This window comes from Misgurnus anguillicaudatus, chromosome 25 (assembly GCF_027580225.2).
Source record: "Misgurnus anguillicaudatus chromosome 25, ASM2758022v2, whole genome shotgun sequence".
Classification (NCBI taxonomy): Eukaryota; Metazoa; Chordata; class Actinopteri; order Cypriniformes; family Cobitidae; genus Misgurnus; species Misgurnus anguillicaudatus.
In genome coordinates, this window is record NC_073361.2 from 9,622,734 (window position 1) to 9,911,091 (window position 288,358).

Consider the following 288,358-nt stretch of genomic DNA (forward strand, 5'->3'; position numbering starts at 1 on the left):
AATGGAAGTTTAACAGAAGTTACGTTTGTTCCACGAAAGCCGTTTGTTTATGTTGTTACTGCTGAAACCGTCTATGCTTAATGTAGAATCAAAAGTATTCCTAACTTAGAAATGTTCACCATATGGTATGGGAATAACATGTGAACACAATTTATCATTTCGATTAACTATCTATTAGTGGTAACGTTTTCAACAACATTTGCCCTGCTTAGATCAACATCCAAGTCAACATCTATCATTAACCGAATGGGTATTATTTCTTTGAGATCTTTTGGTATTGTGTTATGACATTTCAAAGCCAAAGTTTCCATGGCGTAAGCTGCTGAATGATCCACTATTTTAAACAGGATTTAAAAAGGGAAAGGGCCAAACCACATAGAGTATTGGTTTCATTTTGTTTTCATTGTGTTAGTCTATTCAATGTGAATATCGTTCTGGTTATTTGCAGTTCATTTCCACGAAATAAAGAACTTTCCACAGCTAATGTCAGGCATCATGGGATATTAAAATCGTCACAAAGGTTAGGCTGCCATGCAACATGCCCTCTTACTTTACACATACGAAGTGCTATGTAGTTGTGTCTGATTTGTAAATTAATTCTTTAAACGAATTTGACTGAGAGATGTGGGGCCAGATTTACCAACAGGTTGCGCCAGTGAAAACCATAATTTTGCCGTTAGATACTTTAAAGCAACACTATGTAGTTTTTTTTACCTTTAAATAATGTCTCTAAAATTATTTCAGTGATATAACAACTTTTAACTGGACAAATTGTACTGTTGCTGCAACCTGAGCAGCCTCCTAGCTGCTACAAGCACACTCTGAAAGTGGCGGTGGAGGGATTTATTTAAAATGCGCAGTGGATAATTAGCACTGAAAAGATGTGGTTTAGGTATTTTTGTGACTGATCTTATTGGATACTGTATGCTTTTCTAGAAGTTTCCATTTCAGACGCAACATTTTGGGGAGATTATTTTAAATGATTCACGCAACGCAATTCACTAATGTTTTCGCATGTGTTATGACTAGGCTTGCCGCGATAGTCGGTGAAACGGTGATAACCGGTGCTTCAGCCTCTCCCCGGTTATATCACTTGCCCACCGCAACACCGTCTTTCACCGTCGTTTTGATATTTTCGTGTAATTAAATCATTTAGTTTCGTTAGAGAGAGCAAACACTTACAACTGAATGTGTCTGTTGTCTGAATTCAGCAGAGCCGAACACGCGTCACGTCACAGAGCAGCAGGTGTCAGATTTCATTTATTTCTGTCAGAGTTTGCGAGGCGAGCTGACTGACCAGATGATGACAGAAGCCGCGTGCTTTGCTCGTTTTTGTTATAATATACATATATGTTGTTTAATATAAGCGAGATCGTTTTGTTGTTGTGTTTTTCATCAAGAATGAAAATATTAAACCCATCATTCAAGCAGCGCTTTTATGGAGAAGTAGCCGGTTGCTCTGCTTGGGACTGGCGGGTTCTTTGAGAATTACCTGCGCACATTGACTCAAGCACTTAAGTAAACCAGCTGTTGCACTTGCATTGCACGCAAATTCATACGCGATTTAACGCAGCTTACGCAAGCGCTGCATTTAAACAGTTGCGTAATTCAAAGGTGAAAGTAAAATGTGCACGTCTGCATGCGCATTTATAAGCCCCTCCCACTCGGTGATACCGGGATCACCGAGTTTGTGACGCGCCGATTAACCGGTGGGAAAATTACGTCACCGCGGCAACCCTAGTTATGACTGGTATTTGTGCCATTATTTAACGCCAAAAAAGCATGTCTTAAATTACTTTGCGGAAATAGCTTATTAGCTCTGCTCATTTGCAACCCTGAACTAATTTGTGCTGCTCTTAGTAGATTGCGTTGGTCGTTATGGCAATTAGCTGTTGCGCCTGTGTTATTTTAATTTGCGTTTTTTAAGTAAATAACCCACAGATATTACATTACGTAATAATATTACTTTTCTGAAGTAACGACTAATTTTTAAATGTACACATTAATACTTAAGTTACATTTTTTTAAAAGTAATGCGAGTTACTTTTCAGTTTTATTAATTCAATTTAAAAATAAAATAATGTACTTAATTAAACTGAACATATTAACGTAGAATTACACACTCTGTGCGCCTGAGCGGGAACCGTTTGAGTCAGAAACGGAGATGGCAGGCTAGAGCTTGACATTTTTGCGATTCATAAAAACACCTGCAAGGCCTGAAAGAGATCAAGCCTCAGCCAAGTAAGTAAAAGTAACGCAAAAGTAACGCAAAAGTAACGTAAGCATTACTTTCCATGAAAAGTAACTAAGTAACGCAATTAGTTACTTTTTTGAGGAGTAACTTAATATTGTAATGCATTACTTTTAAAAGTAACTTTCCCCAACACTGGTGGTATCCAACATGGTGGAGCAGAACTGTGAAAGCACATTGTATTAATAGCCTCAATTTTAATATTTATTTGGCACTGTTCGCGTCTTTGTATTAACGCTGAAGGAATTTGACCATGCTTCAGTTTTTGACGCCATGGAAGTGAGAATAGGTTGCAACAACATAATCAAACATATCAACAAGTGAAACAAAAACCTATTGAGTAGACTATATCAAAAAAGTAACCCTCCAGATTGTTTTATCCATTATGGTAGCCCTTGGTTGGAGACCCCTTTAGGCTATTTACATTTTTGTTTTAACTCCACACAGAAATGTCTCTTGACCCCGCCGAGAAAAGTAAATTGAAAACCCCGTGGACGGCTTTTGAAACTCTACTCTGGTCTACACGGTTATTCATTAAAACATTATCTGCAGCGCCATGTAAACGTGATCCTGAGAGGGTCAACTTTAAGAGCAGAGCCATAAGAATGAAAAATCACAGATGAGATGTCTTTATTATCTCAACTGCTTTTCCTAGCCAGCGAGGGATTAATGGAAACTTTTGCTAGAGTCTCCTGTGTTTTAGATCTACTGTATGTTAAACATTGAGATCAGATTTGCCAAACAAATTTCAATTTGAACATTTCTGTATTAAATCAGATTACTTTATCTTAATACTATTATGTATTTCAACAACTCTCATTTCTATTTCTACAGAGCAATTTGAGGAGAAAACAAAGTCACATTGTGTGGTATGATGAGGCTTGGCTCGCATTACTTTGGCTCAGTTTTCCATTGGAGTTCAGTGTCGCTTTAGAGTGGGTGGCATCATAAACCTATCGTTACAGTTGCACCGCCCCTACAGCCTAACATTATCCTAAACTCAACACGGGAGCAAATGTAGCATATCGATGGAGTGGTGATGCTTTTCACCGCTAAAAGGAAATTTTGGAACTTGTACAACAAAGCACAGAGGACGACGTCACTTGGGTTGTTCGATGGCACATGAGCTAGTCTTGCATTTAGTTATGACGCAGGTAGTGACAATTCTCTTGGACCAATTAGTGATCTGCGGTATTATCCCCTTCTGACATCACAAGGGGAACCAAATTTCAATTACCTATATTTTCACATGTTTGCAGAGAATGGTTTACCAAAACTAAGTTACTGGGTTGATCTTTTATACTTTCTCTAGGTTGATAGAAGCACTGGGGACCCAATTATAGCACTTAAACATGGAAAAGGTCAGATTTTCATGATATCTCCCATTTAAATAAAGCACAACTGAGAACTCGATACAGTATCCCAAACTATTGAAATGCAATATCTAAGCATCAAAAATTACCTTTGGGACTCAAGAGACAGTGTAAACATCAACAATTACGTTTTGGATCCATCAACTACTTCCAAATTTAAACAGTCCTTATCCACCTTTGATCTTTATATCCACTGCTCACCGCTTCATGCAACTTCACTTTAATTGTTAAACCTAATATTAACACACAACAGTTTATGAAATATCACTTGTAGACCTAAGACAGTGATTTGCTAACTCATTAGAATCTATCAAACAAGCCTGCTTGGACATCTGTAAGAGAAACATAGAGAAATAATTGCCCATTTATTCACTAAACAACCAACAAAATGGGTTCAGCGCAGGGACGACAGGTTAGTTTGTAATGGCCACTGCTTAATGCGAAAGAGTCTGCCAACTAAGCTTTCACCGATTCAACTTGTTTGTGTATAACTTGACTGTGTTTCTGGATGGAGCGTATGATCTAACATCACACATCGTATGACAGGGCAGGTAACAGGATCTGTAAACCAGCAATAATTATTTCTTTGATGAAGGCCTGGAAAGAATAAACACTGCATTTAGCAAAGTTGTTGAAAATGACAAAATTATGAATGAAATGCTGATGCTGAAATGAATGTTTCTGAAAATGGTGTTGACAGCTTGTACAGCATTATTTACAGGGAGTGATGTAATCTTGCCTATGTTTACATTTTGGATGCTGTAGCAGTGTTACATTATATTAAAATAAACCCTGAAGGCTATTTCTAAACTGGCTGATTGTATATTATCCTGCTTGTTCCACAACTACTTGCCAAATAGACCAAGTTTATTGAGTGCTTGATGTTGTAACTGCACGATTATGTGGACAGCAAATAGTCTGACTGCAATTCAAAGCTGTGTATTCTGGCAATATATATATATATATATATATATATATATATATATATATATATATATATATATATATATATATATATATATATTTTTTTTTTTTTTTTTTTTTACAAGCTTATATATCTTTTACGTCTTTCATAGGAATACAAAACGTTCACATCTTAGTGATTAAAATTCTCGAATGACAGAGAACATATTTCTGCAGTATCTGACATTGTATTATCGAATATATTACAAGAATATATTGCCTGATAATCTCCACATAAAGTATGTGAAAGAGACATGCCGGCACTGTACAGGAAATAAAAATGAAGAGCTTGTTAAAAACATTACGCCGGGATCTACAGTACATTTAAATGAAAAATCAGGCATACACTCTAAATCCATCGTAAGATAGATGTTCACTAAAACCCTCAGCAATTTATATATCAAAATCTAATCTCTTATTTTGTCTATGTTAAAACAGAAGGGAAGATGACTTTTTTTCAAGTGTTAGTGATATAGATACCAATAAAAAGTATCAAATAATTGTCAGAAAAAATAGACCCAAGCTGTTACTGGGGCTGTACCCTTTAAAAAGTCCTACTATGTACAATTTAGGTACAGATAGATAACTTTAAGGTATTAATATGAACTTAATATGAATGTTTGATTCGACAGGGAAGTGACAGCAAGGGACAATTTTTTGACCTTTTTTCACCTGAGTAAAATATATTTGCAGCAGAAAACACCCTCATCTAACTTAAAATTCATACTTAATTCATGAATTCATACACAAAAATGTATGTTTATAGAGTATCACAGGGATTTTTGTAGGCTAACCCGGGAAGTTAGCGGGACATTGGTTCCCTCCCTAGAAAGCCCATTGATTTTTCCCATAGACTTTTGGATTATCGCAAAAAAAGCTCTGTGTTTAATTTGTGGTTATTTTTCTAGCAATTTTTGCATTTATTTGATAGATAGTAATGTAGTGATAGAAAAGAAAAAAACAGGGTCTTTTCATCATCGGCTCTGACTTAATCTGCAAAGATTAACTTGTTGGACAAAACGTGTAAATTTCATAGACATTTGTTAAACACAAACCTTTTTTTAGCCTACAAAAAATGTCATGCCTGTGGCACTCTATTAGAAAATGAACAATATTGAAACAGCCTTAACCCCGCCCCTAACCCCAACATCACAGTGTGAAGGCCAGTCATTATAAAATTACAATTATAAAACGAGCAGTTCTGGTTCTTCATTCTGATCGTTGTAAGCCGTTATAAAATACCCCGGTAAATCCACGGTTCAGACCGCATTACATAAGTATCACTGCGCATTGTTGCTACGTACTGATTTATGAAAATAAACACCACAGTCTTTAACCATATTTTTAATTGGTCTACAATTGCACAATAATGGCGATATCAAGATAAATGTTATTAAATATTAATCAATATTGTTGAGTCAACTCGTCAATAAAGAGAAAACGCTTCTTTTTGATATTTTATGTTTATTTAAAGAAGATAGTTTTTCAGTAAGGCATTAAACTAAAATTGGGTGGCAACTTAAAAAAAAAAAAACCGCAGATGGGATAGAGTTCAGCATGCTTCCAAGCATGTTTGATCCTCACTTCAACAGTTGCATGATATAAATGTTAATGTATAAATTAGATTAATGTTGATTTATGAAAATAAACATCGCAGTTTTTCATTGTGTCTTTGCTGCGTCTGTGTTGGTTGTGAACTACGCTCTGTTGCAGCCACACTTGATTCTGAGGAACTACTTTGTTTGGCGGAATAGTAATATTTGTACTAATATAATTACAACTTATTTGTGTTTTATTTTATGAAAATCTGCTATGCATATGAAGTAAACGTTTTATAAAAGCAATAAGCCCCACGAAGCAGTGGTGTTACAGTGCATTGTTTGCCTTCGCGTCGTGGCTAACAACGCCCCTTAGCTGTTATAAAATGCACTGGTAACCCAATGCTTCTTGAGGCTTATTGCTTTAATATGGTTGTATGAATTAACACAAATTAGCTTTTGGTTTGGTTTTGGCTAATTACAAATTAGTTTGGTTCCAAAACGCAATAAATCCATTTTGACTAATTTGGGTAAAAATGTGTTTTCTATACCAAGAAAGTGACAAAATGAAAACCACTATTTTCTGTTACAAACTTTCACATATCATCTTTAGGTTACAATAACATAAAAAATTCAAATCCATAATTTGATTTTCAAAGATTTATTTTGAAACTGATTAAAAAAAACCTGATGTTCGATTTTCGTTGACATTGGGTAAAACAATGGAAAGTTTTTCATAAGATCCCCTGGGGTCAATGTGTTAGCACGACAGAAGCTTAATGCTGTCGTGTGAGAACAAGCAACCGGCATTTTTCCGTCTCCCGAGTGCCTCTCGTGTAAATTATTAGATTTTGATGGCTTATGTTTCTTCCCCACCACGTTTATCAATGTCATCAAAGTATTATTTTGTTTTTGTTTGTTTGTTGATCACGAAGTACAAAGTAGATGAGGAAAACTAGGATTTTGTGTGTATTCAACGCACCGCCAGTATTGTTTACAATTCGAGGAATGGTGCGCTGTAATTTGTCGACCCTTTTTTTTTTTGCATTCTGCAGAGAAGGAAGACTGCTGTTTATCACGATTTTGGTAAAACAAATGAGAAAAGATGACAGAATAACACGGCAGATATCAAAATTTCGACCTGATACAATACTGATTTTGGTTGTAACAGTTTTTTTTTTTAAATGTCACGTTTTGGAACCAAACTCTTCATATATTTGTTCCTGTTTGTCTGAATAAAAATGAAGACGGGGTGCGTTTGCCAAAAGCATTGTTAGCCAACGAACATCGTAAATTTCATCGTTAACATCGTTCAACGATTTGGTGTTTCCCGAAACCATCGTTCAAATGAACATTCGCAAACTCCATCGCTAACTTGTGTCGTTGGAACGACAGCTCTTCACCTGTCGTTAGAAGCATCGTTCCTTGTTATTATCATATGTAGACTTACGTTGATCATGATTTCGAACAAAATAAGCAAAAAACATGTAGTACAGTCTATATCCATCATTCTAAATATATTACAATTTTATTTTACGTCTTTAAATTTGTAAACAGAATGAAATCGCTGCATTTGAAAACTGGCATGCGCGCAGAACTACGAGCTTTAAGACCCTGGGGAATCCCTGGGAGGAGTGACGTAAGAGGGAACTTGCGCGTGAATTAAATATCTAGAAAATAAACAACAGATAACAAAATCAGTCGTCCGGTGCAATATATGTTATTTACAGCAATAATCTGACATGAAATCGATATGCACAGATTAATTAGTACTTCACCTCCCACATGACATCATCAATTATGTTGTTAAACCAACATGGTTCAAACGACGAATGTGCGACAAAGTTACTACGCTTTCGGGAAACAGTCCTGACAAGGTAGTTCGTTTCTCCAACGTTGCATCGTTCTATGGCCGTTCAGCAAACGAGTTACGTCGCTGTTTGGGAAACGCACCCCAGATCTTGTTTTCTGGTATATGTGGCCTGCAATATTAGATCTGACAAGTGGACAGTTTGCAAATTCATTGACACCTAAACACAAAAAAAAAGTTATATACGCGCACATATACAGAGCATGAGATCAATACACGATTTCACATCAACCTTCATAAAACGGCTCTGATCAAAGGTGAAAGCTCACCGGCTGTGACGCACCTGAAAAAACGATGCCAAAAGCAATTTGATAGACTTGACACTTAAATCTAGTTACTTACTATTGAAGTCACTTACTATTATACCTCTTCCTGTTCGATGACCTGTAGACATAACAGCAAAGAAACACTTTTATCCTATGACGCATTTCACTTGTACAGAATATCAACTCTTATGTTTTCAATGACACTTATTCTCCACTGTTACAGTAAAGACATCATGAACGATTTCATTAAAGCACGTACATAGGCAAAAGCCTACAAATTGTCTTTATATAATGTTATGTACTTAAATTCTGCTCTGATGACTCATTTTATATATACGTAAATCTGCTTTACAGTGTTTTGGCATTCAGTCATTTTCTACCCTTTAACCTTCTACCCACAGTTTTACATTTACGCTGCGGAGCCTCTTAAGTACATGAGCGCAGTTTTAGATAAACGTCAGTGTGATTTAAATGTCAGCAACTAAAAACAGTCCCACCCTAGACCAATAAACACGTTTTTATTTATATTTCTTGTACATAATTTCAACATTTTGGAGCATTATCACAAAGCTTTATCATGTCAACAAGCAGGTTGTTTTCACTATCTAGTATTTCCTGTATTTTCTAACAGAAGTCTGTTTTACGGCACCCTTGTTTTTGAGTAAGTTGATGAATGGTGAACATGGCAGGCACAGTCTCCCTCAGGTCCTGTTTGGCCATGGACTGAATGCAGGTGCTAACATTTTGGCTGTCTCTCTCTATCTGTGTTTCGTAGAATTTAGACGTAGAGATAGAGAACGACTGGAAGTTATATGTCAACAGTCGAGCAACCTGATGGCACAGAACTTTTTTATGACGTGGGGTGGGGTAAGAACAGGGACTGCAGATGTTTCTTATTGTTTATTAGTCTGAAAATGCACAAAGAGACCAAATAATATTTAATTACAAGTAGGGGAGAGCGTGGCACAACTTAACGCTTTTTGGTTTTGGCTCAATCATTAAAAAAATTTAGTTTGATTAATTATATTTTGGCACAAGCAACACACATGCATCTCTGCTATCAACATTTGAAGTTAGTTTCTAGTACTTACCATTCTTGAACAATTACACCAAACGTGACAGAAGTGCAAACGTTACAACTTACCGCATAGGTGGGGTTAATTGTAACAGGCAGGGGGTTAGTTGTAATACTTGCTAAAAATTAAGTGTGCAGGCATATATTTCAATACTATTTTGTCTTTATACTTGAAGTGGATATTGTTTATATATCTGTCTATAATAGACAGGTATCCACACTGTATTCATTCATCCAGCCCTTTTCTAACAATATTTCAATTATACAAATGTCTAAATATGTGAGAAAAATCACCACAATTATGACCAACATTTTTTTATATGTGACCCAGTCTGTAATAATCATACTACAGTTTCAAAATCAAATTCTGAGATAATGAAAATCAAAGTCTGATTTTAGCCATTCATTTCATTATGATTTCAATCTTTGACGTGACCTTATTCAATCAATATTAAAGATATGAACAAAAAATTGACACACGATTTTTGTTAAACAGGCACATTTATTTTGTTGGCAGCCAGCAATCATTCGTTTGTAGCCTATTTAAAACAACGGCAAGAATAGCGTTTTTCATATCGTTATTGCTGAGGGGTCAGTTGTAACACAGCGTTACAATTACCCCCGCTGGGTTAAAATATTTTCAAGCCCACCAAAAAAGTTGCAAAGAGCTGCAGACATATTTCAAAATGATGTTATGTTTTAGTCAACAAGACGCTGATTAATATGACATAGCATTGGATTTGGTATCTTACACACACAACTTAGAAACCGAAAAAAAAAACATATGATGAAAAAAATACTTACATGCCACCAAAACACTCGTTCATCAATAACTCTCTGGAAAAACATTATACATTTCCAATAATTTGCGGGAGATCGTCTTTTGGCAGCCTGAAAAAAATATCGGTAAAACAAAATGCTTGTGCAACAATGTAAACAGTCCGTGTTACAACTAAACCCGTGTTTTTGCCCTGCGCACCCCTAATAATACGTTTTTTATATATTACAATATTATAAATATTATTATATTATAAATAATACGCTTATTTTTGGGGAGGCTAAATCCTCGAAAGCGATACTTCACCCGAAAATGAAAATTCTGTCATCCTTTTTTCATCTTCATCTTGAACTAAATCTGTATAATTTTTTTTCTGATGAACAAAAAAGAAGATTAATAAATGATGGTAAGCACACAAGCTATCAACTTTGTGTTTACCATCATTTATTAGCCTCTCAGCGCGCACTAGTTCGGGTGCGGGATGATGTCCGTTTTTTTAACGCTGCTAACAATATCTATATAGCCTACTGTCTACAAACATTAGTAATATTAACATTACTATACATCGTTTAAAAGGTCTACGGGTTGAGCATCAGTGTATGGTCTCTGTTTTGAGATACAGATGCTTTAGCATCTTAAATGTAGTATTTTGTGACAGAAGTCCAGATGACAACATGCAAAATATGAACGTGACTTCTTACCTTTGTGTTGATATAACGATCGCAAGTCGAATCCAGTCTGTTTCAGATGTGTGAATAACTCATGAAAACCGTCTCATAGAATACACCCAATGGCCATTTTTGTCCACAAATGCGTATAATCCGTGAAATATAGATATATTGTCCGTTGTTTACATCAGATTTCGAACGTCTTGTAATAGAATATAATATACAATCTGAGGATTATTTAGGTCGTAACATTGTATATACATTGTATTACACTCGCATTCAAACCCGCGTTCAAACTTTGTTTTTAAAAGTAGGCGGGAGTATAATACATACTATACAAACAACGCTGTCAAATATCATGACGTCATCTGACTCGGTTGTTCCTCCAATGATTTCATGGAAATAATGATAGACAGAACGTGTAGCCAATTAGATAACGTCTGTCTGGCACTTAGAAAAGGCACTAGTCTTACAAAAACCCTTGCAAGAATCTCATTTTTGGGCCTATTGACCTCAAACGTGAAACATAACTTCTTTAGACTTGTGGCCTTGGCATCATTGCATTTTTAGGTTTCACACACATATTTATCATTAAGATTTTTAGTATTAAAAAAAGATGTTATGCAAAAAATATATTTAAGCAATATCGCTCGAGTAGGAGTGTGATATAGCTCTATATCATCATGGCTGTAATTAGGCCAGAGGCAATCACAGCCGTGATGATATAGAGCTATATCACACGACTCTGAGAGCGATATTGCTTCTATACAACAGTTCGACGGCACACGTTTGAAAAACGAAAACTAGAAAACAACAACGGAGTTATTTTAAAAGCCTCTTTGTTTGAGAACTACTTCTTCCGCCACAGATTTGAGGGCGGCCAGAATGACAGGTAACACTTTTGGCTGCTTTGAATCGCATAACAACTCAATGGACGGAAAAGCCGTTACTTTATATTACCGTTTCTTGGTCACAAAGTGTAGTTTTAAGATTAGTTCAGTCGAGAATGTATATGTATTATATTTAAATCTGCAGTCGATTAGTAAAGATAGCGCCTGTTTGAACGTTTGCTTAGTGAGATTCGGTACGAATGAGAACCAAAGCATGAGCGGACGTCAGTGTTCACTCGCCCCGCTGACCACCGCCCTCTCTGGGCTACATCTCTGACAGGGATTCCCTGGCTCTCATGTTGGCCTTGTTTGTTTATGATCGTCAAAATGAGATCAAATCAGCAGTATTTGGTGTCATGATCAAACTATTACTTGTTTTTTTTATTCATATTTAATGTCTTTTGTGTTGTTATTGTTTTGGCGCGAGGTAAAAGTTAATAAAACTATACTTGTGTAACGTTACTATTGCTTTCTCATTTATTCTTAACGCGATACGAGCACTCGATTATAATTATTAAACTTTGTTCTTGTCAGTACTATACAAAACGTTTTTTTATAAGTGTCAGAGAGATGTTTTTGCATGCTGCTTATAAATATATCAGTGGCGATATCTCATAACATGTTTTAATAGTCGCGTCACGATAAAGTAAATGATCAATGTCCACATTTAAAAGCTGCGGTGCTTACCTGCAGTTCCACGGTGTTTTCGCGTTTTGATAAGAGATATAGCTCCAGAAAAAAAACGAGTGTTTATATTCCTCTTTCCAAGTGTTAATCGTCCACACGATGTGACAAGATATTTCTCCTATTAACTTTAACGTAACATCCAAGAGCGCTGATCTTTGACGGAATAATAACTTCTGATTGGGGATTCACAGACTGATTTATGAGCTAGTAAACTAATGAGACACACGGAGAGTGATTCAAAACAGCGCGTCTGTGTTTTTCCATTCAGACGAGCCTGCTCAGGACCTCCATGTGGCCGAATAATACGAAAGGTGAAGCGGTTACAGTACCGTTATCTATGATCAGCACAATATCGCATAGCTCCTAGCCAACCAGACTCGAGAACCAGAAAGAACTGTTGTACAAATATATATAACAATGTACTTCGGCCTCTTTAACTTTTTTAATTTTTAACTTAAAATAATTTTGAAACATGGAAAAAGTGAAGCTTAAAGTGTCTTCTTTCTAATGATACCATAGTTATGATTATACTCTAAATGGTTTTAGTAAAAACAACCCTTTTAGTGAAAGTAGGTTTTTCATTGTTTTGGGCCATTGGGGGTGCTTTTCAAGAGGTTAAAATCTATTTTTCATCATTTATCACAATATTTGTTTTCTTACAGTACTATGGAAGTCAATGGTTACAATCAGTTGTGTGGTTACAATCAGTTGGGTACATAATTTCTCAAAATATCTTCTTTTGTGTTCATCAGAAAAAAGAAATCATACAGGTTTATAACAACACGAGGATAAGAAAATTATAAAATTTCCAATTTTGGGTGAACTATTCCTTTAAGAAAGACAAGGAGCTGGCTTGTAAAATGCTTTTTAAAAATAATGACCGCACATTTTCCAATTTTAAAGGTACGTTAGAAAAAGACAGAAAAATCTTTCTATTCATTAAAAATGACAAGTACATCACAATGAATGCTGAAGTGCTTACGTCAACATACAAGAGGACGTTCATCACACCTGCTATCTTTAGTTTGCCTTCCTGTGAAAGGTCAAAAGGGTATGAATCTCTCAGCTTTATGACTCACAGAGCCCCACTTTCATCATCAGGGGAAAATGAATGACAATAAAGTAAGAGCTTGTTTCTTCTCATTCCCGTTTGGTGCCGCGCTGCCTTTTCTGAGATCAAGCAGGTTCTTTAATGTACATCTCTACCGTCAATCTCTTCCCGCATTCGTTTCGCACTTAGTATAACCTCGATGTGTCACCTCCGACTCTTTGGTCTGTCAGTTTGTTTGGGCTTTGAGTACATGTGAGATGCATGCAAAGATGTCCTACAGTATGCGCGTGCACGGGCGGTTGTTTGAATGTATGCCGGCCAACGAACCCGTTCACCCCGCGTTTTTTTCTTGTGCTGTACAGCGACCAGAGGCGCAACTCATCCTATTTTCTTCCTCCTCTGCTGTACGTCCGGGCGCTCTTTTGTGACAGCTATCCTCCAGCTTATTAGCTAATTAGAGGAGTCGCATAGGTCAGCCGTACCGATTTAAATCATCTCCATAGGGCTACAACAATGAAGCCTACGCAGGGAACGTGCTCTCGCTGCAAATTACACCTCGAGGCTGAGCTGTTTGGGGGGGCTTGCGTGGTTTCCCCGCATTAGACGCCCAATATGCTATGGAGAGTGTGACATATAATTCGTAGTTAGCGTATAATGAGGCATGCTAGGCGTCAAAGCTAAATGAATTTCATTCATGACACAATCGTATATGAATGTGGTCATGCCTAATTAATCCCTTGACCAAACATTGACTTGGAGGCACTCGACCTTGACCATAAAGGGCCCTGTACCATTTATCAAGGGGCCACTGATTGACTTGAATGGAAGTGTATGTGAATCATGGCTTATAGTGTTCACTATAGTGTTATAGACGGCTTCTGATTCAATGCGCAGCATTGTCTGCGTGAATGAATCTCTCCTCGGCTACAAACTTGATGTATGGCAGCAGTCACAACTATAAGACATGGCTCTGGATTTTCCCACATTTACAAAAGGTGCAGATGACATGTTCTTCATATTATTTATTATAGCGGTGGACTGTTAACTTTCGCTGCTTGACTAACTTGTGATATGTACATGCCACTTAACTTGACTAGCTTGGCTTGGCATGCTTAAGTACATCATTACTATCAAATACATAAAAATGTAAATGTGAACGCTATGAAAACTGAATTCTTGAATATTAGCACTCTTGTAGCTCACGTTAGCAACACGAAGATAATGGGTTTAATTTCTGGGTTACACCTATACAAGAAATGTAAACCTTGAATGCTCTGTATATCATTTTTGAATAAAGCATCTGATACAAGATACATAAATGTAAATGAATATCTAGTGGCGGATTTAGCCAGGGGCGACATAGGCAGCCACCCGGGGGGCTTGCAATATAAACGAAATGCACGGCCAGGATTTTTACCACTCATTTCATGTCAACAGGCTGTCATTTAGTCCTGACTTCAGGACTCCAGATGCAGCGCATTCGGTGCTGCACAGATTGATCCACGTATGACATAAAGTAAAGAGAGAGCAATTCGAGAACAAGGTTAGAAAGTTTTTGTTTATTTAGTGAAAAACTATTTATTTTGTTTTTGTTTATTTTGTGAAAAACTATTTATTTTGTTTTGTTTATTTAGTGAAAAACGATTTATTTGGTTTTTTTGTTTATTATTTATCTAGTGAAAAACTATTTTTTTTGTTTTGTTTATTTAGTGAAAAACTTTTTTTGTTTATTTAGTGAAAAACTATTTATTTTGTTTATTTAGTGAAAAACTATTTATTTAGTTTTTGTTTTTTGTTTATTTAGTGAAAAACTATTTATTTTGTTTTGTTTATTTAGTGAAAACTATTTTTTGTTTATTTAGTGAAAAACTATTTATTTTGTTTTGTTTATTTAGTGAAAAACTATTTATTTTGTCTATTTAGTGAAAAACTATTTATTTGTTTTGTTTATTTAGTGAAAAACTATTTATTTAGTTTTTTGTTTATTTAGTGAAAAACTATTTATTTTGTTTTGTTTATTTAGTGAAAACAATTTTTTGTTTATTTAGTGAAAAACTATTTATTTTGTTTTGTTTATTTAGTGAAAAACTATTTATTTTGTTTTGTTTATTTAGTGAAAAACTATTTATTTTGTTTTGTTTATTTAGTGAAAAACTATTTCTTTTGTTTTTTTGTTTATTTAGTAAAGCTATTTATTTTGTTTTAGTTTTTTGTTTATTTAATGAAAAACTATTTCTTTTGTCAAACTGGCTGATGGTGGCACCGTCACTGTGAATATCAAGTGTAGCTTAAATATTTCTGTGAATTGTTTGGATAGATGCTGAAGCATAAAATATGAACATATTTGCAAACATTTAATTATAGCATTATTACGTTTTTACAGCTAAAAAACGTAAAACATTTACAAATATTTCATAGCATAAAGATTGCTGTATATTGTCTTTAATCATTTTATCTATAATGTTAGACCTAACCCTACCCCAAGCCTTACCCTAACTCAAACCCTTTTTATATAAAAAAAAATAAAAAAATACGTAATGAATTATTGTTATATTTTGCAACGTAATGGCGAAAAATTTGCAGGACAATGTAAGTAACAACAGTTACAATATAGCATTTAAAAGATATTTTAAGCCGCAAATACAATCATACCCCTAAACCTACCAAAAAATATCATCCTACCCTTTCTGCAGTAAGTAGTAATTCGTCCAGTGGAAGAATTACTGGGAGTAACATGGGGTTAAGTGCTTTGCTCAAGGGTCCTATGGTGATAGCTTATAAATTGCTTCTTGTGGGAAACCAGAAACCGCCTGAGCTTTAACCACTGCAGGACATCATACCGACCCCCTTTTGCTGCGCTCTTAGAATCTAACTATTCCAAAACTTATTAATTCAAAGTTAATCTTTTTTCAATGTATAACTAAATGATATGAAGATGTATCTCCCTGTTTGGCAGGCAACAAAGCTTGGACACGTCTTGAAACCTTTGCAGAATGAATTCAGAAGCAGCCCATCTGAAACCACACGAGAATGAACTGAACTTTACCACACACAGGAAACAATGTGTCACTAACATCAATAATGTGTCACGGCATTGATAAATGGACATATATTCTGACAGGGACAACAAGGTGAATTCAGCAAGATGTCAAAATCGAATCTGCAAAACATGACCTTGACAGATTAGTCAATATTTGATTGAAAAACATTCTGGAGTACATCAATAATTCTGAAAAATAAACAACAGTGCTATGAAACATTGGGAACCCTCTCAAGAAATATATCACGCATTGACATTTTCAAGTTTTCGTAGAAATCTTTTATTTTATGTTTCCATGGTGTACACAGGTATCAAAAGAAGCAAATATGTGAACCTTGAATAAAGACCGGAGACTCCAGGGACGTTTTGTATCGTCATCTAACCCACCAGAACTGCAAATATAAAAAACCCTGACGATAGGTTCCATTCGTGGTACCAGAAGTAATAAAAGCGCTCATAGGAAGTGTCAGTGTCTGACAGAATCACTTAAGCCCCTGCTGTCTTTTCCTCTGTTACTGTGCTCAAGGGGCGTCCGGTCTACTTCCCATCTGGTCTTCCCTTTCTGATTAGAAAAACACACGCTCCCTTAGTGTTTTGCAGTTGTGTCAAAGGAAGCCCTTCTGGTTAGCTTTGGCAAACGTTCGGCTATCGACTTTCCAGCCTTTCTCCTTTAACTTCACACAAGGGCAGGTTGAAGAAACAATTCAGGCTTATTCAGTTCCTTCGCTTCCCATTCTGGGTGTGACCTCAAGGGCTCCACAATCACCTCACCAAACACAAATTGGCTTTAACGCCTTTGGATCAAATCGGACCATTGCTCCGTGACTGTATCTTGGCGAACTCCAATCGTTCATGACCCCAATAGACAAATATTTTTGAATGGCTGCTGTTCTTACATGCGGTGAAGTGAGTGAAAAGTGTCAGCTTGCAAGGCAGAGGGAGTCGGGACCACTCAATATGATGTAACTCGGGGAGCGCTACATTCTCTGGCCCATGCAGCAGGCCAAAGCAGCTGGACTGGCTGTTTAGACTGCTGCCTCACCCCCTCCTTCAAGAACAATTTCCCACTCCGGTTCCACCCCTCATTTCCCACAGCTCCCAGTAAACAGAACACACCCATGGCAGGACTTCAGACACGATGAACAGACAGTCGAACTTCCAGTCCTGGCTCGCGGACACGTATATATACAGTACACACACACACGTGTGTGTGGGGGTGAGAAAACTGAGAGCCTTAGGTGCGGTGTGAGGTCTGGCCGGACATAGATTGCGGCAGTTAAGCTGTCTATTTTCCTGAGAACTCTGTTGCAGGTCGAAAGGAGTAAATTTTAGGCCCTTGGGCAGTTTATCATCCTCCAAAGCTAGAGCACTTTTACACTAATGTAAGCATGGGATATCGTCTCCATTAGCAGAGACAGTAGGGAATTTACAACGTTTACAGAACACCATGGAGGAATTTTTATGGAGCCACCATCAGAGAGTGAGAGATGAGGGAGATGAACTTGAAGCGTTGCTGACTCGCATTCCTGATTTGCATCCTCCCTTTCTTGCTTATAAACCAGCTTAAACACGATGCTTCCCATTCAAATTACTCCCTAAACCCAAGCTATTGTGAAGCACTTCAAACGTAGCATGCCATTACCCACTCGTACTTGTCTACAGGTGAATGACCCGCTGATGAACTAGACCATCACTACTCCCGCTTGAGGAATATCACACATGGAGTAAGTCATGTCAGTCAAAGAGAGACCACCCGGATGAAGCAGTCGTCATCTGAATGAATGATGACACACACAGGTAGTAGGACATGTGTGGACTTAGTTAGTTATCTCATCCAGAGGCCCATGTCATGATAGATATCAGAGGGTCTGTGGAAGAGTGCAGAACATGACAAGCAATGTTTGGGGCTCGGGATTTGAACTCCCTAAAACAATTTGTATTGACTGCCCATCCCCAGAGTTGAATGATGAACTCCTAGGTTGCAGGAGGTGCAGCCCTACACTTTCAGAAATAAAGGTACAAAAGCTGTCACTGAAACAGTACCCTTTCAAAAAGGTACACCTTTGAACCCAAAGAGTGTATATTAGTACTTCAAATGTAGCTTTTTAAAGATCATCCAGGTGACATCATAGTGTGTGAAAAATCAAGGGTATGTAAACTTTTGAACTGGGTTATTTTTGTGAATTTGGTTAGTATTCTGTGTTGATGACAATATGAAAACATCTGTTTTGTTTAATAGCTTATTTGGGGCAGTAAACACCTACCCCCACACACTTATTTATCAATTACTATTTCTCTAAATAAGGACATTCCAAAGATTTCTATTGTTTTTTATGGAGCACTAGTTGTAAAAACTATAACCTAACCCTAACCCACCTAACCCTAACCCACACTCCCCTAACCTAACCCAAACCCTAAAGAAATCTTTCTGCATTTTTACAATAAAAACATACATTTTTACAAACGATGATGTCTCCAAAATGAGTTTTTGCTCCGGTTTGGATACAAATCTGTTCCCAAAATATATTTAAGTACACACACACACACACACACACACACACACACACACAAATACTGTGGTACCGTGAACAGATGCTGTAATACAAAATAATCACAGTACAGCATGTGCAGACTTAGTTGACAAAAAGCAGACACTTTAGACACCTTACAAATTGCAAGTAACATCTGGAATATGTTTCACCTGTAAAAAGTGGATTTGCATATAATGAAAGCTGTATTGTATATACCACAAACATCAGTATAATATGACAGGATCCATTCAACTTTAAACGAGGAAGGAAATATTTTCTGGCTTTAGCTCTCCAAATGCCTTGAATAATATTGCCCATCTTCGGTTACATATCGGAAAAGGTCTTGGAGGTGTTGGCAAGCAAGGGTTAATCATTTCCAAAGTTTGCCTGCAAAACGAATTCCTTTTCTGAAGACAAGGGACCATTTAACAATCAGTTGAGGCCCCATGGGAGCACCTGTGTACAATTCAGTTTTGAAATAACATTGATTCATTCATATCCAGTTTCTCCATGTGTGACAACATTGTGGCGCTGGATGATCAAATACAGCTGGATAAAATGTACAAGGAGTCTGTTTTGCTTCAACTCTTTTATGTATATGCAAGACTTGTGTCCAGATGTTCGTGCCAGGGTCTTGCTAAGAATCTGTGTAATGAAGTTGGGGAGTATAGCTGGTTTGCCCTGCATTATACAATTTTCTGAGTGATAAACAGGATTTGTAGTGGTGGCTGTGATGTAGAGTTTGTATCGTCACAGCATTGCAATGCGTGGTTTATTTATAATAATTTGACCAAGTTGACATTTCATGAGCTGCCCAATAAACATAATATTTTTAATTCATGGGGCAACCCTTTGGCTTTGAATTGACCCTTTTGGACTTTTACAGTTTATTATTACCGCTCCCTTGAGATGTACAACACATTTAAACTGTACATTAATATGAATTTTACAGTGAAACACAGAAGACAAACTCTAATGTGTGAACGTACAATTGGGTTAAAATGCACCTATTTCATTGCTAAAAAACAACTTTATTTTATGTATTTGGATTAATACAACGTATTTGTGTGGTTTATGGTTTAAAAACACATTATTTAAAATAGAAACATGACCTAACTGTGGTCTTAGGTTGGTTGTGGGCGGGGCTTGTGCAAAGTGATGTCAGTTTGGTCAGAAAAGACCATTAGCTTGTCCCATGGGACTGTTGAGGTTTTACGTGAATTAAAAAAAAAGGAAGGGGCAGATTTTTATAATTACATGGTGATTGTGTGTCATATTAGGTGTGCATCATTTTGGAAAAGATTTTGAAAGAAAAAATTCTCTTAAACTCTCAAAACATTTCCCCTCAAGACTTTTTTTCCAATGTAGTCTGAACACATAGGGGTGGTTTCCCAGACAGAGATTAGCTTAAAGGGACACAAGGCAGCATTTTTATGTTAATAAATCATCTTCGTAAGTCGGTATATGGTTAAATGACTCTTTACATGACGAATGAAGACTCTCTCACCCGCCCCTACGTCTGTAGGAAGAATACCCCACTTGCAAGTTTGCTGTATCCGACCCGGTGTCCTTCAGTCTCGTAAAGTCTCAGATATAGAAAGCATTTACTCCCAGACACTAGGGGGAGCTAGTAGAGAAATAATACTCAGACTTGCCTTGTGTGCCTTTAAGCCAGGACTAGGCATTAGTTTCATTATGAAATATAACTAGTTTTAACAAACATGCCCTACTAAAAACATTACTTGTGTGCATTTTGAGGCAAAACAAAGGGCATTGATGTATTTTTAAAACATGTTTGGACAGCTTTTTTATTCATTTTAGGGCGTTTTCACACCGGCCTCATTTAGTTCAATTGATCATACCAGAGTTTGATTGCTCACTTGGAGCGGTTCATTTAAGCATGTGAGAATGCAGCAATCGAACTCTTGTGCGCACCAAAAATGGACCAAACAAGCGGACCGAGACCTCCTTGAAGAGGTGGTCTAGGTCCGCTTTCAAACGAACTCTAAAGCGGTTTGTTTATGGTTAGAAGACGTTCCGAGATCGAACCGACCTAACTGCAAAAATGCTGCGCATTTTGGACTAAACCAGCTGCTGTAGTCAGATGCGCAGTGCATTATCGGATGAGGAAGTGTTTGTTGACAGTTTCTATTTGCAATATTAGCACAATGAAAGCTTGCGAACATACCTGGAGTTGCGAGGAGGTGTGGGCAGAGCCTCAGAAATTTGGTGTCTTCGCCGTTTGCAGTGCATTAAAACTTGTTTTCAAGCCGCATCCGCGATTCATTCTGAAAATGAACGGTTTGTCTAGAGCGCTGTCTACAAACTATGTATAACAGCCACAGACATAATTACAGCACATGTCTGCTGTATTTTCCTGCTTTTTGTTTACTTCTGGGATTCCGTTGGAATTTTGCGCACGCTGATTCTGACCAATCGAGAAGCAGTTTAGGAGTTTTGGTTCGTTTTAACTGGTGCGGATCAGTGTGGTGTTAAAAGGAACCAAATAATTTTTTTGCTTTTGGTCCGGACCAAATGAACCGAACTACAGATGTGAAAACACCCTTAGTCTAGGACTAGTCTAATCCCTGTCCGGGAACCCGCCCCTAATGTCATTGTTAACAAAACTAGAAAATTACTTTGGAACTACTCATAAAGCACTTTACAGTCATGATAAAAAGCATAAATTACTTAAAAATATACTTAAAAGAGAAGCAAGTACAGTAAGGGTGTTTTCACATCTGTAATTCGGTTCATTTGGGACCAAAAGCAAAAAATTATACATTGTAACTTTTTTAGCAGTTTTGGTTCCTTTTCACACCACACTGATTGCTCTGATCCACACCAGTTGAAACTTACCATAATTCTGTCATGTGATAACATTCGCTTCACTCATTGGCCACATGTCTTTGAACATATTTCCTAAACTGCCTCTCGATTGGTCAGAATCAACGTGCGTGAAATTCCAACGGAACCCCGAAAGTAAACTGTGTCTCCGTGGTTGTTATTCATAGTTTGTATACAGCACTCTAGACAAAACGTTCATTTCCAGAATGAATCGTGGATGCCGCTTGAAAACAACGTTTTAATGCACTACAAATGGCGAAGACACCAAATTTCTGAGGCTCCACCCGCACCTCCTCCCAACTCCAGGTATGTCCGCGATCTGTCATTGTGCTAATATTGCTAATAGAAACAAACACTTCCTCATCCGATAATGCACTGCACAGCTGACTACGACAACTTTGTTTAGTCCAAAATGCGCAGTACTTTTGCAGTTACGTTGGCTAGATATCGGATCGTGTTCTCACCACAAACGAACCAATCTAAAGTTCGTTTGAAAGCGTACTGAGACCACCTCTTCAAGGAGGTCTCGTTCCGCTTGTTTGGTCCGCTTTTGGTGCGCACCAGAGTTTGCTGCATTCTTACCTGCCCAAATGAACCGCACAAACTTAGCAATCGAAATCTGGTACGATTCAACCAAACTAAACAAGGCAGGTGTGAAAGCACCCTAAATATACTGTAGGAATAGGATCTGTAGGAATAGCAATGCTTCAAAACTACATCTCTAAATGCTTTTCTCGTCTATCCTGTACTCATTATTAAAAAAAACGGTTACCCAGACACACAGTCCCCTTGGGCGTACAGCGAGGTCACAAGTCAAGTTCTTTTGCTTGCCAAACTAAGCAATGACCCCATCACCAGACAAGCAGGAAAAAGCTTCGCCAGGGGACGAGGACCTTTTTATTGGAGGGGAAGTTTGTGGTATTTGTCTGAGTTCAGAGTGACCATTGCGGGAGATGAAGCGAATATGCATTTTGGTACAGAATGCGAAAGCCGGCGCAAAACAACATGCCTGTTTCATTACACTTTGAAGGGAGAAGCCACAATAAGAACAAAATGGTTTGTAAAGCAATGAAATATACTTGATTTCACTGGCAAGAGATGAAGGCCTTTAACGTGCAAAGTGTCTGCATGTCCTACATGCAAGAGCCAAAGCTTGTTAGTGCCAGGTATCATAGAAACGGTCACAGTGGTTGAAGCATGCCAATCCTTTGAGCATGTACGCTTTAAAAAAAGAAAGAAAATTCTGCTTGTGTGAGCATCTTCAGGTCTTTAACATCAGCAAGGGAGGTAGTAAAGAAGAATGGAAACAACCTAACTGCACTTGAAACTGTCAGATGTTACGTCTTTATGAGAAAACGCTGATTAGCTCAAGTGAAAACATTACGAACACTGACATAATCTGATTAGCTCAAGTAGAAACCTTATTAAGATTGACATAATCTTATTGTTGGAGGTAATACGCTCGAATTGCGATCTTGGCTCAATATGGGCAAACGTCATAACCACTCAATAAGAAACTAAATGACTTTCACCAGTTTTAAGCACCTGGAATCTCACCTGGAAATGTTTAAAGGCTGACACAAAACACCAGAGACTGTCTTTGTCCTGAACATCAGGTCCATATAATCGCTCGATATCCAAATTGACTGATAACTGATCACTGAAATCATATCTACAACTGAATTTATTCCAGATGGACTTTCTGGAACAGAATGTGCAGGGCCGGAAATGCACACTTGTGAAGTGCAAATGTGAGTAAAAATTGGATTTGGAGAGGAAATAAAACAAAGTAACTTGCCAAATGGTGGGTAACTTTATTAGAAACTGCGACATGATGCAAACAAGTGTCCCGTGATGTGCGAAATTCAGAGATGTGGATTCTTTAACATCTGTTGCAAATCAAAAACTACAGTTTTATGTCCAGTATAAAATATTTATAAAGTTTTATATTTATTTACCACTAATAGGTGTGACAAAAAAGACTAGGAACTGTTTCCCAGTCTCGCATGGTGTAAGTACTTTTCTCAATGTTTTCTGCCATCTGTGAGATTGTCATCAGAGCTTCAGTGGAGAAAGGACCACAGCTATTTCCTCTCAGCACTCCCACACTCTTCATTTAAAATCATCATATAACTTTCAAGGTTACTCACTTTACACTCACTTTGTCTCAGATTGAAAAAAGAGAGATTCCCAGATCATTTGATATTCAAAATAACATTTTTGTAGTCACTTGTGTCTTTTTCAAACCTTTTTCAGGGATGCACAAAAAGGATTTTTTGCCGATACCAATTTTGCAGAAATCTCTTTCTCATTTATTTCAACTTTTTATTTTTATAGCAAGTTTTAAATTAACAAAGTTCAAAAACACATGCATGAATGTACTAGTTATACAAATCAGCCTTTGCATGCTTAAAGGATTACACCACTTTTTAATAAAAAAAATCCCTGATAATTTACTACCCCTCATGTCATCCAAGATGTTTATGTCTTGCTTTCTTTTGTAGAAAAGAAATTAAGTTTTTTCAAAGAAAACATTCTGTGATTTCTGTGATTATGTAATAAGGTTGCGGATGCTCATCCTAGGGCTAGAGCCCTTGGTTGGGATTGTTTAGAGCCCTTTGAAACTGCAATTTGGACCTACAGACCGTTGGGTTCAATTTAAATCCACTATCTGGAAAAAATCCTGGAATGTTTTCCTCAGAAAACGTAATTTCTTTTTGACTGAAAATAGAAAGACATAAACATCTTGGATGACATGGAGGTTAATCAATTATCAGAAAATGTTCTTGATGAAAGTGGACTAATCCTTTAATTAATAAACACTCAACCTGTTATAGACTCATCGGTCGCACGTGCGTTGTCACGGTTACGTGCTTGGCCCAAAATTAACTTCCCGTCTGTGCTTGTTTATCGATCTGGCTAGCGACTAAACCAACCCTCTGGAACAAATCAAGAGTACCAAAACATGATAACTGCCGATTTTTTAATTAGTTACCACCAAAATCAGTATTGTATCAGGTTGGTATTCAAAAGTAAATTCTTAATTTAACAAAAAATCCAATATCCTCCGTGCTATTCTGTCATCTTTTCTCCTTTTTTTCAAAATGAAATAAACGGCAGTCCTCCTTCTCTGGAGAATGCAATAAATCCACTCAACAAATCACAGCGCACCATTCCACGCATTGTAAACAAACAATGGCGGTGCTTTGAATACACACACAATCCTAGTTTTCCTCATCTACTTTGTACTTCGTGATTAACAAACAAACTTAAACAAAAAAATACTTTTAATGGCATTGATAAACCTGTGGTGGTTTTCTGTGGCGGGGAAGAAACGCAAACCATCAAAATCAAATAATTTAAGAAGAATTTGGGCCCGCCCAGATTGACAGCTGGCCCGCCCAATCATAAATGTAAAAAAATACTTCTGTGTATAGTTAGACATGGATACTACTTTATGTGGTGTATTTTATCTATTGCATGTTATGTTAAAAACAGTAAAATTATAAGTAAGCCTGATAACTATTTAAAAACTAAAGCAGTTGAATGTTGCGTTATAATGAGAAAAATATTCCCGAGCAGCTTTCAGCCATGATCACTTTGAGAACTTTTTTTGCAAGCAAGTGGAAAACGTATTTTGAATAACAACACGTTATAAATATGTGCTGCGCGCTTTCCTCTCAATAACATAAACACAACAAAATATGACAGCGGGGTAAAAAATAAAAAGAAAACATCTGATCACAGTGATGTTGTTTGATATAGCGATATAGCAGCACTATAAGTCACGCCACGGAGACTGGGTAGCTTATTGCTACACTTTATACAATATAGCCTATTGCTTTTAAGCAACAAATAGCCTATCATAACAACCTATAAGCCTACTGTGTTATTGAGACATTAAAGCTCCCGTTCTGTCTGTGATTTGGAAGCTTTGATTGTGTTTATAGTGGGCAATATAACATGTGTTCATGTTTCACGTGTTAAAAAACGCGGTATTTTTCACACAATTTACTTATCTGTATAGCGCTGTTTTCACTGTCCATAAAACAGGCTGATGTCTTCCTTGTTATGTGAAGTCCCTCCTTCAGAAATACGTATCGAGTTCTGATTGTGCAGTTTGTTTAGTGTGCTGTGATTAGCTTAGCAGAGCCGTTTGAGCCAAAGCTGGTGACTGACGTATTCCTGTGGGCGGAGTTTAGTCAACGAACTGTTTTACTGACGTCATTAAACCAGGAAATAGAGGGCTGTAGTCCAAACCGGCCGTTCGTTGTAGGCTTTTAAAGAGGAATTCTATTGAAGAAAATATATCGCCTGGCAGTGACCTTTGAGCTTTATCATTTTACAGGTATTATTTATGCTATTATAGCAACATTACACACTAACTAGGGTTTAAAAAATGGTATCAGGAAGAACGTGACCTTTAATTTAAGAAATGCATTAAAAGCAGAAAGACCTGTAGGCTGCGGAAATATAGTGGGTTCACTTCAATCCACACCACAGACGTTCTTGGTTTGCTTCTTATTTATTAAATCGAGGCAATTGTTTGATCAAACATTGATTAATATTAAGATACAATTTATACAAAACGAAATTCACTTTAAAGAAAGTCTTTCTACAAAACAAACCTCGCAAAATCGCTTGCCCGACGTCCATTACGGGCTATGGCGAATTCCTGTCGGGTGTGTTTGCATTCTCTCAGATTTAGCTAGATAATTATGTTGTATGTAATTCGGCGTCATCTTGTTAGCCATTACTATCCTCACTAACAAGTGAAACTGTCAGGAAATGAAGTGAAAGCATTAAATCCATTATTCCTTTCGTTCACGTCTGATATGCGCGCTCCTCGGCTCCGCTCTTCACTAGTAGGCTTGCTCTTGTGCTCATCAAAAAGTATATTAAATGTTTCTTTATTTGTCATTTCGTTTAACCTCAGAGTCTAACATTATTCTAGCAATTCCCTTTTTCTTTCTTTATTTAGTAAGTTAACTTAAATATGTGAGAACGAAAATATATTTTTAGTGATTTGCATGAAGAGAATATGATGTAAGAAGCTTCATTTTAAGCATTTAGTAGCCGTATTTATTCAAACACTTTAATAGGCTATTTAAAAAAGTATAAGTTTTTTTTGGGTTCATTTATATTTCTTGTCACTGTGTGCAGGTTCTTTTTTGTAGGCTATGACCAAAAAGGCTTTATAAATGTCACGTTGCATTACAATTTAAAGTATCAATAATGTCAAAAGTGTGACGTGCAGTTCGGGTCTGTGTGTATGCTGTTTAAATTAGTGTTCTGAAGTTTTGACGAATTTTATAGACTTGTTATAATTTCTTATTCAAAAGTGACACCCATAGATTCAGGCCCACCCAGACTTAATCCATGCCCACCCATATGTCACGTTCTGCATCCGCCACTGGTAGGCAATGGTGTAACGAAAAATAAAAACCCCATAAATCGTCATGAATGCGATTTTCTTGGTTTTCTTTTGGTTCATTTTAACAGTCAGACATGTATTTAGCATTGAGTCCAGAAAAAAATAAAGTTTTGATATTTTGAAAATCTCCTTTTTCTAACTATAATGCATAGTGCTAGTAGGTCTAACATCCATACGCAGCACAAAAGTCCGTTATCGTCCATGAATTCGTAGTACAGGCGGAGATAGTCCAATGACAAGACCCCTGTTCCAAGATGGCGGCGGTTTTGACGCATGCTTAGAACCCCAAGGAGACATCTATGGTTCTCACACACAGCATTAAGCTCCTGTCATGCTAACACATTGACCCCCGGGGATCTTATGAAAAACTTTCCATTATTTTACTTGAAGCCAACGAAAATCAAGCAGGACCAAAACATTTTACAGCTGATCGCTGTCAAAAAAGTTAAGCGAAGACGCCCAAGTATAACCACAGCAATGACAGTGTTCTTAATATGACAAAGTAAGTGTTTTGATTAATGCCATTAATGTTTATTTTTTTAATCAGTGTATACCACTAGTCAACTAAATGAATATAACACGACAAGGAGGAATGCACATTTATATATTGATTCAACAAATTTATAGCATTTTGAAAAAAAAAACAGTTTTTCTTTGAAAATCAAATTATGGATTTTAAATGTTTCATGTTATTATAACCTAAATATTCTATGTGAAAGTTTGTAACAGAAAATAGTGGTTTTCATCATGTCACTTTCTTAGTATAGAAAACACATTTTTACCCAAATTAGTCAAAATGGATTTATTAAGTTTTGGAACCAAACTTTTCAAATACTTTGTGACAAATAAAAAAATTTGGTTTGATGAGGGAAGACAGTGAGCATGGATCACCGCTGTGCGGATTTGGCAGCCAGGCAAGAATGAAAGGATCTGTAGCTAACATTATATACGCTGTACATTAATTTTACACAGTAACATTAGCTCAATGTAATGGTTGATACACGTTAGCTATGTGATTTACTAGTTATTTATTTTGCTAATTATTAAAAAACAATATACTAGGGTCTCTGTTGTTATTGATTCTAAGTGGAAGTCTACCGGAAGTTAAGTTTGGTCCACAAAAACCGTTTATATTGTTACGGCTGAAACTGTCTGTGGCTAAAACAGATAGAAAATTAGCCAACAAACTTTAGCTGCTGATAAATATTATTTTATTTTATAAGATTACCAATTTACACGTGTCTTCTGCCTAAAACCAAGAAACCACCTTACACACTGTGGCAATGGGGACACAGCTATCCACAATATCATAGCGAAATTGGAAATCATGGGAAAAGACTGGAGCGTATCCAGCACCACGGCTTGAGTTTTACATAAGCAAGCCATTTTTTATTTAATTTTTGTATAAATGAAGTTTTTCGTTATTACAAACCAACATTTGGTCAAACACCTGAATGTCATTTACAAGTCATCCTGCAGCTTTTGATTCGATTTTCTCAGGTGTGTTTGATTAGGATTGGAGCTTTGCAGAACAGTGGCCCTCCAGGACCAGGAATGCCCACCCCTGATCTAGCTCTTAGTCTAGTTCTCAAATGAGAACTGATTGGTGATTAAATTGGATTATCTCACAAACTTAAGTCTTAAACTAATATGATGTCCCACATGATAAAATGTCTACCTGGTGTCCTTTCATCTAAACTCACGTGCCCAATACCCCACAACGCTCAATGGAAGAAATTCACTGATGCTCCGGCCGCCGTGCAGATGTTTTTCCAATTCTTATCTTCGAATTTCTTTGTCCTCCGTTACTTTTTTCCCATCTTTAAAACCACAGGTTCACTCCAGGTCTGCTTAGTTCATTTCATTGCTAGTCGGTTGCTCCGGAAACCATCCGTCGACATAGCAACGGCCTACACATGCAAAACTGGAAGTGACGGCGGCACGGGTCACCTCCCATTGGCTGAGGCAAGAGAGGTGCAACGTGGGACGCAGGGAGGGAGCTAATGTCATGTGCAGCTGGTTGGGCTGGATAACCCGTTTCCTTCTGCGAATGTGTCAGCGGAACACAAACCGAAAACAGGAAAGCACTTCCCAGTGCTCTCTCCGGACTTCATATCCGGGCACCCTGAGATTCCTCACAGAGAAAAAGCGCAGAAAAATGGCAAACATAAACAAACAATGGTTTCGTGGCGATAGCAGTAGAGATCGAGTGAGGTTATCCTAACCGTCACACCTCCACCATGCAAAGCCTCACATTCTGATTTATTCTATTATTTCCAGCACCCTCGTGGGACACCATTCGAAGACTGCTGACCTTTGCCAAGTTCTGACCTTTTACATTACTGACACGCTCCGTGACTATCATTAAGACTTCCAATGTAAGTTGGAAAGTCCTCCTCAGCGAAGCCTCTGAGAGCTGACATCTGTTGCTTCATAATAATGGTGAGATCAAATCCCAAAATGTCTATGTCAGTAAAAGGTTATTGGTTTGTTAATTGCCCGTTCTAACTAAATGGAGGAACCTCGGGGCCGAAAATGACCTTGCGGAGATCATGATTTGTGCATTGTTTCATTTATGGGACTTATTTGAAAAGGTCTCCAGTGAAATGAACTGGAACAGTATAAACAGATGAGTCATTCAGGAAAACTGTCTTTAACTCTGGATCAAGCTGGAGGGCTTCTCACGATGCCATCAGAAGGGAGCTCAAGGAATCTCGTCGCTTCCGAAACGTCTGTCAAAACACACTGGGTTGTATGACAGAATGCGAACATTATGAAATAACATTTTTGAAAAATCAAAAATCTCTTTTGCGTTCAGCATCATTGCATTGTTCCGCTATGAATCTGTGTCCCAAGTCGCTGGAAATTGCAAAGCGGACATGAAAGATTTGGAAGTTATGGATATCAGAAATGGGGCTTATTCCATCGCCACGGCAGAACAACTCAGCTGTGTATTAGTGCAGAGCCAAAAGCTTTGATAGGCTTGTGAAATGGCCTAGCACCTGCAAGGGAAACACTCAATAAAGTTTTTTCTAGACCAAAATATGAGGTATGTGTCCCAAATCACATACATGCACTTTTAGTATAATGTAAGTCGTGCGTTTAAATCAAGCGTCGCGCACAAGCCCTGAAAAGTGAAGCAAAAACGTCGCGATCGCCCCCCAGTGACTGGTCCTAGTATAGGTCATAAACCCCGCCTCCTCCATGTTAATCAATGGGACTTGAGTCCAACTAAACAATCTTTTTTCCAAAGCTGGTTTCTGACTTTACTGTAGTTTTTATCACGCTGACGTAAATTCAAATGTTTGTTTTTAAAATAAGTTTGTTTTTAGTTAGTTATTTAATGCTATAAAAACGGTGGTGTCACGTCATGATTGACAGCTGTTATATTGCACATTCTGCGAGAGTGAGGGCGGGGCCTTGATTTCGCGGCTTTACTTCCTGCTCACTACTGCGCAGGACTCATCCCGAAATCGCTACTGCGCAGACTCAAGACCCAAGATGTTAGCGCCATATCGGGACACTGACGGCTTCACTTTTCACCAATGAAAGAGAGTGAATGTGTGTCGTCCATCTTTTTTTACAGTCTATGGTTTAAATAGACAATTTTTAAAGAAGTGCACCCCATGTACCCGACTGAAACTGGGAAAATAAAGCATGTGCCGGACACTTCAAGCACTCAACAGTTGCTACGTAGCAAATAAAGGCGGGGCTACCAGGTGCTGTGAGAGTCAAATTTATGGTCATGTTGGACAAAAAAGACATCACACTGTTTTAAGCGTTTGACATCATCTGTCCTCATTTTGGAAACCACTTTCATTGTGGTCAATAAAAACATTAGTAAAGCACATGATGCATAGTGTACAGTATGTCATTTGTGACTGTTTTATTAAAACACTAAAAGTTATTCAATGAATTATTCAAAAGATAAATTTATATATACTGTTCATGTCTGCTTGTTATTAAGAATCGGTAAATGTGAGTGGCTATTAATCACTCAAACAGTGAAATCATTTGTGTTTATATTACAAACAGCGTAAAGTCCAGATGATGCGTAAAAGCAGGTCATTTGGCAGAGGATATTCTTGTGTCATTATGTCATTATTTCTGCATTTGCAGTTTCCTCTCTTGTGGACATTCGAATCAAATTAAGCACAAAATTATCACGGCTGAGTCAAAAGGGACTCGTTTTTCTTCACTGGACTTCTGGCTGATGTCTGGAAGGTTGTTCAGAAGTTTTTACCAAGATCTGAGCCATTGAAAGGTCTCTCATTGTACCTCATTCTGACTGATAACCCGTGAAGCCAGAAGTTGGTTTATTACATCGTCGCTGTATCCCAGGGTGTCTCTGAGAACCTGGACCGTATGCTGGCCAATCACAGGTGGAGGCATTGCCTTGCCGAATTCAAAACTACTAAAACGCACTGCAGGCCCTGTAAAGAAAAAACAACAAAAACATATTATTTATTAAAGGGGACATTTCACAAGTCTTTTTGTAAATATTTAGTGCCCCCAGAGAAGGTATGTGTTAGTTTTAGCTCAAAATATCATATAGATAATTTATTATAGCATGTTAAAATTGACACATTGTAGGTGTAAGCAAAAATGTGCCATTTTTGGGTGTGTCCTTTAAATGCAAATGAGCTGATGAAATAAAAACATTGATCGCCATAATGGCAGTTTGTTGAAATTGAAACTCAATTGTGCTGTCAATTAGTTATTTTCTCTCTCTTTCTATCTGCACTAAATGGCAGTGCTGTGGATAGATAGTGCAGAAAAAAAAGGACAAGTTTGGTATTTTACACTTAAAGCCCTGTTTTCAGATTGTTTGTGGTGAGGTAGAGCGGTTTTGACTGAAGTTTGGACGTGTGGTGCTGTCCCGAGAGTTTTCGGGTGTTTCTTGTATCACCTCCCACCTCTACAACGGGTCCATAGGTGCACTGGAACAATCCTTCCTAAAATGCATTAAACTTTCGTTTACAAAGACGTGAAACTCAGCGAGTGGTCAGGGGTGTTCACTGATATGCTCACACAAAAATCGCTGCAAAAGATGCTTTCCAACAGGTTTTATCGTAGTTTTTGTCCAACTCCATTGACTTGTATTAGATGTGCTGTGAGGTACTGTATTACTCCGCCGCCGGGAACTTTGTTTGTATTCTTGCAATTGGCAAAGGCGGGTTATCGCCACCAACTGGCCTGGAGTGTCTATTATTCAAGCTCTCAACGAAAGAATGTACGAGTGTGAGGCGTTTGGAAAAATAGGTCCACAAGTTTACAACGAATGCTAAAACAGCTGTTGGAGGGCATCTTTTGCAGCGATTTTTGTGTGGGCATGTCGGTGAGCGCCCCTGACCGCTCGGTGAGTTTCACGTCTTTGTGGGCGAGGGTTTGGTGCATTTTAGGAAGAATTGGTCCGGTGCACCTATACACCCATTATAGAGGTGGGAGGTGAAACAACAAACACCCGAAAATGCTCGGGGCAGCTGCATATGTCGAAATTTCAGTCAAAGCCATTTTATTTAATCATAAACAATCTGAAAACAGGGCTTTAAGTGTAAAATACCAAACTTGTCCTTTAAGATTTATTATTATATTAAGATCCCCTTTTGACATCACAAGGAGAGCCAAATTTTTATTATTATTATTTTATTATTTTTACATGCTTGCAGAGAATGGTTTACCAAAACTTACTTACTGGGTCAACATTTTTTCATATTTTATATGCTGATAGAAGCACTGGGGACCCAATAATAGCACTTAAACATGGAAAAAGTCAGATTTTCATGATATGTCCCCTTCAATATAATTTTATAAACTTGGTTTTATCTGAGGGAATGCAAGCCCTTGTAGAAATTGAAAGGTTTAAAGTGCAAATTTGGTGATGAAGGAAGCTGACACTTGACTATTTCTAACCATAACTTTCATTGTTTACCTGTTAATCTCTACCTACACTGTCAAAAAAAAATAAAAAATGGTCAGAATTTGTACACCAGCTGTGATGGGACTGTACACTAAAAAGTAAAGCTTTGCACCTAAGGATTTCATTTTAGTACCTCAGAGGTACATACCCTGTATCAGTACTAAAGAGAGCTTATCAGTATCTCAAACATACATATTAGTATCTCAAAGGTACATATTTTCACATTTTTTTCTAACAATGTAGATCCTCAAGGTACAGTAATCTACCCAAAATTTTATTCAGTTTTGTATTTTCTGTTTTTACATTTTTAAACAAAATGTTAAATGATTTGTCTCCTTTGCAAATCACTTTAGATATAGTGTCAGCTAAATGAATAAATAAAAATGTAAAAGCAGAAAGAAGAAAATATATATAACATGACCCCACAATCTGGGTTGTTTTTAACCCAGGACTGAGTCAATGTTGGCACACAGAACACGCCACTGGGTTAAAAATGGCCAAATGTTGGGTTGTTTTAACTAATTGCTAGGTTGTTTCAACCAGTGTTGCGGTAACGCATTAAAAGTAATGAGCATTACGTAATAATATTACTTTTCTGGAGTAACGAGTAAAGTAACGCATTACTTTATAAATGTAAACATTAATATTTAAGTTACAAAGTAATGCGAGTTACTTTTCAGTTTAATTAATTTGATGTAAAAAAAACAATGTACTGCATTAAACTGAACGTATTAACGTAGATTTACGCACTCTATGCATGCGGACCTGAGCAGAGTTTCAGTCAATTTTGCGATGGAAATACCGTATGCAATTTCTGAATGCAAAACTTCTCAGTCATAGGCCACCTGCAAGGCTTGAAAGAGATCAAGCCTCAGCAAAGTAATAAAAAGTAACACAAAAGTAACGCAAAAGTAACGTAAGAATTACTTTCCATAAAAGTAACTAAGTAACGCAATTAGTTACTTTTTTGGAGAGTAATTTAATATTGTAATGCATTACTTTTAAAAGTAACTTTCCCCAACACTGGTTTCAACCCATGGTTGAATAACAACAACCCAGCTTTGGGTCATTTTTAACCCAGTGGTGCAGGGCCTACTTAAAACTCCCAAATGCATGATGGCATAATGGCAACATACAACCCCCAATCAGAAAAAGTTGGGACACTGTAGAAATTGTGAGTAAAAAAAAGGAATGAAATAATTTACAAATCTCATAAACTTATATTTTATTCACAATAGAATAACATATCAAATGTTAAAAGTGAGACATTTTGAAATGTCATGCCAAATATTGGCTCTTTTGGATTTCTACACATTCCAGAACAGCTGAATTTACAACTTAGGTCAATTGGGTATAAAAAGAGCCTCTGAGAGTGGCAGTGTCTCTCAGAAGTCAAGATGGGCAGAGAATCACCAAGTCCTCCAATGCTGCAGCGAAAAGTTTCTCAGAGAAACTTAAGCTTATCAGAATACAAAAAATTGCAACATTTTAAACATAGGCATGCAAGTGTATGATGATAAAACATCCCTGAAAGCTACTTCCAGTTACAAAATCTTGAAAACCTTCTTAAATTCTTATGAAATATGAAAATGCCCTAAATATCCAGATGTGGCATTTACAGAAAGATGATGTCAAAACCGATGACAATTTATTTAATCTAGGTGAGTCACTTCTTGCACTTCAGATATTGCTATCATTAGACACTATTAGCATATACGTCTACCAAATTCTCTTTTCTTTGGCAAGCCTCATTCATTTTATTGTGTTTTCTGTCAACAGTAATATAACCAACACAGATCAGATCAGTGATAAAAATCAAAAAAGGAAAGGCGACTGGACATCCATTAATTGTTTTTATGCAGTAAGGGGATTAACACCTACATACTGTGTGCTAATACCGTATGCAGAGCCAGGCTTCACAAAGATCTTCCTTATTGCATTGAACAAATGCTTTCTCCCACACACCTATAGGTCACATTCCCATATAGTGCTGCAGCTAAAAACATCCTATAAATACATTTTGATTGCTTGCTCACATTTATTGCTTTTTCCAAAAAAATCCAATACAAAGCGTTTTTAAATAGAGACGGTGCATGTTTGCCTATAAGGCGAGGTTTGTCATTTGTTATTAATGGTACTTTGGAAAGTCTTCTGCTTCAAACAGGCATATAACTGAAAACTAAATGGATAGTTTGGGTTAAAGAAACAACTTGAAGTGCTGTTGATCTCACTTTCTAGTCAGATTTTGTCTTTAATCTAGCTTTAAATTTTGATACTACATTGTCTTAGATTTTTCTTAATCCCTGATGTGACAAAGATAAACTTGCATCATAGCCAAGTTTTGTTTATGAAATATCGCCCTGTACAGAAACATTGAGCTAATAATAATGATGATGTTTTTTTGATGATTATTATTATTATTACTGTTAATAATAATAATAATTATATTATTATTATTATTATTACATTATCTTTAGTGCCCCAAAACTGGATGTTTTGGGGCCACTGAACAGTTTTTTGTGTACAGTTGTGGGGTACTGAAAATAATAATAATAATAATAATAAGAATAATAATAATAATAATAAACAGTAACAATAATAATAATAATAATAATAATAATAATGGTAATAATAATAATAATAATAATAATGGCAATAATAATAATAAACAGTAATAATAATAATAATAATAATAATAATATTAATAAACAGTAATAATAATAATAATAATAATAATAATAATAATAATAATAATAATAATAACAACAAACAGTAACAACAACAACAACAACAATAATAATGGCAATAATAATAATAATAATAATAGTAATAATATATATTATTATTAATGCTAATAATAATAATAATGCTGCATATTATTATTATTATTATTATTAATAATAATAAATATTATTATTAAATTATCTTCAGTGGATGTTATCTTCAACTGGATGTTTTGGGGCCACTGTACAGTTTTTTGTGTAAAGTTGTGGGGTACTGAAGATAATTTAATAATAATAATAAACAGTAACAATAATAATAATAACAATGGTAATAATAATAAGTATTATTATTATTATTATTACTGTTATTAATAATAATAATAATAATAATGGCAATAATAATAATAATAATAATAATAATAATAATAATAATAATAATAATAATAATAATATATTATTATTAATGTTAATAATAATAATGCATATTATTATTAATAATAATAATTATAATAATAATTATTATTATTAAATTATCTTCAGTGTCCACTGTACAGTTTTTTGTTACAGTTGTTGGGTACTGAAGATAATTTAATAATAATAATAATAATAAAACAGTAACAATAATAATAACAATGGTAATAATAATAATAATAATTATGATTATTATTATTGTTAATAATAATAATAACGTAAGGAATAATTGACGACGGGCCATTGAATTATAAGAAAATAATGCACACCAAGGTGGTTACACCGCAGGTGTGCATTATTTTCAAATAATTCAAAGGACCGGAGTCAATTATTCCGCTTATACCACGGTTACCACAAACATTGCTCTGGTGCCTATTTTTAAGACATTTGAAAAGTTAGGTGTGCGGTTTACAGAAAAATAATCAACACCCATAGAACATTTCTCAGCCAATCAGAATGCAGCATTCAACAGACCCGTGGTATGAAATAACAATAATACATATTATTATTATTACTGTTAATAATAATAATACAATAACAATAATAATAATAATAATAATAATAATTATTATTATTATTATTATTATTATTATTATTATTATTATTATTATTATTATTATTAATAATATGTATTATTATTAACATTAATAATAATATATATTATTACTATTATTATTATTATTATTGTTTTGGGGTCACTGTACAGTTTTTTATGTGGATTATTCACTTTTGCCTTTCATCATCTTACTACAAAGATTGCAAATGATAACACAATGGACAATATAACAATGTAAACAGCTGGTCGCGATAAGACCTTACAGCAAACTGTACACTTATAAGAAATTTCAAAAAAGCGTACAGAATATTTTGTAGAAAAATGCAGTAGGAGGGCAACATGAAGACGGGAGTATAACGTCCAAAAAGGAGGGACAGACAGATCTCAAACATGATTACATGCGTGTGTGTGGTTTCGCAGTCTCAGCAGTTAGATGCAATGCTTTAACCACATCCTTTATCTTCCACTCTCCCCCGCTTCTGATCGGCTGGCCGCAGGCTCTTAATTGCCTCTCGCTTACACATCTGCTTCTCCTCAGCCTTTACCGTGGCGAACTGAGCAGGACGCTCCTCTCCTCCGCAGGCATGGTCCAAGGTCTTCCTCTTATTTTTACCGCAACAAAGCCCACTGTGTTCTCTTCCCCCCATTCTGACTTTAATTCATTCACTGCTCATGGCCTTCACTGCACACTTCACCAAAGTAAGAGGCCAATTTAACTAAATGCCCGCTTTTGAGTGATACTGTATATTTGAGTGCGCTGGTATAATGCAGTGGCATGTGCGTTTTTGTAAATTAGGCTAATTGGTTTATGATGATGATCGAATGATAAAAAAGAGCATAATGTCCAAATGCTCTTTTGGCATGTTAAAGAGCAGAGTCAGGTGCTTGAATTTCAGTGGTGATGTGATGCTGTACTCGGAAAGGCCCTTTACATTTGAGAATTGTTTTGTTCTTGTTGGTGCCGATACTTGAATTTCAAATGTTCTGTACTGTGTCAGGCACATAAACAACTCAGAATCCATGTCAAAATAAACGTGACTATAATTCGTGAAGCAGATGAACCCCATGACAGGTTTAAACCCCGTGACAGGTTTAAGCCAGGAGATAAGAACTCGCTAAACAACAGTGAGTAGTTTAAGTGGTATCCTAAACCTATTTCATATATTTCTGTCTTAAATCTACGTGGAAGACAGAATCGAAAGATTACGGCACTGACATGCTAAATATACAATCGTAGTTCTGAGTTAAATTGCTCCTGACGTTTTCCAAGCGATATGGCTGGAGGCATCCTGTGGGCCTCTGATTGCATGTAAATATCATCAACCAAGCATGAAGCGCATTTTCCTTCCTGATTGGAAAAAAGATTTTATTGAAGATTCCTCACAGTGCTGGAACTTCTTTCCTAAGAGCGAATGTCAGTGACAATTGGATTATGTCGTGGTCACCTTATTTGCATTTCTTCCCAGAGATACCTGTTAAAACTGGATTGTACTGTCCGGTTAAGATTAGTAACAGTATTTATATCTAATCTACACCAATTCGTCTGACATATAGGAACAGATAGTTCCAGTTTTAAAATCAGACTGGATGAATCACATTTGTAGACGATATACAAACACCTGCCACCGCAGACATTGGTTGAGTTACCATAATGGTCTAAAGTTAGGTTAACTCTTTCAACGCCAGCAACACAGACTCTATGCTTTTAAACAAACAAACAAAAAATTGTTTCATCCTATTTTTATTTGTTCTCTTTTATCGCCTCTCAAATATGGGTTTCTTCAAAAATACAAAATTTTGTACAAAAAGTTAAGATAATTGCATTTTTGTAAAGGACCGGATTCACAAAACATTCTTGAAAAGAAAATTCCTCTCAATGCCATTTTTATCCTAAATTCAAGCTTAAGAAAAAAAGTTAAGAATATTTTGTATTCTTAAAAAAGCTTCTTAAGAAAGTTCTTATTTTTTACCTTAAGAATGTTCTTAAGAAAAAAATTAAGAAGAACTCAAATCTTTCAAAGTCTATTAAAGTCATAAATGTCAAATTGTACGATTTTTTTAAAGTTAAATTTATTATTTTTAGTTTAATGAGGAATTTCATACTCATATAATAAGTAAGGAATAATTGACGACGTGTCGTTGAATTATTGGAAAATAATGCACATCCAAGGTGGTAATGTGTGCATTATTTTCAATGGTCAATTATTCCTCTTACACCACGGTTACCACAAACATTGCTCTGGTGCCTATTTTTAAGACATCTGACAGGTTAGGTGTGCGGTTTACAAAAAAATAATCAAAACCAATGGAACATTTCTAAGTCCATCAGAATAAAGCATTCAACAGGTCTGTGGTATAATAAAGCAATAAACCCCAAGAAGCAGTGGGCCACCAGTGCACTCTACAACAGCCAAGGGGCGTTGTTAGGCACGACGCGAAGCGGAGTGCCCAAACCCCCCTAGCTGTTATAAAATGCACTGGCAACCCAACGCCTCGAGGGGTCCACTGCGTTTATAAAACGGTTACTTCATATGCATAACGTTAGCGGGATTTTATAAAATAAAACACAAATAAGTTGTAATTATATTAGTACAAATATTACTCTTCCGCCAAACAAAGTAGTTCCTCAGAATCAAGTGTGACTGAAATAGAGCGCAGTTCACAAACAACACAGACGCAGCAAAGATACAATGAAAATATGATTAAAGACGGTGGTGTTTATTTTATAAATCACCATTCATCTAATTTATACATTAACATTTATATTGTGCTGTTGAAGTGATGATCAAATATGCTTGTAAGCATGCTGAACTCTTTCCCCGTCAGCGTTTTTTTTTTTTAAGTTGCCACCCGGTTTTAGTTTAATGCCTTACAGAAAAATGATCTTCTTTAAATAAACATAAAATATAAAATGAAAGAACAGACCATCCGCTTTCAAACAACAACAACAAAAAAAGTTTCATCCTACCTTAATTTGTTCTCTTATCAGTTATCACCTCTCAAATTTTCAGCTAAAAGCGGAGATAATTCCATTTTTGTGAAGAACTTTAGTAAGAAATCATCAGATTCAGACATGAACAGTACTACACGGTGTTTTCAGTGAATGCGTCAGTGTTTAAGTTGGGAAAGATCGCCACCCAGTGGATAATAGCGGGCGTATGAACTTCAGTTATAAACTCCTCAGACAACGTTTTCTCTTTATTGATGAGATGACTCAACAGTATTTATTGACATTTATTTGGATATCGCCATTAATTGTGCAATTGTAGACAAATTAAAAATATGATTAAAGACTGTTGTGTTTATTCTCATAAATCAGTACGCAGCAACAGTGGCGCAGTGATACTTATGTAATGTGGTCTGAACCGTGAGGTTACCGGTGTATTTTATCACGGCTTAGAACGCGTTTCAACCAATCAGAATGAAGAACCAGAACTGCCCGTTTTATAATAAAGTTTAATGGCTTACTTTAGTAATATGTCACGAAACACATAAGTATTATTGATAATATTAGCTAACATTTTACTTACTACATTAATTGTGAAATTGTGTAGGCTTTCCTCAAAGACGAAAGCCCAGACACACTGGCTGCAGCAGACGTAGTGATATTACGCACTACCCGAAAATAGTTCCCTTGGTTACTTTCAATAGCAGGGGACTATTTTCAGGTGCTGCGTAATATCACTACGCCTGCTGCAGCCATGTTACGGCAGCCAGAATGAGAGTATAGTTCCTAGCCATATCTGCCTAGAAAATCGCAACTTTTAATTTTCTCGGCCTAAGTACACTGTAACTACAGAAGGTTCAAGTTTTAAATAGGAAAAATATTAAAACTCTCTATTTTTAGCGCAATGCTAATGTTCTAATCAGATTCAATGGATAATGCTAAGCTATGCTAAAAGTGCTAGCGCCAGACCCAGAGATCAGCTGAAAACTGTAAAAATCAAATGTTTAACTCTAGGGGAGCTGGAAAATGAGCATATTTTCAAAAAAAGTGGAGTGTCCATTTAAGTTCTTTTTGCTGCATCTTTAATGGGCATGAACGTGAGTGATGATGAGTAAAAGCGAAAAAATGCGAAGCAGCATCGGATGAAAAAGGATCAGGAGAAACATACGTAAAAGACAGAGCGGGATACCTCATTATACTGCGGTCTGGGAAAAAGTGCCCGGAATTCACAATGACTGGCAAGTAATGTAAGAGATGTGTTGCTTTTGTACACCAAGACAGCAAGATCAATCTGGAGATGGTGAAGTTGTTAGTTAGGATCTGATGAGTTCCTTAAGATCTTTGGAAACAGTGAGTCACCGTTGATTCTGTTACAAAAGACAACGCGAAACCTCTTTTATTCCTGTGGGCTGCTTTGTATGCGGCGACTTCAACGTGCACCAAATAAAAGAGAATATGGGAAACCCGAATAAAATAGTAAAATTAATCATAAAATTATGAGGCCTCTTACTTTAATTCCAAGTCCACTTCCAGTGAAAACTAAAACGTAAAACTTATTCTGGACATAAAACTTCAAAACTAGCATGCAAAGATCCATGCTCTGTTAAATGAATGCTCCTGGTCAATACTAGTTAAGCTCTATTGACAGTCGATTACCACATCAAACAAACTGGATTTGTCCCTCATTTTAAAAAATTGTGGTTGAACCCACAAAGAAAGAACACAGAGCCAGCATTCCAGAGGCTTTAAAAGACAAAAATGTGAAACTCATATTTTTTGTTAAACGATTACATGAAGTCCTCAGTAAAAATCATTTTATTGTTCAAGTTGTTAAGTTGTCTAATTTGTAATTTTTCATTATTAAATTGTCATTCATACATATACGCGGAAGTATGCACACGGTGGAACGTATGAGCCTTGCAAAGCATAGTTTGACTTGTATGTGTACTGTATGCAATCGTTCAACGCACAAATGCAGTGCATCTCCTGGCCTACATACTTAGTTTCGTGTTTACCATTTTGGGGGCCCTTAGCAAAGTCCAAGGACCTGGAACCCCCATGCCCCAACATTGCCTAAAGGTTTTTCATTTAAATTGCACAACAGTAATATTGAGTATATAGAATTAAGTTAGACATTAGACATATATATATATATATATATATATATATATATATATATATATATATATATATATATATATATATATATATATATATATATATATATATATATATATATATATATATATATATATATATATATATATATACATACTGGATTTATTTTATTTTAAACTGCTTAACATAATACAAAATTGTTAGTTTGGCATAAAACAACAATTCTCAGTTTAAAAAAATACAAATAGTGCCCATTGTCTTATTCAAAATAATACAAAATAGAGAAAGTTGGTTATTGCCTGAATTTATTTACATAGCTCTCATTTTTATATTGCAAAAACAAACTTACTGTGAAATTCAACAAGTATATAGACTAGACATACACTAAAGATACGATTTACATTTAGATCTGTAGAGCAGTTTGTCCATTTAGAGCTACTGTAGAAACGTGAAATAGCGACTTCAATGTAAGGGGCCATAAATAAAAACAATAAAAACAATACAGTTCATTATGTAAGGTCTTTTTACACCACTAATAATATACACTCACCTAAAGGATTATTAGGAACACCATACTAAAACTGTGTTTGACCCCCTTTTGCCTTCAGAACTGCTTTAATTCTACATGGCATTGATTCAACAAGGTGCTGAAAGCATTCTTTAGAAATGTTGGCCCATATTGATAGGATAGCATCTTGCAGTTGATGGAGATTTGTGGGATGCACATCCAGAGCACGAAGCTCCCGTTCCACCACATCTCAAAGATGCTCTATTGAGTTGAGATCTGGTGACTGTGGGGGCCATTTTAGTACAGTGAACTCATTGTCATGTTCAAGAAACCAATTTGAAATGATTCGAGCTTTGTGACATGGTGCATTATCCTGCTGGAAGTAGCCATCAGAGGATGGGTGCATGGTGGTCATAAAGGGACGGACATGGTCAGAAACAATGCTCAGGTAGGCTGTGGCATTTAAAAGATGCAAAATAGGCACTAAGGGGCCTAAAGTGTGCCAAGAAAACATACCCCACATCATTACACCACCACCACCAGCCTGCACAGTGATAACAAGGCATGATAGATCCATGTTCTCATTCTGTTTACGCCAAATTCTGATTCTACCATCTGAATTTCTCAACAGAAATCGAGACTCATCAGACCAGGCAACATTTTTCCAGTCTTCAAATGTCCAATTATGGTGAGCTCGTGCAAATTGTAGCCTCTTTTTCCTATTTGTAGTGGAGATAAGTGGTACCTGGTGGGGTCTTCTGCTGTTGTACCCCCTCCGCCTCAAGGTTGTGTGTGTTGTGGCTTCACAAATGCTTTGCTGCATACCTCAGTTGTAACGAGTGGTTATTTCAGTCAAAATTGCTCTTCTATTAGCTTGAATCAGTCGGCCCATTCTCATCTGACCTCTAGCATCAACAAGGCTAGAATCCGAGTTACTGAGCAGATTGGGAAATACTCAGACCGGCCCGTCTGGCACCAACAACAATGCCATGCTTAAGATTGCTTAAATCACCTTTCTTTCCCATTCTGTCATTCAATTTGGAGTTCAGGAGATTGTCTTGACCAGGACCACACCCCTAAATGCACTGAAGCAACTGCCATGTGATTGGTTGATAAGATAATTGCATTAATGAGAAATTGAAATTGGTGTTACTAATAACCCTTTAGGTGAGTGTAGCTATGTATATTACATTGCATTTCTGTCAAGAGATCATTCTAAAAATTACACAATGCACCTTCAATTTACACATATAGAAGTAGTTAAAAAAACTACTTGATGTGAGAAGAATATTTTTAAATAGATTCCGCTTTTTCATCTTGTCAGGAAGTCTTTGTGTCCATTGATCAACGGAAGATGGTGTGCCCCTTTTGAATTTCTTCCTACAAAGTCAGTTCATGTTTTCTGCTCTTGCTGCTCTTCATGTAACAACCCCAAAAGCAATGCTGGCTACAAGTAAAGAGTGCTTTCATCTGAATTAGGAATTAATTAGGAATTAATTCAAAGACAAAAAGTTACTTTTGATGTACGTTTTTTTCTAGAATATTTGGTTATCTTGAAACATGAGCTATGTTTCTGCATCTTCTGCAGTTGATACAGTTGATGTGCGTGTTCATTAGGTATTACCTTGATCATACAGTATCAGTCCAAAAGAGAGCTTTCAGAGGTGCAACATCTTAATACATTTTAATGAATGACTAAAGACATATAACTGTGCACAATATAACCAGGAACATGTATCTGGAATGTAAATAGTGTCAAGTTTAATTTTCATGTAGTCTAAAACAGGCAGAGTCACACCAAACAGTGAAAAGCTGCAAATATGAGCCGTGTGGATCAAAAACTTCACCTGTCGATGTATATGACATTCCAGCATGGACCGGAGGAAAGTGCTGAACCCGTCTGGGAATTTGACGTCAGAGGAGATGCACTTCGCCCACGGCCGTACCTTCTCATTCGTAAAATTTCCCCCAGGAACATAATTCTTCATTCAGCCTTAGCTCATAAATGGAGGCTGGGGGTGTTTGGTTTTCTGGACTGAAGTGTTTTGTATATGCTCCAATAAGGTTAGAGATGACAGCTTCCAGGACCTGATAAATCACCTCAAGATCACCTCTCATCATTGCAATGCAATCTATCCCACCTCACTAAGACAACTGTTAGACAAAATCCACAGATGAGTTTGTAGCACTGTTCACAAGCCTGTTGATATTACTATTTTGTAATTTGCAATAGGTTATTCCAGAGGAGCCCTTGCAATGTGTGTGATAGGAAAAATCTTTCTTTTGTACTTTAAAGAGTTTTGAATTTATTCTTTATAAATCTGATCAAACTAAAAATGTAATACTACTTTATAGGTACTCAAGATTAACTCCTTCCCCGCCACTGACGAGTTATCTCGTTAATTAAGAGAAAACATTTCCCTGCCAATGAAGCTTCCCTGACGAGTTTTTAAGGTAATCTTTAATTGTAAAACAGGAGTATCCGTGCCTCTGTGCCCAGCCACAATTCTTCTGGCATCCCTCTTCCTTCTTATCTCCCCTTACACTGCTCATTATTTTTGTTCTGTTCTGTTAAAGGTGCAATCTGTAAGATATTTGCAGTAAAATGTCCAAAAACCACTAGGCCAGTGTTATATATTTTGTCCAGCTGATTACTATCAATATCTGTAATGTTTTCAACTACTTGTAAATTGTGAAAAAATTTCCATTCAAAACAGTGACACGGGGCAGTGCAGACGTTAATATCCATGTGACCCTTTGTCACCGCCTTTACTGACTTAAAACCACATGACAACAGTGGTCGAGTTCGAAAAAATAAAATGGCGGCCAAGTAAGCGACTGGAGCACAAATTTAGTGTAAATAAATGTTTTACAAATTTTAATTGCATTTCTAGCGAGAAATTAGTATTGTTGTTTTCAAATATGTGATTAGTTATCACAAAGGTGCTCTCTGTTTATATTTCAAACACGCTGCCTTTGAAGTGCATCTGAAAGTCTTTCTCTGAGCTGCCTTCATGCCTCCGAAGTCATTTCCTCATGAGGCAGCGAGGCAACAAGTCACTGCCTTGAGTTTTCGGACGCAGACAGTGTCGTGGACAAATGCGGAACTATGCGATAGCGCCTGTATGGCTACGCGCTTTCTTATGGACTTATGGATTACTCTTTTCCTGGTTGTGTCAGCAAAGACAGCTCCTGTAAGCGTACGGGCCAACCAAACGACCCAAGAAGAGTTTGGAACAAAACGAGGGAGGATCAATTTGTTGTTGCATTATCTAGATAGAGAGAGCTTCACGACAACATTTAACTCAGGGCTTCTCAAATAGTGGGGCGGGACCCCCAGGGGGGGCTCGAAGCGACACCAGGGGGGGCGCACGAGACTCCAGGGAAAATACTTTTTCAGGAAGTGATTTTTAAAGACATTACACCCCAATCACGCTGATAAGCCGCTTGTGTTTTTTATTATTATTTATTGATTATATATTAAATTTTTCAGTATCAAATGGTCAAAAAATATTATACTTTAAATAAAGATTGATTTTTTTATTTCAGACAAATTGATGCATTTTAAGTCTTTTCTGTTACAGACTAAAAAACAATGTTAATAAAGTTATTCTTTGTTGTAAGTTGATCGATATTTCTTTTTTTGTGTTTTCTTTTTGTGTTTTCTCAATGTTAATAAGGATACAATGTTTTGCAGATGTGTAATTTTATAGACAAATTATACTCTTTACAGTCGCAGCGGAGAGTTGGGGGGGGGGGGGGCGTGAAATTTTTACCTAGTCCTAGGGGGGGCGTGACAGAAAATAATTGAGAAGCACTGATTTAACTAGACCGAGATTCTGATCCTGCTTGTGTTTTACGCGATGGGTGAGTTGTTTTGATTCGTAACCCTTCAAAAAACGTATGCTATTATATTGATCACAACATTAGTGTGTCGATTGTAATCAGCGCGTCTTCCCGCGGACGATATGCACATCAAGAGGTATTGCACAGCAATATAAATGGTCATTTTAAGACACTTCACAATAAGATTTGTACTGTCAATACATTATGTGAAAAATCAGATTGTAAGTTGAAAACTTAATTCTGTGCTGTGTTTACCATCGAATTTGGACTAATACTGTAATATCTATGACTAACAATTTCGTTTTGAACATCACATATAAACTTACATAATGAAATAAACAATGTCATCAAAAGCAACATTTATAAGACTTGATTACCTTATCCATCAACGTGATTTCTCGTTTGCGTCTGATTGATGGCCATCAGCAGTTGAGTTAAAGACTACAAATCCCATAATTCCACGCTGCTTCAGAGCGTCATTAAACAACGTCATTGTTATTGATTTGATCTGGCGCCATCTAGAGGCGCAGATAATACAAATTGCATCTTTAACGTTACTTAAACTTGGAGCTGGAGCCCGACCTGAGATTCGAGCGAGAACAGCAAGCCAAGTTCGTTTACTGAACTTAATTGGCAGGCAACTCGTGAAACAATGAAAGTAAAACAATCTGCCAAAATATGGTTTTACACGTCTACTTAAATAAGGGCGTTATTAATTTTCCCAATGCATAGTTCTTTGATCTTTATTTCCCAAAGGAAGATTTTCAGCACTTTTTTTTCGAACAGCAACTCAGCGACCCCCAAGGATACGCGATTTTTTTTAAGTTGAAACTGGTCCGCGGTGTATAAAAGGTTATTAGACCTCTGTTTTAGATTGAGGACTTCATGCTGATCAAAAAGACCTAATACATAAAAAAGCTGTGCATAACAGCGCCTTTGCAATTCATAATCGGTTTCAGACAGTGGCGGTCTGTGTATTTCACACCAGTTAACTCATTAATTAAAAGAGAACGCGTCCCTGCCAATGACGAGTTTTTTCGGATCTCTGTATTTCCGCTTTTATCCACCATGTGGCGCTCTTACCCAATGTATAAAACCCGAAAGCAACCCCTTAGGGCAAACAGTTCAAACTCTGTGTATTTGTTTTGATCATCGCTCTGAATCTGATCTCTATCAAAAGTCATACACAAAAATGCAATTATCTGGGAACTTTTTTTAAACTGCTGGTAATTTATTTTATTTAAAAAAGACACTACAAAATGAGACACAGCGAATATTATATAGAAACCCATTAGAAATGAAGTCAAACTTTTTTGTTGCTAAAGAAATCGCATAAATGGTTCTTGAAAAAGCTTACCACGTGTGGGTTATTATTCTCCATGGTTGCATAACAGCAACCCAACATTGGGTCATTTTTAACCCAGCACAGGGTAAGTTTAACCCAGCATGTGTCCAATATTTACCCATTATGGGTCAAAAATAACCCAGACATTTTTAGAGTGTGGGTGTCAATCCAATCAAATGATACGGAAACGCTTACGTCATTGTAAACCTGCTAGGTGGTCCCGGTAACACCAACTCGAAATCTAATTGGTTAATGCAATGATTTCATTGCCATTTATCTTAAGCTGAAGGCGCCTGCACTGTTCGTTCTGAAGGCCTAGGCAGATTTTTTTGAAGAATCAAAAGTATAACAAATGACATTGTTGACAGTCTATTGTTCAAAGATAATGCAAAGAGTTTTTCAAAAGTTTACTATTAAAAAGTGATATTCACAAAATTGACATTTTATAAATATTATTTGCTTACTATGGATATTTGTAAACAAAATGCATCCTCCTTTTTTCCTCAAGAAGAGTTTGATCACTTTGTTCTACAGGTTAACAATAAGTGCCTTTCTATAGCCATAGAGGCTAATGCTAAAAGTCAAGACTTGTCAGTAGACTTCTGACATAAGTTTTAATTCATTGTAGCACTGAGAATGTCCGTTCGACTGAAGCAGTGGACACAGGAAAAGTCACCGCCAAACATGTCAAAACGTACAGCTGTCACATGCTCTCACACAGATTTCTATGCTGAAGGAAATCAAGGATTTCAACAGGATTTTTGCCTTCAAAATCATTCATGGCATACATTACAGCCAGTTTTGTTTATATCCAGGACATATCGCATGGTGTTCCATGACTCTGCGTTAAGCTGCGCTGTATGCAAGATGTTTTTCAATATGTTTGAAACTGTTGCACTCTAAAAATGTCTGGGTTATTTTTGACCCAAAATGGTTAAATATTAGACAGAACACACTGCTGGGTTAAAACTGATCCAATGCTGGGTTGTTTTAACCCAACTGCTGGGTTATTATGTTGCATAACATCAACCCAACATTGGGTCATTTTTAACCCAGCATGCTTACGTCATTGTAAACCTGCTAGGTGGCCCTGGTGACACCAACTCGAAATCTAATTGGTTAATGCAATGATTTCATTGCCATTTATATTAAGCTGAAGGCGCCTGCACTGTTCGTTCTGAAGGCCTAGGCAGATTTCTTTGACCATGTCAGTCGCTGTCTGAAATCAGATTGGATAAATGCTCTATCATAAATATACACTATTGGAATCAGCGCAACCAAGAGAAAAGCTATGAAATCAAGTTAATAGACTATTATGGGATTCATTTAATACACATTCATGGAAAAATATTAGGGGTGCACTGATAAATCGGCCGATGATGCTTCTCAATGAATTACGGTGAAATGCCGCTACATCCAAAAGCCTGCAGACAAAGAACCATTACACACGCAGCTCCAGGAAATGGCTTAATGATATATTTATATTGCTGTTCTTCAAACCTTTTCAGGCATTTTCATGATAATAAAGAATATTTTTTAATTTTTGATTATGTTTGACAAGTGTTGCTTTTTCAAATGCATATTATAAACAACTCAAACTAACAGTGTTTTTAGATTGATAGGACTTACCGATCAAAAGCCGTAGTACATGAAACAGCTATGAATAATATTGGCTGTGCGATTCAGAATAGTTATCGGCCACGCATTATTAGTGTATATCGGCATTTATCGGTGCACCCCTAAAAATATATTTAAATATAAATCAGTGATTCAGATAGTGTTTAGGCCAGCAGAGAAGGCTTTGCTGACCCTGACGGCCAACCACTAATTTCAGACATGTATTATAAGTATGAATCACAATTAATCGTCCCAGCCCTACAGAAAGGGTGACCAATAGTACTCATTAAAAAAGCCAAAATATGTGGATACATGCTTTCTGTCTGGACAGTGATAATATGCACATTACATGTGATAAAAATTGAATAGATCTTGGGAATGTTTTCCAGCAAGGAGCAACAAGATTTTATAAGTGCTTAACTGTAGACACTGTAGACAAGCATTGTGAATAACTAAATTTCAGTATAATATAAAAAAAAGTTCAGTGATTCATTGTGCTCAGTTTTATTAAGCTAATTTCAATCACCAAGTACACAGAAACATGACGATTCACAAAAATCATCCTACATCAGAACACACAGTATTTTCACACTTCAGAAAGTTTGGATGTAGTGTTGCTTACAGTTCTCTGGGATTGACAGCTAAGGAACACAGCATGCGCATCTGCATTAACGTGTTCCCGCAGAATGCACGGACAATCACATAATGTTCTAGAAAACTGCAAAAAACTCAATGTTGTTATATTAATGTGGAACACATCAAACCCGCTCGCGTCAGAAAAAGAACAACTCTATTGAGGGAACGTAACGGGGTGAGCCAATTCGCTGAAAGCTCTATAAAAGTTGCCAAAAAACTATAAGAACATTTGCAGTGATTATACAATTAGAAAAGTTTAATTGCTCATGACTCTTACTCATTCTTCAGCTGTTATCTGTAATATCTGCCAATGCATTGCTTACCCCAAACATAAGCAATATACCATTATTTAAGCTAACAGGAACATTATTCTTCGCCCTATATCATGGGTCTTCAACAGGGGGTCTAGAAAACTTTTTTTTTTGGGGGGGGGGGTCCTCCAAATATTGAAATTTGGAAAAATGTAATTAGGCTTTAAGCAAAATTCCGTTAATAGGTTAATAATAAAAACTTAAAATGAATAAAATCTATTTATTCATTTAAAATGTTATTTAGTATGATTTATATCCTAGTAATGTAATCATCATAACAAAGTATGTGTTATTAAAGGATTAGTCAATTTTCTTAAAAAAATCCAGATAATTTACTCACCACAATGTCATCCAAAATGTTGATGTCTTTCTTTGTTCAGTCGAGAAGAAATTATGTTTTTTGAGGAAAACATTCCAGGATTTTTCTCATTTTAATGGACTTTAATGGACCCCAACACGTAACAGTTTTAATCTAGTTTAAAATTGCAGTTTCAAAGGACTCAAAAAAATCCCAAACGTGGCATAAGGGTCTTATCTAGCAAAACAATTGTCATTTTTGACAAGAAAAATAAAAATATGCACTTTTAAACTACAACTTCTCATCTATCTCCACTCCTGTGACCCACCAGCGCAACCTCACGTAATGACGTAGAAAGGTCACGTGTTACATATATGAAACTGACACTGATATTAAACTGACACAAAGACATTAATTAGTATCATTCGACATACAACAAAGTCAGGACGGTCCTCTTTATTCACACTTGTAAACACTGGGGTGTAGTTTCGCATACGTCATCCGTGACTTTTCGGCGTGATGACATATTTCGTGAGGTCGCGCTGGCGCATCACATGACCGAAGATAGACGAGTCGTTCTAGCATATTTTTTATTTTTCTTGTCAAAAATGACAATCGTTTCGCTAGATAAGACCCTTATGCCTCGTTTGAGATCGTTTAGAGTCCTTTGAAACTGCAATTTTAAACTGCATTAAAACTGTTACGTGTTGGGGTCCATTAAAGTCCATTAAAATTAGAAAAATCCTAGAATGCTTTCCTCAAAAAACATAATTTCTTCTCGACTGAACAAAGAAAGACATCAACATTTTGGATGACATGGTGGTGAGTAAATTATCTGTTTTTTTTTTAAGAAAATTGACTAATCCTTTAATAATAATACATCCAGTCTTAAATTGATACTGGGGGTCCCTTTTCCTCCTCTCAATCCATTAAGGGGTCCTTGGCCTGAAAAAGGTTAAAGACCTTTGCACAATACTTTTCAAACATCCTTAAAGTTTCACCTTAGTTATTCAAATCCGCAATGGACATCGCAGAAAGGCTAACAAGAAGCTTCTGCCAAATGCCTTTCATTTAAATAAAGGAGAAGTGCTTCACAAACTGTTCAACACGGAAGTTAATGAGGCAGACTCTCACAATCGACAGCACAAAAACATCTATGTGTTAGAAAAAGTTGGACAGTGTTGTCAAAGGCACACTATTTTCATTTCATGGTCATTAGTTAAGTTGGTGATTAGGTAACCTAATAAACCTTTTGCTGGATAAACCTTTGTTTCGTAAAAGCCATTTTGGGCTTATTCAACTCCAGTGTGTGCACTCCTGACATCATTACATAATACTCGCTTGCTATCTTCCCCGGCTAATGGCCAATTTTGCGCTTTTGTTGTGTGGATCTCCTTTTTTGGTGAACTTTAAATGGGAAAGGAAATGAAATAGGGTGTTGTGGGAATAAAAGAGCAAATCAAGCACAGAACTGAACAGTCATGCTCTGTTGTATCTGCCGCAAGATGCTTCATCACTACAGTCATTGAAAAATGGGAAACGGGCCACGTGTGCAGCTGTTGGAAAACGTGGAATAGACAGTCTGGTGTTATGTAAATTGCTTGGGAAGATTACAGGCCTCAAGTGTGCGTTGTGGTGTTAGATGTTTGCGAATTTATGGGTCAGGAACGCAGAATGGAAAAAGGTGTTTGTTGTGGTTTCTCCCACAGACATTCTTCACAATCATCCTTGATTTGGCTCGGATGGAGACAACAATCGGCCAAACAGCGAAATGGTAAACAACAGTTGGCTGCCATCAAAAGGCCGGGATGATTATCTCGAGTATCACTCCAGATTTGTTCTGTGGTTGTGGAAATGTGCAGAATTTGTTCGAGCTCCTCATTTAAAGTGAATCTGTGGTGCGCACAGGGAAGATTAAAATGGACGAGGTTCTTTAACAGCTGTCACTGCTGTGTTTGGGGGAAAATACGGCTACGCTACATATTGAAGCGGAAGTAAACAGATTCGTTGCACGCGTAGACTCACGGGCCATGACAAACCCATTAGCAGCCTTTTCCTGCCAGTGTTTGCTTTTTAGTCACTGAAGGGACAAAGCATAGATCATTAGCAGGGGTTGGGTCGCTGTATTAGACATAAGTGGCATGTATTTGTGTGTTTACGGAGTCAAAAACCGCAACTAAATTCACTGTTAGTAAAACCACCTGTCGGGTCTGACATTTGAACATTATTACTGTTATCCCACCAAAACAGCGGGAATCAAGTCGCTGGGCGAAAAATGACTGCATACTTCCTGACAACAAGCAATGTTCTGGTTATAACCTTTATAAAATGTTGACTTGCCATTCAAGGAAAAACGCAGATCTGTCCTTTGTGGAGTCCAAAGATAGCTTGTTTTACATATGCGGACGATTAAATCGAAAGACAATAGAAAGCGTCTCTCTGGGACTTGCACACCGAGAATAAAAGAGCATGGGCTGACTTTAATGACGAAAAGTTTACAAGAAACATCAAAATCAATCATTCGCCATTGTTCTAAACAATTGAGTCACAAAAGGAGGAAGTACAAACATATTTAGTGTCAAAGATGAACATGAGATCAAGTGTCTGGGAACAACTGCTGAGACAATGTTGGACGGATAGTAAGGTAGAAGGGAAGTTCAAGTGTAAATGTGTAACGTAGTTTACACCGCCCATAAAAATCACTTAGCAGTTACTCTTATGTTACTTGTTTCTAGGGAAAAGTAGAAATATTTGAATAAACTTCAAGGTTTCCTGCGAATAATGTGTTAGTTAAGGTGGTTCCGAGGGCGTGGCAATCAAAGGGGCGTATACGTCATGATGAAAATTAAAATATTTTTATTTAAAACACTCAAATAAAACTTAATTTTGAAGAAACTATGACAAAAATGAACACATACTAGATTATTAATAAATTAAATGGTTTTTTATCTCTAACGGGAATAGCTGCGTGGTGAAGTGAAACTAAAGGTTAATAAACACAAACTAAAGCAGATGTTGTGGAATGTCTCGTCTGTTGAACAATGATAGATGGTGCAAAAATTTTAAAAACTGATTATTTCCCACTATTAATGACATTATCTTAAAGGAGTGTAACTACTGTAGCATGTTAATAATGCACATAAATAAAATGAGCAAGAGCGCTCAACAATCATATCTAATCAACAGGCACGTAAAACCTAGCTAAGCAGGTTGCTCAAACAACAAAATCACCAGCTAACTTAATTTAAAATTAGAAGAACTATAGAAGAATACAATAACAGGCTTAAATAAACCCAAAACATAAGTCCACTTACAGTTCTCATGGACACGCGTTTTATCAACTGGTTATCCTCCAGACATGACGAAGCACGTCTTATCTCATTTCGGCCATGTGGTGCGCATGCATGCTCGCGGTGTGAAGCACGTCTGCGCTATTCTCCTAGATGTTTTATCAACTGGCTAGTTATCCTCCAGACAGTGACGGTCCGGACCACGTCTTTCTCATTTCAGCCGAGTGGCGCGCGTCCCCGCTCGCGGTGTGATGCGCGTACGCGCTTTTCTCCGAGATGCACTTGACGGCCTTTTTTGCAACTATTTTTTTTTTGGACGACCTAGTTAAGGCGGTAGGGTTTTCAAGCTTAGGCGGACCGCCTTAACTGAAATGTGCTGCTGGAAACCCTGAACTTTATATTGCTCTTTTTATATACCAACAGTTCATTAAAGTGAATATTTATTTTTATTACATGCCTCTTTGGAATGCTTGATTTTGATTGGCCAGTTGCGACATTTGCAGGTTTGTTATTCCCAGATAACAACCGCTCAAAACTAATAACACACGGTAAGCCAGATCACTTTGACAGGTACAGTTTAATATTACACAAAAATAAATATAAATATGTCTTTGGCACCTTCATAATCATAACATGACACATGCCATGAACAGGAAGCAGATTTTATGCATGTTTATGACAACTGTCATTAAGTGTCATTCGGTCAATTATGATGTCATTTTTAAAGCAACACTATGTAGTTTCCATGTAAAAATGACTTACAGCTCCCCCATGTGGTTGAAAAGCGCAACAGTGCCTGATATCAGACACTCTTCTGCAGGTAGGGGGAGGGGCGGGGCTGTGTTTCCTACCCTCCACCGCCACTTTCAGAGTGTGCTTGTAGCAGCTAGGAGGCTGCTCAGGTTGCAGCAACAGTACAATTTGTCCAGTTAAAAGTTGTTCTATCACTGAACTAATTTTAGAGACATTATTTAAAGGTAAAAAAACTACATGGTGTTGCTTTAATGCAAAGATGACATTGTTTGAGATGTCTTTGTTATGACAACTTGACATTAAGGAATGCATCATAACTTGTCATGTCAACTTGACATTACCAAGACAACATAATTGACCACTTTTACCAGTGATACAAATTTAATTTGTCATTAAAATGTCATTAAGCGTTAATACTCTGTAAAATAGTTTTATACCAGCATCATGAATATTTGTGACAGAAAGTAGGGACACAAGTCGGATCTGGGGCATTTTAAGTTATTTACTGAAAAGTAATTCTGAAAGTGTAGTCTCTATTTCTGAAAGTGTAGTCCCTGTAAAGCCGTTTTGAGATACAGATGTTCTAGCATCATATGTAGTATTTTGTTACAGAAGTCCGGATGACTACATGCAAAAAATAAACAGGACTTTTTACCTTTGTGTTGATCAAAAGTCGAATCCAGTCTGTTTCAGATGTGTGAATCATCCAATGACCATTTTTGTCCACAACTGCATATAATCCGTGAAATATAGATATATAGCCTATTGTTCAGATTTCACATGAACGTCTGATAATAGAATATAATATAAAAGCTGAGGACTATTTACGTCGTAACACTGTATATGAGATTACACTTTAGGTTCCGGTAAACACATGAAACCGCCTTCAAAGTTTGTATTTAACCCTCTGGGGTCCGACCATTTCAGGACACTGGCAGAGGTTGTGAGATGCTCTTACATTTCGTCTTTTTTCAGTTGCTTTAAAACATAATAATGACAAGTGTCTCATAACACTGCGTTCAGCACAAATTGGGCTACCATATTATGTAAGCTACATGTATGTACATGTTTGTATTTTTGAGAGAAAAATGTTTATGTGTGGTTTTTGAAAAAGCAAAAGTCACTGATATAAGTCCACAAAACCCATACTAAACATGTTTTAACAAGACTTTTTTCTTTAAAATGATGTGAAAATCATTCTGCCTACTCATTCACATATAACAATATATTGATTTAGAAATTGTAAGACACTTTTTGTTTAGAGGGGCTGTATTCGAGAAGGATTGGTTGACAGCTAAGGAAACAAAAGACTCGCATATTGAGCTGCATAATGAGCCTTTAGGCACGAAATGTGAGAGGGAACTACAGTAAAGAATGTGAGGACAAATAAATGTATACATGTTTACACGTTTTTTTTGCGAAGAAGTACTTTTGGTGTGTGTTCGACTTCATGCTGCGCTGCAAGAACTGACAGGCGGATGACGTCAAAGTAAAGCGAGAGTGAGTTGAAATTAGACTACTCCGTAATATTTCTTGAATAGCTCTCACGGTACTTTGATGTCATCCGACTGCGGTGCCGCATAAAGTCGAACAAGCCAGTGACGCGGCTGACGTACGAAGCGGCTGAGATTTTCAATGGAGGGACAGAAAGCTCTCGGAAAAAAATCTAACATTACAACATCTTAAACATAAGGGTAAGTCATTAATGACATTATTTTCATTTTTGGGTGAACTATCCCTATTAAGTAGCCCCGCTGTTCCCTTTGGGGGCTGGGGCAAAAACAAAACAAAGAAAAAGCAGCTTATCCAGTATGTTAATACACACAGACAATGACGCCCCCGCTGCATGCTAGAATGTCTGGAAAAACAAGCCAATTTCAATCGCAAAATTTACGCTTTTAAATATACAAAAACTGAAACATGGAGAGGCTTCTTCGTGATATCAACTAACAGATTCTGCAAAAAAACGAAAATCACCAATTTTGAAAAAAAAAACGTTCTTTCTCATTATTTGAAAGTTGTGCTACCGACTTGTGTCACTGGTTTCCGTGATGGGTCACATTTTTCTTGACCTCAACTATATCGGTACAAATATAATTTGTCATTAAATTGTCATTAAGTGTTAAAACTCAAATGTCAAATAGTTTTATAACAACATCCTGAATATTCTTCAGTTCATAATGTTTTTTAAAGTTTCCTCCATGTGTTTAAGAAATAAAATCAATCATTCAATAATAATAATAATTAAAATTGATTTATATTATATTTATATGATTTATATTTTATTACATTTGGAGACTGATTCACCTAAAATTAAATGAAAACAATACAATAATGAGTTAAGCCATGCAGCGTTACATCCATATCGCAGAAAAAACAGTTAATTACATTCAATTAATTAATTAAATGTTTTCTATGTAAGAAAATTTCAGAACCCTCTGTGTGAGGAACAACAAGTACACTGTAAAAAACAACCTATAGAATTTACTCAAAAAAATTGTTGTAACAATTTGCACTCACTTTGTTTGAGTAAATTATATCCTATATATTTGATTAAAGAGTACCTAAATTTAATTACTATGATAAAGTAAAAAAAATTAGTTAAGGTCTACCTATTTTTTTCATAACTAATTACTTATAAAAAAATGAATAACATTAACCCTATTGGTATTAAGGCACAGATCTATTAAATTATTATTAATAATGATAAGCCATTAAGAAACATTACATATTACTTATTCAGAGAGGGTTGAATAAGGAAATAGTCATACACAAGATTGCATAAATTGTTTGATTTATTGAACAAATAACATTCTGTAAACATTAAAAACTAATTATTGTAATTACAAAATAACCACAATACATTTAAAGTGAAATACAATATATCATAGTTTTACATAAAGCTTCTTGAACATATTATTTCATAAAAAAATAAACCAAACTCTTCTAGAGATGTTAAAAAACCATAAAAAGCAAGATTCCTAAATACTGTTCTTCACGTTATCATTAGAAAATTAAAGAAGACAATAATATGAGAGGAAAAACTGATCTCATTTACCTCAGAAGACTAGCATGCTATATCGATACAAACAAACATTTCAACTTCATTTAAAACTTATTAAGTGCAAAAATACAACTTCATATTATGCTATAACTCACAGTACACGTGCATAAAACATTGAACACTAACAAGAAGTACTTACATTCAATTTTAAGTGATTCAACTTCATTTACAAGTCTCATATATAACATATGAACTCCGAAATACTTTTTTGAACAGACATTAAAAAGCGAAAGGCAACGTTAAGTATATATCCGTAAATGATAATAATAATAATAATAAAATGGCTTCATAAATAGATCCCTTCTAAAACAAAACTCAATATATTAACAGATAAATGCAAGAAAACTTTTACATTAATTATCTAGCTTCGACAGCTTTACCGTTGTTTGTTTGTCTGCTCGACGCCCTCCCGTCTGTATCGTACATCAACCGTCCGCTGCTCTCTCTCGTCACGTGGCTTGCTCAAGTTCAACCACTCATATTGAGCAGCTCCGCTGTTCACGAGATTCAGACATGTAAATAATAATAATGGAAGTTAATATTTTAATCATAAATATGGATTTTTATTCGTGCAAGGTGCAAGGTGCAAGAACTGGGCGATGTTTCATTCAAAGCTAACCTGACTGACATATTCTAACCTATCAATCTGTCAACAACAGAGACAGAGAAGCATGCAAATGACTAAACTTCTGGTAGATTTTACAGTTAACCAACTTAACATTTCCATTCATGATGATATCAACAAGTTAAATAAAAACTTACCTGTCAACAAATGGCAGTTCTCCCGCCGATATGATATGAAAAAATGGTGACTCGAGTCCCGCCTGGATGTTGATTCATGCGCACTTTGCGGTGCTAAGGCCAATATTGTGGGGTATATGTTACTTATTTTTTTAGTATTGAAGTTATTAATGTTTATTATTGGATAGTGAAGGTATAATATACCCATTATTTTTTATTTTACTTGCTAGCTTATATACTTAATTAAATTATAACTAATTTTCATGGGTTAAATTTAACACCCTCCAGAGTAATTTTTTACAGTGTATAGAACAAGAGTATTAACACTTTATGACATTTAAATGACAGTTTAATGTAATGTTAACCTATAAAGCTAGGTAGTTTCTTAAGTTTAATAATTATTATGATATGTCATGTTTATGACAGATTTATGACAAGTTATGATGTATTGGTTTATGTCAAGTTGTCATAACAAAGACATTTTAAACAATGTCAACTTTGCTTTAAAAATTACATAAAATGAAAACATAATGAAACATAATGAGATGTCATGATTATGAAGGTGTCATGTCAGTCTTATTAACACCCCTTCAAGTAAAGTGTTAACATGTCTTTTATATATTACAAAATTATTAAACCAAATAGCGTTTGTGACATTTGATCATCTTGTCTTATCTTAAAACTGAAAGTAAACAGGTTTTCATCGCTGAAGATTTGCATTCGTTAAAAATTGGCAAATAAAATATTTCAGATCAATATTTATTGTTCCTTACCTTAGGTAAAAAGCCATGTAATAAGCGGGATTATGTATAAGCACCCATTGGTTTTCGTGAAAAAAGCCCATTCAGTGTGACACAACACGGTCGCTGTGATAACAACCGACTGCCTAAACATTATCCTTTACAAAATCTTCATCTTTAGTTAAGCTTGTGTTTATGTCCAGATACAATCATATCATATGTTTACATTTAGTTTTATGTTTTGACATGACGTGCACTCTGATTCTTACACAAAGCTATCATATGGTTTTTAGTGCCATGGTCTACTTTTATGATGCTTGACAAATGATGTCATTGTAAGAAGCTGCATCTTCAAACATTCCCCTTTGTGTTTTACAAGCAGACAATTTTGGAACGACGAGGACTGGTAAATAATGACAGAAATGTAATTTTGGGGAACTGGATGCATTCCCCATGTACAAGAACAAAACATCTCAGTCCCACCATTGTAACTCGTGCATAAAAGCAGCAACTAAAGAGAGTGAGTATTTTGCACATCATCAACAGCATATTCTTTACTAACCTGGCACAGCTATCCTTCCTGATGTTGGGTGGTCCATTTCCAAAATAAGGCCATTGTGTGCAACCTGGGAATGGAGACAAAAGAACGTGAGCCAGTGATAATTATTCATGCTAGCTTTCTTTTCTTTACCCAGCGAGCGGTGAAACTGACAAACTGAAGCTACTACCTCGCTGTCTCCTTTCACGGACCACACAAAATTTAAAAGTTGACTTTTTCAACTTGACGTGACAGCTTTGAACGTACTCAACACAAACAGGGTTAAACTCACAGAAACGACAGCTCGAGATTTACGAAGACCAGCCAATTGTGTCATTACATGGCTTACATGCTGAAACTGATGTCTTACGTCAATTGTGGTTTTTTGTTGATTTTTTCCTTTTCAGTGTCCGTCTTTCTCAACTTGTCGTTACCCCGTAATCCTCCTATAACAAACTTTCATTGTTCCAAACCATTATGAGCGTCTTTCATCCGTGAAACACAAAGGCTGATCTTTTCTTTAGAATGGAAGTAAATGGGGAGAGACGCTGAACTTTTAAATGGCTGAAAAAGTACAGTGTAAGTATAAAATAGTCCAACAGACCGAAACATTAACGTGGGTTTTAAACACTTTCCACTGAACGTGTTGTCCTTTGCTGCGCAGCTGTCAAATCTAATATGGTTTCTTAAGACTTTTGCATCAGTTGCGATCGACTCTCGTCATGTCTCGCAACCAAATCCCACTCGTGCCAAACCTAACATGTCTGAAGTGACGTTTGATTTGAAAGTAGGAGCTGTAGTGACGTGTTCGAGTCTGACCTGGGTCATGTCCTGATACTAAACTCTTTCTTTCACCCTCTACTTTTCTATCAACACTATTCTATAAAGAATAAAATGTTTATAGTGGGATGGTTGAATTTCCCCTGAATCATGAATGCAGTTTTAGTCTTTTCTTTACACACTATTATCAGATGACTTGGAATGTGATAACGTACCACTTTTTAACACTCATTTATTACACCAACACTATCACGATTGGTTTAGGCACGATTGATTTAGGCAAAATCGCAATTTCACGATTTATCACGGTTCTTTTTCATGTTGTTTTTTAAAGACTATTTTCCATTACTGAGCCTTAATACAGCCACACTAATGCCCCCAATTAAAAAGGCAGTTTTTTATTCAAAGTGTGCATATTTTGAGAAATATTTGAAGAGTTTAGTTCCAAAACGCGATAAACGCCATTAAAAAAAAAAGAGTTACTGCCAGAATCAGTATTATATCAACACAGTCTCACCCCATGGCGTCAATATTTGACGACACTTGACCATGCGTCAATATGTTGACGCAGAGGGTATACCTTTCGCGGCATTTTTTGACGAACTGGGGACTTCAATACTATTAGGTACGCGAAATTAAGCAGTTGTCACCTGGCGTTGGGGTTAGGGTCAGGTTTGGGTAGGGATGTCATTATGTAAATCTAACCCTAAACCGACGCGAAAATGGTAAGAAAATAGGAAAGAGAATGCAACGGACCTAATAGTATTGAAGTCCCCAGCTCGTCAAAAATCGACGCGAAAGGTATACCCCCCGCGCCAACACACTGACGCATGGTCAAGCGCCGTCAAACACCGACGCCATGGGGAGAGACTGGGTTGATTATATCAGGTCAGTATTTAAAAGGAAATTCTTGATTTTACACAAAATGCAATATCCGCCATGTTATTCTGTCATCTTTTTTTTTCGTTTTTCCCCCAAAACGCAATAAACGCCAGTTCTCCTTTTCTGCAGAACGCAATAAATCCGCTCCACAAATTACAGCGCACCATTCCACACAATGTAAACAAACAATGGCGGTGCGTTGAGTACACGGAGTCCTATTTTTCCTCATCAACTTTGCACTTCGTGATCAACAAACAAACAAAAACAAAATAATACTTTAATGGCATTGATAAACCTGTGATGGTTTTCTGTGACGGGAACGTAACGTAAGCCATCAACATCTAATAATTTACGCGAGAGGCACTCAGGAGACCGTTGCTTGTTCTCCCGACAGCATCAAGTTCCTGTCATGATAACACATTAACCCCAGGGGATCTTATGAAAAATTTTACATTATTTTACTCAAAGTCAACGAAAATCGAGCAGGACCAAAACAATTTACAGCTGATCGCTGTGAAAAATGTTAAGCGACAACGTCAAGTATAACTGAAGCAATGACAGTGTCATTAATATAACAAAGTAAGTGTTTTGATTAATAGCATTAATGTTTATTTTTTATCAGTGTATACCACTAGTCAACTAAATTAATATAACATGGCAAAGATGAATGAACATTTATACATTGATTCAATAGATTTATTGCATATTGAAGAAAAAAACTGTCATATATTTATTGCATTTTGTGGAAAAAAACAATTAGTTTTTATAATAAATCTTTGAAAATCAAGTTATGGATTTGAATTTTTTATGTTTTATAACCTAAAGATGCTATGTGAAAGCTTGGAACAGAAAATAGTGGTTTTCATCTTGTCACTTTCTTGGTATAGAAAACACGTTTTTACCGAAATTTGTCAAAATGGATTTATTGCGTTTTGGAACCAAACTCTTCATTTATTCCATTTTAAATATTCACTTTAAATTGCTGCAGGGATCAGTAATATTTAATCCATATTTATTCTATACACTACAATGGCTACAGCCATTCACACTCTGTTTGTCTGTTTTATTCATACGTGAAGCTAGAGGGCGCTCGTGACAGACAGTCTCGTTACGACAACTTAATGAAGGAGACGTAGTGTCACGCAGAGATCACCACTTTACAGGCAAAGGAAGATGTTGTGATGTTTTAAAGCAGCGAAACAATAAACACGATTGAGATGATATAAGGTTTATCTGGGTTTTTCATGCTATGTCGGGTATTTTATAACATTACTGTATATTAATAATGCTATGCTAATCGAGCATAAATAGCATAAAATAGTTCTGTAAAATAGTTTCTCATTTTGTGATCAGAAGACACACCAGATCATGCACGGTTGTTTAACCGTGTTAAACAACCAAATTGGTCCCACTTTCTAAGGCATCGGAGACAGATCACACGTGGCCTCAAGTTCGGTCTATGTATTCACTCCAAGAGGTCAAAAAGAATAGTTTCATAATGCGATGCATGCGTTGTGCACAAAAACAAACTGACATCTCAGCGTACAGGAATTCAACCTCCAACCTGAAACAACACCTAGCAGTAAGTGTCAGTGATGATTTGAACATATTATTGGTATTATTGTAACTATGGGCACATTTACCTTATTGTGATATTACATCACAAAACTAAACAAACCGAACAGCATTAATACATAAATACACTTCACTAAAGTGTAGAAAAGACATACAAATAAAAACGGGATTGTATTTAATTGAAATCCTTCCTAAAGAATGTATATACTTATAAAAATAAAAGAATAAAGTATGGTAATAAAGGAAGATTTATCATATATTATAATTAATCTAGAGTTGATTTGCAAAAACAGATAAGTTCCATTAGAAATTCTAAAATTAGCATTTTTATCAAGCTCCTGTTTATCTTCAGTACTTGCACTTTAAAGGCAATGAAATAACCTATTCATACAAAAACATGATAACAAACAGACACACTTTAAACATACGTTCTTTTTTGTTTACTGTTAACTAGTTTAAAGGCAAATGCTTTTGTGTTGTGAACGTGAAAATAAAGACTTTAACTTTCAGAAAACAGTCAGTGTGTGTTTGAGATTTTTCAAATCTATTGTTCTATTGTTTTCTTTTTGGAGCTGAATAAAAATTAGGGATGCACCGATATGGAAATTTTGGCCGATACCAATAACCGATAACTCTTTATATTTGGGGGCCGATAACCGATATATATAGGCCGATAAATATTCATATTAATTTCACAATGAAAAACTCCCAGACCGCGGACATCTTGTCTTTGCGCTAGAGTAGCATACTCTTCTTAAGCCCGCAACATGTGTCATCTTCGTGCTATGTCACAGAAAGCACCAATCAAAACTCCACATGGCCAGCAATGAGCAAGTGAAGTGGTTCAACAAACCAAAATAATCCATCATTTATCGGCTTTCATTTATCGGCCTAATTTTGCTATCAGACCGATAACCGATAATATTAAAAATAAAGCAGTTATCGTCCGAAAACGATATGTCGGCCGATATATCGTGCATCCCTAATAAAAATGTATTATATGGAAAGTATGGATATTACTTTTTAAATATTCTGCTAGTGTTTTACAGAGGAAAGTTAGCCATACGTGTTTAAAACAGCACAAGGATGAGTAAATGTCAGAAATATTTTTGAGTGTATAAAAATAGACTATGTGCCTAAGTACACTGTTTCTTTTTGTTCCCTTTTTATTTTGAGATCCAAATGTCCAGCACTGGTCCCACCAGAGTCCAAAGCCACTCTATGCAGTCTGTCAGAGTGCATTAGTGTCATTAGTGCTATAGGTTTGCATGTCAGTAAGCGGAAACCAGACAGTTATATAAGATGATGTCCAGAACACCAGATTGGTGGGGTGGATGACACCCTTGTACTGTGCCTCTCTCTCTCTTTATCCCCTAAATACTCTGTGTACTTTTAGGTCCTTCTGAGGAAAGTTTAAGAATACTAAAGATAGTAGCTACGCACGACGACTCTCGACTCTCTTAGTGCAGAAAGATGGATTCATGAGTAACAAGAGTATTGAGAATGTGGCTGATTTCCACTCATCCTCAAAACACATTTTGGTGTGTTTTATGAAAAAGAATTATCCTCTTCTGACATCACAAGGGGAGCCAAATTTCAATGACCTATTTCTTCACATGCTTGCAGAGAATGGTTTACCAAAACTAAGTTAATGGGTTAAACCTTTTCACATTTTCTAAGTTGATAGAAGCACCAGGGACCCAATTATAGCACTTAAACATGGAAAAAGTCAGATTTTCATGATATGACCCCTTAAAGTAGCCTAAATTTTAACAGTTCAGAAATAACATGCAGGTGTAGTACACTGTAAAAAAAATCCTTAGAAATTGCAGCTGAGTTGCCGGTAATTTACCGTAGATTTAAATTTATGTTATTTACTGGCAATATTTTGTTCAAAGTTAAATGAACATTTAACATTTACAAGTCTTTGTCTTTACAGAGTAAAACTAAAAAACAGCATCAGGCGAAACATTCTGGGAAACAAAATCTGAAGCAAAAAACAGAAGAAGGTTGATGATGATTTCTGGTTCCCAGAATGCTTTGCATGAGGCTGTTATTGTATAGTTTTATTCTGTAAAGAGGAAGACTTGTTGATGTTTAAGATTTATTTAACTTTGAACAAACTCTTGCCAGTAAATAACATAAATGTAAATCTACGGTAAATTACCAGCAACCCAGCTGCAATAACATTGAAATTTTTACGGATTTTTTTACAGTGTATATTGGATCAATACATTAGGCCATAAAAAGACCCCAAATAAACCTTGCACTAGTGTTAGTGTAAAATAATCAAACAACAACAGACCATGAATAAGCAATCCTTTACATTTGACTGCTTTGAAATTCAGAAATTGCAATTCAATTTCTGAATGTTGTGATACTTTGTGTTTGTTATGAAAATAGCGTTTTGTGTTGGTATGGCGGTAAAAAAATAATAAGATAAAGTAAATCATATCCATATTTCCGCTATCCACTAGATTTATTTTATGAAATCCTGCTATGCATATGAAGTAACCGTTTTATAAAAGCAATACGCCCCACAAAGCAGTGGTGTTACAGTGCATTTTAAAGCAGCTAAGGGGGTTTTAGGCACTCCGTTGTCGTGCCTAAGAACGCCCCTTAAGCCCGGTATACACTGTGCGATTTTAAATAGTCCTTTAGGATTGTTGCTTGCCACACTGTGCGATCAATATCGTAGTTAAGTCCATGTCACACTGTATGATCTCAGTTTCCATCAATGTCAGACTGTACGAGTTAAAAGACTTTTAAAAATCGGACGCACGCAAACAAACGTGTCCGCAGTTTTACGTCATCGATCGACGACGGCTGTGCAAACACACGCTGAAGCGAAGGCTAGCAAACCTAAACAACATTTACCGTTCATTTTAACAATAAGCATAAAAAGAAGAAGTAGACGAGTACCTGGCATTTGAATTTCCAGCGCGGTTTCTCTCCGGGCTGCTTCATTTATATCCTATCATGGTACAGTGGTGATGACACGTTGTACAAACACTCTTTATCTTTCAATAACTCCTCAAGTTTCTCCTCCTGCTGTATAGTCAACCTGGCTCTTTTTGAAATTTGTCTGCGTTGATTTGTTGTTGTCGCCGTACTAATTGCATCATCGGGTTCTGTGCTTCTATTGGTTCTTGATCTGCCGGTTGTCGTAGGAAGATGTCACACAGCAGGATTGTGTCTCCAGTTTTCTGACACTGCCAGATTTATGTCGGAGGATAATTTTGATCGCAATGGTCATTAATCGGCTGTCTGTGAACATGTCAAACTAGCGATCAAAGACGGCAGATTTTAGCCAGGGATTCCAGAAATCTTTTAGGATTTTAAAATTTGTCCTAGACAGCTAAATCGTGGCTGAAATCTCACAGTGTGCGCCTGGCTTTAGCTGTTATAAAATGCACTGGTAACCCACTGCTTCGCGGGGCTTATTGCTTTATTTTACAGTGTACTGTTAGATCAATCTGAAAATGATTTTATTTTAAAAACGAATATTTTTAACGTGTGAATTTTGCCTTGAATAGCAGAATTTGGGGTGACAATCCTTCATGAGTGCATTCGTATCAAGAGCTGTAAAATGGGAACAGTTGAGCAAAGTCGAATCATTGGGCTCTTGGCCATGTAATTTTGAGTGTGTGCCCAGTGGCTATACATGTGTCTACCTCATTCAATGTGTGCATCGTCCAACACATCCGCTGTTTGTACGGCAACCCTTTGAAATGCAAATTGGTCAACTGAGAATGAAGAAGTGCGGTAGATGTACTGCAACAGAGCTATTTTGTAGGCCGCTTGAATAATGACTGGCAAGAGCTGGAAACAGATGAAAATGCTAATAGAAGGCAGATAATAAGGGAGAGCAAAGAGTCAAAACAAGAGAGCATGAGAGATAATGATGATGTGTTTTCCAGGGAAAACCTTAGTAATGGATCCCACTGGCTAGCAAATCATTCCTTACAAGGAAGAAAAACAGAGGGGTTCTCCATGCACGGTCCCTGATGATGCCGACACTTTGACCAATGTCAGAATCAAGCCAAAGAGCCCACCAACAAGGTGAAATCTGCAGCAATAAGACATCAGTAGATATACTGTAGAAGAACAGGACAGTACAAACCAACAGAGTTATCAGGGCTTGTGTCACAACAGCTATGTTTCAACTTATTTTTATGCGCATTTTGGAGTATTGCATAAAAACGCTGAATGGAAATGCCAAGATGCACATAAATTCTAAAAATGCACATAAAAAACATACACGTGAACTACAATGGAAACACTTAAATAAATTCCTAGATGCGCACCAAAAAGTCATTAACGGCAACTCTGATGAATCCCAGTATCTAAAATTCAGTAAAAATAAATAAATAAATAAATCAAATATACATATATTTTTATGTAATATTACTTGATATTAATATCAATATATATTAAAGTGCACTTATTTCATTGCTAGAAAACGTTATTTTGTACATTTGGTATAATACAATGTGTTCGTGTAGTTTATGGTTCAAAAAACACATTATTTTCCACATACTGTACATAATTTGTAGCTCCAGATTTCACTCTTTTTCTGAAATGCACAGATTTTGTACAAAACTGATCGATCTGAAAAACGCCGTGTCCCTGATTGGCCAGCTAATCTGTATGTTGTGATTGGTCTGAATACCTCTGACGTGAGCAGGAAATGTGATGCTCCATACCATGTTTGAAAGATTCGCTCACAATGCAATGCTAACAGGAGTTAACTTACAGACTGAGTCCGAAGTGGAAGGAATTATGATAATGTCAGACTTTTCTACAACAGTAAACAGTTGCGCGACAATCTGTGTGTTTGTCGCATATCGTTAACATGTACTAATTCACACTTACACACCAAAGGAAATGTAAAATCTTGAATCGGACCATTGGTGCTCTTTAATATGACTTACTCGACTGTCAACTCAAACAGCAGGAATCCACAGATAACAGGTGTATAGACTTTCGTCTGCGTTGAGTGCACACAAAAATGGTTAAATACAGTAGCTTTATGCTTTTCTTGCGGATATTTAGCACCAGTTTATCTGGAAGTGACGATTGTACTCTCTTTAGCTTGCTGAATGGAAACTCCAAATTATGCGCATAAGTTTAGTATGCAACTTTGGATGGAAACAATATAATGAAAGGGTTAATTTTGCGATAATGATTGGCTTACTGTATATTTTCAAACGTATTACATAGCACTAAGGGTAGGTTAGCTTAGTGGTAGTGCATTATATTGGCGGCGCAAAAAAGTGCTTCGATGGGTTCGAATCCAGGGAACATGCATAGTCGCATGTAAATGTACAAAACAATCAGTCTAAGAATAAAACAACCATTGTAACAGTATTAGGAGGTGTGCACACCAAAGCTTTTAAACGCGGCTGAAAACGCCTGGCGGACGCAATACCGCAGATTAACATAACGCACTTACCCAATTTATGAAAAAAATGAAGCCAAAATGTTATTTACTAATTTTAAACTCTGTGAATGTTTTGATAATCGTTCTGAATCTGATCTCTAACAAAATTCCTTAACAAAAATGCAATTATTTCAGAACTGATATTGACCAGCTGAGCTTTTCACCAAAAGGTGAATATTTGTCAACTCTCGACGCTCAGCGCTGAGCATGAAAATAATCGCGTTTAGCGCAAAAAAAAAAACACACCAGCTGCTGGCTTTTTTGAAAAATGCCACGGTTCCATTGAAAACATAATTGAAAGCATATGCAGGCCGCCGCCTTAAAAGCTTTGGTGTGCATTAGCTGCGCAAAAGGTAATTGGTTCAACACACATACTGATGAAATGTATACCTGGTAATGCACTGTATTATATTTTTTATTTCAGTGGGTTAATCTCGCATAGCCAGACCTTCATACAGAATGGCCAAGGACTTCCCTAGAGGCCATATTACTGACACGTAAAACAACCAATCACTTTTCACTTTGGGACGAGGAAATGTCTGCACAATAACAGACCGGTGTGCAAACAGTAAATCATTCATTCACAAACGTCAGGTTCTAAATTAAGTGATTCAGCATTTTGCATTCATACATTTTAAAAGATATTTCATCATAAGTTTTACCAGGGTATAGTGCTACTGTTTTGATGTAAGTCAAGTATAGTAGGAGTATAGTACCTTAAAAATGAAGTATCATGGCAACTTGATTACAACTTGCCGGTTTAAAAACAGCTCTAGCAACATCTGATTCCAACGTGTGAACGTGTTAATGGTTGAATGATGGCAAAGACTGATTTATCGCACATGAAATTGTAAATATGCCTGTAGGATGGCAAGTAAAGGAAAACAAGTTGTTTCATCAGCTTGCAGTAAACAAATCCAAAACATGGCATAAATCATTGAATCATTAATCACACGTGCTCACATACACAGGGCACAAAAAATCCATGTTGACTAAAAAGTGAAATATTCAAACAACAGACCCAAGTCTGTCACGGTTCTAAAAGATGAATGGTTGGAAACTTTGTTTTCAGGAAAGTTGATTTGCTTTCTATGCACTCCATGCGGGAGAGGGATCGCTTCCCATCTCCTCCCTTTGCAGACTTGGAGGAGATGCCTGAGTAACTTTCAGCTTTTAATTTGTGAATTATTCGGTCAGTGCGACTTTGCATAAGAATATTGTGACCGGGGTGACGTCAGAAGCTCTGCGGATTGACATATCATTGAGAACGGAGATAGCTGAGAGCGAGCTGACACCTTCTCTCATCTGCTTGAGTTCTTCATAGTCATTAACTCCACAAGCACCGGTGGACTGTGCTGAGCTCGAGCAAATGTAAATGATGAAAGGATCAGATGTGTTGATGGATGATGAGTAAGAACACAGAGAAAAATTAAAGTTCGACACTCACGACATTCTAGAATGATGAATCAGTTCCCCTTCTTGAAGGCATGTCACTTTGTAACTTGCACCATTAATATTATTATTTCATTTTACTTTTTTAAGTAATTGTAAGTCCTTCAGCTCTCACTGTTATTTAAATGCATAACTATTGGATGTTTTACCAGCTTTATCATCCAGCAGGAGAAATTCCTACATAACAAAAAACTTCTTATCAACAAGAAGCAAAAGGTTTATAAGAACAGATCACCCCAAAATAACTTTGTTAGTTTTTACTTTTAAGGCAGAAGTATTCATTTCTTACAGATACACAACTGAGGTATGCAGCAAAGCATTTGTGAAGCCACAACATGCACAACCTTGAGGCGGATGGGCTACAACAGCAGAAGACCCCACCGGGTACCACTCATCTCCACTACAAATAGGAAAAAGAGGCTACAATTTGCACAAGCTCACCAAAATTGGACAGTTAAATACTGGAAAAATGTTGCCTGATGAGTCTCGATTTCTGTTGAAACATTCTGAAGGCAGAGTCAGATTTTGGCGTAAACAGAATGAGAACATGGATCCATCATGCCTTGTTACCACTGTGCAGGCTGGTGGTGGTGGTGTAATGGTGTGGGGGATGTTTTCTTGGCACACTTTAGTGCCAACTGGGCATCGTTTAAATGCCACGGCCTACCTTAGTATTTTTTCTGACCATGTCCATCCCTTTATGACCACCATGTACTCATCCTCTGATGGCTACTTCCAGCAGGATAATGCATCATGTCACAAAGCTCGAATCATTTCAAATTGGTTTCTTGAACATGACAATGAGTCATCACTGTAGTAAAATGGCCCCCACAGTCACCCAATAGAGCATCTTTTGGATGTGGTGATGTGGTGGAACGGGGGCTTCGTGCCCTGGATGTGCATCCCACAAATCTCCATCAACTACAAGATGCTATCCTATCAATATGGGCCAACATTTCTAAAGAATGCTTTCAGCACCTTGTTGAATCAATGCCACGTAGAATTAAGGCAGTTTTGAAGACAAAAGGGGGTCAAACACAGTATTAGTACGGTGTTCCTAATAATCCTTTAGGTGAGTGTATAAACAGAGAAAAAATATAGATAGGATGAGACGTTTTTTTTCCCAGTTTTGTTTGAAAGCCGAAGGTCTGTTCTTTCATTTGATATATTTTCTATGTTTATACATTTTTAAAAGAAAATTTTCCTGTAAGGCATTTTGTGAAAATCACAAAAAAATGCTGGCAGGCAACTTTAAAAAAAAAAAATGACTGGCAGGGAATGAGTTAAATTGAAAATTTGAAGAATCTTCACACAACTGTTGTCCACAAAAAAGCCCTTTATGTTATTTCTATTTTTATTTTTAAATTTCATCATTCATTAATTATTTTTTTTAAAGTTTATGAAATGACACCATCAAAAAAGGTCCCAAACTATCTTTGGGGCAAGTAGTCTACCCTTCATAAACGTCCTAAATAAACCATTTAGATACAGATATGTATACATTTGGTACCAGTTTAAGGTACTAATATGAACTCTTTAGGTACAAAATTGTACTTTTTGCGTACTGCCCGATGTCCAATTTGGGACCAATTTTTTTAAACCATAAATTAGAAATAACTCTAAAAGTGTCAAAATAGAAAATATTTCAGCAACTACAGAACCTAATAGATTTTTCATATCACTCCCCATTCCTGTGATAAAAACCTGTCATGACCACAAGGTTACAATTATCCCTCTTGAACTGTAAAGTGTCTTTAACCTCAAACAAACCCCTAAATCTGAAGCCTTTGTACCTAACAGTAATAAATTTGCAACTTCATCATACCCGAATATTAAATCTGACAGAGGCTTCCGTCTTCTCTGCGGACAGGACTGAACAATCAAACGAAACTGGCGGGACCACAAAGTAATTTAAAAGTTTTGCGAGACATGTGGACACCAAATCTGAAGCCCGAAGCCTGTGCGTTAAACTCTCGTGTTGAGCAATAAAGTCCCATGTGCCAGCGAGCGACTGGCACAGCAGTTCCATATGTGTGCCCTGTTGCCCCAGCAGTGTGGTTTAAAAGCAGACCACTGTGTCTGTGTGCTGTAAAAAGCCTGTTTATTTGTGTTTCTCTCACTTTTAATGGCTGCCTCCGAGGCCTTCTTTCATCCAAAGAGCATTTCTGTCCTCCCCCCGTCGCTCTGCGCTTCGAGAGACGACGGTTGGCAACGCTGTGGTGGCGTAGGAGTAATAAAAAAATAATAAGGCTCAAACGTTGATCGATGGCTTTAATTTAAACATCATACATGTGTTATTTTTGGGCCATCAGAATTTATTATGCATACACCTTCCGTTTTATGACAACGCAGTGCATAAGCAACCTGACATGAAAGTTAAAGCTATTGCATGCTGCCTATGGATTGCAGAAGGCAGGAGCTATTACAAGAAGCCATTAGCTGTCATGTTGTCACGGGGCAGCACTAGTGAATGCTATACTGTTACATTGCAGAATTAACTTGAATATTTCTAACTATCATAATGATTCGATGATTGCTCAATAGCACTGTATTGATATTTATAAAAAAATACCAATAATACAGCTTGTACCACAATCACTTAATATACATTTTGCATCTGGTAGTCCTGACATCATTGTAATATTTATATTTAGTCATAACATTCATTTCTGATAAGGCTGTTAATTTATTCAGAAGCAAAACCTATTACTTTTACTGCCTTACATTTATAATATCTGCATTGTACTTGTTTTCCAAAATGTTTTATTACATTTAATATTCAAATCCAAACATCCAGCCAAACCTATAAAACTGTGCACTTCCTTTTCTGAAAACAATTTAATTGTAATGACATAATCTAACGCAGATGAACAGTGATTCATACAAGTGAAGACAACAAATTTAGATCATGTATGACTTGTAACACAGACGGTATGATATGAAAAGTCTGGATTCGAGGTGTACATGGAGAAACAATTACCTAAAGCACTGCCTGCTTTGTCACTGGCAACAGTTCAAAACAATGGTCTCAACAAGCAGACACCATTTAGATCGATACTGGTCGAGGTTTAACTGCAATAAATAAAAGTTCAATATTTGATTATTCTGTATCTTGATTTTTCTTAATACAAATTCAACCAACAAAGAAAAGCCTATAATTCACCAAAGTTCTGGCCACACAGTTTGAGGTATTATTCATGTCCCCATAAATGTCCACATCCTGAAGTTTAATACCTTAGTGTTGAAGGGTTGTTCAAATAAGCAATAGCAAGGATGATTAATAAATTGATATTTGTTTTCTACATCAGAAATAATATATGACAATAAAATAGCACAATAATGCAAGAACATCCTTTCTAAGAACACAACTTTGATTTTTAAGAAAATATTAGGATGAAAAATATTAAATATTAATATAAAAATTGAATGTAAGAATATAATAATACTCAAAAAATAAATATTCAAAACATTTAAATAAATTAGTGCTGGGCAAAGATTAATCGCGATTAATCGCATACAAAATAAAAGTGATCCTTGGCATAATATATGTGTGTGTACCGTGTGTAATTATTATGTATATCTAACCACACACACATTCATATATTCATTTCAGAATTGTTTGATTTATATATATTTTTTTAAATTTATATTTAATATAGAATATAAAAATATAAATATATATATATATATATTAGGGCTGTCAATAGATTAAAAAAATTAATCTAGATTAATCGCATGATTTCATGAGTTAACTGCGATTAATCGCAAATTAATCGCACATTTTCATCCATTCTAAATTTACCCTAATTTAACACTTTTCAGGTTTTTAATATTCTAATCATATATACATATATAGATGCTTTATGCAAATGTATGTTAACAACAGCCTGTTTACATTTTAACAGAATCACCAGCCATTGTTTTGTATATGAATTTTCCTTTCAGAAGATTTTTCTTTCTCCATTTTTGTTTGCTGCTGCATCATTTGTGACATGTGCTGGCAAGTTGAGTCGGAATTAGCAAATTTAAAAAAAATAGTTGTTCATATTTTGACATTCTCTATTAAAACATAGAACAATGCATGATTTCTTGAAATATAACAAAATATGACAGAACTACACGTGTTTGAAGTTGAAAGAGTCAAATTACCACAAAAATTTCCACATCCATACATTATATTACCACATCAATACCTTAAAATCACTGGTAAAACTAATAGATTTAGCACACACAAAGCAAAAACATCATCAATGTATGTTCAACTTTTTTTCCTTTTGTTTGATTGACATTGAGACAGACTGCTTAAAATCTAAGTGATCTAATATAATGTTATACATCAGATATTTTTACCCAACAGTTAACCAAACATTAACTTAAAACATAACAGATTATAGAGCCTACCTGCGTGAATTCTTATCAAAACAGATATTTGTAAAACTGTAATTTTGTGTAGATGTCTATATATCCGGGTCGCGCACTCGCGCGTCTGTGTGCACGCGCTTCAGATATCAGTCAGTCAGCGTGAGGGGATCGCTTTTGAGTCTTGTCGCTCTTAATAACTCTTTAACAATAATCAGATACCGAACTTTATTTCTCTTAATGACTCTTTTAACATCAAGCAAGTCCTGCAGTCTATTTTCTAAGTCATGCATAAAAGCGAAACCAAAATGAATTGAGAAGCATTTTTGTATTAGATTAAGCATTAGGACGGTAACGTTACACCTCTCAGACGTATAAATAAAGATCATATCAGATGTCCAACGAGCATTTAGAGCATTGGATTTGGTAGACGATTTGCTTAATGTTCTTATTTCTATGAAAACCTTTTACTCATTTAGAGAGAGTCACATTTGTCTGCGTCTCTGTTCATTCAACTATGGACTGGACCAAGGGTCAAACAGAAATTGCGCGTTGCGTTAATCTCCGTTAAAAAATTAGTGGTGTTAAAATGAATTTGCGTTAACGCGTTATTAACGCGTTAATTTTGACAGCCCTAATATATATATATATAAACATGTAAATGTTTCTTAAATACATACATGAATGTGTGTGTATATATTTATACATGATAATTAGACACAGCACACACTCATATATTATACCAATAATCACTTTTATTTTGTATGCGATTAATCTTTGCCCAGCACTAAAATAAATATTATAAAAGATGCATTTAAATTTTAAAAAGCTAATAGTCATTGTTCAGTATAAATCCCAGCACAAGGTTTATTGCTTTAGACGAGTGTTACTCTGATCTAGGGGTGACCCCGAATAGTCGAAGATTCGATGCACCGATAGGAGAAGCCTGATTCGACTACCAATCTCACAGTCGAATCGTCGCAGATGTGTTATGAAATGAGGATCATTCAATTTTGGCCGTATATGGGTGCACACTATCTGATTTCACATATAACAGCTTTCTCCTAATATATTAATATACAGCCTATTATGATAATGCTATGCAAATAATATGTGAATTAGCTTTTAATAAATATTTTTAAAATGCGTTAATAAATCCAACAACCCCCGTGACAGGGCTACATGTCCATAAGAGGTTTACATTTAAAGATAAAGCTGGCAATTCTGGCTATCCTTTCGTTCTCTTAATAATTTCTTTAATAATTTCTTTATTTTATTTTATTTATAAATCACTGGGTTATCTTGTGTTTTGATTCCGTGCACTTCAGGCATTTTGCACATATTTGTTCTGCACCTTGTTACTTCTTATTTTATTTGTATTTATTTATTATAAACATAAATTCTGACTTAATTTAAGTCTGTACATTTTGGATTGCTTTTCGTTGTATTGATGTTTAACTGTTGCGTGCTCGCGCATGCAATTTAGCCAAACGGGCTAGGTGCTCTGCTTCTCATACAGTGTTTCCTCTAGGATTTTTTCCAGCTGTGGCGGCAGGGGACGCCCATAATGATTATAAATGAACATTATTTTTTTAATGTAGAATATAGGCTACAGTAAACTAACATGTATTTTTTTATAATCTTCATGCTTTAATTTACTTTTCCTTATATTTATAGCATATTGCTTTTCTATGTTTGATCTAAAAAGTTTTTTCTTAAAAAATACGTTTTGTAGCTTCATACGGATCTTTCATTGTAGTTTTAATGTAGTGTGCAAGTTCGTGTTCGTGTTTAGCGTTACAGAGCTGTTGCAAAGTCACACACAGTCCTGTTTGATAATCCGCACCGCTGTGATTGACAGAACACCCGACCAGTTATCCGACATCAGCTGCATTTTAATCCACACCCGGCCTGTTTGACATAAGACAACGACCCAGTCACACCGCAAATCGTGCAGTTAAATATAAACCTTTAAACGTCAAACAGAGCTTAAACACAAATAAGCACAGGGCCAAAAACTGCTACCTATCGGAATCGAGTCGAATTTTGGTCTTGGATGTTAGACCCGCCGTTTACTCTTGCTTATTGAGTCCCGACCTGCGTCTACAACGCAAATGACACGTTAATATTATTACACCCATTACATCAAATATATGCATTTCACCCGCGGGTACCACGACCCTGCTGTCTGAAACAGATGAAACGGTCTCACCGTCTGCCTCAAGTTTTTATACCAACGTTCTTCTCTTCCCACAGAAATAATGTAAGTTTCTTTACAAATAGATTCGACTATTAATGTCTAACCATATGAGTAGTATTCAGTATTTAGCCTTTTTTTTGACAAATATCTCGTCATTAAATGTGAAACTTTGTGAGTGTCGATCTGAAGCGTGCTGCGCTTATAGCCTATATTCTGAATAACTAATGTCCCGATAAGTTGATTATATGAGTACAGTGATTCCAAATGAATGTCCAAAAAACTTGTAATATGTTAAATCGAAAGTTTAATCATGTCTTTTCTCGCAGCCCTGTGCTGCGTTGGTGTAAATGCGCCGGTGAACATCATACGCGTGATGACCTTGCACCTTAAATTACCCTAAATTTATAGTCATACAGATAAAAGTAAAACACCATTCGAAACTGTAAATGTTGTATTTTTATTTGTGTAAACTCTCAATAAGGAGAAAACATTGTGCTTATTTAAAATCATTAAAAAAATGACGTACCTTTTGCTGCTTTGGTTTTTGAGCGCATCACAAAAAAGAACAGAAACTCAAATAACTTACTTTTTATTCGTTTTGCCAATCTGATAATTATTTAAGTGTAACATATTTTGTGTAGGCTTATTTCTTTTATTATTATTTCTCAAAACAGAGACTTAGCCTAATCACCATCTGTTGATTTAAATCTATTTGTGCATGAAACTAAACCCATGGGGGAAATTATGATATTTTAGGCAATTTATTTATAAATGAGTGAACAACGCAAATCCAGAAAGGAATTTACTTCTTAAAGACAGCCAGTCTGGCAGGGCTCTTTATTTTGCGAGCTGCCGCTGTGGGTTTTGTCTAGAAGGGATACAGCAAATGCAGAAAAGTTTAGGATTAGATTTGGAGGTAGGTTATTAGGATGAAAACAGCGGCTCTGGCTAAATGAGATACAAATACATCCTACAATCGTGTGAAATTTTGTGTTTAGAGTTGGATTTGGGTGAAGGATTAGAATAAAACAGTGCTCATACGGCAAGATTTCATTTGCTGTATCCCTTCTATCAACAACCGCAGGCGTGGCGGGGATGTTTTAGGCGTGGCGGGCCGCCACGGTAGAATGTGTATAGCAGAAACACTGTAATATTTACGAGAAGTCAAAGTTAGACTACAAAGCAGGTAAGCCTTTTCTTTAAATTTCTGTGATTATTTATGCTTGACACGACTGTCTTTCTTGTGATTTAATATTATGGTCGGTGTTCACTTTCGAATGATAGAAAAGAGATTCCTGAAATAAATAATATAAGAATCATATGGTGTTTCTGTACCTTAAATCGCTGAATTGTAGCTGGGGTTTCCGAGGCAGGATCACATTTTTTTGGGTTTACTTACCAAAATGTTTTTTGTCATATCTTTGTGTGATGTTCTGTAGATCGTGGCTTTAAAATGTTATGAGGAATGATTTAACAAATCTTTATGTTGCCTTACATTTTACCTTAAAAAAAATATATAAATGCATCATCAGTTTTGTCTTCATTCATCAATTGAAAGAGTTTTGGTCACTTTATCAGAAAGTTGTTTATGTGTGCTGCTTGTGAAAGGAAACAAAAGTTATCCATTTGTACCTGGTCTGGCCTCCTCCAAACCCATGCACACACACATAGATGATTCGACTATCATTCGACTATAGAAAGATTCAACAATTCTGATTCTAATATGTAAATCCTTAGTCGAGGACACCCCTAATCTGATCGCATCTGTATGCGTCATTAAGTCACGTTTATAGTTACACTTCAGATCTAAACACTAGATGTTATGGTTATTTTTCAGATGACTTTTAATTTGTATAGTTCTTTTCATTGCCTCATTACCTTTTCATTGAACAGAGTAGACATGCCGGCTTGTTTATGTTAATTTCCTCTCCTCACGTCGGAGATGCGGGTTGTAGCTTTGACGCCAATTCCAGTCGGATTTATTCTTTCAAACTGTATGTATTCACCAAAAAAACATGAAATTTCAGTTCGAGTAATGCTTTCTCTGTCTATGTCCGCTTTGTGTGTTAAACTCTACCAAGACAGACAGTAGACAGAAATGACAGAGGCAATTGCGATCGTCTAAAATGCTAATGAAATTAAATTTTAAGCAAACAAACACACATGTAAACACTTTGGCAATATATCGCTGCATCATGCGTCGATATAGTCATTATCACGACAGGCCTAGCTATATGGCACTTAAAATGGTTCCCATATGATTACGAGACAGTGAACTACTTTTTTTAGCACCGTTTGTTTTTAAAGTGCATACAGTATTAACTCACTAATCACAAAACTTGTTACTGTTGTTTTACCGTGCATAAAGTCAAAATAGAAATATATGGACACGTAGGGCCCTTTTTTAATGATCTAAGCACATTGTCTAAAGTGCACAACGCAACGTCTAAATGGGCGTTTCCGAATCCACTTTTGCTAATTTAACGACGGAAAAAATGGTTTGTGCGCCGAGCGCATGGTCGAAAAGGGTTGGTCCTGTTGTAATGGGAGTATTTTGGGCATAACGTGCAATAAACCAATGAGAGTCTCAGCTCTCATCCCCTTTAAAAGCCAGTTGCGCTGACGCTATGTCTAATCCCTATTTAGATGACGGACTTTGTAAACTGAAAAACTAAGCGGAGGAGGAACATCCCCAGTTTAAGATTAATGTTAAATTATTGTGTTGTTTTTCACTTGTATTGAAATTGTTATTTTTTTATTAAAACTTTTTAAACCTGTTTTCTTTAAGTCATGGAAGTGACGCCTTCTAACGTCTCATAATTAGTCCTCATTTTTGTCCAAGAGACTCAATAATAACATTTTACATTCAATTCTTTAATCTTTCATATTTAAAAATGTTTTTGTGCTGCTGCACATTCATGTATGTGATAAGCAAACCCGCGTTGTCGTCCTGTTTAGGCGCATATTACTAATGCACTCTTTAAATAACAAAAAACATATTGCGCTATTGACTTTAAATCAGGTTTTTGTTGGTCAATGGCGTAGTCTATTTTAGCTGCCTCAAAATAGCAACGCGCCAACAATGCACCTGAACACACCTCGTTTTCAGACCAGAACGCCCATGGGCGCAAAATGGGGCGCCAATGCATTTGCTATTTAAACAACGTTGCGCTAAATGTGAAAATTATAATTGCGCAGGGTGGAAACTAGCAAAAGACATTGCACCGGGTGTAAGATAGAGCCCCCAGTCTGTAAAAACCCAGCTAAAGTCATTTTATATGATTTACTGATTTCTACATAAAAGCATAATGTAAAGAAAGAATTCTGTTAAAATATAACCTTGATATCTTTAATATTGACTGAGTAAGGTCATGCCAAAGATTGAAATCAATGTGAAATCAATGAGTCAAGTCAAACTTTGATGCTGCTAATTTCATAATAACTGCACTGTAAAAAAATTGCTCCCTTAAAGGAACAGTATGTAAGAAATTTATATTAATTAATCATAAAATGGCCCTGATATGTCACTAGACATTAAGAAATCATTTTTATTTCAAATACTTATATCACTGACAACAGTGGTCTGGCCAGGATATTGTCATTTAAAAAGTGGAGTTGCAGCCCTCAACTTATGTTTATGTTGTCATTTTGTGTATTAGCCACCAGTTGTGTGATTGCAGTACCTGTTTTAGCCACAAGTTTTGTGATTGTAGTACCAGTGTTGGCCACAATCCTACATACTGTTCCTTTAAATTTGTTTGTTTAATCAACTCAGATATACAAGTCATTTTAACTTACTAATATTTATTTTGACTAGATTATAACTTATAAAATATAGTTGAAATAAGTCAACTTCATTTTTAAGTTGTGGCAACTCATCTCTTGTCAAGATAAATAATAGTTAAATTAAAAAGTTAAAATGACTTGTAATTCCGAGTTGATTTTTTACAGTGTGTAGATTATGAGACTTTAGTCTGGATTTCACAGAAAGGGTTACATATTTGTGGAGGATTTCTGACACATAATACATTTCTCCATGGAGTTTTGTGAACTGTGCCTAAGGAAGAAAATGCATTGAACAATTCTTTTCTCCTATATTTTCTCTATATGACTGTGACCCATTCGTGTTGATATACAACACTGCTTCCATACCTTGGCCTTGAAATTCCAAGTTAATTGTAAATCAAAGCAGCCCACGTTAATCTCTTTTCATTATTTTAAATTACAGTACTTGCTTTCTATTAACTGATACGATTATTACAGAGAAGTGTGTAATAATACAGATCATGTGTGGAATACAATGCCACGCTAAACTGTATTTAGCCAGGGCCTATTTAACTAAAGGCCCGGGACCATCAATTATTCGAATGAAAACCTAATATAGTCCAGATGTGCCCTCGTGCTTCAGAGAGGAGCCGCAATGAACACAAATTTTTCTTTTTTTTTTAAGTATCAGACTGATTATCCAAGTTTAAGGTTCGTTGATAAGTCCTATACTTAAACGAAATAACAGATAATAAAATAGAAATACAAAGAATCATCAGTTTACTCACACACTTTCATCCTTTTGCCAAATTACATCACACTAAACCCATCACATATGTCAAGTAAATATGCATGATGTAGATGATGAGACTTTAATTTGGGTATAAAAGCACTCTCATATCATTTCTCAGACCCCCACTCTTCCTCCCTGTAAATGTGTCACTTTAATGAATACAATGAATCACATTTACAATAGTTTACAACTGTGATTGCACTGTAATCCAAGTTGGAATCTGATCCAAATGCTTGTCTAAACCAGCCTTATTATATTTCTTACAGATGGCTCACTTAAGCTCCTGTTACATCTAATTGCAACCGTATGAATCCAATGTGTCATGAATTCATCTGTTCAAAGAGATCTGGATTTTGACCTGCCAGGTGCATTTGAGGTTTGGGCATTAACTGCATGGGTCCAGTTTGGGCTTTACTGTGAGCCAAAACGTCCAGTCCTGGTATTAAATGCTCTTTTATGTTCAAAGCCTGTTGCTTATGCATCCTCCGTGTTGTTGTTGTCACAGGCCTTGATTAAAAGATACAGTAACGTTGTGATGAGAACATCATGTTTTTGTGGCTTATTTGCTCAGTCTTTCCAAGTTTGTGCCTTTCATCTTTCTTTTCCGTGCAAGTGTCAAAAGGTATCTTTTGAAAAGATGAATGCACTTTATAAGATCTATACGATAAAAAAATACATAAAGGCAGCTTATGTTTCTATATAGAGGTATACACTGGTGAGGTCATGGAGGGACATCAAATACTGAGCTTTCCAGGCCAACAACATTTGGATCTCATTTGTACCCCAAACAAACCAAAAAGGACACGATTTTGTGTTTAACGCACATTGCCCTCACAGTCTTGAGGAAGCTACAGCGCTCCTTGTTTGTAGGTCTGTGTGCGGTGCAAAGCTCCGATTGCATCGATACGCTCTTTAATGACGATGGCTTATCTCCAGGCTGGAAGCCTGACACACATGGCCAAGCTCGGGTCACGAGGAAGTGTTCGCTGCAGCGCTTCGGATGAAAGTGAATGGGATATTTTCCAGGCCTGCGAGCTTGTTCGTCTCTACATTTGATTTTAGCTCATTTCCTCAGCTTTGACGGCACATGTGAAGGATATTAGCCTCATCAAGTAGCTTGTGCGGTGCAAAAAACTAAGCGAGTGGCACTGAATTAAGGTGATGTTGTAATCTGTGTACGTGGGAGTTTCGTGAAAACCTAAACACTCAGAATGGATGAGTAATTTATTAAGCGTATATAATTGGGTCAACAATGTGACCATTTTGTATTATGTATTAAGAGTTTAATTTTTTTTTATTATTTATTCATATATCCATAACTTGATAGGGCTAAAGTGTAATTTATAGTCTAGCGTAGTTTCTACGCCATAGGTTATGTGTAGGCTGTGCGTAGCTTGACACGCACCTCGCCAAAATTTTAACAATGCATCCGTTCTACGTTGACCGTAAGCGCTGTGATTGGTTCACTAGAACCCCTCCCGCCAGGTAAAAAAAGGCATTTCCGCTTACGACATTAAGAACAAAGATGGGCAAATTTAAGGAGTGATTTAACTCAAACTGCAACAAAAGTTGCTGTCTATTTTCCTCCATCACTGCTGGTCTCCATACACAACAAGCTGGTTCTTCTTCTTCGTTTGTGAGTTTACTGGCCAAGCTGTTTCATTGTTGGCTATTGCACTGCTACTGTGGGTTACACATTTGAATAGTGCCTACTAGGGGTCTGCATGTGTAATTGCACGTCAAAGCGGAAGTATAGACTGTTTCATTGGATGCACGTGCGCTGACGCGATACACGTCTGGATCCGAACTTTACTTCGGGTTTCGTTTTTTAATGGTCTGAGTAGTTGCCAAACTGATCTCTTGAACAAATACCTCATCGAAAAAAACAAATGTTTTGGTTTTCTAGGTAATCTACGTGTTGTTTAATTTGTTTGTTATATAAATAAACTATGTTTAAAGTACTTTGTTGTTATTTATTCTTAGCGGAGTTTACCGGAAGTTACGTGCGGACAGCGACAGCCGCTTGTTTATGTTGTTACTGCTGAAACCGTCTATATATGAAAACCGACGCATAGCCTACGGCATTGGACCTAAGCACAACTATAATGAGCCCTTAACTCTTTCCCCGCCATTGACGAATTATCTCATCAATCCGCAATACCGCTATTATACACCAGGTGAAGCACTTCCGCAACTTATAAAACCCAGAAGTATCGCCCTAGGGCAAACAGCTGTGTCCGACTAAGTTTTGGGGATCGCTCTACCATCAATTAGGACTAAAGCAGCTGATATTAATTAGTACTGATAGGGGGCAGGGTTTATTTCTCAATACTGACAGATTTCTGGTGATCTCCTGGCTTTCTATACCATTTTGCACCTTGTTCTCTATATGTGTTCAGTTCTTATTCCCTGTGTTATTTCACTTAATTTATTATGACTCAAGTTGTATACTTAAATGTTCTGATTTCTTTGAATGAATTTAATATTTGGCTTGATGGCTACATCTGGTGGAAACATCTTATGATAAAAATGTTGATGTGTTAAATACTTATTTCCCCTCGCTGTATATATAAAAGAGCATTTTCTGTGAGGCATTAAACCATTGTGAAAATAATGAAAAATGCTGGCGGGGAAAGGAGTTAAGGAGGAACATTGTACAGTGGCAATGCATTAAAAGCAAATGTTTCTTTAAAGGGATAATTCACCCAAAAACAAAAATTCGGTTATTATTTACTCCCAAGTTGTTTCACAACTTTTTCACCTATACAAAATTCTTTGTTTTGCTGAACACAAATCAAGATGTTTGTAATCAATCAGTACGCAGGAGCACTATTGACTTACCATAGTAGGAAAACTAATAGTATGGAAGTCAGTGGTGTTTTTCTTTGTGTTCAGCAGAACAAAGAAATGTATACCGGTTGGTAACAACTTCAGGGTGGGTAAATGATGACAGAATGTTCATTTTTGCATGAACTATCCCTTTATTTGTTTTATTATAACAGTTTTACATTAAGATATAACTAATATTTGATTTTTTTTATCAAAAATATCTGTTTCTGTATTTTTACAATATGTTGTAAATAATTGGATTTGAAGATACGAACTCAGATTCAGGGACTGTTTATGATTTTAAATGTAATGACTCACACGGATTCAAGATTTAATAAACTATGGGAAACATGTTAACCTTAGAAGAAACCCTTAAAATGCTTTATTTGTTATATAACTTATAAAAGTGGTCATCTGACACCTTTCGGTACTTAACACTGCTTATGAGAAAAACAATAAGAAACGCTCAAAGAGAACACTCTGTCTATTTGTTGTCATTACTCAAGTCTGGAGAAAAATGAAAAAGCAAGCTTGGATGGTGAAATCAAAATCATGAAGCAGGATAACATCCCTGTGAGGAGGGCTGAAATATTTGAAATGCTTTTCAAAATTTGGATGTGCATTTAATAAATCCAAAGCCTGACACATGTTCATAATGAATATAAAAGATTGATGTTCAAACTGTAGTAAGCCGTTTGACTATAAACTCTGTAGGTTGTAATAAAAAAACCCTGGTGAAGTATTTTAGGCAGGTTTCCCAAGACAGCAAGCAATACTTCCCGTTACATCTCTAAAGGCCAGCATGCAATGTAAAGCAAAGTCCCAAAGAGATGCATGAGGTTACTGTTTAAACATCCACCACACTTTACCACACATACCCTGGCTATCTGTTTTAAACCATCGACAGCACAAATAGCTGAGGTAGTCCTGTGCTAACCTCAGGCTCATATGGGAATGAGGAACGTTCAGGATCCTCAACCTCAGCCCGGATCAAGTGCTTCGCAACTTCTCACCTCTTACTGCCGAAAGAGAAACTGGGATGATTTTGTCTGAGCCAGCAAGTGGATGTGTGTCTTGGCATGATGCTTGATCTTTATAGATCTTGAAGACAGCTGTATGCAAAGCCATTGGTCTAATAACATGACACTGATGGAAACTGGTTTAAGGTGTGTTGATTGAGAAAGCAATGGTCCTGATTAATGACTGTCAAAACATAATTTGATATTGTTGCATACTTCAAGACTGTCTATTCTCAATAGGTGTGTCAGGTTGAAACTTTGATGATGGAAAGGTTTTTAAAAAACCTCGTGAGATTGGTGGAATCAGTCGGATTTGATGATGCATCAGTCAGCATGCTTTACTCACTGTTGACCTGCAGATGCATTCAATATTACAGGTATCAAACAGACCTTTTATCATGAGCCAATTTCAATGCATATAAAAAATCTATAATTTATTACTGATATTCGTGATGAAAGGCTTAAACATGCACTTTTACAGATGGATCAGGTACATTTTGAGCCAATTTGGCTTAAACATAAAGTGGATTTGGGGGGGACTACAAACAATAGAGGAATAACACTGAACATCGATGTTCATCGAAGTAGACCTTAAAGACCCTAAAGTAAATCTGAAAGCTGAAATGGAACAAAACAAATGTTGCTCATGGGAAAGGGAGGAAAGCCCCTCCGTCAGACTGAACTTCCTCAAGTCACCGTGCCCAAAAAAACAAAAATGGCTGAATGTGTCCAAGAGGCCATAGCGTAGACAGGATCTACCTAATGTTTACACAGGTGGGCTTCTATTCAGCCATGTGGTTGGCGAAGAGAAAAGCAGCCTGGGATGGGAGAGTGTGATAAAAGTCAAACTGAGATAGAGAGGAAAGAGAGAGATTGATGGATTGACAAAAACAAAACAAAAAAAACGTGGTAGTGGTGTTATAGCAATAACAAATGTAACAAGGGGTGATGGTGAAAGAAATCAACAAGTAGTGAACTGGAAAGGAATCTTCTGGTCCTCCTTATTCATGCCCACATAAATGAAAGCCGAAGAGGAAATTAAAATGTGTGGTTTGCTCCTTTTTTATGCCCTAATCGTTAAAATTTGCGACAGAACAGACTTTTAGGGCGCCCAGGCAGTAAAGTTTACGTTGTGTAAGAGAAAATGAGACTCCATTTGTGTAGAGCATAAATGTTTTGCAGAAGTAACAAAGTTACATACTAAAAGCAACACAGTCTGACGCAGGCATCCATTGACCAATGATAATTTTGGAGAGGCGAAATTGCACAGAATAAGGGGGTAACTATAAAAAATCTGCTTATTATTGAAACCTGTTTTTATGCGTTTACTTGCAAATCAATAAAGTAGAAAACCGTGTTTACATGGGATTTACATATTTGTCAGGTTTCTCGCAGGCAAGTGATGCACATAAAGGGCCCTATCTTGCACCCAGCGCAATTGACTTTGTCAGTGACGCATGTATCATTCGTATTTTGCACCAGCGCACAGCGGGGTTTTCCCTCCACAGACGCACCTCGGCAAACTAGGGAATGAACTTGCGCGCCTTGGGCAGTTCAGCGCAAAAAAGGAGGCACGTTCCGGCACAAACCATCCCAGATGCTATTTTGCAGTTTCAAAAAACAGTTGCGCCACTGACCAGAAAAAAATAGTCTAAAGTCAGTGACGCGTTGCGCGTGGTTCATTATGCTATTTTAAGGGCGCATGCTTGACCATAATGTATAGCGTGCACAACGCCCACACACATTGCTTATCTAATCTACACAGATGCAACAGTTATTTTTGCAAATCATAAATTGTTACAATAAAAAATATTAACACATGAGATAAGGGAAATCATTGTGGTGAGCATTGTGGTGATAGTTTTTATTTATTGTGTGGCTGCGTTAAAAAATTCTCATGCAAATAACGATTAAAATATTTTCATAAGTTTGTTGTGTGGCTGTATTACGTTTATTTTATGTAAATAATAACTAAAATGTTTTCATAAGAAACCTTAATGTATGTGAACTTGATTTGTAAGTGTACTTTGGGGTTGGACTGCGTGCGTTTCTTGCCTTTCAGCGGTGAGGGTGGACACAGCGATGTCCTCTGCTGGCGTCAGGTCCTGTGTAGAGGGAGACCCACCCGATTTATTGGGATTCCCCCATCCTGGGGATGCCAGCTGATGAGACAATTGTGGCTATTTCCTCCCACGCCTGTTTAACCGACGCTGATTTGGGGGGGTTTCTCCCATCCCCATACAAAACAACTTCTCTGTCTTTGACTGCTCTTACAAGAACGGCAGTCTCCTCGGCTGTGAACCGCTCCTGGCGTGCGCCTGGTAAATCCGTCATAATAATAGCAACCCGCCATGGAACTTGCGCACTTGTGTTTAAAGGGAATGTTGGATGACGTTCCGATTGGTTTATTTGAGGTTACGCCCAAACCACACCTATGAATAATGAACCTACTTCAGACCAACCCCTTATTGATTTGCACCTGGCACAAGAGTTACTTCTCCCGCCGGGAAAATAGCAACAGCGCCCAAGATCCGCCCACAAAGTCACTTGCGCTTTGCGCTTCACACTTGCGTTTTAGATCGTTAAAATAGGGCCCAAAGAGTTAATATTAGTACCTTAGAAGTACAGACCATTTTTAGTGCTATATAGCACCAATAAAGCACTTATGAAGAACCATATGGGGGTGATATAGCACCACTATAGCACCAGATATGGTTCTACACAGGTGCTACACATGTACTACATAGGTGGGTCAATGACGTGACGTTAATTATTTTGTGTCTGTATGGTTCAATTTAGGGATGTTAACAATTAATCGATCTTTGATTAATTGTCAATAAGAATTAAATCAATAAAACTTAACAATTGTTGAAAAAGCAAGATTATGCACGTGTGTGCGGCGCCTGCGTAAAACACATACAGCCAGAGGAAAATATGAAGCGAGCGCGCAGAAGTTAAACTAGCCTTGATCATAACAATGCTTGATGCCAAACACACACCTGGGCTTTTTAACGTCATGCAAGTTCGTAAGAAATGGCATCCGCAGTGGATCTGATGAGGGTCCGATACAGAAAGTGCAAATATGATTAGGATACTGAAAGCAAAAGAACCTCTTCAGGGAAGCCTACAAGATTAGAATAGCAACGCTGCTAACGCTGCTATACACAGGAAAGGTACCAGAAGCCATTTTTAATGAACAGATTAAAATGTAATCTTAAATTCTGGCAAGAAACTGTAAAATGTAAACTGTAACTGACTGTCGTAACACTCTGAACGCCCACAACAGATGTCACTGATCATTATTGACTGGCTGAGGCGCTACACGCTAGCCAAGTTGACTGTTGACAAGTTGACTTTGCTGAAAGTACGCCACAGGTCTAAGTTAAGGTGATGACAGGAAAAGTGCCCTTTTTGTGCTTCTTAGATATAATAACAACAAACGGTGTATCAATGATTCGGAAAGCGAGGTGAATAACTAGTAAAATAACACTTGATGATAATGAAACTTTTATTTTGACATGTCATGGACGCATGGATCTTCATGCGACTATTGCAGAGTGCCGACGTGAGGCGGAGTTATACACAACGCCTATTAGTCATTATATTTTATTACGAGATAAGTTTAAATTGATGATTTTATCAAAACACCAAGCACATTGACTCGATTTTACAATCCCACTATTATGTTATTTAGACAAAATAAAATTTCTGGTTTTATTTCATTTTGAAAAAATATTTGGGGGATAATTGCAAAAATGTCAATGTGGTGTAACCGGTCTGTGTCAATTGATGTAATGTGGCTTTCACATAGGACGCAGTGCGCTCTGCGTCATGGGCGTCGGAACCATTATATGTGGGTGGAACAGGACCCACCCACTTTTTAAGACCAATGATAATGGACCAACCCACTTTTTCTCTAATTTAGCGCATTTGTCTGTTCACTTATCAAAGCGCTGTTAGTCAAAATACATTCCACTAGAGCAGGGATCCCAACCTTTGCTTTTTTTACACCGCGGACCTGTTTCACTTTAAAAAAAATAAATATCGCGGAGGGGGTTTTTGCTGAGTTGCTGTTCGAACAAAGTGCTGAAAAACCTCCTTTGCAAAAATGTATAACGTTTTAAACGGAAGTAAAGGTCAAACAACCATGCATTAGGAAAATTAATAACTGCTTTATTTATAGTATATTTTCTATAAGCGTGTTAAACCATATTATGGTGGATGGTTTTACTTTCACTGTTTCACGTGTTTGCCTGCCAACTTAGTCTTAATAATTAACGGTAAACGAACTTAGCTTGCTGTTCTTAAAGGCAGCTCGAACCTTAGGTCGGACTCGAGCCCCAAGTTCAAGACACAGAAGAAAAATGGAGGAGATGATGAGGAGAGATTCCAGAAGAATTGTGGCGGTGCGCGGGAGGCATAGGGACTCGCGTTTACCATATGCTTTTAATGATAATTGACACAGCACTAAATGTGGTTCCTTTCAAACCTACGTTAAAAGTGTAGGCTACTCATTAAAATATTATTACTGCAGTAAAATTGTTTATTTTGATTATGGTGCCACGATCACTTACTTTTCATTTGCGATATCACAGAGTTGAACGTCTTCACGTATTAACATTATTTTCAAATGATTCATAAAGTCATACCTCTGGAATGGTCTGATCGATTGTGTTTTGGAAGTATACATGCTCAAACTCTTATGACAGCATTGTTTCCCAACGGATACCATTAAATAAATTGATCTCATCTCCAGAATCTCACTGGAATCTTTTTTATTGGGTATAACAAATAAAAAATGGTATAAAATTGTATCAGTTTACCTTTATTCGTTTTTCTTACCTTTTATTTCCTCAAAATAAAAAATAGGCTAAACAATGTAGCCTACTGTCAGCAGAATAGAGAAAAAAACGTGACGTGGGGACCCACCCACTTTCGACGCCCATGCTCTGCGGTATGAAACCCATTCATTTCAATGGCTTGCGCTGCGCGAGGGTGGTTTGTTGTTGCGTCGATTACCCACATGGCAAATAGAAACAGGGCATCCAAACAAGCGCCAAAATCTAAATGGATAAAAAGCTTAAGTGAAAGTGTTTTGGAATTAATGTTTCGCATTAAAATTTACATTTAGAAATAACTAATAAAGTTAAGGTGGATAAAATATTGAATATTTCTTCATTCTTTGGCACAATTGGCGGTTACACCATTTGACATTTTCAGGTCCATTCAGTCTTAACTTTCAAAAAAATTGTGCAAATGTAATTTTTTAATTTTAAAATTAACATAAATACACTATGTGCATTCAAATAAACCTGATGTGTGCTTTTAAAACAACAACTGACCCATCTGCTAATGGTTCCCCTATAATTACGAGCCAGTGAACGACTATTAGTGCTATTTAGCACCGTTTTTAGAGTGTACATATTGGTACCAAAGAGTGCATATTAGTTCCATAGTAGTACCTCAAAGATACATAATGGTATCCAATATATCCCTATCTGTACCTAAATGGCACATATTAGGACACAAAGGGTACTGTCCCAGTCACAATGGTCAGCATTTTCTGATCGTGCTCATGGTATACGTATAACATCAGCATTTGTGTTCCTTGGTAATTGAACCCACAACCTTTAGTGGGAAGAACGCATTGGTCAAAATGGCGGCTCTTTATACTGGGAGGCGGGACTAGAGAGTTGAAGAACGGAATCCTCAGCGACTTTGCACATGTGCAGAATCAACAAATCAACAGGTCTTGTTGGTTTTGTTCCTGGAGGCGTTGCAAATATGGCGGCGCAGTCCTTAAAAGGAACTTTGGCTCAAGTATCAGCCATCATCAGATCTGGTTGATCTGCTGTAAGTGTGGCAATCCAATGTAATCTGCAATGCAGATTAGAGGTGTGTTAGTAGTACTGACATGTAGCCAAGACTCATGTATCTCCAAAACCCTGAAATGTGTTTGTGTATGTTTGAGACAGTGAGTGAAAGAACAAAATGAGATAGAACACAGCGCACAGTAGGCGACAATCTGTGCAGCCTATAATTATTTCAGAGAGGCTTTCAATCAAACATCCAATTAAATACTGGGATTCTCATTTCCAACTAGGACGTGTTCCAGGATCAGCATCTTTTGTTGATACTAGGACAACATTCCCATTTAGAAACATAGCTCTAACCCTGAAGTTTAACCTTAATCCTAACTCCAAAATCGGATTGGTTGATTGTCGTTCCAGGACAAACATGTACTGTATGCATGTCCTACTTGGCAAAATCAAGATAAGCACTGTGCACCACCCATGTAAAATTCACCCATGGGCAACAGTGGAATAAAGCCTCATTCTACAAATGCCACACAGAAATGTCTAAAATATAAACCCAATGTTTAGTTTTTCTTATTATAATCTTCAACTCCAAGCCCTGGTATTTATTATGAACTTTGGTATGTGTTGACACCTAAAAGTCTGTTGTAGTTTCAAGAACAGCAAACGAAAGAGACAGGCGAGAAGGTTTAAAAGGTAGAAGACGGTGTCTGTTCTTATTTAATGGAGAGAAGCCGTTGTGTCTCATTAAGAAGCAAGGAATATTATTTATGCTGACATTACGAGACAGTAGAAAGTTAAATATGGTGTACTTCATAACTTGACCCGGGAGTAAAGTATGTTCATAGTGTATGACACTTCGAGCAAGCAGTAAAAGCAAAATTTATGATAGAGTGTTGGAGGAGACAATAAAGGCCTGAATGAAAAACTTGCACGTAACATTATCGTAACTTTATTTATGGTTGTGAATGTTTCTCAAACCAGAACACATATTGTTTGTCCAAAGCCAAATCCTGTGGAACAAATCTACTCATGGTCAAATGTGTTAAACAGACCTGAGAGTACCATAATCTTATTGGGAACAGAAAACATGTGGTTAAATTTACCAAGTTACTGCTATGAATTAAAAATTAGAGCAGAAGAAATATTTATAAAGTCGGTACACCAAAGCTCAAAAATACAAGAGGGCTTCAGGTCGGACAAAGAGTCTGTGTGCTTGAGTCCATTATTAGGGCCCGAGCATGAGGAGCAGGCCAGAATGGCTCTATTGTTTTTGCTCCGTTTATTCATCTTTTTCTTCTCCGAAATGAATAGCATTTATGAAGGCTCATGAAAATTTGCACACGCGTCAGAAGTGCCGAAATTGTACACGTGGTATAGGCGTCAGAACTGGGCGTGTAGAAATGGCTTGATAGCGCCACCTACAAAATTTCAAGGAACCAGCCCCAAAGCTACGATAAATGTACAGGTACGAAATTTGGTAGGATTATCTATCACCCCAAGACCTACAAAAAAGTCTCTAGGAGCTAAGCTCTAAACCCAACAGGAAGTCATTTTTCAGGCTTCATACTTCATACAGATCATCATATTTGGTCAGTCTAATCTAATGGCCTTTGTGATGCTAAATTGCGGAGATCTTGACTTTTGGAGGGTGTGTCCATGGCGACCTGACAAATTGTGGCCTTTTCGCCATGAAACAGGAAGTTGTTCTTACTCAGGCTTACAATATCTAATCTGCCCCATGCTTTACACATATGGTGAAAGTAATCACATTTTTGATAGCCTCAACATGCTAGAACAGTCATGAAAGTTTGCACACGTGTGAGATGTGGTGAAAATGTACATGTGTTATAGGTTGCAGAATTGGGCATGTGGAACTGGCTCGATTTTACCACCCACAAAAATTCAAGAGAGCAGTCACCCCGCTATGTTAAACCTACAGCTACGGAGTTTGATAGGATCATGTATCACCACCGCAAGACCTACAAAAATGTCTCTGGAGACAAGCCATTTTGAATTTTCTCTTTTGGTGCAAATTCCGGACTTCGTACTTTAACAAACTACTCCTAGAGATTTAATCAGATCATCCTCATATTTGGTCAATGTCATTTTAAGGCCTTTGCGATGCTAAATTACGGAGATCTTGACATTTCGTTGGAAGGGGTGTCCGTGGCGGCCTGCCAAATTTCGGCATTTCACCATAAAACAAGAAGTTGATCTAACTCAGGCTTATAATGTTCAATCTGACCCACGCTTCAGTGTCCTGAACACATCAATACAACAATAATCAGTTACAGTCATAGCGCCACCTGCTGCCAACAGGAGGTGTGGCACATCAAAATTCCTTTTAATGTCAGCATATATTTGGGCATTTAAATTCATACCCTTGCTGTGCACTTCGTTCCTAAGAAAAATCCTGGAATGTTTTCCTCAAAAAACGTAATTTCTTCGTGACTGAACAAAGAAAGACATGAACAACTTGGATGACATGGGGGTGAGTAAATTATCCAATTATTTTATGAAAATTGAATATTCCTTTAAGGTATAAATTTGATCATAGCAGTTTTGTGCTTTCGATTATATTTAATCCATGACCTTTGGCCAGCTAAGCTACAGGTATGACTAAAACTCTTTTTAGGCCAACCCATCACTGAATTACATAACAGTATATGGACTGCACACATTTCACATTTTTGTAAAATAATCATTTTTTTCATTTGCTACATGCTAGAGATTAAGACATCAATATGAATTACCCAAGACATCCTTTCATCACTGCTGACTTAAACGTTTCAATACTTTTATGAAGTTCATATTTACCAAAAGGTATTAATTAGTTTAATTGTCATGTAGCGTAATGCCAAAAAACTGTAAGTGTAAAGTTGTAAGCTAATTGAGATGTGATTACTGTGATTAAGTACGTAAGAGACATGGCACAGTGTGTAGGGTATGTACTGTACTTTGACTCATCTTGTACGAGCTGTGCTCATTGGGACACAAGTTTAAATCCAATCCCATTCCCACCTTTATCTTTTCTTTATTCTCTAATAATCCAAAGGAAAAAGTAAAAAATGCAATAAAAATGACTGAAAGAGGATTATTCTACATTTTCATTTGATTATTCAGATTTACCAGGTTACAGTAATCAGACTTTACATGACAGACTTTACATGACACGAGGGCTGTTAACACGACGACATTTTCAACTGAAACTGGGAAAGGTTTTTATACATTTTGGCTGTTCATTTTATTAAACGACAATGACATTTTGGGGTCCTAAAATCCAAATTTTTGAAAACGGTTTTCAAAGTGCAGTTTTTTGAAAACAACACATTGCCGTCTCTGTGTAAACAACAACAACAACAACAAAAACGCAAATCTGATATAACAGTGACAGTGTGCACATGTGTCAATTCACTCTTTAGGCATGCAAGAGTATAACCAAAACAACAATAACATGTTTGTACCATAGACTGTAAAAAAAGATGGACGACGCCCGTTCGCTCTCTTCCATTAGTGAAAAGTGAAGCCACCAGTGTCCCGATACGGCGCTAACATCTTGGGTATTGAGTCTGCGCAGTAGCAATTCCGGGACCAGTCCTGCGCAGTAGTGAGCAGGAAGTAAAGCCGCAAAATCAAGGCCCCGCCCTCACTCTCGCAGAATGTGCAATATAACAGCTGTCAATCATGACGTGACACCATCGTTTTTATAGCATTAAATAACTAACTAAAAACTAACTTATTTTAAAAACAAAAACTTGAATTTACATCAGCGTGATAAAAACTACAATAAATGACAGAAACCAACTTCGGAAAGATAATTAAGATAATTAAAGTGTAAATAAATTGTTTAGTTGGACTCAAGTCCCACTGAATAACATGGGGGAGGCGGGGTTTATGACCTATACTAGGACCAGTCACTGGGGGGCGATCGAGACGTTTTGGCTTCACTTTTCAGGGCTTGTGCGACACACTTGGTTTGTACTAACAACAAAATACATCGCACCAAAACTAACACAATACAAATGTGTACTGTTCAAGATACTGCGCTTATTAAAGCGATACTGCAGCCAAAATCTAAGGGGCTGTTTACACTTGGTATTAAGTGTTTTCATGGATCGGATCACAAGTGGACGAGAGAGACACATTACGTTTACACCTGGTATTTAAATCCGTCTCTTTTGTCCACTTTCGACCGCTTCTGTGCTGAATACTATGAGGGGGTGGTCTGTGAGACGGTGGGCGAGTCTCTCTGCTGTCATTCAACCCCGAGCGGGAGTAATGATGAGTTTATATGGACGCAAACTAATATAATGTCGGAGTGCACTGCTTGTTTAGCAAGTAAACATGCTGCACATTGTTTTGTACACGAGTATGTAAGAGCTATCTTTGAATTTTCAGCGCAATTGATGAAATAGGATCGCGCAACTTTTACACGCTTTCAAAACGAAACTACAGAGATCAGCCGCTTAGTTTTATCAATGAAAGGCTAAAAATAGCGCTGTTCACCGAATGCTCACGCCAGAAGTCAAAAAAGACGTAAAACTTGTGTTTAATACCTCAGATTAGATAAATGGGCGGAGAGAAGGCGGTCGCGTGTGGCTGTTCGAACGCATTCAACCACATGTGCGTTCCGCAACTCCAAAGCGATCCGATCGAAAGTCGTTTCGACCACCTCTGGATGTGGTTGAAAGTGGTCGAAAGTGGATGGGCTCAAAACGTTTTGAACACCGTTTACACCTGGCATTAACGTCGTCCACTTGTGATCCGATCGACGAAAACACATGTTAATGCCAAGTGTAAACAGCCTCTAAGATACATATGCCCATCATCTTTCAAACTGACACATTTGGAGTTATTTTAGTAAATCTTCTTGGTTTTCCAAGCTTTATAACAGTATATAACAGGGACCAGGGAACAAAGTCTGACTCTCTCGTGAATCGTGTAAGTTTGCACTTTTTGGTAGGGTTGAAGTTGGTTTCTGATCCTGAACCAACTTCAACCCCCCAAAAACTGCAAACTTACACGAGAGCAAGGACATTTACTAAAAAAACTCCAAATGTGTTCGTCTGAAAGATGTTGGACGTGTATCTTGGATTTCTTGAGGGTGAGTACATCATGGGTAATTTTGATATTTGGCTGGAATATCCCTTTAAATCTTTTCCAACAAACTTTTCAAAATGTTGCCACTCTACAGTCCAGGGTTACTGGGGAAAATCTGTTTGTGCCCAAATGTGTAGTGTTTTATACAGTAACTTCAGCATCTACTGGCTTTACACATTACTATATATTATATTTTTCAGATATATATATTACTTCTGAAAAGTGTGCACAATCCTCTGCCGGAAGAAACGTGTAGGCCGGACAGAGCGGACAGTTCCAATTCTCTAAATGAAACCTGTTTTCCCCTCACAATTATTCTTTCATAACCGCATGAACCACCTCTCTGTGTAGAAGTGGGACAATCTTGCATTTCAAACAACATTGTGTGACAAGCCACGACATGCCACTTCAAAAAAAAGAACAGACGTACCCAATTGAAAATCTAATATTCAAACAAAATTACTTCACTCGGGCTATAATCACTTGAGACATATTGTGTAACGTCAGCTTAGACAAGAAGTCTTGCCACTCTTTCAATGAGGACACCTAAGGGTTGTAATATTGATACCTCTGTGAACAAATCCATATGCAAAAGGTGATGTTTGAAGTCCTGATTTGATGTCAGATTACATTTCACTTTTCTACAACAATGACAGTTCGGATGGGGTCACACAATGACTACATTACATTTGCAACGATTCTGAAAAATGATGTTATGAGATGATAGAAGATATTAAGTCCTTTTTGAGAACTGGTTTGTCAGGTTCAAGTCAGGCGGTGATTAAATATTTTTGCTGTAAATCCAGCACCCCAGACACTAACGTAGGCTTGCATACATAAAGCACGCTGCACTTTGGAAAGGGTGGGAAAGTCTGTTTGAGAGGCTGGCGAAACGGCAAACCGTGGAGGTGAGCTAAGGACAGAGTTCTGACCCAGATACAGGGGAATGTCAAGCTTTCCTGCAGCTTCTCCGAATGGTCACAGCTCAATGAATGTGCAGTCCACTGAAAACAACAGATGATGGTGTACCGCTTGGTCCATTTTGTGTCACATTATATCCAGGGCATACTTTTGATCTATAGCAATCAGTTATACAGATATTAGCTCATGCTATAGATGTGCTTTATCAAAAATACAGCATGCCTGTCAACAAATCAGCATCCAAGAACAAGCATTTTAAAGCAATACTACATTATGATTTTCATTACTATTCACCACCAAGTATTTAGTAGATGCACCTTTGGCAGACACTCCAGTCTTGAGTCTCTATAGGGATTGGTCTCTATCAGCTTTTCTACATCTGGTCACTGCAAAATTTCAAACTTAGTCAGGTTTCAAGGACATTGTGAGTATACAGCCATTTTCAAGTCCAACCATACTCCAGGGGCCTCATTCATGGCACTTTTCCATTGCATAGTACCCCACGGTTTGGGTTGGGTCAAATCAGCTCACCTCACTTTGACTTGGTTAGCTTTTCCATCGAGTTTAGTAACACTTCGGAGTGGGAGGGATTACAGGCGTGTTGTTATATTTGCGCTGGCTACTGCTGTGACATCATACAAGTGAGAGCGTTGTTGGAGTACATCCCCATACATTCATTTGCACATATATGGTGTTCCTAATTATGAACCTGTGGATGTTTTTATCGGTAAAATGGAGTTTGGGAAATTAAAGGTGCAGTGTGTACATTTTTGCGCCATCTAGTGGTGAGGTTGCGCATTGCAACCAACGGCTCAGTCCACTGCTCACCCCTTGCTTTTGAAACGCATAGAGAAGCTACGTTAGCCGCAACCGGACAAACATGTCATCACCAGAGACGACTTAGTAAAAAAAGTTTGTCCGTTAAGGGCTTCTGTAAAAACATGGCGGCACAAAATGGCAACTTCCATGTAAGGGGACCCTCGGTGTATGCAGATAAAAACGTCTCATTCTAAGGTAACAAACACTTAACGATTCATTATAAAAGGTCTTTACACCCCTGATCATATCGTTTTGTAGAATATTTTGCATTTATATCAAAAGATCCTTCTAAAAATTACACACTGCACCTTTAAAGGGGAGGGTTAATGCTATTTCATGCATTCTGACTTATTAACACAGTTTGATGCTGCGTTTACACCAACTGCGGTAGAGACGTGAAGCGCGAGTGATTTCAATGTTAAGTCAATGTGAAGACGCGTTGACGCTCATCTGGAGGTCTCGCGGTGCGGATGAGGCGTTTGGCGCTGTGCGGAAGACGCGTTGCTGCCTCGTTCGCGCGAATTGCACAAATTGAGTGCCTGCCGTCCAAACTCACGCCTCCATTTTCCTACAAGTTTCGGAAAGTTGGTTTTGAATGGGGGTATCCGTTATGACTGATTGACCCCATATTCCTTTTATGGGCCTTTACCCCCAGAAAAGCACGCCTGCCCTGCACGTAAAGTTAGAGCGAGAACACAAATTAGCATTGCTCTATCAGATTAATTACCTGATAGAGACGTCCTGCTGTAATCGTTGCCGCTATTGTTCCTGTTCGTCCATTACTGACTCAGTATCCGATTCTGGATCATATGTATAATGTAAGCCTGGTTATTTAAAAAAAGTTTTTTTAAAGTTTGATTTCCATCTATGTTGGCTGTGAATCCAAAAGTAGTATCCAAAGCTGTGCAATACTCGTAACTCTTCAGCTCCGCCCACCGCATGCCTTCAAGTGTTCGACCTTTTCCGCCAAAAATCGGAAAGGCTGTTCTTTCTTTTATAAATCGAACAACACGAAAGACTCCTTGGACATATGAATGATGAAATACTACTCTATAGGTAAGCAAGAATAACATTAGATTGGCAAAAACGTCTTGTGTTATGTCAGCTTTAAAGCAAAGCACAGATGACAACATGTTTGCTCGAGACAGCGTAAGCTAGCATGAAGGTAAAGCTAATCTTTTACATTATAGCGATGACGCTTGTAGTGACGATTCTCTCAGACCAATCAGTGATTTACAGTGTTTTCGCGTCACGTTTTATCAGCTCGGGTCGCTTGGAACCCCAACAGAGGTGGTACTAGAAAAGGTTGAGTACTACATACTGCAACCAGTGGAAAAGCCCTCAAAAGTATTCTGACACGACCCAACCCAAACCAAACCAAACCGTGGGGTACCATGGAATGGAAAAGTGCCATTATAAAGCATGCGTACGCACAGATTTGATCCTAAAGTGTGCATACGCAAAAAGACCATATTTATAAAAACGGTCTTTGACATGGAAAAGCGCTTAGCATTTTCCAGCATTTCCTTGCGCTTATATTTGTGTAGTCTAATTATGTTATTTATATCTTAAGTCAATGTTACATTTTGTGACAATACAATTTGCAGTAAATCTACACTCTAAAAAACTATTTGTTGGCTGAACAACCATTACTTATCAAAGTAATTTGGTTAAACACGAAACACTTTTTAACCTCTACTTAAAGAGATACTTCACCGATTTAGCATTCAGCTTTGTATATGTAGAAACCCGGCAGTATTACTGAATGACCATGTTTCCCTCCCTCATTTCCCCCTGAGAGGAGAGATATCTGCATTTTGGTTCTGCAAAAAAGTCCTCCGATGATGTAATATGACGATTTTTGCATCATCGGAGGACTTTTTTGCAGAACCAAAATGCAGATATCTCTCCTCTCAGGGGGAAATGATGGAGGGAAACATGGTCATTCAGTAATACTGCCGGGTTTCTACAGATACAAAGCTGAATGCTAAATCGGTGAAGTATCCCTTTAACATATTTATTATGTGTAACACAAAAATGTAAGTTTTCAGGTAAACTTAAATGTATGCAAAAATAAAAAAACATAAGTAATGCCAACTACTATAACAATTGCGTCAAAATTAAGTAAATCTAGCATAACATTTTAAGTAACAATATGAGCCACGTGATATGCAAATTTCCCGTGATGCCTTTCCAGCCCAAAATTCTGACATCTGTTGTAACCAATTTGTGAAGCATATGTGAACTTGTGAAGACGGTGAAGCTTAACTTTTTTTTAATTATACAAATATTAGATTTTGACGTTTTAACATTATAAACACTTGTTTAATGTGTTAGAGGATGAGGAATTGTCTTATATTTTATTTAAATGAGCTTAAATGTTAAGTTTACAACTAAGATTTGTTTGGATCTCACATGGCCTGCAATGTGTTGGATTTACTTAAAATATAAATGCACTATTTTTGCACACGTTTTTAGGTAATCCCAATTTGGAACAATTTTACTTAAAATTAACAAGAAAATATGAGTTATAGGAACTTAAATATTTGAGTTCATGTAACATTCTTTACTTAAAATTTAAGTACATATAACACAGGTTTTCTTGTTAATTTTAAGTAAAACTATCCAAGTTGGGATTACTTAAAAAGTGTAACACAAAAATGGTGCATATATATTTTAAGTAAATCCAACACATAATTTTTAGAGTGTAAACAGAAGTAAACAAGCAGACCTCAGGACAGAGGGTGTGGATCTTGCACCAACCGAAAAAGAGCAGACACAGTAATGCTTGTAACTAATATGGCATATTATTGCTTTCACAAAAATAATCTTCCATTACAATTCTGATACTTCGTACAGTTACAGTACTAAAATGAATCACCCATTGTCTTCAGTCTTTCTCTTTGACCTTTCGGCATGAGGGTGTGTCCGGTTGATCAATTAATGATGCTTTAAAAGGACTGGATCTAAAGGTTTACGCGGCTAAAATGAAGTGAACAATCAGGCTGTATTTTTTTATTGTTCAGGCTAGTGGCTAAACTGATCTCTGAAACAAATACCTTGTAAAGTATAAAATGTTTGATTTCAAGGACCTGTAGCTAACAATCTATACATTAATTTTACACATTCACATTAGCTCATTGTAAAAGTTGATATACGTTAGATATAACACATACATATTAAAATATTAAATAATCTAAAAAAAAAATTATATCCTGAAAAAAGTACTTTATATTTTTGTAGTTTTATTCAAAAAAGCAAACTTTTGTATCTGCAATATTACTCAAATATTTCGAGACATTTTGTGTTTTAATTTTGATGATTCTCAAACATTTTGAATATTTTATCAAACATCACCCAAATGATGATTTACAAACAAAAAATGTCAAGATCTTCAAACTATGTAACATTATGCATCCAATACTTTGTTAGGGATTATTTTGCACGAATTACTGCTTCAATGCGGCGTGGCATTGAGGTGTTTGACCTGTGGCACTGCTGAGGGGTTATTAAACGCCAAAATTGACTGGAAGGAAAAACTGTGGTAGAAAAACATGCAAAGCAACAGATGCGTTCGGCTAAAAGTTTCTACAAACTGCAGGGAAAACGCTGGTATAGTGTTCCTCGACATGTGGATGTTTTTTACCACCAAAAGGGAGTTTGGGAACTTACAACAAAGCACAGATGACAACAGGTTTGCTCAAGACATTGCTAATCTTGCGTTTAGCAATGACGCTGGTAGTGACGATTCTCTCAGACCAATCAGTGATCTACAGTGTTTCACGTCATGTTTTAGTATCAGCTCAGCTCGCTTGGAATCCCAAAAAGTATCGGGTTCTACGTACTGTACAGAGTGAAAAAGCCTTCAAAAGTAAGCTGACCCGACCCAAACAGTGGGTTCTATGCAATGGAAAAGCGCCAAGAGATGACTGCAGCCTTGGAAAGTTTTAGGAAAAGCAGGCTCAAGAACTTGGAAGAGCTTCACAAGAAGTGAACTGAAGCTGGAGTCAGTGCATCAAGAGACACCACACACAGACGTCTTAAGGAAATGGGCTACAACTGTCACATTCATAGAACCGAGAAACAACGTCAGAAGCGTCTCAACTGGGCTAGGAGAAGTGGAGTGGTGCTCAGTGGTCCAAAGTTTGAGAAAATATTCAAATTTTTTGACAAACTGAATTTTTTAAAGTACTTCTCTGTGATATTTACTTGTCATTTATTTCCCTTGTTAACAGAAATAAACTACCGTAAAATGACTCTGTTGTTATTGATTCTATGTGTCAGTCTACTGGAAGTTGCGTTTAGTCTACAAAACCAGTTTTTTATGTAGTTGCAGACTTGCCCCAAACATATGCCACTGTTGTTAAAGGATTAATACATTTTCTTTAAAGAAAATTCAGAAAATGTATTCACCACCATGTCATCCAAAATGTTGATTTCTTTCTTTGTTCGGTCGAGAAGAAATTATGTTTTTTTAGGAAAACATTCCAGGATTTTTCCCCTTTTAATGGAATTAAATGGACCCCAACACATGATACATATATGAAATGCACATTTGTAGAACATTTTAAACAATAAACTGACACAAAGACATTAATTAGTATCATTCGACATACACCAACGTCGGAACGGTCCTCTTTCTCCACACTTGTAAACACTGGGGCATAGTTTCCATACGTCATCCGTGACCTCTTGACATGATGACATATTACGTGAGGTCGCGCTGGCGTATCACAGGACCGGAGGAAGACGAAAAGTTGTGGTTTAAAAGTGCATATTTTAAATTTTTCTTGCCAAAAATGACATTCGTTTTGCTAGATAAGACCCTTATGCCTCGTTGGGAATCCTTTGAAAATGCAATTTTAAACTACATTAAAACTGTTAAGTGTTGGGGTCCATTAAAGTCCATTAAAATGAGAAAAATCCTGGAATGTTGTACTCAAACATCATTTCTTCTTGACTGAACAAAGAAAGACATCAACAATTTGGATGACATGGTGGTGAATAAATTATCTGGATTTTTTTTTTTTTTTAAGAAAATTGAGTAATCCTTGTTTAGATAACTCCAGAGAGTCGTAGCATTTAAACTTTTTAGTAGGTCAAACGACTAATAGCCTACTATTTAAAACAAATGACACATTTCACATTTAAAGAGATGAAAAATCTGTTATCATTTACTCAACATCATGTTGTTCTAAACCTGTACGAGTTTCTTTAATCTGTTGAACAAAAGAGAGGATATTTTGATAAGTGGTTGTAGCAACACAGTTGACGGTACCCTTTCATGGTATTTGTTTTTGCTACTATAGTGAATGGGTACCGTCAACTGTGTGCCTACCATCATTTATTAAAATATTTTCTGTTGTGTTTAACAGAATAAAGGTTAACAGAATTCATACAGGTTTAGAACAACATGAGGGTATAAAATGACAGAATTTTTATTTTGGGGTAAACTATCCCTTTCCTATTTACCAAATGATGAAACTTATAGAACTGCAATTTTTCTAAAACCATTTGTGAAGAAACTTATATTAAGAAATTGTTTATAATTTGAAAAATAAAATAAAACATCTAAAATTATTGGATAACAATGAGCCACAAAAAGACTGCTGTAACAAAAAACACAAAAGAGTAGCAGTGCCACACCTCTTACGGCAGCTTTGCTTTAGTTTATGGTCAGGTGAGGTAGATGAAAGTGTTTTGCTCTCTAATGCTGCATTTACACCAACCGCACTTCAGGCGTCAAAATCGCGTCTACTGCGCCTAGTTTGCCGCTTGAACAGTTTGAATGCATTCGCACGTGTAGAACGAAGTAGATGCGCGGAAAAAGCAAGCATTTGACACGCGTCAGAGGCAAACTCCGCTTCTTGTGGGAGGGGCAAGTGCTATGCGTTTGTCTGTTTGCAAGATGACTTATGTTGATTGTGCATTTATCGAGAGAGTTACCAATTTGTATTTGGTAACCTTACAATAGGGGGAAAATAAACGGTGCGGGTCGATAAACGTCACGTTTATCAACTTACCAGGTCGCCCAATGTCCTCACTGACACTCTTCCAAGCGAAGTCCTGCCTCTATAGAAATAAGAACTTGTGTCGTATAGCTCCGGGTGACTGCTCACGGACAATATCAAGCGTTCCTTCATGTTGAATGAGTGACTCCTTGCGGGGCTGTGGCCACAGCAGCAAGGAGGCTCCTGATTGGTTAATGCGGCGCCAAAGTTAACTAGACGTGTGAATAGGGTGGAAACCCGTCTTCTGTGCCGCGCCAAACGCCTCATCCGCACCGCGAGACCTCCAGACGCGCATCAACGCGTCTTCACATTGACTTAACATTGAAATCACACGCGCTTCACACCTCTACTGCGGTTGGTGTAAATGCAGCATAAAGCCTCAACTGTAGTTGTTATTTTTTGCGCACAGTCGAATGCACAGTAGAGGTCTTCACAGGTCCACAATGATCCGAAAACCCGAGGTCCGATCCGAGACCCGATCAGGTTCAGGTCTAAAAGTTTCACGTGTGACCCGGACATGGGTTGGCTATAATAGCGGCATCGGGTCTCGGGTAATATATGTGTTTTTGCCGAACTGACCCGAAGACCCGAACTTTTCAAACCTCTCCTTTGTTTGCCAAGAGCCCTTGCGACATTGTATGACTGGCGGTATGTTAATTTTCATTGATACAGTCAATTACCGGTTACCTTGGTGTCGTCGTCAGAAAACGAAGTAAAACAAATGGAGCAGCTCGCCAAATTGGTTGCGAGACCAGCAGGGGGGTTTCTTTCTGTCTGACTGCTGCGTGCGGTGCTACAGACTTGCACACACGTCAGTGCCATTTACATTCAGGTTTAAAAAAATTGCGGCACTGGTTCGGGTCGGACTCGGGTCTAATTTTCTCTGGTTTGTCTCGGGTCGGGTTCTTCTTTAAAAAAAATATTTATGCACGTCGGGTTCGGGTATAAAGTGATTCGAGTAATTTCGGGTTTGGACCCGAAAGGACCTCTAATGCGCAGAGCCTTGCAAAGCATCGCCTATTTGACTCTTGTGAGTGTACACATACGTTTGACGCATGCACGTTGCAACAAACTGCATACTCCTGTAATGCAACTATTTGAATTTGCTTTGATTTGTCATTTTGAGTTACCTGCCATGGGTTTGTCATCATTGTGAAGGGCTAGACTAAAGCTGACAAGTCCCCAGGCCAGCACAAGCATGATTTAGGCCAGTTGATGAAATGGCCACTTGCCTAAATGAGCCAGTGCCTTAATCTATGCCTTTTGCATATTGTCGCTGTCCGATGAATACCACGTATGTCCATTTTGCCGATTTTGAGATTTTTCGACGGATTGAATGTCCAGGTTCATTTCCGTGTATGCTTCACATATCTAAATGGCCAATGAAAAGTTGTGAAATCATGTCATCTGTTTTCACGTATATCCATTTGGTGTCAAAGCTGTCAATCATGCCGCGTATCTCCTGCCCGGTGAAAGCATCTCGCCGGTCTCGTGAAGTTTCATCGAAGCTCAGCACTGGATAGCCAAATAAACATAGCCTGATGAGACAATGACTTTCCTTCATCGAGGTAAACGTTTCCCCCCTGACCCCAGACGTACGTCTAGGAGTGACAAAATTACGGTAGGACTGTGCAAACAAAGTATCTGTCTAGCATTACCATGTCAGTGTATTGATTCATTGTCCCTTCATAGTTTGCAAAAGACATTTAATACATTTATAATTAATATTAAACAAACTAAGCGTATTTAATAAACTAAGTCGTAGGCTATTTAATAAACTGAGCGTATTCATCTGTCAATATGAAACGCGACTTGGCCATTCTAATTAATGATCGGAAGAACGCATATCGACCACCGCTACTGTAAAATATGTACGTATGTTCTTTTAAATTCAATTTTGGTCAAATGTGGATTATATCATTACACTGGCAAGAATATGGTTACTTGTAAAGATGCCGTACCAAGTATGACAACACTACATTCAACTGCTTTTGAAATAAGGTGTTTTTTCACTTCCTGAAAAGTAACCGTTATGGACATACGTGAGTTTCATCGGGCAGCGACGTTATGTAGAGCTACTGCTGACCAAGCAGACAACAACTGGATGATCGGATGAAAGAGTAAGAACTACACTAAGCACAACGAATTTACTCTACACACGTTTCTTAAACAATGTTTAGTTTGATATAACATCCTTAAAACGCAACTCTCATGTCGACAAGTGCTAACAAAAACAAAGACACGCACAAAAAGCACATCCATCCAGCAGTAAATAAAATTGCTCTTAAGCTTGTCCTGTGTGTACTTAAACTTTGCTGTTGTCGTGACAGGCGAAAATGTGAACTCATACTTGTGTGGAAAAGGCCCTCTGGCTCAGACATTTTGTTTATGTTTGCATTCACAGTTCCCCTTCACTTACTAAAACAGCTTTTTTGGGATCTCCGATGGTTCCCACTTCACTCCAGCAGGTTTCTATTCTCAGACGGGAAGCCAAGGACTGCCTAAAGTACAGTTTGTTCACTGATATCTGAGGCATATATTGTGTAAAAACACTATATATCATGATTTGATTGCTAGTTCTGGTGGGAAAATTGTCAAAAAATGGTCCCTTACACTCACTGGGGCAGTAACCTTCTTAAAAATACACATTTGCACTTAAAAAGTTTATATTAGTACCTTAAAGGTATATATTGGTATTAAATGTATACATATCTATACCTAAATTGTACATATTAGGACCTTTTTGATAGCTAGGGACCATTTCTTGGACACTGTTTGGTCAGGGGATTAACATGTTGGTCATACACTTTCATAATGGGTGGTTGTTGGCCAGACAAAAACTTCAAAATAGACTAGATAGGCTCAGTGCTTCTGATATGTCCTGGAGAAAACCACCAGGAGCCATAAACAAATCTACAGATCTTTACTTGGCTGGGGGATATTCAAATCAACAAAGAGCATTTAAAAAAAAATGCTTTTTAATTCAACATAAATAAGATCACATTAAGGTACTGTATATTCTCGCTATTGAACGGACACTGACATTTAGTGAGAGAAGATTTGGACTGAGTCACACATACATTTGCCATGTTCTCATGGGATAGGACTGGAACACGGGACAAGCTTTTAAGTGCCTGGAGCTTGTGTGAGATTCATCCATCAGACAACAAACATTTGGGAAGGGGCAAGCGTGACGAAGTGCAGAGACGAGAAGAAACATCAGACGTACATAAATCAGGAGGATGTTTAAAAATACCTGTGTTCTGATAATGGCTTTGTTAGTTATCAAACCCAAACTTACGAGCTGAAACTGGTACTTTTTTATTGTTTATAGTGAAGTTATGTTTTCGTAAAGCTTAATGAGGATGTGACTCAACTCCCCTATTTTTATATTATTTAAACTTTAAAGTTCTCTATAATGTGTACAGTCCCAATATGTTCACAGCATTACCAGCTAATAAGAATCTTTATTTTATATCTATTTTAATAAAGTGTGTGTTTTGAGCCAGAAATTACACATGGATGTCCCCATCCGATATGCTGGATCGGTATCGGGGCCGATCCAGGTTTTTTTGTTGGATCGGACATCGGATCAGGGACTGACAACACGACCGATCCAATTCCGATATGTGTGTTAGCTGTGGTTGTTACTGACAAGCTATTAATAGGACAACGTATTATAAAAGCACCATAAACGTTTTATGTACTATATTCAAAGTCTTTTAATACACTCAATAGCTTCATGTGAAGGAACAAACGCGTCGCGCATTTAAAGATCTTTAAGTTCACAGAAACACTGTAACTTACTCGCAAACCGAGTTAATAATCCACTGGTGAAGCGGACGGATGAAACATGTTATTTACACACACATGCACAAAACACAAGATAACTTTAGGTTATTTTAAAGATCTGATTTTATAAAGTCTCAGTAAGCCGTTGGATGAATGCAATTCACTTTGTTCTGAGCACACGATGCATCTATTCTCTTTGTGTTTTAACAGTTTAAACTTTCCATTGCGGTGCGAGGATTCCCATGAGAGGATGCTTCAAGGGCATCAATTCTGCACCCAGAAACCCATAAACGACCAATATATGACTTAGGCGCATCAATTCTGCACCCAGAATGTGCATAAAAAGTCCGGTCAAGTGCATAATTCCCAAAATAACCATCTGCACACTAAAGCTTTTTTCCTTTGACAGTTTTACGCAATTAAGAAAAAAATATTAAGCATACTTAATTGATCAAACGTACCTATTATATGTTCTCATAAACACTGTCATGATTAATATTTACTAATGTTTCCTGTAACTTGTAATCCAGTGGCGTAGCTATGGGTGGGCCTGGGTCCACCCACCTGTCAGCTAGGCCCACCCACCTGCCTATCCAGTAAAGCCTATTAGTTATCCTAAAGAGTAAATTATGTTGCATTTATCACTATACTTGACCTATAAAATAAATCTTTTTTTTAAACTCTTGTTTGCTATTATAATAAGAAATAAGTTAATTTTGTAAATAGTAGTGCAATAAATAGCGCATTTCGAACAGCCTCCTGGCCCCTCCTACACCCCACATCATAGAAATTAACACGTTTAAGGCTGACACGTAAGGAATAATGAAAGCTGCCCTGCTTCATTGTCTTAGAATGAATGTCACGAAGACCTTCGGTGAGAAGACTTTATTACAGCTTGATGGTGCACCCTTTAACATTACCGTTGAGGTTTCTGAACCTGAGGTGTTGGTTCAGCAGCTAAAAAAAGGAAAGTCTTTGCAGATAACATTTGCACCCATGAGCCTTCTGGTCTGAAAACGATGTGTGCATAGTTGGTGCTTTGCTATTTTGAGGCAAATAAAATAGACTAGCCTACGCCACTGACCAACTAAAACCTGCCAATGGAGAAATATTGCTTTTGTTATTTAATGAGCGCATACGCGCCTAAACGGCAACGCGCATTTGCGCCTATAAACGGCAACGTGCATTTGCTTATCACATGGATGCGCAGCAGTACACAAACGTTTAAAATATGAAAAATCAAAGGATTAAAATGTTAAAATGTTTTAAAGATTATTATTGTGTGTCTTGGACATAAATGAGGACCAATTATGAGACGTTAGAAGGCGTAAAAACCTGCTTCACCTGTAGCCTGGTAAGTAATTAAATGTTTTGCTTTAAACAAATGCAAATATTGTATTTATTTAGAGTTTTTTTAATGCTACCCCAAAGATTTATTATATTTGATGACTTTGTACCTGTGGATATGATGAGATGAGAACCGTTTTAATGTTATGCTTAAATTTCAAAACACCCACAGCGCTGTGCGTGCTGAAATTGCGTTTATAAATTATTTATTGTTACAAATAAACTTTTTAAAGTACAAACCTTTTCTTGCATATTTGTAAATTATTCTTTGAGATTACTGATCATGTAGGCTATCCATACATTTACAATAATTAAAAGCCTGCTATTTTTACTTCCATGACTGAAAGAAAACGACTTTTAAAGGTTTAAATGAAGAATTTCGTTGCAAAACGAGAGAACTCCGTTTTTAACATTTTTATCAAATTATTATTATGTTATCATGTTATTATTTTGTTTTATAGTGCTACTTAGCTGTATTTTTTAAGTTATGAAGGTTTAAATCAAAACAAACCAACCCCAGTTGAATTGATATTAATTGGAATGCACAACCAAAAAACGAGATTTCTTTTGCAACAAATCTTTTCAAATACCAACAAATTAAGCAACTATTTAAAGTATTTTTAAAGTAGGCCTAAAGCTTTTCTTGCATATTTGTAAACTATTCTTTGATATAACACGGATCATCTGGGCTATCAATACATTTACAGCAATTAAAAGCCTGCTATTTTTACTTGAATGATCATGACTGAAAGAAAACGACTTTTAAAGGTTTTAATACCAAAGAATAACAATTTCATTACAAATAAAAACAACGCAATTTTTTAATATCAATCTCAAACTGGTGGTCTTCTTCCTTTGCTCAGTTTTTTAGTTTACAAATTCTGCCAAAATATGGAATCGGGATGGCGCAAGCACAACTGGCTTGTAAAGGAGATGAGACTGTTATTGGTTTATTGCACATTGCGCTTAGATTGTTAAAATAGGGCCCATACAGGCTTTTGTTCTTATTAAACGGTGATATATTGAAACTGGTGTAGTTGTGTGTTTGTATATTTTGATAACAGATGCTTTTTTGGTTAAGGCCCACCTGATTTTCTCTGGGCCCACCCACATTGTGAATCCTGGCTAGGCTAGTGTTGTAATCAGTGTTGGGGGTAACGCATTACAAGTAACTTGAGTTACGTAATAATATTACTTTTCTGAAGTAACGAGTAAAGTAACGCATTACTTTTTAAATGTACACATTAATATTTGAGTTACTTTTTCAAAAAAGTAACTCAAGTTACTTTTTTAGTTTAATTAATTTGATTAAAAAATATGTACTGAATTAAACTAAATGTAGGCACTCTCTGTGCCTGTGTGGAAAAAGTTTGAGTCAGAAACTGAGATGGCAGGCCAGAGCTCGACATTTTTGTGATGAAATATGCAATTTCTGAAGGCAGAACTTTTCAGTCATAAAAGCACCTGCAAGGCCTGAAAGAGATCAAGCTTTAGCCAAGAAAAAGTAACGCAAAAGTAGCTAAAAGTAACGTAAGCATTACTTTCCATGAAAAGTAACTAAGTAATGCAATTAGTTACTTTTTTTGGGAGTAACTTAATATTGTAATGCATTACTTTTAAAAGTAACTTTTCCCAACACTGGTTGTAATCATTTTAAATTATTAATGTAAACATTTAAAATGATACTAGTTGTAGCAGAAAGCACTATACTGTACACATTTAAATACAATAGCATCAGGCCGATATCGGTTTCGGCTGATATACGGAATTCTGGTATCGGATCGGAAATGAAAAAGTGGGATCGGGACATCCCTAAAATGACATCAATAAAACAAACAGAATCACAGTTTCCATATATCTGGTGACCCAAATAGCAATTACTGTACATCTCTAAAGGCTGTTTAACAACGTTGCTTTATTTCATTCTGTACTTACATTACACAAACCCAACACACAATATTAATATCATTGGACCCCCACTTTATACTAGGTGTTTTTAACTAATCTGACTTGCTTTTATGTACCTACGATTATTAAATATGCTTTGATGTTTTTCGATTTCAAGACATACTGTATTCATCATTTGATAGGATGATGTGTAATCTGAGATTATTAATTTTGGGTACACATTGGAGTAGTTCACTCAGAAATTAAAATTAGCTCATAATTTACTCACTTTGCCTTTCCAGGTGTACATGACTTCCTTTTCTTAGCCGAACACACTAAATTGTGGCCGTGTGTTTAAAGTTTTTTATAATAGTGGCAAACTTTTATTGTTCTCCAAATGCGAGAATGATCGCTGCACATACTGTTTCAAGATGGAGCAGGCATGCCACCATTTTTTATCTATACATGTTTACAATAAAATGTATTTTGCTGATTGCTAATTGCTTATAAATAGTAATTGTTTCTCTCACAAATGTATTGTTTCCCTTTAATTTACATTTTTGCATTTGGCATAACTTAGCAAAGCAACTTAGGGGCGGTTCACATGTCGTGTCAGAAAATGTGACCGCGCCGCTTTCCTCCTCTTTTTCAAAGTTCTTGGTCACTTGCGCTCCTGTTGCTAAGCAACCTGAGCGGCAATCTCCATACATTCAGTAATGCGTCTTCACGCATTGTTTCTTCGGTTTTTGTCAAAATAATAGCTGCTTGACATATCGTACAGCTGTGGTTTTCCCTGTACACATATGATCAGTTGTTTCTTCATCTTCAGGTGATACGTATAACGATACAATGTTTACATTATACAATGTTGATAGGTAAATGGTGAAGACGATTTGTCACATAACCTGCAAAGTAAGAACTGCTTTCTGCAGTCAAAAAAACTTCTGGAAAAAAGAGCATGTCGCACCACATGCGACTACAACTACTTGAGTGCGCTTGCTGCGCGGCTACATTTAAAATAACATACTAACGTGGAATTTGAATGGCCCCTTACAATGCATTTCAATATATACATTTTTATTAATATGTACAGATTTAATACATTTTTCGAACCCATGACCTTTTGCGCTGTAAACGCAAATGCTCAACCACTAAGCAATTTAGGAGCTTTAAAAGACAGACATTAAAAGTTTGCAAAAAATCTTCGAATAAATTTGTCATAAAATGTGATCTGATCCTTATCAAAGACAAGTGTGTTGACAAACATAATGCGTCTAAAAATAATAACACAAAAAATCTGATCTTTCATGTCTTTATAAAAAACAACCAAAAAAAACAATAAAGCTTGTGGAATAAGTATGTGAACCCTTGAGTTGATAACCTCAAAACCTCAAAAAAAACCTCAGAATTTAGCACACCTGGAGTCTGGTTAAGATAATACGTTTGGAGGTGTACAGCTACTAAAGCTACTTTGACTGATAAAAACCCCTCAGAGTTTGCTCTGCACAAGAAGAACACGTTTATGTGAGCCATGCCTCACCAAAGAAAGCTTTTAGAGAAGCTACGATCAAAAATGTTTCTGTAAAGCTGGAAAGTGTTACAAAGTTATTTAAGACTTTAGAAATTCACCACAACGAAGACTCATCAATAAGGTAAAGAAACAACCCTGACTAAAGGCATCATTGAAACTTGCTAACATCTCTGTTCATGAGTCTACAATACGTAAAACACTGAACAAGCAGGGTATCCACGGCAGGACACCACGAAGGAAGCCACTGCTTACTAAAAAGAAGATTGCTGCACACCTGAAGTTTGCAGAAAAGCACATTGACACTCCACAGCAGTATTGGCAAAATGTTTTATGAACTGATGAAACCAAGATTGAACTATTTGAAAAAAAACACAGTGCTCCATCTGGCATAAAAAGGGCACGGCAAATCATCATGAAAACATCATCCCAACTCTAAAGTATGGTGGATGAAACATCATGATTTGGGCCTGCTTTGCTGCATCACGGCCTGGCCAGCTTGCAAACATTGCGGGGAAGATAATTTCCCAAGTACATCAGACAATTCTTCAGGATAATGTGAGAATGTCTGTACGTCAGCTGAAACTTTGTGAAAGATGGGTGATGCAACAGGACAACGAACCAAAACACAGCAGCAAGTCCACAACAGAATGGCTTCAGAAAAACAAAATCCGCTTTTGGAGTGGCCAAGTCAGAGCCCAGACCTCAACCCAATAAAGATCCTATGGATTGACTTGAAAAGGGCCATACACATGAGACGTCCAAAGAATATGAACGAGCTAAAGCAGTTCTGCCAGGAAGAATGGGCTACAATCCCTCCTTAACGATGTGCAGGTCTGATCCACAGCTACAGGAAGTGCCTGGATGAAGTTATTGCTGCCAGGGAGGCCAACCAGTTATTAAAGGTTCTCTAAGCGAATTCACGCGTTTTAGACCATAAAACATTTTTAGTTACATACAGCAAACATCTCCTCACTATCTGCTTCCTACCTGACCGCTAATCAAACTGTAAAAAAACTCGATCTCTGTAGACAGCTCAGGCTCGACAAACGGCAATAACAACATAGTAGCACAACAAAACATAACAAAGTGTTCCAGCCAATAAACGACAAGAAGGATTTGGGGGTGGGGGTTGGGCGCGTTCATAAAGCACGGACGGGAGAGGGAGGGGGAGGCGTTAGCTACGCTCCGTTTGTTTGAAAACAGTTCAAACATCAACAGGAAGTGACGTCGCACATTATTCGCTTAGAGAGCCTTAAATTCCAACGGTTCACTTAGGCTGGGTACACACCAAAAGATAATCGGGCTGATTTTGGGCCGATTTCCCCCTTCCGACAATCCTAGCTATGTCCCGAGTATCGCAATGGTTCTACAGTTTATTTAATCAGATTGTCCCTTCGTGTGAGGTGTGTTAAGAGTGTCCGAACCTGCTTGGAAGAACGTCTGAGCCGCGCCGATCGTGAATCGTAAATATTCAACATGTTTAAATAGCAAATGCATTTGCGCCCATGTTTGCACCTATGGGCGTTCTGGTCTAAAAACGAGGTGTGTTCAGGGGCATTGTTGGCGCGTTGCTATTTTGAGGCAACTAAAATAGACTACGCCATTGACCAACAAAAACCTGGTCTAAAGTCTAAAGTCAATGGCGCAATATGTTTTTTGTTATTTAAAGAGCGCGTTAGAAATATGCGCCTATAAATGGGATGACAACGCAGGTTTGCTTATGACATATGAATGCTCAGCAGCACAAAAACGCTTTTAAATATAAAAAGATTAAATGATTGAAATGTGAAAGATTATTATTGAGGCTCTTGGACATAAATGAGGACCGATTATGAGATGTTAGAAAGCGTGAAGAGCTGCTTCACCAGCCTGGTAAGAAAATAAATGCTTTGCTTTAAACAAATGCATTTATTTTTAAATGTTTTTTAAATGCTACCTTACGGATTTATTGTATATGATGACTCTGTACCTGTGGATATGATGAGATGAGAAACATTTTAAGTAATGCTTTTAAAAAATCCCATATGGCGCTGTTCCAGTGCTGAAACGCTTCGGCTCTCAACACGTTAGTAAATTCTCTATCTGTTGTTTGTATTTTTACGGTACAAACCTTTTCTTGCTTTATGAGATTACAATGATTATGTAGGATATCAATACATTTACAGCAATTAAAAGCCTGCTATTTTACTTCTATGACTGAAAGAAAACGGCTTTTAAAAGTTTTAATAAAAAATTAAAAATGAAAACAACACAATTTTTTTAACATTATTCTTAAAGTGGGGGTTTTCTTCCTCCGCTTAGTTTTTCAGTTTACAAAGTCCGTCATCTAAATAGAGATAGACATAGCATCAGCGCAACTGGCTTTTAAAGGGGATGAAAGATAAGACTCTCATTGGTTTATTGCAAGTTACGCCCAAAACACACCCATTACTCATTACTAAAATGGGTACAACCCTTTTCGACCATGCTCTCATACCATTTTTCCAGTGGTTAAATTAGCAAAAGTGGCATCATACACGCCCATTTAGACCGTGCGCCGTGCACTTTAGACAATGTGCTTAGATCGTTAAAATAGGGCCCTATGTATGTCAATACCCTTGAATTAGATGAAGATCGCATTTTATGCCAAATTTATTCAGAAAACCATAAAATTCCAAAAGGTACACATACTTATTCTTGCCACTGTATGAATTCCTTTATCTGATGATGGATGGCCTTCAAACACGCGGCCAATATTCAGTATTCAATGTGTTTGGATGAATTCTTATTACTGGCTAATTCTTATTATTTCCTATACATCATTTCTGAAAATAATTAAAATTATTGTTTCCGATATGAATAATCTGTGCACCGCCACAAACTCATGGCTTTGGAATCTGAAACTCACATTAAATGGTCTGCGTTGCAGGTCAAAATACATCATTGCAAGCTCATTGAGTTTGATTGAGAATAATTGGCAAACAATGACCACACAGAGAGCAGACCTGCCTAGAGAACGACCAAAATGCTGAACTGTGTTTCAACTCATAATGGCACAGAACAGGCAGAAACAGCATGATGGGAAATCTCACTCCCATGGGTAACAGGAATCCTTCCTCTCTGTGGGAAAATCAACATTTGGTGAAATGTAAAGAATGCGGATGGGCTACCGGGACTATCGTGCCTAAGGGTGCCGGTTCAGTCCATACTTTGAAAAAAGCCTGTGCTGTGCCAAAATGCTTTCAGATAGCTGTGGTTTTGCTTGAGATGCTTGGCATCACGTAAATTCTTTGCTGTTTATAACAGCCTTATGTTTTCAAGGTGTTTACTCAAAAGGCTTTAATAACTCATTCAGCTGAAGAGCATATTGGTAACTGATACGACAGATTCTCAAAATCTTCAAAGGGCTGCAGGGTAATCCACAAAAAAGGATGTTGTTTTACAGTGTATGAACACAAACTAAATAAACAAATGCCTACAATCTGTGATGATTCTGACATAACTGGTATTCAGAGCTAAGAGGACCTCTATAGACAAAATAACAGATTACACCTGCACCACATTACAGCACTAAAAATACCAGCAGTCTCTCGCAACTTAGAAATCAAAGACAATACGTATAAACACAAAACGACCACATCAGAGGGTCTCTGTTTCTATTAATAATTGTAAACAACACAAATGAGACAGATTTTTCTAAATATAGGTAAAACGTCAAAGCAGTTTGTGCCCAGAAAGACAGGCCGACTGGCAAAATCAACTCTTTGATCTTACACACATGCCGTGTAAAGTTTATAGAAAGCGTTAGCTATAGTGCTTTGACAGTCATATCCATGACAACCAAGCGAAACGTTTGGCAACACCGAACTGAAACAAAGCATGAGACAGCGCAACAAATTTGCCAGTTTCATTCAAAACACTTAAAAAAAGTTTCAAAGAGAGTTGTTGACAAATGCAAATGTATCCCAGGTGACTCGAGCAGGCATTGTGAAAACAACAAGCTATGGCATGGCAGCATCAAGTGAAGGTCATTCCGGGACAGTTCCCTGGAGTAACCAAACTATTCACATCCTGCTTTATAGATGCTCATGTTTAAAACTATAGATAAGTGACCGTTTTACAATAGTATATGAAGAGTTTCGTTGCAAAACGAGATAAATCCATTTTTTTACATTTTTGTCAAAACATGTTTATTATTATGTTATCATGTTATTATTTTGTTTTATGGTGCTACTTAGCTGTATTTTTTAAGTTATGAAGGTTTTAAATCAAAACAAACCAGCTGCAGTTGCATTGAAATTAATTGGAATGCACAACCAAAAAACGCGATTTCTGAACAATTAAAAAAACGGTGGTTATCTCGTTTTGCAACGAAACTCTTCATATACTACAATAATCAGACTTATTCTGAAGAAACAATCAATGATTTGTGATCCAGTCTGAAAACAAAACGTAAGTCATTTTTTGTAATTTACTAGCTGCGTTTCCATTACAGACATGCGCAAAACTTTAGCGTTATTTTCTAAATGTCGACCAAAAACGATTGCGAAATGATGGTGTTTCCATTAACCGATAATATGCGACTGAAACATAGTTTTTCTTCTCTTGATAAGTCATTCCAAACATAACGTCGACTGATGTTGGTAGGTTTACTAATATTACATCCACCGCAATAGGCATTATATTCAGACTAATGTGGCATTCACACCAGATGCGGAAGAGGCGCCAAGCGCGAGTGATTTAAATGTTAAGTCAATGCAAAGACGTGAATAGGCATCCTGCGGTGGGGTACGGGTGAATGGGGTGATGCGAATGGCGCGAATTGAATGTTGCCACTGGAAAAATGCGCAGAAGCCCCTCCCATGTCGCAGAAGCCCCTCCCATGAAGCGAATTTCCGAGTGAATGTCTCGAATGACTAGGATTTCACTTGCGAAAGTCTGTTATACTTGGGAACAGACATGTATTGAGGTTTTTCTGGAAGGTTTTAGCAGGGGTGCGCAGGGCAAAAACTACCGCAGGGTTAGTTGTAACAGGGACCGTTTACATTGTTCCACAAGGTGGAGCGTTTTGTTTTTCCCGTAATGTTTACATGCTGCTAAAAGACAGTCTCCGGCAAATTTATGGAAAGGTATAATGTTTTTACATAGAGTTATTGATGAAAGTAAATTTTTTCATGTGTTTTTTTTTCGGTTTCTGAGTTGGGTGTGTAAGATACCAAAACCAATGTTATGTCATCTTAATCAGTGTCTTTTTGACTAAAACATAGCATAATTTTTTAATATGTCTGCATATTTTGGTAGGCTTGAAATATTACGACTAACCCCTCAGCACTAATATTATGAAAACACCCAACGTTAGCGTAATCCTTGCTGTTGTTTTAAACAGGCTACACACAAATGATGCTGGCTGCCAACAAAATAAATGTGGCTGTCTTATCAAAAATTGTTTGTCAAAATGTTCACATCTTTAATATTGATTGAATAAGGTCATGTCAAAAATTAAAATCATAATGAAATGAATGGCTAAGATCAGACTTTGATTTTCATTTTCTCAGATTTTGATTTCTAAACTTTAGTATGGTTTTTACAGACTGGGTCACATATAAAAATGTTTGTTTTTTGTCATATTTGTGCTGCTTTTTTACATATTTAGACATTTGCATCCATTTATAACTGAACTATGGTTAGATGAGGGATGAATAGTGTAGATACCTGTCTATTATAGACAGATATATAAACAATATCCACTTCAAGTATATAGACAAAATAGTATGTTAAATGTTAATTTCTAGCAGAGATGTGTGTGTTGCTTTTGTAAAAATATAATTAATCAAACTAAAAATATATAATGATTGAGCCAAAACCAAAAAGCGTTTAGGTTGTGCCCCCCTCTCCCCTACATACCGCGTCATCTTCAAATAATGATTATGTTACTGACTTACATGAGGTGACCTGGAAATGCAAAAACATTGCAGTAATGGGAAATACTCTTCCGAATTGCCTGAAAAAACACCTTATGCGAGCGTAAAAATGTTTTTGCAATATATGGGAGTTTTTTGTGAAATTAACTAGACTAAAATAAAGCAATAAGCCCCAAGAAGCAGTGGGTTACCAGTGCATTTTATAACAACAGCTAAAGGGCGCTGTTAGGCACGACGCAAAGCCTAACATAAAATGCACTGTAACCCCACTGCTTCGCGGGGCTTATTTCGTTTATAAAACGGTTACTTCATATGCATAGCAGGATTTCATAAAATGAAACACAAATAAGTTGTAATTATATTAAGTACAAATATTACTCTTCCGCCAAACAAAGTAGTTCCTCAGAATCAAGTGTGGCTGAAACAGAGCGCAGTTCACAACCAACACAAACGCAACAAAGACACAATGAAAATATGATTTAAGACTGTGGTGTTTATTTTAATAAATCAAAATTCATCTAATTTATACATTAACATTTATATTGTGCATCTGTTAAAGTGATGATCAAATATGCTTGGAGGCATGCTTAAATCTTTCCCCGTCAGCGTTTTTTTTTTTTAAAGTTGCCACCCAGTTTTCGTTTCATCGTACCTTCATTTTTTCTGTTATCACCTCTCAAATTTTCAGCTAAAAGCAGAGATAATTCAATTTTTGTGAATAACTTTTGTAAGAAATCAGATTCAGAGCCATGATGGTGTTTTTGGTGTTGAGTGAATGCGTCAGTGTTTAAGTTGGGTAAGATCACCACCCGGTGGATAAAAGCGGAAATATGAATTTGAGGTAGAAACCCCTCAGGGAACGTTTCTCTTTATTGACGAGAAGACTTAACAATATTTATTGACATTTATCTGGTATCGCCATTAATTGTGCAATTGTAGACAAAACCAAAAAAATGATTAAAGTTTAATGTTTATTTTCATAAATCAGTACGCAGCAACAGTGGCGCAGTGATACTTATGTAATGCGGTCTGAACCGCGGGTTTACTGGGGTATTTTTTTATATTATATTTTTGGGCCATTTTTGCCTTTATTGATAGACAGTAGTTTGAGAGACAACAGAAAAGTAGAGGGTGGAGAGAGGGGTATGGGATCGGCAAAAGACCTCGAGCCGGGATTCCAACTCGGGTCGCCGGAAGTGCGTTTGCACCATATGTCGGAGCACTGCCCACTACACCATTGGCGCCGACTTACCAGGGTATTTTATCACAACTTAGAACGCGTTTCAACCAATCAGAATGAAGGACCAGAACTGCACGTTTTATAAAACATGTTTGAGCTATCTCAAATAAGTTGCACTGACAGATCTTAAAAAAGCCATTGATTTGTCTCAGGATACACACCAGTAACATATTTTCCTAAGGCATTTTTTGAGCATTTTACATTATAGTATTTTACAATTTATGAAGCATGTAACTTGTACAATGTTTCAGATAAAACAGTACTTCTACCATAATGTGTCACTATTAGCTATGTTAACATGCAACCAAATAATCTGTTTTTACATTTACGCATTTGGCAGATGCTTTTATTCAATGCAAATTAGACTGCATTACAAGGTATACATTTATTCAGCATGTGTCTTACCTGGGATTCGAACCCATGATCATCTGTAGTGGTAACACATTGCTCTACCACTGAGCTATACAGGTTTTTAATTAATTGGACTGAAATGCTTTCATGTAAACACCATCATTTAGGGCTGGGTATCGATTCGGATGTTCCAGATCGATTCAATTTTGAATCAAAAGCTATCAAATCGATTCGATTCTCGGTTCAATTTTCGATTCCGGTTTTTGGGTCGACTTTATGTGAAGGTGGCATTAACGTCGATGAAGCACCTAAAACCGCCATTTTAAGCACTGAATGAAAGAATGACAGGCTCCTTGGTAACATCGTGCAAGGCAAAAAAGAGGGTGACATCTAGTGAAGACGACTAGTAATTTGATTAGCGTTAATCTTACGTTCAATGTTTGCAGAAAAAAAATATGAAAAAATCTATTCTGCTCTTTGACAATCGATTCTGAATCGACCACGTTTAAAAAAAACAATTAATCGAAAAATCTATTGGATTGAAGTCAATCTGACTGAAATTTTGTTTAAAAATGTGTGATTTGTTTCTGAACAACAGAAGAAAATTAGCATGTAAATGCGTTAATCATAGTGTTTTCTCTATCTGATCTTAAAGCAACACTATGTAGTTTTTTTACCTTTAAATAATGTCTCCAAAATTATTTCAGTGATAGAACAACTTTCAACTGGACAAATTGTACCGTTGCGGCAACCTGAGCAGCCTCCTAGCTGCTACAAGCACACTCTGAAAGTGGCGGTGGAGGGTAGAGCACACAGCCCCGCCCCTCCCCCTGCCTGCAGAAGAGTGTCTGATACCAGGCACTGTTGCGCTTTTCAACCACATGGGGGAGCTGTAAGTCATTTTTACATGGAAACTACATAGTGTTGCTTTAAAATACCTTGTGCACATTCGCTGTGAAATATATGTTCACATATATTTATGTCTCCTGCACAAATCGTACAATACTCATCATAAAATTGCAATAGCAAGACATTGGCAACACACATTATTATAGGAATGGGGGCATGCATTGTGCATTCTGCAGGGTTATTTCATAACATTACATAAAGCAATGAAAAAGCATCAAGACATTCAAAAAATTGTTTCCATTACACATATCTAAAAACTTCACACAACAACATTCCCCAACTTTGACTTTGTACATTCATCCAGAGATGAAGCACAAACTCGACGATACACCCTGTGCGCAGATGTTTGGAATAATACAGTGGAGTGTACATGTAAACAAACATCTGATTGCAACATTGAAGGTAAATATACAAACTGTACTGTACTTTCGGATATACATTTGTTTTTCAAGGAAGACAACAAATGTTAAGTCTTCTACTCTGCTTTTCTTCATATGGAAAAATGTGTTCATGTTTAGTGCAAAAAAGCAAAAATATTGAATTCACACATAGCTGCCTTTTGAAGGCTTTTTATTTATTACAAATGATCAGAGGTCTGCAGAAGCAGATGAACACAAACATTTCAGAAGATTCTGGGCAGGCAAAGAGTCTTACAGTATGACTGACCAGTATTTTTATTTGGGGATTCATTAACCCCGGGCCACTGCTCTGGGCCTGTATCATGTGCATCTGTATCTACTCCTCACCTCTAGGGGTCATGTGTCCCCGAAGGGCAGGTAACAGGAAGGACACTTCATAAATCAGCCCCCCTTTCTGACTGTCCTCTCCTTTACATCTTCATAAGCACAGGAGAACTGCCCTTCATCACCTGCCTTCAACATCAGTCCTTCCCACACATCCCTTGGTTATTAGAAAGTTTTTGAAAGAGGCCACAAGGATTTTTACAATGAAATACTCCCAGGCTGGAAAAAAGATAAAGGCTATGTTTGACAGATGAGAAATGATGGCTTCTCAGGCTGTATACCGCAGGTGAACAACAAGGCACAACCGCAAAACATCTGTTTGCATGAAATCCTGTCATGTGTCTTACCTCAACCCACTCTTACAGGTGCATGTTCCCTTTTGCCATCTATGACCAGTAAATGAATGCTAATTGTTCCCTTGAGACAAGGGACCAAATCTCTGAAAAAACATTCACCTATTCTGTTCCTATCCGATTAAAGCCACCACCCGATCCACTGAGACCGACAGAACCTTTTAAAAACAACTGAAGACACACTTTTCCTGTATATACTTTCCACTGTTTACCTTGACTATATTCACTTCCCATTCACTTCCATAGTATTATTTTTTCCTGCTATGGAAGTGAGTGGGGCTCATGATCCGTTTGGTAATAAACATTCCTCGAAGTATCTTCCTTTGTGGTCATCAGAAAAAAACTTGAGGGTGAGTAAATGATGACAATTAAAATTATTGGGTGAACTATCCATTTAAATACTCCCTCATTTGAAAAATCTAAAAATAAATACATTTAAATTGCACTATCATAAAAATCCCACCTTTTCCATGTTTAAGTGCTATAATTGTGTCCCCAGTGCTTCTGTCAACCCAGAAAACGTGAAAAAGATCAACCCAGTAACTTAGTTTTGGTAAACCATTCTCCGCAAGCATGTGAGAATATAAATCATTGAAATTTGGCTCCCCTTGTGATGTCATAAGGGAATAATACCTCCCCTTAATCTGCACTATCCAACAACAGCACTGCCATTTAGTGCAGATTTGCACTTAAAAGGACACAACTACAAACTACACCTACAAAGTTAAAATTATCTCTATGGTATTTTGAGCTAAAACTTCACATGTGTACTCTGGGGACACCAAAAGTTTATTTGACATCTTAAAACAGTCTTGTGAAATGTCTCCTCTCTATGGGGTTTATTCAGACCCAAATTTCGTGCACATGAAAACCATGTGTGAGTAAGAAATACAAGCATGCAAAATAATATCTGCGTGAGGAAAAGCTTCCTCACGAGCGCCGAACATTATGATGATTTGCTTTCGCTCTCGTGATGCTGCACTCTTAGAAAGGATGTGTTAATTTTTTACACATCTTTTTGTGTTAAGCTTTTAACACATTATGTGTCATTTTGTGTTAAAATAAAACATAAGTTGTGTTGTTTCAATAATAACACAGGGGCTGTTTACACTTGGTATTAAAGGAATAGTCTACTCATTTTCAATATTAAAATATGTTATTACCTTAACTAAGAACTGTTGATACATCCCTCTATCATCTGTGTGCGTGCACGTAAGCGCTGATAGCATTTAGCTTAGCCCCATTCATTCAATGGTACCATTTAGAGATAAAGTTAGAAGTGACCAAACACATCAACGTTTTTCCTATTTAAGACGAGTAGTTATACGAGCAAGTTTGGTGGTACAAAATAAAACGTAGCGCTTTTCTAAGCGGATTTAAAAGAGGAACTATATTTTATGACATAATAGCACTTTTGGGAGTACTTCGACTCGGCGCAGTAACACCCTCCCTCTCCCATTATGAGAGTGAGAAGGGGAGCGGACTTTTCAGGTGAGTCGGAGTACTCCCAAAGGTGCTATTGCGCCGTAAAATATAGTTCCTCTTTTAAATCCGCTTAGAAAAGCGCTACGTTTTATTTTGTACCACCAAACTTGCTCGTATAACTACTCGTCTTAAATAGGAAAAACGTTGATGTGTTTGGTCACTTCTAACTTTATCTCTAAATGATACAATTGAATGAATGGGGCTAAGCTAAATGCTATCGAAGCGTTGCAGCGCGCTCCAGCGCTTACGTGCACGCACACAGATGATAGAGGGATGTATCAACAGTTCTTAGTTAAGGTAATAACATATTTTAATATTGAAAATGAGTAGACTATTCCTTTAAGATGTGTTTTCGTTGATCGGATCACAAGTGGAAAGGAAAGAGACACATCACGTTTACACCTGGTATTTAAATCCGTCTCTTTTGTCCACTTTTGACCGCTTCTGTACTGAATACTATGAGGGGGTGGTCTGTCGAGACAGTGGGCGAGTCTCTCTGCTGTCATTTAAATGCGAGCGGGAGTAATGATGAGTTTATATGGACGCAAACTAATATTTTACGTGTATATGTTAGAGCTTGCTCTGAATTGATGAAATAAGATTGCGCAGCTTTCACACGCTTGCAAAATGAAACTATGCAGAGATCAGCCGCTTTAGTTTTATCAATGAAAGGCTAAAAATAGCGCTGTACACTGTGTGTTCACACCAGAAGTCAGAAAAGACATCAAACTGTGTTCAGTACCTCAGATTAGATAAAGGGGCGGAGAGAAGGTGGTCGCTTGTGGATGTTCGAACACATTCAATCACATGTGCGTTTACACTACAAAAGCAATCCGATCGAAAGGGGTTTCGACTACCTCTGAATGTGGTTGAAAGTGGACACGTTCAAAACGTTTGGAAACACCGTTTACACCTGGCATTAACGACGTCCACTTGTGCACCAAAACAGGTCATATTAGTACCTCAGAGCTACATATTTGTACCAAAGAGACCGTATTAGTACCTCAAAGGTGCATGTTGGTACCAAATGTAAACATTTTTACATTTTCTAGGTTGATAGAAGCACTGGGGACCCAATTATAGCACTTAAACATGGAAAAAGTCAGATTTTCATGATATGTCCCCTTTAAAGGGTAATGCCCAAGTGACAGCTTTGGAGCATTTTTTGACCCTTTCTTCTAACAATGTACAGAATCGGCACTATGTAAAATAGCTATGCTTTCCTGTGAGATCAGGTTGTTTATTTAGGTACTACAAAACACGACTTGTTTAGTTATTGATTTACTGGGCAACGGTGCAGTGAAGCAGCTGCCTTGAAATTCGAACACAGCCAGTAAGAGTACGAGAGGAAGGTGATCATCAGTTGAATATCTCCACCTGCAGCTCATCATATGCACAGCTGCGCTGATCTATACCATCATCGAGGACCAATAAAGTCCTTACATTCTTGAAGGCGCTGTGGGGAAATCCGAAGCCTGAGGACAAATGCAGAAAGCATCGAAAAATGCTGGAGGCACATCAAAAAGGGGCATACTGAAATGACTTCCAGCTCACGAACACTCATGAGGGCCAGCACATGTGTAGGGACATTTATGGAACCGTGTAGAGATACAAAGTCTACTTCCAGAGCACAGTTTCACAGTTTCCTCTTGCCTTATCCTAATAGGATGGGAGGATGTTTAAGTGGCCATTTGGACATATAAACGTCCTCCCGCAAGACATAAGGCATAAATTATCCCGTATCGCAGAGCTATCATAATATATCAAAATTGCTTTCAACTCATCTCTAAAACTTTAATACTTACTCCTTTACCAGGCTAATACCTAAGAAGGGATCCTACCTGTACAGTGAGCCAATTTTGTACTTTATTATGCAACCTTAAAGGTGCAGTGTGTAATTTTTAAAAGAATCTCTTGACAGAAATGTAAAATAATATACAAAACTATATTATCAGGGGTGTATAAAGACCTTTTTTGTCATGGTCCTGCCTTCTTGTCATAGTTTTTGTTCCTTGTGGCAGGATCATGACAGCCCATGTGTTTTATGTTAAGGCACTTGGCTTTGTTTATCTGGCCATGTGCCTTGCCTGTCTTGTCTATAACCCCGGTGAGCCAGCCAGCATTGAACCCAGCAGACGGTGAGCCTTGTGAGTTTCCTGGACGGTGAACCGTGAGGGCGTGATCCCGGTTGGTGATCCATGAGTGTGTGTGTCCCTAGACGGTGAGCCGCAAATTGTGTGATCCCGGATGGGGACCCATGAGGGTGTGATCCCAACGGTGAGCCGTGTGGGCGTGATCCCGGACAAGGAGCTGCAAGGATGTGTATCCCGGTCGGTGGGCCTCAAGTGTGTGTCCCTGGATGGTGAGCCGCGAAGTGCGTGATCCCGGATGGGGAACCGCGAGGGTGTGTTCCCGGACGGGGAGCCGAGAGTGTTCCTGGGTGGTTAGCCATGGGGGGCTTCCTTGAACAGTCCGTCCCAGTCCGACTTCGCCTCGGACAACTTTGTCTCAACCAGTGGTGCTGTTCTGAGCCACGGTTGGCTTTGGTGGCTGGGTTTCACATTCCAAGTCCCCCTGTCATACCTGCCTGGACTCCGGCTCTACTTTTATTGTATCCCCTGATCAAGGACTAATTCCCTACCTTGCCCACCCATCCTGAACATTCTTGTACATTCATGTTTGTTGTTTATATTGTTCCCTGACCTATTGTTCTCTATTTATTCTTGCCCTGATTTGTTAAATGTATTGTGTCCTTGATCTCTCATTTTGTCTTGTTAGTTGTGTGTGCCCTTTTGGGACGCCAGGTGGCGTCCCTTGAGGGAGGGCTACTGTCATGGTCCTGCCTTCTTGTCATAGTTTTTGTTCCTTGTGGCAGGATCATGACAGCCCATGTGTTTTATGTTAAGGCACTTGGCTTTGTTTATCTGGCCATGTGGCTTGCCTGTCTTGTCTATAACCCCGCCCCCTTGTCTCCTTGTTAATCACCTAATTATAGTTTGATTCATGTCACCTGTTCCCTCTTGATTTGCTCCCCTATTTGGTGTCCTTGTGTTTGCTGTCCTGTGCTGGTTCGTTTTGTCTCATGTATGCCATGTTTCCTGTCCTGTGAGTTATTTTGCCCCCTCGTGGGTTTTTATGTTGTAGTTATTAAAGTTTTGTGTTGAAAGTCTGCATCTGGGTTCTTCGCCTCGTGATTCCTGACATTTTTATAATGACCCGTTATGTTTTTATTACCTTAGAATGAGACGTTTTTATCTACATACACAGAGGGTCCCCTTACGTGGAAGTCGCCATTTTGTGCCGCCATTTTTCTACAGAAGCCCTTAACGGACAAACTTTTTTGCCAAGTTGTCTCCGTCAATCACATGTTTTTCCGGTGACGGCTACCGTAGCTTCTCTATTCATTTCAAAAGTGAGGAGTGAGCAGTGGACTGAGCTGTTGGTTGCAATTCGCAACCTCACCACTAGATGCCACTAAAATTGACACACTGCACCTTTAAAGTAACGGTTTCTGTGACATCTGCTTTACATTATAGGGTCACAGATATTTAGTATGTTTGCAAGTCTTATGCAATGTTGTCTGCACCTAGCTAACTATATTTAGCGCACATTATTTTAACACTGTGTGGCTTATTATATACTTATATGTGGCTCTGTCTGTGAAATCCAGACAAATGTCTCAATCTAGTTTTGAGATTAGTTTTGATTTCAATCATTGCTTTCAAATTGATTTCAATCATTAACATGATCTTACTCATTCGATATTAAAAATATCAAGGTAATGTCCTTAAAAGGCAAGGCACACTCTGTGAAATGCATTGCTGTTTATTCCATTGATGCAAACTTTTAGGTAAAAGGTAAAAGTAGTCACGCCACCCTCACTGAAATGATTCATCCATATGAATCATCACACAGATTTTCCTTTATGAAATCCTCATTTGCATTCTCTCGGAAAAAAAAAACATATTTGCTCTTTACACTGCCTAGCATTTTTGTTAGTGCCCTAACGCAGGCCAGATGTCCACTTGTACAATTCACTCTTATTTCAACCCATTCGGCTCAACAGCTGTTTAGTTTAATTGAGTATGACCGCTGGGTGGATCTCATTGCAAAGTTCATGTTAAAAATGTGCCACAATCACGCTCTTTCTTTTAATTCAGTCAGCTCCTGGGAGCCTTAATCCTGGCGAAATAAAGCAAACAGTCCACTGGTTACAGCATTAGGTAGAGTGACTCAAAGACATGAACAGAGAGGGACAGGGTGGAGTACTGTATGTAGCTTGCTGCTGGGGCTCATGGCTTCGAATATCTCAACGATTTCACCTAGGGATCAACAGGATTAAATGGAGAGCAAATGTAAACTTTTGCTTAAGTCTGCATTTCAAATATGAGAAAAAGACCCAGAAATTGTTTAAATATTGTCTCCATTAAGAGTTTCGGAAGAGATCTCAATTAATGGCCAATGGTGTTGAAGATTTCGGTAAAACTTTACAATAAGGTTGCATTTGTTAATATAAGTAAATGCATTACTTACATGAAGTAATAATAAGCAATACTCTTTTCTGCATTAAAGGTGCAGTGTGTACATTTTAGCAGCATCTAGTGGTGAGGTTGCGAATTGCAACCACTGGCTCAATCCACTGCTCACCCCTCGCTTTTGAAACGCATACAGTAAAGAAGCTACAGTAGCCGCCACCTGTAAAACATGTCATCGTCAGAGACAACTTAGTAAAAATGTTTGTCCGTTAAGGACTTCTGTAGAAACATGGCGGCACGAAATGGCGACCTCCACATTTGTGTGTATATAAAAACGTCTCATTCTAAGGTAATAAAAACAACGGTTGATTATAAAAAGGTCTTTATACACCCCTGATAATATAGTTTTGTATATTATTTTGCATTTTTGTCAAGAGATCCTTCTAAAAATTACACACTGCACCTTTAATATTTGTTAATTTTATTTGTTAATTCTAGACAGTACAGTTATACAGGTTAGTTCATGGTGCATTAAAGGTGTAGCTGATTCTGATTCCAGTTTTTTAACTACAGTTAGTGTGTAATGTTGCTGTATGTGCATAAACATCATTTGCAAAGTTACAATGCTTAAAGTTCAATGCAACAGGATATATTTGCTTTTTGTTACAAAAATCGCTTCTAAAAACTACAGGAAATGGCTGGACTGCCTACAACTGAGCCTCTTCCTGCTATAGAGGGTATGCATTGACGTCACTTTTCCACGTGACCACGCCTGAACTCGCCCTGTTGAGTGGCAAATGATTCAACAAAATGGCTGGTTATCATAGGGGCTGCAGTAAAAATGCCAGTAAAACTGACTAAATTTACTGACTTAAATTGGATTTAGTTGGCCTTGATTGCAGAGGTGGGCAATACTTAGTTACTTAGTTTCCAAGATCTGTGCTTTATTAGGGTGTTGGTATTGAGAAAAATTTTACTTCACTACATTCTAAACTCTAAAGCATATAATCATACTGTGTATTCTTTTATATTGCATATTAAAATGTATTTAATACCTAATTACATTTAAATTGTGTACTTTTACTTGAGTAAAAGCATGTTAATGTACTTAAATATTAAATGTAAAATAAAAACTTTTAAACTCACTTGAAATGTAATATAGTAAAAATTATGATAATATGCTTTGAAATGTAAGTTTTCCAAAGAAAACACAGATAAAATACAAATACTTGAAAAATACTTTTAAGTAGAAAGTAAAACCTCTGCTTGATAGTGACCCTAGCAACTTATCAACCCACCTGTGGACGTTGGCATGAACGATCAATTTACTTCTCCTTTTGGTGTTTTTTGGTAAGTCTGTAAAACGATAGCTCCGAATTCTTGTTAATCTGTTAGTACAGTCTATCGCACAACAGCTTTTTCCAATTTAGACGAGTTTTCCCCGTGTTTTCGCTGATTTCACGCGGTACTCAAATGCTGCCGCTTTGTCTTTTGCCACTCAGTGGGCGTAACCGCAGTCCCTCTCGCCGAAGGTGACATCACGGGCATAGTAATATCTCTATCCACAAAATTTACGTTGGAGACGATAACTTACGTCATTTGGGGTTTGTACCTTTTGCATATTGTTAACATGTACTAATACACACTTACACACCAAAAGAAATGAAAAATTGTGAATCAGAGAATAGGTGCTCTTTAACTTATCAGTTACAACTTTTGACTTTAAAAATGTATTAACAAATGTTGAAATTAACATGAACTTGCTTAATGCTGTAGGAGTATTGCTCATTGTTAGTCCGTTAGCTAATGCATTAAATGATGTTAGCAAACACAACCTTATTAAGACGTAATGTAAGATTTTAATATCAACTAATGTACGAGCAGTAAAATGTTTGTCTGGGCAGGTGTAAATGATCACAGTATCATGTATAATATACACACTGCCAAAAATATAAAGTTCAAAGAATACATTGACTGAGTTCCATGCACACAAAAAGACAATCTTACAAAAAAAATAAGTCACAATTCGCAATAAGATCCAGAGATGCTCACGAGTCTCTGAGCTCGAGTCCAAGTCAAGTCTGAAGTCTTTGAGCTTGAGTCCAAGTCAAGTCTCAAGTCTTTGAGCTCGAGTCCAAGTCAAGTCTCAAGTCTCTGGGCAAGAGTCCAAGTCAAGTCTGAAGTCTTTGAGCTTAAGTCCAAGTCAAGTCTCATGTCTCTGGGCAAGAGTCCAAGTCAAGTCTGAAGTCTTTGAGCTTGAGTCCAAGTCAAGTCTCAAGTCTCTGGGCAAGAGTCCAAGTCAAGTCTCAAGTCTTTGAGCTTGAGTCCAAGTCAAGTCTCAAGTCTCTGGGCAAGAGTCCAAGTCAAGTCTCAAGTCTCTGGGCAAGAGTCCAAGTCAAGTCTGAAGTCTTTGAGCTTGAGTCCAAGTCAAGTCTCAAGTCTCTGGGCAAGAGTCCAAGTCAAGTCTGAAGTCTTTGAGGACAAGTCTCAAGTCGAGTCTGAAGTCAGTGTGTATGCGACTTAAGTCGCACTTGAGTCCGAGTCTCAAACTCGAGTCCCCATCTCTGATAAGATAATCTGATTTATATTCGCAGTATTATTTTAACACTGTTTAAGAACGCCTAATAGGATAACAGTTTTTATCCTAAAGAACAACTACCTTATAGTGTCAATCAATACCATGGAGTTTGGAAGAAAAACCATGGGAAAATCAAAGGCTTGTGAATCCCATTGAAATTTCTACCACTACATCCATAGAGTGACATTAATCATTTCTTCTACCCTGTTTCTCATTAGCTAATCCATCCAAGAGCAAAACCACCAACCACTGTACCAACAACCCATGGAAAATCATCTAATTCATATTCATGACAAAAAAGTAAACATAACGTATTCATCTGTCATTTAGCCATCCCTCCTCTTGTCTGGAGAAAAATCTCCCAGCCACACACAGAAACTCAGCGGATGAGAAAACCAGCGGTTGTTTAAATGTGTTGCAAATCAGAGGATCCATTACCTTTCCGGATATCTGCACTATACAATGCCGTATCAAGATAACACGATGTGAAGGCCTTGCGAGGTTACACAAAGTTTCAAATAGTTTTTCTCCCACCAGAAAACAGCAGTGAACTTCTATTCACCTGTTTCCGCCTCAGTCAGTGTAAATACCGCTTCCAAGAAGAGCAAAATAGCGAGTAAAGCATAAAGTTTATCATTCGCACCAGGATCCAAGCCACGTGCCAAACCAAACTGGTTACGATACACGGGTCATGCATTTTCACATAAGCCAATGGCAAACATCCTCGCGATTTCAACCAGAAAAAACAACTTTGAGAGTACAAAAACCTTCAATACTCATAAAAATTATAGTTATGGAGAAAATTCATGCAACAAGCTAGTAGTAAGCACGGGACGTCTGGAAAAAAGCTTGAGCTATCACACTTTAGGACTTTAAAGTATCCTTTGAGCTGCCAATGCAAACTGAAGCAGCTAAGCCAAGTGAATATGAGGCCTTATTAAGTTTGACCAAGAAATCATACAATCCGTTGGTTAAAACAATCCAAGCTTACTGGACAATCTCATATGACTGGACCAATTACAGCAGCAATAGTGTTAGAGCTTAATAGCCGGCTTTGCAACCTGCAACAGTGCAGTCTGTAACATCTGTTTAAGCTCCAATGCTTGGCTGTCCACTCGCTTGGGTGCATTTGAAAGTCCATGGGGCCCGGAAACACCCCTTTACTTGTAAACACTTGGTGGAAAACTCTGCCGTGAGACAACACTGAAGTCGGTAATTATCTGTTATTGTGCACAGTTGGTTTACTCCAAAAACTCCATGTCCACTCAGGGAAACATCGTAGGAAACTACGGATCATCAGACCATCCATCGAGACACGCGTAATATATGTCTTCCATAATGTAGCATTCATTCCTATTGTAAAATCTGTTGAATATTTGTGGTTTATCTGGGAATGCATTGAAGAATGCATTGAAGAAGTTAAATGACACAGAACAGGAAGCTATTCACCAAGGCTTAGCAATCACTTAGTTCTCCCGGTGAAGTCGGAAAAAGACCAACAGACTGGTCTTAAAAGGGATTAAAATAATGATAGCTTGATTCTGTGTGTCACAACATACAACAGATCAAGTTGATCTGGATTTCAACATGAGTCTTTCTTGGATTCCCAGGAACAAACACAGGATTAAAAGGACATGGATCACATAAATAGAGTTTCATTTACACATACACACACCAATAACATCCAGTTATTCAGTAAGGCTTGGAAGCTTAAAAAAGAAGGGGTTCTTCTCCAATAATTCTTTTTTTTTAAGTCCGTGAGAATACTTAGTGTTCAACCATGCTCACATCTGGGAGCCATTTTGTGCAATCCGACATCTGTGCCTGGCACCTGATACAAGAGGACTGATGCATTGGAAATTCAATATTAATATTAATATTTCATTGCGCTTAATCCAGATGTGTAGCATAAATGGACGATAGCAACTGGGCACCACGTCCGACCGACCGGCAAGAGCTCCAGACCAAAACATAACCTGGCTTTCACGGATGTGAATTATGAAAATTGGGGATGAGCAACCCGATACCAGAAGTGTGCAAGGCGGAACACAAAGCAAAAGGCAATGCACGTCAAGGAAACGTCACTGGAAATTGTAAACTGGAAATAAAATGATTTCTTTCCACTTGTTTGATCATAGAGATCCAGTGGAGGATGTCTGACAGATCCGAACATGACAGAACTGTTTGACTTACAGTTGGCGATGCTCAAAACTTACAGTATCTCACTGGTTCAATAGGCTACAGGTTAGGTTATATAAATACAACGCATAAAAAAATGCTTCAAAGGATATGTGCAAGATGTCAGGCCATACATTTTCAGCGATGCATGCCAGGATAATTGCTTTGACACTCAACACAAAAGAAGGAGGACTGGGTGGTATATTAGTTTCCATTGATGTAAAACATTGTTTATTTGTGTGGCACAATCACTGTGTGAGAACTTTATAAGAGTGCTGAAGCTGTAAGCATTTAACATTTTAACAGCTGTTTATATTACATTAAAAAAACAGAAGTCCCTGCCAAGGATTTGGGAGCTTAGCGTGACTTGCAGAGGTTATCGATGGTTCCCCAACAGAGATCTTGAATAATGCTTGCTTTTAAAAAGGACACTTGATATTTCTGACTTCACAAGATGAAGATGTTTGTGCAACAGAAGGCAGGAAGAGCTTGACTTATGCTTCAACAGACCGAAGTTATTGAAGATACAGCTTTGAATGAAGGTCACTTGAATAATAGCAGTAAGTTTTGGTTTCTATCTCTGGTCGAAATTGTATAGACGAACCCCTCTGATGTTCGTCAGACAAACTGACCTCGGTGCTTGCCATAGCAGCACAACATGAATTTCAGCGTGTCTACCCTACCCATATTCCATCTGCTTTTCTCATTTGTTTCGGCGTAGCGCCCCTCCTGGTCCACTAACTCCTTATATCACCCACTCCATCTTCTTCTAATACTAACCTCACTGTCCTTATCCTCTACATCTGGTTTTCTGTCTTCTGCATGTGCAGCTGTCCCTTCTCCTGAATCATCTCTTTCGCTTGCGCTTCATGTCTGTCGACTAATTTCCTCCGTGCCCTTGCAGCTACTGCTGATTTCTCCAGTGAACGCTGGATGTTTTTGGTTTCATTGCTCGGTCAAAAGGAGCAATGGCGAGCAGATTTGTGTTGTCCTCTGACAGATATGATCTCCAGATGGATTCATCAGCATCGGCTGTCAAAGCCGCCAAAACACAAGTGTGTTTGGGGGGTTGCTTCAGCTGATAGATGCGGGCGTGGTATACGACTTCAGACCAATGTCTAGACGCAAGCTTTATGATCCATGAACTTTAAGTCAAGTCTACGCTTACAATGATAGATACTAAGGGTTAAAGAAGACAATGCACTTAGTTTAGACAGGTTTTTTATAAGGCTGTTTAACTCTATCCCTGCCAGCTTTTTTTAAGTTGTCAGCCAGCGGCAGCATTTTTTATGATTTCACAAAAGTTGAATGCCTTCCAGAAAATGTTCTTTTTTAAATATATAAACATACAGTATATCAAATGAAAGAACAGTGTTGCTTTAAAAAAAAAAACTTTCATCCTAGCTTCATTTGTTCTCTTAAATATGGGAAGGTTTCTTTTTTATTTTGAGCAAAAAGCTGAGATAAGTGCGTTTAGGGATCAGATTCAGAGCGATCCTCAAAACGTATACTGAGTTTGAACTTTTTGGTTTGAGTGGTTGCTTCCGGGTTGTATAAGTTGGGTAAGAGTGCCACCTGGTGGATAATAACGGAAATATGGTTTGCCGGACAAACCCATCATTGGCAGGCAGGTCCGGGGTGGGTAATCAGGAGAACCGGGAGAAAAATTGTCACGTTAGTGAGTCTATCTTCTCTTAAAGGTGCTCTAAGCAAATTCACGCGTTTTAGACCATAAAACATTTTTTTGTAACATACAGCAAACATCTCCTCACTATCTGCTTGCTGCCTGTCTGCTGATCAAACTGTAAAAAAACGCGATCTCTGTAGACAACCTAGGCTCCACAAACTGCAATAACAACAAAGTGGCCAAACCGACCATCAGAAATGATAACAAAGTGTTCCAGCCAATAAACGACAGGAAGGATTTGGGGGTGGGGGTTTGGCGCGTTCATGAAAGCACGGAAGGGAGGGGGAGGAGTTAGCTACTCTCCGTTTGTTTTAAAACAGTTCAAACATCAACAAAATGTAATGTCACACAGATTCGCTTAGAGCGCCTTTAAATAACACTACACACATTCCGCATTCTGACACTGCAGCGTGCCGCAGCGTTCACATGGGTTGTACCATGTGAGGGAGTTCTCCCCTCCTATAGAGTTGGTTGGGTCCATATCCCATCTTATCCAAAACTTTTCTCAGGTAGGCTACTGCTAGCACCTAACGATAGCTGGGCCGGCCCTAACGTAACAGTACGCATTAGGGAGGATGGGTGGTAGGAAGAGGCCAGGAGGAGCTGAAAAAGGCATTGGAGGAGGATGCTGCCAAATGTGCGAAGCTTAACGATTTATTTTCAAGAGGACAAACACATGTGGCAACAGGTAAAGAAAGATAAGCCTATGATAATTATTCGGTGGCTAATACCATTGTCAATCTATTCACAAGCAAAATATAAAATTTTATTAAAAGCCTTTTTGTGTATCACCCAATACATGGCGATTCATAGACAAAAACTATGCCAGTGACTAGCAATAACAGAGCGATCTCATTCATTTTAGTGGAAGCTTCTGGACACTTCTGGTACAATGAGCGATAGTGACCATTTGCGACAGGAAGTGGGCTTGTCCAGCTACACAATTCCTTGTTGAACTTACATTTTTAAGTTTAATCAACTTGAAATAACAATTAATTTTAACTTTCTTGACTAGTAAGGAGTTGCTATAAACAGGGTTCCCACACCATAGTTAACTTTAAATTCAAGGACCTTTCAAGGACTTTCCAGGTCCAATACCTCTTAAATTCAAGGACTAAATGTGGGGACACATTTCAAGTGAAAGCAAGGTTACATCATGTTACCTTTTAAGATACATTGTTACAGTTCCCTTTCGAGGGAACTCGCACTACGCCACTGCGGTGACACTTTGGGGACGCCTCCAAGGGTAAGTGCGTCTGAATGTGTATATCAAACTCAACCAATGGTGAGGCTTAAAAACAAAGACAGGGTGACGCGGGAGCCAGGAAGTATATCGCTACCTAAAATATTGCCAAAGACGGCATTACAGGGACACAGGAAGCATGGCAAGGGAGACACAGCGTCTCGTTCCCTTCTCCGAGACGTTTTCATGTGTCAAACACAACTATCCAAAAAAGCATTTTGGTATGAATCAACATTCGCATACATATGATATAAGCATTTAAAATGAAACAGTTTAGCACGTGTGCTTAAAAAATCTATTTTTATAATATTATCCTACACTACACAGGCAATAATATGATTTTTTTTCCAGAAAACTTGCATAAAATAGATTCAAGCACTTTCAATGATCTGTCTCTATGTATGTATATTTTCAAAACTTTCCAGGGCCTTGATTTTTTTCCCACAGATTCACAAACTTTCAAGAATTTCAAGGACCCTTGGGAACCTTGTATAAATTAAGTTGAAATATCTTAAGCTAATTCAACTTAATTTCTATAATTTAAACCCATTACTAGTCAAGATAGATAAAATTAATGGTAAATTCACGTTGATTAAACTTAAAAACTTAAGTGCAACAAAACATTTGAGAGAAAAGTTCAATATTATGCAAATGATGAGCGACTTTCGGAGTGAATTAAGTTCATTTCATCAGGTACGGAGAGGATGGTTATTCACTTGTTTATAATTTTCACTAAGACAACCAGAATTAGGAATGCGTCCTAATGACGTCACTGAAAGAGACAGGCGACATATAGCAACAAAGTCTATGTTGATGTGCACGCAGCATAATATAAAGAGAAAGAGAGTGGGAAATTGTGTTTTTTTTCTGTTCCAATTAAAAATTTGATATTTTATTATAAATGTTAAAATTCAACACATTTGTATTTGTAGCCCCCCATACACGTATTTGTGACCCCTCCTGGCAAACTGAGGGACAATAAGCAAGATTTCAAAATTTGTTATTGTTATTTCTTATAAAAAAATATCTTAAGACTATCTTAAAAATGATGTATGATCTAATATAATCAAAAAAGCTACATCTGTTTGAAGTCGATATATTCAGCAAAGAAAATGTTGGGATATAAATTAAGTAAAAACAATGATGGTGCCTAAACACAATTATCACAATAATTCCAATAAATTTGGCACACACAAAGTTACTGAAAAACCCATTTCTACAAATATGTATAATATGAAACTTTTGTTCTTTTATTGTTTGATTGACATTGAGACAATATTTTGGAAAGTACACCTCTCAGAAAACGTACAAATAAATATCACGTTAGATCATCTTTAATTAATATTTGAAGTTTTTGGATTGCTAGACGAGGGCTACATATTTTTTATGAAAATCTCAAATTCGCCCAAAATCAACATCTTTTACTTCTTTTGCCTGTAGCTTAAAATGAAGCAGTGAGCATTCAGACTCCCAGATTTAGACAGCCCAGATCACATTATAGGAATCAAGTCATGGAAACTTAAATCACATGGTCATTTTACAGTACTGTGTGATAAAGTTTGTGCTGAGAAAAGATAGGTTTTTACTAATATGTCTTTAATGTATCCCAGGTAAAAAATTTGTATACTTTAGTGTATTAGATATATGACTGAAGTACATGAAGTATAAAACAAGTATGCTTCTAAGAGTATTTAATATGTACTTTTTAAAAGTATACTTTTAGTGTATGCACAAAATGTACTTAACACAACTATAATTTGCGCTGCAATGTCTTTTTAATTGTCTTTCCATTAAAATGGCGATACAAAGCAATTGTACTCTAAGGGTGCTTAATTGCTCATGAATCTTGATTTTCAGTATTTTAGTGCACTTGAAGTTTAAAAAAAGTTGTTCCATTTTAGTATACTATTTACACTTGACGTGTAATCAAATAAACGTTAAGTTGTAGTCAATTCATACTTGAATACACTTAACTATACTTGGATTTGACGAAAATAGTACAAAATGTAGAAAATATACTTAGTACACTTTTTTTAAGTATATTTTTAATAGAATTATTTTTCACATGGTATTTCTCCTGTAAATGTAACACATGGTCAGCATATTTTATTTCTGCTATTCTGCAGATTGTTAGGCCTGCCGATTTTAAACTGTCTTTGATTATGCAATTATGAATGACTAATATGTTTTCACATTCTTTTGGTAGTAAAACCCTAAAAATAGCAAACCGCAAGTGGAAAGATGTTAAGATTATCTCACTGTTTCAAATCAACCGTGAAAGACACGTGGACAAAAATGATGTCCGCTAATTCTCATCATATGATGTGTTAGAGAGAACAAAGTATCAGCAGGTTGATGGGATCTTTAAGGATGCACTCCTCGTATTACATGTGGTGGGAATTAGTGTGTGTGTGTGTGTGTGTGTGTTTCGCTTTATTAGCTACTGATGTTGATCAAAGCAATGAAGTTGATTTTGTTTTTACAAGAGTCTTGCTGAAAAGAGTGTTATTGTGACAATAATAAGAGATTAAAACAGATTTGTTTTAATGCATGGGGACATGTCATGCATTGTCATTTCTTAAAATCTATCACATGTAATATTCATGCTATAATCCAGTGTTGGGAGAGTATCTCCTTTCAAATGTTTTCAAAATAGTGTACATTTTTCCAGGAACAGGTTACATTTTCCAGCATCTTCTCACATGTTGTACTCAGCACTGAAAAGTCAGATTTGTGTAGTAAATGATTTACATATTTAAAGTCACAATAAAATTGAAATTAAAACTTAAAATCTTTTGGAAACGCTACTTCCGTTTCATTGTGACTTAAAGAATCTGCACACAGGTATCCAGTTTTTGGTGGCATTTATAGCAAAATATAAACACAGCTGTTTACCATACACTTTTGATAATAGTTCTTTTGTTGCCGTATATAAAGTCATTCTATTATTTTATACATTTAATGCTAAGTTGCACAACAGTCGCACAACAATTTAAACCTTTGTTTTCAATTGGCATGTTAAGAAACCATTCAAACGTGGCATAGTTTCTTCACTATTTGACAGCGCTATGTCTAATGCAGCAACCCCACTTACAAAAATAAGTGCGTTCCCGTTCACGGGGCACCGCGAGAGCCAACAGGTGGAAGACATCAAAGTACAATGACTCAATAGCAGTCTCCTTTGTATTTCTCAATTCACTCTTGTGGTACTTTAATGGTTCTTGTGGTGACGCATGAAGCCAAGTTTTTCCCCGCCACTGATGAGATATCTCGTCAAATAAAAAAAAGCTTCCCTGCCAATGACGAGTTTTTACGGCAATCCATATTTCTGCTATTATGCACTAGGTGGCGCTCTTATACAACTTATAAAACAGAAGCATCTACTGATCCAAAAGCAGTAAGTACTTTGTGTATGTTTTGAGGATCTCTCTGAATCTGATCTCTAACAAAAGTCCTTCACAAAAATGAAATGATCTCAGATTTTATTTAGTATTTTTGAAGTAACCTGCCCATTTGAGAGGTGATAAAAAGAGAACAAATGAAGATAGGATGAAACTTTCTTGTTTGAAAGCAGAGAGTTTTTTCTTTCATTTGATATACACTCACCTAAAGGATTATTAGGAACACCATACTAATTCTGCGTTTGACCCCCTTTCGCCTTTAGAACTGCCTTAATTCTACGTGGCATTGATTCAACGAGGTGCTGAAAGCATTCTTTAGAAATGTTGGCCCATATTTATATGATAGCATCTTGCAGTTGATGGAGATTTGTGGGATGCACATCCAGGGCACGAAGCTCCCGTTCCACCACATCCTAAAGATGCTCTATTGGGTTGAGATCTGGTGACTGTGGGGGCCATTTTAGTACAGTCAATTCATTGTCATGTTTAAGAAACCAATTTGAAATGATTCGAGCTTTGTGACATGGTGCATTATCCTGCTGGAAGTAGCCATCAGAGGATGAGTACATGGTGGTCATAAAGGGATGAACATGGTCAGAAACAATGCTCAGGTAGGCCGTGGCATTTAAAAGATGCCCAATCGGCCTAAAGTGTGCCAAGAAAACATCCCCCACACCATTACACCACCACCACCAGCCTGCACAGTGGTAACAAGGCATGATGGATCCATGATCTCATTCTGTTTACGCCAAATTCTCACTCTACAATCTGAATGTCTCCACAGAAATCAAGACTCATCAGACCAGGCAACATTTTTCCAGTCTTCAACTGTCCAATTTTGGTGAGCTTGTGCAAATTGTAGCCTCTTTTTCCTATTTGTAGTGGAGATGAGTGGTACCTGGTGCAGTCTTCTGCTGTTGTAGCCCATCCACCTCAAGTTTGTGCGTGTTGTGGCTTCACAAATGCTTTGCTGCATACCTCAGTTGTAACAAGTGGTTATTTCAGTCAAAGTTGCTCTTCTATCAGCTTGAATCAGTTGGCCCATTCTCCTCTGACCTCTAGCATCAAAAAGGCATTTTTTGCCCACAGGACTGCCACATACTGGATGTTTTTTCCTTTTTACACCATTTTTTGTAAACCCTAGAAATGGCTGTGCGTGAAAATCCCAGTAACTGAGCAGATTGTGAAATACTCAGACCGGCCCGTCTGGCACCAACAACCATGCCACGCTCAAAATTGCTTAAATCACCTTTCTTTCCCATTCTGACATTCAGTTTGTAGTTCAGGAGATTGTCTTGACCTAAGCATTGAAGCAAATGCCATGTAATTGGTTGATTAAATAATTGCATTAATGAGTAATTGAACAGGTGTTCCTAATAATCCTTTAGGTGAGTGTATTGTTTGTTTATATATTTAAAGAAGTACATTTTCTGGAATGCATTAAACTTTTGTGAAAATCATAAAAAATGTTGCCGCCTGCTTGCAACTTTTTAAAAAAACGCTGTCAGGGAAAGCGTTAAAGGGGTCCTTGATTATGACTTTACTTTTTAACTTCAGTTAGTGTGTAATGTTGCTGTTTGAGCATAAACAACATCTGCAAAGTTATTTCAAAGGGATTTTTCAAAAATCTGTAGCCTGTACTTTTTTGAAGTCTGTTGGTGTGTTCTTAAAGTAATACTGTAAGTATGATTCAAAAGCAGACTTCTTTGTATTTCTCAATACACTCTTGTGGTACTTTAATGGTTCTTGTGGTGACGCATGAAGCCAAACACCCAAATCATTTTTTTTAAGTTTTTCCTGTAATAATGTAAGTATTACTTTGCACTAAAAGGCATGATATTTTATTCCATTATATTAATATACATTATATCAAAGTTTTAGGTTACCTTTTAATGTTTCAATGTAACGTCCCACATTGTCCCACACAAACTTACGGCTTTTCCCATATTTGGTTTGTTGGTGACGATCACCCTATTTAATCCTGCAACCTTTATCGACATTTATTCATTGAAAAACTCATAAGGTCAGTTTCCCAGACAGGGTTTAGAATAATCTTGAACTAGGCCTTAGTTATATTGGGACATTTAGGTCATTTTTACAAACAAACCTTTAAAAAAAACAATACTGGTGTGCATTTTTAGACAAAACATGGCACTGAAATATGTCAGTGCAATATGTTTTTAAATTAAGGCAGCTCAAACATGCATTTTATCTGGAACTGGGATAAGCCCTGTCTGGGAAGCCTCTTATTGTTTTTGAGCAGATTCAATTTTTTTATATGTTATGTATCTTTAAAGGGATACTTCACCGATTTAGCATTCAGCTTTGTATCTGTAGAAACCCGGCAGTATTACTGAATGACCATGTTTCCCTCCCTCATTTCCCCCTGAGAGGAGAGATATCTGCATTTTGGTTCTGCAAAAAAGTCCTCCGATGATGTAATATGACGATTTTTGCATCATCGGAGGACTTTTTTGCAGAACCAAAATGCAGATATCTCTCCTCTCAGGGGGAAATGAGGGAGGGAAACATGGTCATTCAGTAATACTGCCGGGTTTCTACAGATACAAAGCTGAATGCTAAATCGGTGAAGTATCCCTTTAAGGCAGTTGGCTATTTTTTAGTATCTTGTAAGCTAACTACTACTTTAAAACATTGCTCGGTCATAGTTTAACTATTTATAACTATTTATGTTCAACGTTTTCAAGTTCTTCCTCATTGCTGACGTGACTTTATACTACTAACCTGTGTATTGCTGAACACCTGCTGAATGTTGTTGATAGGGCCACAGGGGACGCCTGTCCCTTCGAAGCGTCTTAGCCATTCCCCGGTCGTCTCATCCATGAACCTGAGGCAGGACAGAAGCTTGAATAATGGTTCGGAAAGGGACAAAAAAGAGGAGCAGGGACACGATAAAACAAAGTCATATGTGGCCACATCCTCTCCATGTCCCTTCAGGACAAGAACCCTTATTGAAATTCATACATACCCAGAAACCACCAACACCCACTGAAACATTTTACTTATTATGTCCACTGTGATTAAAGTTCATCTAGGCTTCTTTTCAAGTAAAATTGAAAAACATATAAAGTTTCTTGTATTAACATACTCTTAACACACAATGTTTTGACCTTTGGCGGCTGATGATAATTCACCCAGAATGGTTTATTTGATTTTTCTACAAAAAATTTGTGCATGGCAAACCCATTTTATGGGAGAACGGATTGCGGCTTCCTAAGGAAATGTTTTACTATGTCTATAGTCATTGATTTGACTTTTCATTTCGTAATGTGTATTTGTGAGTAAAATGAGGAAACCAATGAAATGAGACATGGCATGACATTAGTAGGGTGTGCCATATCAGAATGGAGCCTGAATGTGAGAGCATCATACTACAAAGCATACTACAGTAATGGCTTTGATTTAGCTATGATTGCTGTAAGATTTATTAAATGCAAGTTTACTAGCATTAAAGTATCAGTTACTATTCCCAAATATTAACATACATAGCTATATACAAGCAAGATATTAGGAGAAACTCTACAAGTACTCTAACCATTTGGCTCTTGCTTAACACTAAACAGCGCCACCTGTGACATCAGCCAAAAATAAAAGTCATTTCAGATTATGAGTTATGAAGACAAACAATCTGATAGATTAAACAGATGAATCATGCAGAATAAGAGCAGGCACATATTTTGGGTGTTTGACTCACCTCTCATATAAAATCTGCAGCAGCTCTTTGCGATGCTTAACTCTTAATGAGTTGCTTTTGTATTTCGGGCTGTCCGCCAGGCTGTCCAAGCTCAGGACCTTGGCAAACAGATGCATGTAACATGACATAACTGTTAGGAAATGTGAGGTCTTTCCATCAGTCAAAACAAATGTAAAATACGGCCGTTTTTGAAATGTACAAATAAAGCTTGGCTAGATTTATTAACGTGCGTTATGTTGTGCCTGCAATAAAAGTTCTCTGCTTACTTTGCACACTTTCATAAATTGTTGGTCATTACCCGCTGCCACAATCAAGTATCCATCTTTGGTCCTGAAACCCTGCAAACACAGTGATTTAATATATAATAAATATACAGACTCCTCTCAAAGCTAAACTGTGTAAGTAATAAAGAAAACATACACCAACTGCTAGAAGAAACAGGGTGACTATTACAAGCAAGTTAAATATAACTGCACAAGTTAACAATATTACACTTAAATCTGCATCAGGGTTCTTCCATTTAAAAGGACAGTTCACCCCAAACTGAACCATCTACGTTTTTAAACCTGAATTTCTTCGATCTCCAAAGCAAATTTAGAAATTATAAGTTATATAAACCCTATTTATATGTCCATGATCTCTACAGTATGTGACCAAAGTGAGTACACCCCTCACATTTCAGCAAATATTTTAGCATATCTTCTTAAGAGATACTACTGTAGAAATGAATTTAATGGATATATTTTAGGGTAGTCACTGTGCTCCTTTTATATCAGTATAGATTTACTGTCCTCTGAAAATAACATAATTGTAAAAATAGCTGGCAACAGAAGTCAGTACACCCTAAGTGGTAATAGATGTATATCGTTTAACCATGCAAAACCACTTGTCCTATTCATCATCTTTATGCATAATTACATTGTAACCCCAACCCTAACCAGTGATGCCACAGTTACTTTGAAAAAGTAATCTAATTACTGATTACTGATTACTCCTTTAAAAAGTAACTAAGTTACTTTACAGATTACTTGATTTTAAAATTAACTAAGTTAGATTACAAGTTACTTTGTTAGTTACATTCCAGTAGCTGCCAACACCCCCACTGCCTCAACATTAAAAATGACAACCGGTTTTGCCAACACTCACGTTATTGGAAGTGCATTTTAACAGTAACGTCAACAATATATCTCCTGACATTTTAAGTTGAACTGTTGTGTTTTAAAAAACTAAAATATATATATATATATAGTCTTTCTTGACTTCACTTAACATAAATAGGGGAGAGCAGGGGCCATTTTCAGAAAAACTTAATTTTAAAAGTTAATGTTTTAGACAGAGATTTATTTTTGCTGTGGTCAACAATTCACACGTGTGGTCTATCAAAACCAGCTGGAATTTTGAACAAATGTAAAACGACTTCTGTATAATTTCACTTTAAACAAGAGTAGTGAACTGTTACTTGACCTTGACAGCAGGGACGTAAGTAACACACAGGTGGGTCAAAAGTAACACAACAAAACATGATAGATTTTTGTGTTACACTTGTTTTTATTAAATATATATTACTATGACCTCTTTAATATGTAACTGCAAACTTATTTTGTCATTTATCTTTGTAAAAAATAATTAAATTACATTTTTATTTTAAATTTCAGTTTTATCAAATGTTTCAAAAGCAACCAACAGTACAAACTTAAATTGCTGAGACTAAACAAAAATTTCAATAGTTTGAACACTATGAAAATGAAATTAAATCAAATTAGAATAATATAATTTTTTTTTACATATTATACACACTTAGCAGCGGGACAAAACTAACAACTTTTACTTTTGACCCGACAGGATCTACTCACAAAATACTTTTATTTTGAAAAACTGAGAAGTCTTCAGGATGTTATATAGTAAATACCTTGTAGATTTATCAGTATTGTAACACATGAAACGAGAAACACAACGCGTTATAAGAAAAAAAGACCACTTTTGGAATTTACTTATCATGGTTGAAAACACAGTTCTGGATCTACACGTGGAAATCGGTGAGTAACGCACAGTGACTTGGATCAGTAACTTTAATCTGATTACTGGTTTGGAAATATTAACGCGTTAGATTACTCGTTACTAAAAAAAGTGGTCAAATTAGAGCAAAGCGTTACTAAGTAACGCGTTACCGGCATCACTGACCCTAACCCTATAGTATTGTATTAAATTATTATTATTCCATGGTCTGTTTGAATTCTTGATTCGGATTGGTTGGAAGTCCTGCAATAAAATTGTTTAATGTAATGCACAGATACCAGTCCGTTTGATTACTCAAACTTTAGTAACTATCATTTCTGTTATACTTGAAGTGATCTCTAATAGATGGCATATATCACACACAAAATTTTCACTCTCCGTACGTTATGTCTGCCTGTAAAAATAGTAAAATGAAAAATTTGTAATTGTAAAAATTACAATTCGGTCAAATATTGTGCTGCTAAGATCAATACAAGTTTTAAAGGACAAGTTCGGTATTTTACACTTAAAGCCCTGTTTCAGATTGTTTATGATGAAATAGAACGGTTTTGACTGAAATTTGGACATATGATGCTGGCCCGAGAATTTTCGGGTGTTTCTTGTATCACCTCCGACCTCTAGAATGGCTGTATAGGTGCACTGGAACAATCCTTCCTAAAATGCATTAAACTTTCGTTTACAAAGACGTGAAACTCACCGAGTGGTCAGGGGTGTTCACTGATATGCTTACACAAAAATCGCTGAAAAAGATGCTTTCCAACAGGTTTTATCGTAGTTTCTGTCCAACTCCATTGACTTGTATTAGATGTGCTGTGAGGTACGGTATTACTCCGCGCCGGGAACGTTGTTTCTATTCTTGCAATTGGCAAAGGCGGATTATCGCCATCAACTGGCTGGAGTGTCTATTATTCAAGCTCTCAGCGGAAGAATATACGGGTGTGAGGCGTTTGGAAAAAAACGTCCACAAGTTTACAACGAATGCTAAAACACCTGTTGGAAAGCATCTTTTGCAGCAATTTTGTGTGAGCATATCAGTGAACACCCCTGACCAGTCGGTGAGTTTCACATCTTTGTAAACGAAAGTTTAATGCATTTTAGGAAGGTTTGTTCCAGTGCACCTATACACCCATTATAGAGGTGGGGGGTGAAACAACGAAAATTCTCGGGCCAGCATCATATGTCCAAATTTCAGTCAAAACCGTTCTATTTCATCATAAACAATCTGAAAACAGGGCTTTAAGTGTAAAATATTGAACTTTAAAAAAACCGCTGGCGGGGAAATAGTTAAAATCCTTAAATGCACGCCAAGCTGTTGATTATTCCTTACATAGTCAGTACTTAAATGTATAATTACACAGTAACAAGAACTTCATATAATAAAGTGTAACCAATTTATTTATTATTTTACCATTTATAGTACTGTATATTATGTCATATTATATAATTTTTATGTACAGGTTATTAACTACATAGAGAAAGAGTAAATAATGGCAGAAAATTTGTGTCATGTGTGACAAATGATGCTACTTTACAGAAGTCTGCATCAAATATTGATGGTGTACTTTTTCAATATGTAAATCTTTCAGCAATAAAATCCAGGCCCACAATCAGTCTGACCCACACATTTTTCAGGTTGATCTTTGTAAATCCCTGCTTCAAGGGATATATATCAGGCTTAACCATCTATTCCTCTGAAACCCACTTTAGGCAAAACGCCTGCTGGTAAAAAGTAGCCAAACCAAGACTGCTAGTATCACACGACTTTCACTGTGAATTCATTCTTGTTTAGGTTCAAACGTCAAAGAGGTAGATCAAAAACAAATTCACAACTAACACACATAATACAACAGAAACAGGAAACGATCACAGACCAAAAACCGAGAAGCACCTCTGGGACTATCTTCCAATGCCAGTAAAGCCCCATTTGATGGGAATCAAATTGCTCAGTTTGTCAAACAAAATAATTCCCTCCATCTTGAGAAAGAAAAAAATCCATGCAGACAGAGCCGGAGTTCACCTAACGTGACAATCCCAGATGCGATCCATCAGCGTTCGTTGGGCAATCTGCGTGAGTAAATCAAGTCACTGCTAATTGTCTTTTGGCCACAACAGCACACCTCCGAACAAAGCATGTATTCATTGCTGTATCTTCTCTTAGCACAAGCTCTTTGGTCTATGTGTTTATTTTGGTGCCCCCCTGGCAGTACAATAGGGTTGAATGAGAAACAAAGTGCGCAGACCACAGTTAATGAGACAGTGTTTTGACAAAATGTAGCCCATCAGATTAAATGATTCGAAATGAATAAATCAAGCGTGGGTCACATGCCAAGGACAGAGTCCAGGAAGCAGCGGGAAAGCGAACACACACAGCAAACACAAATACACTCAAGAGTGTAGGTTCAGTTTTGACCCGCCACCGGGATGTTTTCAAACTTGTGTAAAGCACCCTGGGGTTCGATCGCTCGACGGCACTTGTGTTTGCAAAGATCTCGATGCTGATGAACCTCATGTCATTTTTTGTTGTGCATGGCCCAGAATTAACTCCAAACGACTTGGCGAATGAACTAAAATGGCTGTTGCACACAATGTCCAAAATTGACACTCACTAGGAGCCAATTTTGGGTAAACAACTTTGGAAAGCAAATAAATGGCCATTGGCCAGTATTAGGAATGGAAATGTAACATGTGGATAGAACTGCATATATGTATATCTGACTATACTGCTGTCTGGATGACACTTAAAGGTGCAATGTGTAACTTTTAGAAAGATCTCTTAACAGAAATGCGAAATAATTAGGGCTGTCAAAATTAACGCGTTAATAACGCGTTAACGCAAATTCATTTTAACGCCACTAATTTTATTAACGGAGATTAACGCAACGCGCAATTTCTGTTTGACCCTTGGTCCAGCCCATAGTTGAATGAAAAGAGACGCAGACAAATGTGACTCTCTCTAAATGAGTAAAAGGTTTTCATAGAAATAAGAACATTAAGCAAATCGTCTACCAAATCCAATGCTCTAAATGCTCATTGGACATCTGATATGATCTTTATTTATACGTCTGAGAGGTGTAACGTTACCGTCCTCCTAATGCATAATCTAATACAAAAATGCGTCTCAATTCATTTTGGTTTCGCTTTTATGCATGACTTAGAAAATAGACTGCAGGACTTGCTTGATGTTAAAAGAGTCATTAAGAGAGATAAAGTTCGGTACCTGATTAATGTTAAAGAGTTATTAAGAGCGACAAGACTCAGAAGCGATCCCCTCACGCTGACTGACTGATTGATATCTGAAGCGCGTGCACAGACGCGCGAGTGCGCGACCCGGATATATAGACATCTACACAAAATTTAAGTTTTACAAATATCTGTTTTGATAAGAATTCACGCAGGTAGGCTCTATAATCTGTTATGTTTTAAGTAAATGTTTAACTGTTGGGTAAAAATATCTGATGTATTAACATTATATTAGATCACTTAGATTTTAAGCAGTCTGTCTCAATGTCAATCAAACAAAAGGAAAAAAAGTTGAACATACATTGATGATGTTTTTGCTTTGTGTGTGCTAAATCTATTAGTTTTACCAGTGATTTTAAGGTATTGATGTGGTAATATAATGTATGGATGTGGAAATGTTTGTGGTAATTGGACTCTTTCAACTTCAAACACGTGTAGTTCTGTCATATTTTGTTATATTTCAACAAATCATGCATTGTTCTATGTTTTAATAGAGAATGTCAAAATATATATATATTTTTTTAATTTGCTAATTCCGACTCAACTTGCCAGCACAGGTCACAAATGATGCAGCAGCAAACAAAAATGGAGAAAGAAAAATCTTCTGAAAAGAAAATTCATATACAAAACAATGACCGGTGATTATGTTAAAATGTAAACAGGCTGTTGTTAACATACATTTGCATAAAGCATCTATATATGTATATATGATTATACAACAGTTCTTTCTGGTTCTCGAATCTGATTGGCTAAGAGCCATACGATATTGTGCTGATAACAGCACTGTAACCGCTTCACCTTTCGTATTATTCCGCCACCTAGTGAATGGAGGTCCTAAGCAGGCTCATCTCTGAATGGAAAAACACAGACGCGCTGTTTGAATCACGCTCCGTTTGTCTCATTAGTTGGCTCATAAATCAGTCTGTGAATCCCCAATCAGAAGTATTATTCCGTCAAAGATCAGCGCTCTTGGATGTTACGTTACAGTTAATGGGAGAAATGTCTTGTCACATCGTGTGGATTATTAACACTTGGAAAGAGGAATATAAACACTCGTTTTTTTTCTGGAGCTATATGTCTTATCAGAACGCGAAAACACCGTGAAACTGCAGGTAAGCACCGCAGCTTTTAAATGTGGACATTGATCATTTACTTTATCGTGACGTGACTATTAAAACATGTTATGAGATATCGCCACTGGTATATTTATAAGCAGCATGCAAAAACATATCTCTGACACTTATAAAAAACAGTTTTATATAGTACTGACAAGAACAAAGTTTAATAATAATAATCGAGTGCTCGTATCACGTTAAGAATAAATGAGAAAGCAATAGTAACGTTATACAAGTATAGTTTTATTAACTTTTACCTCGCGCCAAAACAATAACAACACAAAAGACACTAAATATGAATTAAAAAACAAATAATAGTTTAAACATGACACCAAATACTGCTGATTTGATCTCATTTTGACGATCATAAACAAACAAGGCCAACATGAGAGCCAGGGTATCTCTGTCAGAAATGTAGCCCAGAGAGGGCGGTGGTCAGCGGGGCGAGTGAACACTGATGTCCGCTCATGCTTTGGTTCTCATTCGTACCGAATCTCACTAAGCAAACGTTCAAACAGGCGCTATCTTTACTAATCGACTGCAGATTTAAATATAATACATATACATTCTCGACTGAACTAATCTTAAAACTACACTTTGTGACCAAGAAACGGTAATATAAAGTAACGGCTTTTCTGTCCATTGAGTTGTTATGAGCTTCAAAGCAGCCGAAAGTTTTACCTGTCATTCTGGCCGCCCTCAAATCCGTGGCGGAAGAAGTAGTTCTCAAACAAAGAGGCTTTTAAAATAACTCCGTTGTTGTTTTCTAGTTTTCGTTTTTCAAACGTGTGCCGTCGAACTGTTGTATAAAAGCAATATCGCTCTCGGAGTCGTGTGATATAGCTCTATATCATCACGGCTGTGATTAGGCCAGAGGCACGAGGCCGCAGTGCCGTCGAACTGTTGTATAAAAGCAATATCGCTCTCGGAGTCGTGTGATATAGCTCTATATCATCACGGCTGTGATTGCCTCCGGCACTCGGCCTGCGGCCTCGTGCCTCTGGCCTAATCACAGCCGTGATGATATAGAGCTATATCACACTCCTACTCGAGCGATATTGCTTAATTAGAATATTAAAAACCTGAAAAGTGTTAAATTAGGGTAAATTTAGAATGGATAAAAATGTGCGATTAATTTGCGATTAATCGCAGTTAACTCATGAAATCATGCGATTAATCTAGATTAATTTTTTTAATCTATTGACAGCCCTAGAAATAATCGACATAACTATATCATCAGTAGTGTATAAAGACCTTACAGAATGAACTCTATTGTTATTATAACCTAAGATTGGGTCCCCTTACATTTAAGTCGGCGTCATGTTTCTACAGTAGCCCTAAATGGACAAAATGCTCTACAGAGCTTGTTTCATACCTACGTTGTCTCAGATGATGATATGTTCGTCCTGTGGCAGCTACCGTAGCTTCTCTATACATTTCGAAATTGAGGAGTAAGCCATTGGTTGCAAAAAAAAAACCCCACACTGGACCTTTGCAGATATTTTATGATCGTTTTTACAAACATTGAGTTTGAAAAAGTTTGAAACATTTAAGGATAATGATGGCAAGTGAGTCATACTGATTTTGATCTGTTATATTCAGGGCTTTGGGTTGGGGGTGACTTTCATTTAAAAAAGGCTCACAGTTTCCTGCATGACAGACTCTAATAAGCATGCATTACGTTACATTTACATTTATTTGACAGACACTTTTGTCCAAAGTACATTTAAGGTGTAGTGGACATTTTTCATAAGCGTGTGTGTTCTCTGATGATCTTTTGTGATGCTAATGCTATGCTCTACCAAATGAGCTACAGTAACACTAATGCATTACCACCTTGTTGTAAAGGTAGGTTATCTAATTTGATTCAGAAACATTTTTTGTTATGCTAGTTAAGAGTCTCGTCACATCCTGATAGCAATCACTATGTTAAGTTGTTTAAATGTATTTGTAGAAATTTATGTCATCTGTGAAAGGCGTAGGACCAAAAAATGTTCAACCAATCATAGATCTCGGTCCGAACGGACGTTGCCTTTTTTGTCCCTCATCCGTATGCGTAATTTGAATGCCATCGCGCAGCTTCTTCACACAGACACCATGCGTCATTGGTCCGTTCACGTGCGCTTACCTCCCGTCTGTAAACACTTTACTTTACTTTGCTCGGCGCACAAACTATTTTGCCGTCGTTAAATTAGCAAAAGTGGCATTGGACACGCCCATTTAGACCGCGCACCATGCGCTTTAGACAATGCGCTTAGATCGTCAAAATAGGGCCCACAAAATCCAACCTTATATTATTTTAATCACTGTCTTGTTACCTAAAACATAACACCATTTCGAAACATGTCAGCAACTCCTAGTTACTTATACCTGGGATTGAAAACATTTTTACGCAGCCGGGTTAGTTTTAACAGAGTGTTACAATGAAGCCTCAGGTATACAATGATAATAAAATGAAAACAATCTAAATACTATTCATCAAAATGACAAATGTTAATACAAAATCAGGGGACATAACTCACACTAATTAGTTTTTGTCTTAATTGTGCAGCCCTTTAAAAAAAATGTTTTTTGTGCTTAAAACAAGGATGGTTAGATGAAGGATCATGGATGGATGAATGTGTTGATATCTATAAATTATAAGCAGATATTTTAACAATATCCACCTTTAGCATATAGACAGAATTTTTTTGAATTATTTGTGTTTTCTAGCAAATGTTACAACAAACCTCTGTTTACCACCTATGGGGTACGTTGTAACATTTGCACTACTCTCACTCTTGGTGTAATTGTACGATAACGGTAGGTCCCACAAATAAACTTTAAGTGTTCATATGTAGCAGAGTTGTGTGTGTTGATTGTGTAAAAAATTATTCATTTAACTTAAATATTTTTTTAATAATAAAACCAAAGCCAAAAAGCGTTACTTTGTGCCTCGCTGTCCCCTACCCCCTGAAAAAGGTATTCTGTGTTGATATGGGGTACAGAACCAATTTAGTCCGACTTCTCAACGTTCCCAAATAGATCCTCACATAAGACACAACAATTAGCAGACCCTAACTGGGCCCAAATCTGAAAGTAACCGTTTTCAGTTTTGATTAAGTGCTGGCAAAGACCTGAAGCCCTCGGGTGACCCTGGGGAAACGGAGACGTGAAGAAAGTTCTCACGAAAGACAAAGCGCCCTATGGTTTATCCATCCCATTATTCATTACATTTTATTATATAAATAACCTGTGAGTTTGGACACGACATCCCAACCGAGTGTTGCAAGCAGGCCAAATGCCAAAATTATAAGATGAAGCAGCCGAAACAAGCCGTTTGTTAATCGAAAAGCGCATTTTCACAGAGCAGATAGGCTTGCTTTGGGAATGTATTGCCTCTGAGTAAATAAACACGGCGAAAAATAAATAATTTAGAAAGACGTAAACCATTTCCAGGACTTCAATGAAACACAGCCGCATTTTTTTATCACTCGGGCAAAAGGGTGTCTTTTATTAAAGCTGTGCTTGAACTCGGTAATGGTTTAAGGCTTTGGCTGAACCCCACGTCCATGCGGTTTTCCTGACTGTTTCCCAAGACCGTTCTAGTTTCATATAAGTCAAACTATCCTACGTTTAGCTAATGAAGGTTATCATGCAGCTATATTAAACAAACTAAACAAGATAACATGCTTTTATCTTAATTCTAAACACCTAAGATCATCTGTTCTCACCTTCACTCCTATTGACAACCACTGTAATGCCACTACAAACACGAGGCGTCATATTAAAGCGATTAGATTGGGAATATTTCATTAAGTTTTGGTCTCTGTGTTGGATTAGCGGTTAAAGTAATGATTTTAAGAGTTAAAGGTCTAGCGATTTGACATACAGCGTGGCATGTAACAGTATGGATAGCTTTGTTTGGTCTGGCCAGCTTTCTTGGACAATGCAGAGATATCAGAAGTTACACCGCTAGAGCGAGTTTTTTGGCAAGCGTCTGTCCGCAGAGAGTCTCTCGGCTAGACTAATGCAACACAGCCCCACTGTGGCTGAGAGATAGTGTGCTTTGAATCAATATCTGATCTGTTTTCCAAGAGTGAGGAAATGGCACACATTTCAATGATGATTCCCTGCAAGCATTTAAGGACAATGCAAACCCAAAACGCTATTTTTTACATTGTCACTTTACTACATAAAATTACATAAAATCATCCTACGTAATGCAGGGAACTACACTAACCTTTTCCACTGGTGGCACTTGCGCTACCAACTTTTTCAGTTACTGGCGCAAAATATGATTTGGTCGCACATATTTTTTTCAAGTTATATTAAGGCGCTCTGGATAATAATGAACAATAATGAAACTGTATTGCATACAGATATGCTTTTTATTTTACTTGCCATCTTTTAAACCACATGCCGCCTTGTTTTCTTAAACGTTGCAGTCAGTGTTTCCCACAGATCTGAAATTTACTTGGTGGTGGTAACCGGTAAAAAGGGCAATCATTACCCACTGACAAATAATGGTCTACTATACATATGACGAAGAACTAATAATGTGTGACACAACACAATACTTTGATTTATTAAAAATTAATATTAATTTCACATTATATTTCATTAATCTAAACACTCCAAACTTTCTTTGCCATTAACAAACTGACACTGTTTGTCAAAGCACCACGAAAACACTTACTGTTTTTGCACTGATATATGAAGCAATTAGGCCCCTTTTATCAAACTCAATATAATACAATACTATGTATAGTATATTAATAGACAGTGCAGGTCTATAGATTATAAATGTGACTGATGTTATGACTGATGTTATAATGGTAATAATTTCTATTAAATAGGCACTTTTACTGCTTCTGCTCTATCTTTCTTTTTCTCTCTTGCCGATTTAAAAAGCTTAATCCACTTATTATTTCAATAATATTATTCCACTTATTTTATTTTCAAATCTACTTGCTGTCCCGGTGACAAACTTTACATTGCTTTGCTCGTTTAGTGCAATGGGCTTGACATTAGCACTGCTTTTTTGCTACAATCTGTGCAAACTTAATATGGATATGGTTTTAGAAAAGATATGGTTTATTAATAATAAGATTATTAAAAACATGTGAGAAAGAAAACGCAGCGCGTGGTCGTAACAAGAACCATCGCCATAGAAACCGAAGGCACGCTAAACTGCACTCGAGCTTTAGCGGTAGCGCTCATGGCTGTTTTCCGATCGACTCGGGTTATAAACTCAATATTAATCAGACTTGGGACCCAAAGTAATTAAACTAGGACCTAACCGGACCTGACAGACCATTTCAAATATAAACCCGGAACCATACGGGTCCCGCGTCCTCAGTGAAGAAAGACCTCTGAAGAAACATGGAAGACACTGAGCTTGCGTCGCACCCAATTCATTGAGAAACAGCTGAGCACGCAAACGCACACTGATAGGGAGAGACACGACGTGCTTTCACGCAAAATGAAGCCAACGTGTTGATGGCTCAGAGCACGTTATAAAACGTATTCTTAAAATCCACATTTATGTTTTAATAAATGCTCTTAGTAAATCATAGCATATTGTCTAAAACATTAGGTAGCACATTTGCGACCCATTAAAAATTAGGGTCGCAACGGCAGTTCAAAAGGTCGCATATGCGACCATTTTGGTCGCAGTGTAGCTCCCTGTAATGTAAAGAACAATCTGTGAAAATATAACCTTGATATCTTAAATATTTACTGACTAAGAAGGGCTGGGCGATAAACCGGTAGACATGATTATCCGGTAGAAATTTGTCAACCGGTAGAGATTTTGGACTATCGTCTCTATTGAGGTTACGTGTCCACGTCACGCTCCTGTGCGCGTGGTAACATAAACGTAACGTTTGTACACGTATTTAAGCACCGCAGGTTTAAAACAAGTTATTTTAAGCCATTGAAACACAAACAACAGATCTATATGCGTGCGCTCTTTCTGTCTGTGAGGAGCGCGCAAGTCGCGCAACCACTGCTCATAAGCATTTTTCACGCTTTATTGGCCTTAAATACATATATGCGTCAAAATTCTCATCTTTGCAAGTATCCTTATAAACACGACCATTTAGAGCTTAAGGAAAAGTGAACAGCCAAAAGATAAATGCATGTGTAACAGTATATTAGATCCGGTCTTAGAGGGGAAGTTACCTAATTTTGCTCCTGTCTGTCACTCATGTTTATCAAACAGCATTAAAAGAAAATCTCTCACTGCTCTTTTGACTAAATCCCTTTTCTACCTACAAAAAAAAAATATATATATATATATATATATATATATATATATATATATATATATATATATATATATATATATATATATATATATATATATATATATATATATATATATATATATATATATATATATTAGGGCTGTCAAAAGATTAATCGCGATTAATCGCATCCAAAATAAAAGTTTGTGTTAACATAACAAATGTGTGTGTACGGTGTATAATTATTATTCATATATAAAAACACACCCAATTATGTATATATTTAAGAAAAATTGATTATATTTATATATAAAATATTTATATTCATATATAATATAAATTATATAAATGTATATACATTATTTAAATGCAAATATTTCTTAAATATATACCTGAATGTGTCGGTATTTATATATACATAATATTTAGACACAGTACACACACATATGTTATGTAAACACAAACTTTTATTTTGGATGCGATTAATCGCGATTAATCTTTTGACAGCCCTAATATATATATATGAAGAGTTTGGTTCCAAAACGCAATAAATCCATTTTGACATTCACAACTTTCACATAGCATCTTTAGGTTATAAAAACATAAAAAATTCAAATCCATAACTTGATTTTCAAAGATTTATTATAAAAACGAATTCTTTTTTCCACAAAATGCAATAAATCTATGACAGTTTTTTATTTCAAAATGCTATAAATCTATTAAATCAATGTATAAATGTGCATTCATCTTTACCATTTTATATTCATTTAGTTGACTAGTGGTACAATGATTAAAAAAATAAACATTAATGGCATTAACCAAAACACTTACTTTGTTATATTAAGAACACTGTCATTGCTGCGGTTACTTGACGTCGTCTCTTTACATTTTCACAGCGATCAGCTGTAAAATGTTTTGGTCCTGCTCGATTTTCGTTGACTTTGAGTAAAATTATGGAAAGTTTTTCATAAGATCCTCTGGGGTCAATGTTTTAGCATGAGAAGCTTGATGCTGTCGGGAGAACAAGCACCCGAGTGCCTCTTGCGGAAATTATTAGATGTTGATGGCTTACGTTTCTTTCCTGTCACAGAAAACCATCACAGGTTTAGCGATGCAATTAAAGTATTATTTTGTTTTGTTTGTTGATCACGAAGTACAAAGTAGATGAGGAAAACTAGGACTCCGTGTACTCAGCGCGCCGTCATTGTTTGTTTACATTGCGTGACTGGTGGACTGTAATTTCAGGAATGGATTTATTGTGTTCTGTAAAAAAGGAGGAGTGGCGTTTATCGCATTTTGGGAAAAAAGGGAGAAAAGATGACAGAATAACACGGCGGATATTGGATTTTGCGTAAAATTAAGAATTTACTGTTAACTACTGACCTGATATAATGCTGATTTTGGCAGTAACTTATTTTTTTCAAAAATGGCATTTATCGCGTTTTGGAACCAAACTCTTCATATATATATATATATTCTTTTTTTTTTTTTTTTTTTTTTACATAAATAATTATTTATATTCATTCGTTTATCATTGACTGTTTATCTTCAGAGAGCTTGAGTTTTGTTTGTTCTTATCTACTTTTTATGCTTGTATAAGTTTTTTGTGATAATTATGAACATTTCTATGGTATTAAAAATTTTAATAACAGAAAAACCTTATTAAAACATAAAAAACCTCTACCGTTATACATATCGTTATCATGATATAAAATGAATCATATTGTGATACATATATACATATACGTCTGCCTAATGCTGCGTTTACACCAACCGCGGTAGAGGCATGAAGCGCGAGTGTTTTCAATGTTAAGTTAATGTGAAGACGCGTAGATGTTCCGCGAATGTTTTCGCCTCATTCGCGCGTCTAGGTCACGCGAAAGGCGCAAATTGAGCATTGTGTGCTGTATACGTGAATGGTGCTTTTTGTGCATTTTGTGTTTGACAAAAATTGGCGGCTGCCGAGTTGAAAAATTTGAACTTCGGTAGAAATTTTGCGCCGCGTTAACCAATCAGGAGCCTGCTTGCTGCTGTGGAGGCAGCCCTGCTCGGAGTCATTCAACCTGAAGAAATGCTTGATTTTGTCCGTAAGCAGTCACCCGGAGCTATACGACACAAGTTCTTATTTCTATAGAGCAGACAGGAATAAAAAGGACCTCAATTGGAAGAGTGTCAGTGAGGACATTGGGCAACCTGGTAAGTTGTAATACACATTTCACTTTTGAGTCACGTGACATTTATCGACCCGCAACGTTTATTTTCCCCCTATAGTAAGGTTAGCAAATACAAACCAGTAACTCTCTCGATAAATGCACAATCAACATCAGTCATCTTGCAAACAGACAACCACATAGCACTTGCCCCTCCCACAAGAAGCGGATTTTGCCTCTGACGGGCGTCAAATTTTCTGTGCGTCTACTCCGCTCTACACGCGCGAATGCTTTCAAACTGTTCAAGCGGCAGACTAGACGCGGTAGACGCGATTCTGACGCCTGAAACGCGGTTGGTGTAAACACACCATAAGATGTTACTCTCTGTTTTTTGCTATGGATGGTTGCCATTTCATTATAGGTAAATGCTCACTAATTCAATACTAATTTGTTTTATTTGTGTGCAATACAAAAGCACATTTTTTGCCTCATATGCACATTGTACAAAAATCCAACAGTCCCTAGCGGGAGTCATAAAACGTTTTTAAAATTTATGAACTTTCTTTGAGATCACGGTGACACTGGTTAGAGGTTTCCTCAAGCCTGATTTATCCATTTCCGCAGTGAACCAAATCATAGTACAGAGCTCTGGTTAACCAGCATGCTGTTTCTTTATTCTGTGGACACAGGCCATCTGTGCAAAACACAAAACATCTCATCCTTAACCCAAACCACAGCTCTCTTTATACCCCAGACAGGGGTGCAAGGAAGCAACAGCGAGTCAATACATGTACAACATGTGACGTTGTCAGTCCACATAAATGATTGCGTTAAGATTTCTAGTAAAAATATCTGCTAAACTCAATTTAGGAGCGAGTTTTTCTAGATTTGGCGAGGCATTTTGTGTGGGTCTCAGATACTGTGCACCCTAGATATGGCTTGGATCTCTCTTTCAATACTATTGAAAAAGATGAGCCTCTTTCCATAATGTAAAATAATCACTTTTGTCCAAGGATTAAATAGTGGCAGGTGGGTTACACCCCTAATACACTGTCAGAAAATAAGGTACAAAAGCTGTAATTGGGAAAAATGTCCTAATATGTATCATTTAAGAACAGATATGTAGGTACGAGTATGTAACTTTAGCCCTTTTCATACAGAGATTATGGAAAATACACGGAAAATGCGTCCGGGATCGTTTGATTTTTGGATCATTCACAGTGATTTTCCCCAATCTGTGAGGCATTCACTCACATAACGTAAAGACATGTGACATATTTTTCCAATAGTTTGCTAATTATCTGTGATTTCTCTCTCTCGAGAAACCACGCGTGTGCACTAGGTCTGCTTACGCGTTTGCGTTCACACCTCTCTGCGAATTTTATAGAAATTTTCTGGGAAAGTTCTGTGTGAATGAGGTTTTGAGGTCTTAATATCCATCCTTTAGGTACAAAGATGTACCTTCTGAAAGGTTACCATGAAGGTTTCGTATCTTATTTTGTTGATGGCTTGAAATAAACTAACCCTTTATATGAAGTTAAGTAAGGGACAATGTATAGACAGCCGTTTGTTATTGCAGAATAAAGCCCCGACAGTGTGATCAGGACACGACACAAAGCGGAGGGTCTGGTACCACATTGAAGGGGCTAATTTCTAGTGTTGGGGAAGTTATTTTTAAAAGTAATGCATTATAATATTAAGTTACTCTCAAAAAAGTAACTAATTGCGTTACTTAGTTTACTTTTCATGGAAAGTAATGCTTATGTTACTTTTTAGTTCTGTTGCGTTACTTTTTCTTGGCTGAGGCTTGATCTCTTTCAGGCCTTGCAGGTGTTTTTATGACTGAAAAGTTCTGCATTCAGAAATTGCATTTAATCACAAAAAAATGCCGAGCTTTGGCCTGCCATCTCAGTTTCTGACTCAAACTGTCCCCACACAGGTGCGTACACGTAGAGTGCATAATGTGACTATGTTTAGTTTAATTCAGTACATTATTTTTAATCAAATTAATTAAACTAAAAAAGTAACTTGCATTACTTTTTTGAAAAAATAATTGAAATATTAATGTGTACATTTAAAAAGTAATGCGTTACTTTACTTGTTACTTTAGAAAAGTAATATTATTACGTAATGTACGTTACTTGTAATGTGCTACCTCCAACACTGCTAATTTCGCGAAACCACCTGCTTAACATTATCCTGCTTATTACAAGGCTATTTACCTCATAAGTTAACTCTTTCCCAGACATTGACGAGATATCTCGTCAATCAAGAGAAAACGCTTCCCCGCCAATGACGAGTATGTCCGTCTTTCCGCAATACCGCTATTATCCACTAGGTGGCGCCCTTCTGCAACTTTTTAAAACCGGAAGTATTCCCCTGTGGCAAGCTGCTGCATGTCCGTGTCTGTTTTAAAGATCGCTCTGAATGGCATCTCTATGAAAAGTCCGTCACAAAAATGGAATTATCTTAGCTTTTTGCTCAAAATGTGGTGTTTTTGCAGAAACCTACCCATATTCAAAAGCTGATTACAAAAGAACTACTAAAGGTAGGATGAAACGTTTTTTTTTTTTTGTTTGAAAGCAGAGGGTCTGTTCTTTCATTTGGTATATTGTATGTTTATATATTTGAAGAAGAACATTTTCTGGAAGGCATTAAACTTTTGTGAAAATCATGAAAAACGCTGGCGCTGGCTGGCAACTTTTTAAAAAAACGCTGGCGGTGAAAGAGTTAAGGAACATTAAATATTTAATTTGCTCACTTTTAACGACTGCAGAGTTTCTGCAAGGAAAATTTGTTTACTTAAGATAAGAAAAGATGTTCAAATGTCAGAAACACACTATTTGGTTTAATCGTTTGTAAATATAATGTCATGTATGTTATTAAAATACATATTTATATTTAATTTTGTGTAATATTAAACTGTACCTGTCAAAATGATCTGCAGCTTTCGGGATACTGTGTGTTATTAGTTTTGAGTGGTTGTTATCTGGGAATAACATACCTTGCAATGTTGCAACTGGCCAATCAGAATCAAGCATTCCAACGAGCCATGTATTAAACAGTAATAAGTACCAGTAACAAATGATTGAAGTATTCAGCAAATAAATGAAAACACGTTAATTAGCATTCAATGATGTCATACTTAATGAAAAAAGTATTATATTTTTTTCCATTTAAATCCATTTAACATTTAACTTATTTTATATATTTTTTTCCTTTTTCCAATAACTTTAATTATTTATATAAATAATTATTACTTTTTATAATGTTTTCCCAATCATTGACGATGGAAAAACAATAATATTTGGACCATAAAAATAATTTGGAACAAAATAATTGTATATAAAAGAATATATTTATTCACTTATTTTTATTTTATTAAACTACTGTAGTAAAATAGTCAACTCTCCAAATTTATGTAAAGTGTGTTAAAAAACATATTTTATTTTAATAGCTACCCATTCTTGCTTATATTGCAGATCTGTACACAAAACTATGTGGGGGACACACATAGACACAATTTAAATTTGTCTACACTAATTTCAAGCATTCAACCATAAGCCATCAGATTAAAAGGTTTTAAGGATCACTGGAGCATAAAGTCACTCAGGGGCATCCAAACTTTTGACTAGTAGTGTATTTAAGCCTACCTACGTACAGTATTAGCGGCTGCCTTTAAAAAAGAAATCATCCGTGAGATGTATTGTATTGCATAAATGTCTTTGCGGATGAATTACCTTTAGTTCAAGATCTTAAAGCCATCTGATTCATCTTAACAAAAGCCCAAAATATATGAAAATATAATACAAAAATGAATTTCCTTTTTCTGAGGTTTTGTTTGATGGCAAAACAGATCAGATCGTCCTCAGAGGGCAACAGTATAAAAGGACCTAATCTGAGAATTGTGCCGTCCCACCACTAAACAATTCAGCACACCACACAACAGACTGGGGGAATTACATGTGTCTCTGCTGTAACTGTGTCAAACCCATTCAAGCTTAAGGCTCTTTTGTTTTGTTTTACTGGAAATAACAAGGTCCAGGTAACAAAGAGCAGTCATTGAACCCAACAAACACACGAGCCATATTAGAGAGACCATTAGAAATAGTGGAATCAGATGCTTTTAGGATTGAGTATGTATTTTCATTTCCCTAATACTGTACAGACACAACTGTTATCAGTTTAGCACTCATTGATAGTGATTTTATCGTAGGGCTTATAACCACCAAACGCTTTCAACTCTCATTTCCTTTCCTCGAAACAGTGGGATCAAATGTCATCCCTTTAAAACCAAATAAAATGGTCATTTATGTCTATCTACACTCTTTGCATTGAACCGGCATCTATAAAATAAGCGTGCACATAGGGAGATTTGAATGCATTGACTTTCTGCCGTCTGTGTGCATTAACTTCACTGTATCTCCAGATGGGAGTTGGTTTGACCTCACAACATACTTGACTCATCAACTCACCACGAGGTTAAGTGCAAGTCAGGTAAAGAGACCAGCACACGCAGGTCAGTGAGGACTTATGCCACCAGATGAGCATGGACAGAGACAAATCTGCACTTAATAATAAACATTTCTGCCTGATAGGGGTCTTGAGGTACTAATGAGAGTTGGCATGTAGCCTAGACACTGAGGTACCAGGTTTGTTGGGGCAAAACTCAATATCCTGAATGAAACAGATGCCACAAAAAGCTCAGATCTGTTGAGGAGAAGGCAAATCAAATTTTGGGTGGGAGTTTTGAATAAACCAGTGAACAAAATCATAAAACTTTGTTCATTTACATGAATGCATTGTTCAGACGCTTTTATACGAAGCGATAAATATCCTTTATTTTGTTGTTTTTTAAAGGGGACATTTCACAAGACTTTTTTAAGATGTCAAATAAATGTTTGATGTCCCCAGAGTATGTATGTGAAGTTCTAGCTCAAAATATCATATAGATAATTTATTATAGCAAAAATATACCACGGGTCTGTTGAATGCTGTATTCTGATTGGCTGAGAAATGTTCCATGGGTATGCATTAATTTCTGATAACCGCACACCTAACTTGTCAAATGTCTTAAAAATAGGCACCAGAGCAATGTTTGTGGTAACCGTGGTATAAGAGGAATATTTGGCTCCGGTCCTTTGAATTATTTGAAAATAATGCACTCTCGCGGGTGTGCATTATTTTCTTATAATTCAATGGCCCGTCATCAATTATTCCTTACTAAAAGGAGACATATTATGAAAATCTGACTTTTTCCATGTTTAAGTGCTATAATTGGGTCCCCAGTGCTTCTATCAACCTAAAAATGTGAAAAAGATCAACCCAGTAACTTAGTTTTGGTTAACCATTCTCTGCAAGCATGTGAAAAAATAGGTCATTGAAATTTGGCTCCCCTTGTGATGTCAGAAGGGGATAATTCCACCCCTTAACATGCACTATCCAACAACGGCACTGCCATTTAGTGCAGAGATCAGCTCTTTTGCATATAAAAGGACACAGCCAAAACGGCACATTTTTGCTCACACCTACAAAGTGGCAATTTGAACATGTTATAATAAATGATCTATATGGTATTTTGAGCTAAAACTTCACATATGTACTCTGCGGACACCAAAGATTTATTTTACATCTTAAAAAAAGTCTTGTTAAATGTCCCCTTTAAAATTGCCACTTTGTAGGTGTGAGCAAAAATGTGGCGTTTTTGGGTGTGTCCTTTAAAATGCAAATTAGTTGATCTCTGCACTAAATGGCAGTGCCGTTGTTAGATAGTACAGATTAAGGGACAGTATTATCCCCTTCTGACATCACAAGGGGAGCCAAATTTCAATTATCTATTTTTTCACATGCTTGCAGAGAATGGTTTACCCAAACTAAGTTACTGGGTTGATCTCTTTTTCACATTTTCTAGGTCGTTAGAAGCATTGGGAACCAATTATAGCACTTAAACGTGGAAAAAAAATCATGATATTGTCGCTGTCCGATGAAAACCATGTATGTCCATTTTGCCGATTTTGAGATTTTTCGACGGATTGAATGTCCAGGTTCATTTCCGTATACAGTATGCTTCACATATCTAAATGGCCAATGAAAAGTTGTGAAATCACGTCATCTGATTTTCACGTATATCCATTTGGTGTCAAAGCTGTCAATCACGCCGCGTATCTCCCGCCTGTGAAGCATCTCGCCGGTCTCGTAAAGTTTTATTGAAGCTCAGCACTGGATAGCCGAATAAACATAGCCTGGTGAGACAATGACTTTCCTTCATCAAGGTAAACATTTTCCCCTGACGCCAGACGTACGTCTAGGAGTGACAAAATTACGGTAGGACTGTGCAAACAAAGTATCTGTCTAACATTACTATGTCAGTGTATTGATTCATTGTCCCTTCATAGTTTGCAAGAGACATTTAATGAATTTATAATTAATATTAAATAAACTAAGCGTATTTAATAAACTAAGTCGTAGGCTATTTAATAAACTGAGCTTATTCATCTGTCAATATAAAACGTGACTTGGCCATTCTAATTAATGATCGGAAGAACGCGTATCCACCACTGTTACTGTAAAATATGCACGTATGTCCATTTAAACTCAATGTTGGTAAAATGTGGATTATATCATTACACTGGCAAGAATATGGTTACACGTAAAGATGCCGTACCAAGTATGACAACGCTACATTCAACTGCTTTTGAAATACAGTGTTTTTTTCACTTCCTGAAAAGTAACTGTTTTGGACATACGCGAGTTTCATCGGGCAGCGACGATATGTCCCCTTTAGTGTTACGCAACATTTTTGCACTGATGTCAGACACTTTATTAATTTATTATGAATAATATGATTTGCAGCTATGCAGTATAATTAGGATTTTTGCAGAATTGATGCCTACCCACATACTTTGGAGTAAATTGTTAAAAAATGTCTTATTTTTCAGAAAACTTTGTGCTCCAAAACTTTTTTTTTGAAATTTGATTATGCAGCTTTGGACCGGCTGGCATGTCCGCAGTGTTTAGGGGTTTAATTCGTTAAATTACAAAATGAAAAAATAAAAAAAATCCTTGCCTTTCAATAACCGGCATAAAAACCATTGTGTGCACCCTCACCTGCCAGCTACTGCATTGCAACATGCCAAAAACCATTTAGAGTACCTAAGCAACCATCCACAACACCATGACAATGACTTCTGCACATGCAAGCACCACTCATATTTTCTATACAAAATGTAAAAATCAAGCTGACAACATGAGATTTATGTTGTACTTATTACGTTCGGAAACACCGGTGCGGTCATTCGTTGACATTCTCCCAACGCAGTAAATCCATCTCCACTTGAAAACATGTCCGTGTTACACAACGTTACACAATGTTAACAACTTTATTGTACTGCGAGCAACCAACAGGCCAAACATTCGACAAATATGGGAGCGATTAGGAGTTCCTTCGAAACCAATGAGGTAATTAAAACAAGATAGACACTGTTCACCGTAAATCTTGCAGTTCACCACATACCTTCACAGACTTCCCCTTGTTTCACTTCTCCCAAATATTCTTATAGCACTCGGGACAGAAGCGAGTACAGGGAGTATCACCCAAACCTCTCTAGCTTTAACTATGGTTACTATGGAAGACCCCTTGCAGCAGCCAAGGCATTGTTAAGGAATCTGATATCTGTCAAAGATTGAGGCCAATTGGTAAAACAGTAGGAGGATGAACACTGAGCAGTAGTCAACAGTGCCTTTAGGACATTCTCAGAAAAGTGAATGTTCTCAGTGTCCTGCTGTGGAAGAAACTACACCCCAGATGTTCAGGACGCTCCCCTCGTCAATAAAAGTGAGAAAAATCAAAAAGAGGACATTGAACGTCATACTGTGCACATCTGCTGGCCAAAGCTAAAAACTACTGCAGTAGCTTCTCAAGTTTTTCTGTTTCATACATACTACTGTATAAAGTGATATGAAGGTCTGCTGGGTGGCCTTGAGACAGGGTCAAGAGAGAAATGCCTAAACCTAGGCCATAACTCTTTGAAACTTAAGTAAAAAAAATGAAGTATATAAAGTTTTTTACCACATGTTTTGACAATTTATATGTTTTTGACTTTTTATTGCTATGAGAAATGAATCTAGACGGCACAAAATAACCAGCTCAAGGAAAATCATCATGTTTTTAAAGACAATAATGTATAAGATCTCTTTTTTTAAACATTTGTGCCTAAAGGGTGCATATTATTACCTTGAAGGTACCTATTGGTGTACCAAATGTATACATATCTTTACGGTTTGCTTTGGGTGAGGTCGGGTAAACTCACCTCACTTTGGCTTGGTTAGCTTTTCCATCGAGTTTAGTAACACTTTGGAGTGGGAGGGATTATAGGCATGTCATTATATTTGCGCTGCCTACTGCTGTGACATCATACGAGTGAAAGCGTTGTTGTACATTCCTATACATTCATTTGTTTCACAGTCTACCACAAAATTAAAATTGGCCACCACAAATAGATGTTTGCACATCGCGTTTATCAATACCTCTGTCTCACATGACAGTTTCTATACAAACATCCATGGCGTCAGTCGACGCGCTCAGCTGAGCCTCATTAAAGTTGCATTTAAGCATATATGCGGACGTGCATGTCGCGAATGTGCCGCCACAGTCTGGAAAAAAACTGTTATGGTTTCTGATTCTCAACCTGTAGATGTTTTTCATCGCTAAAAGGGAGCTTGGGAACTTACAGCAGAGCACAGATGACAACAGGTTTACTCGAAACAGCGCAAGCTAGCATGAAGGTAAAGCTAATCTTTTACATTATAGCGTTGACGTTGCTAGTGACGATTTTCTCAGACCAATCTACAGCGTTTTCGCATCATGTTTTGGTATCAGCTCGGGTCGCTTGGAACCCCAACTGAGGTGGTACTAAAAAAAGTATCTGTACTACGTACTGCACCCAGTGGAAAAGCCCCCAAAAGTTAGCCGAACCGACCCAACGCAAACCGTGGGGTACTATGCAATGGAAAAGCGCCATAAATGGTACATTAGGGTTTTGCCAATAGACGATAGTATCGTGTATCGATGATCAGCAGACATATCGCTAATAGCGGGCTTTCATGACGATAGTTGGCGATCGTTATTATTATTACCATCATAGTTTCAAATTAACATGCGCATTGCATGCTTTTCCTCGCATAAGAGGATTTGTGGGCTTTACTTTGCGCGAGAGAGCTTGTAATGCGCGCCGATTTCTTCTCACATGCACGTGGACTCAAAGCCCGGACCTGAATGCGCGCGTCTTGGACTCTTGCTCGGGGCCTGAATGCGCACGTCTTGGACTCTTGCCGGACCTAAATGCGTGCATCTTGGAGTCTTGCTCGGACCTGAATGCGTGCGTCTTGGAGTCTTGCTCGGACCTGAATGCGCGCGTCTTGGACTCTTGCCGGACCTGAATGCGCGCGTCTTGGACTCTTGCTCGGACCTGAATGCGCGCGTCTTGGACTCTTGCTCTGACCTGAATGCACGCGTCTTGGACTCTTGCCGGACCTGAATGCGCGCGTCTTGGACTCTTGCCGGACCTGAATGCGCGCGTCTTGGACTCTTGCCGGACCTGAATGCGCGCATCTTGGACTCTTGCTCGGACCTGAATGCGTGCGTCTTGGACTCTTGCCGGACCTAAATGCGCGAGTCTTGGACTCTTGCTCGGACCTGAATGTATGCGTCTTGGGCTCTTGCCGGACCTAAATGTGCGCATCTTGGACTCTTGCTGGACCTGAATGTGTGCGGCATGGACTCATTCTAGCACCTGAACTTGTAATACATGTGGCTCTGACAATTTCTTGCACTAGAGAGGTTGTTAGGCGCGCAGAGCGTTAAAATCCGCGAGTTTGTTGTTCCCACTCCCTGGCACGTAAGAAATTTTAGACTGAATGATGTGGATGGATTAATGGCAACAGTTTTAAGAAGGTTGCGGTCTTGACGGTGTTGCCCTTGCTTCTTTTTTGTCCACCAATCAAGTGACTTGTCATAAGTAGAGTAGTGGGGCAGTAGTTTTAATAAATGAGTCAACTACTGCCCCGCCCCCTATCATGTATCGGCGACGATTGGACGATCTCAAAATCAGGCATATTGCCCAACACTATGGTACATATTGCTACCTTTTTAAAGGGTACTGCTCTATTCACAGCTTTTGTACCTTTTATTCTGACCATGCACAATTGCAGCTCAATCGATGTACTCCAGCTAAATCATCTTAAACACAAGTACATTTCTATGTCTAAAATATTATGAACAACAGCTACAAGATGTATTATCCATCCATGGCCCATCCTTAGGTAGAGTCTACAACTCTAGTTACTTCATTTGTATCCAGTTTCTTATAAAGACAACCCAACATCTATAAAGGGATGACACCCACCTCTATACCTCAATAAGGACTTCAACACTATGCTTTATCATAGAAAACTGTCAAATATAATACACTTAATATCACCTCTCATTGCTATAATATAAACATTAATTTGCTAACTGTAAACTATATAATTTATAAATAACTTTATTCTCTTATATATAATTATACATTTTATGTAAAGCGGCTTTGAAACAATATGCACTGTAAAAAGTGTATATGCAATACTGCATATAGCAAACATGCTATACAAATAATTATAAATGGGAATTATAAGGTATATATTTGTACATGTATGGCCAAGTTAAACAAATGTTTGAATGGTCTGGTTACCTTTTCAAAACATTATTTACTGCATATGATTAAAAGTATGACTGGACACAGGCAAAACAAACAGAAATTGACCTTTTGACCAAGCTTTAAATGGAAAGTTCACCAAAAAATTTCAATTTTGTCATCGTTTACTCAGCCCCAAGTTGTTCCAAATAAATTGGATTTAAATTTTGGAAATAATGGTGAACGAAGAAAGACTATTTATTAAAACGTTTTTTGTTCTGCTGAACACAAATGAAGATATTTTAAAGAATGTTTGTAACCAAGCAGATCTGGGGCACCATTGACTTCCATAGTAGGAATAAATAATACTATGGAAGTAAATGGTTCCCCTGATTTGTTTGGTAATTTATATTTTTCAAAATATCTTCATTTGTGTTCAGCAAACAAAGAAATGTAAACAGGGTTGAAACAACGTGAGGGTAAATAAACAATCACTGAACTATCCCTTTAACTATAGCTAAGGCAGCAAGACTTTCTTTGTTCACCATTATTTCCAAAACATCTGTGTCAAAGCTAAAAAGTTTCATTTTCATTTGATGTATAAATAGTACAAAAACGGAAATTGTGTAGATATTATTTGGATGTAGTGTCTTGGTTACGGTAAAAAAATAACCATTATTCTTCACTTTGCCAGACTATGTTGTAAATTGTCTGTTAAGGTCTATATCTTTCTTACACATACACACACAAACATACACCTTCATTTCATGTGAATACTTGAAGACCAATAAAGCGTAAAGATGTCTAATCTATCTGTCTACAATGGAAAATAAATCTAACAAATTATAAAAAGCACAGCATGCAATGTCAGAAAAGGTTGAAATATGACACAAAGTTTGGTGGATGTGTCTTTAGATCTTCAGTGAATTTTTTATGGGACATCTGGGATATTTAACAGTATTGGTAAAACCATTAATTTGATCAAATCAAAAATACATACACTCTGGGATAATGCTAGGCTATTTTTAACATATAAAAGGGTCAAGGCAAGCCATTGGGTTAAATTAGCCTAGAAAATGTTTGTATTTTACACAACAACGGGTTAAAACAACTCAGTTTTATGGGTTGAAACAACCCAGCATAGGTGAAATTACAACCCAATGGGCTTGTCCCTTTTTGACCCAATGCTGGGTTGGAATAACCTGGCATTTTAGCAAACTCAAAACAGATTGAGGGTTTTTGCTGAGTTTGGTGAATGTAGCTTAAAAACTCTATAAAAGGAGATACAGCTGAAATAACTCTAACCTGTTTTTAAAATTAAACGATGAAAGGTCATAGGTACCTGATAAGGGACAATGCTCCCATGGGCCGTTCCCCATCGTCTGGCCTCTTTACCAGCGTTGAGGTAGTTGGCAGCGATGTGAGTGAGACAAGCAACCTGAAGATCAGATGAAGACATAAAATGAGGAGAGAGGCAGAAAGAAAATAAAGTTTTAAATCTTAAGATCTGACAGTAAGCTCATTACATCCTGCTGTTTAGTGAGCGCAGGGAACTCTTACGCGGCTGACACAGCAGTTCATGTTGCCCTGCCGTAAAACAAACACCCACTGCGATCAACTGCAAGGTTTGTTTTTCTGAATAACTAACCAACAAAATATAAAATAAAACTATACGAAAAAAATAAAAGATAACCAATCACATTCAACAGTCAGCTTTTTTGAAACATAAAATAAAGTACAAGTAAAAAATTACAACAAACAAAACATGATGGTGTAGCAATATTTTACAATGCCCAGTTGACATCAGATCAGAAGCTATGCAGCTGAAGCAATATTTTTGTTATGTATACTGATGAACAGAAGATCAAAAGCGCATCGGTAATGATTCACCAGCAGTGGCGGATGGTGCTAAAAATTTTTAGGGGCGCAAACAAACTCAAAATCAAACTTTTACTGTAGTAATGCATGACTGTAAATAGCCATTTCTCAGGTGTTGAACATCATTACTGCTTAGCTAAAATGCTACTGTTAAAATCAACTAAAGAAGGAAATAAATGTATTATGAATCTATAAATTTGAGTATAGACGGTTTCATCGGACGCACTGACATTGTCGCAGTTAAGTGTCTGGAAGGATCTTAACTTCTGGTCTCTGTTTGTTTAATGGTCTGACTAGTGTCTAAACTGAACTCTGGAACAATTTTTTTTTCTTTTCATATCTAGCCCCTAAGCTTTGGAATGATTTACCAAATAATTTTCGAGTATCAGACACAGTCGATCACTTTAAGTCTAAGCTTAAGACATTCTTCTTTAACAAAGCATTCACATAAAATGTCAAGTAAATGTAATTATCCCGCAACAGCTAGTTTGTCCAGAACAAAGCATTCACATAACTCATCTATACTTATGCCGCAATAGGTAGCCGGCCTGGAACCGAACGTATTTTAAACCACAATAATGTATGACACTTGCATTACATGCAAACGGCCCCTATGCTAATAGGATTCTGTTTTTCCCTCCCTGTCTCGTCCTCGACCCCGAGGACAATGACAAAAACAGACGCAGTTCTTGCTGCTGTGAAGGTCATCGCACCACTGATCTACTGGCTGTCCTTCAACGTGTTGCCCGCCGATACGCGACCAACGACCACCGGGTAAACCAGTTTAATCTGCTTACCCGTTTCCTATCCCTATCGTGTTTATATATATATAAATATATATTAATCTCTCTCAAGGGTTTTTGTCCTCCTAGGAGTTTTCCCACAGGGTTTTTTTCCTAGGGGTTTTTTCATCCCCGGGAGAGTCAGCCAACATTGGCTTAACTTAGCACTTTACTGTATGCGTTACATTATTACTACGCTCGCTTGTACGCTGTTGTTTTCTTCTTATATTTTATTCCGCACACTCCAAACTGAATGTCAGAATGGGAAAGAAAGGTGATTTAAGCAATTTTGAGTGTGGCATGGTTGTTGGTGCCAGACGGGCCGGTCTGAGTATTTTTACAATCTGCTCAGTTACTGGGATTTTCCACGCACAAACATTTCTAGGGTTTACAAAGAATGGTGTGAAAAGAGAAAAACATCCAGTATGCAGCAGTCCTGTGGGCAAAAATGCCTTGTTGATGCAAGAGGTCAGAGTAGAATGGGCCGACTGATTTAAGCTGATAGAAGAGCAACTTTGACTGAAATAACCACTCGTGAGGTATGCAGCAAAGCATTTGTGAAGCCACAACACGCACAACCTTGAGCAGGATGGGCTACAACAGCAGAAGACCCCACCGGGTACCACTCATCTCCACTACAAATAGGAAAAAGAGGCTACGATTTGCACGAGCTCAGAAGTCAGAGTCAGAATTTGCCGTAAACAGAATGAGAACATGGATCCATCATGCCTTGTTACCACTGTGCAGGCTGGTGGCGGTGGTGTAATGGTGTGGGGTAGGGCTGCACGATTTGGGTGATTTTTCCCATTGCGGTTATTGATGCTAATATTGCGATGTGCGATTGCGATTATACTAAATGGTATCATGAGTCAACTTGATGGGTTTTAAGGAACATCCACACACAGTTTAGCTAAAATGTGTGTTTGTAAAACTAAAAATGTTTTCGTATTGCCACGTGATGTAGCAACTGCTTAGTGTCAGTAATCCTAAATCCAAAATACCGCCATACAACAGACAGAGTTTTTTTTAGCTACCAGATCACTGTCAACCTCCTCTGCATCCATCTTCGCTCTGGTATACAGTTGTGTTCAAAATTATTCAACCCCAACTGAAATTGATTGTTTTGGCCGGTTTGACATTGATTTTGATCATTTAGTCATCCTGCTTACAATTACATCAAAGAGGCATGTGTAGGTCAGACAAATATAACATAACATTTATAATGAAATAACCACAAATGTCTTTTCTGTGCTCACATCATTAACAGTTTTATTCAACCCCCAAGTGACATTCAATCTTAGTACTTAGTACAACATCCTTTTACAGTTAAAACAGCTTTTAAACGTGAAGCATAGCTTGACACAAGTGTATTGCAGCGATTTACGGGTATCTTCGCCCATTCATCATGGGCAAAAGCCTCCAGTTCAGTCACATTCTTAGGCTTGCGCACTGCAACTGCTTTCTTTAAGTCCCACCAGAGGTTCTCAATCGGATTTAAGTCTGGTGACTGCGATGGCCACTTCAATATGTTCCAGCCTTTTTTCTGCAACCATGCTCTAGTGGATTTGGAGGTATGCTTGGGATCATTGTCCTGTTGAAAGGTCCAACGTCTCCCAAGCCTCAGGTTTGTGACGGACTGCAACACATTGTCATCCAATATCTCCTGGTACTGAAGAGAATTCATGGTACCTTGCACACGCTGAAGTTTCCCTGTACCTGCAGAAGCAAAACAGCCCCAAAGCATGATTGACCCCCCACCATGCTTCACAGTAGGCAAGGTGTTCTTTTCTTCATAGGCCTTGTTTTTCCTCCTCCAAACATAGCGTTGATCCATGGGCCCAAACAGTTCTAATTTTCCACAGAACACTATCCCAAAACTTCTGTGGTTTGTCCACATGACTTTTGGCATACTGCAGTCGACTCTTCTTATTCTTTGGAGACAGCAAGGGGTTGCGCCTGGGAGTTCTGGCATGGAGGCCTTCAGTACGCAGGGTGCGCCGTATTGTCTGAGCAGAAACTTCAGTACCCACATCTGACAAATCTTTTCTCAGTTCCTCAGCAGTCACACGGGGACTTTTTTCCACTCTACGCTTCAGATAGCGCACAGCAGTCGCAGTTAGCATCTTTTTTCTGCCACGACCAGGAAGCGTTTCAACAGTGCCCTTTGCCTTGAATTTGCGAATGATGCTTCCTATGGTGTCTCTTGGTATGTTCAACATCTTTGCAATCTTTTTATAGCCATTGCCCTTCCCGTGAAGATTAATCACCTCTTCTCTTGTCTTCCTGGACCATTCTTTTGACTTCACCATGTTTGTAACCACACCAGTAAAGGTTTAGAAGGAGTTGAGTCTCACAGTCATTTTAAAGCTGCCTAATTGGTGCTTATTAGGCTTTATTGCTGTTCCCTGACATCCACAGGTGTTTTCAATACCTGATTGAAAACACTTCAATGAACCTCTGTTCTTCAGAGTGGTAGTTCTTTAAGGGGTTGAATAATTGTGTCAATGAAGAATTCACAAAAGAAACATTTACTACTATATTACAAAACCAGTTGATGTCATTTTAGTTGCATATGGTTCTTTAAGAAGTCATTGTAGGATTTCATTCGGAATACAATTACAAATGTACACTAAATTCCCTAAAACCCTTAACAGCATTGGGGGGTTGAATAATTTTGAACACAACTGTAAGTGACGACGCAAACCACACATGTGCATGCCACACATGCACTGCCTTTTTTGTTCATTTTTCTTTCTTTTTTTAAACAGCAAGGAAAATCATCAAACTGTTATCAGAAAGTTTGTGTTAACAAGTCCACACATTTATTTATTTAATATAATTGCGACATTTTGCTGTCATATAATCGCACAGACTGACATCGCGATTGCGATGCGATAAATTGTGCAGCACTAGTGTGGGGGATGTTTCTTGGCACACTTTAGTCCACTTAGTGCCAATTGGGCATCGTTTAAATGCCACGGCCTACCTGAGCATTATTTCTGACCATGTCCATCCCTTTATGACCACCATGTACTCATTCTCTGATGGCTACTTCCAGCAGGATAATGCACCATGTCACAAAGCTCAAATTATTTCAAATTAGTTTCTTGAACATGACAATGAGTTCACTGTACTAAAATGCCCCCCACAGTCACCAGATCTCAACCCAATAGAGCATCTTTGGGATGTGGTGGAACGGGAGCTTCATGCCCTGGATGTGCATCCCACAAATCAACTGCAAGATGCTATCATATCAATATGGGCCAACATTTCTAAAGAATGCTTTCAGCACCTTGTTGAATCAATGCCACGTAGAATTAAGGCAGTTCTGAAGGCAAAAGGGAGTCAAGCACAGTATTAGTATAGTGTTCCTAATAATCCTTTAGGTGAGTGTAGATCAGCTGCACAGTGCTGCATAATCTGCATTAGGTCAAATATCTTGACTAGAAATTAAGACCAAATTTCCCAACTTTAATTGACCAGCCACCACAGTTTACCAGTCTTAAAAGCAATGTACAGGATCTGCATGCATCAGCAGAGCTTAAAAATCAACCTCTTTCCCAAACCATTCATGTCTTAAACTGAACTCCTTTATTAATTACAAATGTTTTACATGAAGGCTTTTGTTTAAAATTACATTCTATGTCCATTGTGCATCCACATCAACAGATTATAACAATATACTGTATTTTAAGCTTGCATGCAGCAGTTTTACCTTTTAAATGTATAAGGCCTGTAAATTCGAATGGGTTTTGTTTGGCAGTCAGTGTTGTTATTGTTCATCAGCTAGAAAAAAACATGCTCTGAAAGTTTATATATCGTTTTTCTGTGTAGTTGCTGTGTGGATTTTTAAAACTTGATTCAATAGTTATTGTTCATGGTGTGAATGGCCCTAAAGTAATCTTGCATCTTGTTGCACTCATAGCACCTTGTGTGCATTACTTACTCTTGATATTTAAATTTACACAGGATAAATATTTTTATGTCAAATCAAGGGGTCACTGAATTTCCCTGTTTCTCCAATCTGTTACTCATTTCAGAGTGACTGAAGCCACACATAGATCAAAACTTGTTTTTGATTCACTCAAAACTTCCAATAGTGCAGTTACAGTACCTTACGCTTTTAGTTTTCTATGTGAAGTTATTGATTATTTCGTAATAAAACAGAATTTTGTTAATGTATACAATTATAGTAAATAAAACAATGACAGTTTCAATTCAAAAGCAATTAATTTTTAATGAAACCCTTAAGAGTTATGAAAGCCAATGATGCTCATATATCTCTTTATTGCTGCATTGCAAAATATCTTGCATTGCTTTATCTACAAACATCTGTTCATTTTACAAGTGACTATATAAGAACCAATAAGATTATCTTTTTTTCTCAAACTACACAATGCATTACTGAACTATAGGATGCAAATCATGTTGTACTGTGTAACTAAACTGCGTTCTGCGAATGATTTACTTTAAAGTTAGTAGGAATGTTAACCCATAATAATTTTTTATCACTACATTTCATCACCCTTATGTTGTTTTAAAGCTCCATGATTCTCTTCTGTTGAGAACAACAGATGTTAAGAAGGATGTTCGGGTTATACTTCATTTTGATAGTTTACTTCAAATATTCTACTAACTATAACTTTGCAAATACATGTCAACCAACTGTCATTACATTATTAGTAGACTGTTAGTGGTAAGCCCGGATTAAAGTCTGTTTTTTAAGTGGACACGAATGTACATGCGTGGTCGAATGCACAACCTTGCAGTTTATAATAAACTCATATGTGTACACAGACGTTCAATGCATGCACATTAAGACAAAATGCAATAAATCTCCTGGGCTACATACTATATTCTCCTGTAGGACTTTTCCAATGTTATCAATGTTAGCACTGGCAATTGGCATCACCTAATGTGACCTCTTTGTAAATGAGATTTGAGAGGTGCATCATCAGGGAATAATAGTAGTGACTTGATTTTAGTATTTTCTTTACATAAAGATATTATACTGTATGGATTCGGAAGACTTTGAACATAAGGTTAGGGACACACCCAACCAACACTAAAAAAGGCAGACTATGGGGTCAGCTCATAGTGGCCCCGCATCAAAAAAAAATTGTGTATGCAACCTCAGGTCATGACTGTCTTACATCTAGCTAATTTTATGACTATACACTTTAGTTTAGCAGTTTAGTTGTATGACCATAGGGTTTGCTTAAAATATCAAAGATTTTGTTCAATTATAAGGCCAACTAGTGATGCAAGAATAAAAAAAAATTGTGTTGCCTCAGACTCTGATCATACATCAGTGTATCAAATCTGATGTAAAAATCACATAATATTAATGTTATAAACATTAATGTGTAACAAACACAAAATGTAAAAATAATTTTTCATTTTTTTCAATTTTCGGCCATTTCTGATGGAAACTTTAATATAACGTCAATATAGTTTTTGGTACAGAAGGTAATGCATTGCTCTCCCTATGGTGTTTTTGAGTCGATCAGAATAACGCTCACTGAGATATTCACAATTCATTTTAAGTGCTATTTTGCTGTGCAGGGTTAACCATAAGGCGAATTCTGGCATGTTTGGTATCGTTGGACTCTGCAGCTACTCAGGACTTCAAGGAAACAAGTCCTGTGAGAATACGTCAATCACAGCCAAAGTTATAAGCTTGTAAAACATTTGTCTTATCACTCGGTGGCGCTGCGACGAAACTGGGCATGCCCCCTGACTGGCATCACAAGTACCAAGTGTCGTGTTAATAGGCTTAAGTTTGGCGAAGATACAGCCTCAAATCCGTTTTTTAGCGCTCTACGTAAAATTTGTTGACGCGGTTTACGGATTGACGAATCAACATGAATTCCATAAGTTTTTGCCTTGACGGTCTGTAGATGCTACATACCAATTTTCTTGACAATCGGGCAAAAGCTCTAGGACAAGTTCGCAAAAGTATCTTTTACGAATAATTCAAAATGGCGGGAAAAATTTAATGATGGAAAATGACGTCCACTAGGGTCCAATCGAATCGTCTTGAGCCAAGGAATCAGCGGAAATAAGTATTTTGTGTTTAGGACTAACGGGTCAGAAGTTATAACAAAAAACATAAGTGCAATTTTGGACTGTTGGTGGCGCTAGCGGGTTAGAGATAGAGACTCCAAATTTGCTGTGGAGACTTTTTGGACAGTTCTTATATAAGCATGCCAAATTTCATAACTTTCCTATGTACGCTGCTATGGCCTGCCATAGACCGCAATGGTGGAAGAAGAAGAATCGGAAGAAGAATAAGAAAACTAACGGATACAATAGGGGTCTTCGCACACCTGAATATGTGTTCAGAGTGTCATTTGTGTCACTCAAAACATGTGTTTGGTGCGTCATGTGAACCTACAGTATGTGCATCATGCGTCATGTCAAAATACGTGCCTGCTGCACACGTGCCGAAAGGGTTTATGATAAAAGAGACGCTCACGTTCACAAAATACTTGCAAGATACTCGCGTAACACTAAATTTTGATTACACGTGAGATTAAGCGAGTATCTGGCAAATGTAAACGTCTCTTTTATCATCACCGGGATAAATACGCTTTGACGAGATTTGCATTGTGCGCCCTTAAAAAAAGAAGTCACCGGCTGCCACTGAGAGAATGAGAGATGCAAAAAATTAGATGAGCATTATGTGTGTCATTTGCTTGCTTTATCTTTAGTTTTTTATTACTTCTTGTGCACTGGTTGGCTAAGCCAAACAGTCAATCAGAATCATCCGACTCCCAAACGATGCTTAAAACATGCACGACAGACGAATTGTCAATACAATCCAATTGAATGGATTACTTTTTGGAAGTTTAGCTCCCCCTGGTCACCATTCATTTTTAACGTCTAAAAATGCGAAGCATGAATATTTTTCTAAATAAAGATTAAAGCATGTTTTTGGAACAAACTATTCCTTTAAGGCAGTGGTTTTCAAACTGGGGGCCACGAGATGGTGCCAGGGGGGCCCCAGTTTTATGACTTTTTTTGAAATACATTAATTTATCATGAATTCTGTGTAATTAAACCTAAAAAAAAAATAAGGCTACTAACCAAAAGCACTACTTTTTTGTATAATTAAATTTTTTTTATGAAAATGTTGAGTTTTAGAAGAGTTTTTTGTCACAATTTTCTTTAGGGGGCCGCAAAGGAATGCACCGTACACAAGGGGTGCCGCACGCTGAAAAAGTTTGGGAACCACTGCTTTAAGGTTATCCTGGGACACTACCCATTTTTGCATCTGGATTGAGTAGTTTTTCTATGCCCTCTGTGCTTTTTATTATTGCATAGGCACTATAAATTTGCTGAAGGGTTAGATTACGGTGACCACAAGACAATCAGTAAAGAATGTTTGGTAAAAGGGGGGCAGGCAGTGAAAGGGAACTCATTTATCCCTGCCAGCTTAGGGTCTACCGCAGTAACCGTGACCCGTCATCTCTTCAGTCCACAGATAAAACATTTGCATTCAATACATTCCTAGAAGCCCCTATACAACAGGACAGCAGCAAACCATTGAGGAAATACTGCACAAGACCCGGCGCAGTCATCGATCTAATTCTTTTAAAATGGGAAGCAAATAAAAACTTATGAGGAATTGAGGAAAAAATAAGGAAGAACTTATTTAAACCACAACAGACAACCGCAAACAATCGCATTATTTTGAAAACCACATCCTTTTAAACCGGTACCATTCAGAGGACGAACGCTTTGACTTGTCGGAAATAAGACTTGAACATATTATGGAGACATCAATACATTTCTTGGATCTTTTGAATGATCTGTCCAGAAATCCAAAGGGAAACGATGACCGAGTTATAATGCATCTCTTTTCAAAGCTAATGCAGGACAACGGATTTAACTCAGATGCCTAAAATAAGACCTGGTAAATGACACAGAAACCTCTATTCAGATTGCAAAGTTTATACAGAGTCCAAGAACTGAAAACTGCCTACGAAGGCAGGCATCCTCCCAACACAGGCCATTCCCAAAGGTAGCCAAAAACCTCATGTTGACTCCTAAGTAACACTGCTTGTATTTTTCACGATCATCACATAATGGACACGAGCATCGGATATGAATCACAATTGATAAATCAGGGTTCCCACACCTTAGTTAACTTTAAGGACCTTTCAAAGACTTTCCAGGTTCAATACCCTCAAATTCAAGAACTAAATGTGGGGACACATTTCAAGTGAGAGCAAAGTTACATCATGTTACCTTTTAAGATACATTGTTACAGTTCACTTTCAAGGGAACTCGCGCTGCGTCACTGCCGTGGGGACGCCTCCAGGGGTAAGTGTGTCTGAATGTGTATATCAAATTCAATCAATGATGAGGCTTAACAACATAGACAAGGTGACGCGGGAGCCAGGAAGTATATCGCTATCTGAAATATTGCCAAAGACGGCGTTACAGAGACGGCGGAAGTATGGCAAGGGAGACGCAGCGTCTTGTTCCCTTCTCATGGAACAACAGTTACATACTTAACCCGAGACGTTTTCATGTGTCAAACTATACAAAAAAGCATTTTGGTATGAATCAACATTCACATACAGAACATGAACATTTAAAGCAAACAGTTTAGCACGTGTGCTTAAAAGTCTAGAATTTTTACGATACTATCCTATACACAGGCAATGTTTTTTTTTTTTTTTTGCATAAAATAGATTCAAGCACTTTCAATGACCTGTATCTATGTATGTATATTTTCAAAAAATTCCCAAGGCCTTGAATGTTTCAACCCAAACTTTCAAGGATTTCAAGTAGGGATCGACCGATATGGATTTTTCAGTGCCGATGCCGATACCGATTTTTGTTTCACCAGCCTTAGCTGATGACCGATACAGGCTGCCGATTTTCTTGAGACGATATTTGGAGCCGATACTGGTTTTGCTCACTCAATTTACATCATAAAAATTATGTAAAAAATGGCATGTTGTTAAAAAGAGATGTTATTAGTTTGCACAGTTCTTACATTTATTGTAGTCTAGGACTAGTCTAATCCCTGTCCAGGAAACCGCCCCATAGAGATGAAAAAAAACCCACTTTGTTCAGCTATGATCAGCTGTCAAGCCGAGCTTTCAATGTTGTCGTGAAAAGGTTGGTTGTTTTTAGTCACATGACCTGCAATCGCTTGCGGGTTCCAGCACTCTTGTCTGTAAATTATGCCGGAAAAATCGGCAAACACGGCAGCCATGTATCGGCCGATGCCGATACGCATAAAACTCGCAAATATCGGCCCGATATATCGGCCGGCCGATATATCGGTCTATCACTAATTTCAAGAACCCGTGGGAACCCTATAAAGAATTCATTAAATGCACAATGTATTTTCTTAGTACAAAACACATTCTTAGTGAGTCAAAATAGTTTCAAATGCAAAATTATGTTGTACTGCAAAACTTGGTCCTGTGTAAATAAACAGTAGATTTTCAAAGTACCTCTGCTTCAATAACCCTTAACAGTTATTAGTATAAGCTTCCCCCCATTCTGTGCCAAAGAAAAATATAAGGGTTTAAAGGTGCATTGTGTACATTTTAGCGGCATCTAGTGGTGAGGTTGCGAATTGCAACCAACGGCTCAGTCCACTGCTCACCCATCGCTTTTGAAACGCGTAGAGAAGCTACGATAGCCACAACCGGAAAAATGTCATCATCGGAAAGACAACTTAGTAAAACAAGTTTGTCCATTAAGGGCTTCTGTAGAAACATGGCAGAACAAAATGGCGACTTCCATGTAAGGGGACCCTCAGTGTATGTAGATAAAAACGTCTCATTTTAAGGTAATAAAAACATAACGGTTCATTATAAAAATGTCTTTATACACCCCTAAAAATATAGTTTTGTATATTATTTAGCATTTCTGTCAAGAGGTCCTTTTAAAAATTACACCCTGCACCTTTAATAAGCAATGTATTGCTCACAAAACAATTTTGTGTCATGTTCAGATATTCTCCAGCACTTTGCTGAATCAACCGCAGCTGAGGTTTTAGGTAGTTACTATAGCAAAAAATGTTAAAAACATCTTAAGTGATACTGCAGATGAAGCAACTTAGGAGACATTTGTGTTACGTATCATTCTCAGCCTTGTAGTTTGCATTAAACACACATACAGTACGGTAATTACAATGCAGTAAGGAACAAGAACAGGCCATAAAACATTCACTACAACGTTGATTTATTCACGGCGACGTCTGTTGTATCTCAAGATGTCAGCGGACAGCCACACACGCTCAGGAACATGCAAACTTAGCAGCCTTTCACACTCCATTTAGTCTCATGATGTTACACTTTTGACGTCTCATTCAACGGCTTGTGGAGCGGCACGGATGTTGACTTCCGATGTGGGGTTGCTATTTACATCGCTTGTATTGATGCTTTGTCCAGACGGAGTGGGTGGCTGGTAGGTAGGCTGCCGTACAAGCAACGTGAGTGTCGGTCAAAAAGAAAATGTTATTCATGATGACATCACAGAGGGACATTTGTAAATGGTGTGCCATTTTCTCAAGCAAGGACAGGTATTAAAATGTCTTCAAGTCTTGATTTGTTCATAAAGTACACAGTGGCGTGCAGGACAGCCTACTGCTACTTATAATACACATAATACATATGAATTAGCCTTTACCCTTTAGTCCAGCCTAATGCCCATTAAACCACATGAAGATTACATGTGACAGGAACAAATTGAGCTCGATTGAGTCACCTCTTACATAAAGTGAAAAATTAGTCCGATTTGTGACATTTGGATGACTTATTTCCTTTAAGTTGAATGTGACGACATGAATTGGAAACTTTACTTTAAAACTACTTTTTAAAAAAAATATAAGACATGAAAATCCTACTAAACATTAAAAATGCACTGGGATCAAATATGAAGACAGAACTATTCTGTGTTTGAGGCAAGTTAAACATCGCATGCTGAAGTCTAGTAGCTACGACGTTTGGCTTATATTGTTATGGACAGATTACTTATTTATACTGTGAAATAAAAGGTTCATGTTTTCTCATGAGAAGTGAATGGGTCAAATTAAACTGGCTTCCAGGGACGGCATTCGTTCAAGCCAAATAAACGAAGCAAGAGCAGTCTGGTTTAATTTAAAATGTTCATTTCGTTTATTGGACGAGAGACAATAAAAACAAATGTCTTTAAATGTGACTTCTAAAACTAAAGATTTCATCATATTGACTAAATTAAGACTCAAATGAAGTCAACTGTCAGTTTTAGTAAACTTGCTTACTGTTTTAAAAGTTTAGTAATTAAATGTTCATGTCTTTCTTTCCTCAGTCGAAAAGATATTAAGATTTTAAGGAAAACATTCCAGGATTTTTCTCTATATACACATTCCCAGCTGAGGACTAAGGGTCTTATGTAGTGAAACGATTGACAATTTTCAAAAAAAAAAAAGTATATAAAGTAGATTTATCGGCCTGTAAATGGTATGGTCGATAAAAGCCATTTTTAGAATATTGGCTATAGTTTAAAAACAGACGAAAGGCATGGCAATATATCCTGTCAATCAAAAGAAAACAGGAAAATGTTTTTGCTCTCTGTGTGTAGAAAATGTAAAGAAACATCACTAGTTTAAGTAAGGAATAATTGACGACGGGCCATTGAATTATAAGAAAATAATGCACACCAAGGTGGTAATGCGGCACGACGCGAAGCGGAGTGCCGTTACACCGCAGGTGTGCATTATTTTCAAATAATTCAAAGGACCGGAGTCAATTATTCCGCTTATACCACGGTTACCACAAACATTGCTCTGGTGCCTATTTTTAAGACATTTGAAAAATTTGGTGTGCGGTTTACAGAAAAATAATCAACACCCATAGAACATTTCTCAGCCAATCAGAATGCAGCATTCAACAGACCCGTGGTATAATATAATATAATCAACAAACTATCTGCATCAGCATTTGTATCCGCAAATAATCCGAATCTGAATGTCTGAATAACCGGCTATTGAAAATTTCATATTGGTACACACATTTTTATATCAGTACATCAATCAATATACACTCACCTTAAGGATTATTAGGAACAACTGTTCAATTTCTCATTAATGCAATTATCTAATCAACCAATCACATGGCAGTTGCTTCAATGCATTAAGGGGTGTGGTCCTGGTTTTGAGCGTGGCATGGTTGTTTGTGCCAGACGGGCCGGTCTGCTCAGTTACTGGGATTTTCACGCACAACCATTTCTAGGGTTTACAAAGAATGGTGTGAAAAGGGAAAAACATCCAGTATGCAGCAGTCCTGTGGGCGAAAATGCCTTGTTAATGCTAGAGGTCAGAGGAGAATGAGCCGACTGATTCAAGCTGATAGAAGAGCAACATTGACTGAAATAACCACTCGTTACAACCGAGGTATGCAGCAAAGCATTTGTGAAGCCACAACACGCACAACCTTGAGGCGGATGGGCTACAATAGCAGAAGACCCCACCGGGTCCCACTCATCTCCACTACAAATAGGAACAAGAGGCTACAATTAGCACGAGCTCACCAAAATTGGACAGTTGAAGACTGGAAAAATGTTGCCTGGTCTGATGAGTCTCGCTTTCTGTTGAGACATTCAGATGGTAGAGTCAGAATTTGGCGTAAACAGAATGAGAACATGGATCCATCATGCCTTGTTACCACTGTGCAGGCTGGTGGTGGTGGTGTAATGGTGTGGGGGATGTTTTCTTGGCACACTTTAGGCCCCTTAGTGCCAATTGGGCATCATTTAAATGTCATTGCCTACCTGAGCATTGTTTCTGACCATGTCCCTCCCTTTATGACCACCATGTACCCATCCTCTGAAGGCTACTTCCAGCGGGATAATGCACCATGTCACAAAGCTTGAATCATTTCAAATTGGTTTCTTGAACATGACAATGAGTTCACTGTACTAAAATGGCCCCCACAGTCACCAGATCTCAACAGAGCATCTTTGGGATGTGTTGGAATGGGAGCTTCGTGCCCTGGATGTGCATCCCACAAATCTCCATCAACTGCAAGATGCCATTTTATCAATATGGGCCAACATTTCTAAAGAACGCTTTCAGCACCTTGTCGTATCAATGCCATGTAGAATTAAGGCAGTTCTGAAGGCAAAAGAGGGTCAAACACAGTATTAGTATGGTGTTCCTAATAATCCTTTAGGTGAGTGTATATGCTGTATATATTTTTTCAAATGACTGATCGTTTTGAGTGAACAATTCCTTTAATGTATAGCTTGAGTGCCATTAAAAAATGTGTTTTGTTTTTTAGGCTATAAAAATGGTTTGACCTGCTGGACTTGCTGCATGGACGGTTGCGTAGAGTTTGTCCAGAACAAAATCATACTTACCCACACTAACTGAATGCATTATTATTTAATACAATTGATACAGTTGATGAAAGTGATCCTGACTGAACTGAACTATGAATACACTGCAAAAAATGATGTGTTAATTTTTAACACAATGAGCCCTATCTTGCACCCAGCGCAATTGACTTTGTCAGTGACGCATGTATCATTCCTATTTTTTGCACCGGCGCACAGCGGGTTTTTCCCTCCACAGACGTACGTCGGCAAACTAGGGAATGAACTTGCGCTCCCTGGGCGGTTCAGCGCAAAAAAGGAGGCGTGTTCCGGCACAAACCATCCCTGATGCTATTTTGCAGTTTCAAAAAACAATTGCGCCACTGAACAAAAAAAACTAGTCTAAAGTCAGTGGCGCGTTGCGGGTTTGTTCATTATGCTATTTTAAGGGCGCATGCTTGACCATAATGTATAGCGTGCACAACGCGCACACACTTTGCTTATCTAATCTACACAGATGCAACAGTTATTTTTGCAAATCATAAATTGTTACAATAAAATGAGATAATGAGATAAGGGAAATCATAGTGGTGAGCATTGTGGTGATAGTTTTTATTTATTGTGTGGCTGCGTTAAAAAATTCTCATGCAAATAACGCTTAAAATATTTTCATAAGTTTGTTGTGTTGCTGTATTACGTTTATTTTATGTAAATAATAATTTAAATGTGTTCATAAGAAACCTTAATGTATATGAACTTGATTTGTAAGTGTACTTTGGGGTTGGACCTTGCTTGCATTTCTTGGGTCCGATTTCAAAGCCCCCAAACCCTTTCAGCGGTGAGGGTGGACGCAGCGATGTCCTCTGCTGGAATCAGGTCATGTGTAGAGGCAGATCCACCTCCCGTTACACGGCGTGCCTGATTTATGCTGGCAAGCTTGGGATTCCCCCGTCTCCTGACATCATTGTAGCGCTTGGCGCAACGATGGGAATCCCGGTTGATGAGACAATTGTAGCCTCTCACGCCTGTTTAACCGACGCTGATTTGGGCGGGATTCTCCCATCCCCATACAAAACAACTTCTCTGTCTTTGACTGCTCTTACAAGAACGTGGGTCTCCTCGGCTGTGAACCGCTCCTGGCGTGCGCCTGGTAAATCTGTCATAATAATAGCAAACCGGCCATGGAAAACACGCGTCTGCATTTAAAGGGAATGTTGGATACTGTTCTGATTGGTTTATTTGACGTTACGCCCAAACCACACCTATGAATAATGAACCTACTTCAGACCAACCCCTTATTGATTTGCGCCCGGCGGAAGAGTTATTTCTCCCGCCGGGTAAAAAAGCAACAGCGCCCAAGATCCGCCCACAAAGTCACTTGCGCTTTGCGCTTCGCACTTGCGTTTCAGATCGTTAAAATAGGGCCAATTGTGTGTGTCATGCCATTTAAGGTGTTATTTCATGTTAAAATAAATGAAAGGGCCAACACAAGTTGTGTTAAAAACAGTGATGGGAGTAATGGGTTACAAAGTAATTCCATTACTGTAATTCCACTCTTTTAGCGGTAATTAACATGTAACGAAGTATTTTTTTTTAAATCAAGTAACGCAGTTACAATTACTGAAACTTAAATGAGTTGGTTACTCGTGTTACTCTATTTTGTGATAAATGAACACTTGCAGACAAGACATTTCTGATTTAACTTTGCATGACTGTGGTGGGCGGCACAATAAATAATAACACACAAGGTGTGTTAGTATAGGGACAACACATTTAATAGTTTGTGACTGTTTGATCATGCAAAAAGTTTTTTATGTGTGGGTGACAGGGCACGATGGTCACCTGTGAGGACAGCAGATTGCAGTCTATATGAAGGCCTCGTCCTGTTTTCTGTCTCTGGAGCAAAGCAGCCATGATGGCTCCCTGAGTGTACAAACCAGTAGCCAGATCTGTCATAGCCACACCCGGCCTGACCGGTTCTCCATCCTTAAATCAGAAGAAGTTGTAAGAGAAGATAATGCATACAAAATACATGTCTGTAATACAAGTAACAGGAAAAGGTGAAGCGTGTCCTTTAAAAAAAAAACTTTTTAACATTTTTTAACATTTGTAAATGAAGAGTTTGGTTCCAAAACCATTTTGACTAATTTCTGTAGAAAACTTGTTTTCTAAACCCAAGAAAGTGACAAGATGAAAACCACTTTCTGTTACAAACTTACACATAGCATCTTTAGGTTATAAAAACATAAAAAAATTCAAATCCATTAATTTGATTTTCAAAAATTTATTATAAAAGCTAAAGTTTTTTTCTGCAAAATGCTATAAATCTATTGAATCAATATATAAATGTGCATTCATCTTTGTAGTGTTATATTAATTAAGTTGACTAGTGGTATATACACTGATTAAAAATATAAACATTAATGGCATTAATCAAAACATTTGCTTTGTCATATTAAGAACACTGTCATTGCTGCTGTCATCCTTGGGACGTCATCGCTGAACTTTTTTTGACAGCGATCAGCTGTAAAATGTTTTGGTCCTGCTCGATTTTCGTTGACTTCAAGTAAAATAATGTAAAGTTTTCATAAGATCTCCTGGGGTCAATGTGTTAGCATGACAGAAGCTTGATCCTGTCGTGTGAGAACAAGCAACAGCTGACATTTTTCCTTCACCCGAGTGCCTCTCACGTAAATTATTAGATTTTAATGGCTTACGTTTCTTCCCCACCACAGAAAACCACCACAGGTTTATCAATGCCATTAAAATTACCATTTAGTTTTTGTTTGTCTGTTGTTCATGAAGTACAAAGTAGATGTGGAAAACTAGGATTGTGTGTGTATTCAAAGCAGCGCCATTATTGTTTACAATGCGTGGAATGGTGCGCTGTGATTGGTTAAGCAAATTTACTGCATTCTGCAGAGAAGGAGGAGTGGTGTTTATCGCGTTTTGGGGAAAAAAAAGGGAAAAGATGACAGAAAAACATGCCGGATGTCGAATTTTGCATAAAATTAAGAATTTCCTTTTTAATACTGACCTGATATAATACTGATTTTGGTGGTAACTTTTTTTTTTAATGCCGTTTATAGCGTTGTGGAACCAAAATCTTTAAATATAATGTCATATTTGTTATTAAAAGACATATTTTTTATTTTTGTGTAATATTAAACTGTACCTGACAAAATGACTTGCAGCATCTGGGTTACCGTGGTAAAAGTTTTGAGGGTAGTTATCTGGGACTAACAAGCCAGCAAATGTCTGGCCAATCAGAATCAAGCATTCCAACGAGCCGTGTAATAAAATAGGTTAGACGTACTGTATTGCATCCCATAATGACTCCAAACAGTTACCTTAATGTGTCATTTATAGCTTTACTATTCGTTTTTTATTTTTTTATTTTATAATTTCCTGTGTTGATATATTTACTATTGGCAGGAGATGTTTGGGGCAAAATATATCAGTGCTCATATTATTTTTGTAAATTGCAAGAACCCTTATTTTAGACTGTACGTGTTATTGATAGTCAGAAATATGGGATATTCATTATATAAAAAATATATATTTAAACATTTATTATCATAATATTTAAATACACCCTGTTTCAATTGGTCATAATCATACAGTATTATCTACTGAATTATGCACGTATTTTACATATCGTCGCTGTCCGATGAAAACCACGTATGTCAATTTTGCCGATTTTGAGATTTTTCGACGGATTGAATGTCCAGGTTCATTTCCGTATACAGTATGCTTCACATATCTAAATTGACAATGAAATGTTGTGAAATCATGTCATCTGATTTTCACGTATATCCATTTGTTGTCAAATCTGTCAATCACGCCACGTATCTCCTGCCTTGTGGAAGCATCTTGCCGGTCTCGTGAAGTTTCATCGAAGCTCAGCACTGGATAGCCGAATAAACAGACAATGACTTTCCTTCATCAAGGTAAACGTTTCCCCCTGACGCCAGACGTACATCTAGGAGTGACAACATTACGGTAGGACTGTGCAAACAAAGTATCTGTCTAGCATTACCATGTCAGTGTATTGATTCATTGTCCCTTCATAGTTTGCAAGAGACATTTAATAAATGTATAATTAATATTAAAAAAACTAAGCTTATTTAATAAACTAAGACGTAGGCTATTTAATAAACTGAGCGTATTCATCCTTCAATATGAAACGCGACTTGGTCATTCTAATTAATGATCGGAAGAACGCGTATCGATCACAGTTACTGTAAAATATGCACGTATGTCCATTTAAACTCAATTTTGGTCAAATGTGGATTATATCTTTACACTGGCAAGAATATGGTTACATGTAAAGATGCCGTACCAAGTATGACAACGCTTCATTCAACTGCTTTTGATATACTGTGGTTTTTTCACTTCCTGAAAAGTAACCGTTTTGGACATACGTGAGTTTCATCGGGCAGCGACGATATGATTTTATTTGTGTGGCAACTGCAGTTTTTTAATATTATTTTAACCATGTCTATTAGTATCCCTAAAGCTTTCATTGGGTGGATCAGAACCGCTCTGGTGTCCTTATGTGGCCTTGATCCTGGCAGGACTATCCGTTTGTACAAGCAATAGCAGACAGGGGAACCATTCGGAAAATCTATTTTATTGCAGCAAATCTGTTTGGTGATGTTAGTCAAAAATGACACACTTCACCTTTAAACACACCGGATCATTGGCCTCACCTCCGGACCGGTAATGTGCATCATACCAGACACTGCAGACGCAATGGAGTCATAGCCGGGCTTGTGAGATTCAGGGCCTGTCTGTCCATATCCTATACAAATTAACACACATTGTTATTGATTATGAGTGTGAATACTTATCAAACACAAATGTGCTTACAGTTCGCAGTTTAGTGTATCACGATCATGAGAGCACCCTGCACACTTCTGTGTGGCCGACACGGATTGATTTGGACCCGTGCGCGCCTCTGAGAAATCCCTACAGCTGAAAACAGACGTCAAGTGTGAGGGTGGGCAAAGATCAGATTGCGTTTCTATTATCATCATAGCAGTCGGATTATTCAGTTCTAAGAAGTCCACTGGATCTCTAAGACTCAGACTCTTTGGAGGTAAACATCTATGGCTGTGTTTATTTGCCTGGCAGTGATTACAGTGGCTTAAGGAAAATCTGTCATGCCCTAGTAAGAAAATAGCAACCTTTTAGCTAAAGTTTGTATAATAAGTATCACAAAGCATCACTACATTGAAAAATCCCTGACCCTTTGTATTAAACATGTGTGCTACGGTCATGAAAGACAAATCATATAATGCACAGTTGGATGCTTTTATAGACCTGTTTAACCTGTAAATTTAAACTTTTAAATTTTTAATAAATAGAAAAATATTTTTTATTTCTTGAGACTTGCAGGTGAGCTCTTTAACTCTTTCAACGCCATTGACGAGTATTTGCGGCTTTCTGAAATACCGCTATTATCCACAGGGTTGCACCCCGGAAGTAAAGCCTCATGTCTAAGAGAAAAAACTCAGTGTATGTTTTGAGGATCTCTCTGAATAGGATTTCTATCAAAAGTCCTTCACAAAAATGTATCTCAGCTTTTTGCTTAAAATTTGGTGTTTTTAAAGAAACCTACCCATATTTGAGAGGTGATTACAAAAGAACTAATGAAGGTAAGATGATGTTTGTTTGAAAGCAGAGGGTCTGTTTTTTATTTGATATATTGTATGCTTATATATTTAAAGGTGCAGTGTGTAATTTTTTAGAAAGATCTCTTGACAGAAATGCAAAATAATATACAAAACTATATTATCAGGGGTGTATAAAGACCTTTCATAATGAACCATTATGTGTTGTTTACCTTAGAAAGAGACCTTTTCATCTACATACACGAGGGTCCCCTTACATGGAAGTCGCCATTTTGTGCCATCACTTTTCTACAAAAGCCCTTAAAGGAATAGTCTACTCATTTTCAATATTAAAATATGTTATTACCTTAACTAAGAATTGTTGATACATCCCTCTATCATCTGTGTGCGTGCACGTAAGCGCTGGAGCGCGCTGCAATGCTTCGATAGCATTTAGCTTAGCCCCATTCATTCAATTGTACCATTTAGAGATAAAGTTAGAAGTGACCAAACACATCAATGTTTTTCCTATTTAAGACGAGTAGTTATACGAGCAAGTTTGGTGTTACAAAATAAAACGTAGCGCTTTTCTTACCGGATTTAAAAGAGGAACTATATTTTATGGCGTAATAGCACTTTTGGGAGTACTTCGACTCGGCGCAGTAACACCCTCCCTCTCCCATTATGAGAGGGAGAAGGGGAGCGAACTTTTCAGGCGAGTCGAAGTACTCCCAAAAGTACTATTACGCCATAAAATATAGTTCCTCTTTTAAATCCGCTTAGAAAAGCCCTACGTTTTATTTTGTAACACCAAACTTGCTCGTATAACTACTCGTCTTAAATAGGAAAAACGTTGATGTGTTTGGTCACTTCTAACTTTATCTCTAAATGGTACCATTGAATGAATGGGGCCAAGCCAAACGCCATCGAAGCGTCGCAGCGCGCTTACGTGCACGCACACAGATGACAGAGGGATGTATCAACAATTCTTAGTTAAGGTAATAACATATTTTAATATTGTAAATGAATAGACTATTCCTTTAACTGACAATTTTTTTTACCACGTTTTCTCTGACGATTACATGTTTGTCCGGTGGCGGCTACCGTAGCTTCTCTATGCGTTTTAAAAGCAAGGGGTGAGCAGTGGACTAAGCCGTTGGTTGCAATTCACAACCTCATCACTAGATGCCGCTAAAATTTACACACTGCACCTTTAAAGAAGAACATTTTCTGGAAGGCATTAAACTTTTGTGAAAATCATGAAAAAATGCTGGTGCTGGCTGGGAACTTTTTTTTAAATGCTGGCGGCGAAAGAGTTAAAGCCAAACACCCTAGTCATAACCTTGCAATGTCCTAGATACCACCCAGGGCAACTTAACCATTGAATAGCAGTTTCTTGAAATCATTCAGTATGCCTTAGCAACTATACAGTGATACAGTGACAGCCTTACACTGTAAATACACTGATGTCAATTAACCTTTAAAGACCCTTGTGACATCAAATTGCACAAGCAAGCACCTGTAACAAAAATTTTAAATGTAAACTCAACTATATAATTAGCCTTATAAAATAAATGCATTTTGCCACCAAAATTTGAGAGTGTGCACACTGAACTTTACATCCAGTCGCACATGTGCGACCAGTAAATTTGACCTTTTTTTTGTGATGTGACACTGAATTTGAAACATCACATTGTACTTTTTGCATCTATCATCAAAGTATTTATTATTAATACAGTGGAAATGAGTAGAAATGTGAATATTTGGTTATCATGTTGATTTACGGTGTGTGCCCCTAAATTTTCTGGTTGTGCCCCTAAAATTTTCAGTTGGGGGCCACTGTGCTCCTAGTGAAAAAAGTTAGTCTGGAGGCCTGTAACTTTACCCATCAGTGGGTACCATCAACTGTGTGGTTACCACCATCATTTATCAAAATATCTTCCGTTTAACATAATCCCAGATCTGCTCATTAAACATTGCCCAGGCTTCTCCACTGCCATCTTTAGTGACAAAGTGTGAAAGGAATCCGATGCCAAACCTCAGCACATTTGGGTGTGTGGGGTCCATCTAATGAAGTACACATGCTGGAAATAGCTGGCGCTCTCAGACGCCATTTAATCTGCTTTAATTTGCTGTAAAGAAATTAAACCCCAATAATAAAAACGAAGCATGGCGCTCTGACGCTTCTATGGAACGGGGAAGACCACGGAGACCTTAAACATCTCCAGAGGAGGAATGGGAGATTGGAGTCTGTGGTTCTTGCTCTTCAAACTGGCGTACTAACCTTAGCCCATTAACTAGACTAGACAGTGCGTGTCTTGCCCGAAAACACTCATTCCATATCTGCATGGACCATAACAGACGTGATGTACTTTTGATAATTACAGTGTAAAAATCAAAAACACCTTTTTATATGGCATTGGAAGTATACAACAGATCTGAGAGGTATTACGGTGGATTTGTTAGTACAGTATATACAGGGGTGACCAAGAGAGGCCAAAAGACACAATCTACTAACTAAACAAGCACTTTAGATGAGGTAACCGATAAGGGAATCAAGCACGGTGTGTACCAGACGTTCCAATCAAAGCATTATGTTCTACTGGGTTATCCAAAAATACAGCTGTCTCAGAATTACGACAGTCGGCCAAGAGACGTGTAATTGCTGCATTTTTTTTTTTTTTTTTTGACACGAGGAAGAACATTTCATGCATATAACAAGCGCACTTAATACTTCAACCCTCGAGGAGAGAAGAAAACTTGAACAACCTTTTAGAAAAAACGAACGCTCCCAAAGCCAAATTTCGGTCATCATCGCTCCCGCCACGGCAAATCCCCTGATCCCGCAAGAGTTTCCTCAAAACACTGATGTCAACATTTGATTCATCTCCCATGTGTGGGACTCCATGTTTTTGGAGCAAAATGCAAATTATGTCTCGTATCGAAGACGTTTTAGCCTGCCAAGTCATGGCTTCAAGCTTCCGCAGAGACCGGCACGAGCAATCACAATGTATACGTTAGGCAGCACTGTTTCCTGACTCAGTTGAGCCAAACTACAAAATGGGTCACTCCCAAATTGCTACTGGATCACAACTGTGTCAAGACTGACGCAATAAACCAAAGCATGTCGATAAATCAACTGTCAGCATGGCCCATTACAAATAAATTGGGCAAGACTGCAGAAGTACTACGCCATATGATGTGACGTACAAACCAGGCATTAATGAATAGCTTCCTTATTCCTGATTGCGGTATTCAATTAATCACAGTTCATGTGGTGGCGCAGGAGACTGGTAATGATATTATCCTAAGACTAAGATTTAAAGGCTGGCTGCATTTAACAAGAGAGAGACTTCCAGTGCGAATTTCCAATGTAACTAAAACTAAGTTATTGCAAGAATATCAATTTCAAGGCATTTTGAACAACTGTTACACATAGAGCCTAAAAAAATGCCTGGAAAAAAAAGAAAAATTTATTTTTATTCTACATGAAGTATAAGTACATTAGTGCTGTATATTAGGTACTGAAACATCAAAAACTTTTCGTTCACCTTAAAAGGTCAAACTAAAGAGCTTAACAAATTTGACTTCCACAGCAAAACCCTCTAAGTGCATGCAAATATATATATATATATATATATATATATATATATATATATATATATATATATATATATATATATATATATATATATATGAAGAGTTTGGTTCCAAAACGCAATAAATCCATTTTGACAAATTTTGGTAAAAACGTGTTTTCTATAACAAGAAAGTGACAAGATGAAAACAACTATTTTCTGTTACAAACTTTCACACAGCATCTTTAGGTTATAAAAACATAAAAAATTCAAATCCATAAGTTGATTTTCAAAGATTTATTATAAAAACGGATTATTTTTTCCACAAAATGCAATAAATCCATGACAAGTTTTTATTCAAAATGCTATAAATCTATTGAATCAATAGCCTATATAAATGTGCATTCATCTTTGCCATGTTATATTCATTTAGTTGACTAGTTGTACACACTAATTAAAAATATAAACATTAATGTTATTAATCAAACCACTTACTTTGTCATATTAAGAACCCTGTCATTGCGGTTACTTGACGTCTTCGCTTAACGTCTTTCACAGCGACCGACTGTAAAATGTTTTTGGTCCTGCTCGATTTTCGTTGACTTTGAGTAAAATTATGGAAAGTTTTTCATAAGATCCTCTGGGGTCAATGTGTTAGCATGAGAAGCTTGATGCTGTCGGGAGAACAAGCACCCGTCTCCCAAGTGCCTCTCAGGGAAATTGTTAGATGCTGATGGCTTACGTTTCTTTCCCATCACAGAAAACCATCACAGGTTTAGCGATGCAATTAAAGTATTATTTTGTTTTGTTTGTTGATCACGTTGTACAAAGTAGATGAGGAAAACCAGGACTCCGTGTACTACGCGCGTCCGCCATTGCTTGTTTACATTGCGTGAACGGTGGGCTGTAATATCAGAAATGGAGTTATTGCGTTCTGTAAAAAAGTGGGAGTGGCGTTTGTCGCATTTTGGGAAAAAAGGGAGAAAAGATGACAGAATAACACGGCGGATATTGGATTTTGCGTAAAATTAAGAATTTACTTTTAACTACTGACCTGATATAATACTGATTTTGGCAGTAACTCATTTTTTTCAAAAATGGCGTTTATTGCGTTTTGGAACCAAACTCTTCATATATATATATATATATATATATATATATATATATATATATATATATATATATATATATATATATATATATATATATATATATATATATATATATATATATATATATATATATATATATATATATATATATATATATATATATATATATATATATATGCAAAATCACTAAAGATTAGGGGTGTGACGAGACATTTAATCTACGAGACGAGACGAGAGGTTGTCACTTGATACACATACATAGAGCGGCTGATTGTGACATTTATGTATATTTGTCTATGAAATCTATGGGTCCCCACCTTGTGTAATAGCTATATATGAATTTTGATTCATTAAATAATAAAAAATTCAAATAATATTAACGTTATCCTATAAATTATGATTTTATATGAGCCTTTTCATCTTTAAAAATAATGGGAAAATCCATCTGTACCCTATTCATGGAAACTGGCTCTTATGCATGCTAAAATCCGACAACCACATTTTCAAGTCAGGTCAGCTCAAGTTCAGACTGCTGTCCTCAGTTGCAAACCATGAGCAAAAAGCAAAGATGAAAAGTATCTGTTTTGTCAGGCAGACAAGCCTTCAGTTTGATAAATGTGATCTACATACCATGGGAAAACTACTCAACATTACATCTCTCAATTTAATACAAAAGGATTGGGAGCAGTTCGGAAATAATGCTCTCCAGAATCGCTTCTAGGGAACTTATGAACCACAAAAATGACCATTAAGTCCTTTCCTCTATTTTATAACTACACTGTATCATCCTAAAAACAAAACTGATGACTACAGGTACTGGAAAATCAAAACAGTCAGCAAAATGCACAGGAGCACAATTAAGCAAAAAATAAAGTTTGTGGCCAGAAAAATCAAAGGCCACTTGTTAAAACTAAACATTCCAGACTCATTTCACACTCAGGGAAAAACTAGGAAATCTTTCCAGAAAAGGAATATTCAACAACACAAGAAAAACATAGTAAATCATCCCAATTTAACCGTCCACCTTCCACAATTTCATGAAGTCTAGTGAGTTACATCTCCATAAGCAGTGTGAGACATGGGAATTTGGCTGTGATAATGTTACATACAGCTGCTGAAAAAAACTTCAGTCATTGTGTGCATTTCATTGCTAACCACAAGAGATGTCACTGTAGTGCTGACACATTGTTGAATAAAATGTTAAAATCCCCCTGTGGTGAAAATCACATTTTTGTTGTTGTTTATATGTCTACGTGGTGTTTAAAAAATAAGATTTAAGACAAACCATGTGAAAAATCATCATTTAACAGCACTGATCAGTATTTCTACATAAAACTTGAGTTTTTCAAAGACAGTCTTATTCCCACGGTTTAAAATCGCCTTGGTTTCCTTTATCACAAATATGTAACCAATCACATCATCACAGTGAAACGAGTGGATTAGTTTGAGCCATAGACATTATGTATGGATGCCGCATAGACTTGGCACTGAAATGATTGCAGCACTGCTGTCCCAGCTCTGCTTCTGTGATGTTCACACGTGCAGTGTGAATGCTTTAACCTATTAACATCAGCGATTAAGAATTAGTGTTGCAAACGCGCAGTTCACGTATATATTGTGTGAAACCGGACATAGCAGCTATTTGTCTGAAACTGCTGAATGTAGCATCTATGCACATATATATCTATGCTCCAATGTGGTGCGGAAAAATGGAGGTGGGGACTAATTCGCATATTCATATCTATGGTCCAGGCTGTGTGACTGAGTAGAGGAGGGTACTAATTTGCATATTCATCATCTGCATATACTAAATGAGCAAGGAGTTACATTCAAGCTATTTTAAAGGATGAAGAAATGAGTGTCACAGGAAAAAACTTTTACATATGTCATCATGATTCTCAAAGATGAGTTTGAAGTGAGAAAATTATGGACTACAGGGGGACTTTAAAGTGCACCTATTTCACTGCTAAAAAACGTTATTTGTGTATTTGGTATAATACAATGTATTTGCGTGGTTTATGGTTCAAAAAACACATTATTGTCCACATACCATACATTTTTGGAGTTCACTTTCTTCCTGAAATGCACAGATTTTGTACAAAGCTCATCGATCTGATAAGCGACAGCTAATCTGTACGTTGTGATTGGCCTGAATATCTCTGACGTCAGTCGGAAATGTGACGCTCCTTACCATGTTTAAAAGATTCGCTCACAATCTTATTAAAGGAGTTAATTTACAAGCTGTGCGTCCAAGCGGGAGGAATAACGATAATGTCGGTTTTGTCTACATCACCAATCCCAGGAAGTAAACTGTTGCCTACAATCCGTGTGTTTGTTGTAGTCCAAGAAAAGAGATTTACGTTGGAGATGATAACCCGCGTCATTGTTAACTTTGAAGTTTTGCATATAGTTAACATGTACTAATACACACTTACACACCAAAGGACATGTAAAATTGTTTAAGGACAAGCTGGGTATTTTACACTTAAAGCCCTGTTTTCAGATTGTTTATGATGAAATAAAACGGTTTTGACTGAAATTTGGACATATGATGCTGTCCCGAGAATTTTCGGGTGTTTCTTGTATCACCTCCCACCTCTACAATGACTGTATAGGTGCACAGGATCAATCCTTCCTAAAATGCATTAAACTTTCGTTTACAAAGACGTGAAACTCAGCGAGTGGTCAGGGGTGTTCACTGATATGCTCACACAAAAATCGCTGCAAAAGATGCTTTCCAACATGTTTTATCATAGTTTTTGTCCAACAACTCCATTGACTTGTATTAGATGTGCTGTGAGGTACGGTATTACTCCGCGCCGGGAACGTTGTTTGTATTCTTGCAATTGGCAAAGGCGGATTATCGCCATCTACTGGGCTGGAGTGTCTATTATTCAAGCTCTCAGCGGAAGAATATACGGGTGTGAGGCGTTTGGAAAAATAGGTCCACAAGTTTACAACGAATGCTAAAACACCTGTTGGAAAGCATCTTTTGCAGCGATTTTTGTGTGAGAATATCAGTGAACACCCCTGACCACTCGGTGAGTTTCACGTCTTTGTAAACGAAAGTTTCATGCATTTTAGGAAGGATTGTTCCTGTGCTGCTATTCAGCCATTTTAGATGTGTGGGGTGATACAACAGAAACCAAAAATTTTGGGGCCAGCTTCATATGTCCAAATTTCAGACAAAACCGTTCTATTTCATCATAAACAATCTGAAAACAAGGCTTTAAGTGTAAAATACCAAACTTGTCCTTTAATTGACCATAGATGCTACCGTTTTTCTAAACCTCCACGAATGAAACATCGAGCTACAAACTACTAAATTTATAGGAATTATTGATTGTATTGGTGTGGATTAAATTTATAACTTAACTTGCACTTTCAAGTTTTCATCTAAAAACACAGAAAGGAATCTGAACAGTTGCAAACCATTATCAGATCCAGATGCAAAAAAAGTTTTACCAAAACTCAAATAAACTTTACTGCACAGGCCCAGGTTTATGACAGCAGCATCGCTTTTCTAATGAATACAAGACAACTTGGAGAGTGAAAGATAAATGATTGTCTAAGATGATCCAGAATTTTCCACAATCAAAGCAAATCATGCAAGCATGTGTGACTTATGAGGGCCTGACACATGATACCAATCACCACAGCAGCAAGTGTGGTGACAATGCCCATGGGCTTCAGATTAGTGTGGCTACAGAACGATTTTCAAATTAAGAGTTGCTTCCTTTATAAGTGTGATTAAAAACAATCACAGTAAAGTAAATGAGCCTTTTCATAGGGAACATGCAACTGAAAACAAGCCTTTATGGGTTACAAGCAGGACCACCACAGATATGTTTACAGTTTAAGAAAAAAAGCTTCTCACCCTGACGGTAAAGATATATACCGTATTGTCCAGAATATAAGGTGACTTTATAAGGTCTCTCAATGAAAAGAAGAATATGGAGAACCAAACTGGTACCTTTTGAAGCATTTTCTTCATAATTGACAGGAGCAGGTCTGCAAAAAGCATTTTTCCAGAAGGTACACTTAAAAAAAAAGGGGGGGGGGGGGTTGTCTTGTATTCAGGACAATGCGTTTAGTGTGACCACAAAAAACGAGTATGACGTTGGGCGCTTTCCGCCCAGAATGCTCCTGTAAAAACACCAATACGCGAGGTGAATGCCATAAATGTGTTCTGTGTAATCGACCCCTTAGTCCCTCGAATAAAAGCATCTGCCAAATGCATATATTTCATGTAAATAATTACATTGTAAGACTTTAGACTGGATTTCAGACAAGGACACATACTTACTATAATAACAACTTTACTATTATACACTCACCTAAAGGATTATTAGGAACACCTGTTCAATTCCTCAATAATGCAATGTTCTAATTAAACGATCACATGACAGTTGCTTCAATGCATTTAGGGGTGTGGTCCTGGTCAAGAACATCTCCTGAACTCCAAACTGAATGTCAGAATGGGAAAGAAAGGTGATTTAAGCAATTTTGAGCGTGGCATGGTTGTTAGTGCCAGATGGGCCGGTCTGAGTATTTCACAATCTGCTCAGTTACTGGGATTTTCACGCAGAACTATTTCTAGGGTTTACAAAGAATGATGTGAAAAGGGAAAAAGATCCAGTATGCGGCAGTCCTGTGGGACGAAAATGCCTTGTTGATGCTAGAGGTCAGAGGAGAATGTGCAAACTGATTTAAGCGGATACAAGAGCAACTTTAACTGAAATAACCACTCGTTACACCTGTAGTATGCAGCAAAGCATTTGTGAAGCCACAACACGCACAACCTTGAGACGGATGGGCTACAACAGCAGAAGACCCCACCGGGTACCACTCATCTCCACTACAAATTGGAAAAAGAGGCTACAATTTGCACAATCTCACCAAAATTGGACAGTTGAAGACTGAAAAAAATGTTGCCTGGTCTGATGAATCTCGATTTCTGTTGAAATATTCAGATGGTAGAGTCAGAATTTGGCGTAAACAGAATGAGAACATAGATCCATCATGCCTTGTTAACACTGTGCAGGCTGGTGGTGGTGGTGTAATGGTGTGGGGATGTTTTCTTGGCACACTTTAGGCCCCTTAGTGCCATTTGAGCATCGTTTAAATGCCACGGCCTACCTGAGCATTGTTTCTGACCATGACCATGTACCCATCCTCTGATGGCTACTTCCAGCAGGATAATGCACCATGTCACAAAGGTTAAATCATTTCAAATTGGTTTCTTGAACATGACAATGAGTTCACTGTACTAAAATGGCCCCCACAGTCACCAGATCTCAACCCAATAGAGCATCTTTGGGATGTGGTGGAACGGGAGCTTCGTGCCCTGGATGTGCATCCCATTTAGAATTAAGTCAGTTCTGAAGGCAAAAGGGGTCAAACACAGTATTAGTATGGTGTTCCTAATAATCCTTTAGGTGAGTGTATAAACTAGGTTGTCAATGCAAAAGTTGCTGTCAACATGCTAGGGCATTGTGGGTGGTTGTGAGCTATGCTGTTGCTAGGATGTTCTGGGTGGATGCTTGGGGTGTTGCCCGGCCCGCAAGTCAAAAATTGTACACCTACCTTTCTTCACAAGATCTCCATAGTACAAAATGTGTAATATGTGAGAATAAGGGCTTTAAGTTCCCTGTCTCAAACTATAAGCAACTGAAGTCTTAAATAGCAGATCAGACACCTGAGATAGAGCAATAGATGAGCTGAGGGGCCACTTCACTCAACTCCTCGTACCCAAGTCCCATCTCATTCAATTTCCCAGGCAAGTAATTCTCCACCAGAACATCACAGACTTTGGCAAGCTAACAAAAGAGACAGTGAAGTGTCAGAGACAGTGTGTATAAGCCAAAAAATATCATTTACATTTATTTTTTAATACAAAGAGACTTACAGTAGATTAATAGGTATACAGTTTATCAAAGTTTATTCCCTGGAAATCAAACCCAGAGCAATGGCATTTCTCTACCAGTATATATATATATATATATATATATATATATATATATATATATATATATATATATATATATATATATAAAAATGTTATGTAATATATCAAAGAAAAACAAACTGAGTCAAAGTGTACCTCTGTTACAAGCTTGGTCCCGTTTGGATCTTTAAGATTAACAGCAATGCTCTGCAGGAAAGATATCATAAATAAGAGATTTAGGGATTTATGTTAGGTTATTAAAACTGTACAGAAAGATATATGTATTTACTACCTTTTTATTTCTGTTGACACTCAGAAAATAAGCACTCTCTTCACCCACAAACGGAGGTCCCCATGCTCTTGTGTCATCTCCTGAGCCTACATTATCATAGAGTACAACAAACAGACATGCCAGACTTAAACAAATCATAAGTTTTACATTCATTGGAAATGTGTGGCATTTAATGTGATTAATGGTATTGCAATGCGGACATTTAACATGAAAATAGCAGTACCCAACTTAAAATATTTGCTTTAAAGACATTTTGGTCAAACAATGTAATATGCTTGCAATTAAACAGCAAGGCTCAAGTCTGTTAGGAGGAGCTAATGGATTGGGATGTCAAAATAAGATCTCTATCCCATCAGCTGTAGAGGTATGAATTTCTAAAGACTTTTAAAAAAACATAATATTATTATTATAATTTCTGACTTACCTGGTCTTTCAACTTTGATCACCTCTGCTCCCAAATCTCCTAATATCATAGTGGCAAAAGGTCCTGCCAGTACTCTGCACATAGTAATGTTATTTGTTAAATACACAGCATACACCATCAAGATGGATGAATGTTGATACTTATATAGCTGGTGTCAAATAATATAAACATAAAATGAATGTGCAGGTCATACCTTGTCAGATCTAAGACTTTGACGCCATCTAGTGGTCTTACCTGACCTTTACCTGGATAAATAGAGAAAAAAAGTGAATATGAATGAGTTAATAAACAAATAAATATACTGTAAATCCAAGATAACGTTAACGTTAGATCAGATATATGTATGTATGTAGGTATCTTTGAATGGGTGAATAGATAGATTGATCTGTTTATAATTTAAAACATATTAATTTTATATTGTTTACAAGTATCATTTCATATTTCTGTGCATCTGGTAGACGCTTTTATAAACAGTTACTTACAGTGCATTCGACTTATACAATTGTTATTACAAGTGTGTGTAAGTTACGCACGGATTTTGGACCCACAATGCAATGCGTTGCGTTATGCGTTACCACATATTTGTAAAATAAATAAATAAATAAATAAAATAATAAAAACTTAAACACAAGCACTAAATTTGGTTTGCAGGCACTACATGACCAGAGTTTAATCTGCGCACGTGCGCACCTTTAAACAGTTTACAGAATTACATTCGGTTTGAATGCAGGTTATGACAACTACCTTGCAGCTCGGCAGTGTATGGTCTTCTTATATTCACATTCTTGGTCTTAATGGGCTGTAGAAAGGTTGACGTTCTGGTTAACTGAGGTAAAACTCTTATGACAGCGTTCCCCGACATCTTTTAAAGCGCAACGTCAAAGAGCAAAGTCCCGCCTCCACACATTAGCTAGGTTAAAACTCAGACCGATTTGCGCATGACATCATAGTACCGCGAGAGCGATTCGAAAATGTTATTTTGAATCCCTCTCGCGGTACTGTGATGTCATGAGATTATCGCTATGCGCTGCAGCGCTGCATACATTCGAACAGATTTATAATAAATCTCGTTCGACATCAGTGACCAATATTACATGTTCGTGAGTCAACACTGAATCGGTTAGACATACATTTTCAGCCTATCTTCAGACATCGGACTCACATTATTCATTAACGGTTGGTTGAGCTGCAGTCTGCACGCACGCGCAGCGAATCGCCGCTCCAAAACTGCTCATAATACTATGCCGCTGTAGTGAATGTTTTATTCATTTTTTATTAGTAATTGGCCAATATATTTTACCCCCTTTTTATCTTTAACAAATATGAAACTGGATTTAGATCATTTCTGGATTGTTCATTCGTCTGTGGTGCATTTAACTGTTCATTTATTTATTTATTGTTTGTTTTTATATTCTGATAAACTTAAAAATAATTTGAACTAATAATTAAACTATTTAAATTCGACAAACTTGTGTCAAGTACAGGACGAAGATTTAATTTTATCGTTGTGTTAATGTAATACGCACTACCCATCTCTGACCAGCAGGTGTCACAATAAATTTAAAAAATCTGCTATAAGCATCCTTTCGGTGTTCACTGATATTCCCATGACCATCTGACAACTTGCTCCTGGTTATTTGTTCCAATTGCTTCACATATCCTCTTTATAAAATTCATTATAATTGTATGACATTTGGTCACAAAAAGTCTTTAACAGTCTTAACAGCACACATATGCCTATACCCAACTCCCATAATATATAGCTATTCGACACCAAATAAATCACTGCATGTAGAAAATATTAAATAATATTAAAATGTAAAATCAGACGTTCGATGCATTAAACACATAAACGCAGTTACATGTATAAAACCCCGCCCACACATCATATCAATGGTGGGTGTGTCCGCATAGCCCATTCTGGTCACGTGAGTCGCAGATGTAGTTTGTCCACGATGATATAAAAAAGATCACAGTTTATTTCATAGTCTCTTTAATTAAAGTCAAGCTGCTATCCTTGGGGAGTTCGAGCTACAAAGTAGCTTTGACTCACAAATATCAATCATGGCAGGTATGTGACAAATAATATATGCTGTGTATGTTTACAGTACTGCTTAAGTTTAGATTTAATGTTTTTTTAGGAACTCGAAATATTACGCAGGAGCACCTGTGAACAGCTGAAAGATATGAATGCTAACGTTACATGAGCTGTTTAGAGATGCTCTTACAGATAACAGATTTTCGGTTTATTTCAGTCAAGATATCAGAGCTGCGGATATTGAATTGATCATATTCATATTTTTCATGGCTCTGGGGTTGCAGTTTATGTAATATTGGTTTGTATTGAAATGCATGACTCGTGAATATCAAATCTGTTTGCGATGCATATTTCTTTGCAGACTTGTAATATAGCCTATGCGAAAAATGCATGTCGCGTCTCTGCAGTAGCAGAGCAATAGCAGCACGCGTCGTTTCGCGCAGCATGCGTCGTTTCGCGCAGCACGCGTCGTTGCGCGCATCCGACTTCTGTCATAAAGTCACTCAAAGCCTTCTGCAGTATGTAAATGTGTATACAGTTAAAGGTATTTACTCGCTGTTAAAACACTGTAAACAGGTTTAAGATATACTGTACTGTCTGGTTAATGCATTTCATTTTTGTACAACGTAGGCTATTGTATACGCATTATTGTTGATGAATGCAGTGACTGTAATGCAATTACATGGCCTATATACAACATCAGGGGGTGTAATTTTTGACGCACTGATGTTTCATATGACCTTCTCAAAGCTTGTTTATATTATTTATTTGCAGAAAGAAACTTTCAGTTCCTGCTTCTCCCTGTACATGAGTTTGCTTTGCTGTATATTCCTATAATATGCCTGCTTTATATACAGAAATTATGCATTAACCAAAAACAGTACAATATTTGTATTTATTTGTTTGTTTGTTTGTTTGTTTATTTATGTATTTTTGCATGACTGTAGATTCATTCATAATCACATCTTGTGAACCAATGAATATCTCAGAGAACTATGCTATGCAATTGGTGTATTTCCAGGCTAGTGTACAAATACAATAGATATTCAGCTGTTGATATGTTGGAAGAATTGAAAGGGAGTGCCACCCAATTCACCACTATTTCATGGCCATCTTCCATTCCTTAGCAAGATGCCATAAAAAATTATAGTAAATGTTTATGATGTTTTATAACTCCTCCACTTCTTTCACAGAACAGGCATTTGTCACCTTGGCCACAAATGATAGCTATGCAAAGGGAGCCATGGTGCTTGGGACATCCCTAAAGATCCACAAGACTTCAAATAAACTGGTGGTGCTCATTGGACGGCATGTGTCAGATCAGTCCAGGTACAAAAATGCATGCTGTTTAACATGTACAATATGTGTTTATATGTGCTGAACACAAATGTTCTGTAACACAAAAGTAGAAGTCTAGCAGAATGTTTGAAGTTTTTGTTTTCAAGAGCACCATAAAAAATGAATTAATTATTTTAAAGGGGACATTTCTCAAGACTTTTTTAAGATTTCAAATAAATCTTCGGTGTCCCCAGAGTACATATGTGAAGTTTGAGCTCAAGATATCATATAGATAATTTATAATAGCATGTTCAAATTGCTACTTTGTAGGTGTGAGCAAATATGTGTCGTTTTTGTGTGTGTCTATAAAATGCAAATGAGCTGATCTCTGCACTAAATAGCAGTGCCGTGGTTGGATAGTGCCGATTAAGGGGCGGTATTGTCCCCTTTCTGACATCACAAGGGGAGCCAAATTTCAATTACCTATTTTTTGCATGCTTGCAGAGAATGGTTTGCCAAAACTAAGTTACTAGGTTAATCTTTTTCACATTTTCTATGTTGATAGAAGCACTGGGGACCCAATTATAGCATTTAAACATGGAAAAAGTCAGATTTTAATGATTTGTCCCCTTTAATAAGTCTTCTGAAACCGTAGGGTTGCTTTGTGGGAAACGACGTGAAGCGGAGTAGCTAAAACCCCCTTAGCTGTTATAAAATGCACTGTAACCCCACTTCTTTGCGGAGCTTATTGCTTTTATAAAACGGTTACTTCATATACATAGCAGGATTTCATAAAATAAAACACAAATAAGTTGTAATTCTATTAGTACAAATATTACTCTTCCGCCAAACAAAGTAGTTCCTCAGAATCAAGTGTGGCTGCAACAGAGCGCAGTTCCCAACCAACACAAACGCAACAAAGACACAATGAAAATATAATTTAATTTGGTGTTTATTTTAATAAATCAACATTCATCTAATTTATACATTAACATTTATATCGTGCAACTGTTCCCCGTCAGCGTTTTTTTTTTTTTTTTTGCCACCCAGTTTTAGTTTAATGCCTTACAGAAAAATGATCTTCTTTAAATAAACATAAAATATCAAATGAAAGAACAGACCATCCGCCTTCAAACAACAACAACAAAAAAGTTTCATCCTACCTTCATTTGTTCTCTTATCACCTCTCAAATTTTTAACTAAAAGCGGAGATAATTCAATTTTTGTGAATAACTTTTGTAAGAAATCAGATTCAGAGCCATGACGGTGTTTTTGGTGTTGAGTGAATGCGTCAGTGTTTAAGTTGGGAAAGATCGCCACCCAGTGGATAGCGGAAATATGAATTTGAGGATAAACCCCTCAGGGAACGTTTTCTCTTTATTAACGAGATGACTCAACAAAATGTATTGACGTTTATCTGGATATCGCCATTAATTGTGCAATTGTAGACAAATTAAAAATATGATTAAAGACTGTGGTGTTTATTTTCATAAATCAGTACGCAGCAACAGTGGCGCAGTGATACTTATGTAATGTGGTCTGAACCGTGGGTTTACCGGGGTATTTTATCGCAGCTTAAAACGCGTTTCAACCAATCAGAATGAAGAACCAGAACTGCCCGTTTTATAATTTGCATTTTAGCACGTGTAAATAATGATTGTTATTAAAAATAATGTTTTTTTGAAATCTCTTTAGATCTGTGCTTCAAGAGATCTATGATGAGGTCAGGCTAGTGGATGTGATGGACAGCGGTGACACGGCACATTTGGCCATGATGAAGAGACCTGAGCTTGGTGTCACATTTACCAAACTGCACTGCTGGACACTAACACACTACTCTAAATGTGTCTTTATGGATGCAGACACATTGGTGAGTATTACTCCCATAAATCAATTACGGTTTAGGCTATTTATTCCATACCGATGGGTTTGTGGAGATGTGCTTTGTGAAAACATGCATGAACTTTTTTACAGTGTGGTTTGTCTAAATGGTTTATGTCATTTAAATCACGCAACCTCCTCTTAAGTGCAAAGCACAGTGCTTTTGCTATTATGTTTAACTGGGCTGGCATTTGTTCCCTCAGCTTCAAATGAAGATCTCCATGATGTGTCAGTGAAACATGTTGTTCAAAAAGTAAATAAATATACAATGCAACATTTCCTGTATCAGAAATCGATTGAAAGATGAAAACTGGACATTTCGCACCAGAATTAACCAGAATAGTCTTTTAGTTTGTAGATTATGTTGGCTATAGTGACTTAGGAGACATTAAAGGGCCAATATTATGCCCATTTTTACAAGATGTAATTTAAGTCTCAGGTGTGCCTAGAATGTGTTCGTGAAGTTTCAGTTCAAAATACCCCACAGATCATTTATTAAATGTCCAAAGTGCCCCTATTTGGGTGGGAGCAAAAAAGCGCTGTTTTCGTGTGTGTACCTTTAAATGCAAATGAGCTACAGCTCCTCACTCCCTTACCAACAGACAGTGAGCGCTTTATGTTAAAAATAGATCTGATTCCTGTAAATATAGTCTGAGACAATAATATCTTTAGCATATAAGCGGTACAATGCACTGTGAACTAACATGAACAAACAATTAAAAGCTTTATTTTAAAAAAGTAGGGCTATCAAAAGATTAATCGTGATTAATTGCATACAAAATAAAAGTTTGTTTTTGGATAATATATGTGTGTACACTGTGTGTAGTTATTTTGTATATACACACATGTATTTTAAGAAACATTTGTGTTCATCAGAAAAAAGAAATTCATACAGGTTTAAAACAACATGAGGGTGAGTAAATTTTATTTTAAAGTGAACTATCCCTTTAAGACTTTGCGTGGTGTGTGACGTTTCGAACACTGGGGCTCTTCATCACTTTTAATTAAATATGGAGCTTGGAGCTTTGGTGTGCTGACTTTACATTTAATCATCTTACTTGGTTTTTGGTCAAGCACCCATTTGAGGCTGATGTGCGTGCTTTTGTTTTCTTTCTTTTTTTTTCTAAAAGTACATTTCCCACTAATATAGTGATGCTATAGCAGTCCAGAGTTAAGGTTGCTATCATTTGCTCTGATGTACTATAGGTGGTATCAAACATAGATGAGCTGTTTGACAGAGAGGAGCTGTCTGCAGCCCCGGATCCAGGCTGGCCTGATTGTTTCAACTCTGGTGTGTTCGTGTTTCGCCCGTCTAATGAAACCTACGACAAACTTCTTCAGTACTGCACAGAGCACGGCAGCTTTGATGGTGAGTAAAACACCATCATTTATTTCTCTGTATTGGAAGACTTAAGGGCTCGTTATAGTTGTGCGTAGGTCCTATGGCGTAGGTTCCGCGTCGGTTTTCATTTATACTTTGCGTCATCGTCAACGTGCAAACACGCGCTGGTAGGCAGTATCCACGCGTGTAACAACTGTAGCGCAACCGTCAAAGAAGAAGAAGCTTGGCAAGTTAACCCACAAACGAAGAAGAAACAGCAACTTGTTGTATATGATTTCAGAAGTAAATAAACAGCGACTTTTGTTGCAGTTTGAATTAAATCACTCCTCAACTTGGCCATTCTTTGTTTTCACCGTCGCAAACGGAAATACCAATGACGCAGTTTTTTTTACCTGACGGGAGGGCCAATCACAGTGCTTGCGGTCCGCGTAGACCTGACCCGCTGTTAAAAATTATGCGAGGTGCACGTCAGGCTACTCACAGGCTACGGATAGGCTACGCCGTAGAACTTACGCACGACTATAAATCGGGCTTTACTTTAAAGGTCCACTGTGTAGATTTTTTGGCATCTACTGGTGAATTGCAACCAACGGCTCAGTCCACAGCTCACCCCTCTTTATTAAAGGACAAGTTCGGTATTTTACACTTAAAGCCCTGATTTCAGATTGTTTATGATGAAATAGAACGGCCCTGACTGAAATTTCGACATATGCGGCTGCCCCGAGAATTTTCGGGTGTTTGTTGTTTCACCTCCCACCTCTACAATGGGTGTATAGGTGCACTAGAACAATCCCTCCCAAAATGCATCAAACTTTCGTCCACAAAGACGCGAAACCCACCGAGTGGCCAGGGGCGTCCACTGATATGCCCACACAAAAATCGCCGCAAAAGATGCTTTCCAACAGGTGTTTTAGCATTCGTTGTAAACTTGTGGACCTATTTTTCCAAACGCCTCACACCCGTATATTCTTCCGCTGAGAGCTTGAATAATAGACACTCCAGCCCAGTTGGTGGCGATAATCCGCCTTTGCCAATTGCAAGAATACAAACAACGTTCCCGGCGCGGAGTAATACCGTACCTCACAGCACATCTAATACAAGTCAATGGAGTTGAACAAAAACTACGGTAAAACCTGTTGGAAAGCATCTTTTGCAGTGATTTTTGTGTGAGCATATCAGTGAACACCCCTGACCACTCGGTGAGTTTCACGTCTTTGTAAATGAAAGTTTAATGCATTTTAGGAAGGATTGTTCCAGTGCACCTATACACCCATTGTAGAGGTTGGAGGTGAAACGACAAACACCCGAAAATTCTCGGGGCAGCCGCATATGTCCAAATTTCAGTCAAAATCGTTCTATTTCATCATAAACAATCTGAAAACAGGGCTTTAAGTGTAAAATACCGAACTTGTCCTTTTAAAAACGCATAGTGAAGCTACAGTAGCCGCCACAGGACAAACACATTATCGTCTGAGACAACGTAGGGACAAAACGCTTTCTGGACAGTAGTTTGTCTGTTTAGGGCTACTGTAGAAACATATGTCGGCGACTTCCATGTAAGGAGACCAGTGGTGTATGTAGATATAAAAACGACTCATACTAAGGTAATAAAAACAAAACAGTTCATTATGTAAGGTCTTTATACACCACTGATAAAATAGTTATATTATATTGCATTTCTGTCAAGAGATCCTTTTAAAGGTTTCACAATGCACCTTTAAATTGGAGCAAATGAATTTCAGAGCAGTGAGCATTAAATGAATGCTCTGGGCATATTGTTGATCATCATGGAAATTTAAGCCAGTTGTAAAAGCAAGCCAGCAAGCATGGTTGGCTAAATTTTTAGGAAAAGTACAAAACGTCCATTGAGGAATAAAGCTCGGCTCCAAACACTGTAAATAATTGATTATTATCCCATCTGCAAATAAAATGGTCTCAGTTTTTGGTTGCCCAACTGCACTTATTTATGTTTGGGAGTTTGTCTTGACTTATGTTTATGAGTTTTATGTTTTTTTTGTTTTTTTATGTTTATCTCATATTTTAAGACAAAAGTACAGCATGATGTACACCATGATCTGCATTTTAGTGGGTTTCTGTTTTCCAGCATTTCCAGCTATTAGTTTGGTAAAGGTCATTTCTACATATGGCAGTGTTTTCCGATGGGAATACTCTGGAGAAAAGTAACATGTCACAACATGTTGGATAGCTTGGAATAAAAATGCTTTCAGAAATATGTGCAGCACTTCCTGAAAAGCAAGCACTTTTCCAATATGCCATTTGTTTAGATCAGTGTTTCCCAATCCTGGTCCTCGAGGCCCCCCTCCCAGAAAGTTTTCGATGTGTCCTTATTTAACACACCTTATTTAACTCATCAGCTTGTTAGGGAGACGTCTTTATTATTTTGGAAGGAGGCTAATAAGTTAAATCAGATGTTTTAAATAAGGAGACATCTAAAACTTTCTGGGAGGGGGGACTCGAGGACCAGGATTGGAAAACACTGGTTTAGATCATTTGTTCAAAGTAAAATATAAAAAATCTGTTTACTGTACCTCAGGCTGTAGTAAATAATCAAAACTAGCATTTAAAATTATCCCTATATTTATACAGTCTTGTTTTAGAAAGCTGGTTAAAGCATACAGTTCCATCTGACACATCTTTGTAAATACCTACAGTACACACCCAATACTTTGACATGTGTTCATCTTACACACACTGTCAGTCATAATTAAGCCGTCTCTACTCATTTGCATATCTGAATTATCTCAAGCGAATGTACAGTACACAACACCCAGATATTGCCCAACTGTTTATAGGTCTAGCAAGAGGAATTTGGCCCAGGGCTCGCACGACAAACAAAAACCCATTTAAGGCAACCATTTTTCTTTCATTTCTGCAGCCACTTCTTGGCATAGTTGCATGTTATGCAACTTTTATGGGTTTAGTACGAATAAAGCATGCACTAATCCTTATTACAACTTATTTGATTAGAAGACAGATAATTGTTCACACATGCCGGTCAGTATAGGTGACTGAAAGGAAAGTTTGCCAAGATTTTTGGCAAATGTTTTTGGCCTGGTTTTACCTCAGCAAGACAGTGGACTCATTCTTATGGGTCTTGCTGTGAATACATAACCAATGAGAAACCAATAACAGTAGATTGTTGAAGAAGCTCTTATACAAAAAAAGGTACAAGAAGGTACATAAGTTGTCACTGGGCAGTACCTTCACAAAATGTGCATAAGTTCCTGTATAACTCTGTGGTAGAGCATTGTGTTTGCAGCACAAAAGGTCATGGGTTCGAACCCAGGGAACACAAGTGGGTGATTCTCACGAAAACTTGGTTTTAAAAATGTCAAGCATGAAAATGTAAAAATTGCTTAAATTTACATTTTTTCCCACCAGACATTGAAAAACAAAGTCTGGAGTAAATGGGAACATTAATTTAAAAACTTTTACTTATCATTTAACACTTTTTGTATCATAATTAAACAAAATTAGTCCTAAAAAAATCTCATTACCGCAACAGTCAGAAAACATCAACACTGACATATTTTCAAAATGACATGACAAACCTGAAAGAACATAATTTGGAGATTCTGCACATGCATTTAAAATCAAAGTATTATGCTTCTATTAATTAAATTAACATTTAATAAGCATCTGTTGCGGTAATGATAATCAAAATGTCGTGTAAGCATTCTGACAAGACAATATTTCAAATTCACTGTCAAAAAAATGATCTTACCTGGTAGCCATCTTGAAGTAACTGGTCCATGTGCTTGGTCACTCAAAATCAAACTTTATTAAAATTCTGTCTGTGTGCTTAAACTCTTCTCAAAAAGTGTTGCGGAGGATGAGAACATCAGGCATGGACACATCATTGTGAGGATTTGCAGGACAGATGAACCCAAATGCAGACGATGTCGGGGAAAACAGAAAACACTTTTATTTTTACACTTAACACTAACAAAACAAAGACCCACGAGGGGGTACAGGACATGAAACATGAAACACTACACTTCTACTAGTTAGCAAGACTTGACTAGACCGTACAACAAGGTACAGAACACAGCACAACACAGTGATCCTGCACAGAACTAAAGAAACACTGACATTAAATAGAATGAACCAAACAAGATAACGAGCAGGGAACAGGTGATGGGAATAAACTAATGATTACCAATAAGCAGGAGAACGGGGGGGCGGGGACAAGAGACAAGACACCGGAGGGACATGCCAAACACAAAAACAACGCATGAACCTCCACACAAGGCCAGGGACTGCCAGAACTCTGCCACCATGACAAAATACTAATTTAACAAGACTTCAAGGCAGAGTCCTGACAATCATTTTCCTAATTTTTCTTCATTATTATTATACATGAATATTCAGTAAATATTTTTTCTGTCATCTAAAGTAGTCTAGCAAAACATCCATTTATTTTTTTTTCTTAATATTTTTGTTAATTTGATTAAATTACAACATAACGCATGTTCAACCACAGCCGGACACATTGCGGTAATGAGAATTTCAGCAGAAAATCAGATAAAATTTACAATTATAAATTCTTATGTTGAAATCACACATTGTGCAAGGTAGATCACAGTATTGTGTTAATTCTGATGCTTTTTAATGTTACTTTATTACACATTTTAAAGCTAAAATCATTAGTGCCGTGGTGTTTCAATGGTTTCGTGAGAATCACCCAAGTACTGATAAAATGTACAGCTTGTAATACACTGTAAGTCGCTTTGCATAAAAGTATCTGCCAAATGCATAAATAACTAAATAAATAAAAAATAAGTTACACGGGATAAGTTTATTCTTGGTACCTAGTGTGATTTAGAAATTAACCCCATACATCTGAGTTTTGTGTGGCCCATTCGCATGGGATAAGCAAAGCAAAAAAACGAAATAAAAAATCACAGTAAAAATTATATATGATCCCACCAAATCCTGGCCAAATTACAGAGATGCCAATGCGCACATGACCAATATTATCACAGGTGGGTTATTTGCGGGGGAATTTTTACTTCACAAATTACAGACATGGCAGATTCGCACAGGATAAAGATCACAGAAAAACTCCGCAGTTATTACAAATCACTAGATGTAGGTTTTTGTACCTCACAGGTAATAATCTGTACCAAAATGGTATTCCCTACTGGAATAAACAGTATAAGCTGGTTTTAGCTGGTCTCCCAGCTTGTTATTAGCTGGTTTTGCTGGTGTAGCAAGCTGTTCTAGCTGTGTTTTGGTCACTTTTTAAGCTTGTCTAGCTGGAAAACCATTTTAAACCAGCTACTGCCCCATTAAATCAGCTAAAACCCATGCTGGTCTTAGCCGGATGTTTCAGTAGGGTTAGGACCTTTTTAATGTTACCATCCCAGTGACAACTTTTCTATTATAGCTTTGGTCACTTTAAAGGAGCTGATGGTTTGGGATTTGATAATTAGGCTTTGCAACATTTGTATGCTTTAAAAGAAGCACAGAGTCTTGTCAGCTGTGACCAATGAGAGATTTTGTTTATTTTTGGATTCCACGTTGGCTTTAAAGTAACCACTTGATATCTTCGCAACATCTTCTGGGCCGTTTCCCATTGATACATTAATGCTGTAATTGTGTGCTAATTTGTACTAATTGCTTTATTTTTAGCAGGGTTCGTTTATAGCCACAACAGGAATGAAATGAACTTGTCTTGACTTTTGACAATACTGTAAGTCTTATTATGGCATTTCCTGTTTAAATACTTGTGTAAGAAAATTAGGAAAGAGCATAAGAATCTGGATTTGTACATATATTTGAACTAAATGCTAGTGGTGTTTGTCCATGTAAAATGCACCACTACAATGGAAGAGTGTTTTGGTATTTTCTAGGGTGAATGCAGTTGCTAGGAAGTTCTGGGTATGTTGCTAGTGGTCAGAAGAGCAAAATCTTTCAATTTAAAAGTATTAAAGTCCTATTTCCAAAAAATAGTAATATCAAAAGTCTATTTTCCTCCTTCTTACCCATGATATTTGATCATTTACGGCAGTAGTACAAACACTGTGAGCTAACATATGAGTTATTTTTTACCCATAATGGGTAAATATTGGACGGAACACGTGCTGGGTTGGAGATGACACCATGCTGGGTTAAAAATTACCCAATGTTGGGTTGTTGTTATGCAACCATATGGTATAATAACCCAGTTATTGGGTTAAAACAACCCAGCACAAGGTCATTTTTAACCCAGCGGTGTGTTCTGTCCAATACTTACCTATAGCCTGACGTTGTCATACTCAATTCTAGTCAGAATTTGAGTCTGATACCGCTCCATTGCTATTATTATGAGGCGTGTCTCAACCGAACAATGCCTCTGCACTCAATTGGATAGACCTACGACCAATCAGAGCAACGGAGTGTGTAACGTATGTTGAAATGTCGTCTTTAGCAGCCTGACCGAACTGCTAGTTATTTCACTACAATGACACTAACATTGCGATTATACTAAGCCTGAGTTAGCGAACGTACATCACCTACTATGTTTACAACATTTCATTTATATCACAACATTAAGTATTAAGTCATACAGTCGGACTATCTCTTACCATTTGTACGTTAGGTGAACTTCATCCACGACGATACCCATTACGTTGGCTGCAAAAAATATCGGTCCCTCCACTTATTCAGCAACCACGATTCCGGGCTTCCGAAAAGACGCTGGCAACGACCGCTAATTATATCCATCTCGTCGTGCACGCCGAGTTGCATCGCCGTGATACCCATTTCAGTTCCTTCTTTAACTTGGTCCTCCATAAGTGCGACCAAAGGAGAAACAGCGACAATAGGGTTTTCATGTCCCGTCTTCATAGCGACCAGATAAATGAAATGTTTGCCGAATCCCGTAGGAAGGACGGCAAAAACATCTTTCCGATCAACAAATGCCTTGATCGCGTTTTTCTGTTGCTCTGTCGATATCTTTTCGAACAGACTCGATGTCAGAATCCACACATTTGAATTCTACATCGGCAGCCATTTCGTTGTAAACAGATTCAACACACGCGCTCTTTGGTGACGTGATTGATTACGTTACTGTTGATCATCTGTCCATCATCGTATAAAGCCCGCCCTGACAATTTGATTGGTCGACCAGCTTTGGGTTTCGCATAGAAGCTCCTCAACAGAAAAACCCCAGACCGATCTTCCCATTTTCAAAATGTTGTGGGCGGGGCTAAGATCAGCTGGCACCCAGGTTAATACTTACCCATTATGGGTGAAAAATAACCCAGACATTTTCAGAGTGCACTTTTAGCATAGCTTAGCATAATCCATTGAATCTGATTAGACCATTAGCATCGCGCTCAAATGATATTACGCAGCGCCCAAAAATAGTCCCCTTGGTTACTTTTAATAGCAGGGGACTATTTTCGGGCACTGCGAAATATCATTGCGCCTGTTGCAGCCATGGTGCGACAGCAAAGTCATTGAGTATTGCGCCGGAGTGAGGGTGTAGTTCCTAGTCATATCGGCCTAGAAAATCACAACTTTTAATTTTCCATCGGTCTTAGTACACGATGTAACTACAGAAGATTCAAGTTTTAAATACGAAAAATATTGAAACTCTTTGGTTACTTTTGACTGTGATGCTAATGGTCTGATCAGATTCAGTGGGTTATGCTGAGCTGTGCTAAAAGTGGTACCACCAGACCCGGAGATCAGCTGAATGGATTCCAAAACGGTAAAAATCAAATGTTTAAATCTAGGGAAGCTGGAAAATCGGCATATTAAGAGTTTCGTTGCAAAACGAGATAACCATTTGTAATTGTTCAGAAATCTCATTTTTTAGTTGTGCATTCCAATTAATTTCAATTCAACTGCAGTTGGTTTGTTTTGATTTAAACCTTCATAACTTAAAAAATACAGCTAAGTAGCACAATAAAACAAAATAAAAACATGATAACATAATAATAAACATGTTTTGACAAAAATGTTAAAAAATTGATTTATCTCGTTTTGCAACGAAACTCTTCATATTCTCAAAAAAAGTGGAGTGTCCCTTTAATGTTAATTTCAAGATTTACTAATACATTTGTAGCATCAAAGCTTTTTTGTGTTAATATTAATGCACCATAAACACTGTTCATGTAGCTCAGATGGCAAAAAATATAGCTCATTAATACTTCATATCAGCTAATACAAATTAAATATAATAAATGGGATCTTACTGGGTATAGTGTTTTCAGGCCTGAATGTGAGCAATAGAGATGTTTGCCCTAATGTGTTTTATATATCAGCCATGAATGCACAATAACTTGAGTTCAAACCAGCCAGCTTTGCTTGCCGTTAAAACGACCAGTTTTTCAAAGACAAAGCATATCTGTGTTCACTCGCACAAGCAATTTGGTGTGGGCATCTTTCCATTTACCCGGTTATTGCAGTCCTGATGTCCAGCTGGCATCGCACGGTCCAGTTCTCATCCTCTGCCAATGTCAACCATCAAAACCCTCTGCATTCCTGCACGGTCCTGCTCATCCTCTCAAAATGAACAACTAAAGGCCACAGCCATGTTTGTTGAGCCCCTTGAACAAAGGAAGACCCTGAGGAGAAATCTGAAACCTAGAATTTTATCAGCAGTTTATTCCAGGCGTCTTGGTTTGATCTGTTTAAAGTCTTGTGGGTTTGAAACCCCATATGAGTTGGATGATGACAGGATTTTACATTTTTAGGTAAACTATCCCTTTAATAGATTGCTTGTAAAATCATACACACATTGTATGGCAGTCATACAGTAATAAATCTCCAGACTGATAGCAGATAGCCATATCCATACTGTAGGTCTCTGCATAATATTACTCTTACACTCAAGGCTTGCTATATAGCTAGATATTATATAGAGGACTAAATAGAGGCTGGTTAAATATGGGATTTCTTTGGAATAATCATTGTCACCTTTAACTGCTTAAATGAAGTTTATTTTTCAAACAGGAGGGGACCAGGGAGTTTTAAATGGCTTCTTCAGTGACTGGTCAACAGCTGACATCAACAAACATCTTCCATTCATCTATAATATGAGCAGCATAGCAATATACACGTATCTTCCAGCATTTAAACAGTAAGTAATACTCATATGCACTACTTAGCACTTTACAAACGACTCCTGCTGTTACGTCATCGCTAAGACTATATTGATGTTGCCATCTGGTGACTGTCAAGACCAGTAAGAAGATCCACGAGCGCGTCACATGAAGACTCTACATATATACTGTACATGATATCAGGTTACAGTCATGTAGACGTTAAGCCGTAGTCACACGGGAATTTCGGAATGCCAAACTTTTATGCAGATCCCCGGGCAGCAACCAGAAATGACATCACATGCTAAAGTGTTGTTTTTATTCACACATCAATCATATATTCCAACTTACTTGCACCACTATGATTGCTTTTGATATAACAAAATGCCATAATGTTATTTTTAAGTTTTCCTCCACCTGAAAAGTGAAGTGGTGCTGTGACGTATCCATCATCTGTTGGTCACACGCCTTCCCATGAGACGAATTTGCAGAGGATGGTTAAGAGCATAAGGGTGGGATTTATTTCTCCTCAGAAAATCTCTGGTGAACTGATTCAGATGGCTTAAAATAGAGCCTTATACTCTCACATTCATACTGCATATATGTAGGGGAGAGCAGGGCTAACGCTTTTTGGTTTTGGCTCATCATTCAAAAATATTTGAGTTTGATTAATTACATTTTTACACAAGCAATACAAACATCTCTGCTATCAACATTTGAAGTTTGTTTCTAGTACTTACCATTCTTGGACAATTACACCAAACATGACAGAAGTGCAAACGTTACAACTTACTCCATAGATGGGGTTAATTGCAGTGGCGGCCGGGACTTCTTTTTTCGAGGGCGTTTGATGCGAAATTCGTATTCGAATTATGTATGTGGCCTGTCATGTGTGTGGTTCCTTATTTCAAATGTGCATCACGTGTCCTGCCAAAATAAGTGTCTGCTGCAGACGCGTCTAAAGGGTTTATGATAAAAGAGACGCTCGCGTTTGCCAGACACTCGCATAATCTCATCCCTAATCAGAGTTTACTGTTAAAGGTGCAGTGTGTAATTTTTAGAAGAATCTCTTGACAGAAATGCAAAATAATAAACAAAACTATATGATCAGGGGTGTATAAAGACCTTTCATAATTAACCGTTGTGTTTATTGCCTTAGAATGAGACGTTTTTATCTACATACACCGAGGGTCCCCCTACATGGAAGTCGCCATTTTGTCCCGCCATGTTTCTACAGAAGCTCATAATGGACAAACTTTTTTATTAAATTGTCTCCAGTGATGAAATGTTTGTCCTGTGTTGGCTACCGTAGCTTCTCTATGCGTTTCAAAAGCAAGGGGTGAGCAGTGGACTGAGCTGTTGGTTGCAATTTGCAACCTCACCACTAGATGCTGCTAAAATTTACACACTGCACCTTTAAGGGAGTGTCTTGCATGTATTTTGTTAACGTGACCGTCTCTTTTATCATAAACAGTTTTGACACCTGTGAAAACACAGTTTCAAAATCAAATTCTGAGATAATGGGCATCAAAGTCTGATTTTAGCCATTCATTTCATTATGATTTTAATCTTTAAAAAAAAATTTATTCAATTTTATTTATATAGCGCTTTTCACAATTGGTAAATGTTTCAAAGCAGCTTTACGTTAATAGAAGCAGTGAAAAGCACAGAAAAGCGAAAGATAGCGCAACATAATACTCGATAGCATAAGCAGCTAAATTTGCTGCGGCTATGAATCAACATTATAAGCGTGCGTATCAGAGTTGTATAGTACTTAAGTATTTTTACTTTCTACATAAAAGTAAATTTTCAATTATTTGTATTTTATTAGTGTTTTTCTTTGGAAAACCAACATTCCAAAACATATTATCATAATTTTTACTCCACTACATGTCATAATTATACGTTTTTGGTTTATATTTAATATTTAAGTACATTAAACATCTAGTAATTTTTTGTACTTTTACTTAAGTTAAAAAAAATCGTACTTTTACTCAAAAAAGTACAAGTTCACAATTTTTATGTATTAGCCATTAAATCAATTTTAATATGCAATATGTAAGGAATAATTGACGACGGGCCATTGAATTATAAGAAAATAATGCACACCAAGGTGGTAATGCGGCACGACGCGAAGCGGAGTGACGTTACACCGCAGGTGTGCATTATTCTCAAATAATTCAAAGGACCGGAGTCAACCACTCCGCTTATACCACGGTTACCACAAACATTGCTCTGGTGCCTATTTTTAAGACATTTGAAAAATTAGGTGTGCGGTTTACAGAAAAATAATCAACACCCATAGAACATTTCTCAGCCAATCAGAATGCAGCATTCAACAGCTCCGTGGTATAAATAATGAATAATACACAGAATTATTTTATGCTTTAGAATGTAGTGAAAATTTTTTAGTAAAGAAAAGTAAATTTTTTCCCAAGACAAACACTTTGCATACATTAATGGAAAATGTAACTAAAATACTTAAGTATTATACACCTCTGGTGTGTATTACTAATGTATCGTAAAGAAGAGGGTGCTAAGTTAAGCGACTTTTTAGCCGGGGAAATAATAAAGTCCTGGGAGGGAAAAACCCTTGGGAGATATATATATATATATATATATATATATATATATATGTATATATACACATGTAAACGGATAAGGAGATTAAGCGGCTTCTGCCGGTGGTTGTTGGTGAGGCATCAGCTGGGCATCACGTTGAAGGACGGCCAGTAGATCAGAGGTGTCCCGACTTTCACATTTACTGGAACTGGGTCTGTTTGTCTCATTGTCCTCGGGGTCGACGTGACGTGACGTTATTCAATAAATATTAAAGATATGAATAAAAATAAATTTGACACACGATTTTTGATAAGACAGTCACATTTATTTTGTTGGCAGCCAGCAATCATTCGTGTGTAGCTTATTTAAAACAACAGCAAGAATTACGCTAACGTTAGCGGTTTTCATATCGTAAATGCTGAGGGGTTAGTTGTAACACAGCGTTACAATTAACCCCGCTGGGTCAAAATATTTTCAAGCCCACCAAAAAAGTTGCTAGACCGGCAGACATATTTCAAAACGATGCTATGTTTTAGTCAACAGACACTTGATTAAGATCTCAAACCACTGGATTTGGTATCTTACACACCCAGCTTAGAAACCGAAAAAAAAACATATGATGAAAAAATTTACTTACATGCCACAAAAACACTCGTTCATCAATAACTCTCTGGAAAAACATTATACATTTCCAATAATTTTTCGGAGATCGTCTTTTGGCAATGTGAAAACAATACGGAAAAACAAAATGCTCAAACTTGTGCAACAATGTAAACAGTTCGTGTTACAATAGTTAGTTTTTGCTCCACGCACCCCTACTTGTTTTCCCTGTATTTCTACAACACTGGTTAAGTTTTAAAAGTTTTTAGGAGTTTTACAGATTGAGTGAATAGTGGAAAGCAGGCCAAAACTAACTAGTTTTTGGCACAGTGGTTAAGTGGGTAGCACTGTTGCCTCACAGCAAAAGGTCCCCGGTTAGAGCCCCGGCTAGGTCAGGTGGCCTTTCTGTATAAAGTTTTCTGTATAAAGCCTATTGAAGGCAAATCCATGTGTTTATGAGATGTGTATTATTTTCCAAGGATGCAAGCTTGGAAAATATGACGCATATTTTTTGGCTTTAAAGAAAGATGGTATTCTGTAGTAACCTACCCAGGGCCCAAACTTGAATCCAATAGGCTTTATGCCCAGCTGCACAACTTCTTGAACTTCAGCCAGCTCCTTATTTCATGTCTGCCATTATTGGACAAACTGATTAATCCAGGTGTGTCTGATTATTGTTGTTGTGACGTCAGGCACACCTGGATTAATCAGTTTGTCCAATAATGGCAGACAGGAAACAAGGAGCTGACTGAAGTTCAGGAAGTAGTGCAGCTGGGCATAAAGCCTATTGAGCTAATTTATAGTATGATGTCTGACACTCACCATCAAATCCCCAAGATGACTCAAGGCTATAATTGGTGCTAAAGGAATGCAGAAATCCCTGCTGAATAAAGTCTCTCTGTGTTTTTAGATATGGTGCAAACGCAAAAGTGGTCCACTTTCTAGGCCGGATGAAGCCGTGGAGTTACACGTATGACCCCGAGCAGAGGAGAGTGCGAGGGGATGTTCAGGGGGCGACCTCTCACCCCAGCTTTCTCCTGGAGTGGTGGCATCTGTACAGTAGGGAAGTGGTGCCCATGTTGCTCAGAGAGTATGGAGACTTGCCCTTTAACTCCGGCTGTGAAGTAAGACCTTAAATCTGACACATTACTACATACAGTGTATTAAACTTTGCACAATATAAGTTTTGCGTGAAAGATGCATTTCCATAAGTATGCTTGGCTGCATCCCAATTCCTATAGTTTATACTGTGCACAATAAAGTATGTACTTTAGTATGTTTTTTTATTTCTTTGTCAATTATATGGGACTTTTAAACTGTAAATTGCTAAAAAGTTTTAATAGTAATTTTCTTGTTTTTTATCAATTTGTTGTGAACAGGAGGATCCTCTGCCCCCTTTGACCTCAGCAGAGCGCAGGAAGAGGTGGGAACAAGGTCAGGCCGACTACATGGGAATAGACTCTTTTGACAACATTCAGATAAAGCTTGATGCTTTCCTTAAATAAAAAGGATTCAGTGAGGGAATTAAAATCGTAAATTCTCAACATGCAGTTTTTGCAGAGTAACAAGTCTAGATACAGTTTACTGTTACTATTGTTTGGGAAGCACATGAGCTATGCAATGCTGTTACACTTATGTGGTATGTTAAATCATTTCACTCTTTCTTTTTTATACACTGTCAGTCATTTATTGAAACTTGCAAGAGCCTTTCCATGCAAAATCTGCATAACACTTTCTTGGGCTTAAAAAAGTGAAAAAAGTTTAGGTCACTTGACTGAATTAAAAACTATATTAAAACCTTTTGTCCTGACAACAACTTTATGAATGTATGTGAAGAAAATAGAATTGTGCCAACATCAAATTCTTACATTGCAAAACAAAATTGTGACCCTGGACCACAAAACCAATCATAAGTCACAGGTATATTTGTAGCAATACCCAACAATACATTATATGGGTCAAAATTAAAAAAAATTGTATGCCATAAATTTATTAGGATATTAAGAACATGCTCTATGAAGACATTCCTTGCGTCAGTATATTAAAATTGTATGTATCATCAGTAATGTGTTACTAAGCACTTCATTTGGACAATTTTAAAGGCGATTTTCTCAACAAAAAAATAAATAATAATAAAAAAATATATATATATATATATATTATGGCTGGTTTTGTGGTCCAGGCTCACAATTATGGTTATTTTTTTATATCGCACTTGGGCCTAATTATAAAAGAAAAAGAATATAATACAAATCCATTCAATATTGTTAAGAAGCATCTCAGTGTGAGACCTTAAAGGAATATTCCATTTTCTTGGGAGAAGAATCCAGATGGTTTGCTCGCCACCATGTCATCCGGGATGTTGATGTCTTTCTTTGTTCAGTCGAGAGGAAATTGTGTTTTTTGGGGAAAACATTGCAGGATTTTTCTCATTTTGGTGGACTTTGGTAGACACCAACATTTAATACTTAACTCAACACTTAACAGTTTTTTTCAACGGAGTTTCAAATGACCATAAACAATCCCAAACGAGACATAAGGGGCTTGTCTAGCAAAACGATTGTCATTTTTGATAATAAGGATGACGGATGTCCACTTTTGGAGCACAACTTCTCGTTTAGATCCGGTCGTCATGCGCTAGCGTGACCCGACGCAATACATCATCACGTCAAGAGGTCACAGAAGACGAACGCGAAACTCCGCCCCAGTGTTTACAAGTGTGTTGAAAGAGGACCGTTCCTACGTTGTTGTATGTCAACTGATACTAATTAATGTCTTTGTGTCAGTTTATTGTTAACAATGGTCCGCAAATGTGCGTTTTATATATGTGACACGTGACCTCCCTACGTCACTACGCATTTGCGTTAGGTCGCGCTGGACCGGATCTAGACGAAAAGTTGTGGTTTGAAGGTGCATATTTGTTGTTTTTCTTGTCGGAAATGACAATCGTTTTGCTGGATGGGACCCTTGTGCCTCGTTTGGGATTGTTTGTGGTCCTTTGAAACTCCGTTGAGGGGGGCTGTTGAGTGTTGAGTTGAGTGTTGATTGTTGGTGTCTATTGAAGTCCATTGGAATGGGAGGGGTCCTGCAATGTTTTCCTCAAAAAACATGGTTTCTTCTCGACTGGGCGAAGAGGGACATCGGCATTTTGGATGACATGGTGGTGAGTGGATTGTCTGGATTTTTCTTTTGAGAAAATGGAATATTCCTTTAAGAAGCTGCATAATTCTAAGGGTGACTATTGAAGATGCTAAAATAGTTTTAAGTTTGGATTTTGTAGTCACAGTTCTCCGAGTAACGTGTTATTCCAATGTTAGTGAGTAAACTATTAAACATACAAAGAATGAGAAAGTGACCCTAAACTTTTAAACAGTAGTGTGGACCTATATTCAGAGTTTTAGGGTAACCCATCTAGCTTTTTACTTGACATGATGATCCTTATTATAAGCACTTACTGATAGCACATATGATCAAAGATTATCAAGTTCAAGCTTGTTTCATGTAAAGCGCCTTGAGAAGCTACTTTAAAGTCAAGTGATCAACTTGAAACTTGATCAAAGCTCAAATTGTTTTTAATAGTGCAATTTCAACACAATTTTTTCAAACTTGTTTTTTCATATTGCCTGTATTTTAAAATGTGTTTACTTTTTATCAAAAAGTCTGTATCTTTTAGACAGTTTCTGTAAATTGTCATATGGTTTCACTTTTTCAAGGTTTGATGTTAAATGTTACATTCTTTGTCAGTTTTTTCGTACTGTCCTGTTCTGATGTTGATCTTGTTCTCTCGTTTACAGATGATGTTACTGTGTTATCCATTGTGCATGTTTGCACTTTTTAATTTGTCTTTTTTTGTCACCTTTTTATTTGTATTTTCTTTATTTCAGTTTCATCCACTGTTACAGGGCTTTGGTGTCCTGCAAAAATAAAGCACTATAAATCATTTGGGTCTAATTTATTTGCCAAGCTCTTAATAAATATGCTCTAGGACAGTGGTTCTCAAACTTTTTTAGCGTGCGGCCCCCGTTGTGTACGGTGCATTCCTTCGCGGCCCCCCCAAAGAAAATGTATGACAAAAAAAACAGTTCTAAAACTTCACATTTTAATTAAACAAAACATTTAATTATACAAAGTTGTGCTGCCTTATTATTATTCGTTTTTTTGGTTTAATTTCACAGAATTCATGATAAATTCATGTATTTTATAAAAATGTCATAAAACTGGGGCCCCCCTGGCACCATCTCATGGCCCCCCTGGGGGCCCCAGACCCCAGTTTGAGAACCACTGCTCTAGGATACAATAAAAATACAGCATTAAGTTAAAACAACTTGGCTTTGCAAGTCAATTCAACCTACTTTTTTAAGTTTTGGCTTGTGAAAAGTTGGCATAATTTATAAAATCAAGTTGAAATAGTTTAACTTAATTTTTTAACATAAAAATATATGTTGATTTTACCAAAATATTGCATTTTTTACAGTGTAATAATGCATACCATGTAGTAGTAGTGCGTTCTGAGTTACCTTAATTAGGATTGCAATAAACGCGGTGACAAAGAAGTTCAGGTCTAATGTACTTTTACTTTGTTTTATCACTGTTTGATAAACATTTGATACCTGAAATGTATCAAATTAAATGCACGACTCCACCAAGTGGGTTCTGATGGAACTGCAGCCCAGCGTTCATGAGCCCCATTCAGTTCCATAGTAGGATAAAAGAATACTATGGAGGTGAATAGGGCTCATGGACGGTTTGTTTGCTAACATTGCTCAAAATATCTTTCTTTGTGTTCATCGGAGCAACTTATTGAAACTTGTAATTATTATTATTATTATTACTACTATTATTAAATTTATGCAGGCTTGTAACAACATAAGAGTGCGTAAATGATGACAGAATTTTCCTTTGTGGGTGAAAATATGATGCTTTGAAACATATGGTGAAACGATCCCTTTATGATGCTTTGAAAGCGAGAGAGAAAGGGGGGTATGCATTGACGTCACTTTTCCACGTGACCACGCGAGAGCTCGCCCGGTTGAGTGGCAAAACGTGCAACAAAATGGCTGGTTTTCATAGGGGCTGCTGCGAGAATGCCAGTAAAACTGACAATTATCAGCTAAAATAAAATTTAGTTGAACTTGATAGCAGAGGTGGACAATACTTCGTTACATTAGTTACATTTTCCAAGCATCTGTGCTTTATTAGGATGTTTGTAATGGGAAAAATTTTACTTCACTACATTGTAAAGCATAGAATCATACTGTGTATTCTTTAATATTGCATATATAAATGTATTTAATACCTAATTTTATTTAAATTGTGTACTTGTACTTGAGTAAAAGTACGTTAATGTACTTAAATATTAAATGTAAAACAAACACGTGTATTTATGAAAAGTACTAGAATCAAAATGATGATAATATGCTTTGGAATTTTTTTCCAAACAAAAACACGGATAAAATACAAATACTTGAAAAATACTAGTAAAAACTCTGCTTGATAGTGACTCTAGCAACTTGTCAACCCACCTGTGGTCTGTGGACGTTGGCGTGAACGATATATTTATTTCTCCTTTCGGTGTATTTTGGCAGTCTGTAAAACAGTAGCTCCGAATTCTTGTTAATCTGTTAGTACAATCTATCCCACAACAGCTTTTTCCCCATTGAGACGCGTTTTCACCGTGTTTTCGCAGATACTCAAATGCTGCCGCTCTGTCTTTAGCCACTCAGTGGCCGTAACCGCAGCAAAGAGTCTTTCCCTCTCGCCGACGGTGACGTCATGTGCATACCCTTTATATATTTTATTTTATAAAGCAAAGAGTAGGCTTGTTTGAGATGAGCAAATTCTGCGCAGAATCGATCACAGGTGATCCGCGCAAGATGCATGTTGGTTAGAAAAGTGTCCGACTTATGCTGCGTTCCAGAGCCCATCCAAACCAGTGGGACGTGGGATTTTCCTTCTTGAAGTGTCCTAGCTCCTACTTCAAAGCGTTCCAGACATTTGAAGTGGAACGTAAACAGAAAACATGGACGACCGACCGGTCTTCTTAAGGCTCGTACAGACTACATAACTTTTAAACGTCGGTCCGAACTGTGCCGTTCACACTACAGTAAAACAACAAGTTAATCATCTTTACAAAGTGTTCTGGAGCCATTATATTAAAGCGCTGCATGTCGCTAAGTAACTTGGTATATTTTTACCGTATTTTCATGATAACAGATAATAACGACATAATTTCACGCCATAATATAAAAAAACAAGTTGTGTTAAAATTACAGTGTCTAAAACAACCATACAAGCAGAGAAGTACAATTTATAGTCTATTCCTTGAAGATTTCCTCTCACGACGACGCCATCTATGGGCGCCGCCATTGTCCTCCGACTTATTTTTCTGAAGTCGGGGTAGGTCGAACTCCCCCGAGTTCGCCGGTAGGAGGTTCCACTTCGACAGGCATTCCAGTGCACTTTTCCTAGTTGGAGGTAGGATAAGTCCTACATCCCACTGGTTTGGATGGGCTCTGGAACGCAGCATTACGTCCGACTTGCTCTGATGTCACGCTGACGTGTGCAAAATAACTCTCGCGATGGAGAGGCGGGCTCGTCGGATTCTACAGCCGAGCGCAGTTGCTCTCCACCGACTGCGTTGACGAAAAGCACGATGGGAAAAGACTTGCTGACGACACAGCTTAATGCTCATTGGCCAGGTTATGTCAGCTGATGACTTGTTAATTCGAAAAACTCTAATTCCTGTAGTAGTTTTTATATGAATTCAATTGTTCTTTACTATGACATTTATATTTTTTTATGAATTCCTGTAAACTTCTGTATTTGTGTTGATTTATTTGTACTGTGAGCTGTTTTATATTTCACACAACAGAAACGAATTTGTATTACCACTAGACTTAAGATTTATTCATCCCAACATTTACTAACCTTTTCCAGTAACGAACAGTTCACCTTCGTTGATTCTCCTTATAAACATCTTTATGTAAATGAATTTATTGGTATAGAGACAGAGCGCCGTTATGCAAATTTGAAAACCACGCCCACCGGGGGGGAAAGCGATCCAACAGTCTCCATTGACTTTGTATTGCGAGAAGCCGCCTCCTTGTCATTTCTGGCTTATAACAAAAAACTGAATAATGCCTAAAAGCTGCTGTGTGACAATATGTACAGCTAACAAGCCAAAGAACCCACAAATAAGTTTTTATAAGCTGTCGAGCCGTAAAACCCAGTCTTTAAGGAGAATAAAGTGGATCGCCGACTACGTTTCCCCCTAGTGGACGCAGTTCTACTAATAGGGCTTGGGCGCCGCGTTGCATTCTGGGACGTCGCAGCCATGTTGGTGGCCTCGCGAATGTAAACATACAGCAAGTTGAACGAGGAGAAGCGGCGGAGTTGGGAGAATTAAAAGAAAGAAAAAAGATGTTAAAATCCGGAAAAGGATGTGGAATTTACTGGGATACGTTAAACAGGGAAGCAGGGACCGGTATGTGGACAAAATCGGAACTATTAACGGTTAGGATCCATATGAAAAAAAGAGTTAATAAATAGCCTTTTAAGATAACAGCGTGGTTGTTGTGAGAGCACGATTTCACGCCAATCTGTAAGCAAAGTCACGTATGACCTAGCTTCACAAGTAGCTTAGTTAATGCAGCAGTTTTTGCTGTCAGCAGAGGGATAGCAACAGAAAGATGAATGTTGAAATATTCCCGTATTTTGGGCGAGTAAACCGGGACATTTCCCTTATGTTCAATGTTGACTTAAGCTTTATAAATTAATATTCAGATGTTATACTTCACTGTCGTATATATAAATGTCATTTATATGTCATGTATACACATTACTGAGGGGTTGAGGTTAATGTTTGGTTTCCGATATTGAATATAACATAATGAAGTTTTCTGTAATCTGTCATTTTTAATGTAAATTACTTTTAATGTGTTACTTTATTATTAATACAGCAACGGTTTACCATGGTTGAAAAATAACGACAAATTAATTAAATTAAGACACACAATTGAGAGAAATGTCTATAAACAGAGCGCAGCATGGAGCGCAGCAGTAAAGGAGGCAACCAACATGGCCGCCACGACAAGTAATGACGTCACGACGCCCAAGCCCTATAGAAGTACTATGAAAAGTTGCCTGTATCCATTTTTGTGTCTTTAAACGCTCGTTTTTTGGTGTCGACAGCTTATAAAAACTTATTTACAGATTAAACTTAAAAACAGAATAATACCTAAAAGCTGCTGTGTGACAAGGTGTACATCTAACACGCCAAAAAAATAAATAAATACGTTTTTATAAGCTGTTGACTTCAAAAAACGAGCGTTTAGACACAGAAATGGATACAGGCAACTTTTTATAGTACTCCTATTAGTAAAACTGCGCCCAATAGGGGGAAACGCAGTCGGCGATCCACTTTATTCTCCTTAAAGACTGGGTTTTACGGCTCGACAGCTTATAAAAACTTATTTCTGGTTTCTTTGGCTTGTTAGCTGTACATATTGTCACAAAGCAGCTTTTAGGCATTATTCAGTTTTTTGTTATAAGCCAGAAATGACAAGGAGGCGGCCTCTTGCAATACAAAGTCAATAGAGACCGTTGGATTGCTTTCCCCCCCGGTGGGCGTGGTTTTCAGGTTATGACGCGCTGCGCTCTGTCTCTATAGGGAATGTGGAGTTGACGTCACGCTGTGTTGGATTATGTGTAATCCGCCATCTTTGCAGGCACGCGTCCTATCCGAGGGGCAACCTTCCGATATCTCTAATGAAGCCAACACGGAAGTGACTTAAACTGCAATTCATCGACTGGCCGCTTGAGGCTGGCTTCAAAAGGGAGTCAATTCCCATAGACTCCCATGTTAAAAATGGCCAACTTTACAGTAGAAAATAATATGTTTACAGCCTGGTACAAAAAGTGTTTTTGGCCTATATAGCTAATTTTGCCCTTCATGACAACTGTGAGGGGGGTGAATTTTTTTGTAACTCACCCGTTTAGATTATATTAAGCCTTAAACTTCTGCATAATTAAGGGCGTGGCCGCTTGAGTGTCGGTTGAACAGCCACTGCTGTCATTAGACTCGCGCTAGGCGGGCGTGGTTTCACCTCAGCTTCACCCATGTCCCGCCTCTTTACCCATTTTCGGTTTTCCGCGAGTAATTCACGGGGACGCGCGGCCAAGATGGCGACGGCAGGCAACGCCTACATTAAGCTTCAAAAGCGATCTTCACAAACCAATGGGTGACGTCACGGACACTACGTCCATATTTTTTTACGGTCTATGGTCCTATCCCGCTGTATTTGAGTTAATGTATTGGAGGTTGTTTTTGTATTTTCTGTCGAGATTTTAATAAACTTCGATATGTTTGGTCAGTACTGCTCGATCAAGCAAGTCACGCGATCGTTCAGGGAGGAAACTGAACAACGGAATACGTTTTTCCAGCTTTTATTCGTGGAAAAAACAAAGGAAGCCGGTGCAGGAGCTGACGAAAAGACGCCGGATCGCGTGGTTTGCATGCTGTAATCAGGAGAAAAACGTTTACTTTTCAAAAAAAATCCCTGCATCAGCGAGAGTGTGTTCGCTGCATTTTCAGTCATTCAGTAATTTGTGATTAATAAAAGCAGAACCACTTAAATTGTCTTGTTTTTATGCTAACACTGTCAAACTAACTTGCAAATGTAAGTTATTGATTGATTCATTCATTCATTTCTGATCACCCTAAACACATGAGTTATAAAAATAAATATTTAGACAATTTTGACGATTGTAACACATATTTTTTATTAAATGCAACTGCTCAAACCCACTGCTTGTGACTCTTTAAATAACAACGTTAGCTAAATATTTAGCATTTTGTTTGTTTTAATAACTTGGCCAAAACAGAAGTGCCATCTTTTGAACATGTGTTAATTCATCGCGCAGAATACAACGGAGAAATTATTTTATAGAATCATTAAGGTACGTAGGTATTAACACATTGTCAGTAAATAGCTGGTTTGCCAACCATAAGACTTCAAAAGAAGAAGTGTCACTTTACTATAAGCTTGAAGGGATTTATAGCTCTTAAACTCCTGCAAAGTGTAAATAAAGTCCTGCAAAAACAAGGTAATTGACCAGATATGTAAGCGGAGGTCCGTAATCCAGTCTTGGGCTGCTAAATCATGGATCTATGTTGTTTATTTGTCCAAATAAAGTTTTTTGGCAGTAGCATTTAGTTTCTCCCGATAGGGTCCCTTCTCTTGTTCTTTCAACTTCTCGATATCTTCCGTTTTTCTTCAAATTTACCTAGTTTTAGCTTAACATGCCCAGAATTAAATGGCATAGCGGTCGTCGGTGCCTCTAAACATGGCGCCCACGTCCCATAATGCAACACTGCGGCGACGTACATTAACAATATAACAATAGGCTTGACAAAGGCGAACTGACAAGCGGATGACGTCAAAATACCGCGAGAGCGAGTCGAATTTAAACTTCTCTATATGAATTCTCGAATCGCTCGCGGTACTTTGACGTCATCCGCCTGTCGGTTCTTTCGGCGCTGCGTGAAGTCGAAATGAGAGCACACTCATGCGGTTACCCGGCTGTGTTACGTCACTCAGCTGTCGACCAATCACCGCAGAGTCAGAGTGAAAGTTGCAGACAGTCAGAAAGTCGCAGCAGAAGTCAGAACAAGTAATTCAGATGAGCATCATCATACACATCTGATAATAATGAGAGAGATCGTTCATATTCAGGCCGGCCAGTGCGGAAATCAGATCGGTACAAAGGTAATAATGTAGCCTATTTCATTGTTTACTGTGAATTAGCGAGATTTATATTTTACAATAAAGAATAAAACTATTGGCAGTATTCGTTGACTCCTTATATGGTGTTAAAAGCGCAGTGGGTTATGTCTGGTTTTATGTTAAAAATTTGTTTTAATGCACGTGTCTAAAGACTGACGCACTGAAGCGCATATTTGAAGACCCGTTACATGCGCATCAGTATGGGTGTGGTGAGATGCGCCTTACTGTGCGCAACCATTTAAACAATCTGAAACACTCAGACACTTTACTTTTTATCGATTTATATCATTTTTCTATTTCTTTCATTTTTATTACACATTGATTAGTGGTAAAAATATACAGCAGTGGCCAAAGGGACGTTACATGCTTTGCATGCCTGTAATGTATTTAGTTGTGTAGTGTAAACTGAAGCTCAGCTTTGATAAGAATTCAAAGCTTTTACTTTTTGTCTCATTTTGATGGCCCTATCTGAGCAATTTAAAAAAAAAAACACCCTCCAGACAATAATACCCTTTTTGTCAGCACTGTATATCACATTTTATTACTCACAAAAGATTGTTGTTCATTTCTTGTGTGTGTCTAACACGTTTAGTTCTGGGAAGTCATCAGCGATGAGCATGGCATTGATCCAGTCGGCAACTATGTAGGTGACTCAGGCCTGCAGCTTGACAGAATTAATGTGTACTACAATGAAGCATCCTGTAAGTATGTGTGTCAGTGTCCTGTTTCACTATCCCTCTCAAACTCACATTGACTCTGAACAGTGTTGTCAGCTCAATGGAATTTTGTGGGCTGCTCGTTCTTCACTGTGCTTTAATATATCACAGTCTGTTGATATCTGTTCTAGTAGTTGTTTGTGTGTTCCTGTGTGTGTGTGTTTAGCCCACAAATATGTTCCCAGAGCAGTGCTGGTGGACCTGGAGCCAGGCACTATGGATAGTGTTCGATCCGGGGCATTTGGACAACTTTTTCGACCTGACAGCTTCATTTTTGGTAATAACTGTTTTTAAGTCAAACTCCTTATGGTAAATGTCTTACTATTGAAAGACTATTTATATCATGTGGAGTCTTTATGTAGCCTGTGTTTAAATTAAGTCTTATTAAAAAAATGCATCAAACAAATACTGGTAAGACATCAAATGTGACCCTGGACCACAAAATTATCATAGGTAACACAAGTATACATTGCATACTCTCAGAAAAAACGTTCATGAAAGTACAAAAGTTATCACTGGGGTGGTACCTTTTCAAAAAGTACACTTTTGTACCTAAAAGGTGCATTGGTACCTCAAGGGTACATATCTGAAGCTTAATGGTACATACCTGTATTAGGACATTTCTAAAATGTATTTCTAAAAGATACCGTCCCAGTGACAACTTTTGTACCCTCCTTTCTGAGAGTGTATGGGTCAAAACTATTGATTTTATGCCAAAATCATTAGGATATTTTAGTAAAAATCATGTTCCGTGAAGATATTTTGTAAATTTCCTACCATAAATAAAATGCATTTATCATTAATAATATGTGTTGCTAAGGACTTCATTTGGACAACTTTAAAGGAGATCTTCTCAATATTTATTTTTTGCACCCTCAGATTCCAAATTTACATATTGGTACCAAATGTATTCTGCACCTAAATGGTAATCCCATACGGCAAGAAATGTTACTGTCCATAAATATGTTTTAAATATATGCTTAATACATTTTGTAGAAAATAAAGCTTAACTACATAAATGTTATAATTTGAAAATATATTTTGTTTAATATATTTATTTCAAAAATGTATTTCAGGGGCAACAAATATATTTCTAATTTTAAAACCCATACAGCAAAAATATATTTGTATTGGCCAAAATATAAAGTGTTGTTTAAAATGTATAAAGTATAACATTTATATAAGTATAAAATAAAATAAAAAGTATATATTCTGCAGTTGAAAATGTAATTTTAACCTTTTCAAACCGGTTATGCTTTTGTTTCAATGTGACGTGAATATATACTTTAATATATGTATTTTATATATAATACACTCATACACTGAAAAAAAATATTCATGAAATTATTTTAAGGTAAGTGGTTGCAATCAATTTATTTAAGCTACATTTAAACAAAAGTTTTATATTTTATTTTACTTTACTAATCTTTTTTTGTTTAAATGTAGCTTAAATAAATTGATTGCAACCACTTACCTTAAAAAAAAATATTAAATTCAATTAATCATTTTTTTCAGTAATATATATAAATATTATTTTATATATTTTTTTCAAAATGTACAAAAATACATGTATAAAATAAAAAGTATATATTCTGCAGTTGAAAATATATGTACATTTTAACCTTTTCAAACCGGTCATGCTTTTGTTTCAATGTGACGTGAATATATGCTAATATATGTATTTTATATAATATAATTCTTATATTTTTATAAATTAAAAAACAGGTACAAACATTGGCCAAACATATATTGGTTAAAATATTTATGCTGCAAAATATATAGATTATATAATATTATAATTTTGCCATTTTTACATTTTTAAAAGTATAACATTATGCACTGAAAAAAAGTATTCATTCAATTTACTCAATTTTTTGGGGTAAGTGATTGCAATCAATTTATTTAAGCTACATTTAAACAAAAAAATAGTATGATAAAATAAAATAAAAAACTTTGAATCTAGCTTAAATAAATTGACTGCGACCACTTACCTTGAAAAAATTGAGTACATTGAATGAATCATTCTAAAATAAATGTAAGAGCTTTCTAAACTGAAAACAGCTTGCACTGACATATCTTAAAATGCATTGATGCCCTATGTTTTGCCTCAAAATGCACACAAGTAATGTTTTTAGTAAGGCATGTTTGTTAAAACTAGTTATATTTCCCAATTAAACTAAGGTCTAGTCCTGGCTTAAGCTAATCCTTGTCCGGGAAACCACCCCTAAATTTTTGCCCTATATGGTATATAAGGACCTTTTTAAATGGTACTGTCCCAGTGACCGCTTTGGCCAATTTGTTTTACCATTTTTATTCTGACGGTGCAGACTCAGATGTGTCATCATGAAACATTGTGTTTGTGTTTCAAATGTGTATTCAACAACTTTTGCATTTAACAGACACAATATTCATTCATAGTTTGCCTCAAGCTTTATTTTGACATCAGGAAATAAATAGCATTTACTAATGCATGCACTTCAGTTCATCTTTACCACAGACATTGGAATTCTGTAACCTGGATGTATCTCAGGAATGTGCTTTTTCCCAAGAAAGGCCTTCACATGGCGCGTTCCTCTTCTCAGGTTATGATGTATGGTGGACAATTGGCACCAGGCTCCCCATGCTCAGTGGATTATATTTCATTTTCTTTGGAATCTAATCTTCTCCCATGGTTTTTGTGCCTTCACAGGACAGACAGGTGCGGGAAACAATTGGGCGAAGGGACACTACACTGAAGGAGCCGAGCTAATGGACTCCATCCTGGATGTGGTTAGGAAAGAGTGCGAACATTGCGACTGCCTTCAAGGCTTCCAGCTGACGCATTCCCTGGGAGGTGGAACCGGATCCGGGATGGGGACTCTTCTTATCAGTAAAATCCGTGAGGAGTATCCTGACCGCATCATGAACACCTTCAGCGTCATGCCTTCACCTAAAGTGTCCGACACAGTGGTGGAACCCTACAACGCCACGCTATCTGTACATCAGCTGGTGGAAAACACAGACGAAACCTACTGTATCGACAATGAAGCTCTTTATGACATCTGCTTCCGCACGCTCAAGCTCACCACGCCTACGTATGGAGATCTCAATCACTTGGTTTCGTCCACCATGAGCGGGGTCACCACGTCACTGAGGTTCCCCGGCCAGCTTAACGCAGACCTGCGCAAGCTGGCCGTCAACATGGTCCCTTTCCCTCGCCTACATTTCTTCATGCCTGGTTTTGCGCCGTTGACCGCACGAGGGAGTCAGCAGTATCGCGCCCTCACCGTCCCCGAGCTGACCCAGCAGATGTTTGATGCCAAAAACATGATGGCCGCCTGCGACCCGCGCCACGGCCGCTACCTCACGGTGGCTACGGTTTTCCGTGGACCGATGTCCATGAAGGAAGTGGACGAGCAGATGCTGGCTATTCAGAACAAGAACAGCAACTATTTTGTCGAGTGGATTCCCAATAATGTTAAAGTTGCGGTGTGTGACATTCCACCGAGGGGGCTCAAGATGGCTTCCACTTTTATCGGCAACAGCACCGCCATCCAAGAGCTCTTCAAGCGCATTTCCGAGCAGTTCTCGGCCATGTTCAGACGCAAGGCTTTCCTGCACTGGTTCACAGGAGAAGGCATGGATGAGATGGAGTTCACCGAGGCCGAGAGCAACATGAATGATCTGGTTTCTGAATATCAGCAGTATCAGGAGGCCACGGCCAATGAGGGCGAGGAGGCGTTTGAAGATGATGAAGAAGAGGTGAATGAATAACCGGCAAGCTAAATGTTTTTGTGCAATGAAGGTTTTTTTTTAAGCTGTGACTTTTCTTTTTGTATGTGGATTGTAGTAAACACAAACGTATGCAATAAATACATTTTGAAGGATAATTTGTATTTCTAATGTAATATTTTGAAGAGATGCTACAAAACTTATTTATTAGTGTTGCTTACAAAGTCACCACTGTAAAAAATATAGTTGGTTCAACTTAAATAAGTAAGTTACCTGGCTGCCAGGTTCATTTAAAGGCGGAGTGCATTTTTTTGGGGAAACGCTTTGGAAAAGGGAGTCAGGCCGACTACCAAAACACACTTGTTGCCAATCAGCAGTAAGGGGCGTGTCTACTAAACAACATTGTTGCCTGGGTTGCGTATGTGTGGGACGGGTCTATCAAATGAAGGTCCAGATTCTATTGGGGTGGGGGCGTGTTTGTTTAGATGATTTTAAATGTCAACATTGGCTTTCAGAAATCATGGACCCTGCCTTTAACTAAAATTTAAAGGCAACCAGGTTTTTTAAAGATGAACCACCTTTTTTTACAGTGTACTTATTTTTGCTTTGGGACATTACAGTGGCTAATACTCATATCTGTCCAAATAAACGTCTGTATCACTTAAAGAGTAATTGAATTAAAATAAGTGCAAAGTGCAAACCCAGCATTTGTATATGTTTAGGTCTAAGAAATTGTCCTTATAGAGCTAACTTTAAGTTAAAAAAAAATGCTTTAGGGGCAGTCACTTGCATGCATTGTTCATCTGTTTATGTGTCCAGCGTCGGATGCAAATCCTGCTTATCCGACCTTCTATTATTCTCAACAGCTGCTGATCAAGCCATTCTGCATTTAGCCATGTAACTAACAATAGAGGAAGTCCTGTCTCAACATAACTTAACCCCACACAGTATTAACAAACACAAAAGGGCTTCAACTGGATAGTGGAACAGCAGAAAAAGGTCTGTCATTGATAGTGTAACATACAGTACAGTTATTCAATCAATAAATCTTTGTTTGCTAACACTTTACAATAAGGTTGATAACATATAGATTACATGAAATAACAATGAACAATACTTCTATTTATTATTCTTATTTCATGTAATTTCAACATTTAATTTCAACAATGATACAAAAACATATTTAAAATTAAAAGGTGTATTAGATAATGCACATTGAAATAACATTAACAAAGATTAATAAATGATGAACTAAAAGATTTTAGTAAATTTTACCTTTTTAACAAATACAACCTTATTACACAGTGTTACCAGTTCTTTGCTACAGTATATACACTGAAAAAAATTATTCATTGAATTTAATCAATTTTTTTAAGGTAAGTGGTTGCAATCAATTTATTTAAGCTACATTTAAACAAAAAAGATTAGTAAAGTAAAATAAAATATAAAACTTTTGTTTAAATAGCTTAAATAAATTGATTGCAACCACTTGCCTTGAAGAATTGATTGAGTTCAATGAATCATTTTTTTTCAGTGTAAGACCTAATGAGAACATTGAGGGTGAACATAATAAAATATTATCATAATATTAATATATAAGTAACACTTTAAAATAAGGCCTCATTTGTTAATATTAGCTAATGCATTAACTAACATGAACTAACCGTGAGCAGTGCATTTGTTAATCTTTGTTAACGTTAGTTTATAAAAATACAGCAACCCATGGTTTGTTCATGTTAGTTCACAGTACATTAAATAATGTTAACAAGATTTAAATAATGTATTCGTAAATGTTTAAATTAACATTAAAAAAGATAAAAAAATGCTTTATAAGTGCAGTTCATTATTAGTTCATGTTAACTAATGTATAGTAAACTAATGTTAACTTATGAACCTTATTGTAAATATATCAATTATCAATATTATTGGTCCTTCATGTTTGATGAAGAAGTTGAGAAAAAAATAAAACTGTAATATGGTCAACTTAATTTTCAAATGTTATTGATATTATTTTCAAGCATTTTATTAATTTTTTTTTAATTGTAAATATACCATGTATTTTTTTGTATTTCGATTTATTTATCTTAACTCAAAATAATTAAATTCTTAATTTTTTTGTAGCACATAAATACTACCAGAATACTGGACTCCCCACAGTCCCATTAAAATCTTTAAAATAAAAGTTCCTCTAAAAAGGTTCTTTGTCAGGCTTTACACTGTAAAAAAATTCAGTAGAAATTGCAGCTGGGTTGCCGGTAACTTACCGTAGATTTCAATTGATGTTTTTACTGGCAACATTTCGTTCAAAGTTAAATGAACATTAAACATTTACAAGTCTTTGTCTTTACAGAGTAAAACTAAAAAAACAGCATCAAGCTAAACATTCTGGGAAACAAAATCTGAAGCAAAAAACAGAAAAAGGTTGATGATGATTTCTGGTTCCCAGAATGTTTTGCATGAGGCTGTTATTGTTTAGTTTTATTCTGTAAAGATAAAGACTTGTTAATATTTAAAATTTAGTTAACTTTGAACAAACTCTTGCCAGTAAATAACATAAATTTAAATTTACGGTAAATTACCGGCAACCCAGCTGCAATAACATTGTAATTTCTACGGATTTTTTTTACAGTGTATGGTTCATTTAAAGAACCTTTAACATCCACAAAAACTTTTTGTTGCACAAAAGATTCATTATAGTGGGAAAAAATTCATTTAGATTATTAAAGGGGACATATCATGAAAATCTGATTTTTTTCCATGTTTAAGTGCTATAATTCAGTCTCCAGTGCTTCTATCGACCTAGAAAATGTGGAAAAGATCAACTAAGTAATTTAGTTTTGGTAAATCATTCTGTGCAAGCATGTTAAAAAATAGCTCATTGAAATTTGGCTCCCCTTTTGATGTCAGAAGACCGCCCCTTAATCTGCACTATCCAACCACAACACTGCCATTTAGTACAGAGATCAGCTCATTTGCATGTAAAAGGACACACCCAAAAACGCCACATTTTTGCTTAAACCTACAAAGTGATGTCAGGGACGTCCAAACTCAGTCCTGGGGGACCGATGTCCTGTAGAGTTTACCTATAATTTCCCTCAACACACCTGCCTAAAAGTTTAATCTGCCTAGGAAGACCTCGATTAGCTGGCTCTTGGCAGGATTGGACACCCCAGATCAGTTTACTAAATGCAAACAGAATGCTTCTTAACATTTATATAACATAATTTTACTGATAGCAGTAGGAATGTTTTGGCAGATTGGCTGTATATTTTAAGTCTTATTTTATGGCTTCTTTCAGGATATTTATACAAAACATCATTATAGGATTCATTGATTTATTATCAGTAATCCTTAAATGTCAACTTTAAAGATCAGAAATGTAATGTGGTAAATGTAATGCCCCTTACCATATTTGGAAAATCAGTTCCCAACAGGAGAGAATTGTCGTTTTTTCAATAAGCATTCTGGTATGTACTTATGTTCTTGTGGACTTGTGAAAAGTAATCAGTCGCGGGCCAAATACTGTTCCAAATCCAAGTTCTTATCAAGCCAAGTTCACATAACATCCCCGGATGTGTTCTTGATCCACTTTTATAGAGCAATGAGGCTAAAAACCTGCAGAATATATGAAATTTTACTCTTTCTGTGTCGTAAAATGTAGTTTCAAAAGCTCTTAACTTGAGAATATAGATATGTAAACTTCAAATCTTTGGTCAGCCTATATAAATATATAATAAATAAATATAAATAAATGAGTCTGAACTTGCCAAATCCAAACTATGAAGGACACAAGTCCGAATTTGGTGTGCTTGGTATTGAGAAACAGCCAATATCGCAGTAATAATTCGATGACCAAGCTGATCGATCAACTTCGCCAATGTGACTTGAGCAGAACGTAATAGATTGGTAAGGTAAGGATTACTAAAACATTAAAACCGTGTCTGCATTTGTGATCATAGAAACGACAAACAAGAGTACTACTTTGTACTGCTTAAACTTGTGTTTAAATCATGGTTTAGTAAGTTCTTAAAATATGAAAACATAAACTACTTACAGGTTGTGAGTCAGAAGCAGGACAAAGTATTATAATATTCAGCTTATTACTACAAATTTTCCTGCCAAACCATTTTAAATGGAATAATTTTATTGCACACAGTTTTGCATCTGTTCTCAAATATTAGCATTCACAGTTTAATGGAAAGTCAAGGTAGGTAATACAAAAGCCTAATAATAAAAGCTGGTATACATGAGAGTTTAAAATTTGTCATAAAAACACAAGAATAGTATTATCCTAAGCAAACATCAGTTATGAAGTACCTGACCAATACTCCTAGTTTCAAATCTCACAAGATTTATTGTTGGCACCATTGCAGAATACTTAAAACTATGCATGCATCTATTTAACTGAGATGCATTTAACTAAGAATTGTATGTACAATATAACAAAGTGATCAGTGATTTCCTTTCGCTGGATTGTGTTTTGAAATCAGACAATAAGCTATTACACTTAATGCTGCACTGTATAAATGCTAGTGTATAGGCATGTCAATTGTTACAAATAAGACAACACGAGACTGAAAAGGGTTTTCAAATGCTCTCTCATATACAGGAGGTGTGTAAATTTCCATATATTCCTTATATCCTATCAGTCATGTGACCTTTTATGTCATTCCAGTTGCATGCTGCCATCTTGAGTACCTACCGAGTACCAGTAGGGTACTGACAAGCATTGGCTAGCTTGCTACGATTTACGGATTTCTTATCTTTTACTATCTATGATTCTTACGGAAACAGGAAAGTACTACGAAAGACAACATTTCCCACCTCGACTCTCATTAAAAGAAACACTACTTTAAAAAATTATCTTGGTTAGGGTGTGATGCCTACTTGATCCCTGATGCGTTCTTCCAGTCGCTGCCTGCTGCTACCGAACTACCACTATTTTTACAACACTAAGAAGGCGCGACACAACATGAAACTTTGCTCGAATTATCACCTGGATCTCTACACATGAACGTGAGCATTGAGAAGATTGTTTGTGTACACAGAGTTTACTAAAAAGAAAGGTTTTGAACAACTTACTTTGGCTGTCGACAGTGTGCGATCGCCATCTTTGCCAGACATAAAAAAAGGATCCTTTTTTAACTAGAAGGTCAATACTGTTTATCACTTGCGACAAACAACAAAATAATCTGTGCATTTATATGTAACTATGCTTTAGGAGATATCAATCTTTACTCTCCTCCCTACATACGTCACATTCGGAGATCGATACATCTTGACTGACAAGATGGCGGCGAGCGGAAACCAAACAACCAAAGTAAGTTGTTCAAAACTTTCTTTTTAGTAAACTCTGTGTACACAAACAATCCTCTCAATGCTCGAGTTCACGTGTAGAGACACAAGTAATACTTTGAGCAAAGTATCATGTTGTGTCAAGCCTTCTTAGGGTGGGTTGCACCAACAAGGATTAGGTCTAAATCTGGTTTAAATCAAAGCTTATTAAATATTTCCATTGCACCAAACTTTAAACCTGTTTAAAAATAAACAGGTTTAAATTTAAACTGTCATTTTTATCCAGGTTTAAATCTTACAGTAAATCTAGATTATCTTTAATCCTGTTGCTCCATTACTTTAAACTCTGTTTTAAATCTCAGTGAGGGATTGACTTTAAACTTGCATATGAGGAGGATGTTATTTTACAATTAAATGTCTGGCTAAATGATTAGAAACACATACCGCGAGCGTGGTGGCGCTATTCAAAGATTTTGGCGGCTCAAAAAGTTACTGATGCTCATATGTGCTTCTCCTCGGTCACGCGCGCTCCAGTCAGACGAAAGACAGTGAATGAACGGACACACGGTGGTGCTTCATGACAAATGCGTCCACACATCTTGTTCATTATATCACAATATCTGAGCTTTGCGATATTTCCTGTCACAATATTTCCTGATATGTTAATCAATACAATTGTTTTAAAAGATTGTCAAATATTTTTATTTGAATCAGACCTTTAGATTAGCCTACCGGTGTATGTAGGTGATTTATAATACAAAAATCACATTACGTTTGCTTGCATAAACTGTTTATTTCGTTTTTGAATGACAATGTCAACATTGTTGCTGTTTAAATTACACCCAAAAATTCAACATGGTGGACAAAATAAATCGCAGATGAAGGATTTAATACAGTTTAAAGTTTTAATCTAAGATTTGTTAATCTGTGTTTAAATTTAAGTGGTGCAACACAACTCGAATTAAAATTAAACTGAGAACAACAAACCCTAGATTAGCTCTAAACTCTGCTTAATTTAATCCTTGTTGGTGCAACCCACCCTTAGTGTTGTAAAAATAGCGATTTTGATGCTCACAATATATTGAAGGCATAGCTTCTAGTTCTTTTGGGACCACTTCAGGTACTCAAAATGGCGGAAGACAAGTTTGAGATGTGAGTGATGTCAGCTGATAATCATAAATATATATTTGTTATACATAAATATATATCAACTATTGTTATATAGCACAGCATTCACAATGCATTTTAGCAGCGCTTACGTGCACGCACACAGATGATAGAGGGATGTATCAACAATTCTTAGTTAAGGTAATAACATACTTTAATATTGAAAATGAGTCGACTATTACTTTAAAAATCGGATTTTTAGTTGTGGTATTAGTGGCGAGCTGAATTAAAATGTTTTCAGTCACATAGAGTTTACATTACCACTAAAAAATATGCATTTTTGTCAAATCAACATATATTTTATGTTTCTTTAACTTCAAAATTAAGTTAAACAATTTCAACTTGTTTTTATAAGTTATGTTAACTTTTCACATGCCAGAACTTTAAATAGTAGGTTTAATTGACTTGCAAAACCAAGTTGTTTTAATTTCATGCTTCATTTTTTACAGTGTATGTTTCATATGTTATTACATGTAACAGTGTCATACAACCACAAGATGGCAATATTACACTTTAAAGAAATCAAATGTCAAGTCACTTTATCAGTGAAGTTTATTTACCTTCACATTTGTTTAGATTGCAAATTAAAGCATTTTTTATATTTAAATAATAAATAATAATTAAGTTAATTTATAATTAATTTTAATATAATAAAAAATAATTAATTTTAATTAATTATAAGGGGCGGGTTTATAAATGATAAAGCATTAAAAAAAATCGATTTTTTTAATAAAAAGTCTTTTTATAGCTGATTGGGCTATTTAATAAATTCCACTTATTTAATACATCAGTGCGTGACGTATTATCACTTCACAAATGTGATTCTCAGCAGCCTTATGCAAGCCGCTGTAAAGTTTGCTGGAGGTTTAAAACAGATCTATAACCATTAAAACAAATGTGTTCATTCAGCATTTTATATTGTATGAAAGCAGAGGACATCTCAAGAGTATCTGAAATTAAAAAATATTCCTTCATAGAGCAAATAAGTCTAATTGGCAATTAAAGCAACCCAAGACACCCTCCTCCAACATGTAGTGGGTTTCTAAGCAAAACTCATAAATTATTCTTGCAGCAGCAAAGCTCTTTCTTTTACAAAGGTACTGATTAAGGATTCTGTGCACCTGCGGCCGTAACAATCGACAGAAAGGCATCCGCTGAGATTCCCACTGCTGCAGTTACAACCACAACTTGCAAACTCAGCCCTCAACTCCCTCCTGATCCAAGAAATTCAATTCTTGCGTATTGTCACTCTGGCACAACCCGTTCCTTATTAAATAACCAGTAATACTGGTCCAAAGAGCAGCTTGCATTTAAAATGCAAACAGGGTTTTAAGCGGAGTGAAGTGTCTGCGTCTCAAACGGTTGGCACAGGAGACAGATTTGGCAGAGCTCACAAAACACCGCAGCCACAGCCCAGAAGAGGTCTGTGTGCCGGCAGGAAAGGCCTCGCTGCCTTGGAAACAGAGAAGAAGGCGACCCAGAGGAGGCAAGCGCTCGAGAAGGGGGCGGGAGGCGAACGGGAAAAAGGTGGAGTGTTGCATAGGGAGAGAGAGAGCTGTGGAGAAGAATTGAGAGCCAGAGGCAGAGAGGAGTAGGTGCAAGATTGAATTCAAGACTGGAGATCACTGAGAAGAAGGTAACTGAAGGACAACTTGTGGGACTGCTAAAATGAGATTGAAATTGACTCCAGCAATCTGGCCCAGACTCTGAATTCCTCACACACCACTGCCCGACTCGCTCATTCGCAAAACAAATGCAGGAAGCTGGGCGAGAGAGCTCCGGATAACAGGAGCCAGTACGGCAACAGACCGGTCATGCGAGTCTCCGGAGAAGAAACCAGGAGGATAACTGAAGACACCAGAGAAGAGCGACGGGGCAGATATCCTCCACAACATCTCCAAGACCACCACAGATGTCCGGGGAAGGAACGGTGAGGAAGACTCACAGATACTTGTGTGGAAGGGACGGAGGACTCCTGAGGAAAAGGGTCCCGACAGATGCGGGGGTCCCTGCGCAGGGCCCTGGGGTCGGCCCGCAGGGGCTGCTTCTTCAGGTGGCTGGGGGTGAAGGTGTGCCGTAGGAGCGTGCTGCTCGTCGTTCTGGTCTGGCTGGTCTCCTGGCTTTTCCTCAACGGCTTGGTGTTCGTACACAGAAACATGTTCTCGGACTTTTGCACTGACGACAAGAGCAAACAGATTCTTCAGAGGGTGGTAAGGCTATGAAATTTGTTTGATTCAGAAGTGCTTGTTCTCATAGACTATCTAACTTATATGTGAGATGCATCAAATAAAGTACTTGTCTGGATTTGTATAGATTGTGTACATGTTGGTGGTGGATTAAAACAGCAGAACATTTAAATTCTTAACTTTTAAAGCTTTTTACGATATCAATCAGCTAGCTTTGAAAATGCAAATAAATAATAAAATAAATCTGTCAGAAAGTCAGTTGCAGTTTTAAAAATAAAAGCTCCTTAATATTTCTCAAGCTGTATGGTTATTTAAAGAATCTTTAAAATCCGCAAGTTTTCCACTGCGGAAAACGGAAAAAAGTTCTTTAGGGAACAAAAAAATGGTTATGGCATTGCTGTGAGGATCATTTTTAGCATCTACATTTTGGAAAGTGAAATCATTCCTTAGGGCATCCTGACAAACTTTCCAACAAATGAAAGCGAGCATTTCTGTAGGATTAATCAGTCAAAAATGCATTATGGGTAGCAACGCAACGACCTCCATTAAAGGATTAAGCATTGTTCCTCTGGGGAAACCTAAAGCTCTTTTTGAGCTACTGGATTATAAGATGTCAAGTGAGTGCTGAAGGAACATTTTATTTGTTGCAACACCGTGAACAGCAAAATCGCTTCTGGTGGTCATTAAACGGGTCTGGATGGCATCTTCCTATAAAAAACGGTTAGTTAGTGGGAAACTATGCATGCAAATTGTTATTACTGAAACTAAGTTATGCATGCAAATTGTCATAACTGAAACTAAGTGTGTTGTTGTGAGTGGATTAAAAGCAAATATAACAACCAAATGTTAAAGTTGGAGTAAAACTATTGAAACATAAAAACTATGAAAAAGTAGTTAAAAGTAATAAAACAAAAACTTTTAATAACTATAAATGGCATATATATATATATATACACTGTCGAAAATTAAGATATAAAGCTTTAAAAAGGTCCTAATATGATACGCCAGTCCTTCCCATTCACTTAAACAGCGCATCTTTTTTGTCGTTTTATTTATTGGTTTCTGATTTTTTTTGCTATTTTTTACCATTTTCGCTTGGGTTTAGGGTTAGATTTCAGATTTGCATGAGGACATTATTTAATATACAGGTTTCTCCATGTTTTTGTCTATATTTAAGCCATGGTCGCTTGGAGTTGGGGTTAGAATTGGGGTTTGGGTTAGGATGTCATTTTTATATAACAAAAAGTTGTTCTAACCCTTAAACCAAGTGAAAATGGTAAAAAATAGCAAAAAATTAAGAAACCAATAAATAAAACGACAAAAAAGATGCGCCGCCCAAGTGAATGGGAAGGACTGGCGCATCACATGCACGCCAAAGTGGAATTTGTTGTATGTATTTTTATACTTCGTGCTATTTATACGCAACTCTGTGAGACTGGGTTAGTATATTTGAACTGCCAATATGTACCTGGCTTTATAGTACTAGTATGCACTCTTTGGGTACAAAGCTGTACCTTTTTGAAAGGGTACTGTCCCAGTGACAAATGTTGTACCTTTATTTCTATATATATATAAATTAAAATTATAATTTAGACCCAATTAAAAATTTTTATTTAATATAATTTATATTTTTTAATTAAAAGTTTTTCTTTTATGTCAAAAAACATTAGGATGTATCATTGGGATATGAGGTATATATATTTATTATTACTTTTTTGTAAATTTCCTACCATAAAAAATACATATATATATATATTTCCTACCATAAAAAGCTATATCTAAACTTTATTTTTGTGAGTGGATGCAGTTGCTGAGGACTTTGAAGGGGATTTTATCGATATTTAGTTTTTTTTCTTTTGCACCCTCAGATTTTCAAATCGGCCAAATATTGCCCTATATCCTACCATACCATCAATGGAAATTTTTCAGATGATATATATATAAATCTCAATTTCAATGGTCAAGGATATACAAGCTATTACACTGTAAAAAAATACTTTGCTGCCTTAAAAAAATTTGTTGATTCAACTCGGATTTACAAGTCATTTCAACTTACTATTATTTATCTTGACTAGAGATGAGTTGCTATACCTACAGGTGAGTTTTTAAGTTGACTTTTCTCAACTATATTTTATAAGTTGTGACAATTCATCTCTGTTGACATGACTTGTAAATCGAGTTGATTTAACAAAAAAAATTAAGGCAGCAAAGTATTTTTTACAGTGTACATTATTAAAACTAAACATTTTTATTATTGATTGTTATGATTATTCAGCATATCATATATAACCTCATAAGACCCAAGCTTTAGTTTGTCTTTTTTTCAGATTTCTTCCAGCTATTTGGGGTTAGGAAGAACCAATAAATATAATAACCAAATATTTTTCTTTGAAGCAGTGTAAATGTCCACATTTGTGTACAACTTCAGTTACACATAATTAAGTATTATGGTGCAAAAAAAAAAAAAATGATGTTCTCGTATGTGGACACACCAGGTCTTAGGAGGTTAATGCCAGATAGTCCATAGATATTTTAAGAATTTATAGATCATGTATTTGAAAACACTGATGCAATCCTTTACATTATTTGTGATACACTGCAATGAAAGGCTATTTCTGATCCTAGTGTGTAAAATGTAAAAATCATAAATAATGGATCAGCATGTGACTGACTTCAAACAGCTGCAAGCTATTGGAATGCTGCTGTGTGCCAGAATCCTACAACTGATGACTGGGTGGAGATACAAACTACATTGTAAGATATTTGTCATTGAAGGATGCTGCCTTTGTTGGGTTGCATATGAATTCCAATTCCAAGGAAAGCGATGAATATTTTGGAAACCGGGTTCGACAGTTGAACAGAAAACAAGTAAACAAAAAACCCACAGTGCTCCCGTATAGCTCAGTAGTAGATTATTAACAGCACAAAAGATCATGGGTTTAAACTGTGCACATGCTGATAAAAAAAATATGTGACCCTGGAACACAGAACCAGTCATATTTTAAATGGGATTCATACATCATCTTACAGAATAAATAAGCTTTCCATTGATGTATGGTTTGTAAGGTTAGGACAATATTTGGCTGAGATACAACTTTATTTAAAAATCTGAAATCTGAGGGTGCAAAAAATCAAAATATTGAGAAAATCGCCTTTAAATTTGTCCAAATGAAGTCCTTAGCAACATATATTACTTATGATAAATGCATTTTTGATATATTTACAGTAGGAAATTTACTAAATATCTTCATGGAACATGATCTTTACTTTAATGATTTTTGTCATAAAAATGCCCCATACAATGTATTGTTTTGTATATTACAAATATACCCGTGCTGCTTATGATTGGTTTTGTCATCCAGGGTCAAATACAGTATATACCTTGTAATGTACTGTAAGTCCATCTGGATAAAGCATCTGCCAAATACATAAATATAACTCTTTTCACTGATAGCCACCTAAGGTCGTTTTGTGTATTTCATATTATGTCAGTTCTCTAAACAGTGGAAAGGAAACTGAACATTGTAGCTCAGCACACGCAACATGTGTTTAGACTTTTAAAGCAAATGATAAACGACTCTCATTAAAATAATATAATCTACACTGCTTATTTCGATCAATATGACATCCAGAAAGATTTATGAAGTATGATTGTTTAAACAATCTTCCGCCTCTTCTTCCGTCTCCGCTGGATGTTTTTTGTATATATCCACAATGATATGCCACAAAGCTCCTATGTCAACTTGGAATTTTAAAGGAATGAAATGCAGATGTAGGATGCCAAGTTTTCACATTTTGATTCGTTCATCATGCACATCTATAGCGTTACCAGCACAGTTCAGAAGCTCGGTTCTCATACAGTCACATCAGATGTTTGTTTAAAAAAGTGAATTAAATTAAAATATTAACAGCATTTTCCTGTTATGACACTGTAAAATAATTAAAAAATTCTGTTGCACTTAAAATTTTAAGTTTAATCTACTTGAATTTACAATTAATTTAAACTTTCTTAACTTGTAAGGAGTTGCTATAAATTGTAAAATATAAGTTTAAATTAGCTTTATTTTTATAATTTAAAGCAACTCATCACTAGTCAAGAAAGTTGAAATTAATTGTAATTAAAATGTAAGCGCAAGAAGGATTTTTTGTTTGGAGCCGATGGTGTAGTGGACAGTGCAGACGCACTTCCGGCGACCCGAGTTCGAATCCCGGCTCGAGGTCCTTTGCCGATTCCTTACCCCTCTCTCCACCCTGTACTTTCCTGTCGCTTCGTAATTACGGTCTATCAAATAAAGGCAAAATGGGCCAAAAAAATCATATAAAGAAGGATTTTTTGAAGTGTATGCACACTAAAAGAAACAAAAAAAGTTGTGATATTTAGACGTCAAATAATAAGTAGGCTATAGTAGTCTTTTTCTCAAATATCTACATTTACATCTGCTGGGCCTACAATTCACTGCAGGATCTTATTGCACACTTGTGGAAGTTTTCCATCGTTCAAATTCCGAAACAATCCAGCTTCTCGTTTGATGAGTTGTAAAACATTCTGATAGTCTGCCAAACAGTTAGCTTTCGTAAGCTGCAATAAACAAATAAGATTTGTGCAGATTTACACGATAAACTGTTTACGGTCTCTCCCAGCATGTGGCTGAGAACCTTCGGGCGATTACTGTCTGAACTATGAGACCTTTCTTTAATCAGCTGTGCCATCTGTCACCTGTTCGACAAGACCTATATGTGCTTGGATTCTTGGCACAGGTTCATCAAATGCTCGACTGCTGTTTATAATGGCGATCTGCTGCAGGCACTTGACACAGTTTGGTTTTGTGTTTATAGCCTAATGTGAAGGTTAAGCGCAGATGGTCTACACATCTTCCATGTGGTAGGTGGACGTGGCGCACTTACTTGATGTAGTTTCTTTTTGTAAATATCATTGATGTGTAGAAGATGTCATGATCCTGAAATGCATTAATTATTAATACAAGACTACACACAGGAGCAATTGTTTTGTTAAATGTGACTGTTATAGAATTACTGTACTGTATATGATGACAATGATTATGGTATATTCAAGAACATATGTTGCAACACCTGTATAAAATTATGCTTTATAGACGGTTTTAGCGGCAACAACATAAACAAACGTCTAACTTCCGGTAGACAAAGAATCAATAACAACAGAGTCCCTATAGAGTAGATTATTACAGTGAACTCATTGTCATGTTTAAGAAACCAATTTGAAATGATTCGAGAGGATGGGTGCATGGTGGTCATAAATGGATGGACATGGTCAGAAACAATGCTCAGGTAGGCCGTGGCATTTAAATGATGCCCAATTGGCACTAAGGGGCCTAAAGTGTGCCAAGAAAACATCCCTCACATCATTACACCACCACCACCAGCCTGCACAGTGGTAACAAGGCATGATTGATCCATGTTCTCATTGTGCTTACGTCAAATTCTGACTCTACCATCTGAATGTCTCAACAGAAATCGAGACTCATCAGACCAGGTAACATTTTTTCAGTCTTCAACTGTCCAATTTTGGTGAACTTGTTCAAATTGTAGCCTCTTTATCCTATTTGTAGTGGAGATGAGTGGTACCCGGTGGGGTCTTCTACTGTTGGAACCTATCCGCCTCAAGGTTGTGCGTGTTGTGGCTTCACAAATGCTTTGCTGCATACCTCGGTTGTAACTAGCGGTTATTTCAGTCAAAGTTGCTCTTCTATCAGCTTGAATCAGTCGGTTCATTCTCCTCTGACCTCTAGCATCAACAAGGCATTTTCGCCCACAGGACTGCCGCATACTTGATGTTTTTCCCTGTTTTTGTAAACCCTAGAAATGGTTGTGCGTGAAAATCCCAGTAACTCAGCAGATTGTGAAATACTACCATGCCACGCTTAAAATTGCTTAAATCACATTTCTTTCCCATTCTGACATTCAGTTTGGAGTTCAGGAGATTGTCTTGACCAGAACCACACCCCTAAATGCATTGAAGCAACTGCCAAGTGATTGGTTGATTAGATAATTGCATTATTGAGAATGAACAGGTGTTCCTAATAATCCTTTAGGTGAATGTAGTATATTTAAATCTAATCTAATGGTATTTAGACATTTTCTTTTTTATTTCAAACCATAAATCAGGATAATATTATACATAATATTATTACATAACACATGTGATTACTCTGTTACTACACACAACGTAAATTATTCCAACCACTAAAAATTTCCTTGGGACCAGTTGGTTAAAATTAATATGCAAAAGTGGCTAAAAATGCGAAAAAAATCCATTCATTCATTATTTTCAACCTAGCATTGAGTCAAAAAGAGACAAATCCAAAAGAAGGTGTTTATATTTGACCCAACAATAGGTTAAAACAAACCAGCATTTTGGGTTAAAACAACCCAGCATAGGTTAAACTGCAAACCAATGGATTGGGTCCGTTCATTTTTGACCCAACGCTGGGTTGAAAATCTGCCAGCGTTTTTAGAGTGTACGGTTATCTAATCCATATGGAAGACAATTGCCTTTGAACTTTCTGGCTTGTTTTATTGAGTTTTGTTGGCGAAAGTGATTGACTGACATAGTCCAGCATATGCGGACATTCTTGGCATGCCGATACGGATTACCACAGATGGCAATGCAAAACGGTGTATCGGTTTAGAAAGCTAAAATGTGACTTAAATGCCAGCCCATCTTAGGGTAAGAGGTTTATCAAAATCCCTCAACCTATAAATGAATTACCTACAAGCTGGTAGCTTTAAAATTTACTCCCCTTAATACAGCAGAGGAAATCTCAGAGTTTGTTATCAGCTGGACATTGGGACTAAACATAGTACGAGACCCTCTCATGGGCCTCTCACTGTGTTGGTGTGGGCCAAAAAGGCATCTTGTAGTCACTCCGGGGCATCTGGTCAAAGCCAATGTTTTTTTACACTGCAAGTGTTTCTGCCAAGGTCAGTTTTAAGTCCCCACATTTTTTCCAGCTTCGCATCAGATGGGGCAACAGTTGTTTTTAGCTCCCGTGTGCATGTAAACTTTCCCACCGCAAGGTCTGGACATATTTAAGATGAATGGGCGTACTAAATCTCAGTGCCTGTGTTTGTGTGTTCACTATAGATCTCTAGATAAATGTGTTCAGAGATTTAAAACCCAAATGCATGGGGGCACCAAAGACCCTTGCTGATGGGTAGGGCACAGATCAGAGAAAAGTGCACCATATTTCATGTTTGTAAGCTACAGTCATGTTGACAGAAATAAATATTTTTTCTTACGTGTGGCCAAAATAGACCAACATGTAATGGATAAGACGCGTCTGTACCGTATTTTTGATCTGCATATTTGAAATGTGACCATGCCTGTGAAAATCCTGCATTTAGTAAAGCGGTTATAAATGTATAGATTTTTATTGATGCTAAGACAACCAACTATTGCCCATATTAAAGTACTGATATGAGTAAGTAATATACTCTTCATATAAAGCATCTAACCATAATGTATATAATATCTCTAATAGTCTGGTTTGTTTAGAAACACAAAGCTAATTTTTCTTAGCCATATTTTCTTTAGAAAATGTAAAAATGTTTTAGCTTTGCCATGTTCAGCCAAGTAAGCTTAATAAGCACGAATGTTAAAAGTTAATACATCAAAGTTATTTTTGGTTTTATAAATGATGAATACAAGAAGTCATAGCTTATCTGTTGAAACACAGAGGACACATTTTATGTAACGGGATACAGAATGCCATCCGTTAATCCATTCTGATAGATCATGACAGGGAAAACATATCGCTGGGACCATTTACTATCCAGACCGGGTCCATATGACAGCTGTGTACTTTGGAAGGTGGCAGAAGAGGATTTGCAGTGCAATCTCTCAGGAACCTTTATCACCCTAAACCCCCTGGGCTCCAAAACTGACATAGACTGCAGAGGTAACTCATAATAAGCTCATATTTAATGGCAAAAATTATAAGAAGATAAATAGCAGAACTGTTTCAACATAATGCATAAAATGATAATTCGATTATTTTGGGAGATTAAATGTGTGAATGCAATAAAATATGCTGACAGGTGGGTTTGGAGCCATACATCTCATAATAGGCACGTATCCAATAAGAGTGATGGCATTAAGATTGCATTAATTAAATACATTACGCATTTGTTTTAATAGCTTTCAAGCGTTGGAAAGGAGCCACTTTGAAGACATGTGGGAAATCTATGCAAATGGGGTTATAAGAAAGCATTTTCTCGCATTTATTCTTTTCAAAATGTTTTTTTATATTTCTTGATAAAAGTGAACATTGTGACCAAGCCATTTATAATTCTTAGCTACTTGGTACGGTGGCCCAATCAGTGGTGTGTTTACCATTTTGGGGGCCCTAGGCAAAGTCCAAGAACCAGGGCCCCCCATGCCCCAGGTTTTTTAATTGCACAACAATAATATTTAGTATATAGAATTAAGTGAGAGATATATAAACTCGGTTTATTTTGTTTTGCACTGCTGAAAATAACACTAAATAAAAAAAAATGGTTTAAAAAAATGTTTCACGCCCCTCTCAGATATATCTTTTGCTTGCAAATGTCTTATAGGATGTATTTAAAACAATGTAATTAATACTGCAACTTCAGTGTCTGACATCTTACTAAAAAAACTAAATGAGGATAAAGAGGAAGCATTAGATTATGATTCAGACAGATCTAACAAACACCAGCAAACAACATTGTAAGTTGGTTATTGCTTGAATTTATGGATGGGAATCACATAACTCTCATGTTCATATTGCAAAAAAACAAACTTACTGTGAGATACAACAAGCATGTAGACTATAAATACACTAAAGATGATATTTTAATGACAATGATTTTGATTACAACGTATTTTCAACGTGATTTAAACCCCTGCGTGGTGTCTTTATCATGTTTATACCTATACGAGTGTGGAACAAAAGATGTGTGTCACTGATCAAACCAAACCACCATTCAAAGGTTTGAAGCCCAAAGTCTTTAAAATAAACTTGACCATCGAGTGAATGTTGTGCAGTTACGAGAGCACAGAGAGAGTCGAGCGAGCGCTCATTCCAGCACTTGTGTGGCTGCTTTTGTGCGCGCTGAGCAGAGGTGCGCTTTCCCGTAGAGTTCGTTCATGAAGTAGCCTATATGTGCCCTCGCAGAGAGCACGCAAATATTATTCTGCGTGCACTTGCACATCTCTCTCTCGCGCGCTTTATTAGATTTGTGTCTGAATAAACGTAACATACTTTCGCGCACCTTGTGGCCAGTAGGGGGCCCCCCAAGCCCGCAGGGCCCCACGCAATTGCGTGGTGGGTAAACACGCCACTGGGCCCAATCATGCACAACATAACAAATTTAAAAAGCAAACATAAGTTCACAACACAACAAAATTAAGGCACAACACAACAAAATAATACCACAACACAGTGAAATAAAGCCACAACACAATGAAATAAAGCCACAACACAGCAAAATAAAACCACAACACAACGGAAAACGCCACAACACAACGGAAATGCTGCCGACCACTAGGGGGCGCTTTGACATTCCGTTTGTCCCTGTTCAGCACACTTTACTTTCTATGACATATTTTTATTCCTCCATCAAGATTTAAATACTTTACGCACATAAAACATTAGACAGACGGCAAGCAAAAGAAAAACACTAGCAGAGCGCGACCTTTCTAATAAGGCATGGTGTGTTTTTATGCCCAGGGCGCCCCCTAGTGGTCGGGAGCGTTTTCTTTGTGTTGTGGTTTTATTTCGTTGTGTTGTGGCTTTGTTTCGTGGTGTTGTGGCTTTGTTTCTTGTGTTGTGCCTTAATTTCGTTGTGTTGTTGTTAGGAAATGGCAAGGCAAGAACCCAGGCGCAGACAGATGTATACAAAAACACTGAAGACTTTAATTAACAAGAAAAACAACAAAACAAAAACCCACGAGGGGGTAAAACATTACAAACACTAGATAACAAACACTGACTAAACTTGAACAATACTACAAACAGGGGTGTATTCCAGAAAGCAGGGTTAACTTACCATCAGATTAACCCCGAACTTTGGGTTGATCAACCCCAAACTTGCTTACTCGGGGTATGTCGGTTCCAAAACACAGTTTAAGAGTTAGTTCAATCAACTCGCTGAAAGTAACCCAGAGTTAAAGCGCGCTCACGGTAACAACATAAAGGCATTGTCAATGGATCGCAGATTTCACGAGTCACCATGGAAACGTCAGAGAACTTAAAAGTTTTTAAATGAGAAATAACATTATAAACCAATATTTTCTGGCAAAATCAACGTTTTATAATCGGCTTAGAAGTGCTTGATTACAAAACAGATAAAATTAATTAATTAAATAATTAATACGAACCTATTTTACCCCATTTAAGTCCAATATTGTATGTGTCTCAACGAAAATACACACAATATTATTTAAAATAATCTAAAACAATCTAAAATAATTAATATAGTAAAAATAATCATAGATTTTATATATGATTGTAAACATATGAATTATGAATATCTTTTCCCTTGTGAAAAGTAACAATGGTTTTACTACAGTAAAAAACATGGTTACAGTAAAACCATGGTAACCACAAAATAACCATGGTTTTCAAAAAACATAGTTAAACGATGGTTAGTGTAGTAAAACCATGGTTCTGCTGATAGTAATCAATGCACAAAAAAAACATGGTTACTACAACTATACACCAATAAAACCATGGTTAGTTTCATAAGGGTTGTGGCACATAAAGTGCAAATACGTCATAAGGCTTATTTAAAGTTTTTTTTTTAGATATGATTGTATTGTGTAGGCATAAAATGCACTATGATAATATTCACTATATTGTACTTATTTTACTTCTGCTCCTTTGGGTGACCCTGTTTAGTTTTAGGACTTTCCTTGTATGACACTGTGTCACCATCTTTTTAACATTTACTGATAGCTGATAGATTAATGCACCCTCTTTTAATTGTAAAGCTTCCTTACAGTCCTTACATATTTTCAATAATGTTGTGTAATGCTTTTCATTACACTACACTAAGAATGATCATTCATTTGCATTGGACCATTAGGATCTGCTGTGACTGAATTGGAGAATAGAAATGTTACATTAGTGTCAATAGTAACATGTTGTAATATATGTCCTGTATCATCTAATATATGCAAATATCTCAATTTCCCTTTGCTCAAAAATGATAGCTCTGGAGAGCAGCTACAAAAGGTCAATTTTAAAGAAATAAAGGTGATTTAGAAAAACACCAACTATAGATCAAATGTAGAGAGAGGGCTAAGGATCTGAAGTGCATGTTTAAGAAATAAATATGATACTATGGAATATATATTTATAATTTCATTTCATTGTGTACATGATTCTAACTGATATATAATAGAAAATCTCTGACCACTATGCCATGTCTGTGATTCAATAGTGATTCACCTAATGAAGTCTGTGCTTCACCTGTGTCACTATGCGGGTCAGTGTTAAATCATGCCTGTGCTTCATCTGTGTCACTATGTGGGTCAGGTTAGATGCACATGCCTATCAGAGACTGCAGGCAGGGGTAACTGATGGAATTGTGTTTCATACATCCACTGATATTTGGAGATATATTAATAATGAACATAATTAAATGTATAGTATTTAGTCCGAACACAAATATGAATAAATGTTTAATTAAATTTAATTAATAATAAAATTTATAGTAATTAGTCCAATCACAAATATCAATCCATGTTATTAAAAAAATAGCTTCTTTAGAAAAAATTCATATCACACATTTTTTAAGAGAGCAATAAATATTCACGACTGTAAATGTAATAAAATAAAATAAATGCTTTAACATTGTAATATTATGCAAAATATATGCTTCCACGCCCGCTGTACGCTCGTCATAAGTGCACGCATGCGCAGACTTCCTCCGAAGCCTCGTTTTATTAACTAAAATGAACTTACCCTGCAACATAACCTGCTCCGGAGCAGGTTATCTTCAGAGAGTCAGTTGCTATGGTTACTTACATAACCCGAAAGTTACCTCCGTTTTTGGAACCGAAAGCAGAGGTTATCCGCTTACTTACTCCTAAACTTACCCGGGTAAGCCACATAACCAGCTTTCTGGAATACACCCCTGATTCCACTAAATGACAATAAACTAGACAGGATATATTTCAAGACACGATACTCACAGTGAAAGAGACAAACGCACAAGCACAGAACAAAGAGCACAGAGACATTAAATAGAGAGAACTAATGAGGGGAACAGCTGAAAATTATAACAGGTAAGGGATCGTGTAAAAAGTGACGAGACACAGGAAATACGTGGTCTTGTAAAACAATACCAAAACCACGTATCTCCCACATAAAACATTGTACTGTCAGGACTCTGCCATACTAGAACTAGATATACAACAAGACAAGATACAGGCAGAATCCTAACAGTTGTGCCTTGGTTTCGTTGAGAATTTACGTTTGCTTTTTAAATTTCGTTGTGTTGTGCATAATTGGGCCACCGTAACTTTGTCATTAAAACAATGAAACTATGTTTTATTTAAAAAATGAAATCTAATGCAATGGCGCAGGACTCAATGCCAGTGTTTGCCAGGGCATCGCTATGTGTTTGCCAAGGCTCTCAGTACATTGGGTACTTTTGGTGGTTGCTATTTTGAAGAAAAAATTTTTGGTTAATTGCTAAAGGCCCAAACAAACAGCTCATGTATCCTTTAAAACAAAATGTTTTCTGATCTCCGAGGTATAAATCCTTTGATTTAAAAGTAATAGCATGCCACATTATTTGAGGCATCCCTGATATTTACAAGGCAAACCTTTGTCCAAAAAAATGTATATAAGCAATAGCCATCATTTCATCATCAAGGTTAGCTACAGTATAGATGCAATATAGTCCAGCAATTAAATGAGTGTTCATGTGTGCAAAGTGATTACAAAATGGTTGTTTTATTTATTTATTTGTGGGCTAAAAGGCCAAATTTTGCCTTGTTTTTAATATAATAGAGAAAAAAAAATGTCCAGGGTGCTCAGGGAGTTCAAAAAACAAATATTTGAAGGTGCTCTTTGGGATAGGGAATTCCAAATAAATATATCAGGGTTCTGAAGAAGGCTGTTTTGTGCCGCTACGCGTGGGTTGTTTTCCATACCCCATGTATTTTTAACTTTCTAATATGAAGTAGCCAGTTTAATAAAGGCTTTTTAAAAATTTTCATTGAAGAAGAGTGCCTTGGATTCATCTTTTTGATATATTTATTTGCCTTGTTTTACTTTAGATGTCTCAGCTGTGTTTGGCCATTCGATGTCTTTTAAAACGCAAAATTGCTTGCTGTCCTTGATGTGTAGCTGATGTACTGTTATGCATCTTTGTTTCAGTGTGACGATTATCAGCAGGGTGTGTTGACTGGCGATCTTTGCGAAGACCTCTGTGTGGCCGGACATGTGGAATACAAACGGTGCCTTTATTACGAGAACGGCAAAAAGGTCATGTCCGCCAACTGGCGCGGCGTGCCTGTGGTTCTCAAGTCTAAGCTGGAAAACTTCTCCTCCTATGAGGCTTTAGCTCTGCTTGAGTACCAGGATACGGCAGGGGGAACGGGCGTCGAAGAGGAGCTCTCACCTCTGGATGTCGTCTTCTACGCCACCCTGGAGATCAAGAACTCTCTGGGCCTGGAGACCGAAACGAACATGACTCTGCCCCGGCTGTGGGGCCAGAGGCTAAAGGAGAAAGAGCGGACTTACTCACGAGCTGAGCTGGCCTCGCTCTGGGCTCTTCTTCAACAAGAGGAGTACATTTTTCTTAGAGTACTGCAAGATTTAACCCACCATGTGGCTAAGATCTTGGGGTCTTGCGGTCACTTTTATGCAGTGGAGTTTTTGGCTGCGGGACACGCGTGGGACCAACACATCTTCTCTTTGGAGGAATTGTCACTCAGCCCTTCACCGAGCCCCTGGAGCGGAGGGGAGAGGATGTTAACAGCAAGAGATATGGTGCCCCGGGTAGCACTAAGCTTTCTGGAGATGGTGGAGCATTTTGAAAACGATTTTACCCACCGCTTACACCTCTGCGACATCAAGCCGGAAAACTTTGCTATCAGGAAGGACCTGACTGTGAGTAAACAAATCTAAAAGAGGAGCATTTATTATAGTGTGGCTTTTAACTAAACTATAAGGTTGCTATTTAATATATTTTTAAAACTTACATTAGATTATTATTATTTTTTTTAAATATTAGACATAACACTTGTATTTAAACAACCCCAAGGATGCAATAATAATAATAGACTGGTCAATATTAGTAGATTATAATCATAAATGTGTTAAATTTGACCTAGTTTTTCTACATGAATTATTGTACAGTATTAAGACAATTAATTATTAAATTTAAAACAAAGCATTAATGCGAAACAGATTGCATTAACCAAATGTTGTAATTATCGTGAATACAGTATATAACAGTTTTTATGTCCTCAAAATTAAATCAATATTGATAACATCAAACACATGACCATTATTTTACAAGAGTACAAGAATTAAGGAGTTTGCTAAACGTCACATCCATCAAAAATGGGGTAATGATATTAACCCAATGCTTATAAGTTCATCAAATGCTTTCGCTTTAAATCCACTTAATCCCGGCATTCAGAATTACTGTTTGTTAGCAGAATCCATTAAAAAATCTGATCAAAAATGCTCATTCACAAGAAATCATGTCGGACACACTTAGAGGGTTTTGCATCTAAGCTCTTCAATTATATTCTTAACTTTTTTAAAACATGATTTAAAATTAGAGCAGTATTTAGACGTCATCTGTCATGTTTCAGTAAAGCTGTAAGACTAAGATGAAAGTGGCTCATTCAGCATTTTTCTCAAATTAACATATATTTCTGTTATTTTAACTTCAAGAAATAAGTTAAACAATTTCAACTTGATTCTATAAGCCAAAGCTTAAAATAGTAGGTTGAATTAATTTGCAAAACCAAGTTGGTTTAACGCATTATTTTTTTTACGATCTGTGTGTTTAACTCTGCAATGTTTTTATTTATAAACAACTGCCATCAAACAGCCGCTATTTATGCATCATGCACTGCAAAAAATACTTTGCTGCCTTAAAATTTTTTGTTGGGTCAACTCGGATTTGCAAGTCATGTCAACAGAGATAAGTTGTCACAACTTATAAAGTATAGTTGAGAAAAGTCAACTTCATTTTATAAGTTATAACAACTCACTTGTAGTTATAACTCATCTCTAGTCAAGATAAATAATAGTAAGTTGAAATGACTTGTAAATCCGAGTTGATTCAACAAAAAATTTGCAGCAAAGTATTTTTTACAGTGTGCATTGCTAGTGTATGACAACCGTATATCTCCGCAACTTGAGGTGTTCAATACGTCATTTTGCAATCCGATGCATCTTAATATTTAAAGCCTGACTTTGCAGAAATGTTCTGCATGGGTCATTTAGATTGATACATTTTAATTCAGTGCACAATTCCTCAGTAATATTCTAATAAAACAAAGAGCTCAGAGCTTTGCCAAATCTTTGGTGGTTCTTATTAGTTTAAAGAGAGGCTTTAAAAGGAATTTATAGAGGTTATACAGTATCGTATGAGGGACAAACGTATAGGAAATCAAAAGTCTATGTTAACTTAAAAAATCTGGGTTTTAAAATTAAATTCATTAATGGACAGAAAGCTTTAGGATTTGAAAAATGAAAACAAAGAAATGTTATGACATTTGAAACAGTCTTTATGAAAAATTGTGAAATGCATTACAATTTCATTGCTTACAGACATTCTTTGGAAGAATCATAAGCATATATGTATGAGAGAGAGAGAGAGAGAGAGAGAGAGAGAGAGAGAGAGAGAGAGAGAGAGCAAGAGCGATGAGCTCATATACTCAGCACTAGCAAAAATTTTTATAAGAAAAAGGGTAACACTTTACAATAAGGTTCATTAGTTAACATTAGTTAATGTATTAACTAACATGAACACACCATGAGCAATACATTTGTTACAGTATTTATTCATCTTTGTTAATGTTAGTTAATAGAAATAAAGCTTTTAATTGTTTGTTCATGTTAGTTCACAGTGCATTAACTAACGTTAACAAGATTTTAATAAAGTAGTAATTGTTGAAATTAACATTAACAAAGATTAATAAATGCTGTATAAGCGCAGTTCATAATTAGTTTATGTTAACTAATGTAGTTAACTAATGTTAACTAATGAACCTTATTGTAAAGTGTTACCAAAAAAAGTTTTATTAATGTTTGGTTACATAAAAATTCTGCATATACATACAGTATATGTACCGTGGCCGAGAGGTGCAAAACAAAACAACAAATCCAAAATCAAAACAACAAATTAAAAACACAAACTCACATTTGAAAACAAAATGCCAATTTAAAAACAATGACAACAAATCCAATAATTTCCAATAATAATCCAAATACAAGACTTGTGTTTTTTTTTTATAGACGGTTTCAGCAGTAACAACATAAACAAGCGGCTGTCGTGGTCCGCACGTAACTTCCGGTAAACTCCGCTAAGAATAAATAACAACAAAGTTCTTTAAACGTAGTTTATTTATATAACAAGCAAAAAACAACACATAGATTATCTATGAAACCAAAACATTCGTTATTTTCGACGAGGCATTTGTTCAAGAGATCAGTTTAGCAACTAGTCAAGACCATAAAAAAAACGAAACCGGAAGAAAAGTTCGGATCCAGGCATGTATAGCGTCAGCGCACGTGCATCCGATCATACCGTCTATACATGAACTGCAGAATGATGCCAAATTTGAACTCACAGTAAAGCCAATACATACTGTATTTACATGTGTACACTGTGGTACGCAGTTTCTTGATTGACAAAAGTGTCGTCCAATCAGCAGTAACTATTCTGTTTGCGCAATACAATACCTACCTTTTCTGGTTTAGTGATTAGTCATGTTTTCTGACTTATTTTCTTTTCTAACTTATTTTTTGTCATTGGATATATTGTTGTATTTTTTGACTTCCCATTTTGATAGATTTGCCTTTGTGTTTTTTTATTGTTTTGATTTTGGGTTTTGTTTTGCACTTATTGGCCACCGTTTATATGTGACTCAATCTGTGAAATCTAAAGATTTTACATAAGATAATGTAAAGATCATTCTGTGATAATATTACCTTGATATGTTTAATATTCACTGACTGAGTAAAATCATGTCAGAGATTGAAATCAATGGGAAATCCAACTGTGATGCTCCTAATCTCAAAATCAGGGTCACACGCAGTATATACATTAATAAAAATGCACACGTATACATTTTTATATCAATGCATTTTGTGATGGTTTAGGTGGTGGCAATAGATGTGGACATGGCTTTTTTCGAGCCTAAAATGCAAGACATACTTGAGCAGAACTGCACCAGTGACAATGACTGCAACTTCTTCGACTGCGTTTCTAAGTGTGACAAGAGTAAAAACAGATGTGGGTCTAAACGCAAAAACAGCAACCTACAGGTGGGTGAGCCTCTTACTACAGTCCTCTCATATACAAAACAACAATTATTTAACAATTATAAAATAGTTTGAAGCAATTCATGTATATTGCAGTATTTTATAGGCATGTGGTTAGTAATTATGTATGTGGTAAGGGTGATGGTATACTCGGCAAAAGAACAGAAAATTACTTTGTTTTGGAAAAGTCGCAAAGGAATACCGGTAAAACAGCCCGGAGGAGACGACTATTCTTCAGTGTTAAACACTGGCAGGAAATATGCAGGGTATGTTAATAGATCATAGTATCGCTGTTGGGAATCAGATAGTGCCATCATTACCGGTTGCAAACACACTGAGGGTTAACAGGGACGACTGAACCTAAAAAAATGCAACGAGCAGCTATTGCATCAAAGTGCTAACCATGCTCTCTTAGTTATACTGTATTTTCACAACTAAAAATTTAAGTCAATTTCAATTTTAGCAAATTACGAGGTAAGCATAGCGCCACAAAATAGCATAAACAAGGCCATGGCAAGAGTAAAAACACAATCTGCTGTCCAATTGAGCAAACCCTGTCCTATGTAAATGCTTCACATGATGTCTGCAATAAACAACAAACTACAATAATACATAATTTATTTTATCTGAATGGCACCTTGCAACAAATGCATGTTTAATTGATTCAGCAAATAAATAAATTTTGAATCCCATGCTTTGTCCTAGTCACGCAAACGCTTTCATCTGTTTCATCTGCGTATTTCGCAGTCAACACCTGTTGTCAGTGCCCACTCCCTTTAAGAAGATGAAGCTAACAGACAAACTAGCTCCATGAAACCAAGTCCAGCTCCGTGCTACAGGTGGCTGAGACAGAGCCCATCTCTCCATCCCCGATCACTTAACACAACCCTTGGTGACCTCTACCTTCCCATTGTATGGCCTGCCATTCAGAACAATAAGGGCTTTGTATCATTTAGGCCATTGGGTCAAGGAGACCATCACGTTTCGCGATCGAGTCCCTTTCAAATGGCACGCAAAGCGAATGTGGCCGATGATTGCTCCGGAGATGATGAAATAAAAGCAGGATGGTGCTAATGGCCGTTTCCGTCATCCGTATACCAAACGCTTTTCCGTTAAGAGTCAATACCTGTCATGGCTCTTTCTTTCTGCAGGTGATCTGTGAGAAGATCTTCAGGTCTTGGTTTTCTCCCACGCTTCTTGGCGCAAAAGCAGGGCTCCCCCTACAGGTAGAGCTGCAGAGAGCCGTGCAAGAATGCGCAGAAACGGACGGCGGGGAGGATGCGGGCCGAAGGCGGGCGGTGAGACAGCAGCTGCAGGACCTCCTCACGGAGCTCATTGAGGAGGATACGGGAAGCCGAGGTGAAGGCCGGGAACACAAGATGAGACGCGTCCACACTGCGCTTAACTTTTGAACAAACATGGGACATTTTGAATAGCGATACAAGATGTGCAATGCTGGAAATCTTGGTCTGGACTACATTATTCAGCTTTTTAAACAATCTTAATTTTTAACATCAGCTGTAGAGATGTAAGTCACTTATATTAAGGGTGTAGAAATACCTCTTACCGCTCTCAAGGAAACTAAAGATCATCTCAGATAATAATAATAATAATATCAGTTTTATTTGTTGGAGAGTGTGTATATTTGTATAAGCATTTCAATAAACTGATCCGAGCTTTCATTTCTTGATGGAACCAAACGCTGCGTCACACTGCATTATATTCTGTTCACAGTTTGCCGAGAATCTAAGAGAAGGCTCAAAGATTAAACTTACATTTTGTTCGTATTGCCAAAAGAGAAAAAACTCTGTAGGTTTGTTTGGATATAACTTCAATGTTTTCATCTTCACAGGGGATCAGGTTCCAATCTGCCTCCAGCTGTCTTTCAGGAGAGGGTCGGGTAGAAAAGACTAAACAGAACTTTTGGGTAAGGGTAGGATGAGATATTGCGTGATTAGGGCAGAAAGAGTACGACCAGAGCTCCAGAAACATATTACCCAACAGCAACTTTACTGATTTATGTTGTTATGTCTCAGTTGGACGGCAAACGTTTTCACGATTGGGTTGCAGAGGTCATCACATTGTGTGTCTCCATGGCAACGACAAAGATCTGCTTTTGATCTTAGAAGTAACTTACTGGCGGCAATACAGACATATATTTGGAATCCACAGTATTGTTCCTGCTAAAGTTACATAATTGGATGTTTTTATTTCAAGATTAATTTACATTAAACAGTTTTTTAAGCTAAACAGTGCATGCAACATTCAAACAAGATCAAAAGCTTGTTTTTCGCCAGCTTGATTTATTTGCATGTTTGGTTACTTTGACATGGGTTTCTTAGATATTTGCGGAACAAAACAACGTTTTGTTATGTTTTTGGAGAGTGGGGTAGATTAGTTGTTGGATTATGAAACGGTGTTTGTAATTATACGCTGTTTACATCATGGTTTCAATTGTTTAGGAAGAATGAAACTGCAGGTTTTATTAGTCAAAGCCTTGCAACCGTTTGCAACTCATGGTTGTTTATATCAACTGCTTTGTGTTAAATTATTCTCTTTTATGTTGGAGAAATCCAGTGACTAATGTGCTTAATATAGTACAGGAGCCAGATTTTCCACACATAAGGACGGTTTCCCGGACAGGGATTAGACTAGTCCTAGACTAAAATAAATGTAAGAGCTGTACAAACTGAAAACAACTTGCACTGACATATATAAGTAATGTTTTTAGTGAGGCATGTAATAATTTCTAATTAAACAGGGTCTAGTACTGGCTTAAGCTAGTCTCTGTCCGGGAAACCACCCTGTAATGATTGGACGAAATAGGTTACAGAAGAAAAAAAAACAAAAAATCTAATTTTATTTCAAAACTCTGAATTAATCTTAAACATGTTCAGAGGGATTGATTTCAAATTTGGTTGCAAAATTATTATTATAATTTTTTAACCCCTTAGGCGTCACCCCATCCTTTTGAGTGGAGGGGTGAAAAGTTAAAGTGCATCTTCAAATTAATATAACTCTGGCATTTTTGGTCTAGAAGTGAACTTTCACTGAAGTGTATGGAGGTGAAAATATTAAACAGAAAAATTGTTATAGCAGTTTACATTTATTTTAATAAATAAAAATAATCCAATAAAATATAAATTTTATAAATAAAATGATAAAAGGGTAGGTTTTACCAACAAAGGCCACTAGGTGTCATTGGTTTGCGGCATACTCTTGTCACAAATTAATAAATTACTGTCACTGCATTATTATTACTGCTAAAACGTTTTGAAATATAAAAACTACATTCTTAGAGCTTTCCATAATTTGTCAACATTTTTTGTAGATTTATACTTGGATATAGTGTTATGAATATATAAAATGAATATGCATTCTTATAGGGCAGGGGTAATGTAACAAAAAAACTGTCACTACATTATTTCTATCATCAAATGACCTTGACATAAAAAACTACATTCTGAGAGCTTTCTAGTGATATATAGTTTATCAAGATTTTTGGAGTTTAGAGTAGGGTTTAAGTGTTATAAATATGTAAAAACAAATTGGGCTTACATGTGGGCCCGTGAACTTTTTGAAACTGACTCTCACTACTTCATTTTTTTCTCAAAATGGTGATGATATATGAAAACTACACACTTAGAGCTTTACAATGATATATAGTTTGTCAAGATGGTTTAAGTTTAGAACAGGGTATTAGTGTACATGTTATAACAAATTAGGTCCACCTGTGACCCCGTGACATTTTAGAAACTGATTCTCACTATGTCATAATTCCCCCTAAATGGTGATAAAATATGAAAACTATCCTCATAGAGCTTTCCAATGATACATAGTTTGTCAAGATATTTTAGGTTTATATAGGGTATTAGTGTCACAAATATATAACAACAACATGGGCCCACCTGTGGACCCGTGGCATTTTAGAAAATTTAACTGGTACAAAACTGTTCTTTAATGTACACAATAGGTCCTTATGGTATAATATTGTACCCAAATATTTTAATGTGTTGTATACCTATAAACGTACGAAGGTAACCTTTAAACGCACCACCCCAGTGACTGAAAAGGGACAGATTTAAACCTTTTATTCTGACAGTGTGCTTATCGCACACATTAAATGCAAAATATTGCGATTTTAAAATTAATGGTATTTAAAGGTCATGTTTTGTCCGACATCTTAGGAATGTGCTGTACTACCAAGAATAGAAAATAGATATACTGTAATAAAGAAACCAAGCACTGTGATTACAAAATGTTCATTGTATTTTAATGATCGCAATGCAAATAGATTCCTGCTTCTTTCCCAGATGACATTTCACCTAAATAATTACACAAAATATGTCATTAAATATGCTTCAGCAAAGTTTAATGATCCAATTAAAAATGCAAATGTCTTTGGCTTGTGGTTATCGGTAATAACCGTGAGAAAATGAGTATTAATGTGTCAGGATTATTAACTGGTTGATTGATGATCCAAAAATGGAAAAGCAGGTAAGTAAGGTCAGCTAGTAAGTAACTAAGAAGACTATTTATAAAGAGGAGCTTTAATAGGAATTATTTGTGGGATGCAACTTCTGAAAGATTCTGTGCTTAAACTCTAAAAAGTGTATTTTAAAATAAAAGTTTTAAGTGTATCAATCAACATGTATCAAAATAAACTACTGTATTTTTGTATTTTGAAAATACTAAAAAAATACTTTTACAAGGGAGCATGAAATTTCTTCGCACACCTTCCATCAGTTGGACTATTTGATTTATTGATTAAAAAATCGGACATATGCAACCGGTAACTTTGCATTAGCAACATTGACAAACAAGTCATTCATAAGAAGACAACTGATGGCACTTGTATTCATAGCAACTAGTTTCTAACTAATTAATCATTTGATTGTTATCATAAATATATTGTGTGTCAGGCAGTCATTCATGCATGCAGTGCAAACCAAAATATCATAATCCACTAAAATGCTACTTCGACTAGGGGTAAAATACGAATTATTTATTAATCAAATCATTGGACACCTATTCAGCAGTTGAAAACAAACATTTTATGATTTCAACAATTATTAAATGATCAATATGTTTGGATGTTAAAGGTGCAGTGTGTAAATTTTTGTGGCATCTAGTGGTGAGTTTGCGCATTGCAACCAACGGCTCAGTCCACTCCTCACTCCTCGCTTTTGCAACGCATATGCTACGTTAGCCGCCACCGGACAAACATGTCATCGTTGGAGACAACTTTTGTCCAAAAGTTTGTCCGTTAAGGGCTTCTTGGCGGCACAAAATGGCGACTTCCATGTAAGGGGACCCTCTGTGTATGTAGATAAAAACATCTCATTCTAAGGTAATAAAAACATAACGGTTCATAATGAAAGGTCTTTATACACACCTGATCATATAGTTATGTATATTATTTTGCATTTCTATCAAGAGATCCTTTTAAAAATTACACACTGCACCTTTAAATGTAGCCCGAAATTTAATATAAAAATAGCAATTAATCAATTTTCTGGTCTGGGTAAACTTCTCAGTAGACACCAATCAGAGGCTGCATTTCTATGATATCATCAAGTAGACTTCTTACAAAGTATTTTATAGTATTTTAAAAATACTACAGTATTTTGATAAGAAATTCGAAGGCATTTTCATCAACCCTATCAAATACTATTTTGAATTTACAATACGTATTTGAAATACATGTCATTTTAAACCAGCTGTGTGTTTTTCCAATTCTGAATATTTTTTAACCCAGCACTTTTTCGAGTGTATGCTTCAGATCAATGGTTTTAAATTCCTGGAGGCCCACATGCCTTATCTGACACACCCAGTTAACCTTATAGGGCTCTCTTATAACATGCTGATGATTTGGATCAGGTGTGTTAAATAATGGAGACATTGAAAAAGTGTAGTGCGGTGGGTCTGCAAGATCAGGATTAAAAACTCCTGCCTTAGTTTGAACTATTAGGCTGTCAACAGCCAATTAAATAATCCCTAAATCCATTCTGTTTAAAGCTATTTTTAAACCTTTTTTAAAGCCTGTGCTTATAATGTCTATTTAATAATAAATGTGCCCCAAAACAGCATTATGAGGTCTTCTATTTCTTAACACCTATTCAATAAATCTTTCTTCTTCCTTTGCAACCCATTCTCACTCCCCAAGGCGTCAAAATCTGAAGCATGTTCAAACGCCTTCAGCGTCAGTATGAAAACGCGAAGGGTGCCCCTATGCGTCACTATATCTACGAAATGGGAACTCCGTTGCTTTCATGCTAATCCCTCAGCGTCGGATATAGACAAAAGGGAATCCCGGAAGGTGATGCCGTCACGTTATGCGACGATCGGCAGGATCATGCCGCTTCTGGACGGTAACTACTAAATTTTTGTTCCAAATTTTTTACCATTGTCGCTTGGGGTTGGGGTTAGAACGACTTTCTGTTACATAACAGAAATTACATCCTAACCCAAACCCAATTCTAACCCCAAGCGACAATGGTTTAAAAATCAGAAGACAAAAAGTATAAACCAATACAGACATCCTAACCCAAACCCGAACTCTAACCCTAACCCCAAGCAACAGTGGCTTAAAAATCAGAAGACAAAAAGTATAAACAAACTGACATCCAAACCCCAAATCTAACCCCAACCCCAAGCGACAATGGTTCAAAAATTAAAAAAAATTGAGTAGGCATGATCCTGCCGATCATCGCATAACGTGACGGCATCACCTTCCGAGATTCCCTTTCGTCTATATCTGACGCTGAGGGATTAGCATGAAAGCAACGGAGTTCCCATTTCGTCGATATAGTGATGCATAGGGGCACCCTTCGCGTTTTCATACTGACGCTGAAGGCGTTTGAACATGCTTCAGATTTTGACGCCTTGGGAAGTGAGAATGTGTTGTCCTTTTCTATCATGAAATCTCTTTTCACGTTGTTTTAGGTGAAATGAAGGTTCCAATCATTAAATGCATCTAGAAAATGTTCTTAAAGTTTTCTTAATCTACCCTTAGATGACATCAAACCCCAGCTGCAGGCCCCAAAGGCTATGTAAACAGTGTCCATAAAGGTATCATTTCATGTTGAAGGTAACAACTTAATGACAGAACTGCTTAAAGTACAATGAATTGTTTTGCCTATTTCATTTCATTTCTGAAAAGCAGACTTCTCTATACAAACATCTCTGAGCAGAAATAGACACTATTTATGCATTGTGCAAAGATAAAAAACAGCATGGGCCTAAGGGCTGCCATGATGTACTGAACTGCATATACTTGCCAAAACGTCAAACAAATTGAAAAACTATACGTATCCTGTTACTACATTTAAGAAGAATGATGCAATGTGTATGGAATTCATTCTAAGCCTGACAATAATATAATAAAAGACACAAATGAAAAACATAATTTCTTCATAAACAGAAAGGATTGTACCAGCGTACTTGGGTCCGAATCACAAAGTGTAATGTGAGTGCAGACCTGCGGGGTAGTGGGCACTATCTCGCTCAGGTATGGTTCAGTAGAATTAAACCTGAAATATAGTCCTATTTCTTCACGTACATGAGGGGTCGCATACATCGCTGTATGCGATATTTACAGTGCATACTTTGTATGCGTAGGTCGTGCATGCGCTCACAGGAGTATGTAGTATGTAGGCCAGAAAAGGTATTGCAATTTGTCACATGGCGCATGCATCGAACATCTAACGAACTACAATATGCTTTGCAAGGCTATGCGTTCCACAATGTGTGTACTCTACACATATAAAACAGACTATACTCCAGGTTTTTGAAGTCATCAACAGTTTTTTGTTGTCAAAACATTGACAAAATCTGTTTTACATAAACTGTATACGTTTCCTGAGAAATATTCCCTGGAGTAATTAATGTTGTAATTCCTGACACAATAGAAACCTGTTTAGGCTGTTGAGTGTTTGGCATCTGGCCTCAGACCTGCCGTTCAGAAATATACAGCTGCACCAGACTACTCCAACAAATGCAATAGTTATTAGCTAGTAAAACAACAGTGATTTCTTTAAAAGAAAAAAGCAATTTACAATCCCCTGGATGTTAAAATATGTTGAAAAGCAAATTCACAGATTCTCCGCGGAGTGCAGTCTTGATAAGGGGAGTTTCCAATAACACATACAGCTGCTTTTAGATTTGTTATTTACTGTAGACACATATTGACTTTGGCTACATGAATCACAACTATTAAACTAAGCTTGTGGAAACTGTCTTTACAACACTACTCAAGTACAAAAGACCTTACAAAAACCTCTAAATCAATCAGGGATCTATCATCATTTTTAACAACTAAACTGTATATATGCAGCGTCTTACTTTTTAATAAGATTACATTAAAGTCTTGTTTTCAAGTTTCTTGGCCTTTTGATTTGATGGTTTTGAATGTATACTTGTTTCAACGTATGAGATTCTATACAGCTAAAATTGTCCAAATTTTACCCGACCATTGATTGAAACAACCCTGCAGTTTTTTTTTTAAATCTGCCATGTGAAAATAACGGAATGTCAACTTAACCCTTATGGGCTCTATCTTACACCCGGCGCAATGCGCGACGCAAGTGTCATTTGCTAGTTTCCACCCTGTGCAATTATAATTTTCACGTTTAGCGACGCGTTGTTTAAATACCAAAAACATTTTTAAGTAATGCTTAAAAACGACTGACGCTGTCCAAGTGCTGAACCTTGTGGAGGGCCGTTTGTAAATTCTTTATCTCCTGTTTGTTACAAATAAAGTATTTTTACAGTACAAACCTTTTCTTACATACTTGTAAATTATTTTTTGATGATATTGGATAGCCATACATTTAAAGCAATTAAAAGCCTGCTTTTTTACTTCCAAGAAAACGGGTTTTAAAGGTTTTAATGAAAAAATAAAAATTTCAATACAAGTGAAAAACAACACAATTATTTAACATTAATCTTAAACTGGGAATCTTTTTCCTCCGCTTAGTTTACAAAGTCCGTCATCTAAATAGGGATTAGACATAGCGCCAGCGCAACTGGCTTTTAAAGGGGATGAGAGCTGAGACTCTTATTGGTTTATTGCACGTTACTGTCACGACTGGTCTTACACAAAAGAGAGAACCCACACGCAGACACGACTTAAACAATAAACTGAGGGTTTATTACGAAAACACAAAGACCCACGTGGGGGTAAAACAGATGATAACAAAGCAATGGTGATGAAACACGGAACAGAGAACCAAACACGGGATACAAAATAACAAGAACTCTGAGAATGACTGATTTAGGTGATCCGGAAGACGGGAACAACACACACTAAATCAGGACGAACGAGCACACGACAGAGAACGAGAGGGCATTATAAAGACACCACACCAATGGGGAACAGGTGAACATAATTAATTACGTAAGACACGAGTACATAAGGGAGTAGGGTAAAAGTGACAAGACACTGGGAACACGTGACACAAATACATAATGTGAAAACACGTGTCCCCACACAAAACACAATGCTGCCATAATCTTGCCCTCTGAAATTAGACCTGAATCTTACACAAAGGTCTGGCAAGACCATGACAGCGACAAGACACTGGGAACACGTGGAAGCCACACACACAATATGACTCCACGTGTCCCCACACAGAACATAGTACTGTCATGGTCTTGCCAGATACACTCAGACCTGAGTCTAGTACAAAAGGTCTGGCAAGCCCATGACAGTTACGCCCAAAATACTCCCATTAATCATTAAAAAAATATGACCAACCCTTTTCAACCATGTGCTCGGCGCACAAACCATTTTTCCCCGTCGTTAAATTAGCAAAAGTGCATTCGGACACGCCCATTTAGACATTGTGCTGTGCGCTTTAGACAATGCGCTTATATCGTTAAAATAGGGCCCTATGTGTTGTTGGGGCCATTTTGGGGTTTTTTGCATCTTAATTTGGCCACAACTTTCTCTGTGTTTCAGCAAATGGAATAATTTTTGGTGCCAAATCTTATGTTTAAACATATTTTAAGAAAATGCTTTGACAAAAAAGGCCACTAAATTAAATTAAATTAATTTTTTTGCATAAATCTGTTAATCAACCTCAGTAATGGTCAAAACAACCAAATGTTTACAAAAATTCCATGATTTTAAATTTTTTAATTGCCAAGTTTATAAATGGTGTTATTTATTTGGGAAAAAAACACAAGGGTTAATGGTGCCACATGGTGATCAATGGTAAAAATGATGAATGTTACCTCTTTGCAAAAGGTTAAAACACCAACAATCAAGAACGCATGATTAATGAGGGAGAAAAAAAAATAAAATCTGATGCTGCACAAAAACAAAAAATGCATCAAAGCCAATGTTTTTACCAATCTTCTATAAACCCAAGACTGTGAAAAAGGTGGGGAAAAAAATCCAGTCCACAATCACTTTTTATATTGAAATGTGTTTTTCCCCCAAATCAGAGACATCACTTATGAACTTATGCAATTAAAAAGTTAAAATCATGGAATTTTTGTAAACATTTGGTAATTTTGATCAGTACTGAGGTTGAGTAACAGATTTATGAAAAAAAAAAATTATCTGATACCTAAAAAATACATTTACTACTGATACATTTTTACAGCCATTTAATTTAGTGGCCTTTATTTGGCCACTAACAACACGAAAGGGTAGTGAACTTGAACAATGCACAAGGGTTAAAATATTATACAGTATATATTAAACCAATACATTACATTTTAACATATACAGCCGCGAAAAAAATAAGAGACCAATTCAATGGTTCCTTTCAGTTTTTCTACTACACTGAAAAAATTATTCATTGAATTTAATCAATTTTTTTAAGGTAAGTGGTTGCAATCAATTTATTTAAGCTACATTTAAACAAAAAAGATTATTAAAGTAACATAAAATATAAAACTTTTGTTTAAATGTAGCTTAAATAAATTGATTGCAACCACTTACCTTAAAAAAATTATTAAATTCAATGAACAATTTTTTTCAGTGTATTTATAGGTATGTGTTTAAGTACAATTAAAATTTTGGTGTTATTCTGGCCACACGACAACATTTCTGGGAAATTCTTAATAAAAATAATGTTTTTATTTGCATTTATTTACTTAAAATAGAAATGGTAAAAACATGGTCAAAATAACAAAAATATGCATTTTTTTTTGGATGAAATTGTTGAAATGGTCACAATACGTATAGAAGTGACTATTAAAGTCAAAACTGAAGTGGTCTTTTATTTTTTTCCGTGGCTGTTTATCATAGACGTTGTTTCTGCAAGCATTTGTGAATTCAAATACAGTACAGTGCAACAGATGTTGATTCTTGGCAAGATCCTTCTTGATTCCTACAAACTTCAGTGGGCGGGAAAAGTTTAAATACATGCATAAATAATGATTGTGTCATGTCTAATAGAGCCATAAAATGTTCAAATGTTTACTCATGACTTGGACAAAGTACAAGATAATGTTGAACACTGCACAACATTTCATACAATGGTATGAAATGATCCAAATGGTCTTATTGATCTTGGAACCAACCAAACTCAACTTCACTTGCTATTTTTATGTCCAACCAAGTACAAACAGATTACTGGCAGAAGATGACGAAGTCATGTGAAATGAGCAAGACTATGCCCAGAAGCAACTTCTTGTCCAATCTTCACAAATAAGCAACCATTCCTTACAAAGAAAGAAGACAATCCTCTCTATTTAATTTTTTTCTCTCTTGAACGACGAATCTGATATTCCCCTTATATTTACAGTTCATTAAACATTCACAAAGCCTGAAGTTTGGTCATTTTTAAATGCCTAATGTGGACAACTAATCAGTCGATAAACCTATAATTTATTAAGTACATTAGGGTTTCGGTGAGTAATGAAGTAAAAAGGGTCATTTGTGGAGCCGATAGTGGCTTACGGCAGTCTTCTCCAGTGGGGCTTGTGATAAATGACTGTATGCTCTAAACTAAAGCAGGACCACACTGCAAATGCTGCATGGGAAAATGGTAAGAAAAATCCACTGCAGCTGTTTTATTGGGATGCCCCTCAAATTACAAAGATCCTCCGCTACAAAGCAAATACTGCTGTTAGTGGTGCATTTATCACGAAGGTCAATGCAGTTTACCAGGACCAGGAAAAAAAAAACAAAAGCCACACTAAGCACCTCTTGAAGCTATTAACAAGCAATTGGGATCAATCTTTTCCTTAAGTGACCATGAAGTATGTAATTGCTTTGATGTTAAAATACTTTCTCAAACTGCAAAATGTGCTGAAAATCCTTGAAGTATAACCATTTGGAGGTTCTCCAAACAATATAAATGCAGTGGCACTTTTAATATTTTTTGTTTGTTTGACATGTCATGGCTCAACTAATGGAGCAAATCTAAGCTGTGACTATACTTGGCATGGCACATATCCGGAAAATGCTGAATTTTTTCTCCAAATGTAATGTTTTAAAATAAATCACGTTACTCATTTTTAACCTGTTAGCAAAGAGCGCCATCTTTGTGCCAGTCTTCATTGCCTTTATATCTCACCAGTTGTCATCACCTATCAAAGAGTTGCCTAAATTAATTTTTTTAAAGGCTTTTTATTTCTTTTGACTGCAGGCTCTTTGTAGTTTGAAATTTCCGGGTTTTGAAAACAGGTGATTGCCCAGATGTAATAATTAATAAATTAAGGTGTGTACACATTCCCCCGATGATTGCCGTTTACAACTTTTTACTTAAAAAGCTGCATCTATATGGCACGTTTAAATTTTAAGCAACTGCTACACGATATAGAAGCCGGGTCACCTTCTTTCTGTTTATGAGTGTGACACAACCGTGCAAAGACTAATAAATTTCCTGCAAAAATAGACAGCTCAAGATATAAATCATGAATTAATTGTTTCAAATCAAGGTAAGATAAGGACAGTCTTTTGAACATTTTCTTTAATACTTACTCGACGTCTGATTTTTATTCATTTTTAAACCAAACAAAACAGCTTTAAGCAAAAATAGTCTGAATCAAATCTCTTAAAGGGAAAGTTCACCTTAAAATGAAAATTTTGTCATCATTTACTCATCCTCATGTTATTTTAAACCTGTATGATTTTCTTTTTTCTGAAGAAGATATTTTGAGAAATGATGGTAAACACACAGCAGATAGTGACCATTGATTTCCATAGTAGGAAAAAAATATTTTGGAAGAATTGTGATAAATAATGAAGAAAATATTTTAATAAATGATGGCAAGCATGCAGTTGACGGTACCCATTAAATTCCATCATATTTTTTATTCCTACTATAGAAGTCAATGAGACTATGCTGTGTGTTTACCATCATTTATCAAATTATCTTTTGTGTTCATCTAAGAAATTCATACAGGTTTAAAACAACATGAGGATGAGTAAATGATGACATATTTTTCATTTTAAGGTGAACTATCCCTTTAATAGTTAGGGACAAACTTTTGAGTCAAATACTTATATCAATTAATTCAATTGACATCATATTTACATCTGAAATGCCTTTTTTTGTTTAAATGTAATTTTAAGTCCATAATATATATAAACAATGAAAATGACAAGAGTCATAGATGTTAATGTTCATTGCTGCAAAAGCAGTAATGCTATTATCTACACTTTGTTTATATTTAACTTTTAATTTTAATTGCAAATATTAAAAACTTTAAAAATATGTTTATATAAAATTATTAGAGGAACGCATTTTGCACTAAATTTTAACTCGTACGTGAGAATTTGATTCCACGCCCCCATAAGTCACATTTTCAACCATGCAATTTCTAAACAGCGGAGGTTAACTGCACATTACCGTACTGGGGGTTGGAAAGTGAGCTTTTTTTAATGACGTATTTATTCTTTAGATAGCAAAAAATCCAAACGCAAGAAACCCCATGAATCCGCGCTCAGATTTTGATGACGTCTGCGACTGCACTTGTTGCGTCTGCAGCGCCTTCCTCATGAAGTAACACGATCAAAACCCTATCAAACCGGTGAAAATCTCTGAAAAGGATGCAGCACAGAATTAATAATATTGTGCATATTAAACAGATAAAAAGACAAGTAACAGATTAATTCTTTGATTTGGAGGTTGCATGCAAAATCCATTTGGCTCAAAAAACTGAGATTTGAAAGGGCATGGCGCCTCTGTATTAGGAGTTGCTTCTCTTCAGCCCTGACGGTAAAAAAATAGTTAGGTAATAGAAAACAGGCCCAAAATTGAGAAAAAATGAATAAGGAAAGAACAAAACTCAATTTTTTTTTACTACTGTTATTCCACCTGAAGCATGTGTCGAGTCTCCGGCCACCGGAAAATCAACTGACATGTACACTGACAGAAGCTTAAAGCAACAGAGAAAAACAAACAAATTGAAGAAAGATAATACATAACTAGTTTTGAAAAGAAAGAATGAATCCTGAGGCAACATATGGTTTTGTGTGTGAGTTGAAGGAGAAATTTGGTCTTTTTAAGCTCATAATGGATTTAAATGCTAGAGGCAAAACCAAACCACTTCTGGCAAATAGCTCTTGCTGTTTGATCAGCAGCAAAATAAAAGAAAACTATTTTAAACCATTATCCAATCATTTTTTTATCAGTGGATAGACATACAATTGATTGCTTATTGTTAGATGTTTAAATTTGGATATACAGGAGTGTTTCTGTATCTCAACTGATACAGCACTATTTTAGCAGCACAAACAGTCATGGGTTCGATTCCAAGGAACACACATACTGGTAAAAATGCATATATTGTAATGCACTATAGGTTGCTTTTCAAGACAAAAGTTCACAAAACCATTAAAGAATTTTTTTGCCATTACTTTATTACTCCAATGTGTTTTTTTAATATTTCTCCTTCCAGGGACTATTGTATAAAAAAAACACCAGCAAGCGATGTGCAAACATCATGGGTTTAATCCTAGAAGCACATATCTAGAGATAAAAAGTAAACACTAGGGGTGTGACGAGACACTTAATCTACAGGACGAGACGAGACACGAGATTGGGTTCACGAGAACGAGATTTTTAAATTTTTTAAGAAATCCTCAATGATAAAATAAATGAATGGGAAACTGAAATCACATTATTTTTAAATGTTTTAACTAATCAAGGACTCTCCCTAACAATTATTTTACTAATTGATAATGAAGTATTTTTCTATTTTTGGTAATAAAAATAGAACCTATTTAGCAATAACCTGTAAAGTTATACAATAATGACGATGCAATAATCATTTGTTCAAATAAAGTATCAAAACAAGTAAACACAGTAATAAGTAGCCGTTGTAATAAAAATCGGCATTATGTATTATAACAAATGCCTGCAGGGGGCGCTAACGGACCCGTTTTTGTTACTTTCACTTTAGAATCTAAACTTTAGCCGCTTACATTTAATCAAACAACATCTTTAATATTTGTCCAATTCGTTACAACAGAAATGATATAGCCACTTTTATTCTTGATCAAGAACATGCAAAGATAAAATCATGGAAACTCTGAGTGAGGGTTTAATCTGCTAAGACACTTCTGACATTGATCAACAGACAATCGCAACGCGTAGACGAACATTATTGGAAGCCCAAACAAAAAACCACATGCAGTAAAAGACTGAAAATAATGCATGCACACTGCACTGAAAAAGGTTTAGCCAGAAATGTATCTTTATGCTGACAGTGACCGTTTCTCAAACAGAAAGCTGCATCCTCTGGAGGTCGCATATGCAGACTGGATACGTCATCAAGCCTGGTTTATTTCAGTTAACTGAGCAGTTAAGATAGTCTTTATGAAGTGCAGTCTACAAATGCGACCTCCAAAGGATGCAGCCTTTTGTTTGAGAAAAGGCAAGCATTTCACCTTCCCGAGAAATCTCGTGAAATAATTAATTTTGCGATATTTAAACACTGAATACAATTCATTACAATGTCGACCATACAGGACTGTGTTCAGGTTCACCAACATTTTTTTTTTACAGAATTTTGATGGTTCATAGGCAAGGCCAGTGTGACATCCTTCACCCAAACAAAACTGCTCAATGCTTTCACCTTTTTGATCGTCCTTATTTACCGTTCTGCAGAAGAATGTGCATGTGCACAGGTGTGTAGTGTTTCTTTGCATAGTTTTTTTTTCGCTGACCCATGTAAACATGGATCATTTTGACAACCTTGCTGCATGTCCAGTATGTAACATTTTCAAAAACGGAAAAGAAAACCATTTCAGTTGCCATTTACATGTAGCCTAGGATAACTCAGGAGCCTTCATGGGTTAGATGGGGAATTCCTGAAATGCTTTTTTGTTTAAAGATGTTTAATGTTTAGGAAGAAAGAAAGAAACTTTTTTAAAAGTCTCAATCTCATTTTCAATTGATATATAAGATTCAACTTGGCTTTTTCTGTCTCATGGGCAGTTAAGTCACAAAAGAGAGAAGAAAGGTCTGGAAATCCATAATAGATGCATTCATTGGTGAACATTGTCCATCTCACAGCAAACAGTGAACATCCAAGACAACCTACTGAAGTGGAACACAAGCAATGTCACCCAACAAAAGGAAGAGCTTGCTGAAGGGCTGAGAAAGAGTAAAAGCGTTGTGCCAGTTCCCTTTGTCTACTGATTTTTAGGGCATCCTTTCTTTGAGATTCAGTTGCTCTTTTGACAGGGGGTTGGCTGTATAGACTTAAAGCAACCACCCAGAGTACCCTTGAACCATCAACCAAATGCCTTAGCAACCACAAAAACCAGCATAGCGACCATTTAGCAATAGATTGTCAACCACAGAACATTTATATATAAAGAATTCTTTATCCCAGTATTTTTAATTCGAAACATTCAATCTAATAATTTTAAATCAGATGTCTTCAACATTTTTCAGGCCAAGGACCCCTTAATAGATAGATAATGAATTGAATGTTCATTTCTCTATCATAAGCCATCTCCAAGGGCGTTTCAGAGAATTTGGCAGTACATCCAACCGGCCTCACAACCGCAGACCACGTGTACTCACACCAGCCCAGGACCTCCACATTCAGCATCTTCACCTCCAAGATCGTCTGAGACAAACCACCCGGACAGCTGCACCAACAATCAAAGAATTTCTGCACAAACTGTCTCAGGGATGCTCACCTACATGCTCGTCATCCTCATCGGGGTCTCGACCTGACTGCAGTTCGTCGCCTTAACCGACTTAAGTGGGCAAATTCTCACATTTAATGGCGTCTGGCAATTTGGAGAGATGTTCTCTTTACAGATGAATCCCGGTTTTCACTGTACAGGACAGATGGCAGACAGTGTGTATGTTGTCGTGTGGGTGAGCGGTTTGCCATTTTCACTGTTGTGGATCGAGTGGCCTATGGTGGCAGTGGGGTTATGGTATGGGCAGGCATACAGGTGCATACAACGAACACAGGTGCATTTTATTGATGACATTATGAATGCACGAGATCCTGAGGGCCACTGTTGTGCCATTCAACCACGACCATCACCTCATGTTGCAGCTTAATAATGCACGGCCCAATGTTGCAAGGATCTTTACACAAGCTGAAATCTCAGTTCTTACATGGCATACTCGCCAGACATGTCATGTTACCCATTTAGCATGTTTGGGATGGTCTGGATTGGAATATACGACAGCGTGTCCAATTCCTGCCAATATCCAGCAACTTTGCACAGCCATTGAAGAGGAGTGGACCAACATTCCACAGGCCACAATCAACAACCTGATTAACTTTATAAAAACGTGTTGCACTGCATGAGGCAAATGGTGGTCACACCAGATACTGGTTTCCTGACCCCCCCCCCACAAAACAGTGAAACTGTTACTTTTTTCAAGCATTTATTGCATTTTAGATGAACATTTGTTCTTAACATCTGGGCACTTTAAATCTTATCCATTCCAAACAGTTCTTGTGTAAAATCAGGTGCAGGTTGAGCCTTGCCCCAAAACGCTCTCAGCTAAGATTTATTCACCTATCATACTTGCCTACACCTGTTCTCCCCTCACCCACATCCTCAAAGTGTCTATCATTTTCAATTCAAAACATTTGATCTAATCTTTTGGATCATTTTGGATTACGAATGGGGACAAATATTTTCTGTTGATTCTATCAGTAGATTACAAAGACTTATTGTATGGCTAGGACTGTAGTCAAACCAAAACAAAGCATGCTTTGTATTTCTTTTAGTAAAAACAGCATTTTGAACCACATTTGAGGTATTTTCCATCCATAGCAATTTTAGTTGTAAAACGCAACTGGTACTAGTTGTTGCAAAACAGTTAGGAATTAAGTTTTTCCAAAAAGGAAAATTCTGCCATCATTTACATATCTTATGTCAATCCAAACCATATGAGGGATGCGGTATATAACAGAAAATGACAAAAATATACACTCCAAATTGTAGTCCAGATTGTGTTGCATATTACAAGTATTCCGAAGTAATACAATATGTGAGTTATTTGATAAAAAGTCACCCAAAACCCATTCTGTCTGGACCAAACTTTTTTGCCTGGTTTGGAATGACCAATTAGGGGTTAGGGGTGGGGTTTTGTTATTGATTTGTAAGAAATAATTGGCGACAAGCCATTGAAATTTTTAGAAAACAATGCACACCCAAGGTGGTATGCAGCGTGAAGCAGAGTGCCGTTACCCCTTGGGTGTGCTTTTTTTTATTCAAAGAACCAGAGTCAATCATTCCCCTTATACCATTGTTACCACAAACATTGCTAGTGGTTATTTTAAAACATTTGACAGGTTAGGTGTACGTTTATCGAAAAATAATGCATCCCTGCGAATAATTTCTCCAATCAGAATAAAGCATTCATGTTATAATTCTAATATTCGTACATTTTTGCACAATTAACTTTGTACGAATTAGCCAACACATGAAATATGTACAAATTCTTGTGAGATCAGGCTGGAACAACATGAGGGTAAAGAGTAAATGACCTTTCATTGTCAGATTTTCCATTTTCTCTTCACTGTTTAAGTACTGAAGATCTAAAGGACGGGCAGACAAAGGCAGAGAGCAGTGGCCGAGACTGTGACTTACTGTATGCTCAATGTTTTTCAAAGCACTACAGAGGAAACATTTCAGGTCAAACGAAGTAGGTGTACTACAATTTATTTTCTGAGAAGAAGGTCATTAATTTTGCTCTGCGCAAAGACTGCCCTTGGTCACTCGCATGAATTTCACATCTTTTGCGGCGTGGACAAGGACAAGATGCGATACTGAAAGATTAAATTTGACAAGCACGTCCAACAAGACAGAAACAAAATAACACAAGCACATAAAAAAACCCAAAAGACATAAATATACAATGACGGAGGGAAATGTTTACTTGATTTATAAAGGGATTCCAGTAATGCTCTCTGTGTGAGTGGTAAAAGTATCTTTTCAGTTCATTTCCATTCGATAAAGAAAACACCTTTACACATACTTATTACATCTGCTTGATTCTGATTGGACAGTGGTGACATCCAGAGGTTTGTTAAACCGGGAAAACACCCGTATGAAACTAACAATAAAAAGACAATTCCAGTGGTTCCCAAACTAGGGGCCGCGAGATGGTGCCGGGGGGCTCCAGTTTTATGACATTTTTTTTAAAATAAATAAATTTATTATTTTCAGAAAATCAAACCTCAGAAAAACAAGACTACTATCCAACAGCATAATTTAATATTTGTTTAATTAAAATTTTAAGTTATCATTTTTTTAATTTGCTGGGGCCGTGGAGGGATGCACCATACACAAATGGAGGGGGGGGCACAAATGATTAAACCAAACTTTCATGTTTGTTTTGTTTGTATGAACTTTGTGTCTTGGCTTTTAACAAATTTTCTTCATGGAAGGTTTGCATTTTATACAAATGAGCTAACAAAACATCCAAAATAAACTGAGTAATAAGCAGGATTATGGACACCAAGCTAGTTGTTATCACAGAATAAACTGCCTCAGGGTGATCAGGACCTACCACTGAGCTTTACAGGAGCATACAATATCCTGTATATTACATAAGCTATACATTATTCATTATCTGCCCTTTTGAATTTAACGCTTCAAAATTCCTGTGGTTCCTGCTTCCTCATTTCTATAAATGCAACTTATCTGTAATAACGAATCTTTCTTACAGGTCTTTAGCACTTGTTCCTCATCTGTCTTTGCTCAAAAATAGTTTTGTTTTTTGTTTTTTGCAAAGCATTTTTTTGTTGACACAAATACCACACCCAAAATTCTACTTGGTTATGTGTACACAAAAAAGCCTGTTATTTTTCTTCAAAACCATTAAAGTCTCCCTGTAGTCAAGAATTTTATCATTTAAATATCTTCTTTAAGCATCATAATAGCATATGTAAAGGTTTTACCTGTCACAGTAATTTCTTCATGCTTTAAAACTGCTAGAATTTAAGGTGCGATTCACATTTCGCATCTTTTGTGACCGCGAATACGTTATTTTGAATAAAGCAGTGTGGCAAGCGCGCTCAAATAGAGAACAGCGTGTTTGCGACATGCTCTTTTTTTATAGGCACGCCGCGGCCAGTTAAAAATTGTTTTCAGAATGCCTAGTCAAAAGCGCACAGGAAGGGGGGGGCAGCGTGGTTTCCCCCGTCTTGTCCTCGTCTACACTGTACAAGATGTGAAATTTATGCAAGTGATCTAGGGCAGTTTTTGTTTAGAGCAAAACGTGAACCATCTCAAACTCTACACCCTTGCTTCATTTAGTATACGCGAATATATGAATATGCAAATTAGTCCCCACTTCTACTCAACTGTACAACTTGGACCATTATGTATAAATATGCAAACTAGTCCTCGCCTCCACTCTTTTGCACCACCTCGGACCATAGATATATATAAGTACATAGATGCTACATTCGGCAGTTTCAGACATAACTGCTAAGTTCGGCTTTACACAATGCATACGTGAACTGCGCGTTTGTAGCACTAATCTTTAAATGCTAAAGTTTAAAGGTTACAGCACTCACTCTGCACATGCATGTGAGCAGAACAAGTGATCAGCACAGAAGCAGAGCTAAAGCAGCAGTGCTGTGATCATTTCAGCCCAGAATCTATGGGCATCCATACATAATATCTATGACTCAAACCACTAATCCACTCGTTTAGCTGTAATTGGTTACATGTTTGTGGCATTGAAAACCACAGCGATTTTAAGCCACAGGAATGAGATTGTCTCTAATTTTATTAAGAAAATACTTAGCAATGGTGTTGAATTTGCAAATGGCTTGTCTTAAAACATATTAAAAACACCACATAGACATATAAACAACAATAAAAACCCAATTTTCCCCGCGGTGGGAATTTCATTTATTGAAATGTTTTTGTTTACAAAAGTTGTTTACAATCAAGCCACTAATGAATAATTTAATAATTAATAATAATTAATAATGATCCATCGTCATCTTTATGAAAGAGAAATAAATCACTTTATTTAATGTTTAAAGTGAATAAAAAAGCTTTGACAGCTGACTTACTGGAGTTTCACAACTACTGAACAACTGAATCGCCTTTTCTCACAGACGTGTGTGTGTTTATGTGTATAGATGAGGTAGATGGGGAAAGCAGGGAGTGGACAAAATCGATGTGAAGCACGTAGATGTTTCTAACTTAAAACTCATTATTTCTGCCCTGTTTGCATATACTGTACTTACACAATTATTTAAAGTATGTTTATATTATTTATAACACACATGGTTTTTAATGATAATTCTATGGGAGACCACCCTTAGATGGTAGACTTGTCCCCCCGCCAGCCACATGCACAAAAAACAGAAGCCACATCTTGTATATACCAGAGATGATCGCATATCTGATATTCTACGACTAATTTATCAAATAAGCGCACCTGTCTGCATACATACATCCATAACACCAGATACTTAAGTGTCTGGTTTACATCAACACACGCATCCACACTTTGATCCTTGTCATCACAAAACTCCCACTTTCCATTCCCAATGTACGATGTTTTATTTATGGATGCGGGAGTGTTTTGGTTCTACAGTGTGATCTGATGTGTTAAGGGGCACAAAATGTCTCGTGAAGTGAGGAACTGTGTATATTAAGATAAAGTAGTACATTAATACGATTTCTCACATTAACTTATCCTAAACCATTTACAAACTACAAATAGGGATGCACGATATATCGGCCAACATATCGTTATCGGCCAATAACTGCTTATTTTTAATATTATCGGTTATTGGTCTGATAGCAAAATTAGGCCGATAAATGAAAGCCGATAAATGATGGATTATTTTGGTTTGTTGAACCACTTCACTTGCTCATTGCTGGCCATGTGAAGTTTTGATTGGTGCTTTCTGTGACATAGCAAGAAGATGACACGTGTTACGGGCTTAAGAAGAGTATGCTAGTCTAGCGCAAAAACAAGATGTCCGCGGTCTGGGAGTTTTTCATTGTGAAAATGATATGAATATTTATCGGCCTATAGATATATCGGTTATTGGCCCCCAAGTATAAAGAGTTTTCGGTTATCGTTATCGGCCAAAATTTCCATATCGGTGCATACCTAACTACAAACATGAATTATAACTCATATAATGCGACTGGTTAAGATGAGATGTGCTATTACATTTCTTACAAGTCTGGTAAGTGATTAGACTAAGTGAAAGACAACTTAAGCCCACTATATCTTGGGATGAAAATAAAGAGTTAAAATGCAAAAAACTCTGTGTCTGTTATTTCTTTTGTCGTAAATGTGCATTTTTATTAGGCTCCTTAGTTTAGGTTCAGTAATTTCACTTTAAAAAAAGTTTATTAGTCAGTAATTGAATTGCCTTTTCACAAATTTCATTTTAGTAAGTTCATTGGTTTTTAACACATTTGTCTTTCGTTGCAAAACCCTCTAAATGCATGCAAGCTTTTTTGGCAAATCCCTTCACTTCTAAAAAAAATCCACTTCTTTGGGCATGACTTAGTAAACTAAAATCACCCAAGTTTAAATGTAATCCATGGTCATTTCACATTCGTCTTTCATGGACAGGTTGTTGTGGTGTTATATGCAGGGTTCCCACACCTTAGTTAACTTCAAATTCAAGGACCTTTTAAAAACTTTCCAGGTCCAATACCCTCAAATTCAAGGACTAAATGTGGGGACACATTTCAAGTGAGAGCAATGTTACATCGTGTTACCTTTTAAGATATATTGTTACAGGTCCCTTTCGAGGGAACTCGCGCTGCGTTGACACTTTGGGGACGCCTCCAGGGGTAAGTGCGTCTGAATGTGTATATCAAATTCAACCAATGGTGAGACTTAACGACAAAGACAAGGTGAAGCGGGAGCCAGGAAGTATATCGCTATTTGAAATATTGCCAAAGACGGCGTTACAGGGACGCAGAACTATGCACAACTATGCAAAAAAGCATTTTGATATGAATCAACATTCGCATACAGAAGATATAAGCATTTAAAACAAACAGTTTAGCACGTGTGCTTAAAAAGTCTAGAAATTGTATGATATTATCCTACACTACACAGGGAATAATATGGATTTTTCCCCCCAAAAAACTTCTTGCATAAAATAGATTCAAGCACTTTCAATGACCTGTATCTATGTACGTATATTGTCAAAAACCTCCCAGGGTCTTGAATTTCCTTCCCAGATTCACAAACTTTCAAGGATTTCAAAGACGCGTGGGAACCTTGTAAATGGATTCTGACAACAAAGTGCTATTTCTGAGTGGCCTAAAACGAAGATTAAGCAGAGTTGAGGCTAAAGTGCTTGTTAAACATGTATTACGTGCAGATATCATTCAGTTATTATCATTACATTGTATCTCATTCTTTGACAGAGGTTTTGCAAGTGAGCTCTTCAAATACAAACATAGGGGTGGGCTCTTTTGACTAAGCAACCAACCAGAACACCTCAATATTCAATCAATATTTCTAAAAGTCAAATACATCCTTGGAGAAATTGTTAACACAAATGCCCACATTTATTAGGGAAACTAATAGGCATGAAATTAAGCTGAAAACATTGCATTATCTGTAGGCAGTCCGCTTCAATAAAACCCATTCTTACATTTGTGGTACAGTTCAGTGAGTTCAGAAACACAATGGATCGTTTTTACACACTGACCTCTATTAACCAGTCCCTCCGTGAGAGCGAATCTGAAAGGGTGACATTGTGATATGAAGGAGCAAAGTGAACTTAATGGAAAGCATGAGCACTTCTTCCACCATTTTTTCTCTCCAAAACATACAAAAATCCAGGCAACTGCTGTTAGCATTCTTGTGTGGAAATGGAAACCAGACACCGGGATATTCTGCAGATGTCTCCAGGGAAAACACAAGAGACCTCAAACCACAAGTTTTGTGATTAGCTTATGCCTACATTTCACACACATTAATTCATGAAAGAAGAGAAAAATAAAACCACTGATCTTATGAGTTATAGAGCCATTGCAATTATGCCTGTAGGTCAGGATTTACAAACTAAAACAAACATAAACTAAAAGACCTTAATCTCTCTGCAATGCTCTACATGCAGATTTCAACCTATTCAAAGCGATTGCCCTGTAAACATAAACATGAACTTCAGTATCTGGATAAACAGCAGCCAAACCAAAACAATGCACCTAAGCTTTCATAATCCAATTTTGAAAGTCCTATTTGTCCTGTAAGCAAAGTCTTAAGCATACATGCTACCAGATGGCACGTTTTAATCCAAGCTTTGCAGGCACCATCAAGACCTTTTTCTCTTTACTTTCCACTGTCTAAAACACCAGCTGGACTTTCACGGAGATGACCAGTTCATCAATTCGGTTACAATTACATTTTACATTTTTCCTAAACCTAATGCAATGCAGAAGTCTGGACACAGTTTATTTTACATCTATTCATGCGTGACCAAACTGTGGGTTCCCACACCTTTCTACCAATGAATATTTCATGACAACGTTTCCAGATGTTTGTGATTACTGGATACTGTTTATTTAAAATTATTTTATGTTTTAAACATCAGCATAAACGTATTGTTGATAACGATTTTAACATTTACAAGCAAAGAAACAGCAACTTTTAAATTCCTTACTTTTGGTTACACTTTTCAAACAGAAATGTCACATAATTGTTTGTAAAGTTTATCACAATGCATCCAATACAGTGTTTTACCCTCTGGGTGATTTTATACTATTATATAATTATATAGGTCCCGTACACACTGCATATTAATTCGGTTGTCACTTCACCTTTTAATGCTTAATACTGTTCTGTACACAAACACTTCAGTAATTTACGGGACTCACAACCGCATTCTACAACCGAATTAACTCCCGCAAAATGCAGGTAGTGACAACCGAATTTACAAAAACTCTGCACAGTGTGTACATAACCGAACTGAACAACTAGTAGTTAATTAAGTGTTTAAACGTTTATCATAAACAGGACAGGTCTCTCTTCTGAAAAAATAAAATGCTTAGAAGAGGAAAAAGTCTTCTGTATGCGCGGTTCAGAAAATGACAGAGGAACAAGCGTTTGCTGACTAGTGTTGCCAGATCTTGCACTAAAAAAACATACAACAAGAAAAATCCAATAATAAACCGAAATAAATCTAAATGCTTTACCTCAAAGATCAAAATATGGGGACCGGCACCCTCACACTTTATTAACACCAAAAACTTGATCGCTTCATGAGCCAAAAGCCATAAACGGTTAAGCGCCAAAACGGCATTTACGTACAAAAAAGAAGAGGACCTGGCAACACTGCAAGACCTTGCGCTCCGCGCTGTGAAGCAGCCTCACAAAAACGTAAAATACACAACGCCAAGACGGAGGTTTATTCCAAAACACAATGCTGTTATTATTTTGGTGAAAGCTGTGAGTGATAAGCACGCGAGACGGCAGAACGTTGCTATGGTTTTCTCTATGTCAATCATCACATTTTCGGGAGTGAGTCTTGTTTCGTACAGACATGAAACGAACATTTAGGGGATTCACTCCCGCATTTTAATGCGGTTGTCACTCCCGAAAGTTTGCAGTGTGTACGAGACCATAATATAATTATACTATTATATAATTGCACAAGTATACCTTATAGAAACCATGGTTTTACTACAGGAAAAGTGCAACCATGTTTTTGGCTAAAGGCAATTTGTATTACCGTATGTTTAATGGAAAATCTGGTTTCTGTAATCGGACAATAATTTTTTTTGGGTACTGTGATTTAGTTACAAATATTATAGTAAATCATGGTAAATTTAGTAAGAGATGAGAGTGGTGAACTTATCAATGTTCTCTATTGGACAAAGGAATGCCTGGTCGGCGTGTGATCGTACATGTAATGAACTTGCTGTGCAGAGACAGGCGCAAATAAACAAGGTTTTAGGTGTCCTGTTTGCAATAGCGTTATTTATAAAAATAGCACAAAGTACGTTAGATATGATGCCCGGGGGTTTGTGGATGCATGTGGCCGGCGCGTCGTACTGCTTGACAGAAGCACAAAGGAATCATGCACGTCTAGAGAGAACTTGCAGTGAGGAGACATAGTGAATAAGGATTTACATGTCCTGTTTGCTGCACTTGGTAAAACAACATTAATTCACAGCAGTGAATGCTGAAACTGGAGGCATTGACTGTCCCTTGATTGTGGGGTGTGAGCTATACATATGGATCGTCTCAGCTCTTTTACTTGTCAATAGCGCGGGGGTGTGTCGTTCTCAGCTCATTTCAGGTAATGAAGTAACAGGAGAAAGACGGTACCTCTCCTACTTCTCATACAGTTTACACAAAATGAGAATATTGGTTTTTGATTTCACATCATTTGAAAGAACACATTCCAAGCATTATGTAGAAATTTATCTTTTGTTTGTCAAGTATTTAACAAAGTAACTAAGTCTTTTTGCTCATGCACCGCCATCAACCTCAAGAAGTTAATGCTATGCTGGGGTTGGTATAACATTGAAAGCTTTTTAAGGGTTAAATGATTTTTTCAGGCTGGGTAAAGACGACCAGCTGCCACCTGCTCTGAGACTTGGTGATGGGAATGTCTCTCTGGTATTTCATGCATTAGGGCACATTAAGCATGGAGATCATTCTCAGCTTGGCAGCAAAATGTAGCCATATGTGTTGAGGATGTGAGAGAAAACTACACCACGACTGAACTGGATCTCATCTTTGTGGGTGTTCATTTGTACAGCACCACTTTGCTGTTGGAGAAAGTTTTATCAACCTGCTCAAATGGTTTCTTTATAAATGATTCATATTTTAAGATGTAAACTGGCTATATGATTAAACAGCATTGCATTATAGAACTATTTTTGTTGTAATATTGGACTCAATAAGTAACAATAACTATAAAGTGATCCTAACAATATATTTCTTTGCATCGTTATAGTTGTAGTGTAAACTCTGATATTCTTTTTAATATAAAATAATTTTTAAAACTATACTCCTATTTCTATATAGAAATATAGTTTTAAAAATATAATATGAATGTCCCTTTATGTGAGTTATCTACAATCATAAAAATCCTGCCAATATAAAAAGCTTTCATAAATGACAGTGGTAAACTATTTGATTCCAAAAAATCAGTTTGCGCTTGTAGACAGCCTGGCAG

At 37.0% G+C, this 288,358-nt stretch overlaps 4 protein-coding genes across 9 annotated transcripts; 3 read left to right on the forward strand and 1 right to left on the reverse strand.

Annotated features, from left to right (window-relative positions):
- Positions 1–30,443: 30,443 nt before the first annotated feature.
- On the reverse strand, positions 30,444–201,542 carry sugct (succinyl-CoA:glutarate-CoA transferase). Of its 3 annotated transcripts, XM_055181747.2 has the most exons (14): positions 201,383–201,541; positions 200,832–200,883; positions 200,639–200,712; positions 200,215–200,300; positions 200,079–200,129; positions 199,674–199,794; positions 188,383–188,474; positions 185,513–185,656; positions 169,030–169,125; positions 142,533–142,604; positions 142,267–142,364; positions 141,297–141,399; positions 59,709–59,772; positions 30,873–31,695 (listed from the first exon to the last, which is right to left on the reverse strand). In XM_055181747.2, the coding sequence occupies exons 1-14, from the start codon at positions 201,498–201,500 to the stop codon at positions 31,532–31,534; spliced, it is 1,335 nt and encodes a 444-aa protein (XP_055037722.1). In that variant the 5' UTR covers positions 201,501–201,541; the 3' UTR covers positions 30,873–31,531. The 3 variants fall into 3 exon arrangements, with proteins under 3 accessions (XP_055037723.1, XP_055037722.1, XP_055037724.1); XM_055181748.2 differs by lacking the exon at positions 59,709–59,772 and having other exon boundaries at positions 30,444–31,695; positions 201,383–201,542; XM_055181749.2 differs by lacking the exons at positions 30,873–31,695; positions 59,709–59,772 and adding an exon at positions 137,846–137,867 and having other exon boundaries at positions 201,383–201,542.
- A 1,007-nt stretch (positions 201,543–202,549) lies between these two features.
- Positions 202,550–221,841, forward strand: gyg1b (glycogenin 1b). Of its 3 annotated transcripts, none has more exons than XM_073863856.1 (7): positions 202,550–202,709; positions 203,870–204,005; positions 205,650–205,824; positions 207,042–207,204; positions 216,145–216,271; positions 220,306–220,513; positions 220,766–221,835. In XM_073863856.1, the coding sequence occupies exons 1-7, from the start codon at positions 202,703–202,705 to the stop codon at positions 220,898–220,900; spliced, it is 951 nt and encodes a 316-aa protein (XP_073719957.1). In that variant the 5' UTR covers positions 202,550–202,702; the 3' UTR covers positions 220,901–221,835. The 3 variants fall into 3 exon arrangements, with proteins under 3 accessions (XP_073719957.1, XP_055037726.1, XP_073719956.1); XM_055181751.2 differs by lacking the exon at positions 202,550–202,709 and adding an exon at positions 202,989–203,220 and having other exon boundaries at positions 220,306–220,519; positions 220,775–221,841; XM_073863855.1 differs by lacking the exon at positions 202,550–202,709 and adding an exon at positions 202,994–203,220 and having other exon boundaries at positions 220,766–221,840.
- An 8,161-nt stretch (positions 221,842–230,002) lies between these two features.
- Positions 230,003–234,764, forward strand: tubb6 (tubulin, beta 6 class V). The gene is made up of 4 exons (XM_055182430.2): positions 230,003–230,161; positions 230,772–230,880; positions 231,062–231,172; positions 233,585–234,764. The coding sequence occupies exons 1-4, from the start codon at positions 230,105–230,107 to the stop codon at positions 234,646–234,648; spliced, it is 1,341 nt and encodes a 446-aa protein (XP_055038405.1). The 5' UTR covers positions 230,003–230,104; the 3' UTR covers positions 234,649–234,764.
- Positions 234,765–239,847: 5,083 nt separating this feature from the next.
- dipk1c (divergent protein kinase domain 1C) lies at positions 239,848–265,255 on the forward strand. Of its 2 annotated transcripts, none has more exons than XM_073864001.1 (4): positions 239,848–239,926; positions 256,646–257,380; positions 260,615–260,779; positions 261,928–265,255. In XM_073864001.1, exons 1-4 carry the CDS (start codon positions 239,897–239,899, stop codon positions 262,186–262,188), a joined length of 1,191 nt encoding a protein of 396 aa, XP_073720102.1. In that variant the 5' UTR covers positions 239,848–239,896; the 3' UTR covers positions 262,189–265,255. The 2 variants fall into 2 exon arrangements, with proteins under 2 accessions (XP_073720102.1, XP_055038242.1); XM_055182267.2 differs by lacking the exon at positions 239,848–239,926 and adding an exon at positions 242,465–243,278 and having other exon boundaries at positions 261,928–264,738.
- Positions 265,256–288,358: the final 23,103 nt, after the last annotated feature.

Coding starts and splice junctions, on each gene's coding strand:
- sugct (XM_055181747.2), bottom strand. CDS start 201,500: ATGTCGGGGAACGCTGTCATAAGAGTTTTACCTCAGTTAACCAGAACG. Junction 200,713..200,831: donor AAAGTCTTAGATCTGACAAG/GTATGACCTGCA, acceptor TACTATGTGCAG/AGTACTGGCAGGACCTTTTG. Junction 31,696..59,708: donor AGGAAGGATAGCTGTGCCAG/GTTAGTAAAGAA, acceptor TTTTCTTTACAG/GGCCTGCAGTGCGTTTTAGT.
- gyg1b (XM_073863855.1), top strand. CDS start 203,067: ATGTCGCGTCTCTGCAGTAGCAGAGCAATAGCAGCACGCGTCGTTTCG. Junction 204,006..205,649: donor CATGTGTCAGATCAGTCCAG/GTACAAAAATGC, acceptor AAATCTCTTTAG/ATCTGTGCTTCAAGAGATCT. Junction 207,205..216,144: donor AGAGCACGGCAGCTTTGATG/GTGAGTAAAACA, acceptor TTTTTCAAACAG/GAGGGGACCAGGGAGTTTTA.
- tubb6 (XM_055182430.2), top strand. CDS start 230,105: ATGAGAGAGATCGTTCATATTCAGGCCGGCCAGTGCGGAAATCAGATC. Junction 230,162..230,771: donor GAAATCAGATCGGTACAAAG/GTAATAATGTAG, acceptor TAACACGTTTAG/TTCTGGGAAGTCATCAGCGA. Junction 230,881..231,061: donor GTACTACAATGAAGCATCCT/GTAAGTATGTGT, acceptor GTGTGTGTTTAG/CCCACAAATATGTTCCCAGA.
- dipk1c (XM_055182267.2), top strand. CDS start 243,066: ATGCGGGGGTCCCTGCGCAGGGCCCTGGGGTCGGCCCGCAGGGGCTGC. Junction 243,279..256,645: donor AACAGATTCTTCAGAGGGTG/GTAAGGCTATGA, acceptor TCTTTGTTTCAG/TGTGACGATTATCAGCAGGG. Junction 260,780..261,927: donor GCAAAAACAGCAACCTACAG/GTGGGTGAGCCT, acceptor TTCTTTCTGCAG/GTGATCTGTGAGAAGATCTT.